The sequence below is a fragment of the Cetorhinus maximus genome, chromosome 13, assembly GCF_964194155.1.
Source record: "Cetorhinus maximus chromosome 13, sCetMax3.hap1.1, whole genome shotgun sequence".
NCBI lineage: Eukaryota > Metazoa > Chordata > Chondrichthyes > Lamniformes > Cetorhinidae > Cetorhinus > Cetorhinus maximus.
The window spans coordinates 119,224,779-119,458,148 of NC_135891.1; the positions used below are offsets into that span (position 1 = coordinate 119,224,779).

Genomic DNA, 233,370 nt, shown 5'->3' on the forward strand with positions numbered 1-233,370 from the left:
TGTCCTATGATAACTCCTGAAATGCAGTATTGGGATATCTTCCCCATGCTCCCCTGCCACACAACTATTTGTGCCTCACAGGCAGAACTGTGCAGCAAGTGCAACGGGTTTGGACTCCCCACCCCCCACCAAACCGCAGCCCCCCCTTCCCCCCACTCTCCTACCCCCCCCCCCGCCCCCAACCCCTCCCCACCTCCACCCTCACCACCCCAGAAAATCACTGCGTTGAGTTCATCTGAGAATATTTATTGGGTCTGGGAAATGGAGATTTCTCCAGAAGTCTGCTTGCTCGGGGGGATTGAGAAGATAAATGGGAGCCATTGAAAAGCCATTTGCAAATAGACGTGAGCTAAATGGCTTTATATTCTGCTTCTAATTCATGGCCTCTCTCCATCGAAGAAGCTGAAGAGGCAGAAAATATCATGGAAGGTTTGTCTTCCGGATGCTGCCTGTGGAATTTCTTTGTGGGCTGAACTCCTGGTGGATACAATTCCTCAAGATCTGTGTGTGAGAGTGTTTGCATTAGTGTGTGTTTGTGTGTGCGTGTGTAAATGTGTGTGAGTGTATGTGAGTGTTTGTGTGAGTGTGTTTATATGTGTTTATATGAGTGCGAGTGTCTAAGTGTGCGCATGTATGTTTGTGTGAGTGTGTGTGTGTGTCTGAGTGTGAGTGTGTTTGTAAGTGTGTGTATGAATGTGTGAGTGCATGTGAATATTTGAGTGTGTGTGAGTATGTGTGTGAGTGTGACTATGTGCGTGAGTATGAGTGTGTGTGTGTGTGTGTGAGTGTGACTGTGTGTGAGTAATAGTGTGTGAGAGAGTGTATGTGAGTGTGAACATGAGGGTGTGTGCGGGTGTGAGTAATAGTGTGTGTGAGAGTGTGTGTGAGTGTGTGTGTGTATGTAAGTAATAGAGTGTGTGAGTAACAGTGTGTATGTTTTTGTGGATGTGAGTAATAGTGTGTGTAAGTGTGGTTGTGTGAGTGTGTGCGTAAGTAAGTTTATGTGTGCGTGTGTGATGATGTGAATGTGAGTGTGTGATAGTGAGTATGTGTGTAAGTTTGAGAGTGTGTGTGATGGTGATTGTCTGTGTGTGTAAATTTACGAGTGTGTGTGTGTGTGTGTGTGGAAGTGAGTTTATGTGTGTATGTGAGTGTGTGTGTGATGGGGTGTTTGTGTGTCTGTGTGTTTGTGTGAGTGTGTGTGTAAGTGAGTTTGTGTGTGTAAGTGAGTGTGTATATGTGATGATGTGTGTGTGTGTGTTGGGCTGATACAATCTAACTGTGTACTGACCTTTGACAGCTGTACCCACTGCGGAGGCAATTGGGAGGGTGGGGGAAAAACATTCAGAAGAAAGAGTCTCAGCGGGAGAGAGTGGAAACTGTCCTTGTTTAACTTGCCCTGCCAATTTGATGGCATTAATATGCAATGTTCATTGCTCACAGCTGTTTAAGAAGTGTTTCAGGGCCAACTCCAACCCTTTGCATTTTCTCTCTGTGGGATTTAACCTGGTTTCTCCCCACACTGTTACTATTCAATGTGTCAACTTGGCTCAGGGATAGGTGGCACTAAGGCCTCAATCAGGAACTTGTAGCTATGAGCTTCACTCCAGGGTTTGAGTGCACAGGAACACAGAAATTGCTGAACAAAAGAGAAACACCAGGGTCTGTCTCGTTCACCTTCTACCATCCTGGTCATCACGTGATACAACAATACTGGAGTTGTTGACTAAGCAGAGCAATCGATCTCATAAACCTCAGTTCATCAGCTGCTGAAACTCTCATCCGTGTCTTTATTATCTCTAAGCTCGACTATTCCAACCCACTCCTGGCTGCTCTCCCACATTCTACCCTCTGTAAACGTGAGGTCATCTCAAACTCTGCTTCCCATGCCCTAACTCAAAGTAAGCCCTTGCACCTATCACCCCTGCGCTCACTGTCCTGCATTGGCTACTGGTTAAGCAATGTCTCAATTTTAAAATTCTCATCACAGTCTTCAAATCCCTCCATGGCTTTGCCTCTCCCTATCTCTGGAATCTCCTCCAGCCCCTCAAACCCTCCAAGATATCTGCACTCCTCCAATTCTGGCACCTTGCACAACACTGATCTTAATGGCTACCCCTTCAGCTGCCTGGACCCAAGCTCTGGACCTTATCCTCTCTCCCTCTCTCTCCTTCTTTAAAATGATCCTTAAAGCCGACCTCTTTGACCAAGCTTTTATGACATGTCCTAATTTCCCCTTATGTGGGTCAGTATCAAATTTTGTTTCACAATCACTCCTGTGAAATGGCTGGAAATGTTTTATTACGATATAGGTGCTATATAAACGTAAGTTTTTGTTGGTTTCAATCTCTATCGATGGGCTGCATGTGACATAAAATAGGACAGGTGCCCACCCTACCACCAGCCCACCTACCCCTGAGCTCACTCCATAATACCAAAATCGACAGACCCCCCCACCATATTTACTTAGACCACTTAGACCTTGTTAAGTCTGCCTGCAGCACATTATGGCCGTGGGGCGGGCTGGTGTGGAGCAAGTCAGCTCCACGGTGACTTTGCTTTCGGGGAGGGGGGGGTGCTAGAAGTCCGCACCTCACCCCAGCCCTATAAGTCCACAAGGGACCCAGATATGAGGCGCGGAAAACCCCCAGTGGTGCAGAGTTTTGGGAACCATAGGCCTAAAGTTACCTGTTCCTCCCAAGCTCGTCACAATGGCCACATATCGTATCTCATATCAGATTAAACTGAGGCCCTGGCTTCTCTGGTGGGTTTAAAAGATCATGTGGCACTATTGGAAGATGAGGAGAGTTCTCCTCAGAGTCATGCCCCAATATTTATCCTTTCATTAACATTTCTTAAATCGGATTATTTGGCCATTTCTTATATTGCTACTGTGGGAGTTTGCTGCGCGCAAATTGGGTGTCATGGTTGATTATATTACAACAGTGACGACACACTTACTGGCTTCACAGCTCTTTGAAATATATACTGGGTATATAAATGCAAATTCTTTCTTTTGTAGGTGATCTCTCATGTCTCTGATCTCTTTCCTAACCAATTTGACCACTTCTCCCCTGCACTTTCTTTTTTAGTGACCTCTCATCTCCAAATATCCTGAACTACAGAAGCATCGGATTTGGAGGAGGCCATTCAGTCCATTGAGCCTATTCCACCATTCAATTAAAACAAGGCTGATCTGTATCTTAATTCCATCCACCTGCCTTTGTTTCATATTCCTTCATCTGCTTACCCAAAAAAAGCCTACAAATCTCAATCTTGAAAATTTCCAATTGACCCCCGGCATCCGCAGCCTACTGGGGGAGGGAATTCCAGGTTTTTCCTACTCTTTGTGTGAATAAGGGCTTCCTGACATCACCCCAAAATGACCTGGCATTCAAGAGGGCATTAGATAATTATTTGAATAGAAACAATGTGCCAAGGGTACAGGGAAAAGGCAGGAGAAGGGCACTAATTCAAAATGCTCAGTTGGAGAACCGGTGCAGATATGATGGGCCGAATGGCCTCCTTCTGCGTTGTAACAATTCTGTGATTCTGATTCTAATTCATTTTAAGGTTCTGGCCCCTTGTTTTGGATGCCCCCCCGCCACCCCCCACCAGAGGAAATAGTTTCTCTCTATTGATTCAATCGAATCCTTCTATCATTAAAAAATAACCTCAATTATATCACCCCTTAATCTTCCAAACTCAAGGGAATACAGGACAATTTTGTGCAGCCTGTACTTGTAATTTAACACTTTCTGCAATGAATCATTCTCGTGATTCTGCGCTGTATCCCCCCTCCTCATTCCCCCACAACCCACCTTCCCTCCAAGGCCAATATATCCTTCCTTTATATGTATATATATATATATATATATATCCTGGGCACAGTGTCCAGAACTGAACACAATTACCCCAGAAGGGGGTCTGGACAAGGCTCTGTACATCTGAAGCATTTTTAGCATGTGGACATTGTGATTCTGGTTGGAAACCTATTGATGGAAAAGCGCACGCCTGCCAACTCTTCAATGTATTTTCTATTTGTATATCAGATATTCACAGCAGTCCACTCTGTGAGATGGCTGTTACACACAGAAAGGAGGCTTAGTAGAATGAGGAATCACAGGCCAGGTGTTTGAGAGTTGAGACCTAGTCAGTAATGATGAGTTCATCATTCTTCATCCATCACTGTGAATGAAATAATTTAAAACTCTTTAAAAATTCATTATTTCAATAATGCCATGATCTTTTTAAGGCTGCAAAAGGAAGGAACAGTTCAGAAAAAAATATCCAGGGCAAGTATTTTTTTTAATTCCAATTTTTCTCTGCCACTTTCATTAAGTTACTGACGCTCTCTGGAGTATGTGACCTGTCCTCATTAGTTAACCCTTTCATTCTTGATTTCAATGAAGAGTGCAGGAGGGCATGCCAGGAGCAGCACCAGGCATACCTAAAAATGAGTTGTAAACCTGGTGAAGCTATAACACAGGACTACTTCTGTGCCAAACAGCATAAGCAGCAAGTGATAGACAGGGCTAAACGATTCCACAACCAACGGATCCAATCTAAGCTCTGCAGTCCTGCCACATCCAGTCATGAATGATGGTGGACCATTAAACAACTCACTGGAGGAGGAGGAGGCTCCACAAATAGCCCCCATCCTCAGTGATGGAGGAGCCCAGCACATCTGTGCAAAAGATAAGGCTGAAGTATTTGCAACAATCTTCAGCCAGAAGTGCCGAGTGGATGATTCATCTCATCCTCCTCTGGCAGTCCCCAGCATCACAGATGCCAGTCTTCAGCCAATTCGGTTCCCACCACATTATATTAAGAAATGGCTGAAGGCACTGGATACTGTAAAGTCTATGGGCCCTGACAATATTCCAGCAATAGTACTGAAGACTTGTGCTCCAGAACAAGCTGCAATTAGCCAAGCTGTTCCAGTACAGCTACAACACTGGCATCTACCCGGCAATGTGGAAAACTGCCCGGGAATGTCCTGTACACAAAAAGCAGGACAAACCCAACCCGGCCAATTACCGCCCCATCGGTCTACTCTCAATCATCAGTAAAGTGATGGAAGGGGATATCAACAGTGCTATCAAGCGGCACTTACTCAGCAACGAGCTGCTCACTGACACAGTTTGGGTTCCACCAGAGCTAGCAGGCTCCCAACCTCATTCCAGCCTTGGTTCAAACATGGACAAAAGAGCAAAAGAGCTGAACTCCTGAGGTGAGGTGAGAGTGACTGCCCTTGACTTCAAGGCAGCATTTGACCAAGTGTGGCATCAAGAGCCTTAGAAAAACTGGAATCAGGGGGAAAACTCTCCGCTGGTAGGAGTCATACTTGGCACAAAGAAAGATAGTTGTGGTTGTTGGAGGTCAATCAGCAGAGTCCCAGGACATCACAACAGGGGTTCCTCAGAGTAGTGTCCAAGGCTCAACCATCTTCAGCTGCTTCACCAATAACCTTCCTTCCATCATAAGGTCAGAAGTGGGGATGTTCGCTGATGATTGCACGATGTTCAGCACCATTCGTGACTCCTCAGATACTGAAGCAGTCCATGTCCAAGTGCAGCAAGACCTGGACAATATCCAGGCTTGGGCTGATAAGTGGCAAGTAACATTTACACCACACAAGTGCCAGGCAATGACCGTCTCTAACAAGAGAGAATCTAACCATCGCCCCTTGATGTTCAATGGCATTACCATCACTGAATTCTACACTATCAATATCCGAGGGGTTACCATTGACTAGAAACTGAACTGGACTAGCCTTATAAATACTGTGGCTACAAGATCAAGTCAAAGGCTGGGAATTCTGCAGAGAGTAACTCACCTCTTGACTCAAAGCCTGTCCACCATCTACAAGGTTCAAGTCAGAAGTGTGACGGAATACTCCCCACTTGCCTAGATGAGTGCAGCTCCCACAACACTCAAGAAGCTTGAGACCAGCCAGGACAAAGCAGCCCGCTTGATTGGCAGCCCAACCCCCACATTCAACATTCACTCCCTTCACCACTTATGCACAATGGCAGCAATGTGTACCATCTACAAGATGCACTGCAGCAACTCAGCAAGGCTCCTTGGACAGCACCTTCCAAACTCGTGACCTCTACCACCTAGAGAAGGTCAAGGACAGCAGATGCATAGGAACAACTGCATGTTCTCCTCCAAGCTACATGCCATCCTGACATGGAATTATATTGATACTCCTTCGCTGGGTCAAAATCCTAGAACTCCCTTCCTAACAGCACTGTGGGTGTACGTACACCACATGGACCTCAGCGGTTCAAGTAGGCAGCTCACCACCACCTTCTCAAGGGCAACGATGGATGGACAATAGCCAGCGAAGCCCAGGACCTGTGAAAAAATAAAAACAATCCTGGTGAATCTGCACCACCCCCCCCACCCACCACCTACCCCCAACCCTCCAAGTCCCTTCCTGAGGTGTAGTGCCCAGAACTGAACATAGTTCCTCCAGATGGGGGTCTGTACAACTATACTCTTATAAGATAAAAACAAAAAGCTAAAAGCTACTGCGGATGCTGGAAATCCAAAACAAAACAAAAACAGAATTACCTGGAAAAACTCAGCAAGTCTGGCAGCATCGGCAGAGAAGAAATCAGTCAACGTTTCGAGCCTTCATGGCCCTTCGGCAGAACTGCAGCATAGTTTCAACAAGGGAGAAATATAAATTGGTTTAAGGTGGGTGGGTGGGGGGGGGAGGAAGAGACACATTGAGGGTGTGGTGTGAGCAGATAATAATCAAAAGATGTCACAGACAAAAGGGTCAAAGAGGTGTTGAAGGTGGTGGTCTTTGTCTGAGAAAAGTGCTAATTAAGAATGGAAAACAGGATATTCAAAGTACAGCTCTAGTGGGGGTGGGGTGGAAAGACTAAAGGTTTTAGTTTTAGATTTAAAAATAATGGAAATAGGTGGGGAAAGAAGAATCTATATAAATTATTGAAAAAAAGCGGGTGGGGGGGGGAAAGAAACGGGGTGGGGATGGGGGGAGGGGGAGTTTAAGATCTAAAATTGTTGAACTCAATATTCAGTCCGGAAGGCTGTAAAGTGCCTAGTCGGAAGATGAGGTGCTGTTCCTCCAGTTTGCGTTGGGCTTCACTGGAACAATGCAGCAAGCCAAGGACAGACATGTGGGCATGAGAGCAGGGTGGAGTGTTAAAATGGCAAGCGACAGGGAGGTTTGGGTCTTTCTTGCGGACAGACCGCAGGTGTTCTTATACTCTTATAATCCAGCCCTTTTGAGATAAAGGCCAACACTCCATTGACCTTCTTAATTGTTTTCTGCTCCTGTCCCTAGCTTTTTGTAATTTCTATATTTGGCCTCCTCGAAACTCTCTGCTTCTGCATCGTTCCCAGCTTCTCACCAAAGTACCCAGAGCAACTTTCCTCTTCTATTAACACTACTCACTTTGTCACACTAGTGTCAACAGCAAACTTGAATCTATGGATCTCTATTGTTTCATCTCAATCATTGATAAATATGGTGAAAAGTTGAGGTCCCTGTATAGATTCCTGAGGGTACACTGCTTGTTACATCCTGCCAATGCAAGGATATGGTAACACAGTGGTTATTCTATGGGACCAGTAATCCAGAGACAAAGACAGAAAATGCTGGAAATACTCAGGAGGTCTGGCAGCATCTGTGGAGAGAGAAACACAATTTATATTTGCTTTATATTCATTCAAGGGATGTGGATGTTACTGGCGAGGCCAGCATTTATTGCCCATCCCTAAATGCCTTGAGAAGGTGGTGGTGAGATGCCTTCTTGAACTGTTGCAGTCCTCGTTGTGTAGGTACATCTACAGTGCTGTTAGGGAGGGAGTTCCAGGATTTTGACCCAGCGACAGTGAAGGAACGGCGATATATTTCCAAGTCAGGATGGAGTGGCTTGGAGGGGAACTTCCAAGTGGTGGTGTTCCCATGTATCTGTGTGATCTTTCATCAGACGCCAGGAATCCAGAGGCTTCGGTTAATCATCTAGAGACATGGGGCTGAATTTTACCTTTGATTTTGGGACTCTGACCTCAGGGTAAAAAATGGGTCCTGAACCCGCACTTGGCAGCCAGACCAGCTCAGCAATTTTAACACAGGCAGCCTCCTAACTGGCTGCCTGCAGGCCCGTTGTCCAATAAGGACAATAGGCATTCTCCCTGTTGGACCAATCGCGGCCTCAGCAGCATCACCGGGAAATGTGAGCACTGCTGAAACAGATCAGAGGACTTGGAGCAGTGGGGAGGGGGGAGCAGTGGGCTAAAAAGCAGGGGTCCTCGAATAGGTACTTAGGGGGCCGAGGACGATAGGCCCTACAGAATGGAGGGGGAACCCTGCCCAGGGATTGTTGTCACAGGATTTAGTTCCCCTGGTCTGGCCCAGAGGTGACTCTCGATTCATAGAAATCTGGTTGATTCTGCAAGAAGTTAGCTCCGCATCTTTTCGGGGGCAATTAGGGATGGGCAATTAACACTGGTCTTGCCAGGAAATCGCCTATTCCCTACCTCTTATCTGCTAACTAATTTATTACCCGACCCTATGTGTTTGCTGAAACACTGGTGAATCTCTAGAGGGCACTGTCAAGGTGACAGTGTGCTTAATGTAGGACACCAGTTAATTCTGTGAGATTAATCAGGAGTGGGGAAAGGAATATGAAACTCAAATAAAGATTGAAGACAGAGATTCACATTATGAAACGTGAACCAGGTCAGAGACTAATTTCAACACGAAAATAAGAAACCCATTTTCACTCTGACTCTGAATTCCCCGATCTGTAGCTGACTCTGCTTCAAGACCAGGGCTGTCACTTTATTCTCCCGTCTCTGCTCCCTGCCTCCAACACCGTAGATTTCTGGGTCAACTAAGCCACTGACTTTAACAAGCTCAATTTCTTGGTTCATTATTCCCACAGAACTCCCAAGGTAATGTGACAGTTCTTTTTACCACACTCTCTTTTCCTCTGGGTGTTGGAGTGAACTGTTCCATCTGTACTCAGTCCTTTCTCTTTATGAATCATTTTAATTTTGTCCTTGAAGCAAATCCACAGAAAACTCCAGGTATTCCCATCGGATCTTTGGCCAATGAATGGTCTCCCTCTGTCTGAATCATCTTTAAGAGGGATCAGAACTCTGCAGAACTGTGCAACCTGTACCCCAGTGAGAGTCAGAGTGTGTGGGACCCGTACCCCAGTGAGAGTCAGTGTGTGTGGAAACGGTACCCCAGTGAGAGTCAGTGTGTGTGGGACCCGTACCCCAGTGAGAGTCAGTGTGTGTGGAACCCGAGCCCCAGTGAGATTCAGTGTGTGTGGAACTTGTACCCCAGTGAGAGTCAGTGTGTGTGGAACCCTTACCCCAGCGACAATCAGTGTGTGTGGAACCCGTACCCCAGTGAGAGTCAGTGTGTGTGGAACCCGTACCCCAGTGAGAGTCAGTGTGTGTGGAACCCGTACCCCAGTGAGAGTCAGTGTGTGTGGGACCCGTATCCCAGTGAGAGTCAGTGTGTGTGGGACCCGTGCCCCAGTGAGAGTCAGTGTGTGTGGAACCCGTACCCCAGTGAGAGTCAGTGTGTGTGGAACCCGTACCCCAGTGAGAGTCAGTGTGTGTGGAACCCGTACCCCAGTGAGAGTCAGTGTGTGTGGGACCCGTATCCCAGTGAGAGTCAGTGTGTGTGGGACCCGTGCCCCAGTGAGAGTCAGTGTGTGTGGGACCCATACCCCAGTGAGAGTCAATGTGTGTGGAACCCGTACCCCAGTGAGAGTCAGTGTGTGTGGAACCCGTACCCCAGTGAGAGTCAGTGTGTGTGGAACTCGTACCCCAGTGAGAGTCAGTGTGTGTGGAACCCGTACCCCAGTGAGAGTCAGTGTGTGTGGAACCCGTACCCCAGTAAGAGTCAGTGTGTGTGGAACCCGTACCCCAGTGAGAGTCAGTGTGTGTGGAACCCGTGCCCCAGTGAGAGTCAGTGTGTGTGGAACCCGTACCCCAGTAAGAGTCAGTGTGTGTGGAACCCGTACTCCAGTGAGAGTCAGTGTGTGTGGGACCCGTACCCCAGTGAGAGTCAGTGTGTGTGGAACCCGTACCCCAGTGAGAGTCAATGTGTGTGGGACCCGTACCCCAGTGAGATTCAGTGTGTGTGGAACCCGTGCCCCAGTGAGGAGGATTAGTTGAAAATCAGAATGGGGACATTTTCTCTGAACACTGTTGCTAAGCATCAATTATAAATCTCCTGAGAGTTCCTGATTCAAATTCTGTGATTCGAGTTGGTGGGATTACAATTCTAGTGATTATTGAACCTATCCATCTCATCGTCTTTGCACACACACAGATAGAAGCTAAGCTGCTGAAAGGAGTTGATGTCTACCCTCCCCCTTCCACCCACCATCCCACCCTCACGGCCCACAATCTCTTACTCTGCGAATTACTTTGGCACTCTCGACAGAGATGATTCTGCAGCTTCAGTATATCAGTCCTTCAGTGTTTGCAGGGCCAATGCCGGTTACGCTCCCTCCAAGGAAGCTGGTAATCCCCATCACTCAGTTACAGCTGCTGATTCAGCGAATGCAGAAAACATAAGGAGTTCAGTATGGAGATGAGGTACAAGAACATGGAATGGAAAACCAGTCCAACTGGCACCAGGGAATTGAAGATCTAGACAATATCAACAAACAGTGCCTAGAGAGATGAGAAGGTTCTCCCAGGTATTCCAGTTCCTAACCAGGACTCTCTCTCCCTCCATAGCTACCAGCTGAGGATGAACTAGACTGTTCACAAGCTTGTCTTTCAACTGGGATCCTAAACTGAGCTTTCAATCCCATATCTGTTCCACTACTAAGATTGACTATTACTGCCTCTATGATATTGCCTGACTTCGCCTCTACCTCAGCTCATCTGCAGTTGAAACCCTCATCCGTTCCTTTCCTATCTCCAGACTCAATAATTCCACCCTCTCTGGGCCAGCCTCACATCTACACCCTCTGTAAACTTGAGATTATATGTCTACTGCCTGGTTGTACCCTAACTCGCATCAAACCCTGTTCATCCATCACCCCTGTGCTCATTGACTTACACTGGCTCTTGGATAAGCAAATCCATGATTTAAAAATGTTCAATCTTATTTTCAAACCCCCCCTCCCCCCGCCCAATTCTCTGTAATCTCCTCCAAATCCACAACCCTCCTGGATCTTTGCACTCCTTCAATTCTGGCCTCTTGAGCATCCCCAGTTTTAATCACTGCCCTATTGGTGGCCATGCCTTCAGCTCCTAAAGGCTTAAGCTCTGTAATTCCCTCCGTAAAGCTCTCTGCCTGTTTCCTCTTTTAAGATGCTCCTTAAAACCTACCTCTTTGACCAAGCTTTCTGTGGCCTGTCCCAATATCCCCTTCTTTGGCTAAGTGTCATATTTTGTTTCACGACGCTCTTGTGAAGCACCTTGGGATGTGTTACTACATTAAAGGCACTAGATAAATGCAGGCTGTTGTTACTTACACTCTTAGATGGAGGCTTTCTGCAATATTTTAGCCTGGCTGTCCTTTCAGTGTGTGAACCTCAGACTGTACTCTTTGCCCTTGATGGGTATCTAATGAAGCTCAGGTGCATACAGAGCTGGCCAGTACTAAAATAGAGAGGACGTGATTGTTGTAAATCTGAAAGGAATAACAAGAAGTGCTGGGGATGCAGATCAGGGCCACTGCAGTCTGAAAGAGAGAAGGTGGATTAGAGTTCATGAGCTTCACAGTTTTCCTCAGAGAGCCACCAATGTTCCTGACAATAGATCGAGCAAAACAAAGACTCGAGTGGACAACAATAACCAGTTGAGGTCTGAAATCTGCTTATTGCAATAAATGGTCTGGAGAGAGTTGTGTACATTGTTTTTCAATCACACATGGGATGTGGGTGTCACTGGTGAGGCCAGAATTTATTGCCCATCCCTAATTGCCCCTTGAGAAGGTGGTGGTGAGCTGCCTTCTTGAATCGTTGCAGTCCATGTGGTGTAGGTACACCCACAGTGCTGTTAGAGAGGGAGTTCCAGGGTTTTGAACCAGTGATGATTATATATTTCCAAGTGAGGATGGAGTGTGACTTAGAAGGGAACTCTTTCGAGTTACCAACAGTCACAGATTGCAACTTCTTTCGAGTACAATCACAGTTCTTGGTTTTCCAGGAGTGGGACATGAACCCACAACCCTCTGATTCAAAGGTGAGGGTGCTATGGACTGAGCCACAGCTGACACCTCGACTTAGAAGGGAACTTGGACAGTGCAGCACTCCTTCAGGACAAGGCTGGCATTGCTGGACTGGATTATGTGCTGGAGTCGCTGAACTGGGAGTTATCTACCTGAGATCAACATATTCAGTACAAATTATGGATGCAATTTTCCTGATAGTCTTTCACTATTTCTTTCTTTATCTATCCTGTCCCTCAGACTGGCACTCTCTGTTCCTTTTTTTTTTTCTCTCTTCTTTCTCTGTCTCAATCTGTTTCTCATTCTTTCTCTCTTCTCTCTGTCTGCCCTCTCTCCACCTGTCTCTGTCCCTTTCTCTCTCTGCCTCACCCTGTCTCTCTTTCTGCTTCACCTTGCCTCTCTGTTGCCTGCCTCTATCTGTCTCTATCTGCCACTCTGTCTCTGTCTCTCTCTCTATGTGTCTGTCTGCCTCTCCCTCTCCTGCCTCCCTCTCTCCCTGCCTGCCTCGATTGCTGGAATTTTCTGCTCACGTTGGCAGCAGGAGTCATGCCAGGGGTGGAGGGTGGTAGAATTTGGCGGTTGGGGCAGAAATCGGTTTCACGTCGATGTGAAATCACAACGGGATCGTCCAATGATGTCACGAATCCTGCTGGGGGCTAGTATGAGCCCAATTTGCATCCTGCTAATGGGATGCAAAGTAAGGCCCAAGCAGAATCATCCCCTATGCCCAATTTACCATTACGCCAGCGGGAAAGCACGTTGGCTCAGAACATGTCTGGACAAGTGTGACGTGCAGAAGTCGGGACTTACCGTCAGGGCCTTGCTTACATCGCGGACAACCGAGGAGCAGAAGATGCTGGAGCCCTTCAGCTCCGGACCCTGGGAGGAACATGTGCTGGATGGATCCTCAAGCACAAGGGCTCCACCATGAAGCAGCTCTCGGAAGGTGGGGGGTGTCCCCGCAGCAGCTTTGAATTTACTGAGGCTTTGGAACCTCACGGACTTCGCCATGGGCTGGGACAAATGATTAGTGAAGTGGAGGAGGGGGAAGAGGAAGGTCTAGGTGCGAATGGAGGAGGAAGGTGTATCGGTGGGGGGGGGCGGTGAGGTGAGGTTGGGAGCGGGTTGACAAAGATGTCAGGAGGGTGAAGCTGTGGAGGGGGGTGGGTGCGAAGGTGTCAGTGGGGGTAAGGTTGGGAGGGGGAGAACGGAGTACGGGGGGAGGACGGTGTAATGAGGGAGAATACTGCAAGTGGGGAGGTAGATGTAAGGGGGGAGAAAGGTGTAAGGGGGGGAGTTCAAAGGGGGGAAGGTGTCCCGGGGGAGGAGGGAGGTCGGAGCAGGGAAAGTGTCCAGGGAGAGGAGGGAGTTCAGAGGGGGGAGGGAGTATGGAGGGGAGGAAGGGTGGAAGAAGGAGTAAGGGGTGGTGGTGGAATGTGTAAGGGAGGGGTCTGTGGAGTCAATGTGAGCCTCCTGGGGAGCGGACTCAGGGTGGGTATGGTATGAGGGAATGGTGAGTGTGAGACGAGGCAGAGGGAGCCAGTAGGGTGGGAGGGTGAGGATGCATCGGTACTGGTAGAAGGGACGGCGAGGGTGGTTGTTGGGAACTCAGAGGCAGACACAGACCTTGGGGGCGGGAAGGAGGAGGTCGAGAAGGTCAATGTGGATGGGGGTGGGATTCTCAGGAAGGTAGGGAATATAAACGTTCACCTGGACATCCTGAAAAGAAAAGGGTTTGGCTTGGTAGGTGATGGTGGGGAGGTATAAGGTGATGCCAGGGGGTCGGCAGCAACAGAGGAAAGGACAAGGGTGACTGGGGGAGGGGATATATGGGGGAGCTAGCAACATACTTGACCACAACCATGGTTGTCGAAATTGAGAGTGAGCGGAGCCTCGTGTTGGACGGGTACAGGTGCTTCATGGGAATGTGATCAGTGGGTGGGCGGAGATTCAGCTCAGCTCAGATGGACAACTGAGAGAGAACCCCAGCAGGCAGCATTGAAAATGCTCGGGACAGTGAGATGAGTGTGATAGAGGAAGGCTCTGTGTGTGTGGGAGAGTGCTCGCACGAGACTCTGAAAGGCCCTGCCACACACACACTTCTCCCTCCAGAATCACTCGTGGTCCGGCTGTGTGCAGGGGAGGACTCACAAAGCCTGTAAATGAAGCTGAAAGACCCCAGTATACATTATTCAGTGAAAGTGAATATCGTTTTAGATCATAAAATGACAAAATGTGTTCACCTGGGCAACCACATGATCAGAAATTCTTAGCTTTTCTGGCCCACCACTTCTTCTAGGTGCTGCCCTGACATCTGCAGGGGGGATGGAGACAGTCTGTGCAATGGTTGGCCCTGTTGTCTCTGATGCCTTCAGCGTGGGTCCTCTGGAGAGCCGAGGCCTTGAGGGTCCCGGCTTGCTTTGGCTGTCCTCCTGTGGGCCAGCTGCTTCCTCTGTGGTGACAGAGGATGAGGTTGAGTGGGGGGTCACAGGCAAAGGGGACTCAGAGGGAGAGGACAGCCTCTGAGATTCCTGAGTGGAGGACCCAGGAGTGTTCAGCTGCCACTCCTCCTCCCTTTGGATGCTTGAAGGCCCCAGTCTGACTCCTTGAAGGGAAGGAGCACCTGGAGGGATGTTGAGGTGCCCCGTTTCCCTCTCATGTTGCCACTGCAGGAACTCACCGATGGCTCCCTCGATGGAGTGCAGGTCTGCACACATCCCCGCGTTCTGCTGGACCAGCGTCTCTATGGCGTCCACCATCCTCCCCTGGAGACCACACATGCGGGCACCACTTCATCAGAGAGCAGGCAGACGCACTCCTCTTACTCGCGTCCCACTCTGTTGAGGGCTTCCAACAGCTCCACGTGATGTTCCCCCACCTTCTGCTGACTCTCCAGGATGAGTTGGAAGGGTGAATGCAGAGGTTCGTCATCTGACTCAGACTTCACACATATCTCTTCCCCAGTGTCCTCCACGTACCTGGGGAACTCAGCTGAACCTGCCTCCTCCTGCTGTGGACACGTGTCCGTGTGGTGACCACCAGACTGTGAACCCAAGGCAGCTGTAGATCTAAGTGCAGCCGAGGTGTGTGTCTCTGCGCTGGTGGAGGGTGTGGGTAAGCGCTGTGACGGGTCTTCCAGGCTGCTTATTTCCTGCTCTTCAAAGGAGGGGGTGTCCTCTTGGCTGGAGGTGAGGACTAGATGGAGCTGAGGGGCTGGATGCTGAGGGTGTCGGTCACTTGGCAGAGCTCCCTGTAAACCAAAGTAGAGATAATTAGTGCATGGCAGCAGAGTCAAAAACAGGAGAGGGAGACACTCACAGCTGCGCTGAGAGAGGGATGATGTGGTATAGGATCCTCATGTGGGTGCTCGCCACCGACCTCACCATTGCTGCAGGCACGGTCCATGTCCTCACCAGTCAGCGCGATGGCACACTCCTCAATGTGAGTTAGGGGCCTAATGGGGGTCACTCCACCCCCCCCGCCCCCGGTCTGGGACCTCTCCCTCCTGTTGTGAGCCAGCTTCTCCTGCATAAAAAGTGTGAGCAGGGCACATGGCACTGTGTGGAATGTTTGTGTGGTGAGCGGATCCATGAACAGGATGAGGACATGAGCTCCAGAGGATATGAGCCTGATGGAGATGTGAGGGTGTGTGTGAGAGTTAGTGGTGGTGTCCCTTGAGGTGTGAGATCGCTGCGGATGTGTGATGGGTTTGTGAGTGTGTGAGTTGAGAGTGATGAGATGGATGACTTAACCTGGCGGAATGGATGAGATCATTCATCCTCTTCCTGCACTGGGTGCTGACCTCCCCTGTGCTCCGGTGGTGCTGACCACCGCTGCCACTGCCCCCCAGGCCGGATTGGTGACCCTGGTGGATCTCCTGTGGCCAGAATGGGGGGTAGGGGACATCGCAGTGACCTTCCACTGCATCCAGTGGGCACCGCACAGAGTGGGCTACCATCACCTTTGCTTTTGGGGCCAACTGTGACCTGGAGCAGTCCTGGTCTGTAGACATGAAGCTGGCCGCGCTCTGATGCGCTTTAAATATGGCGCCCAGAGCGAGGCAGCGCCGAGGTCATGGTGTGGCGGGCAGATCTGAGCCCACCTGTGAGTGATCCGGCGTGTTTCCCATGAATAGATTATTAATTTCACACCAGGAAGGGGACGTGCCATTGCAGCCGGCGGGTAAAACATTGTTTTTCATGCCTGTTACCGCACTTAGTGCAAATCTGGGATGATTCTGCCCTATCTCTCTCTTTCGGTCACTCTCTGTCCCTCCTCTATCCCTCTCTTTCTCTCCCTCTGTCTGTCTCTCTCTCTCTCCCCCCTCTCTCCCTCTGTCTCTCGCTCTCTATTTTTTTCTCTCTCTCTAACCCCATCTGTCCCTCTCCCTCTGTCCCTCCCTTGCTTTCTCTCCCTCTCTCCCCCTCTCTCCCCCCTCTTCCTCTGTCTCTCTATCTCTCTGTCTCTCTCTCCCTCTGTCTCTGTCTCTCTCTCTATCCTTCCCTCTCTCTCTCTGTCTCTCTCTCTCCGTCTCTCTCTCCCTGTCTCTCGTTTTCCCTCCCTCTCTCTGTCTCTCTCTCCCTCCCTTTCTCTGTTTCTCTCCCTCTGTCCCTCACTCTCTCTCTCTCTTTGTCTCTCTATCTCTGTCTCTGCCCCTCCCCCTCTCTCTCTGTCTCTCTCTCTCCCTCCCTCCCTCTGTCTCTCTCTCCCTGTCTCTCTCTCTCTCTCTGTCTCTCTCTCCCATCCCCACCAACCCCCCATCTCTGTTTCTCTCTCTCTCTCTGTCTCTCTCGTTTTCTGTTTCTCTCTCTGTCCCTCATGTTTTCACTGGCCAATTATTATTTCCTCTTTATCCATTATTTTGATCCTTCCATAAATTTTCCAGATTCAGAAATAACTGCTTCAATTTTACGGCCAATCTGTTAAAAGTGGTTTGTGAAATAAAGCGGAAAGTTCCTTAATGAGGAGATTAACTCTTCCAGATGCAGCATCACAGGATGGGGAGTGGGGCTGCAGCAGACAAGGACTGTCAGCAGCGAGTGATAGCACCTCACTAACCATTCGAAATAATGGAACAGCACAAAGGGAGATGAAATCAGACTGCAGATCAAGACAGAGAGATGGCAGAGAACAAAGCAAAGTGAGAATACACACGACACACAGACAGACAGAAACACACAGACAGACAGGAACACACAGACAGACAGAAACACACAGACTGACAGGAACACACAGACAGACAGGAACACACAGACAGACAGAAACACACAGACAGACAGAAACACACAGACAGACAGAAACACACAGACAGACTGGAACACACAGACTGACAGGAACACACAGACAGACTGGAACACACAGACAGACAGAAACACACAGACTGACAGGAACACACAGACAGACTGGAACACACAGACAGACAGAAACACACAGACTGACAGGAACACACAGACTGACTGGAACACACAGACAGACAGGAACACAACAGACTGACTGGAACACACAGACAGACTGGAACACACAGACAGACAGGAACACACAGACAGACAGGAACACACAGACAGACAGAAACACACAGACTGACAGAACACACAGACTGACTGGAACACACAGACAGACAGGAACACACAGACAGACAGAAACACACAGACTGACAGAACACACTGACTGACAGGAACACACAGACTGACAGGGGAAGCACAAAGGGATTTGGAGCAAGAAGTAGTCACAGGATAGGAGGTCAGAATGGAGAGACACAGGGATAGGGAGAGAAAGACACAGAGATAGAGAAACACAGGGATAGAGAGAGAGATGGAGCAATAGAGAGACAGGGATAGAGATACAGGGTCAGAGAGAGACAGAGATAGAGAGAGAAACAGGGATAGAGACACAGGGATGGAGAGACAGGCATAAAGAAAGATACAGGGACAGAGAGGCAGGGGTAGAGAGAGACACAGGGATAGAGAGAGACAGGGATGGAGAGAGACACAGTGATACAGACATAGGGATAGAGAGAGACAGGGATGGAGAGAGACACAGGGATAGAGAGACACAGGGATAGAGGCACAAGGATAGAGAGAGACACAGAGTTAGAGGGAAACACAGGGTTTGAAAGAGACATGGGGAGAGAGAGACATCGGGATAGATAAAGACACAAGGATAGAGAGAAACACAGGGATAGAGACACAGGGAAATATTAGAGGAAATTAACATAGAGAGAGGAAGTACTAGCGGGTTTAGCGGCCTTAAAAGTGGATAAATCTGCAGGCCCGGATGAGATGTATCCCAGGCTGTTGAGGGAGGCAAGGGGGGAGATATCAGGGGCCCTGGCAGTAATTTTCAAATCCTCTCTGGCCACAGGTGACGTGCCAAAGGACTGGAGGGCTGCTAACATTGTCCCATTATTAAAAAAAGGAGGAAGGGATAGACCAGGAAATTACAGACCAGCCAGTTTAATCTCGGCGGTGGGGAAGTTACAGGAAAGAATTTTGAGGGACAGAATAAATCTGGACTTGGAGAGACACGGATTAATCAGGGATAGTCAGCATGGATTTGTTAGGGTAGGTCGTGTTTGACAAATTTGACCGAATTTTTTGAGGAGGTAACCAGGAGTGTTGATGAAGGTAGTGCATTTGATGTGGTTTACATGGACTTTAGCAAGGCTTTTGATAAGGTCTCTTATGGCAGACTGGTGAAGAAAGTAAGAGCCCATGGGATCCAAGGCAAAGTGGCACATTGGATCCAAAATTGGCTGAGAGGCAGGAAGCAGAGGACGATGGTAGAGGGATGTTTCTGTGAATGGAAGTCTGTTTTCAATGGTGTTCCACAGGGCTCAGTGCTGGGGCCCTTGCTGTTTGAGGTGTACATAAATGATTTGGATTTAAATGTGGGGGGTATGATCAAGAAGTTCACAGATGACATGAAAATTGGTAGTGTGGTAAATAGTAAGGAGGATAACTATAAACTGCAGGAGGATAGCAATGGACTGGTCAGGTGGGCAGAGCAGTGGCAAATGGAATTCAACCCAGAAAAGTGTGAGGTCATGCACTTGGGGAGGGCTAACAAGGGAATTACATTATGAATGGTAGGACGCTGGAAAGTACTGAAGATCAGAGGAACCTTGGTGTGCATATCCATTGATCCCTGAAGGTTGCAAGGCAGGTAGATAAGGTGGTTAAGAAGGCATATGGGATACTTGCCTTTATTAATCGAGGCATAGAATACAAGAGCAAGGAAGTTATGCTGGAACTGTATAAAATGCTGGTTAGGCCACAACTGGAGTACTGTGTGCCGTTCTGGTTATCGCATTATAGGAAGGATGTGATTGCACTGGACAGGGTGCAGAGGAGATTTACCAGGATGCTGCCTGGGCTGGAGGGTCTGAGCTATGAGGAAAGATTGGATAGGCTAGGGTTGTTTTCCTTGGAGCAGGGAAGATTGAGAGGGGACCTGATAGAGGCGTATAAGATTATGAGGGGCATAGATAGGGTGGATAGGAAGGCATTTTTTCCATTAGTGGAGGGGTCAATAACCAGGAGGCATTGATTTAAGGTAAGAGGTAGAAGGCTAAGAGGGGAGTTGAGGTGAAATTTTTTCACCCAGAGGGTGGTTGGTGTCTGGAACTCACTGCCTGAAAGGGTGGTTGAGTCAGAAACTCTCGTAACATTTAAGAAGTATTTAGATATTCACTTACGTTGCCATAGCCTCCAGGGCTATGGGCCAAGCGCTGGGAAATGGGATTAGTGTAGTCAGATCTTTGTTGACTGGCGTGGACAAGATAAGCCGAATGGCCTCCTTCTGTGCTGTAGACGTCTATGAGTCTATAAGAGAGATACAGGGAGATAGAGAGACAGGGATAGAGAGAGAGACAGGGAAAGAGGGACTCAGGGATAGAGAGACAGAGACACAGGTATAGAGAGAGACACACAGTGATAGAGAGAGACAGACAGGTATAGCGTCATAAGGATTGAGAGACACAGGGATATAGAGATACAGGGATAGAGAGAGAGAGAATGTTAGGGATAGAGAGAGACCGAAGGAGAGAGAAAAAGACACAGTGATAAAGAGAGACACAGGGTGTTGGGACTTGTGAATCCCCAGTTGCATGCTTGTTGTGGGATGGCCGAGTTGGTACTATAGATAGAGTTGATCAGCAGACACTTCTTAGGTGGAACACATTCTGTTTATTACAAAAGTACTCTGCAGCCACACTCGTGTGCTTTCACAACAAACCCTATCTCCATACTTCTGACTATTAACTACAGACTACCGACTACAGAAGTAACCCGTGCCACTCTTCCATTGGTTACACATGATCATGTGATCTTCCTTTATAACATCCTTCATAAAGGTATACTACACATTACTTAAAACCATAATTACCACACAGGGGGAGAGTGAGAGAGAGAGAGACAGGGATATAGAGACACAAGGAGAGAGAGAGACAGGGAGGGAGAGAGACACACACAGATAGAGACAGGGACAGAGACACAGGGAGAGAGAGATAGGGATAGAGAAACACAGCAGGGGGAGACACAGTGATAGAGAGAGACAGGGATAGAGGAACACACAGGGAGAGAGAGAGACACAGGGATGGAGAGACACGGGGATAGAGACGCAGGGAGAGAGAATTAGGGATAGAGAGAGACACAGGGATACTGAGAGGGACACAGGGAGCGAGACACAAGGAGAGACCGACACACAGGGATGGAGAGACACAGGCAGAGAGACACAGGGAGAGAGAGATAGGGATGGAGAATGACACAACGATAGAGAGACAGGGATAGAGAGAAACACAGGGCTAGAGAGACTCAGGGAGAGAGAGCCAGTGAGAGGCACACACAGGGATAGAGATACAGGGATAGAGACACAGGGATAGACAGAGACAGGGATAAAGAGACACAGGGAGGGAGACACGGAGAGAGAAAGATAGAGATAGAGAGAGACACAGGGATAGTGAGAGAGATGCAGAGATGGTGAAAGAGACACAGGGATAGAGAGACACAGGGAGAGAGAGAGGGATTCAGGGATAGAGTCACAAGGATAGAGAGAGACACAAGGATAGAGTGAGAGGCAGGGATAGAGAGCCACAGAGAGAGAGCGACACAGGGATAGAAAGAAAGTCAGGGTTAGAGAGACGCAGGGAAAGAGAGAGGGAGAGAGAGAGAGGGAGAGAGTGAGGGAGAGAGAGAGACAGGGATAGAGAGAGAGAGAGACACAGGGATATAGGGGGACAGGGATAGAGAGACAAAAGAATAGAGAGACACAGCAAAGAGAGAGACATAAGGAGTTAGAGAGAGATACAGGGATAGAGAGACAGGGATAGAGAGAGATACAGGGATAGACAGAGACAGGGAGAGGGAGACACAGGGATAGAGACACAGGGAGAGAGAGACAGACGCACACCAGGGAGAGAGAGAGACACACACACGGGGATAGAGAGATAGGGATAGAGAGAGAGGGACACAGGGATACAGGGGGACAGGGATAGAGAGACAAAAGAATAGAGAGACACAGCAAAGAGAGAGACATAAGGAGTTAGAGAGAGATACAGGGATAGAGAGACAGGGATAGAGAGAGATACAGGGATAGGCAGAGACAGGGAAAGGGAGACACAGGGATAGAGATACAGGGAGAGAGAGACATACACAGGGATAGAGAGATAGGGAGATAGAGAGAGAGGGATACAGGGATAGTGAGAGAGACAGGGATAGGGAGAAAGAAAGGGATTGAGAGACACAGGGATAGAGAGAGACGTGGGGATTGAGAGACACAGCGCTAAAGAGAGAGACAGGGATAGAGAGAGAGACAGGGAGAGAGAAAGAGACAGGGAGAGAAAGACAGGAAGAGAGAGAGACAGGGATAGAGAGAGACACAGGGATAGAGAGAGACACAGAGATAGAGAGAGACACAGGGATAGAGAGAGAGACACACAGGGATAGAGAGACACAGGGATAGAGACACAGGGAGAGAGAGAGACACAGGGATAGAGACACAGGGATGGAGAGAGACAGGAAGAGAGAGAGACAGGGATAGAGATAGAGACAGGGAGAGAGAGAGAGAGACAGGGATAGAGAGAGACACAGGGATAGAGACACAGGGATAGAGACACAGGGAAAGAGTGACAGGGAGAGAGAGAGAGACACAGGGCAAGAGAGAAACAGGGGGAGAGAGAGGCAGGGAAACTTCCTACCAGAAGACAAATTCTCTGATGATTTTTTTTTCATTGTTTGGAGCAACTGCAGAAATTGACCTTGAGTGAATCGTCCAACTTGCAAATGTGAAACAGGCTGATTATGTGGAAAATCGCAGCAGACAGCTCACCCAATGTTCACATTGCTCAGAGGCAAGGGCTCTTGCTTCTAACATAGAAGGTCGTGGGTTTAAGTCTCACTCCAGATATCTGAGCACAAAATCTAGGCAGACGTGCCCAGTACAGTGCTGAGAGAGTACTGCACTGTCAGAGGTGCTGTCTTTCAGATGAAATGCTCAACTGAGGATTTGACTGCCCTCTCCTGTGCTGTAAAGGATCTCACAGGTGCAGTTTTTTAAAAATTCATTCATGGGATGTGGGTGTCATTGGCTAGGCCAGCATTTATTGCCCATCCCTAATTGCCCTTGAGAAGAAGAGCAGGGAAGTTCTTCCCAGTGTCTTGGTAAATATGTATCCCTCAGACAACATCTAAAAAATACAATATTCGGTCGTTTATCACCGTTTGTGGGATCTTGCTGTGCTTAAATTGGCTGCCAAGTTTCTTACATTACAACAACAACTGCACTTCAAACATACTTCATTGGCTGTAAAGTTCTTTGAGTTGCTTTTGTTCTATTTTAAAGCTGTGATAAGATTGCGTTATGTGAGTGCCAGCAATGTTCCAATCAGGTAGATGTCTGTCTGATACTGAGCCAGCCAACACTGTAGGGTTAGGTTTTGTGCCAGTTGCAGTGAAGGCTGCTAAGTTGACCTGAGAATCCTTGCCAATACGAAGGGGACAAGGCATCTAGGCCTCCCTCATCTGAGCACTGTCCAATTTACTTAGCTTCTCATCATAGAACAACGCCCCCATCCCAGGGACCAATTTAGTGAACCTTCTCTGTGACCTCAGCATTCATGGACGTGGGTTTGAGCTCAGGATGGTGCTTTTCTGTGAGGTTCCCATGATAGAATGTCTTGCCTAGACCTATGGGCAAGGAGCAGCCTCTGGAGTGAGACATCGGTGGGTGTATGGCACCCATCGAACTCATGCACCAGGCAAGAATCAGTTTCAGGAGAGAAGATAAATGGCAAATTAATTTCTATATCCCTCAAGGGTAGGAGGAGGTTTATGTTGAGTATAAACAGAGCCATTGACCAGTTGGGCTGAATGGCCTGTTTTTGTGTTGTATATATAACTTGGTGCAATATAGGCAGACATGAGGTGGTGTACTTGGTAAGTAGAATAAGGAAGGCACACATTTCTTGAATAATAAGAGACTAAGTAGAGTAGGAACAAAGAGGGATCTGGGGGTCCAGACACTCAAGATCATGAGAAATAGGAGCAGGAGTAGACCATATGACCCATTGACCCTGCTCCGACCTTAGGCTGACCTTAAGCTTCAACTCCGTTTTCCCACCCGATCCCCATATCCCTTAATTACCTGAGAGATGAAAAATCTGTCTATCCCAGCCTTAAATGTATTAACGATGGGGCATCCACAAGCCCCTGGGGTTGAGAATTCCAAAGATTCACAATCCTTTGAGTGAAGCAATTTCCCCTCATCAAGCCCTAAATGATCGGTCCCTTATCCTGAGACCGTGCCCCCAGGTTTTAGATTCCCAGACCAGCAGAAACAATCTCTCAGCATCTACTTTATCAAACACCCTCAGAATTTTGTAGGTTTCAATGAGATCGCTTCTCATTCTTCTAAACTCCAGGGAATATAGAGCCTATTTGCTCAGCCTCTCATCATAGGACAACCCCCTCATCCCAGGGACCAATTAAGTGAATCTTCTCTGTATCCCCCTCCAATACAAGTATATCCTTTCTTAAATGTGGAGACCAGAACTGTGCACAGTGCTCCAGATGTGGTCTCACCAAAAACCCTGCACAACTGGGGCAAGAAGCATTAAAAGTAGCAAAGCAGCTTCGTGAGGCCAGATAAAAAAACAAAGCACTGGGATTAATCTCTAGAGGAATTGAACTGGAAAACAGAGAAGTTATGTTAAAATTATATCGAACCTTGTTTAGACTGCACTTGAAGTCCCCCACCAGATTCTGTTTTCTCAACTCTCAAGTAGCCAATGTTCTGAGGGAGGACAAAGAAAACAAGTCAAAGACACTCTGAAGCTCCCCTTGAAGCGTGACCACAGTGACGTTAATGACTGGGAGGAGCTTGCTACCAATCGTTCAACATGGTGACACCTTCTCCATCAAGCTGCATCACGCTCTGAGTCACAGCTCCTGCTGATGAGGCAGAGAAGGAAAAAAAAGGAAGCAAATCCTGCACTCCGGATCCCACTACCTCATGGGACGTCCCGCGGCTGGAGAATCGGCGTGTTCAGTCACATGAAGACACATGGCCGATTCCTGTGACCTTGAAAAGACATCATCTTCGAATCGAGAGACAGCCAACGATGACTGGAGGAGTCCTGAAAACAATTCTGACCCTCATATTATAAAGAAGGATCTAGAGGCACTGGAGAAGGTGCAGAAAAGATTTATAAGGATGACGCCAGAACTGAAAGGTTATACTTATCAGGAAAGTTGAACACGCAGACTCTTTTCTCTCAAAGAGGCTGAGGGGTGACCTGATAGAGATCTTTAAAATTATGAAAGGGTTTGTTGGGTAGATGTAATGAAGATGTTTCCACTTGTGTGCAAGGCCACAACTAGAGGCTATAAACATAAGATAGTCACTAATAAATCCAATAGAGAATTAAGGAGAAACGTCTTTATCCAGAGAGTGGTGAGTGTTTGGGTTTTGAAATGCAACATTACTACATGTCCTATCTGGCTTGCTGTAGTCAGGTGACCTCTGCCATGAGGGACTCTCTCTGCAAGTAGCCATCTTACAATCAGTTCAAAAAAGACTATGCACTAAGAAACACTGCAGTCTTTGAAACATGGGCCTGAATCTTACGTTGGTCGGGCACACACGATCGGCAGGCCTGGAAGCGGACGCGAAATGCGCTTCCGCCCGCGATCGGCCCCGGAGCACAATTTCACACTGGCTGGCTAATTAACGGGCGGCCAGCGTGAAACGCGTACTGAGGAAGCCTCAGCACTGCCAAGGGGGGGGGTGCGGGGGCGGGAAGAGGGAGGGCACCGACAAAACTGAGGGTGCGGGTGGGCGCTTCTAGCGAGCTCCCTGACGGCAGACAGCTGCTGTGGAGCTGCATCATCAGGGAGATGCAGACCTGGGACAGATTAAGTGGCAAGAAAAAAATGCACCAAACTGTATCTATTCAGCACATTCAAGGACCTGACAGCAGAACTGAAAAAACATCTGTCCCCTGATATCATTTTTTTATTATATTTCACCCAGACATTTTATCCTGCCCTGATAGAGGTTTCAGCGAAAATGTAAAGGCTGCCTGGCCAATTGGCCTGTCTGCCAACCGTAAAATTGGACGGGCCACATGAAATCAATTTCAATTTCTTCCTTAATGGGCTAACTTGCCTGCTTAATTGTCAGCAGGCACACTTCCGACTGCAGCGTGTGCTTGTCAAGCAAAATATCACGCGGGTGCGTGATACCATCAGGACACGCACCTGACCTCTTATCACCCAATTTCATGCGTTGTCGGTTCAGGCACGTGCCTGCACAGCCAGTGTAGAATTCCGGTCCATGGTGTCAGAGTGGAGCTCAAATAGAGTTTGAAAACCTGGAAAAGTCTGCTGAGAAGCCACCACAACAAAAAAAGGAATACAGAAAGATTTAAATCTGCTAAAAGTTGCTGAAGAAGGACAAGGCAAAGCAAACAAAACTGAAGGCTACAAGTAAAATACTGGGTGAATCAACATAGCTGTGAACATTCCTCTCCCCGATCCAGTAGAAATGAAAGATGATAGATGGAAGAACTGGCAGTTTTTTCACTTGCAGTGACAGGAAGGAAGATCTAGAGTTCCAGGTCATAGGTAATACTCAACAGCCACTCATTTCAGCTGGAGCAAGTCCAAAGCTTGGACTGGCAACCCTAAATGTGCCAACAGAGATTTAAAACATGTCACAGCACACTAAACTATTCATTGCTGAACAGGTCCTAGGGGAGTACAAAGATGTGTTTACAGGGTTGGGTTGTCTACCTGGAGAATATCATCTCAAAGTAGATGAGATTGTAAGACCAATTCTGCATCTGCTGAGAAGAGTTCCAGCTGTCCTCAAGTCGGAGCCTAAAAAACAAAATAGAAGAGCTGGAAAAGAAGGGAGTTATCAAGAAAGTGACAACTCCTACAGATGGGATTAGCAGCACGGTAGCAGTGAAACAACCTGGAAAGCTGCGAGTATGCTTAGACCCGAAGGATCTAAGTAAAGCGCTAAAGAGATCTCACTACCCCATGCCAACCATCGAAGGAACTTTGTTGCAACTTGCCAAGGCAAAGATCTTTACTATCCTAGATGTGAAGGATGGTTACTGGCGCGTGAAGCTGGATGAAAGCAGCAGCTTTCTAACAACATTCTGGACACCGTTCGGGAGATACAGATGGTTGCACATGCCAATTGACATTTCCACAGCTCTAGAAGAATATCAATACAGACAGCATGAGGTAGTCAGTGATCTTCCCAGAGTGGAAGCCATAGTGAATGATCTGCTGGTCTATGGATGTGGAGACACAATGGAAGAAGCCAGAGCTGATCATGCTCAGAGTCTAGAGCTCGCCAGATGAACCTGAAGCTGAACAAGAAAAAATTGCAACTGAAGATGCCTGAGGTCAAATACACAGGTCATGTACTGACAGCAAAAGGTCTTCGTTCAGATCCTGGTGAGGTGAGAGCTGTAGCTGCGATGCAGCGATAAACAGAAGTGAAAGCAGTGCAACAATTTATTGGATTTGTGAACTATTTAACAAAGGTTTTGCCTAATTTCTCATCAGAGTATGAACCATTACACAAGCTCACTGCCAAGGATGTGCAGAGGTATTGGGGAACAGAACAAGAAGCAGCGTTCACTAAAATCAAACAACTAGTGATGACAACACCAGTGCTGAAGTACTGTGACGTAAATGATGAAGTCACCTTGCCATGTGACACCAACAAGACAGGTCTCAGAGCAACCCTCATGCAGCAACCCTCATGCAGCAAGGACAACAAGTCGCATTCAACGCAAATAGAACGACACTACACTCAGATTGAGAAAGAGTGCCTGACTATTGTTTTTACTTCAGAGAGACAGAAGAACAGCAGAGACCAACCACAAGTCACTTTAAAGCATTTTTCTCAAACCGCCAATATCTGCTCCAAAGCATCTGCAAAGAATGTTACTTCATTTACAGAGATATCAGCTGGACGTGAGGTACAAGCAAGGAAAACAGATGTACATTGGAGATATGCTGTCAAGAACAATACTCCCCATGAAGAAAGTTGAGGATGCTACAACAGAATGTGCAATCTTCCAGGTTCAATGTGAAGCAGCAGCTCGACATAACCTGGAAGTCATCAACCCAGCAGAGACACTGAATCTGACAGACAAGCCCCTTGCTCAAATCAAGAGAACTACCCAACAAGATGCAACTCTCCAAGTGCTACAAGAAGTAGTGATGAAAGGATGGCCTGAGAGCATCAAGGACACACCGGTGGTCACAAGAGAACATTGGGCCTACTGAGATGAACTGACAGCCCAGGATGGCACCTTGTACAAAGGAAATAGAGTCATCATCCCTAAGGAGTTGAGAGGAGAGATGCTGAAGCGCATCCATGCAAGGAACTGAATCGAGTCTGGAAAGGCAAGAGAAGTGCTCCACTGGCTAAACATCAGCAATGAAATTAAAGACCACATTGGCCAGTGCGGTGCTTATAATAAGTATCAAGCTAAACAAGCTGGAGAGCCATTGATGACGCATGACATCCCAGACAGACCATGGATGAAGCTGGGAGTTGACCTCTTCACTATTGCAGGAACAGATTATCTTGTCATTGTAGACTACTATTCTGACTACTGGGAGATAGACCAGCTGACTTCAACGATGACTGGTGAGATAGTACAATGCCTGAAAGCACACTTCAGTCGCTACGGCATTCCAGAAATTGTGATGAGTGACAATGGTCCTCAGTACATGAGTAAGAATTCAACCACTTCACAAAGGATTGGGAAATTCAACACTATACATCATCTCTGCACTATCCCCAGTCGAATAGAAAGGCTGAGGCAGCTGTGAAAATCACCAAAGGAATCATCAGGAAATCAAGCAAATCTAGCACAGATGTATACAAGGCAATCCTCGAGTGGAGAAACACACTGACTGAAGACATGGAAAGTAGTCCAGTCCAAAGACTAATGTCACGCTGCACCCAAACTATTCTTCCAATAGCAAAAAAGTTGCTGAAACCAGAAATGGTAACAGGCGTGAGTGAAAGAATCGAGGTGAAACGACAGAAAGACAAATTTCATTTTGACAAGACTGCCAAACCATTGCCAGAGCTGAACATTTTTTTTAGTTCACTCACAGGATGTAGCTTTGCTGGCTGGGCCAGCATTTATTGCCCACACCTAGTTGCCCTTGAGAAGGTGGTGTTGAGCTGCCTTCTTGAACCGCTGCAGTCCCTGTGGTGTAGGTACATCTACAGTGCTGTTAGGGAGGGAGTTCCAGGATTTTGACCCAGCAACAGTGAAGGAACGGCGATATATTTCCAAGTCAGGATGGTGAGTGGCTCGGAGGGGAACTTCCAGGTGGTGGTGTTCCCATCTATCTGCTGCCCTTGTCCTTCTAGGTGGTAGTGGTCTTAGGTTTGGAAGGTGCTCTCTAAGGAACCTTGGTGAATTCCTGCAGTGTATCTTGTAGATGGTGCACACTGCTGCTAGTGTGCGTCAGTGGTGGAGGTAGTGAATGTTTGTGGATTGGGTGCCAATCAAGTGGGCTGTTTTGTCCTGGATGGTGTCCAGCTTCTTGAGTGTTGTGGGAGCTGCACTCATCCAGGCAAGTGGGGAGTATTCCACCACGATCCTGACTTGTGCCTTGTAGATGATGGACAGGCTTTGGGGAGTCAGGAGGTGAGTTACTCACCGCACGATTCCTAGCCTTTGACCTGTTCTTGTAGCCACAGTATTTGTATGGCTAGCTCAGTTCAGTTTCTGGCCAATGGTAACCCCCAAGATGTTGATAGTGGGGTATTCAGTGACAATAATACCATTGAACGTCAAGGAGCCATGGTTGGATTCTCTCTTGTTGGAGATGGCCATTGCCTGGCACTTCTGTGGTGTGAATGTTACTTGCCACTTCTCAGCCCAAGCCTGGATATTGTCCAAGTCTTGTTGCATTTGGACATGGACTGCTTCAGTATCTGAGGAGTCGCAAATGGTGCTGAACATTGTGCAATCATCAGCGAACATCCCCACTTCTGACCTTATGATGGAAGGAAGGTCATTGATGAAGCAGCTGAAGATGGTTGGGCCTAGGACACTACCCTGAGGAACTCCTGCAGTGATGTCCTGGAGCTGAGATGGCCGACCTCCAACAACCACAACCACCTTCCTTTGTGCTAGAACAAAAACAGAAATGCTGGAAAAACTCAGCATCTGACAGCATCTGTGGAGACAGAAAAACAAAGTTAACGTTTCGAGTCTGTATCACCCTTCTTCAGAGCAGCATACGGACTCGAAACATTAGCTTTGTTTTTCTCTCTCCACAGATGCTGCCAGACTTGCTGAGGTTTTCCAGCATTTTCTGTTTTTGTTTCAGATTTCCAGCATCCACAATATTTTGCTTTTTCCCTTTGTGCTAGGTATGACTCTAACCAGTGGAGAGTTTTCCCCCTGACTCCAGTTTAACTAGGGCTCCTTGATGCACACTTGGTCAAATGCAGCCGTAATGTCAAAGGCAGTCACTCTCACCTCACCTCAGGAGTTCAGCTCTTTTGTCCATGTTTGAACCAAGGCTGTAATGAGGTCAGGAGCTGAGTGGCCCTGGCGGAACCCAAACTGGGCATCGGTGAGCAGGTTATTGTTAAGCAAGTGCCGCTTGATAGCATTGTCGATGACCCCTTCCATTACTTTACTGATGATGGAGAGGAGGCTGATGGGCCGGTAATTGGCCGTGTTGGATTTGTCCTGCTTTTTGTGTACAGGACATGCCTGTACAATTTTCCACATAGCCGGGTAGATGCCAGTGTTGTACCTGCACTGGGACAGCTTGGCTAGAGGTGCGGCAAGTTCTGGAGCACCAGTTCTGGAGTACTATTCCTGGAATATTGTCAGGGCCCATAGTCTTTGCATTATCCAGTGCCTTCAGCCATTTCTTGGTATCATGTGGAGTGAATCGAATTGGCTGAAGACTGGCATCTGTGCAAATGCTTCAGCCTTATCTTTTGCACTGATGTGCTGGGCTCCTCCTTCATTGAGGATGGGGATATTTGTGGAGCCTCCTCCTCCAGTGAGTTGTTTCATTGTCCACCACCATTCATGACTGGATGTGGCAGGATTGCAGAGCTTAGATCTGATCCGTTGGTTGTGGGATCACTGAGCTCTGTCTATCATTTGCTGCTAATGCTGTTTGGCACACAGGCAGCCCTGTGTTATAGCTTCACCAGGTTGACACCTCATTTTTAGGTATGCCTGGTGCTGCTCCTGGCATGCCCTCCTGCACTCTTCATTGAACCAGGGTTGATCCCCTGGCTTGATGCTAATGGTAGAATGGGGGATATGCCAGGCCATGAGGTTACAGACTGTGTTTGAGTACAATTCTGCTGCTGCTGATGGCCCACAGCACCTCATTGAATGCCCAGTCTTGAGTTGCTAGATCTGTTTGAAATCTATCCCATTTAGCACGGTGGTAGTGCCACACAACACGATGGAGGGTAAACTCAATGTGAAGGACTTCGTCTCCACAATGACTGTGCGGTGGTCACTCCTACCGATACTGTCATGGACATATGCATTTGCGGCAGGCAGGTTGATGAGGATGAGGTCAAGTATGTTTTTCCCTTTTGTTGGTTCCCTCACCACAGATCCAGTCTAGCAGCTATGTCCTTCAGGGCTTGGCCAGCTCAATCAGTAGTGGTGCTACTGAGCTACTCTTGGTGATGGGCTATGAAGTCCCCCACCCTGAGTACATTCTGCACCCTTGCCACCCTCAGTGCTTCCTCCAAGTGGTGTTCAACATGGAGGAGCACTGATTCATCAGCTGAGGGAGGACGGTACGTGGTAATCAGCAGGAGGCTTCCTTGCCCATGTTTGACCTGATGCCATGAGACTTCATGAGGTCCGGAGTTGATGTTGAGGACTCCCAGGGCAACTCCCTCCCGACTGTATGCCACTGTGCCGCTATCTCTGCTGGGTCTGTCCTGCCGGTGGGACAGGACATACCCAAGGATGGTGATGGTGATGCCTGGGATATGATCTGTAAGGTATAATTCCATGAGTATAACTATGTCAGGCTGTGGCTCGACCCCTTGTCTGTGAGACAGTTCTCCCAATTTTGGCACTGGCCCCCAAATGTTAGTAAGGAGAACTTTGCAGAGTCAACAGGGCTGAGTTTGCTGTTGTCGTTTACGGTACCTAGGTCGATGCTGGGTGGTCCATCTGGTTCCATTCATTTTTTGAGACTTTGTAGTGGTTTGATACAGCTAAATGCCTTGCTTGACCATTTCAGAGTCAACCACATTGTTGTGTGTCTGGAGTTACATGTAGGCCAGACCAGACAAGGATGGCAGATTTCCTTCCCTAAAGGGAATTAGTGAACCAGATGGGTTTTTACAACAATCGACAATGGTTTTTAGGTCATCATTAGACTTTTAATTCCAGACTTTTATTGAATTCAAATTCCACAATCTGCCATGGCAGGTTCGAACCCAGTTCCCCAGAGCATTACCCTGGGTCTCTGGATTACTAGTCCAGTGACAATACCACTATCCCATCGGCTCCCCAAAGGGGAGAGCCAGTTAGGGTGCAAATCTGCAACACTCTCAACAGGAGTCAGCCCACATGGAAACTTGGCACATGCGTAGAGAAATTGTCACCTCAATTGTACACAGTGGAAGTGAACAACCAAATATAATGGCACAGCCATAGGTATATCTGAACAACTAGCAAAGTTGTTCCTTCACTGCAATCAGACGGTCAGGAAGATGGGATGTCACTAGCTATACTGAGTATGGAACTATCATCAATCCCAGAGGTCCATGGGTCTCCAACAATGGCAACAGAACAACAACACTTACCATGGCAACAAGTGCCACAGGAACGACACTCCCCGGACAAGGAACATCACCCAGATGAACAGCCAATGACAATGCGCACATGTACCATTAAGAGACCTGCACAATTTAAAGATGATGTATGCAATGCAGGTGCACAGACCGACAAGTAGAACAAACAGTTGTTAATGCATGAGAATAGTTGACACATGGTGGGTAACTTGGGGAACTCACAGTTACACGTGATCATACATGCAAATGTGTCTTCTGTTCATTAGGAAAAGGGGGATGTTTGGAACTTTTGGTCATTAGGGAAAAGGGGAGGTTTGTATCTTTTGTATGTTATGAAAAGGGGGATGTTTGGGTTTTGAAATGTAACATTACTACATGTCCTATCTGGCTTACTGTAGTCGTGTGACCTCTGCCATGAGGGACCCTCTCTGCAAGCAGTCATCCTACAATCAGTTCAATAAAGACTCTACACTAAGATACATTGCAGTCTTTGAGCTTGAAACAGTGAGAATGTAGAACTCGATACCACAGAGAGTGGTTGAGGTGAAGTGTGGATGCATTTAAGGGGAAGCTGAACGAATATATGAGGGAGAAAGAAATAGGAGGATAGGTTGATGAACGAGATGAAGAGGAGGTGGGAGGAGGCTGGTGTGGAGCATAAACACCGGCACAGCGCAGTTGGGCTGAATGGCCTGTTTCTGTGCTGTAAATTCTATGTAACACCAGAGAAACAAATTGGGGAAATGAAATAATTTATGTTTTAAAGCCTGAATAACAAAGAGCTGGCATCACAATGGCCTTCTCAAATTGTTCCACTAATTATGCTTCAGGCCTGATTGAACAGGCTTCGAGTATAGTGAGCAGCAGAGATCTGTGGCAGTCACAAGTCCAATTAATCAGTGTAACAACGGGGAGCGAAGCCAGCGAACCCTGCTGAATGAGCAAGACCTCCCTCCATCTGGCAGTAACAGAGGGCAAGGCAGCACACTCACCACGCTAGAAGACATGTTGGGAGTTTAATGATTTACTGAAATGAGTGAATCAGTGAGAAATAGTCAATGCCACTACCTCAGCTCATCTGCTGCTGGAACCCTCACCCATTCTTCCGGTATCTCAACTATTCCAGTGCTCTCTCCCACTTTCCACACTCTGTAAACTTCAGCTCATCCAAAACTCTGCCGCCCATGTCATAACTCGAACCAACTCCTCTTCACCCATCACCCCCTGACCTACAGTGGCTCCCAGTCCAGCAACTTCTCAATTTTAAAATTCTTGTGTTTAAATCTTTCCATGTCCTCACCCCCTCCCTATCTCTGTAATCCCACCACCCCCCCTCCCCACCCCACAGCCCTGCACCCTCCAAAATCGCTGAACCCCCCCAAAATTCTGGCCTTCTGTATGCCCCTGATTTTAATTGCTCCACCATTGGCCATGCCTTCAGCTGCTGTGGTCCTAGGCTCTGGAATTCCCTCTCTAAACTTCTCCGATTCTCTCTCCTCCTTTAAGATTCTCCTTAAAATCTGACCACTCTGACCAAGCTTCTGGTCATGTAATATTTCTTGATGTGATTAGGTGTCAAACTGTGTTTGCTTTTGCTCCTGGGAAGCACTCTGGGACACTTTGAAGGTGTTAAAGGCGCTATATAAATGCAAGTTTCAGTCGTTGTACTAAAAAGGAAGATCCCATGTTCCCCGTTACTCCTCATTGTAGCTACCAAGCTTGCAGGTAACTCATCTGCTATTTGTGGGATCTTGCTGTGTGTAGTTGCCGGACGTGTTTCCTACATTATAACAGCAGCCACACTTCAAAAGTACTTCATTGACTGTAAAGCACTTTGAGATGTCCTGAGGTGGTGAAAGGCACTAAAGAAATACGGGATCTTTCCCTTCTTTTAAAACAATGGATATTTGATGCTAAACCCTCAAATTACATTTCGGAGTGTGGATGAAGCTCAGACTGGACGTTCAATCATTGACAGTAACTCTCTGAGGGATTCTTGTCTGAGAACCAGAATCAGTGCAGAGGATGAGTGGGAATTCCTGTCGACTGAGGGGAAAACGGATAAGCACATGAGGGAGAATGGAATAGAATGATATGCTGACCGGGCGAGATGAAGAGGGGTAGGAGGAGGCTCGTGTGGAGCAGCACAGAGAAGGTGAGCTGAATGGTCTGTTTCTGAGCCGTACCTTCTCTGAAATTCTAAATGGTCATCAACTCTCTGGGAAGTGAATCCTTCTGGTTTTGAGAAGCACCTGAGAAGTGGCTGTTTTATTATATAATCCTCACATTCCTGGTCTATTGTTGGAGTTCATGGACTGTCCATGACAGCTGCTCATTAATGACACACTGAAGCATGGATCCTCCCGCACATTTAAATTTGTTTTTTTATAATTGAAAGCACTTAAAGCAAAATAATCTCCCAAGCTGGAGCTAAAGGAACAAGACATCTGCTTCTGTCATCAGACAGTACTCTGAGATCACGAGCTCCGGCTTCACTGCTTACTTGCCTTACACTGTCAGACAGAATCCATTCCCAGTTGGACCAGGTTCCATTAAAGATTTATATTTGAAAGCCTTTGGGAACAAAATCCTAATGGCCTCATCAATACCTGGCCAGAATGCCCCAAACTAACTCCTTTCCCATCCCAACGGGGAAATGGGTGCAACACAAAATACAATCAATGACAGCTAGCCGCTACAGTCCTGAGAACTGAGGGTCTTATACTGAGGGTCAGTGTAACAGAGAGTGTTATAACTGAGAGTCTTATACTGAGGGTCAGTGTAACAGAGAGAGTGTTATAACTGATACTGAGGGTCAGTGTAACAGAGAGTGTTATAACTGATACCGAGGTCAGTGTAACAGAGAGAGTGTTATAACTGCTACTGAGGGTCAGTGTAACAGAGAGAGTGTTATAACTGAGAGTCTTATACTGAGGGTCAGTGTAACAGAGAGAGTGTTATAACTGAGAGTCTTATACTGAGGGTCAGTGTAACAGAGAGAGTGTTATAACTGAGAGTCTTATACTGAGGGTCAGTGTAACAGAGAGAGTTATAACTGATACTGAGGGTCAGTGTAACAGAGAGAGTGTTATAACTGATACTGAGGGTCAGTGTAACAGAGAGAGTGTTATAACTGAGAGTCTTATACTGAGGTCAGTGTAACAGAGAGGGTGTTATAACTGAGAGTCTTATACTGAGGGTCAGTGTAACAGAGAGAGTTATAACTGAGAGTCTTATACTGAGGGTCAGTGTAACAGAGAGAGTTATAACTGATACTGAGGGTCAGTGTAACAGAGAGAGTTATAACTGATACTGAGGGTCAGTGTAACAGAGAGAGTTATAACTGATACTGAGGGTCAGTGTAACAGAGAGAGTGTTATAACTGAGAGTCTTATACTGAGGGTCAGTGTAACAGAGAGAGTGTTATAACTGATACTGAGGTCAGTGTAACAGAGAGAGTGTTATAACTGATACTGAGGTCAGTGTAACAGGGAGAGTGTTATAACTGAGAGTCTTATACTGAGGGTCAGTGTAACAGAGAGAGTTATAACTGATACTGAGGGTCAGTGTAACAGAGAGAGTTATAACTGATACTGAGGGTCAGTGTAACAGAGAGAGTGTTATAACTGAGAGTCTTATACTGAGGGTCAGTGTAACAGAGAGAGTGTTATAACTGATACTGAGGTCAGTGTAACAGGGAGAGTGTTATAACTGAGAGTCTTATACTGAGGGTCAGTGTAACAGAGAGAGTGTTATAACTGATACTGAGGTCAGTGTAACAGGGAGAGTGTTATAACTGAGAGTCTTTACTGAGGGTCAGTGTAACAGAGAGAGTTATAATTGATACTGAGGGTCAGTGTAACAGAGAGAGTTATAACTGATAGAGGGTCAGTGTAACAGAGAGAGTGTTATAACTGAGAGTCTTATACTGAGGGTCAGTGTAACAGAGAGAGTGTTATAACTGAAAGTCTTATTCTGAGGGTGTTATAATTGAGAACCACGTTCTGAAGGTGGTGATTTGATTAGTTGAAGTTTTGAGTAGAATGGAGGTTGGGACTGTGGCCAGGGGAGCTTCGGAATAATTGCTGAGGCAGTGACTGATGTTACAAAACTGAAAGTAGGTGGGCTTAGCTGACAGAGAAGATTTGGCATGTGGGGTTAGCTGATGTCAGGATAGCAAACATTCTGTTTGAGTCTGAGACATTGCCATGGGAGGGGGATGGAGTTAGACACAAGGGTTTGTGGTGGGGGTGAGGGTAAGGCTTTAGCCTGAGGAAGTGGCAATGCAATGGATCTAGTGGATGAAGAGGTAATGGCAGGTGTGGCTCAGGGCATCTCACCCTCTCCTCTGACACAGACATTTCTGTGGTCGAGCCCCCACTCCAGAGACTTAAACATGTAATCTAGAACAATACTCCCAGTACAGTACTGAAGGAGTGCTGCATTGTCTTTCAGGCAAAACATTAAATCAAAGTCATGTGTCTGCTCTCTCAGGTGAATGTAAAATAACCCATAGGAGTCATCTCCAGTGTCCTGGACCGATACTTACCCTCAAACAACATAACTAAAGCAGTCTGCTCATTCTCACATTGCTATTTGTGGGAATCATGCTGTGTACAAATTGGCTGCCCCATTTCCTACATTACAACAATGATCACATTTCCTAGGTACTTCAATGACTGGGCAGTGCTTTGACATGTCCTGATGATGTGAAAGGTGCAATAAAAATGATATTCACTCTTTAGTCGAGACAGGTCATGGTGAGGTCGAGCTGAGTGTCCTCAGCGTATATATAAACACAATGTCTGTAAATAACATTGCCAAGGGGCAAAATGTAGACGAGGAAGAGAAGGGGACCAAGGACGTGTCCTTGGGCAATTCCAAAGGTAAGGGTCCAGGGGCAGAATAAGAAGCCATTGTGGGAGACTCAGTGACAATAATTGGATAAGAATGGTATCAGACAGGGGCAATGGCAGAGGACAGGGTGGTCAACTGTATCAAAGGTTGCAGAGGTGGGCATGGATTTGGGAGGCGTCAGCACAGCCAAGGACTTTGATTGGAGCATTCGTTGCTATCCTGGCTCCATTATAATGAAGACCAAGGCCTAACATCGAGAGAGTCTTGGCTCTCAGCATCTAACCACAAGAACGTAGGCTGTGCTGCCTGTGCCTGCCAGAATTTCTGGAGTTAACTTTACACGCAGCCATAAACTCCATTCTCGCACCATCGGCTATATTGCCCTCCCTGCCTAAGGCTGAACCAGGACCATTCACAACCCTGGCGTCCTATTTGACACTGAGCTGGCCCCATAATCCCCTCTGTCTCCAGGTAGGCTGACTGTCGCCTCCATGACATCACCTCTCTGCACTGCTCCCTCAGTTTATCTGCTGCTGGCATCTTCACCCAGGCCTATGGTACCTCTAGACTTGACTATTCTCCTACTCGGCACCCCAGACTTCCACTGTCTGTAAACGTCAGCTCATCCAGAACTCTGTTGCCCATATTATAACTTGCAGCAAGCCCCACCGTTGTTCCCTGTGCTCGCTGATCTAACTGCTGTGGTGATGTTTCAATTTTAAAATTCTTATTGTTTTTAAATCCTCCGCAGCCTCCCTCTCCGTAACCTCCTCCTGCCCCACATGTCCCCAGGATCCCTGCCCTCTGCCAATTTGGCCTTTTGAACATAACCAATTTCCATCATTCCACCATTGGTGGCCAGGCCTTTCAACAGCCTGGGCTCTAAGCTCTGGAATTCCCTCCCTAAGCCTCTTTGCCTCTCTTTTGTCCTTTAAGATGCCCCTTAAAACCTGCCTCTTTGAGCAAGCTTTAAGTCATCTGTCCAATATCCCCTTATGTGTCTCTGCATCAAATCTCTGCCTGATAACTCAACTGTCAAATGCAGTTTACTATGTTAAAGTTGCTATATAAATGCAAAACGTTTAGATTCCCTAACAGTGCTTAAAGTCAATGAACATGTTAGGGTCTAATGGACAATTTTGACTGTTAAATCGAAGGGAACGGAGAACAATTATCAGGATTATAAGCAGATCAATAACCATAACTACTGCTGAAAAAAAGAGACATGTCAAAGCTTTTCATCTTGCACCCATCAGGACACTTTGCAAGAATACCAATATAAGGGGAAAACAACAATTTATACTGTGTGTGAAGGGAGTGCTGATTGGTTGGCAAATGGACTCTGATCGGTAGAGGCGTTGCCATGGAGAGTGCACCAATTGATCGCGACTGACAGTTAACTGCCCAGCATTGTTTGTAATTTAAACCAGATAGCTTGACCCTGATTGGTCAAGGCATTGCCCTGAGGAATGAGTCAGTGAATGGCTGTCACTTATTTTGTTTAGCTGAAACAGGCGCAATGTGTGTTCTTTCCGTCTGCAAAGAACAGAGCCCTGCGTACTAATACATGTAGCTTCCAGCACATGTAAATGCTTCACACTGCGAGCCCAACAATCTTAAATTGGTTGTCAGCGTAATTCTTAGCACATTGAGGATTATTTAGCAAATGTTGTCCAATCGCGGATTCACATCTAATGTTGGACACTGTGTTTTGTGTTTTGCAAGCATGGGCTGGTTGGCCATGGTCTGTACCCTGCCCGTTGCGAACAGCGGCTGGGGCATGCTGTTTGATACAATCCGCCAGTCTTTGGGACATACGGCCTACATACCTAGCATCACCCTGGCACTGAAATTCATAACCTACATTACTCATTTATGTGATAGGCAGGATGTCTTTCTGGCTTCCGTGCCAGTGTGATATTAGATATGTAGGCTGTATATCCCAAAGGCTGGTGGATCATATCAAACAACATGTCCCTTTATCCATTTTATTGAAGTACCAGAGAATGACCAGTAATAGAGAAAATTCGAGACTCGAGAGGAGAATCAATGATAGGGAGGGGTTGTTGTTAGAGAGGACAATCTGTGTTAGAAAGGGGCATTGGTGATTGAGAGGGGAGTCAGTGTTAGAGAGGAGTCGGTGATGGAGAGGGGAGTCGGTGTCAGAGGGGAGTCGGTGTTAGAGGGGAGTCAGTGTTAGAGGGGAGTCGGTGTTAGAGGGGAGTCGGTGTTAGAGGGGAGTCGGTGTTAGAGGGGAGTCGGTGTTAGAGGGGAGTCGGTGTTAGAGAGGAGTCGGTATTAGAGGGGAGTCGGTGTTAGAGAGGAGTCGGTGTTAGAGGGGAGTTGGTGTTAGAGGGGGGAGTCGGTGTTAGAGGGGAGTCGGTGTTAGAGAGGAGTCGGTGTTAGAGGGGAGTCGGTGTTAGAGAGGAGTCGGTGTTAGAGAGGGGAGTCGGTGTTAGAGGGGAGTCGGTGTTAGAGGGGAGTCGGTATTAGAGGGGAGTCGGTGTTAATGAGGAGGCGGTGTTAGAGGGGAGTCGGTGTTAGAGGGGAGTCGGTATTAGAGGGGAGTCGGTGTTAATGAGGAGGCGGTGTTAGAGGGGAGTCGGTGTTAGAGAGGAGTCGGTGTTAGAGGGGAGTCAGTGTTAGAGGGGAGTCGGTGCTAGAGGGGAGTCGGTGTTAGAGGGGAGTCGGTGATAGAGGGGAGTCGGTGTTAGAGAGGGGAGTCGGTGTTAGAGGGGAGTCGGTGTTAGAGAGGGGAGTCGGTGATAGAGGGGAGTCGGTGTTAGAGGGGAGTAGGTGTTAGAGGGGAGTCGGTGTTAGAGGGGAGTCGGTGATAGAGAGGGGAGTCGGTGATAGAGGGGAGTCGGTGTTAGAGGGGAGTAGGTGTTAGAGGGGAGTCGGTGTTAGAGGGGAGTCGGTGTTAGAGGGGAGTCGGTGATAGAGAGGGGAGTCGGTGATAGAGGGGAGTCGGTATTAGAGGGGAGTCGGTGTTAGAGGGGAGTCGGTGTTAGAGGGGAGTCGGTGTTAGAGGGGAGTCGGTGTTAGAGGGGAGTCGGTGTTAGAGGGGAGTCGGTGTTAGAGGGGAGTCGGTGATAGAGGGGAGTCGGTGTTAGAGGGGAGTCGGTGTTAGAGGGGAGTCGGTGTTAGAGAGGGGAGTCGGTGTTAGAGAGGAGTCGGTGTTAGAGGGGAGTCGGTGTTAGAGGGGAGTCGGTGTTAGAGGGGAGTCGGTGTTAGAGGGGAGTCGGTGTTAGAGGGGAGTCGGTGTTAGAGGGGAGTCGGTGTTAGAGGGGAGTCGGTGTTAGAGGGGAGTCGGTGTTAGAGAGGGGAGTAGGTGTTAGAGAGGGGAGTCGGTGTTAGAGGGGAGTCGGTGTTAGAGGGGAGTCGGTGTTAGAGGGGAGTCGGTGATAGAGGGGAGTCGGTGTTAGAGAGGGGTGTCGGTGTTAGAGAGGGGAGTCGGTGTTAGAGGGGAGTCGGTGTTAGAGGGGAGTCGGTGATAGAGGGGAGTCGGTGTTAGAGAGGGGAGTCGGTGTTAGAGGGGAGTCGGTGTTAGAGAGGGGAGTCGGTGTTAGAGGGGAGTCGGTGATAGAGGGGAGTCGGTGTTAGAGGGGAGTCGGTGTTAGAGGGGAGTCGGTGTTAGAGGGGAGTCGGTGATAGAGAGGGGAGTCGGTGTTAGAGAGGGGAGTCGGTGATAGAGAGGGGAGTCGGTGTTAGAGAGGGGAGTCGGTGATAGAGAGGGGAGTCGGTGATAGAGAGGGGAGTCGGTGTTAGAGGGGAGTCGGTGTTAGAGGGGAGTCGGTGATAGTGGGGAGTCGGTGTTAGAGGGGAGTCGTTGTTAGAGGGGAGTCGTTGTTAGAGGGGAGTCGGTGTTAGAGGGGAGTCGGTGATAGAGAGGGGAGTCGGTGTTAGAGAGGGGAGTCGGTGATAGAGAGGGGAGTCGGTGTTAGAGAGGGGAGTCGGTGATAGAGAGGGGAGTCGGTGATAGAGAGGGGAGTCGGTGTTAGAGGGGAGTCGGTGTTAGAGGGGAGTCGGTGATAGTGGGGAGTCGGTGTTAGAGGGGAGTCGTTGTTAGAGGGGAGTCGTTGTTAGAGGGGAGTCGGTGTTAGAGGGGAGTCGGTGTTAGAGAGGGGAGTCGGTGTTAGAGGGGAGTCGGTGTTAGAGGGGAGTCGGTGATAGAGGGGAGTCGGTGATCGAGAGGAGTCGGTGTTAGAGAGGGGAGTCGGTGTTAGAGGGGAGTCGGTGTTAGAGGGGAGTCGGTGTTAGAGAGGGGAGTCGGTGTTAGAGAGGAGAGTGGGTGTTAGAGGGGAGTCGGTGTTAGAGGGGAGTCGGTGATAGAGGGGAGTCGGTGATAGAGGGGAGTCGGTGTTAGAGGGGAGTCGGTGTTAGAGGTGAGTCGGTGATAGAGGGGAGTCGGTGTTAGAGAGGAGTCGGTGTTAGAGGGGAGTCGGTGATAGAGGGGAGTCGGTGATAGAGAGGAGTCGGTGTTAGAGGGGAGTCGGTGATAGAGGGGAGTCGGTGATAGAGAGGAGTCGGTGTTAGAGAGGGGAGTCGGTGTTAGAGAGGGGAGTCGGTGTTAGAGGGGAGTCGGTGTTAGAGGGGAGTCGGTGTTAGAGGGGAGTCGGTGTTATAGGGGAGTCGGTGTTAGAGAGGGGAGTCAGTGTTAGAGGGGAGTCGGTGTTAGAGGGGAGTCGGTGTTAGAGGGGAGACGGTGTTAGAGGGGAGTCGGTGTTAGAGGGGAGTCGGTGTTAGAGGGGAGTCGGTGTTAGTGGGGATTCGGTGTTAGAGGGGGGAGTCGGTGTTAGAGGGGAGTCGGTGTTAGAGGGTAGTCGGTGTTAGAGAGGGGAATTGGTGATAGATGTTGGAGTTAAAGTAAGGATTAGTCAGTATCTGGAATTGTCCTTCAGGGAGAGTCAGCGTCTAAAGGACAGAGCATCGGATCTGGGTATCGTATTAAAGTGCAAAGTTAATTAGTTGATGAGATTGAATACAGATTTTATCCAGCCCTACAATTGATATTCTGCTGACAGCCACTCTCCCTCACACTCTCCCTCACACTCTCCCTCACACTCTCCCACACACTCTCCCTCACACTCTCCCTCACACTCTCCCACACACTCTCCCTCACACTCTCCCTCACACTCTCCCAAACACTCTCCCTCACACTCTCCCTCACACTCTCCCTCACACTCTCCCTCACACTCTCCCAAACACTCTCCCTCACACTCTCCCTCACACTCTCCCACACACTCTCCCACACACTCTCCCACACACTCTCCCTCACACTCTCCCTCACACTCTCCCACACACTCTCCCACACACTCTCCCACACACTCTCCCTCACACTCTCCCTCACACTCTCCCACACACTCTCCCACACACTCTCCCTCACACTCTCCCTCACACTCTCCCTCACACTCTCCCACACACTCTCCCTCACACTCTCCCTCACACTCTCCCTCACACTCTCCCACACACTCTCCCACACACTCTCCCTCACACTCTCCCACACACTCTCCCTCACACTCTCCCACACACTCTCCCTCACACTCTCCCTCACACTCTCCCACACACTCTCCCACACACTCTCCCTCACACTCTCCCACACACTCTCCCTCACACTCTCCCTCACACTCTCCCCATCTCTGCATTCGTTTTTCCCCAGTTTATGTCATTTTTATTTTTTCCGTCTTTTTTGCACCTTCACTTGAGAATTCATCCTTTGTGTTTTTTCTATCCCACTCGCTCCTGCTGCTCCCCCTCTCTCCATTTCCCCCGCTCTCCTGCTGTATCATTACATCCCTCCTCCCCACCCTTCTATCTTTTCCACACAATCACTTCTTTGCTCCCTTCCACCTTCCCTTTCTCCGTATTTCTTACAGCTCTTCCTCTTTACTCTCTCTTTCCTAACCCTCTCTTCTCTCTACACTTTTCTCTCCCTCTCCTTAGACTTTTTTTCATGTTGTCCTGTGATTATTTGATGACTTTCTTCCTGTCCCTGTGATTTTTTTTTGCTGTTTCTGGTTTATCTCTTTATCAAATATGCAATTTCCTCTCTCCATCACCCTGGCTCACTATCTCATCTCCCATCTCTCCAGTTTCTCAATGCAATTGATTAGCATTGCGTCTTTGCTCTCTCCTTCAGGCCTGTAAACTGACACCTCAGCACATTCAATCATTCCGACATTTGTCAAGGTGACTCCTTGAGTTTGTACCAAAGGATAAAAATACCAGTTCTGGCTTCTCTGCTTCTCTCATCCCCCCCTCCTCCAGCACTGGCAAAGACTGGACATCATTAGCTGGTACACACTGCCCCCTGGTGTCCACTCCAGAGTCTTCTGCCCCATAATCCCAGAGCAACACCCCAGCACTAATACTGAGGGAGCGCCACACTGTCGCAGGTGCCATCTTCCAGATGAGACATTAAACCGAGGCACCGTCTGCCCTCTCTGGTGGATGTGAAATATCCCACAGCTACTATTTTCAAGATAAAGCAAGGGTCAATTGCTGCTGTCCTGGGCCAATACTTATCGCTCAACCCACATCAATGAAAAAGAAATGACCTGGTCATTGATTTAATTATTGTTTGTGGGGTCTTGCTGTGCAAAAACCAGCATTTTCTCCATTCCAACAGTGTCTACACTATTGAAAGGGTATCTCATGGGATGTGTTGAGATTGGGAAAGGTGCTCTTGAAATGCAAGTCTTTCTTTCTAATTACTGTTTATCTCCCACAGGCTGACTCAGGCTCGTGAATGACATCAGATGGAAAATCAACAAAATACTTGGCTGCAAAATCAATTTTATTTTACACCCTCTGAATAAACAAAAGTCAAAATTGTGGTTTATATTTCTGGACTAATAATCCAGAGATTGTGAGTTCAAATTCCACCAAATGATTTTCTTCTTTATTGTTCAACAGTGAGTTAGAAACCCAAGCAACAATCTATCAAGGCAGTGGGGTCAGCTTTTGATTGTGTAAAGAAAGAGCTATGCACGGACACAATGGGCCAAATGGCCTCTTTCTGTACTGTAAATGTTGGTGGTTCTCTAACCCATTGTTGTCCAATAGGATTTTGATGCTCGTCAAACTTGTGGTGATCGGGTCATCATATTTGCCGCATGATACAAAATATATGCAATATTCATAAAACAAATGTGTAATCTTTTGAAAATCGGTTTGAGATTTTAAACTGTCTGAAATCAAGACCAATACACTCACTACCAGAGCCAGGAGGACAACTTCAAAAAGCTTTTGCCCTCCAACTGTTCCACAAAACAAGCCTGCTGAATACTTGTCAAAGGGTGGTGACAATCTGTTAACTGAAGTCTTCTCTTTGTGATAGTGTGCTCCAGTTTATTTCAAAGAAACAAATTTCTTCAACATTAAACTGTATCTACGTCATCAGAATTAACATATTAGGAGACTTGGAAAGGGAAAAGAATTGACAAATCTTTACACAGTGGCTTTTGCACTCTGTCTTGCTTAGGCTCTGTCGCTGGCCATTTTTGAGCACAGTGTTTGGACATTTAATAGATCCCGTAGCTCATGGTCAACCTCCTGTAATCTCTCCTTTTACACCATTAACTCCCTATTCCTTTCAATCACCCATTTCAAAGATCTAATGACGATGAAGGTTGAACACATTTGGATGTTGCTGCACTGCTCCCAGCTTGCCACAATTGCACATTTCAGCTCTCATCGGGAGCGATACAGCCCTGTCTGTCACTCACACCTCTCAACTGTTTTGCAAAAACTGTCAACTACCAGCCGTACAAAAGTTCTTCAGTTCACATTCCCCTGTGTCACTAGATTAGAAAAAAACTTTGAGAGCTGTTCTTCTGAACGTTGGCCCTGCTTTGACAGCATTTCACAGAGCTATCCCACAGAACGCAATGTATTGTCATTTAGAGACAACCAGAGAGAACAGGAACAGAGATGATAAACAAACCGCAAGCAATTTATCTTGTTTCATGGAGTAAGTGGTAGCCTTTCATCTTCCAGATCACTAGGAACCTGTCAACTGAATGATATTCTGACAAACGTGGTTGTGTCTGACCGAGGCCTAACAGCAAAGTGGTTGATTCTATTAGGGACAGAAGGAAAATAGTGATCCAGTGAGCAACACCCATACTCATTCCCACTTCTGCAACTTTAACACAACTCAGTCTTACATAGCTCCAAAAATGAACAGCATCAATTCGCCAAACGCCTGACTGATTTGCTACACGTGCCAGGTATATTGGGCGATGCTGCTCTAACACAAGAAGAAGGGAAGAGCAGACGAGCCAAGGGATTACTGATCACATCCACATCAGGCTGAATTTTTCCGGCCCCAGGCGGGCAGGCTTGGGGCTTGGAATTGGGGGGATGGGGGTGAGGTGGCAAGTGAAGATGGGAAGCGGGAGCTGCGCTGGGAAAGCGCCCAGATGCATTCCCGCCACGAGAGAGCTTTCTCAGGGACCTGTAGGAGAGGGGAATTGGCTGCCCACACCACGGAGGTGGGCAGCCGGTTTACATAATTAAGACCCCAAGTAGTAGCGATTTTACCAGCTTGCAAGCATTTTGCCCCCAGCAGAGAGGTCCCCACCAGCTTTACGGTGGGGCCCATGACGAGGTGCCCTCGTGCTCTCCTAACTACCTCAGCAGCACCCACCTCTCTCGATGGGGCTGCCACAGATCCGGAGCTGGAGGTTCTGTGATTGGCCCAGCAGCATCAGGAGCCCCTCCGTCGCCCCGTCCCTGATTGGATGGCCAGCTCGGAGGCAGCCAGTCAGGAGACACCTCCAGGAAAATCACTGTGCCAGTCTCGCTGCTAGCACGTGCGGAACTGGGACCCAACATCAAGGTCCTGAAGCCCGTTGGAAAATTCTGCCCATAATGTCTTGTCTAGCTCACTGCAGCGTCAAAGATAATATCCCACAGAATATCTTTCCACAGATAATATTCCACATGCTGGCGTGTGTCCAGCACTTCCGACTGAGTGTATTATAGCTGTTCAATTCTGGAACAACAAATACAAACTTACTGTGCAGTGGGAGGAGAATTCACCACAATGTGGAAGAACAAAGCTGAAAGAAAGGATGAGCTGACATTTTTACAACATCTTTTACACCATCAGGACATCGCAAAGCACTTTACAGCCAGTGAAGTACTTTTCCTTCAGTGTAGTCACTGTTGTAATTTAAGAAACATAATAGCGAATCTAGACACATCAATTTGACAGACCATAAGACATAGGGACAGAAGTAGGCCATTCGGCCCATTGAGTCTGCTCCGCCATTCAATGAGATCATGGCTAGTCTGATAATCCTCAACTCCACTTTCCTGCTTTTTCCCCATAACCCTTGATTCCCTTACTGATTAAAAATCTGTCTATCTCAGTCTTGAATATACTTAATGACCCAGCCTCTACAGCCCTCTGCGGTAAAGAATTCCACAGATTCACCTTCATGGTTTCCAGTTTTCTCCTGGTGTTTGACAAAGTGCTTACTAAAACCTGCTTTCACAGCCATATTTCCTTCCTCAGTGACTGTCTCCGTCTCCGACTCACCCCACGTGGATTTCAATTGAAGTTCCACCCCTCATGTTTCGAACCCACCCAGGATTACAGGTATCTCTGGGACATGCAACGCTTCTCGGACTGTTGTTCTCGTTGCATTCTGAGATCCACACTCGGTGCCATGCGCCGCCATATGAACACACTCGACCTCTCCCTCCAGCAGCACCGCCGCACCCTTTTTCTAAGCTGCCCGTGCCCCTAGTTTCATTTTATTCTTCGTCTCATCCGACACCTCAACAAGAAACTTTGTCTCCTTCTTTCAGTTGCAAAGGAACGCAAGCTCCAACAACTCATCGACACCAACACCCATCCAGGACCCTCCACCCCTGCCTGTCCCTCTGTCCCCATCCTGTCTTCCAATCCCAGCCCCGGCCGTGTATTCACTATACCCCCTGACCTTCCCCTCTCCGACGCTGAACGTTCAGTGCTCAGCAAAGGACTTAGTTTCATACCCTTACACCCTCATCTCAATGAATTTCGGGCTCGGCACGATGCTGAACTCTTCTTCCGCCGTCTTCGTCTCCGTGCTCACTTCTTTGGGCAGGAGTCCTCTCCCCGTTCAACGGATCCTTTTACCCGCATCAAATATTCTCCCTCCACTTGGACCCCTCCCTCTGGATTCTTACCTTCTCTTGATCTTTTCATTGAGAACTGTCGGCGTGACATTAGCCGTCTCAATTTCTCTGCTCCTCTCACCCATTCTAATCTGTCTCTCTCTGAACTCACTGCACTCCGTTCTCTCAGGTCCAACCCCAACATTGTCATCAAACCTGCTGACAAGGGTGGTGCTGTTGTTGTCTGGCGCACTGGCCTCTACCTCACAGAGGCTGAGCGTCAACTCGCAGACACTTCCTCCTACCTCCCCCTGGACCATGACCCCACCACAGAACATCAAGCCATTGTTTCCAGGACTGTTACTGACCTCATCTCCTCTGGAGATCTTCCGACCTCATAGTCTCCCAACCTCGGACGGCCCGCTTCTACCTCCTACCCAAAATCCACAAACAGGACTTTCCCGGCAGACCAATCGTGTCAGCCTGTTCCTGCCCCAAGGAACTCATTTCTTGCTATCTTGACCCCATTCTCTCTCCCCTTGTCCAGTCCCTTCCCACCTACATCCGTGATTCCTCTGACACCCTACATCATATCAACAATTTCCAGTTCCCTGGCCCCAACTGCCTCCTCTTCACCATGGATGTCCAACCCCTCTACACCTCCATCCCCCATCAGGATGGTCTGATGGCACTCCGCATCTTCCTCGAACAGAGGCCCGAACAATCTCCATCCACCACTACTCTCCTCCGTCTGGCTGAACTTGTTCTCTCACTGAACAATTTTTCCTTAAACTCCTCTCACTTCCTCCAAATAAAAGGTGTGGCTATGGGTACCCACATGGGTCCCAGTTATGCCTGTCTCTTTATGGGGTATGTGGAACATTCCTTGTTCCAGTCCTACTCCGGCCCCCTCCCACAACTCTTTCTCCGGCACATCGATGATTTCTTCGGTGCTGCTTCATGCTCTCGTCGGGACCTGGAAAAATTTATTAATTTTGCTTCCAATTTCCACCCCTCCATCATTTTCACATGGTCCATCTCTGACACTTCCCTTCCCTTCATTGACCTCCCTGTCTCAATTTCTGGTGATAGACTGTCCACCAATATCCATTACAAGCCTACCGACTCCCACAGCTACCTTGACTACAGCTCCTCACACCCCGCTTCCTGTAAGGACTCCATCCCATTCTCTCAGTTCCTTCGCCTCCGTCACATCTGTTCTGATGATGCCACTTTCAAAAACAGTTCCTCTGACATGTGCTCCTTCTTCTTTAACCGAGGTTTTCCACCCACGGTCGTTGACAGGGCCCTCAACCGTGTCCGGCCCATCTCCCGCGCATCCTCCCTCACGCCTTCTCCTCCCTCCCAGAAACATGACAGGGTCCCCCTTGTCTTCACTTATCACCCCACCAGCCTCCGCATTCAAAGGATCATCCTCAGCCATTTCCGCCAATACCAGCATGATGCCACCACCAAACACATCTTCCCTTCACCCCCCCGGCGGCATTCCGTAGGGATCGTTCCCTCCGGGACACCCTTGTCCACTCCTCCATCATCCCCTACACCTCAACCTCCTCTCACGGCACCTTCCCACGCAACCGCAGAAGGTGCAACACCTGCCCCTTTACTTCCCCCCTCCTCACCGTCCAAGGGCCCAAACACTCCTTTCAAGTGAAGTAGCATTTACCTTGCACTTCCCTCAATTTAGTCTACTGCATTCGCTGCCCCCAATGCGGTTTCTTCTACATTGGTGAGACCAAACGCAGACTGGGTGACCGCTTTGCAGAACACCTTCGGTCTGTCCGCAAGCATGACCCAGACCTCCCTGTCGCTTGCCATTTCAACACTCCACCCTGCTCTCATGCCCACATGTCCGTCCTTGGCCTGCTGCATTGTTCCAGTGAAGCTCAACGCAAACTGGAGGAACAGCACCTCATCTTCCGACTAGGCACTTTACAGCCTTCCGGACTGAATATTGAGTTCAACAACTTTAGATCATGAACTCTCTCCTCCTTCCCCACCCCCTTTCCGATCCCCCCCTTTTTTTCCCAATAATTTATATAAATTTTTCTTTTCCCACCTATTTCCATTATTTTTAAATGTATTTCCATCCATTGTTTTATCTCTACCTTTTAACCTATTCGATCCCTTCCCCCCACCCCACCCCCACTAGGGCTATCTGTACCTTGCTCGTCCTGCTTTCTACCATTAAATGTCACCTATTATCACATTCCTTAGATATTATCACCACCTTCAACACCTCTTTGTTCTTTTGTCTGTGACATCTTTTGGTTATCTCCACCTATCACTGGCCCTCTATCCAGCTCTACCTGTCCCACCCCCCCTTAAACCAGCTTATATTTCATCTCTTTTCTATTTTTCCTTAGTTCTGTTGAAGAGTCATTCGGATTCAAAACGTTAACTGTGTTCCTCTCTGCAGAGGCTGCCAGACCTGCTGAGTTTCTCCAGGTACTTTTGTTTTTGTTTTGGATTTCCAGCATCCGCAGTTTTTTGCTTTTACCACAGATTCACTACACTCTGAGAGAAGAAATTCCTCCTCATCTCTGTTTTAAATGGGTGACCCCTTACTCTGAGATTATACTTTCTGGTTCTAGAATCTCCCACAAGGGGAAAACAACCTCTCAGCATCTACCCTGTCAAGCTCCCCAAGAATCTTATCTGTTTCAATAAGGTTGCCTCTCATTCTTCTAAACTGCAATGAGCACAGCCCAACCTACTCAACCTCTCCTCATAAGAAAATCCCTCCATAGCCAGAATCAATCTAGTAAACTTTCTCTGGACTGTCTCCAATGTCAGCATATCTTTCCTTAGATAAGGGGACCAAAACTGTTCACAGTATTCTAGGTGTGGTCTAACTAGTGCCTTGTACAGTTTTAGCAAGACTTCCCTGTTTTTATACTCTATTCCCTTTGAAATAAAGACCAACATTCCATTTGTCTTCCCCATTACCTGTTGAACTTGTACGTTAGCTTTTTGGGATTCATGCACGAGGACCCCCAAATCCCTCTGCGCTGCAGCTTTCTGCAGTCTTTCTCCATTTAAATAATATTCAGCTCCTCTATTCTTCCTGCCTCAATTCTTCAAAGTGCATAACTACACATTTTCCCACATTATATTCCATCAGCCAAGTTTTTGCCCACTCACTTAACCTATCTATATCCCTCTGTAGATTCCTTGTGTCATCCTCACCACTTGCCTTCCCACTTATTTTTGTGTCATCCGCAAACTTGGCGATAGTACATTCACTTCCCCTATCTAAGTCATTAATATATATTGTAAATAATTGTGGCCCCTGCACTGATCCCTGTGGCACTCCACTAGTTACGGGTTGCCATCCTGAAAATGCCCCCTTTATCCCAACTCTGTCTTCTATTAGTTAGCCAATCCTCTATCCATGCTGATATACTACCCCAACAACATGTGCGGTACCTTATCGAACGCCTTTTGGAAATCCAAATATATTACGTCTACTGGTTCCCCTTTATCCATCCTGCTTGTTACCTCCTTAAAGAATTCTAATAAATTTGTTAGGCGTGATTTCCCTTTCATGAGGCCATGCTGGCTCTGTTTGATTATATTATGCATTTCTAAATGCTCTGCTATTACATCCTTTATAGTAGACTCCAACATTTTCCCAATGATGGATGTTAAGCTAACTGGCCTATAGTTACCTGTTTTTTCATCTCCCTCCCTTTTTAAATAAATCCTCTGGGACTTATCCAGAATCTAAGGATTCTTGGAAGATTACTACCAGTGCATCCATTACCTCTGTAGTTACTTCCTTTAATATCCTAGGATGCAACCCATCAGGTCCAGGGGACTTTTTGGCCTTTAGCCCCATTAGTTTCCCTAGTACTTTTTCTCTAGTGATAGTTATTGTATTTATCTTCTCCCCCACTTTTTCCCCTTGATTATTTTGTATTTTTGGAATGCTATTCGTATCTTCTACCGTGAAGACTGAAGCAAAGTATTTATTCAACTCCTCTGCCATTTCCTGGTTTCCCATTATTATTTCCCCAGCCCCATTCTCCAAGGAGCCAATGTTCACTTTGGCCTCTCTCTTCCTTTTTATCTATTTAAAGAAGCTCTTACTGTCTGTTTTTATATTACTTGCTGGTTAAATCTCAAAGTTTATTTTCCCCTTTATTAGTTTTTGGTCATCTTTTGTTGCTTTTTAAAACTTACCCAATTCTCTGGTTTACCACTAATCTTTGCCACATTATATGTTTTTTCTTTCAATTTGATACTGTCCTTAACTTTGATTAACCATGGTTGGTTTATCCCCTTCTCTGAATCCTTCTTCCTCACTGGGATCTATCTTTGTTCAGAATCATGAACTATTTCTTAAACATCTGCCATTGTTCATCAGCTGTCTTTTCTGCTAACCTGCTTTCCCAGTCCACTCCAGTCAACTCTGCCCTCATTCCATTGTAGTTACAATGATCAATGAATCGATATAGTGATGTTAGTTGAGAGATAAATGTTGGCACCAAGTGAACAACTTTTCTGTAATAAAAGCAAAATACTGCGGATGCTGGAAATCTGAAACAAAAACAAAAATTGCTGGAAAAACTCAGCAGGTCTGACAGCATCTGTGGAGAGAAAGACAGTTAACTAATCGAGTCCGTATGACTCTTCTTCAGAGCTAAAGAGAAGTAGAAATGAGGTGAAATATAAGCTGGTTGTTGGGGGTGGGACAGGTGAAGCTGGATAGAGGGCCAGTGATAGGTGGAGGCAAAGGAGAGATTGCAAAAGATGTCATAAACAAAAGGTTGAAGGGGTGTTGATGGTGGTGATACTGGCTAAAGGAGGTGCTAATGGTGACATTAAGAGTAGAAAGCAGGATGAGCCCTAGTGGGCGTGTGGTGGGGGGAGGGGACGGTGTGGGAAAAAAGATCGAAATAGGCTAAAAAGTGGGGATAAAACAATGAATGGAAATAAATTTTTTAAATAATAATAGAAATAGGTGGGAAAATATATATATATGAAAATTTAAAAATAAATATTTGAAAAAAGGGGATCAAAAAGGGGTGAAGATGGAGGAGAGAGTTCATGATCTAAAATTGTTGAACTCAATATTCAGTCCGGAAGGCTGTAAAGTGCCTAGTCGGAAGATGAGGTGCTGTTCCTCCAGTTTGCGTTGAGCTTCACTGGAACATTGCAGCAGGCCAAGGACGGACATGTGGGCATGAGAGCAGGGTGGAGTGTTGAAATGGCAAGTGATAGGAAGGTCTGGGTCATGCTTGCGGACAGACCGAAGGTGTTCCGCAAAGCGGTCACCCAGTCTGCGTTTGGTCTCTCCAATGTAGAGGAAACCGCATTGGGGGCAGCGAATGCAGTAGACTAAATTGAGGGACGTGCAAGTGAAATGCTACTTCACTTGAAAGGGGTGTTTGGGCCCTTGGACGGTGAGGAGAGGGGAAGTAAAGGGGCAGGTGTTGCACCTTCTGCGGTTGCGTGGGAAGGTGCCGTGAGAGGAGGTTGAGGTGTAGGGGATGATGGAGGAGTGGACAAGGGTGTCCCGGAGGGAACGATCCCTACGGAATGCCGCCGGGGGGGTGAAGGGAAGATGTGTTTGGTGGTGACATCATGCTGGAGTTGGCTGAAATGGCGGAGGATGATCCTTTCAATGCAAATGGAGGAACAGCACCTCATCTTCCGATTAGGCACTTTCGAGACTTCCGGACTTAATGTTCAGTTCAACAACTTCAGATCATGAACTCTCTCCTCCATCCTCATCCCCTTTTAATCTCCTTTTAAAAATATTTAATTTTAAGTTTTCATATATTTTTTCCCACCTATTATTATTTTAAAAATTTATTTCCATTCATTGTTTTACCCCCACCTTTTAGCTTATTACAATCTTTTCTCCAACACCACCCCTCACCCCACCCCACCCACACTAGGAAAAACTTTTCTCTTCTTTCAAAGAGTGCCGTGGGATCTTTACACTCACCGGAGATGATGAAAATGCGAAATTATTTTAATATCTCTTCTGAAAAATAGCCCCACCAACAGTGCAGCACTCCCTCAGTACTGACCCTCCAATACTACTGCGCTCCCTCAGGACTGACCATCCAACAGTGCAGCGCTCCCTCAGCACTGACCCTCCAACAGTGCAGCGCTCCCTCAGCACTGACCCTCCAACAGTGCAGTGCTCCCTCAGCAATGACCCTCCAATACTACTGCGCTCCCTCAGGACTGACCCTCCAACAGTGCAGCGCTGCCTCAGTACTGACCCTCCAAAAGTGCAGCGCTCCCTCAGTACTGACCCTCCAACAGTGCAGCGCTCCCTCAGTACTGACCCTCCAACAGTGCAGTGCTCCCTCAGCACTGACCCTCCAATACTACTGCGCTCCCTCAGGACTGACCCTCCAAAAGTGCAGCGCTCCCTCAGTACAGACCCTCCAACAGTGCAGTGCTCCCTCAGTACTGACCCACCAACAGTGCAGCGCTCCCTCATTACTGACCCTCCAACAGTGCAGCGCTCCCTCAGTACTGACCCATCAACAGTGCAGCGCACCCCCAGTACTGACCCTCCAACAGTGCAGCGCTCCCTCAGTACTGACCCACCAACAGTGCAGCGCTCCCTCAGTACTGACCCACCAACAGTGCAGCGCTCCCTCAGTACTGACCCACCAACAGTGCAGTGCTCCCTCAGTACTGACACTCTGATAGTGCAGCGTTCGCTCAGGACTGACTCTCTGACAGTGCAGCACTCTTTCAGTACTGACCCACTTACAGTGCAGCACTCCCTCATTACTGACCTTCTGACAGTGCAGTGCTCCCTCAGCACTGACCCTCCAATACTACTGCGCTCCCTCAGGACTGACACTCCGACAGTGCAGCGTTCGCTCAGGACTGACCATCTGACAGTGCAGTGCACCCTCAGTACTGACCCACTGACAGTGCAGTGCTTTCTCATTACTGACACTCCAACAGTGCAGCGCTCCCTCAGTACTGACCCTCTGACAGTGTAGCACTGCCTCAAAACTGACCCTTCGACAGTGCAGCACTCCCTCAGTACTGACCCTCTGACAGTGCAGCATTCCCTCATTACTGACCCTCCGACAGTGCAGCGCTCCCTCATTACTGACCCTCCGACTGTGTAGTGCTCCCTCATTACTGACCCTCCGACAGTGCAGCGCTCCCTCAGTACTGACCCTCCGACAGAGCAGCGCTCCCTCATTACTGACCCTCCAACAGTGCAGCGCACCCTCATTACTGACCCTCCGACAGTTCAGTGCTACCTCAGTACTGACACTCCGACAGTGCAGCGCTCCCTCATTATTGACCCTCTGACAGTGCAGTGCTACCTCAGTACTGACCCTCAAACAGTGCAGCACTCCATCATTACTGATCCTCCGACAGTGCAGCAGTCCCTCATTACTGACCCTCCAACAGTGTAGTGCTCCATCATTACTGACCCTCCAACAGTGCAGCGCTCCCTCATTACTGACCCTCCAACAGTGTACTGCTACCTCATTACTGACCCTCCGACAGTGCAGCGCTCCCTCATTACTGACCCTCCGACAGTGTAGTGCTACCTCATTACTGACCCTCCAACAGTACAGCGCTCCCTCATTACTGACCCTCCGACAGTGCAGCGCTCCCTCATTACTGACCCTGCGACAGTGCAGCGCTCCCTCAGTACTGACCCTCCGACAGTGCAGCGCTCCCTCATTACTGACCCTCCGACAGTGCAGCGCTCCCTCATTACTGACCCTCCAACAGTGCAGCACTCCGTCATTACTGACCCTCCGACAGTGCAGCACTCCCTCATTACTGACCCTCCGACAGTGCAGTGCTCCCTCAGCACTGACCCTCCAATACTACTGCGCTCCCTTAGGACTGACACTCCGACAGTGCAGCGTTCGCTCAGGACTGACCATCTGACAGTGCAGTGCTTCCTCAGTACTGACCCTCTGACAGTGAAGCACTCCCTCCTTACTGACCCTTCGACAGTGTACTGCTACCTAATTACTGACCCTGCGACAATGCAGCGCTCCCTCATTACTGACCCTCCAACAGTGTACTGCTACCTCATTACTGACCCTGCGACAATGCAGCGCTCCCTCAGTACTGACCCTCTGACAGTGCAGCACTCCCTGAGTACTGACCCTCCAACAGCGCAGCACTCCCTCATTACTGACCCTCCGACAGTGTAGTGCGACCTCATTACTGACCCTCCAACAGTGCAGCGCTCCCTCATTACTGAGCATCCGACAGTGCAGCTCTCCTTCATTACTGACCCTCCGACAGTGCAGCGCTCCCTCATTACTGACCCTCTGACAGTGCAGCACTCCCTCATTACTGACCCTCCGACAGTGCAGCGCTCCCTCATTACTGACCCTCCGACAGTGCAGCGCTCCTTCATTACTGACCCTCCAACAGTGCAGCACTCCGTCATTACTGACCCTCCGACAGTGCAGCACTCCCTCAGTACACTGACCCTCCGACAGTGCAGCGCTCCCTCAGTACTGACCCTCCAACAGTGCAGCACTCCGTCATTACTGACCCTCCGACAGTGCAGCACTCCCTCAGTACTGACCCTCCAACAGTGCAGCGCTCCCTCATTACTGACCCCCCAACAGTGCAGCGCTCCCTCATTACTGACCCTCAGACTGGGAAGTGCTACCTCAGTACTGACCCTCTGACAGTGCAGCACTCCCTCAGTACTGACCCTGCGACAGTGCAGCACTCCCTCAGTACTGACCCTCCAACAGTGCAGCACTCCGTCATTACTGACCCTCCGACAGTGCAGCACTCCCTCATTACTGACCCTCCGACAGTGCAGTGCTCCCTCTGCACTGACCCTCCAATACTACTGCGCTCCCTTAGGACTGACACTCCGACAGTGCAGTTCTCCCTCAGTACTGACCCTCTGACAGTGCAGCATTCCCTCATTACTGACCCTTCGACAGTGCAGTGCTCCCTCATTACTGACCCTCCGACAGTGTGGTGCTCCCTCATTACTAACCCTCCGACAGTGCAGCGCTCCCTCAGTACTGACCCTCCGACAGTGCAGCGCTCCCTCATTACTGACCCTCCAACATTGCAGCGCTCGCTCATTACTGACCCTCCAACAGTGCAGCGCTCCCTCATTACTAACCCTTCGACAGTGCAGCGTACCCTTATTACTGACCCTCCGACCGTGCAGTGCACCCTTATTACTGGCCCTCCGACAGTGCAGTGCTACCTCAGTACTGACCCTCTGACAGTGCAGCGCTTCCTCATTACTGACCCTCCATCATTTCAGTGCTAACTCATTGCTGACCCTCCGACAGTGCCGCGCTCCCTCATTACTGATCCTCCGACAGTGTAGTGCTACCTCATTACTGACCCTCCGACAGTGCAGCGCTCCCTCATTACTGACCCTCCGACAGTGCAGCGCTCCCTCATTACTGACCCTCCGACAGTGTAGTGCTACCTCATTACTGACCCTCCGACAGTGCAGCGCTCCCTCATTACTGACCCTCCGACAGTGCAGCGCTCCCTCATTACTGACCCTCCATCATTGCAGTGCTACCTCATTGCTGACCCTCCGACAGTGCAGCGCTCCCTCATTACTGACACTCCGACAGTGTAGTGCTACCTCATTACTGACCCTCCGACAGTGCAGCGCTCCCTCATTACTGACCCTCCGACAGTGTAGTGCTACCTCATTACTGACCCTCTGACAGTGCAGCGCTCCCTCATTACTGACCCTCCGACAGTGCAGCGCTCCCTCATTACTGACCCTCCGACAGTGCAGCGCTCCCTCATTAATGACCCTCCGACAGTGTAGTGCTTCCTCATTACTGACCCTCCGACAGTGCAGCGCTCCCTCATTACTGACCCTCCGACAGTGTAGTGCTACCTCATTACTGACCCTCCGCCAGTGCAGCGCTCCCTCATTACTGACCCTCCGACAGTGCAGCGCTCCCTCATTACTGACCCTCCATCATTGCAGTGCTACCTCATTACTGACCCTCCGACAGTGCAGCACTCCCTCAGTACTGACCCTCCGACAGTGCAGCGCTCCCTCATTACTGACCCTCTGACAGTGCAGCACTCCCTCAGTACTGACCCTCCAACAGCGCAGCACTCCCTCATTACTGACCCTCTGACAGTGCAGTACTCCCTCATTACTGACCCTCCGACAGTGCAGCACTCCATCATTACTGAGCTTCCGACAGTGCAGCGCTCCCTCATTACTGACCCTCCGACAGTGCAGCGCTCCCTCATTACTGACCCTCTGACAGTGCAGCGCTCCCTCATTACTGACCCTCCGACAGTGCAGCACTCCCTCAGTACTGACCCTCTGACAGTGCAGCACTCCCTCAGTACTGACCCTCCAACAGTGCAGCGCTCCCTCATTACTGACCCCCCAACAGTGCAGCGCTCCCTCATTACTGACCCTCAGACTGGGCAGTGCTACCTCAGTACTGACCCTCTGACAGTGCAGCACTCCCTCAGTACGACCCTCCGACAGTGCAGTCCTCCCTCAGCACTGACCCTCCAATACTACTGCACTCCCTTAGGACTGACACTCCGACAGTGCAGCGTTCGTTCAGGACTGACCCTCTGACAGTGCAGTGCTTCCTCATTACTGACCCTCCGACAGTGCAGCGCTCCCTCATTACTGACCCTCCGACAGTGCAGCGCTCCCTCATTACTGACCCTCCGACAGTGCAGCACTCCCTCAGTACTGACCCTCTGACAGTGCAGCACTCCCTCAGTACTGACCCTCCAACAGTGCAGCGCTCCCTCATTACTGACCCTCCAACAGTGCAGCGCTCCCTCATTACTGACCCTCAGACTGGGCAGTGCTACCTCAGTACTGACCCTCCGACAGTGCAGCATTCCCTTGTTACTGACTCTCTGATAGTGCAGCACTCTCTCAATACTGACCCTCCGACAGTGCAGTCCTCCCTCAGCACTGACCCTCCAATACTACTGCACTCCCTTAGGACTGACATTCCGACAGTGCAGCGTTCGTTCAGGACTGACCCACTGACAGTGCAGTACTCCCTCAGTACTGACCCTCTGACAGTGCAGTGCTACCTCATTACTGACCCTCCGACAGTGCAGCGCTCACTCATTACTGACCCTCCGACATTGCAGTGCTACCTCGTTGCTGACCCTCCGACAGTGCAGCGCACCCCCATTACTGACCCTCTGACAGTGCAGCGCTTCCTCATTACTGACCCTCCGACAGTTCAGTGCTCCCTCATTACTGACCCCCCAACAGTGCAGTGCTTCCTCATTACTAAGACTCCGACAGTGCAGTTCTCCCTCAGTACTGACCCTCTGACAGTGAAGCACTCCCTCATTACTGACCCTTCGACAGTGCAGCACTCCCTCAGTACTGACCCTCTGACAGTGCAGCACTCCCTCAGTACTGACCCTTCGACAGTGCAGCACTCCCTCAGTACTGACCCTCCGACAGTGCAGCGCGCCATCATTACTGACCCTCCGACAGTGCAGCGCTCCCTCATTACTGACCCTCCGACAGTGTAGTGCTACCTCATTACTGACCCTCCAACAGTGCAGCACTCCGTCATGACTGACACTCCGACAGTGCAGCACTCCCTCAGTACTGACCCTCCAACAGTGCAGCACTCCGTCATTACTGACCCTCCGACAGTGCAGCGCTCCCTCAGTACTGACCCTCCAACAGTGCAGCACTCCGTCATTACTGACCCTCCAACAGTGCAGCACTCCCTCAGTACGACCCTCCGACAGTGCAGCGCCTCCTCATTGCTGACCCTCCGACAGTGCAGCACACCCTCATTACTGACCCTCCGACAGTGCAGCGCTCCCTCAGTACTGACCCTCCAACAGTGTACTGCTACCTCATTACTGACCCTCCGACACTGCAGCGCTCCCTCATTACTGACCCTCCGACAGTGTAGTGCTACCTCAGTACTGACCCTCCGACAGTGCAGCGCTCCCTCATTACTGACCCTGCGACAGTGTAGCACTACCTCATTACTGACCCTCCAACAGTGCAGCACTCCCTCATTACTGACCCTCCGACAGTGCAGCACTCCCTCATTACTGACCCTCCGACAGTGCAGCGCTCCCTCATTACTGACCCTCCGACAGTGTAGTGCTACCTCATTACTGACCCTCCGACAGTGCAGCACTCCCTCATTACTGACCCTCCGACAGTGCAGCGCTCCCTCATTACTGACCCTCCGACAGTGCAGCACTCCCTCATTACTGACCCTCCGACAGTGCAGCGCTCCCTCATTACTGACCCTCCGACAGTGCAGCACTCCCTCAGCACTGACCCTCCAATACTAATGCGCTCCCTTAGGACTGACACTCCGACGGTGCAGCGCTCCCTCAGTACTGAACCTCTGACAGTGCAGCGCTCCCTCATTACTGACCCTCCGACAGTGCAGCGCTCCCTCATTACTGACCCTCCGACAGTGCAGTGCTACCTCAGTACTGGCCCTCCGACAGTGCAGTGCTACCTCATTACTGACCCTCCAACAGTGCAGCGCTCCCTCATTACTGACCCTCCGACATTGCAGTGCTACATCATTGCTGACCCTCCGACAGTGCAGCGCACCCTCATTACTGACCCACCGACAGTGCAGTACTACCTCAGTACTGACCTTCCAACAGCGCAGCACTCCCTCATTAATGACCCTCCGACAGTGTAGTGCTACCTCATTACTGACCCTCCAACAGTGCAGCGCTCCCTCATTACTGACCCTGCGACAGTGCAGCGCTCCCTCATTACTGACCCTCCGACAGTGCAGCGCTCCCTCATTACTGACCCACCGAGAGTGCAGCACTCCCTCATTACTGACCCTCCGACAGTGCAGTGATCCCTCAGCACTGACTACTCCTATACTACTGCGCTCCCTTAGAACTGACACTCTGATAGTGCAGCGTTCGCTCAGGACTGACCCTCCGACAGTGCAGCGCTCCCTCATTACTGTCCCTTCGACAGTGCAGCGCTCCCTCAGTACTGACCCTCCGACAGTGCAGCGCTCCCTCATTACTGACCCTCCGACAGTGCAGTGCTTCCTCAGTACTGACCCTCTGACAGTGAAGCACTCCCTCATTACTGACCCTTCGACAGTGCAGCACTCCCTCAGTACTGACCCTTCGACAGTGCAGCGCTCCGTCATTACTGACCCTCCGACAGTGCAGCGCTCCCTCATTACAGACCCTCCGACAGTGCAGTGCTTCCTCATTACTGACAGTCCGACAGTGCAGTTCTCCCTCAGTACTGACCCTCTGACAGTGAAGCACTCCCTCATTACTGACCCTTCGACAGTGCAGCACTCCCTCAGTACTGACCCTCTGACAGTGCAGCACTCCCTCAGTACTGACCCTTCGACAGTGCAGCACTCCCTCAGTACTGACCCTCTGACAGTGCAGCGCTCCCTCAGTACTGACCCTCTGACAGTGCAGCGCTCCCTCATTACTGACCCTCCGACAGTGTAGTGCTACCTCATTACTGACCCTCCAACAGTGCAGCGCTCCCTCAGTACTGACCCCCTGACAGTGCAGCGCTCCCTCATTACTGACCCTCCGACAGTGCAGTGCTCCTTCAGCACTGACCCTCCAATACTAATGCGCTCCCTTAGGACTGACACTCCGACAGTGCAGCGCTCCCTCAGTACTGACCCTCCGACAGTGCAGCGCTCCCTCAGTACTGACCCTCTGACAGTGCAGCGCTCCCTCATTACTGACCCTCCGACAGTGCAGCGCTCCCTCATCACTGACCCTCCGACAGTGCAGTGCTACCTCAGTACTGGCCCTCCGACAGTGCAGTGCTACCTCATTACTGACCCTCCAACAGTGCAGCGCTCCCTCATTACTGACCCTCCGACATTGCAGTGCTACCTCATTGCTGACCCTCCGACAGTGCAGCGCTACCTCATTACTGACCCTCCAACAGTGCAGTACTACCTCAGTACTGACCTTCCAACAGCGCAGCACTCCCTCATTAATGACCCTCCGACAGTGTAGTGCTACCTCATTACTGACCCTCCAACAGTGCAGCGCTCCCTCAGTACTGACCCTCCGACAGTGCAGCGCTCCCTCATTACTGACCCTCCGACAGTGCAGCACTCCCTCATTACTGACCCTCCGACAGTGCAGCTCTCCCTTGTTACTGACTCTCTGACAGTGCAGCACTCCCTCATTACTGACCCTCCAACAGTGCAGTGATCCCTCAGCACTGACTACTCCTATACTACTGCGCTCCCTTAGGACTGACACTCCGATAGTGCAGCGTTCGCTCAGGACTGACCCTCCGACAGTGCAGCGCTCCCTCAGTACTGACCCTCTGATAGTGCAGCGCTCCCTCATTACTAACCCTTCAACAGTGCAGCGCTCCCTCATTACGGACCCTCCGACAGTGCAGCGCTCCCTCATCACTGACCCTCTGACTGGGCAGTGCTACCTCATTAATGACCCTCCGACAGTGCAGCACTCCCTCCTTACTGACCCTCCGACAGTGCAGTGCTACCTCAGTACTGACCCTCTGACAGTGCAGCGCATCCTCATTACTGACCCTCCATCATTGCAGTGCTACCTCATTGCTGACCCTCCGACAGTGCAGCGCTCCCTCATTACTGACCCTCCGACAGTGTAGTGCTACCTCATTACTGACCCTCCGACAGTGCAGCGCTCCCTCATTACTGACCCTCCGACAGTGCAGTGCTCCCTCATTACTGACCCTCCGACAGTGTAGTGCTACCTCATTACTGACCCTCCGACAGTGCAGCGCTCCCTCATTACTGACCCTCCGACAGTGCAGCGCTCCCTCATTACTGACCCTCCATCATTGCAGTGCTACCTCATTGCTGACCCTCCGACAGTGCAGCGCTCCCTCATTACTGACCCTCCATCATTGCAGTGCTACCTCATTACTGACCCTCCGACAGTGCAGCACTCCCTCAGTACTGACCCTCCGACAGTGCAGCGCTCCCTCATTACTGACCCTCCGACTGGGCAGTGCTACCTCAGTACTGACCCTCTGACAGTGCAGCACTCCCTCAGTACTGACCCTCCAACAGCGCAGCACTCCCTCATTACTGACCCTCCGACAGTGCAGGGCTACCTCATTACTAAGACTCCGACAGTGCAGTTCTCCCTCATTACTGACCCTTCGACAGTGCAGCACTCTCTCATTACTGACCCTCCGACAGTGCAGCGCTCCCTCAGTACTGACCCTCCAACAGTGCAGCACTCCGTCATTACTGACCCTCCAACAGTGCAGCACTCCCTCAGTACGACCCTCCGACAGTGCAGCGCCTCCTCATTGCTGACCCTCCGACAGTGCAGCACACCCTCATTACTGACCCTCCGACAGTGCAGCGCTCCCTCAGTACTGACCCTCCAACAGTGTACTGCTACCTCATTACTGACCCTCCGACACTGCAGCGCTGCCTCATTACTGACCCTCCGACAGTGCAGCGCTCCCTCAGTACTGACCCTCCGACAGTGTAGTGCTACCTCATTACTGACCCTCCGACAGTGCAGCGCTCCCTCATTACTGACCCTCCGACAGTGCAGCATTCCCTTGTTACTGACTCTCTGATAGTGCAGCACGCCCTCATTACTGACCCTCCGACAGTGCAGTGCTCCCTCAACACTGACCCTCCAATACTAATGCGCTCCCTTAGGACTGACACTCCGACAGTGCAGCGCTCCCTCAGTATTGACCCTCCGACAGTGCAGCGCTCCCTCAGTACTGACCCTCCGACAGTGTAGTGCTACCTCATTACTGACCCTGCGACAGTGCAGCGCTCCCTCAGTACTGACCCTCCGACAGTGCAGCACTCCCTCATTACTGACCCTCCGACAGTGCAGCACTCCCTCAGTACTGACCCTCCAACAGTGCAGCACTCCGTCATTACTGACCCTCCGACAGTGCAGCGCTCCCTCAGTACTGACCCTCCAACAGTGCAGCACTCCGTCATTACTGACCCTCCAACAGTGCAGCACTCCCTCAGTACGACCCTCCGACAGTGCAGCGCCTCCTCATTGCTGACCCTCCGACAGTGCAGCACACCCTCATTACTGGCCCTCCGACAGTGCAGCGCTCCCTCAGTACTGACCCTCCAACAGTGTACTGCTACCTCATTACTGACCCTCCGACACTGCAGCGCTCCCTCATTACTGACCCTCCGACAGTGCAGCGCCTCCTCATTGCTGACCCTCCGACAGTGCAGCACGCCCTCATTACTGACCCTCCGACAGTGCAGTGCTCCCTCATTACTGACCCTCCAATACTAATGCGCTCCCTTAGGACTGACACTCCGACAGTGCAGCGCTCCCTCAGTATTGACCCTCCGACAGTGCAGCGCTCCCTCAGTATTGACCCTCCGACAGTGCAGCGCTCCCTCAGTACTGACCCTCCGACAGTGTAGTGCTACCTCATTACTGACCCTGCGACAGTGCAGCGCTCCCTCAGTACTGACCCTCCGACAGTGCAGCACTCCCTCATTACTGACCCTCCGACAGTGCAGCACTCCCTCATTACTGACCCTCCGACAGTGCAGCGCTCCTTCATTACTGACCCTCCGACAGTGCAGCACTCCCTCATTACTGACCCTCCGACAGTGCAGCACTCCTTCATTACTGACCCTCCGACAGTGCAGCACTCCCTCAGTACTGACCCTCCGACAGTGCAGTGCTCCCTCAGCACTGACCCTCCAATACTACTGCGCTCCCTTAGGACTGACACTCCGACAGTGCAGCGTTCGCTCAGGACTGACCATCTGACAGTGCAGTGCTTCCTCAGTACTGACCCTCTGACAGTGAAGCACTCCCTCATTACTGACCCTTCGACAGTGCAGCACTCCCTCAGTACTGACCCTCTGATAGTGCAGCACTCCCTCATTACTCACCCTCCGACTGTGCAGTGCTACCTCATTACTGACCCCCCGACAGTGCAGTGCTACCTCATTACTGACCCTCCAACAGTGCAGCGCTCCCTCATTACTGACCCTCAGACTGGGCAGTGCTACCTCAGTACTGACCCTCTGACAGTGCAGCGCTCCCTCAGTACGACCCTCCGACAGTGCAGCGCCTCCTCATTGCGGACCCTCCGACAGTGCAGCGCACCCTCATTACTGACCCCCCGACAGTGCAGCGCTCCCTCATTACTGACCCTGCGACAGTGCAGCGCTCCCTCAGTACTGACCCTCCAACAGTGCAGCGCTCCCTCATTACTGACCCTCCAACAGTGTACTGCTACCTCATTACTGACCCTCCGACACTGCAGCGCTCCCTCATTACTGACCCTCCGACAGTGTAGTGCTACCTCATTACTGACCCTCCGACAGTGCAGCGCTCCCTCAGTACTGACCCTCCGACAGTGCAGCACTCCCTCAGTACTGACCCTCTGACAGTGCAGCACTCCTTCATTACTGACCCTCCGACAGTGCAGCACTCCCTCATTACTGACCCTCCGACAGTGCAGCACTCCCTCATTACTGACCCTCTGATAGTGCAGCACTCCCTTAAGACTGACACTCCGACATTGCAGCACTCTCTCATTACTGACCCTCCAACAGTGCAGCGCACCCTCATTACTGACCCTCCGACAGTTCAGTGCTACCTCAGTACTGACACTCCGACAGTGCAGCGCTCCCTCATTATTGACCCTCTGACAGTGCAGTGCTACCTCAGTACTGACCCTCAAACAGTGCAGCACTCCATCATTACTGATCCTCCGACAGTGCAGCAGTCCCTCATTACTGACCCTCCAACAGTGCAGTTCTCCCTCAGTACTGACCCTCTGACAGTGAAGCACTCCCTCATTACTGACCCTTCGACAGTGCAGCGCTCCCTCATTACTGACCCTCCGACAGTGTACTGCTACCTCATTACTGACCCTGCGACAATGCAGCGCTCCCTCATTACTGACCCTCCAACAGTGTACTGCTACCTCATTACTGACCCTCCGACACTGCAGCGCTCCCTCATTACTGACCCTCCGACAGTGCGGAACTCCCTCATTACTGACCCTCCGACAGTGCGGAACTCCCTCATTACTGACCCTCCGACAGTGCAGCCCTCCCTCATTACTGACCCTCCGACAGTGCAGCACTCCCTCGTTACTGACCCTCCGACAGTGCAGCACTCCCTCATTACTGACCCTCCGACAGTGCAGCACTCCCTCGTTACTGACTCTCTGATAGTGCAGCACTCCCTCATTACTGACCCTCCGACAGTGCAGTGCTCCCTCAGCACTGACCCTCCAATACTACTGCGCTCCCTTAGGACTGACACTCCGACAGTGCAGCGTTCGCTCAGGACTGACCATCTGACAGTGCAGCGCTCCCTCAGTACTGACCCACTGACAGTGCAGCGCTCCCTCATTACTGACCCTCCGACAGTGCAGCACTCCCTCAGTACTGACCCTTCGACAGTGCAGCGCTCCCTCATTACTGACCCTCCGACAGTGCAGCGCTTCCTCAGTACTGACCCTCCGACAGTGCAGCAATCCCTCAGTACTGACCCTCCAACAGTGCAGCACTCCGTCATTACTGACCCTCCGACAGTGTAGCGCACCCTCAGTACTGACCCTCTGATAGTGCAGCGCTCCCTCAGTACGACCCTCCGACAGTGCAGCGCTCCCTCATTACTGACCCCCCGACAGTGCAGCGCTCCCTCATTACTGACCCTCCGACAGTGCAGCGCTCCCTCATTACTGACCCTCCGACAGTGCAGCGCTCCCTCATTACTGACCCTCCAACAGTGTACTGCTACCTCATTACTGACCCTCCGACACTGCAGCGCTCCCTCATTACTGACCCTCCGACAGTGTAGTGCTACCTCATTACTGACCCTCCGACAGTGCAGCGCTCCCTCAGTACTGACCCTCCGACAGTGTAGTGCTCCCTCAGTACTGACCCTCTGACAGTGCAGCGCTCCCTCAGTACTGACCCTCCGACAGTGCAGTGCTACCTCAGTACTGGCCCTCCGACAGTGCAGTGCTACCTCATTACTGACCCTCCAACAGTGCAGCGCTCCCTCATTACTGACCCTCCGACATTGCAGTGCTACCTCATTGCTGACCCTCCGACAGTGCAGCGCACCCTCATTACTGACCCACCGACAGTGCAGTACTACCTCAGTACTGACCTTCCAACAGCGCAGCACGCCCTCATTAATGACCCTCCGACAGTGTAGTGCTACCTCATTACTGACCCTCCAACAGTGCAGCGCTCCCTCATTACTGACCCTGCGACAGTGCAGCGCTCCCTCAGTACTGACCCTCCGACAGTGCAGCGCTCCTTCCTTACTGACCCTCCGACAGTGCAGCACTCCCTCATTACTGACCCTCCGACAGTGCAGCACTCCCTTGTTACTGACCCTCTGATAGTGCAGCACTCCCTCATTACTGACCCTCCGACTGTGCAGTGCTCCCTCAGCACTGACTTCTCCTATACTACTGCGCTACCTTAGGACTGACACTCCGATAGTGCAGCGTTCGCTCAGGACTGACCCTCCGACAGTGCAGCGCTCCCTCATTACTGACCCTCCGACAGTGCAGCGCTCCCTCATTACTGACCCTCTGACAGTGCAGCGCTCCCTCATTACTGACCCTCCAACAGTGCAGCACTCCCTCAGTACTGACCCTCCGACAGTGTAGTGCTCCCTCAGTACTGACCCTCCGACAGTGCAGCGCCCCCTCATTACTGACCCTCCGACAGAGCAGCGCTCCCTCAGTACTGACCCTCCGACAGTGTAGTGCTCCCTCAGTACTGACCCTCTGACAGTGCAGCGCTCCCTCATTACTGACCCTCCGACAGTGCAGCACTCCCTCAGTACTGACCCTCTGACAGTGCAGCGCTCCCTCAGTACTGACCCTCCGACAGTGCAGCACTCCCTCAGTACTAACCCTCCGACAGTGCAACACTCCCTCAGTACTGACCCTCCGACAGTGCAGCACTCCCTCATTACTGACCCTCTCACAGTGCAGCACTCCCTCAGTACTGAGCACGTTACCAACTTTTCTCTTCTTTCAAAGAGTGCTGTGGGATCTTTACATTCACAGGAGATGATGGGAATGGGGAATTATTTTAATATCTCTTCTGAAAGATAGCCCCACCAACAGTGCAGCACTCCCACAGCATTGACCTTCCAACAGTGCAGCACTCCCTCAGTACTGACCCTCCGACAGTGCAGTGCTCCCTCAGTACTGACCCTCTGACAGTGCAGTGCTACCTCATTGCTGACCCTCCGACAGTGCAGCACTCCCTCAGTACTGACCCTCCAACAGTGCAGCGCTCCCTCAGTACTGACCCTCTGATAGTGCATCACTCCCTCATTACTGACCCTCCGACAGTGCAGCACTCTCTCGTTACTGACCCTCCGACAGTGCAGCGCTCCCTCATTACTGACCCTCCGACAGTGCAGCGCTCCCTCATTACTGACCCTCCAACAGTGTACTGCTACCTCATTACTGACCCTCCGACAGTGCAGCGCTCCCTCATTACTGACCCTCCGACAGTGCAGCGCTCTCTCATTACTGACCCTCCGACAGTGCCGTGCTCCTTCATTACTGACCCTCTGATAGTGCAGCACTTCCTCGTTACTGACCCTCCGACAGTGCAGCGCTACCTCAGTACTGACCCTCTGACCGTGCAGCACTCCCTCAGTACTGACCCTCCGACAGCGCAGTGCTACCTCAGTACTGACCCTCTGATAGTGCAGCACTCCCTCAGTACTGACCCTCCGACAGCGCAGTACTACCTCAGTACTGACCCTCCGTCAGCGCAGCGCTCCCTCATTACTGACCCTCTGATAGTGCAGCACTCCCTCGGTACTGTCCCTCCGACAGCGCAGTACTACCTTAGTACTGACCCTCCGACAGCGCAGCACTCCCTCGTTACTGACCCTCCAACAGTATAGCACTCCCTCAGTACTGACCCTCCGACAGCGCAGTGCTATCTCAGTACTGACACTGGGAGTGTCTGCTCAGAATTTTGTGCTCGTGTCTCCTGAGTGGGATTTGAATCTCAACCCTGTGACTCAGAGACAAGAGTACTAACCACAGCTCCACAGCTGATACCTATGGTATATGTTGTATGCTCCTCGTAGTGTCCTCACTCTTTGTAACACCAAAAACATTTAAAGTAATAACATTGGACAGCTGGTGAATTACAGTCATAAAATTGGAAGTGTCAGGCTCTCCAAGTCTGCTTCAAAGTGATTCACACAGCAATCCTAATGCATTAACCTCCTGTCTGCTCCAGCATGGGAAATCATTCATGGAGCTATTAAGGAGAATCTACTCCTTACCGAGATTAATCCTCTCACTCACCCTGCAGGATGACACCTGATCCATCAATGTGTGTGGGTGGATGTGTGCGGAGACCTCCGCAGCTCATTTTCAAAATAGCATCCTGGAAACTTTTGTGTTTGCCTGAAAGGGCCTTGGTTTGATGTATGATTTGAAAGATGGCACCTCTGACAGTGCAGCACTCCACCTGTACTGCACCGGGAGTGTCATCCTGGATTACTTGCTCAATTATCTCTGAAATAGGTCTTGAGTCCACAACCTCCTGACTCGAAAGTGTTTATGCTTCGGTTGTACAGAGCATTGGTGAGACCACACCTGGAGTATTGTGTGCAGTGCTGGTCTCCTTATTTAAGGAAGGGCGTAAATGCGCTAGAAGCAGTTCAGAGAAGGTTTACCAGACTAATACCAGGAATGGGTGACAAAAACAGAAAATGCTGGAAAAGCTCAGCAGGTCTAGCAGCATCTGTAGAGAGAGAAACAGAGTTTTGAGTCTGTATGACCCTGTTTCGTATAACTGTCCATATAACTCCGTATAACTCTGTTTCCCTCTCCACAGATGCTGCCAGACCTGCTGAGTTTTTTTCTGCATTTTCTGTTTTTGTTTCAGATTTTCAGCATCCGCAGTATTTTGCTTTTACCAGGAATGGGTGGGTTGTCTTATGAGGAAAGGTTGGACAGGTTAGGCTTGTATCTGCTGAAGTTTAGAAGAGTAAGAGGCAACTCGATTGAAACATATAAGATCCTGAGGGGTCTTGACGGGGTGGATGTGGAGAGGGTGTTTCGTCTTGTGGGAGAATCTAGAACGAGGGGTCACTGGTTAAAAATAAGGGGTCACCCATTTAAGACAGAGATGAGGAGAATTTCTTTCTCTCAGAGGGTGGTGACTCTTTGGAATTCTCTTACACAAAAGGCGGTGGAAGCAGAGTCTTTGAATATTTTTAAGGCAGAGGCGGCTAGATTCTTGATTAACGAGGGGGTGAAAGGTTATCGGGGGTGGGCAGGAATGTGGGGTTGAGGTTACATTCAGATCAGCCATGATCCTATTGAATGGGGGGAGCAGGTTGAGGGGCCGAGTGGCCAACTCCTGCTCTTAAATTGTATGTTCGTAAATTCATATGTTGAAAATAATCGATTCCTACACTCCCCTGGAGGCCCTAAACTCTGGAATTCCCTCTCTAAATTTCTTTGCCTCTGGCTTTCCTTCTTGGAGAAACTCCTGCCTCTTTGGTGAGGGAAGATTTTGGCCACATGCCCTGTATCCCCTAATGTTGCTGGTATCAAAATTTCTGTCAATCGCTTTGGGCGTTTTCCTAGTTTAAGGCGCTATAAAAATGCAAGTGATTGTTGTCATTAATGTATAATTTCCTCCTTCCAATTCTCTGCCCTTCTCTCTCCTTATCTGTTGTTGTGTTATCTCTCTCTCTCTCTCTCTCTGGTTAGTAACTGATTCCCTCTCTCTCTGGTTAATATCTAACTGGGTGTTAGTGATGGTTCCTGCGCCATGACTTGTGTCCGAGTTTCTCTCCCAGACTCCCGCCCATCGCATTGAGTCAGACCCGGGAGAAGGGATCATATCCCGGGCCAGGGAGCTCCCGTCAATCCGGATTAAGCCGGTGGGTAAATATTTGCGGCTCATTCAGTAAAATAAACTCGGGGGCACCCGCTGGTCTCGGTCGAATTCTCCTCGGGCATTCCTTATATCAGCAGGTGGTCTGGCTGAATCCCGGTGTTCCCAACGCCTGTTCCTCCCTCTCTCTCTCTCTCCCTCTCTCTCCCTCCCTCCCTCCCTCTCTCCCTCCCTCTCTCCCTCCCTCTCTCTCCCTCCCTCCCTCTCTCTCCCTCCCTCCCTCTCTCTCTCCCTCGCTCTCTCTCCCTCCCTCCCTCTCTCTCCCTCCCTCCCTCTCTCTCTCCCTCGCTCTCCCTCTCTCCCTGCAGTAGCGGGTTTCCCTTTGACCAAGTTACTTGAGTGTGGATGTGACTGGCAATGAATCCGGATTCGCCCGGGTGGGGGTTAACAACCCACCCTGGGATAGGTGGGCATGGGGAGGGGTGGGCATGGGGAGGGTGGGCATTGGGAGGGTGGGCACTGGGGAGGGGTGGGCATTGAGAGGGGTGGGCATGGAGAGGGGTGGGCACTGGGAGGATGGGCATTGGGAGGGGTGGGCATGGGGAGGGGTGGGCATGGGGAGGGGTGGGCGTGGGGGGTGGGCATGGAGAGGGGTGGGCATGGGGTGGGCATGGAGAGGGGTGAGCATGGGGGGTGGGCATGGAGAGGGGTGGGCATGGGGAGGTGGTGGGCATGGGGAGGGGTGGGCATGGGGAGGTGGTGGGCATGGGGAGGGGTGGGCATGGGGAGGTGGTGGGCATGGGGAGGGGTGGGCATTGGGAGGTGGTGGGCATGGGGAGGGGTGGGCATTGGGAGGTGGTGGGCATGGGGAGGGGTGGGCAGGAGCTGAAGCTGGAACATGAAATCATGGGAATTTACAGCACAGAAGGAGGTCATTTGGCCCATCGTGGCTGTGCCAGCCAAGAAAGTGGGAGTTTCCTATTGAGGAAAGGGTTCGCTGTGTCGTGCGGGATCCAGTGGGCTGTTCCTGAATCCAGCAAAACAATGGACCTAGCTCAGTTTCAGATCCTTGCTCAGTGATGCTAACTGGCTTCAGCCAGGGTCTCCGCCCTTGTCTAGCCTGACCCTCCAGTCTAGTACTGGAGACAGCAGTTGCCAACCCTCCAGGATTGCCCTGGAGACTCCAGGATTTGCAGATTAATCTCTGGCACACTTCAGTGAGTGACACAGAAGAAAAATCACAGGAGTGTGAAAGAAATTGTGCTTTTTTACGCTTTATTTGACCATTGCTCAACTGGGTTGGGCAGCTGAAGCAGGAGGTCATGTGATGGAGCCTCCAGGAATACATCCAACTAGAGCTGGAAACAATATCTGCCGCTATGATGCATTGTCAAAGGGTCAGGATGCCATCTGTCTTCAGATTGTTGAGGCTTTGATTAAATATTCCTCAATTCCATTCAAAGAGGAACTTCAGGAATCGATTCACTAATCATTTGTGTTTTTTAATTCATTCACAGGTGTCCTGGACATTACTAACAAGGCCAGTATTTATTGTCCATCCCTAATTGATCTTAACTGAGCTACAGCCAATTTACACACATCAAGCTCCCACAAACAGCAATGTCATAATGACCAGATCAGCTGGATTTTTAGTGATGTTGATTGAGGGATAGGTATTGGCCCCAGGACACCGGGGAGAACACCTCTGCTATTCTTCAGAATAGTGGCCATGGGAGCTTTTGTATCCACCTAACAGATAGAACCCTCGGTGAGCCTCGTTCTAGAACTGTCAGAAATAACAGTAACGAGTCCTTCCTGCCGAACTAGGGCACTGAAAAAACAACCCTCACCATCGGGACACCCGTGTACCGGCTCCCTCACCATCGGGACACCCGTGTACCTGCTTCCTCACCATCGGGACACCCGTGTACCGGCTCTCTCACCATCGGGACACCCGTGTACCGGCTCCCTCACTATCGGGACACCCGTGTACCGGCTCCCTCACCACCGGGACACCCGTGTACCTGCTTCCTCACCATCGGGACGCCCATGTACCGGCTCCCTCACCACCGGGACACCCGTGTACCTGCTTCCTCACCACCGGGACACCCGTGTACTGGCTCCCTCACCACCGGGACACCCGTGTACCTGCCCCCTCACCATCGGGACACCCGTGTACCGGCTCCCTCACCATCGGGACACCCGTGTACCGGCTCCCTCACCATCGGGACACCCGTGTACTGGCTCCCTCACCATCGGGACACCCGTGTACCGGCTCCCTCATCATCGGGGCACCCGTGTACCTGCTCCCTCACTATCGGGACACCCGTGTACCTGCTCCCTCACCATCGGGACACCCGTGTACCGGCTCCCTCACCATCGGGGCACCCGTGTACCTGCTCCCTCACTATCGGGACACCCGTGTACCTGCTCCCTCACTACCGGGACACCCGTGTACCTGCTCCCTCACTATTGGGACACCCGTGTACCTGCTCCCTCACTACCGGGACACCCATGTACCTGCCTCCTCACCATCGGGACACCCGTGTACCTGCTCCCTCACCATCGGGACACCCGTGTACCTGCTCCCTCACTATCGGGACACCCGTGTACCTGCTCCCTCACTATCGGGACACCCGTGTACCTGCTCCCTCACTATCGGGACACCCGTGTACCTGCTCCCTCACCATCGGGACACCCGTGGAGCTGCTCCCTCACCATCGGGACACCCGTGTACCTGCTCCCTCACTATCGGGACACCCGTGTACCTGCTCCCTCACCATCGGGACACCCGTGTACCGGCTCCCTCACCATCGGGACACCCGTGTACCTGCTCCCTCACTATCGGGACACCCGTGTACCTGCCCCCTCACTATCGGGGCACCCGTGTACCTGCCTCCTCACCATCGGGACACCCGTGTACCTGGTCCCTCACCATCGGGGCGCCCGTGTACCGGCTCCCTCACCATCGGGACACCCGTGTACCTGGTCCTTCACCATCGAGACACCCGTGTACCTGCTCCCTCACCATCGGGGCGCCCGTGTACCGGCTCCCTCATCATCGGGACGCCCGTGTACCTGCCTCCTCACCATCGGGACACCCGTGTACCTGGTCCTTCACCATCGGGACACCCGTGTACCGGCTCCCTCACCATCGGGACAGCCGTGTACCTGGTCCTTCACCATCGGGGCACCCGTGTACCGGCTCCCTCACCACCGGGACACCCGTGTACCGGCCTCCTCACTATCGGGACACCCGTGTACCTGCTCCCTCACTATCGGGGCACCCGTGTACCTGCCCCCCCACCATCGGGACACCCGTGTACCGGCTCCCTCACCATCGGGACACCCGTGTACCTGCGTCCTCACCATCGGGACACCCGTGTACCTGCGTCTTCACCATCGGGACACCCGTGTACCTGCGTCCTCACCATCGGGACACCCGTGTACCTGCGTCCTCACCATCGGGACACCTGTGTGCCTCCTCCTCCATGCCATTATTTAAAACTCAAAAATGTTGATATGTTGTTGCCTTTGTAATATTATTTGGGAGTCAGCGGGTTGCTCTATATGGCCCCAGACTGTGACACATCAAACCAAGGGCAAGAGTGGCCTGTGTCCCATTTTTAACCCTTGTTCAGTATCTACTGTTCTGAGGCCCTGGGTAGTAACTTTGGAGAAAGTGTGTGTGTGTCTGTCTGTGTGTCTGCCTGTCTATGTGTCTGCCTGTCTCTCTGTGTGTGTCTGTCTGGTTTTGTCTGTGTCTGTGCGTGTGTGCCTGAGTTTGTCTGTGTCTGTGTGTGTGTCTGACTGTGTGTTTCAGTGTGTATGTGTCAGGGTGTGTGTGTCTGTGTGAGTGTGTGTGTCTGTGCATGACTCTGTGTATGTGTGTCTGTGCATGTGCGTGTGTGTCAGGGTGTGTGTGCGTGTCTATGTGTGTATGTGTGTGTTTGTCCATCTGTGTGTGTATGTGTGTGTGCGCACATCTATCCGGTGAGGATACCAAGCAGACAGAAACAAAAATAAGTTAAAAATCCAAAAATCAAAGGAATTTTGTTTTGCTTCTGTTTGGTTTAGGATTAATGCTCGACTTCTGACACAGCACAAAGGAATTGAAGTCATTGAGGGCGTCGTGCCAATCTCACTCTCAGCCTGACATCAAAGGAGCAGAAGTTCACCAAGGTGACGTTCTGAAGTGGTTAAAGCAACCAGCAGATTTGTTAAATTGAACGTGGGAAAGGCAGTACTATTTGTGCTGATTGAACACTGTGGCTCCCTTTGGCCACCCCATTCCCTTCTTTGTTAAGTTGGAGTGTTCAAACAGGTGAAAGATTAATGATGTCTTCGGATTGGAGCACTGTAACCTATGGTTACGGCAGGAACCGGACAGTAGCCAATGACGAAGAGGCTGAGTATTCTGACCCGCAGAGGCAGATGCTGCCCTCACACTTGATGTCAAACACAGAGACAAGCACCAGCAACGAAAATGACACCTTCAGAGCAATGGGTGAGCCCCCTTCTTTGCCCCTACAGCTGCCAGTGGGTGAACCAGAAACAGAGATGCCCGTGCCCGACATCAAACCAAAGAGAAGATTCATCCCCGACTCTTGGAAGAATTTCTTAAGGGGTCGCCATGGGCGTGCGAAGCAGATGTTCAACTTTAAATTGGCATGGGGGGTGGAGGAGGATTCACCCCCAGTGTCACCTCTTCTGAGCCGGCGCAGGACCACATTGGCAGGCAGCGGTGCCTCTGAGGAGGATTCCCAGCAGTCAGCCAAAGATAAGGACTCGAGGATGTTCGATTGTGGGACATGGACAGAAAAGGAAATGGAAGCAGGAACAACATTTCGGAGCGATTTCACAGAGAAGCAGCCCGAATCGGCCCAGAGCTACATGGAGAGAGTTCACGTCTATCAGTTGAAACACGCTTACATGAAGTCGTGGCCAGGATTGCTGCGGGTACTGGGAGTGATAGAACTGCTCTTCGGAGCAATGGTGTTTGCCTGTATATGTGCATACATTCAGAAAGACAGCCAGTGGTACAATGTCATTGGGGGATCTTTGCCAAGCTATGGGTTTGGGAACAATTATTACTACAGCGGACCCAAAACCCCGTTTGTCCTGGTCATGGCTGGCCTGGCCTGGATTGTCACAGTGGGACTCCTGGTCTTGGGACTGACACTCTATTATAGAACCATTCTCCTTGACTCCGATTGGTGGCCTCTGACGGAATTCACTATAAACACTTGCCTCTTCTTTTCGTACATGGCGGCTGGCATCGTCTACGTCAATGGTTTCAGTCTTGGGGGCCTGTGCTATACCATGATGGCCAACAGCCCCTTGTACTACCAGCTGTGTCAGGTGCTGAGTGGGCAGATTGCAGCCGCAGCCTTCCTATTCGTCAACATGCTCCTGTACCTGATCAGCGCAGTTGTGTGTCTCAAAGTGTGGCGTCATGAACAGACCAGAAGGGAAAGAGAAGCCTTTAGGAATAAGGTACACTCTGCTACATTAGTAGATGAGGCAACACAGTGTCTAGTCTTAAGTCATCTGAAGATATTAGCTTGTATAAGGATGGTATTACTTCTGGACAGATAACTCTTGCACCCTGAACCAATTCTTTACCACACAATTTTTGGTAAAAAAGAAAAGTAAACACAGATATACATTGACACAGGACTGAAACGGTTCTTGTCAAGGGTCACAAATGATATCCTATGTGAGTGTGACCATGGTAACTTTCCCTCCTTGTACTGCTTGACCTGACTGCAGCTTACATGGTTGACCCCACCATCCTCCTCTCACACCTCTCCACTGTCATCCAGCTGGGTAAGACCACTCCAACCTTTTTCCATTCTTATCTGTACAGCCATAATCAGAAAATCGTCAGCAAGGTTTCTCTTTCCACTCCCGCACTGTTACCTCTGGTGTCCCCCAGGGATCTATCCTTGCCCCCTCCTATTTCTCATCTACATTCTGCCCTTTGACTACATCATCCAAAAGCACAATGTTAGTTTTCAAATGTACGCTGACGACACCCAGCTCTACTTCACCACCACCTTTCTCAACTCCTCCACTGTTGCTAAATTATCAGACTGCTTGTCCAACATCTGGTACCGGATGAGCAGAAATTTCCTTCAATTAAATATTGGGAAATCTGAAGCCATTGTCTTCATTCCCCACTACAAACTCTATTCCCTCGCTACCGAGTCCATCCCTCCTCTGGAAACTGTCTGAGGCTGAACCAAATTATTCATAACCTTGCTAACCTAGTTGACCCAGAGCTGAGTTTCCAACACCACATCTTCTCCATAAGATCATCTGTCTCCACCTTCGTAATATCTCCCATTTCCACTCTGCCTCAGCGTGTCCGCGACTGAAACTCTCATCCATGCTTTTGTTGTTTCTGGACTTAATTTCAACATTCTTCTAGCTGCAGTCCTATCTACCACCATCCTTAAATTTGAGGTCATTCAAAACTCTGCTCCCCATATCCTACCTCGCATCAAGCCCCATTCATCCATCACTCTTGTGCTCATTGACCTACATTGGCTCCCGGTCCAGCAATGCCTCAATGTTAAGATCCTCATCATTGTTTTCAAACTCTTCTATAACCTCACCCCTTCCCTATGTCTGTAACTTTCTCCATCTCCACGGCCTGCTGAGATTTCTGCACTCCTCCAATTCTGACCTCTTTAGCATCCCTGATTTCCATCGCTCCGCCATTGGCACCTTCAGCTGCCAGGAACAGGGGTAGGCCATTCAGCCCGTCGAGCCTGCTCTGACATTCAATTAGATCACGGCTGATCATCTACTTCAATGCCACTTTCCCGCACCGTCCCCATATCCTTTGATGTCATTAGTCTCCAGTAATCTATCACTTTCTGTTTTGAACATACTCAATGATTGAGCTTCCACAGCCCTCTGGGGTAGAGAATTCCAAAGATTCGCCACCCTCTGAGTGAAGAAATTCCTCATCTCAGTCTTAAACGGCCTGCCCCTTATTCTGAGACTGTGTCCCCTGGTTCTAGACTCACCAGCTGGGGAAACATCCTATCCACATCCACCCTGTCAAGCCCTGTATGAACTTAGTAAAAATTTAGTAAGACCCTCTGGATTTCCTTCCCTAAATCTCTCCAACTCCTTTCCTCCTTAAAGATGCTCTTTAAAACCTACATCAGCACCTGTCTTAATATTATTTGTGTTAGTGTCTAATTTTATCTCCTGTAAAGCACCTTAGAATGTTTTGCTATATTAAAGGTGCTATGTAAATGCAAGTTGTTTGTGTGTTTGTGTCTTTATGGGCAACAAGGGAAAATTGGATTGCGGTGGAGTAGGGTAGGGAGTGAAAACCAAGCTTACTGTTCCTGGTGGTTATCCAGTCCCCTTTTGCTGGAAGATGTGTATGGATATGATGTGAGGACATGATTTGCCAACACTGTGATCCAACGAAGTTTAAGTATTAGGGTTATTCACCCCAATCCACCCCCACAGCTCCAGTGAGCATGTAAAACAATTGCTTTAGTCCATCGGGGCCGAGTTTCCAGTCGACTTAACTTTGTGTTTTCTCTTGTAGCGTACAACAGCTGCAGTGATTGGACAGAAACAGCCATTCTCATTCAAGCGCATGTCATTCAGAAGAAAGACACCACAGACCCTGGAGGAAGGGGTCACCAAAAACGACGAGCTCTGCTCCAAAGGTCCCAGTACCCTCAACAAATCTATTCCAGCCGGATATATTCCAAAGCCCCTCATCATTCCTGATTATGTAACGTAAGGATATTTGTTTTGTTAGTAAACGCAAAGTTATTATTAACAGTTAATAATATCTTCACCTGGAGGTCAGTATAACTCCAGTTCTGACCTCTTATTTTCATTGTTCCACCATTAACAGCCAGGCCATCAGCTGCCTGGGCTCTAAACCTGGGAATTCCCTACCTCTCGCTCCTTAAAGCCTATCAAGCTTTTGGTCACCTGACCTAATATCGTCTAACGTGTCTTGGTGTCAAATAGTGTTTGATAATCGCTCCCGTGAAGCATCTTTTGACGTTTTACTATGTTAATACCGCTCCATAAGTACCAGTTGTAGCTGAGTATAACTCAGTAATACCCTTATTTTATCAATGAGTGTAACCCAATTGAACCATTGCTGCAGGTATAACCATGACATGTGACAGCACAATGGAGAGTAAGCTCAGAGGCTGATCCATCCCACTGTAAGCTGTACTTTGTCCTCTTGTAGAAAGTACCCAAAGATCGAATCTGGGGAGGAACGAGAGCGTTATAAAGGAGTGTTCAACGACCAATATGCAGAATACAAAGAACTACACTCTGAGATCCACACAGCCAACAAAAAGTTCAGAGAGCTGAAGGACCTGATAGAAAAACTGCCTCGCTACACAGAGAGTTCAGAGGTCAGTGAATAACCGGGTCAGTTCAGACACAGATTGCTCCCATTTCTGGGTTAGGGTTTGCCAACCCTTCAGGATTACCCTGGAGTCTCCAGGAATTGGGAATCAATGTCCAGGACACTGCTGTGAGCAGCCAGGGAGAAAACTCATAGAGACATTGTGGGTTTTTAATTTCCTTTGAACACTTTTGCCTATTAGTTGTAAAAAATACTTGAGCTGTGATGAAACCTCCAAGAATATGTTCAACCAGAGATAGAATCATAGAATGGTTACAACACCGTAGGAGGCCATTCAGCCCCTCCTGCCCATGCTGGCTCTCTGTAGGAGAAATTCACTTAGTGTTACTCCTCCACCTTTTCCCCATAACCCTGCATATTTTTCTTCTTCAGATAAGATCCAATTCCCTTTTGACTGCCTTGATTGAACCTGCCTCCACCACACTCTCAGGCAGTGCGTACCAGATCCTAACCACTCGCTGCGTGAAAAGGTTTTCCCTCATGTCTCCATTGCTTCTTTTGCCAATTACCTTAAATCTCTGCCCTCTCGTTTTCTATCCTTCCACCAATGGGAACAGTTTCTCTGTCCAGGCCCCTCATGATTTTGAATACCTCGATCAAATCTCTTCTCAACCTTCTTCAAGGAGAAGAGTCCCAGTAATGCAATCTTTCTACATAACTGAAGTTTAAGCTTTGTGTCGTGCACTGATCAGGACAGATTATGATTGTGCTAAGAATTACACTGAAAACAGATTTAAGATTATCGGTCGGGCTCGTGGTGTGGCTCACTTACGCATGCCCTGACCTTTGTAGACAGAAGGGGCATGTCACGCATAGCGCCTTTGTCAGCTAAACAAAAGCTTGGGGGGAAAGCCAATCCCTGGCTCATGCCCCGTGGCAATGCCTTGACCAGTCAGAGTTGACCTGCCTGGTTTGAATTTGAACAAAAGCTTGGCAGTTAATTGTTCCATGCTGCATTCTCCATGGCAACACCTCTGCTAATCAGAGTCCACTTGCCAACCAATCAACGCTCTCTTCTCATGCAGTATAAATTGTTGTCCCATTTGCTGTTGGTAATTTCCTGTGATCTGTCCTGATGAATGCAAGATGAAAAGCTTTGACAGCTTGTCTTTGTTTTCAGCAATACTCAAGTTCCATACTATTGAACGATTATTTATAATTGAAGTTCCTCATCCCTGGAAACATTCTTGTGACTCTTTTCTACACGCTCTCTAATATCCTCACATCCTTCCAAATGTGTGGTGCCCAGAACTGGGCACAATACTCCAGTTAAGGCAGAAAAAGTGTGTTATACAGTTTTAACATAACTTCCTTGCTTTTGTACTCTATTCCCCTATATATATATAGCCCAGGATGCTTGGCAACACTTCTCAAGAACAAAGTAAAAACATAGGTAATTTAGATTTTCTCAATAACCCACAATGTACCAATGTATGAACATATGAAATAGGAGCAGGAGTAGGCCATTCAGCCCCTTGAGCCTGCTCTGCCATTCAATAATATCATGGCTGATCTGTTTGTGTTTTGAATTCCACATTCCCATCTACCCCTGATAACCTCTGATTCCCTTGCCTAACAGGAATTTATCTACCTCTGCCTTAAAAATACTAACCCTGCTTCCACCGCCTTCTGAGGCAGAGTTCCAAAGTCGCACAACCCTCTGAGAGAAAAAAATTCTCCTCATCTCTGTCCTAAAAGGGTGGCCCCTAATTTTAACACAGTGTCCCTAGTTCTGGACTCACCCACAAGAGGAAACATCCTTTCCACGTCCACCTTGTCAAGTCCGTTCAGGATATTATATACTTCAATCAAGTCACCCCTCAATCTTCTAAACTCCAGTGGAAACAAGCCCAGCCTGTCCAACCTTTCCTCACAAGACAACCCACTCATTCCAGGTATCAATCTAGGAAACCTCCTCTGAACCGCCTCCAATGTATTTATATTTTCCAAAACTGCACACAGTATTTGAGATGTGGTCTCACCAATGCCCTGTATAACTAAAGCATAACATCCTTACTTTTGTGTTCAATTCCTCTCATAATAAAGGATAGCATTCCATTAGCCGCCTTAATTACTTGCTGTACCTGCATGCTAACTTTTTGTGATTCATGTACAAGAACAGCTGGATCCCTCTGTCCTTCGGAATTCTGTAGTTGTTCTCGGTTTAAGTAATAATCTGCTTTTTTATTCTTCCTGCCAAAGTGAACAACTTCACAGTTTCCCACATTATACTCCATCTGCCAGATTTTTGCCCACTCATTCAACCTATCTATATCTGTCTACAACCTCCTTATGTCCTCTTCACAACATACTTTCCTACCTATCTTTGTGTTATCTGCAAATTTAGCTACCTTGCCTTCACTCCCCTCATCTAAGTCATTGATATAAATTGTAAAAAGTTGAGGCCCCAGTACAGACTCCTGTGGGACTCCACTCGTCACATCCTGCCAATCAGAAGAGGACCCATTTATGCATACTCTCTGTTTTCTGCATGCCAGCCAATCTTCTATCCAGGCTAAAATGTTACCCTCTACACCATGAGCTTTTATTTACCACAATAATCTTTGATGTGGCACCTTATCAAATGCCTTCTGGAAATCCAAGTACAGTACGTCTACAGGGTCCTCTTTATCCACAGCGGGTGTTACTCCCTCAAAGAACTCCAATAAATGGGTTAAACATGATTTCCCTTTCACAAAACCGTGCTGACTCTTCCCAATTACCTTGAGTTTCTCTAAGTGCCCGGCTATAACCCCCTTAATGATCGATTCTAAGACCTCCCCACGACAGACATCAAGCTAACTGGCCTATAGTTCCCTGTTTTCTGCCTCCCTCCCTTCTTGAATATAGGGCTGAGATTTGCTACATTCCAGACTGATGGAACCCTTTCAGAATCTAACGAATTTTGAAAAATCAACACCAATGCATCTACTACCTCATTAGCCACCTCTTTTAAGACCCTAGGATGAAGTCCATCAGGACCCGGAGACTTGTCAGCCTGCAGCTCTGTCAGTTTGCTCAATATGACTTCCCTAGTGATTGTAATCTCGCCAAGTTCCTCTCACTCTTCCATCTCCTGATTTACAGCTATTACTGGAATGTTTTTTGTATCCTCTGTAGTGAAGACAGAAGAAAAATATTTGTTCATTTCATCCGCCATTTCCTTATTATCTACTATTAACTCCCCACTGTCACTCTCTAGAGGACCAACACTCACTTTACTTACTCTTCTCCTGTTTAAATACCTGTAGAAACTCTTGCTATCCGTTTTTACATTTCTAGCTTGCTTCCTCTCATACTCTAATTTCTTTCTCCTGATTAACCTTTTAAGTCATTCTCTGCTGTTCTTTATATTCTGACCAATCAGCTGTCCTGCCACTCATCTTTGCGCAGTTATATGATTTTTCCTTAAGTTTGATGCTTGCCTTAACTTCTTTAATTAGCCACAGATGGTGGTCCTCCCCTTAGAATTTTGCTTTATAGTAGGAATATACTTATTCTGAGTATTCTGAAATATCCCCTTAAGTGTATGCTACTGCTTCACTATTGATCTATCCTCTAGCCTAGTATCCCAGTTAACTTCAGCTAGCTCAGCTTTCATGCCCACATAGTTGCCTTTATTAGGTTTAAAATACTAGTCTTAGACCCACTCTTCTCCCTTTCAAACTGGATGTAAAATTCATTCATATTGTGGTCACTGCTACCTAGGGATGTCTTTACCCTGAGGTCATTAATTAATCCTGTCACATTACACAATACCAAGTCTAATATAACCTGCACTCTGGTAAGTTCCAGAACATGCTGCTCTTAGAATCTCTCTCGAAAGCATTCTATGAACTCCTCGTTCAGGCTACGACTGGCAATCTGATTTTTCCAGTTTATATGTAGATTAAAATCACCCATGATTATTGCTATCCCTTTATCAAAAACACCCAATATTTCTTTTTGTATACTTTGTCCTACATTGTAGTTACTGTTAGGAGGCCTGTAGACCGCTTCCGCTAATGACTTCTTTCCCCAGTATTCCTCATCTCCACCCAAACCGACTCCACATCCTGATCTCCTGAACCAAGGTCATCTCTAACAATTGCACCACTGCCATCCTTGATTAACAGTGCTACCCCTCCACCTTTACCTAGCTTCCTATTCTTCTTGAATGTCATTTACCCCTCAACATTCAGGACTCAATCCTTGTCATCCTGCAGCCACGTCTCCATAATGGCTATCAGTTTATATTTATTTACTTCAATGTGCGCTAACTATCATTTACTTTAAATTGAATGCTACACGCATTCAAATACAAAGCCTTTAGTTTTGTTTTTTGTTATCCTTGTAACATCTAGTCTAGATTGTTGGTGTATTCTTAGGTTTTTTCGCTCTGTCCATTCCTGCCATTCTCTGACCCTCATTTCCCATGTTATATTTTGCTATCCTGCCTTGATGTTACCCCTTAATTTACTACCTCTACCCAAGCTTGATTCCCCTTGTTCAGTTTAAAGCCCTCTCTACATCCCTTGTTATGTGGCTTGCTAGAACACTGATCCCAGCATGGTTCAGACCGTCCCAAGGTACAGCCCCCACTTTGCCCAGGACTGGTGCCAGTACCCCACAAACCTGAACCCACTTCTCCCACACCAATCTCTGAGCCACGCATTCATCTCCCTAATATTATTTACTCTTTGCCAATTTGCACGTGGCTCAGGTAATAATCCAGAGATTATTACCTTTGAGGTTCTGCTTCTTAATTTAGTACCTAGCTTCTCATTTTGACAACGCAGAACCTCTTTCCTTGTCCTACCTATGTTGTTGGTATCTACATGGACCACGACCACTGGGTCCTCCCCCTCCCACTGCAAGTTCCTCTCCAGCCCTGAGCAGATGGCCTGAACCCTGACTTTGTTTGTTTGTTGCCTTGTCCACTATGTTACTTTTTCTTTCTCTTCCTTTTTTCTCTCTCTGTCTCCCCTGTCTGTCTTTCATTCTCTTTCTCTCTCCCTTTCTCTCTCTCTTTCTCAGTCTCTTTCTTTCGTGCTTAGTTCAGAGAATCAGTCAAATCCCAGTGAACATATATTGACCGGACAGAATTGCTGTCAAGGTCAGGACACAATAACCATTGAAAAAGGCTGTGACTGGCTAAGGGTCTGACTTTTGTGTTTTTGCACCGCTCAGTGTTGGATGCCTGATTCAGGTGCCAGGAGTCCGAACAGCTGCAATAATAACACGGCTCCAAAACCCTACACAGATTCACAAATCCTACCATTCTGATATGCATCGCTCCTGAGGAAAGGTTCACCACATTATAGCTTTGTGTTGTTGCATTCGCCAGACAGTTAGGAGGTATGTTACTGGCCTCAGAATCCCAGGGACACAAAGAGAGGGAATAACCTGGAGTTCCAGCTTCTGGAACCAACCGCTAACACTCGCCGGGAATTGTGTGCAGTTCGTCAGTGAGAACAAAGGAAAAGACTTGCATTCATATAGCGCCTTTCACAACCTCAGAACATCCCAAAATGTTTTATAGCCAATGTAGCGCTTTTTGAAGCACAGTCACTGTTATCATGTCGGGAAACACAGCAGCAAATTTGTACACCGTAAGATCCCACAAACAACAATGAAACAAATTACCAGATGATCTGTTTTTAGTGATGTTGGTTAAGGGTGAAATATTGTCAGGGCACTGGGGAGGCTCCTATGTTCTTCTTCAAATATTGTTGCTGGATCTTTTGTTTATAAATCCAGGTTCACACCTGGGTGCAGTACTGAGGGAGTGTCGCACTGTCGGACAGTCAGTAGTGAGGGAATGCTGCACTGTCAGAGGGTCAGTACTAAGGGAGCGCTGCACTATTGGAGAGTTGGTACTGACGGAGTGCCACACTGTTGGATGGTCAGCAGTGAGGGAGTGCTGCACTGTCGGAGGGTCAATATTGAGGGAGTGCTGCACTGTCGAAGGGTCAGTATTGAGGGAGCACTGCACTGTCAGAGGGTCAGTACTGAGGGAGTGCCGCACTGTTGAATGGCCAGTATTGAGGGAGTGCTGCAGTATTGAAGGGTCAGTAATGAGGGAGCGCTGCGCTGTTGAATGGTCAGTACTGAGGGAGTGCTGCACTATCGGAGGGTCAGTATTGAGGGAGCGCAGTACTGTCGGAGGGTCAGCAGAAAGGGAGCTCTGCACTGTCGAATGGTCAGTACTGAGGGAGTGCTGCACTGTCAGAGGGTCAGTACTGAGGGAGTGCTGCACTGTCAGAGGGTCAGTACTGAGGGAGTACTGCGCTGTTGAATGGTCAGTACTGAGGGAGTGCTGCACCATCGGAGGGTCAGTGCTGAGGGAGCGCTGCCACTGTCGGGGGTTCAGTGCTGAAGGAGCACGGTCAGTATTGAGGGAGCGCTGCACTTGTCGGGAAGTCAGTGCTGAAGGAGTGCTGCACTGTCGGAGGGTCAGTACTGAGGGAGTGCTGCACCGACGGAGGGTCAGTACTGAGGGAGCTCTGCACTGTCGGAGGGTCAGTACTGAGGGAGAACTGCACTGTCGTAGGGTCAGTGCTGAGGGAGCGCTGCACTGTAGGATGGTCAGTGCTGAGGGAGTGCTGCACTGTAAGATGGTCAGTACTGAGGGAGTGCTGCACGGTAGGAGGATCAGTATTGAGGGAGTGCTGCACCATTAGAGGGTCATTACTGAGGGAGCGCTGCACTGTCGGAGGGTCAGTACTGGGGGAGTGCTGCACTGTCGAAGGATCAGTACTGAGGGAGTGCTGCACTGTTGGAGGGTCAGTACTGAGGGAGTGCTGCACTGTCGAAGGATCAGTACTGAGGGAGTGCTGCACTGTTGGAGGGTCAGTACTGAGGGAGTGCTGCACTGTTGGAGGGTCAGTACTGAGGGAGTGCTGCACTGTCGAAGGATCAGTACTGAGGGAGTGCTGCACTGTTGGAGGGTCAGTACTGAGGGAGTGCTGCACGGTAGGAGGGTCAGTATTGAGGGAGTGCTGCACCATCAGTGGGTCAGTACTGAGGGAGTACCGCACTGTTGGAGGGTCAGTACTGAGGGAGTGCCGCACTGTCAGAGGGTCAGTACTGAGGGAGTGCCGCACTTCAGGAGGTGCCAACTTTCAGATGGATGTGAAAGATCCAGTGGGCCCAGTTTTTGAAGAAGAACTGGGGAGTTCTCCCCAGTGTCTTGGCCAATATTTATACCTTGACCAATATCATTAAAAACGGATGTCATTATCTCATTGTTGTTTGTGGGATCTTGCTGCGTGTAAATTAGCTACCGTGGTTCCTGCATCACGACAGTGCTGACACTTCGCACAGTAATTGTGTTGCCCGTAAACCACTTTGAGATGTTCCAAGGATATGGAAGTCATGACAGAAACACAAGCCATTCTTTTCACTCACCATGGGAGAGACTCGTGATTAGTCAGGACCCAGTGTTTGAGGATTGAACAAGGCCTCAGCAGCACCAAATGTTAGCAGCAAATATTTAACAACTCTCGGCTTTTGTTTCGTTGTCTCTGAGCTGCTGATAAGGAGTTGATAGGAGCGAGAAATGTTCCACTGATTTCAAAAACTACAGGTTGCTGTGAGCTTGAGAGTTTGTTAAAGTATGTTGAGGAGGGGTCCAGAGTGTTTGCTTGGGTGACTGCCCCAACCTGTGGCACACAGCTGGAGGTGCCAACAACCACTGAAGTAGAGTCCCGACCAGTGCCAACAAGTCTCTGTCCAGGCAGTGATTGGTGGAACGAAATTCAGCCTTGGATGTGAGTCAGATTCTGCTGTCATCCAACAGCTACTTTCCAGTTAGGTTAACCGGATCAGGGAACCATGACTGAAATCTTTTGTCCGCCCTTCCCCCATCTCCAGCCCTGGTCCTTCACCAAGGGTTGCTAACATCAATTGTAGCAGTCCATTAATGCCCCAGCCAAGATCAGCTGGCCCTGGCACCTACATGACCTGTAAGGCTCAATATGATATAGGGCATTGCATTTACCCACTGAATCCTCCCAGGGACTCAGTCCCAATCGCTAGTGTGCCCTCACTGGGTCATGAGGAGATAGTGTGGAGAGTCTGATTGAGAGAGGGTGTAGACAAAGGGGGCTGAAGGAACGGATGGTAAGAGGGGTTGTTCTCCAAGGTTCCATGTGCATGGAAATAATGTCAGAGAGCCGAAGACACAGGCGGTTACACTCAGTAAGGACTGAGTACAGTTCAGGTTTGCAAGCAATGACTGAATGTCCTGGACCAAAGAATCGCCCAGTAACACAGCAGGCTGTGCTGTTAAATCCTGCTCCCATCACATTGTGATCCCAATCAGCCACCAACCTTTGCCTCTCCTGTTCCAGGAACACAAGAGGATAATGAAGATTCTTGAAAATTACAAGGAGAAGATCAACGTGAGTATTCACCTTCACAATGGGCGGAGGGAATAAATAAATAGGACTAGTCAGCCCCTTGAGTCTGTTCCACCCGCCATTCAATCAGACGATGGCTGATCTTTATCTTAGCTCAATTTAGAAAATGTTGAGTCAGAGCAGAAAATCACGTTGAGGAGGTGAAAGAAAATGAAAATATGGTGCCCACCTTGTAAGGGTTTGTAGAATTGATTCTTCATATCTGATTGGTCAGGCTGGCTTTGTGAACAATGATATCTGTGGCTGGCTTTGACCAATCGTGCACCCTACTCCTACATAAAATGTTTAAATTAATTGGTCGAATGTTTATGTTCCAGATCCAACATTTCAAACCTCACACCATCTCTATTAACTGAGTCTATCACAGAGTGAGCTATCTAGAATTAGTGTTCTTTACTAACTGTTTACAGCACCTCCCAAATTTGACTTAACTCGGTCTGTTTTGCATTAAATTTTCTCAGAAACACAGAAAATTCATGACACAGAAGGAGGCCATTCAGCCCATCTTGTCTGTGCCAGCCTAAAAAGAGACTCCAAACCTAATCCCACTTTCCAGCTCTGGTCCGTAGTCCTGTATGTTTCGGCACTTGGAGTTCATATCCAAGTGGTTTTTAAATGTGGCGAGGGTTTCTGCCTCTACCACCCTTTCAGACAGTGAGTTTCAAATTCCCACCAGTCTCTGAGTGAAAAAATTGCTTCTCAACTCCCCTCTAATCCTTCTACCAATTACTTTAAATCTATGCTGCATGGTATTTGACCTCCATTTAACAGAAGTAAGTCCTTCCTATCCATTCTAGTCCCCTCGCAATGTTTTACACCTCAATTAAACCTCTGTTCAGCCACCTCTGTTCCATAGAAAACACCCGCAAATCCCTGTCAATTACAGCCCTGGTAAATTTCTCTTTGACACCTCAAAGGGAATGAAGCAGAATATCAGGATAATAATCTAGCCTCATGACCCAAATGGACACCTTAATCCAGGTACATCTCACGGCTCACTCACTCAGTATTCCAGGTACCACTGAGTTCAGTAGAGAATTCAAAAAAAGATTCCCATTTCTAAAGCACGTTCCATAACATCCTAAAGTCAATGAAGTATTTTTGAAACGTCATCATTGTCGTAATGCAGGAAAAGTGGCAGCCAAATTGTGCACAGTGAGATCCCATAAATAGCAAAGTGCCAACACCCAGATAATCTGTTTTGGTGACATTTGTTGAGCTACAAATATTGGCCCCGGAACACTGGGAGGAACTCCCCTTTCCTTCTTTGACATAGTGTTATGGGATCCTTAACATCAAACTTTGATTTAATGTCTCATCTGAAAGAAGGCATCTCTAACAGTGCAGTATTCCCTCAGTACTGCGCTGAAAGTGTTGGCCTGGATTAAGGAGTAGGATCTGAACCCACCATCTTCTCACTCAAAGGTGAGAAAGTGTTAGCCTACAGCTGGCTCTTTTTTAATTCTTAAAATCCCCTTCAAAGTACATTCAAGTCCTTTCTGAAGGTGTTAATTGAGGCAGAAAGAATTCCTTTAGCTGAGTTTCCAATCCATGTGACAACTGTTCTTCCATCTAATAAAGGTTTATTTTATTAAGCAGGACCCAACATTTGTGGAGAAGAAAGAACGATGCACATATTTGAAGAATAAGCTCTCGTACATCAAACAACGAATCCAAGAATATGATTTCGAATGCAGCTCCAGGGACAGTAACTGACAGTCTGATTCGAATAATATAGAAGAAAATAAAACATTTGCATTTATATAGCACCTTCCTCAGCCATGAGCCATTCTGAAGCACTTTGCAGCCAATTAATTGCTTTGGAATTCTAGTTGCTATTAAGTAGCCATTCCTGACAGTCAATTTTAGTGCAATGAAGTGGTAATGAAGAGTGTTAGCTATGTTACTGGACTAGGAATACATCAACCTCGAATTGAGGGATGACAATGAGGACAATTAGGAATCCAGAGAATGTCCAAATCAGTTTGAGAATTTGGATTCCATTTAAAAGTAGTAAAAGTGACCATGAACCAGTTGAAAAAACTCAACTGAAAATTCACTTTAAGGGATATAAACCCAACGTCCTCACCCAATCTGGGTCTATGTCTGCCTGTATCTAACAGTGATTGACGCTTTGCCCTTTGAGGTGGCCCTAGCCAAGTTGTGTCCAGGGCAAGTAGGGATAGGAAACAAACGCTGGCCTTGTTAAGGATACCCGCCGAGAGTGATTCAAAAATTAAAATGAAATAAACAATTATATGGGGTTTTTTTGAGTGGTTTTGGTCTTTGGTCTTTCACATTCATCCTAGTAAATACATGGGGCCCAAATTTAATGTCCTACCTGAAAGATGACATTGCACTGAAGTGTCAGCCTAAATTACGTGTTCAACCTCTAGTTTGCAGCTCACGGTTATGTTGGGTTTCTGTGGTGAGCTGCAGTGCAGCAGGTAGTGTGTTCAGCTCTGAGTCACATGGTTGTGAGTACAAGTCTCCAGGAACTAGGGCCTATAATTCAGGCTGACATTCCCAGTGCCAGTACTTGGGGAGAGCTACACCGTCTTTCAATTGAGATGTTAAACTCAGGTCCAGTCTGCCTTCTCAGCTGCATATACCATATAAACTCGAGTCATAGTCCACCCCAACTTTCCAATAGGACACTCTGATCTGATTCAGCTTTCTGCCCCAATCTGTGTTCAGAGTAACACAGCAAAGACCAGGGGCTGGATTTTACATGCCCCCACCAGGTGTGTTTTTGGTGGAGGGACAGGTTAAATAGGTCGGGTGCCGAGCCCACCCTCTTCCCACCCACCCTGAGCGCATCCCCATAAGACATTAGGTGGACGGGCACCGAAATCAGCAGCCCACCCATCATATTTAAATAAATAATCAAGGGTCAACTGAGCTTGTTAACAAGCCAATTGACCTGGGTAATACATTGCCCACGCCGTAACACAGTTGGCGTGGGAAGTCGGGCAGGAATGGGCAGGCCATTGTGCAAAAAACATTTTAACAAATCAGTGGGGGCAACCCTCCCTAAGAAAGTACCCCCCACTTTCTTCCACCTGCCTACTCTCCAAAACCCACTACCCCCACTCCCCTCCCCCAAACTCCCTCCCTAAGCTGGCCAATAACCGGACTGACCTTGCTCCAGGATCCATTGGACCTTCTTGGGCAGGTTGGAGCCCGGCAACGCCCACTGGTGAGTTCTGGTGTTGCCGGGGCTGCTGGAGCTGCCGGCAAATCAGATTGGCAGGCAGCTCCCGAGGGTGGGAATTCCTCCCCAGTGAGGAGCACAAGCCCCTCTGACAGCCGATTTAGCCCACCTGCAGTGTGGTATGGCTGCGGGCGGGCTGGCGTGGAGTGGATCCGGGGGCAGGGCAGTGGGGGAAGGGGGGCAAGCTGCCTGTACCATAACTCCCCACCCCATCCAGCCCTAGGATTTCAAGCATGAGTTTCCTGATCTTTCCGTATCGGTGCTAGATCACAGAATGCAATTTGCTCTCGGAGATTTCGGGGAATTTTAATGAAAGTTTAATTTCTCATTGAAATGGTGGAAGTAAGAGTGGGACAAAGTGCAGTATGCACAGCGTGTGTGAACCACGAGCGTATTAAACTTTCCCTCACTGAGCTGTCAGTCATGAACAGTCCTATAACCCCACAGGAAAAGAAAAGGGATTATTAAAATTTTACTTTTTTAGGCTTTCTTCTTGCTCCACTGCCCCTGGTGAGCCACAGGCTCACTGTAACTGAGAAAGTGAAAAGCCAGCCCAGTTCTCTCCTGGCTGTGTGAGCGACTCACATCAGTGTTGAAAGTGAGCCGCTCGAAAACATTACCTGTACAGAATCTTTTGCTTAAAAAAGTGTCTCAAAAATGTGACTTTTACACAAGTATTTATGGTAAAAAAAATTCCTGTGGCGCTGTTTTGAAGAAGAGTTTGGGAGTTCTCCTGGTACCCTAGCTGATATTCAGCCCTTAACCAAAATCACTGAAAACAGATTATCTGGTCATTTATTTCAGTGCTGTTGGTGGGATCCTGCTGTGCACAAATGGGCTGCCACGTTCTCTACATTAAACAGTGACTGCACTTCAAAATTTACTGCATTGAAATTCTGTGTGGTGTTCTCAGATTGTGAAAGGCGATATAGAAATGCAAGACTTTTTTCTTTTATGACTCCATTCTGGATCCATAATGTGTAAGTTGAAAATAAACTTTTTGAGATAAAAGGTGGTTTCTTTGGAAATTAGGTTAGACCTGTAACATGCTTTCTAATAGTGCTGTGCAGTGTCTGCATCAAACCATATTACCGCAAGGACAGCATGGGGTTAGATACAGAGTAAAACTCCCTCTACACTGTCCCCATCAAACACTCCCAGGACAGGTACAGCACGGGGTTAGATACAGAGTAAAGCTCTCTCTACACTGCCCCCATCAAACACTCCCACATCAAGTACAGCACGGGGTTAGATATAGAGTAAAGCGTCCTCTATACTGTCCCATCAAACGCTCCCAGGGCAGGTACAGCATGGGGTTAGATACAGAGTAAAGTTCCCTCTACACTGTCCCATCACTCTCAGGACAGGTACAGCATAGGGTTAGATACAGAGTAAAGCTCCCTCTATACTGTCCCATCAAACACTCCCATGACAGGTACAGCTCGGGGTTAGATACAGAGTAAAGCTCCCTCTATACTGTCCCATCAAACAGTCCCATGACAGGTACAGCTCGGGGTTAGATACAGAGTAAAGCTCCCTCTATACTGTCCCCATCAAACACTCCCATGACAGGTACAGCTCGGGGTTAGATACAGAGTAAAGCTCCCTCTATACTGTCCCATTAAACACTCCCATGACAGGTACAGCACGGGGTTAGATACAGAGTAAAGCTCCCTCTACACTGTCCCCATCAAACACTCCCATGACAGGTACAGCGTGGGGTTAGATACAGAGTAAAGCTCCCTCTACACTGTCCCCATCAAACACTCCCAGGACAGGTACAGCGTGGGGTTAGATACAGAGTAAAGCTCCCTCTACACTGTCCCCATCACACACTCCCAGGACATGTACAGCACGGGGTTAGATACAGAGTAAAGTTCCCTCTACACTGTCCCCATCAAACACTCCCAGGACATGTACAGCACGGGGTTAGATACAGAGTAAAGCTCCCTCTACACTGTCCCCATCAAACACTACCTGAACAGGTACAGCACGGGGTTAGATACAGAGTAAAGCTCCCTCTACACTGTCCCCATCAAACACTCGCAAGGCAAGTACAGTGGAAATAACTTCTAATTTCCCATTCCTGGCACCATGATGAATCAAAACTATTCATTTTCAGTAGCTTTAAATTTCTTTCTATAATGGGACTCTCAATAAGCAGCTTGTACTGTAAATATCAATATTTTGTATTGCTTTACTTATGTGCTCTATGTCCCTATTTTTTTGTTGTAACATCCAGATTGCTGAAGGGGTCTGTGGATTTATCTCCCTGAGCTCACTCTCACGGAATTCTGTTCTGAACTTCTTGGTCTCTGTACACTTTTACCCTTTTTCATCTTCACACCCTCACCTTCCTTTCCAAACATGTCTTCCCTCACATGTATACACGTTAAATGTTGTTTGTGGGAATGAGACTTGAACTAGAGGTGGGAGGGTTTTCAAATGGGTCTTGGTTAAAAACCTTCCAGGCACGATATTGTGTGGTGTTAGATAAATGGATTTCACCATTCTCATTAACATTTCCCCTCATCTAATATTGCCAGACTGAGGGTCATTGAATGATGTGTCAACGCTGATCTGTGACCAGCCACTAGGAGGTAATGAAGAGCAGGCAGTCGGAGACTCATCCCTCACCCCCTGAGTTGTTCACTTAAAATTGAGAGCTTAATGTGAGCTTATAGGAGAAAGGGAGGCAAAGAGTGTGGAGCAGTGCCACAGCTGATCAGGCTTTCCATTCTTTTTAATTGTTTCCCACCGGATGTTTTCTTGTAACACTGCACCCCCCCTCCCCACCCCCCCCCCTCTAAGTTTCCCCCATTCCCCAAAAGCACCGCCCTCACTGGGGCACTAGTCGTCTTGTGACCCCTCAGGATGAGTGTGAATCTGGGCAAAGTCAACCCTGGCCTTGATCTTGTAGTGACACATTAACGCATTGCCCTTTGTGGGAATGCTGGGTCACTTCAGAGGGGCAGTTAAGAGTTGACAGCATTGGTGTAGGACTGGAGTTACATGTAGGCCTGTAAGGTTTTTGGAATACAGGGATCTTAACCACTCCTTGACCCAACTGGTACAAACACTGACTGCTTCTATTAGCAGCAAGAGTTTATTAAGTTCAGTTAGCATACACAAAACTGATACTTAACAATGGCAGTATTTGCGATCTCTGCTCCTTGCTCTCCAAAGTCACTGGGGCACCATTTCCTGGGTTGTGTCCTGTTGACTATAGTACTGTCTTCTCTTGAAGTATGCCAATGATGCCTGGATGTGTCCATCTTTTAATCTGTCCAGAGACCCTCCCCATGCCATATTAAGCTGTAGTTATCTCTGGTCAGCATGATTGGGCCACATTTGTCCACAGACATGCCCGGGGCCAACACATAGGTCCCCAAAGATGTTTCTTGTTTCCCCCCTTTTTACAGACAATCCAAAGCTCAACTATTTTCTGTCATTTTACACTTTTTCAATTTCTATTGATACCATTGTTCTTAACGTAGAAAATGAAAAACATATTTTCCAGCACATACTCTGGCAAAGGTCAAGGCCCAATCTCAATCCGTACATTAACAGGTAGAGATACATCTTGTCACATTTATATGTCCTAACACTCGGCGAAGCTTCATCAGCCTGCCTTGCAGTTACACCAATGGATATATTCCTGCAAAAGAATCAGGATATTGAAAAAGAAACCACTTGACCTTTGTCTCACTTACAATCCAGGTTAGAAAACTCTGGCTCAGCCGTCTAATCTCACTCCCCCTTCTACAGTTGTTGAGCTGAGTATCTGTACTAATACGTGAGCAATGTTATAATTACATCTTAGCATTTTGTCAACAATCTTAACCATCGTGTTTTGTTGCTTAGCTTTTAACCATATAGTTATTCCTAAACAAGTTGTTGTGTAGTTGTTGATTAAATCTGATTATTCAAAGATACCTGGATCCTACGGGCCAGACCAGATAAGGACAACAGGATTCCTTCCTGAAAGGACACTAGTGAATCAAGTGGGTTTTTACAAACAATCTGACATCTCCAGGGTCACTTTTTGCTGATACCAGATTTTTACTTCACGATTTCTTTTTTAACTGAATTCAAATTCGCAAACTGCCCTGGTGGGATTGTGAGCTCACATTTTCTTTTGGGTGGGGAATGATGGCATAGAGATAACAACACTGGACTAGATAATCCACAGGCCCAGGCTAATGCTCTGGGGCCATGGGTTCAAAGCCATGGAATCTCAATTAATAAATCTGGAATATAAAGCTAGTCTCAGTAATGGTGATCATGAAACTATCATTGATTGTTGTTAAAAAAAGCCCCATCTGATTCACTAATATCCTTTAGGGAAAGAAATCTGCCATCCTTACATGGTCTGGCCTACATGTGACACCAGACCCACAGCAATGTGGCTGACCCTTAACTGTGCCCTGAAATGGCCTAGCAAGCCACTTAGTTGATGTGCAACAAATTCTAGCATTGCTATTGACCCCCACAACACATGAAAGAATTTTTTTAAAAGTCCAGAAACATTCTTGCACCCTCGAGTCCATATCTCCAGATGTTTTCAATATAAGTATAATCTGATGCTTATGGACAGAGTCAACTCCAAGCACGTTCAAGGCCACTGAGCAGACAGAGGGTCTGGGGTTATAGTACACCCACCCTGAAGGTTTATGACCAGGTCCATGAGGTTATCATGAATGCAATAATTAAATTAAAGCAATAATTAAATATAGAACAAAAATACGCCTCTATTTGTACAAATCAGACAGATTGAGAACATTGGTGTTTTTTTTGATCCCCTCACATGATAAGCGTCAGAGTGGCCTTGGAAAAGGTTTGGGGAAAGTCTGTTACATTAATATTTAAACAAAAGAGTCCTCAGTTACTGGAATAGGCAAAGAGCTGAGGTTCTTTCAAAAAGGTAGAAAGGAGGAGGCAGAGAGAAAGAGAGACAATGAAAGAAAGTCAATGAAGTACATTTGATACTGTTATAATGTCAGAACTACAGCAGCCAATTTGCACACAGCAAGATTTCACAAACAGCAATGAGATCATAGTTGAGGGATAATTATTGGTCAGGACATGAGGCAGAACTCCCCTGCCTTTTTTGAAAATAGTATCATGGGATCTTGTAAATCCATCTGAGAGGCAGGCGGGACCTTGATTTAGCACCTCATTTAAAAGACATACAGCATCTCTGACAGTGCAGTATTCCTTCAGTACTGCACCGGAATGTCAGGCTGGATTTTGTCATTGGGTCTCTGGGGTGGTGCTCAAACAAATAACTTTCTGACTCAGAGATAAGATACTGTAGTTTCTGCATGTGTGTGTGTTTACGCCTGTGTGTATTGTGGCCACACAGGAGTAGCAAATCTTTATCTGTTCAGTTTGGTTTATATATTTATTTTTGGAATCAGTAATTGATCATTGACTGTATGGGACTTTGATATAGCGCAGATCAATAAAGCTCTCTCTCTGAATGTTTGGGTCTGAGGCTGTTTACTATGGTTTGTGCAAGTGGAGGGGGTGAATGGGTTAAATCCGCTTCTGCAGCATTTGCAATATTTCATTCTGCATTTTGTAAATGAGAGGGGAGAGGAGGGGAGGAGAGAGGAGGGGGGTTACTAATTTAATCCCTTCCACCAATTTCCTAGAGGAAAGCTCAGTTTGCAATTGGCAAGGGCGCTGGGGGAAGTCAGAATGAGTGATCCTGAACTTTCGCCTTCTCTGCCTGTTGTTTCTCTCGGGTGAATGATTAATCCTTTCTCGCTGCCATTTTCCTCCAGTAACGGACTGAAACTCTCGGGAGTCGGACCAAGCCACAGGGAGTGGGAGCAAGTGGGTGTGGACTCTTACGGTGGGAAGGAAAGTTTTGGATCCTCGCTGCACCTGCCCCGGGTCAGAGAGATCAAACATTTGTTTTAATTCGACTTGTTCTCAGGGGGAAAACAAAGCAATTGCCTCCAGGGCGCTCAGGCTGACAGTCTCTGAGTTGCAAAGGTAAGACTTTCAGAGTTCAGTGTGAAATGTCCACATCAAGTGCGAGTTTGGGGGAATCTCCGGATAAATTGAGATATTTACATTTGTCTGTTTCAAGTCCCGTCTTTTGAGAGTTGCCATGGTAATTAAATGCAAATTAAGTGCACAAATAAGACGTAAAGAGTGGAAAGGCTGAACAGGTGGGAAATGTAGGTGAGTGACTCGGGAGGGAGGAGAATAATTGTGTTGCAAGTTGGGAATAACTGGCTGCAGAGAGACAAAAAAATCTTATTCACTGGGAGATGACTGGTGTCATCGCCCTGGAAATAAAACCTAGTTTCTGTGATGTGTGTTGGGGCGATTCGATACTCCGAGGCTGAAAGGGGGGAAAACTTCGTTTAATTTCTGGAAAATGATCAAAAAAATCTTTTTTTTTAAGGCTTTGGAGAATTATCATATTTGTGTGGTTTTGTTTTATAAATATTTTCCCCCTCAGTCAAAAGTTAGGTCTTTAGGTATTAACGTTAGTTTGTTAATCATTCTGGGAAGGTTAAAATTAATAGTCCTGATTAACACGGGAAGCTCTCTGGAAAGAATTTACTACAAGTGGCTTAGAGCAGCTTTTCATATTTTACAATCCAAAATCAGGAGCTGTTCTGGAGTAAATTGGATTGAGAGTCTGTGCTCCAGTTAATACCCTGACAGGGGATTTATATCACGAGGGAAGAGGATTGGAATCGGTTCCTGGGGTCTGTAATTTAACAGGATTACCATTTTTCCTGTAATATTCACCAGGAATTTACCAAACACATTCCTCAAACAAATTCCCCAAACAAATTCCCAATCCCAGGGAATTCCTGTGGTTTTTTTTTTGTTTTCTAATTGAATTAGGAATTAGATGGAAGCTCAGAAATCTGTCAGTCCTTTTAGTTTCATTCTAGATTCAGTGTAAGTGCCAGCTGTGGCAGTGTGGTTAGCATTCTGGTCCTTTGACTCAGAAGGTCCTGATTTCAAAATCCAACTGCAGAAACTTGAGCCCATGATCCAGGCTGACACCCCATTTTTTTTTAAAAAAAAAACCTTAGATGTGGCTGCCTCTAGTTGCCCTGAGAAAGTGGTGGTGAGCTGACTTTTTCAACTACTTGTAATGGCTTTGATACAACTGGGTTGCTGGACCAACTCAGAGGAGAGTCAACGAGTTTGGTGTGGGACTGGAAGCACATACAAGTCCAGATGGAGTGAGGACAAGAGGTTTCCTCCCATAAGGAAGAGGAAAGTGATTACTTTTTCAATTACTTCAGCAGAAGGTAAAATGAACATAATGGATCCCAACTCAACTATTTCCAGTAATATTTCATTTGGGGAACCCAATGAATAAAGCACCTTTACTTTGAAATGGAACCTGCAACATTAGAACGAAACTAGTTTGATAAGAAACATAAGTTTAAACTAGTTTAGGTTTGGTAAATAACTAACAAGCCTAAACTACTGCTCTCTCCACAGATGTTGACTGACCTGGTGAATATTGCCAGCACTTTCTGTTTCAGCAGTTAAGTTTTGTAAATAACTAGCAACATTTGAAGTACATTTGATAAATGACTAATAAACTAAACGACTACTGATTTTAAATCTGATGAATTAACTCAGCTAAACTGGCAATTTAAGTTTGGTAAGAAATGATCAAGACAAAATTAACAATAAATTGGTTTTGGTAGGTACATAACAGACTCGCAAAGCACAAGTTTAATCTTAAAAACAAAAAGCTACTGCGGATGCTGGAAATCCAAAACAAAAACAGAATTACCTGGAAAAACTCAGCAGGTCTGGCAGCATCGGTGGAGAAGAAAAGAGTCGACGTTTCGAGTCCACATGACCCTTCAACAGAATCTGTTGAAGGGTCATGTGGACTCGAAACGTCGACTCTTTTCTTCTCCACCGATGCTGCCAGACCTGCTGAGTTTTTCCAGGTAATTCTGTTTTTGACAAGTTTAATCTTGATCAGTTAAGCTAGTACTATGTTAAAATTGGTAAATAGCACCAAGGCTAAACTAGTAGTCAATTATTTTGCTCTATGACTAGTTTGTAAGGTGATGGAGAAAGAGTAGGGGAGTGAAACCAATTTCAATGAGTAGCACAGACCTGATGGGCCGATTGGTTTCCCTCTGCGCTGCATATTTCTATGACTTGCGTTGAATTCTGGCTTACTCAAACTCAGTTTGAAAGCTTTTCATTGTTAATTGGTTAATTTTAAAAACATTTCGCATTAGACTGAAGGTGTTCAGATCCCACCTCCCACCTCATGGATATTGAAGTCTGCTCCTGCCCAGGTCTATGGCACTAAGTTGTCTGCTGATGGACACAGAGACCATTCACATCTGGGATTACTCAGCATCTAACATCTGGATTAAGTCAAAAGGGAGTGAATCTGAATTCAAACGGAGTGGGTGGCTAAGTAGCTTCAGCCCAAGTTAAATTCAGCATGGCTCCCATCTCTGAACACACTGACTTGGTCTCAGCCACAGTCTCCGCCTCTTTATACAATGCTGTTGACTTACTGGTAAATTTTCCTCCTTTTTGTGTTCATTTCCAGGTCACGTAAACCACCTTTAAAATAATTGCCTGGGACTTACCGTCACGATGTATCAGAACCGACCATTGGGGAGCCCGCCTGCCTATAGCCCAAGTCATTTCACCCAACCCATCCTACACGGACCCTCTGTTGTCAGTTATGAATATGATGTGCGTTCCCCTCCACCAGGCTCATACTACATTGAGGATAAGCCACACTTCTACAAATGGAGCTCCCCACCCGGGATCATCCGTATTTTAGAGGGCATTGTCGTACTCCTGTGTCTCACAATTTTTGCGTGTGTGGCATCTACGTTGCAATGGCAGTATGGTTACAACTATGGCATGGGCGGAATGATGGGAGGAGGCGGGTATTACCCTGGGATGGGAGGCGGCTATTATCCTGGGATGGGGGGAATTGGTGGTGGTGGTGGTGGCAGCTATTACCCTGGGATGGGTGGCTATGGTGGCTATGGTGGCCACACTGACCCCAGGGCTGCCTCTGGCTTCATGATTGCGATGGCAGCCATTTCCTTTATTGTTGTACTGGCCTTCTTCATTGCCAGTGTTAGCAAGTCCCAAAACTCCAGAAGCCGGAAGTTTTACCTGTTGTTGCTGATATTCAGCGCTATCCTGGGTGGGTTGGAGCTGATTGCCAGCATTGTATACATCATGGGGGTCAATCCCACGGCCGGGAGTGGAGGATCCATGTACTATTCCCAGATGAGGATGATGTGCAGCCAGTTCTATTCTGGAGGTGGCATGATGATGACTAATCAGTATCTATATCACTATTGTGTTGTGGATCCTCAAGAGGTGAGTCACGTTTTATTGATGTGGTGCCTCAGCCTTTGGTTAAAACGTAAATTTGTTCTTCCATTTCTGTGCCAGTTTATTGCTAAAATATGACAAAGTTTATGATTTCACAATGGCTGAATTATAAACTTCACCACCCCAAGTTGTAAACTCTAGGAAGGGCCTTGGTTTCTGCTCTACATTAACCAACTCAATTGTAGGAATGGAATTTTAGGAGGAGGCCATTCTGCCCCTCAATCCTTTTCCACTAATAATTTAACTCATGGCTGATCTGTACCTCAGCTCTCTTTACCTGCCTTTGCTGCATATTGTTTATACCCATACCTAACAAAAATCTATCAATCAGTCTAAAAATTTTAAATTGTCAGCATTTTTTTTTCATTCTTTTAGGGGGTGTGGGTGTTGCTGACTAGGCCAGCATATATTGCCCTTCTCAAGGGTAATTGGGGATAGACAATAAATGCTGGCCTAGCCATCAGCACCTACACCCTGTGAAAGATTTTTTTTTAAAAATCCACAGCCTTTTGCAGGGAGAGTGTTCCAGTTTTCTACTCCCTTTTGTGTGAAGAAATTATTCCTGACATCACCCCTGAATGGCCCGGCTCGAATTTTAAGGTTCTGCCCACCCCTCCACTCTCCAAGGAAATGGTTTCTCTCTATATACCCTATCGAATCCTTTCATTATCATCAAACACCTCGATTACATCACATCTTAGTCATCTAAACTCAAGTCCAGTCTATATAATCAATCCTCTTTTAACCTTTTGGGCTCTGCTATCATTCTAGTGGATTTGTGTTGCCTCCTTCCCAGGTCAATATCTCCTTCCCGAACTGTGATATCTAGAAGTTACTCCAGATGGGGTCTGAATAAGATTCTACACAACAGAAATATAACTTTCTCCCCTTTTAAATTTCAGGTCCCTTGAGATAACAGCCAACATTTTACTTGCCTTTTGGATCTGTTTTTTTTCCACCTGTGCACTAGCTGCAATTTGTATGGTGTAGGTACACCCACAATGCCCTTAGGGAGGAAGTTGCAGGATTTTGACCCAGTGACAGTGAAGGAGCGGTGATATATTTCCAAGTCAGGATGGTGGTGGCTTGGAAGGGAATTTGCAGGTGGTGGTGTTCCCATATGTCTGCTGCCCTTGTCCTTCTAAGTGGTAGAGGTTGTGGGTTTGGAAGGTGCTGTCAAAGAAGCCTTGGTGAGTTGCTGCAGTGTATCTTGTAGATGATACACACTGCTGCCACTGTGCGTTGATGGTGGAGGGGAGCGAATATTTTGAGGTGGTGGATGGAATGCTGATCAAGTGGGCTGCTTTGTCTTGAAGCTTCTTGAGTGTTGTTGAAGCTGCACTCATCTGGGCAAGTGGGGGAGTCACGCTCCTGACTTGAGCCTTCTTTGCTAATCTCTTATGTGGAAACTCGTCAAATGTTTTCAGGTATACTGCCACCAACCTCAGACACACCCTTACACAACAGGTTTATGGCTTCAATAAAAGTTCAGTTAGATTAATCAGATTTGGCTTATCCATCACAAATCCATATTGGTTCTCTCTGGTGCTGTTTTTCAGATGGTTTATAAAAATATTTTCTTTAGCTATTTCCATTTATTAGTTCTAAAGAGGTTGGAGATGGGGCAAAATGCAAGTTGAACATTCTTAAATTGTCAGCCAAATGGATAGCAAAGTCTGAACACTTTCCAATTGGTTATAGGAAGGTGGATCATCACAAGGATGGACATGTCAGGAGACCTGTAGTGGGAGTGTGGGGTGGGGCATTTGGAGGTGGGTGAGATCATATGATGAGCCCTCCAGGAAATGACCAGCCAGAGTTGGTAACCCTGTGCTGGGCTAATCCGGATCGAACTGCTGTGGGTAGATGCAAAACAATCCATCCTGAAAGGAGAAAGGTGTGTGGGTGACCATTGCTAGAAATGTAATTGGTCAACCTTAATCTGATATAGACAATGCCAAGAGGATTTGACCTTACTCTTGGATCCTGCCTCGTAATCCAGCCCAGGCAGGGAATGGCCTCCATCCTCTCAATGGAAAATAATTGCAGTCATCGACCAAATAGCACTCTTTGCTATTAGTGGAGTATCATAAGAATATTCAAAGACTGGTTACTTTAATCCCCTGAGGCCATTATTGATCATGTTGAATTTAGACTCTTGGCTTCATAAAACAAATTGTTAGAGAAGATTGAGGAAAGGAGCAATGATGTTTTTACATGAAGTCCTTGTATCATGTGTTTGCTGTCCTACATTAGCTCTCAGTCCAGAAAAACCTCAATTTTTAAAATTCTCATCCTTGTTTTCAAATCCCACCACGACCTCATCTCTCCCTACCTCTGCAACCTCCAGTCCCACAGCCCTACGAGGTCTCGGTGAACCTCCAATTTTGGTCTCTTGAGCATCCCCAATTTTAATCCCTCCATATTGGTGGCCTTCAGCTGCTGGGTTCTGGGCTCTGGAATTCCAACCCTAAGCATCTCTGCCCCTTTTCCTCTTTGTCCTCTTTAAAACCAACCTCTTTGACCAAGCTTTTAATCACCTGTCCTAATACTCATTGTCAAATTTTAAATAATAAAGCCCTTGTGAAGTACCCTGGAATTTTTAAAGGCACTCAATAAAATACATGATGTTGTTGCTGCCTCCTATTTACTTTCTGTTATAGGTAATGAGAAAGAGTGGTAGGAAAAATCTGAGAGACAGAATGAAAAAAACAACAAGAGTGGTGGAAGAAGATGGATACTGAAAAGCAGAGCAATGCAGACAGAAGTAGAGTGAGATAAAGACAGGCACAAGCAGAGCAAGATGGAGAGAGAGAGAGAGAGACAGATGCAAAATGAAAGAGCCACACTACTCAGAGAGATAGCAAGGGAGAATGACAAATGGAAAGAGTGAGATACTGACCAACACATAGGCACAGAGAGACAGAGTGAGGAGGAAACAAAGATACACAGACACAAATTGGAAGAGGTACAGAGGCTGGCAGCAGGAAAGAGAGAAATGGGACACAGAGAAAGAGTGAGTCAGACAAACCAAGAGAACAAGAGTGAGAAAGAGACACAAGTGCCCAAATACACATAGAAAGAAAGGTGGAGTAGAGACAGAGAAATATGGAGAGACATTCAGGACAAAAGGAGATGGAGTGACAGGTGGAAAGAGTGCGTCGCCGACAGAAAAACAGAGACAGATCTGGAGTAATAGAGACCGAGCCACAAACATTCAGACTGAGAAAGAGACATGGACATATCTAAATAGGTTCAGAGACTGAGAGAATGAAAGGAAATGGAAAGCATCAACAGTTTGAGATTAACCCTGCACGGTATGGAGACAATGCTAATCCCGTTCCTGTCTGTTTCCTGCCGATAGGCTGTGGCGATTGTTTGTGGATTCCTGGTGGCATTGACGTTTTGTGTTATTGCTTTCTTCGCTCAAAGAGTGCGGCGGAAAATCTGGAATTACGGGAAGCCAAATATCCTCTGGGAAAAAGGTTTTGCTGAAGAAGAGGTGGGACCGAATGTGGAGGAATGGGTAAGCAAGCCTGTGAAGTGTTCCTAGTTCAATTATCGGTCAGTCCTGAGATAGTGAATCTCAGTGGGACAGTTTCAATTGGCTCAGGGTAGAGTTGACTCCCAGAATGAGAAGTTCACAAAGCGACTTGGTTAGGTCGAACTGGGTGTGTTGTGTTCTGCCCAGTCACACCAAAAGGAGAGGTCAGTCGAGATGGATAAATATTGAGATTAAATGGTGGAGAGATAGAGCAGATACCGTGGTGGACGTGCTGAGTCTTGCTATTGGCAGCAAGGGGACATTTAAAGGAATGTTCTCTGTTGGCCAGAATCCAATATTTGACAACTGGTGAATTTCTGGAGTTCTGCTTTAATCCTTTTGGGAATCACAGAATATTTACTCGAACTTTGTCTCACAAGATAAATGGCTGGATAGAGTTCATGATAATACTGAGTATATGAGGAGTAGGGAAGGAGATTTAATGGGTATACAGATTGATAGGGCAGAGCGAACGTGGGCTTTGGAGGAAAGGGGTTGATGGGCCAATTGGACTTTTTCAGTCCATGCTTTTGGAAATTTTGTGCATGAGGCTGCTAATTTATGCTGAATTCTGTTCACCAGGAATGAGTTGAGACCACCTCACCTTTTACTTAGGACCCTTACAGTTGATAGGGGAAGAAAACTTCCATCTTGATTGTGTGATGAATTCAGAGTCAGATCCAAAAGGAGAAAGTACCCTCTCTTATGCCATTGAATCACCCAATACCCAATGTAGAGACTTTTGAACAGAAACATTTATTGGTCTTTGCACCTTGTTCAACTTGAGGACCCAGTAGTAATTTTTTGAAGTCCTTTGTTATTTGAGAACTGGCACGAAGGTCAATGCACAGGGATTGGATTTATCAACTGACGCACACAGGTGAATTTAACCATGCACAAGGACATGCTATCATTTAGGTAAATGATCACCTTGCAGATCCCTATTGTCAACAGGTTACAAAATAGTTTTCCACTCATAAGGGTGAAACTAAAGGCCTTACAACCCTGAAACTGCACACTTCATTCTGGTATCTTTCTAAAGCAATAACTCCTCAGTCAGGGCAGTGGGTGTCTGGAATTCGCTGCCCAAGTTGGTGGTAGAGGCAGAAACATTAAACTCTTTTTAAAAGTACCTAGATCTGCACCTAAAGTGCTGTAAGCTGCAACTGCACCCGCAGGTGCAGGAAGGTGGGATTAGCAAGGGCACCTGGGTGTCCTCGGGCTGGCAAGGACAAGATGGGCCGAATGGCCTCTTCTGTGCTGTAACTTTGCTATGGTTCTAATGGACTGGCATCTCTCATTTTCATTATCTACCATTTCTGAAGTCACTGTTGAAGATATTATTCCACAGCCTCCAGCTGATCCTTTGGTACCTCACCTAGAATAGTGTGTGGATTATTGAACCACCACCACCACAACAATTTACATTCTTATAGTGTCTTTAACATAGTAAAAATGTCTCAAGGTGTTCCACAGGAGCATAAAACGGACAAGGATTCAGACATAAATAAAAACAGGAAATGCAGGAAGTATTCATATCTGGCAGCATCTTTGGAGAGAGAAACAGAGGTAATGTTTCAAAACAAAAAAACAAAAATACCTGGAAAAACTCAGGTCAGACAGCATCTGCGGAGAGGGATACAGTTAATGTTTTGAGTCCGTATGACTCTTCATCAGAACTAAGGTGAAATATAAGCTGGTTTAGGGCGGTGGGGTGGGACAGGTAGAGCTGGATAGAGGGCCAGTGATAGGTGGAGATAACCAAAAGATGTCATAGACAAAAGGACAAAGAGGTCAACACCTCTTTGTCCTTTTGTCTATGACATCTTTTGGTTATCTCCACCTATCACTGGCCCTTTATCCAGCTCTACCTGTCCCACCCCCTCCTTAAACCAGCTTATATTTCACCTCTTCTATTTTTCCTTAGTTCTGATGAAGAGTCATACGGACTCGAAACGTTAACTGTATTCCTCTCCGCAGATGCTGTCAGACCTGCTGAGTTTTTCCAGGTATTTTTGTTTTTGTTTTGGATTTCCAGCATCCGCAGTTTTTTGCTTTTATCTTAGAGGTAATGTTTCAGGTCGTTGATGACCCTTCATTCGAAAGATTGAGACACTGAGCCACATAAGGAGATAATAGGACAGGTGACCAAAAGTTTGGTCAAAGAGGTAGGTTTTAAGGAGCATTTTAAAGGAGGAAAGCAAGGTAAAGAGGCGGAGAGGTTTAGGGAGGGAATTCCAGAGATGTCATGGTGAGCTAGATCCTGTCCCTTGCCTGCTGTCCAGGTATGTACACTTTACGAAAGCCACCGGACATTAGGAGTGCAAAGGTCAGTTGTAATAGCCTAAGCACTGCCCTAGCTGCGATGAGTTCCATTCAAATTGTGGATGGAACCTGGGGTCGTCTTAACCTGTAAGAAAACAGTTGGGCAGTGACAATATCGGCTGAGCAATTTGCCAAACCCCTCCCTACATCCCTGCCTTTTTCCTCTGGCAACCCTCCTCCACCAATCAGATTGAAGCAGCACAGCCGAGAGGTACCCAAGGAGGGTCTCGGACTACAGCGAGGTGAGATGTTTGCCCCACCAGCTTTTTGTTTACTGTTTGGTGCTGCAAGATATTGAATAAGACTTGTGTTGATGGAGCTTGTACGCCCCACGCAATCTTATCATGCTGAGGTGGAATGCCTGCCAATTGCCCCATTATTACACACAGCTCTATTTGCTTTTTGATAAGTTTAGTTTCGGTTCAATTACTCATTAACCTGATTGTTACTTTGGTTTCACTCACTCGCCTCGTAAGTGATTAAATCAATTCCCACTGTTGACCCATATTGTGCCGTTTTAAAATGGTGTCAAAGCACAGAGGCTGTGAGCTGAAAGGTCAGCGAAGAGTTGCAGTTTAACAGCTGCTGTTTAAAAGGTTCTGTCCAGGCCTCCTTTGCCCAGTTTACAGTTCTCCAGTTAACACAAGTTGCTTTCGTTTTAAAGGGTTAAGGCACGTGAGATATCAATGTGCTCAAATAGTAGAAGACGACGAATTAAATCAGGTGGCAGTGACTGGAAGGAAAGTCTGTAGAGTGCTGGAGCTAAGAAAGATTGGGGGAGATGAGTGCTGTAGTTGATAGAATCAGAATGAGTACAGCACAAAGGCTTGTTGTCGCTACCGGAGCGGTTCACCTAGTGCCACTCCCCTGCCTAGTCCCATTGTAAAACTCAACAAAACAACAACTTGCATTTATATATCACCTTTAACTTCATAAAATTTCCCAAGGCGTTTCTCAGCAGCGATTATCAAACAAAATTTGACACTGAACCACGTGGAGATATTAGGGCAAGTGACCATAAGCTTGGCCAAGGGAGATTTTAAGGAATGTCTTAAAGGAGGAAAGAGAAATAGAGAGGTTTAGAGAGGGAATTCCAGAGCTTAGTGCCCAGGAAGCTGAAGGCACTGCTGCCAATGGTGGAGCGATTTAAAATCAGGGATATTCAAAAGTCCAGAATTGGAGAGCACAGAGACCTTGCAGAGCTTTGGGCCAGAGGAGGTTCCAGAGAAAGTAAGGGGGTGGGATTTGAACATAAGGACGAGAATCTCAAAATCGAGCTGTTGTCGGACTGGGTCAGGGTGGTGGATGAATAGGACTTGATGTGAGTTAGGATACATGCAGCAGAGTTTTGGGTGAGCTGAGATTTACAGAGGGTGACTGGTTGGAGACTGGCCAGGTGAGCATTGGAATGATTGAGTTTGGAGATAACAAAAGCCGGCATTAGAATTTCAGCAGAAAATGAGATGAGGCACGGGTGGAGACGGGGAATATTCTAGATGTAGAAGTAGGCGATCTTTGTGATGAAGAGGTTATGGGATCGGAAGCTCAGCTCAGGGTCAAATAGGGCAGCAGGTTTGTGAATAGCTGGCAGGGACCAAAGAATTCCCAATATTTAACTGCAGGAAATTGCCAGTGATCAGAGATTGGATGTCACATGCAGAGAGTTCAGTAGAGATGGTGCTCTCAGCGTACATGTGAAATGTGGATGATGATGCTGGGGGCCATCGCACAGATGAAAAAGAGGAGAATGTTCAAATCTGTTGGGAACATCAGAGAGAATGGTGCAGCAGGAAGGGACAGAAACAGTGAATTAGCTTTATAACACTAAAGGCACTATATAAGTGCAGGGTGTCATTATTGTAGCATCTAATGGCTAATTGGGTGAGGTGCCAGAGAGCAATTGGGGCCATGGATCAGTCCGTGGGGTAGAAGTCAGTTAGCAGCTCTGGGAGTATCCTGCTCCTTTCCAGAGTTCAGGGTCTGAAGCTGAGCCTGATTAGTGTTTGATGTCATATTTCAGTCTTTTTTCTGATCCATTAGGTTTCTAAGGAGGACAGTCCAGCACCTCCGAGCTGATTTGGCTCCTTCAGGCCTGTGCAAGAAGGGTAAACACTGGCTTGGTTGTACATTAATATTCAGTCACTGAATATATCACCTCCAACTCTTAACACACCCTGTTCTAGGGTCCCAAATGGAACTCCTCAATTCAACCCCAATTCCAAAGAATCACTCTGTTCTCAAAGCCACCTAGATTTTGTAACACATATAAACACTATTTACAAATACTAAGGTGACCATGGTTTAGTGGGTAACACTCTTGCCTCTGTGTCAGGTTGTGGATTCATGTCAGAGACTTGAGCACATCACCCAGGCTAACACTCAGTGCAGTACTGAGGGAGGGCTGCACTGTTGGAGTTGCCGTCTTTCAGAATAGGACATTAAACAAGATCCCACCTGCCCCCTCAGGTGGACATAAAATTCCCATGGCACTATTTTGAAGAGGAGCAGGAGAGCTCTCTCCAGTGTCCTGGACAGGATTTATTCCTCACCCAGAGCCGTGAAAACCAGATGATTTGGTCACTATCACATGGCTGTTTGTGGGATCTTGCTTTGTGTAAAATGGTTGCATTACAACAGTGACTACATTTCAGAAAGTATTTCATTGGCACTTTGGGGCTTGCCAAGATTGTGAAAGACACCCAACAATTTTACAATTTGTAAAATTCAAGTTTGATGTCACCCTTCGATCCTGATCTGGGTTACTCTGCAAGACACTTTCCGGGTAGCTACTACCCCATTGGATGGGCCCTGCCTCCGCACCTCAGTTAAATATAATGCCACCAACACAATCACATTCACCCAGCACTGAGCGTCCATCACATATCATGGCGGGGATGAGATTTGGGAAGCTGCATGGTCTATCTAGCCACTGCCATTAGGGTGAGGTTTTCAATCAGTTCAAGGTTAATTGCCCTGCTTTCTTTCAATTGAAGTTTGTCAATTCTCTTCATAATGTTGAACTGTCTCTCCTGTGGGGAAGAGTTTTAAGTCTCAGGACCACAGCTTCACAATGAAGGCACAAGGGGTAAGAAGGACAATCTTATGAGACCCTTTCGTACAAATGGTGGTAAAAATGTGGAATTGGCTTTTGAACCAAGGTGCTGACACTTGAGGATTTTGTGACTGCGATGTGTGATGTTTTTGTTCAGTAAACGTGTCGAAAGATACGAGGTCGAGGTGCAAATCAGCTCTGACCTAATTGATTGGCGGAGCAGGCTCCAGGAGTTGAATGGCCTCCTCCTGTTCCTATCTTTTGTTGAAACATTTCATCCAATAGGGATCGAGAAGAATATGCTTCCAGGGAAGGACCTTTGAAAATGACAGTATAAATAAGATTAAAAGAGAGAAGGTGGGATCGAGGGATATGGGGAAGTGGTGGGCGAATGGGATCGAGGGATATGGGGAAGTAGTGGGCGAATGGGATCGAGGGATATGGGGAAGTGGTGGGCAAGTGGGATCGAGGGATATGGGGAAGTGGTGGGCGAGTGGGATCGAGGGATATGGGGAAGTGGTGGGTGAATGGGATCGAGGGATATGGGGAAGTGGTGGACGAGTGGGATCGAGGGATATGGGGAAGTGGTGGGCGAATGGGATTGAGGGATATGGGGAAGTGGTGGGCGAATGGGATCGAGGGATATGGGGAAGTGGTGGGCAAATGGGATCGAGGGATATGGGGAAGTGGTGGGCGAATGGTATTGAGGATGCGGGGAAAACAAAAGCAAAATACTGTGGATGCTGGAAATCTGAAATAAAAACAGAAAATGCTGGAAATACTCAGTAGGTCTGGCAGCATCTGTGGAGAGAGACAGAGTTAACATATTGGGTCAAGATTACCTTTCTTTGATGTTTACTTTGTTTCTCTCCACAAATGCTGCTCAATTTGGGGAGAATGTGGGTGGGTTGGTATTAAGGATGAGGTGAGAATCTAGCTATGGGTTGGTGGGTGGTAATATGATTAGAATCTCAGGGAGGGCCAGTTTTGTTTTGACTCTCTCACAAAAACGAGTTACAAAACTCACTGAACTCTTTGTCTTGGAGCAATAATCATTCATAGGACTGACCCAAGTCCACACACCAATAAATAACGGCATTATTGTAGAATTAAAACTGTGCTACTCCCCTGAGTTCTGACTTTGATTAATGTTGGGACAATCTCAGGTTAAATCAGCTGATCTTGACTTGGTCAAGAGGAGCCAATTGAGAAAGAGAACAGGGCAAGATTCCTACTCCTGATTGCCCTCAAGTGACACCAGGCTGATGCATACATGGCATGACAACTGGGCTGAGCTGTAAGGCATCATGACGTTGAATAGTCCATTACTAGTCACTGTCTAGTTTCACTTGCAGTAGAGGCCTGCACTTGATTGAGGTACAAGGCGATGGCCAACACTAGAACTGACCCCAGGAGAGAGTTAGGAACAGAGGGAAAGGAAAGTGGCTCATGGAGGGAACACCTTGATTTTAAAATTCTCATGCATGTTTTCAAATCCCTCAATGGCCTCAACCCTCCCTATCTCTGTAACCTCTTCTAGCCTCACAACCCTCTGGAGATATCTCTGCTCTTCCACTTTTGGCCTCTTGCATATCCTCCATTACCATTGCTGTATCATTGGCAGCCGTGCCTTTCGCTGCCTTGGCCCTAACCTCTGGAATTCCCTCCCTAAATTTTTCTGCCTCTTGTTTCCCCCTTCAGGACCTTTTTAAAACTTACCTCTTTCACCAAGCAGTCACCTGTCCAAATATCTCCCTTAGCTGGTTCAGTGTTAGATTTTGTTTGGCAATCGCTCCTCTGGAGCATATTGGAATGTTTTTGTTCCATTAAAGATGCTATGTAAATGCAAGTGGTTTCAGGTATCAATCCAGCTGAGTGCTTGCTTGGCTCAGTGGACAACACTCTCACCTCTGAATCTGATGGTTGTGGGGTCAAGTTTCACTCCAGAGATATTGAACCTATAATCCAGACCAACAGTTAAAGTGCAGTATCACAATGAGTGCTGCACAGTCAGAGGTGCCATCTTTCGAAATGTTAAACCAGGGCTCCTTCTGCTTGTTCCAGTGTTTCAAAGAGTTATTAAAAGGTTCAAGGGCACTGGAGAAGGAGAGCACACGGTGGTCTACTGGTGTCCTGGCCAATGTTCCTCAGTCAAGCAACCCGACCCCAAACAGATTAACTGAACGCTCACTGAGTAAATTGTGGGTGTAACATGCATTGAAATGTGATGAAAAACTGTATAAATACAACCGTCTTTCTCCAGTTTAAATTTTGGTCTGAATTACAGAATGTTCCAGAATAGAAAATGCCATTCATCCCATTAAATCACAAACCACCCAGTCTAATCCCACTCTTCCCCTTTGTTCCCCACACACTTTAATATCTGATCTATCACACTCTACTGCTCACTCCCCATACCCTTTAATACCCTGCCCAGTCTAATCCCACTCTCCTGCTCACTCCCCATACCCTTTAATACCCTGCCCAGTCTAATCCCACTCTCCTGCTCACTCCCCATACCCTTTAATACCCTGCCCAGTCTAATCCCACTCTCCTGCTCACTCCCCATACCCTTTAATACCCTGCCCAGTCTAATCTCACTCATTCCCCATCCATAACCTATCTCCCACTCCTGCTACCTTTCACAATTCATCTTAATCAAAATACAGCAGAATGATTCTGAAGGGGCCATTATGTGAAAGCAATTGAAGGTAAGTGATCTATCAGTCATTCACTCCTTGCATCTTTCTGGTCTTTCAGGTGAAGACTGTTCCAGACGGAGGTCACAATGAAATGGAAGCAGTTCAGTACTTTGATAAACCACCCAACGGTATCAATACGATGAACACCAATGAGTATAATTCACAGCCTATCACATATAATTTGGAAAATCACAATCAGTAAGTGAAAAGTGTGACCAAATGATACAACTAATAATCATGTAGCACAGGAGGAGACCATTCAACCCATCATGCCTGTGCTCACTCTTTGGTAGAGCTATCCAGTTAATCCTACTTCAACGCTTTTTCCCCACAGCCCTGCATATTATTTCCCCTTCAAGTATATATCCAGTTCCCTTTTGAAAGGTATTATTGAATCTGCTCCCACCACCTTTTCAAATCATAACTCATTGCATAAAGGAAATTTGCCCTCATCTCGTCTCTGTTCCTTTAACACGAGGTGTTATAATTGAGTGGGATGGATGGTGAGGGCAAGACTTTGGATAGTTAGTTACGAGGATGAAATTTTAACCTAAGCTTACCTTGCAGGACACTGATGGGTTTGGTTTGGCAACTAGTCTTATACCTGCCCGATTTTTACTCTCCATTGGAAACACTTTCTCATTTATTCAATCAGAACCCCTCATGATTTTGAACACCTCTATCAAATCCCCCCTTAACCTTCTCTGCTCTAAGGAGAACAATCCCAGCTTCTCCAGTGTCTCCACATTAACTGAAGCCCTTCATCCCTGGTACCAGTCTAGTAAATCTCCTCCACAACCTCTCCAAGGCCTTGATATCCTTCCTAATGTGCGATGTCCAGAATTGACCACAATACTCTGCCAAGGATCCCAAATGCTTTTTTAACTGTGCGCGTGCACGCGTGCATTTCTCTGAATTAAATTTCATCTGTTTCCGGCACGTCCACAGCCTCCTGAAGTCTATTACTACCCTCAACACTCTTTGTTACGTTTTATAGTTTTGTGTCATCTGCAAACTTTGAAATTATGTCCTGTATATCAAAGTCCACATCATCATTAAACATTAAAAAGAGCAGTGGTCTCAACACTGCCCCTGGGGAGGTGTGGGTGATTAACCAGATGCAGTTACAGCTTGTTGATATAAGGACATTACATTAGAAGGACATGATTAAGATATAAAAAGATTCAAGAGCTCCTGGGGACTTTTGAGCTAGGCTTACTGAGGCTAGAGTAAGCAGTCGAGATGACTCCTGAAGAAATCCTTGGTATGTGAGTCGATTGGTGCCTTTATATCATGTACACTTAATATAAGAGCTTATATTTTACTAACTCATTGACATGGTTTAATAAAGAAGGTTAGACTGATGCTTCAATGTTTCCTCAAATTAATATTAGAATTAGAGAATGTATGATATCCTATATTATATCAACTGTTTACAATTTATTCAATGACTTGGATGAAGTCAATGTATGGTTGCTAAATTTGCTGATGATACAAAGGTAGGTAGGAAAGTAAGTTGTGAAGAGGATATAAGGAGTCTGCAAAGGGATATAGACAGGTTAAGGGACTGGACAAAAATTTGGCAAATGGAGTATAATCTGGGAAAATGTGAACTTGTCCACTTTGGCTGGAAGAATAGAAAAGTAGCATATTATTTAAGTGGGGAGAGATTGCAGAACTCTGATACAGAGGGATCTGGGTGTCCTGGTACATGAACCTCAAAAAGTTACATGTAGGTACAGCAAGTGATTAGGAAGACAAATGGAATGTTGTTGTTTATTGCAAGGGGAATGGAACATAAAAGTAGAGAAGTTTTGCTCGGGTTATACAGTGCATTGGTGAGACCACATCTTGAGTACTGTGTACAGTTTTGGTCTCCTTACTTAAGAAGGCGTTGGAAGCAGTTCAGAGAAAGGTCACTTAGCTAATTCATGAGATGAAGGTGTTATGTTATGAGGACAGGTTGGGCCTATACTGATTGGAGTTCAGAAGAATGAGAGGTAATCTCATTGAAACATAAGATCCTGAGGGGACTTGATAGGATAGATACTGGGAGGATGTTTCCTCTTGTGGGAGAGACTAGAACTAGGGGACAGAGTTTTAAAAATAAGGGCCTCATTTAAGACACAGATGAGAATTTTTTCTCTCTGAATGTTGTTAGTCTGTGAGATTCTGTTCCCCAGAGACTAATGGAGACTGGGTCATTGAGTATTTTTAAGGCCGAGTGAGATAGATCCTTGATTGACAAGGGAGTCAAAGGGTATAGGGGGTAGACAGGAAAGTAGAGTTGAGGCCACAATCCGATCAGCCATGATCTTATCAAATAGCAGAGCAGGCTCAAGGGGCCAAATGGCCAACTCCTGCTACTAATTCATATGTTCGTATAATACCTCCATTAAGGGGAATGGGGATCTATAACCGTTCTGTATAAATCTAACCTGGGTCTCAGCAAGCAGGCCACACATTCAGAAGCAGAGAACACTAACAAGAACGAGTCTTGGTGTAGACTCTTTACTTCTGTAGCGTCTCTAATGGGGTATTATAGTATAGGACTAGTCATAATCTTTACCCTGGGAAACATTGCCTGTGTTTATGAAAACCAGTGACGATTTTATTGTTTGATCTTGGTTGCCAGGTACCATCCTGCCTCCTACCCCTCAAGGAACTTCAACTCGACTCCATCTGAAGACACAGTGAAGAAGCTTCCAGCCAGTCGAAGGAAGAGAAGGAGACGACGTGGCAGGTCTGATGTGGAGGAATCTCAATACGAAACTGATTACACAACAGGAGCAGAATCCTGCGATGACATGGATGATGCGGAATGGGACAGGTAGGCTGCAGATTCTTATAGGAACAGGAGAAGGCCATTCAGCCCATTGAGCCTGCTTCACTATCCAATATGATCATGGCTAATCAAACACTTCAATGCCTTTTACCCACGCTATTCCCATAACCCTTTACGTTATTGTTAATCAGAAATCCGTCAATCTCTACCTTAAACACACTCAATGACTGAGCTTCCATGGCCCTCTGGGGTAGAGAATTCCAAAGATGCACAACCCTCTGAGTAAAGAAATTTCTCCTCATCTCACTCCTAAGTGGTTTCCCCCTTATTTTGAAATTGTCCCTGGCTCTAGACTCCCCAACCAGGGGAAACACCTTACCTGCATCTACCCTGTCTATTACTTTAAGTATTTTGTTGGTTTCAATGAGATTACCTCTCATTCTTCGAAACTCTAGAGAATATAGGCCCAGTTTCCCCAATCTCTCTTCATAAGATGGTCCTGGCATTCCGGGAACAAGTTTGGTGAACCTTCATTGGACTCCCCCGATAGCAGTAATATCCTTTCTGAGGTAAGGGGACCAAAACTGCACACAGTACTCCAGGTGCAGTCTAACCAAGCTTCTATACAATTGAAGCAAGACCTCACTACTCCTGGACTCAATTCCTCTTGGGATAAAGGCAACATAGCATTAGCCTTCCTAATAGCCTGCTGCACCTGCATGTTAGCCTTCAGTGACTTATGGACAAGGACACCCAGGTCCCTTTGTGCATCTACACTTTCTAATCTCTTAACATTTAGGAAATACTCTGCACATCTGTTCCTTCTACCAAAGTGGATAACCTCACATTTTCCACATTATATTCCATCTGCCATGTTCTTGCCCACTCACTAAGTGCTGTCCAAATCCTCCTGTAGCTGATTTACATCTTCCTCACAACACACGTTCCCACCTAGCTTTGTATCATCCGTGAACTTGGAAATATTACATTTGGTCCCCACATCCAGACCATTGATATAAATTGTGATCAGCTGGGGCCCAAATACTGATCCTTGTGGTACCCCACTAGTCACAGCCTGCCAGTGTGAGAGTGACCTGTTTATTCCTACTCTGTTTTCTGCCAGTTAACCAATCCTTAATCCATGCCAGTATATTACCTCCTATCCCATGTACTTTTTATTGTATTTTGTGGGGGACTTTATCAAAAGCCTCCTGAAAATCCAAAGGGCCCAGATGTTTCCAGTGTTTCTTTAAGCCTCATCTTGTAGCCATAAAACAGGCTGTTAAACATATGGTCTGTCTCAAGCTGACCCACATGTCTGGCTGTTAACCATATGACAGAAGTTTGCACTTTCACAGCTTGGCTCCGTGGGTAGAAACTCTCACCCCTGAGTCAGAAGGTTTTGAGTTTGAGTTCAGTTCCAGGAACTTGAGCTGTTCATCCAGACCATCACTCCCAGTGCCAGGACTGAGGGAGTACTGCATTGTCAGAGGTGAACCTCTGTGAGACGTTCCCCAAAAACTCATCTGTCCTCTCAGGCGGATGTAAAAGATCCCGAAGCCTCAATTTTTGAAGAAGAGTGGGGGAGTTCTCCCCAGTGTCCTGACCAATATTTATCCCTCGACCATTATCACTAAAACTGATGATCTGACTGTTATCACATTGCTGTTTGTGGGATCTTGTTATGTACACATTGGCTGCTGCATTTCCTACATTACAACAGTGACCACATTTCCAAAAGTACTTCATTGGCTGTAAATTAATTGACATCCTGAGCTCATGAAAGGTGCTATAGAAATGTAAGTTTTTTTTTCCTTTAGAAAGCATCATTCCTTGTGTTGGAGGTTTTTTACCCATGTAAGAAGCTTCATCTTTTTCCAGATAGTGGGTTCTTACCTATATAATTAGCATCATTTCAATAGATTTGCCAACTCTGGACATATTCCTGGAGGAACTCCTGCCTCCAATTTTGAATAGTGGCTGTGGAATCTATTCTACCCTCCCTGAGAGGGCCTCGGATTAACGTCTCACCTGAAAGATGGCACCTCTGACAGTGCAGCACTCTACTGGGACATCCTGGGTTGTGAAAGGCACTAGATAAATGCAAGATCTTCATAATGTTGAGCCTTGCCCCTCCCTTGCTTTGCCTTTTTCCTTATGTATTAAAGCTGCTGGGTGATGGGTGGGGGGGAGAGCTGCTAGCAGTTTTAGACTGGATCGTGTTCTAACCCCATATCATCATGTCTTATCAGCTTGTACCCTCCCATAACCTCTGACCCCATACGACAGGAATACAAATGGGAATTTGATGCTGATCATCGGGAATATAAGCAGCTTTGTGCTGAAATGGACGAAACCAACAATCAGATTAATTTCCTGAGCAAGCGGCTGGACGTCTTGACTGAGGAGGACCCCAGCTATCAGGTAATAACACTGCCCCTCACCCCTTCCCCCTCCCTCATTTCCAGTGTAAGGTGATGGAAGGAGCCAGGAGAGCTCCAGTCTAAATGCTGTAACTCTGGATTGTGTTCTCGATCACCTGGGAACTCCCGCAATCCAACCCCAATCCCAAGTCACTCCGCTCGATGTATTCTCCTATTTCTTTTTGTTGCTTTGTCACTGTTGGAAATCTGAGAGATTGGAAAGGGGGCGACCTCAGTGTTGCTGCTTTGTTGGGGAATAATTCCAAATTCAAGTCACCAAGATCTGCTCATGTCAGCACTTGACATAAATGCAGATCAATGAGGACTTTCTCCCCCAGTCCCTCTGCCCCAGCTGCCCTTCACCCCATATCCCAGGCATTGGGATCATTAGTCCAGTAACATAATAGAAACATAGAAAATAGAAGCAGGAATAGGTCATTTGACCCTTCGAGGCTGCTCCGCCATTCAATATGATCATGGTTGATCCTCTATCTCAACACCATACTCCTGCTCTCTCCCCATACCCCTTGATGCTTTAGTGTCTAGAAATCTATCTATTTCCTCCTTAAATATATTCAGTGACTTGGTCTCCACACCCTTTTATGGTAGAGAATTCCACAGGTTCACCACCCTCGGAGTGAAGAGGTTTCTCCCTCATCTCGGTCTTAAATGGCCTAACCCGTATCCTGAGACTGTGACCCCTTGTTCTAGACCCTCCAGCCAGAGGAAACATCATCCCTGCATCCAGTCTGTCCAGCCCTGTCAGATTCCCTTTCATTCTTCTAAACTCCAGTGAATACAGGCCTATTCGGCCCAATCGCTCCTCGTACAACAATCCTGCCATCCCAGGAATCAGTCTGGTGAATCTTCACTGTGCTCCCTCTATGGCAAATATATCTTTTCTTAGTTAAGGAGACCAAAACTGCACACAATACTCCAGGTCTGGTCTCACCAAGGCTCTGTACAGCTGCAGTAAGACATCCTTGCTCCTGTACTCAAGTCCTCTCGCAATGAAGACAAACATACCGTTTGCCGCCTTAACCGCTTGCTGCACCTGCATGCTTGCTTTCAGTGACTGGTGTACAAGGACACCCAGGTCTCTTTGTACATCAACATTTCCCAATCCATCACCATTTAAATAATACTCTGCCATTCTGTTTTTCCTACCAAAGTGGATAACTTTACACTTATCCTCATTATACTCTCTTAACACCCTCCTCACCACTCTCATTCCCACCTAGTTTTGTATCATCAACAAACATGAAATTATTACATTTGGGTCCCTCCTCCAAAACATTGATATATATTGTGAATAGCTGGGGCCCAAGCACTGATCCCTGCGGTACCCCACTAGTCACCACCTGCCACTCTGAAAAAGACCCATTTATTCCTACTCCCTGTTTCCTGTCTGCTAACCAATTCTCAGTCCAAGCCGATATATTACCCCGATCCCACTTGCTTTAATTTTGCACACTGCATTGCCATATAGACTTATTATAAAAGTCCCTTTTCCGGTCTGTTTTAATGCTTATGTTGCTTTGTTTCAGGGAGTTGCTGAGGAATACAACCGATTAAAGGACTTCAAAAAGGTAAGTGTGTCTCTCATAGATCCCATTCAACTTGGTGCAGCACAAAATACTGCAGATGCTTGAAATCTGAAATAAAAAGAGAAAACGCTGGAAAAACTCAGCAGGTCTGGCAGCAAGTTTGGAGAGAGAAACTGCGTTAACGTTTCAGAACAATGACATGTCATTACAATGGAAAATGGAGTTCTGATAGAAGGTCACAGACCTGAAACATTAACTCTTGTTTCTCTCTCCACAGATGCTGCAAGTGTTTCCAGCTGCTTCTGTTTTTATTCCCATTCAACTCATTGCTCAGTCTGCAGTGCACTACATCCAATAATATTCCCAAGAAACAATCTCCCCAGTGTGTCGCTCGTGGCTCAATGTGATAATGAACCCAGCAAATCAAAAATGGCAGATGTGGGCTCAGCCAACTGGCCTGCATGGTTCAGTGGGCAGTGTGCTCACCTCCATCTGGAAAGTTGTGAGCTCAAAATCCAAGCTGGCCCTCCCGGAGCAGTACTCCGGGTGGAAGCACTATCTTTTAGATGAGATGTTAAACTGGGACCCTGCCTGCCCGCTCGGGTGGAAATGAAAGTTCCCGGGGCTACTATTCAAAGAAGAGAATGGGAGTTCTCTTTGGTGGCCTGGCCAACAGTTATCACCCAACCAACATCACTAAAAACAGACAAACTGTTCATTTATCATTTAAGTGCACAAATTGATGGCCAGTGTCCCTCCATAGCAGAGAATGAGATTACCTCATAATCTAACCCCGTGCTGTACCTGCCCTGGGAGTGTTTGATGGGGACAGTATAAAGGGAGCTTTACTCTGTATCTAACCCCGTGCTGTACCTGTCCTGGGAGTGTTTGATGGGGACAGTGTAGAGGGAGCTTTACTCTGTATCTAACCCCGTGCTGTACCTGTCCTGGGAGTGTTTGATGGGGACAGTGTAGAGGGAGCTTTACTCTGTGTCTAACCCCGTGCTGTACCTGTCCTGGGAGTGTTTGATGGAGACAGTGTAGAGGGAGCTTTACTCTGTATCTAACCCTGTGCTGTACCTGTCCTGGGAGTGTTTGATGGGGACAGTGTAGAGGGAGCTTTACTCTGTATCTAACCCCGTGCTGTACCTGTCCTGGGAGTGCTTGATGGGGACAGTGTAGAGGGAGCTTTACTCTGTATCTAACCCCGTGCTGTACCTGCGCTGGGAGTGTTTGATGGGGGTCAGTGGGTGCTGGAAATAGAAATACTCGATTCTCCATCGCTGAGGTGCTAGTCTTCATGCGTATTAAGCCACTGTTATAGAGGGAAAAACAAATATTAAAAAGATGACCTGTGCACTGAGTTAGGCTTTCCTGATATTTTGTTATCTTTTCTGTCGTTCCCAGACCTCTGAGTATCAGAGCAAACGACTGCAGAGCAAGCGGCTGAAGAGCAAACTATCCCACATTAAGCAGATGGTCAGCGAGTATGACCATCGGCGAGAGTAACTTTTGAGAGGAGACTCGTCATCCTTCAGCCTCTCCTGCCTTTTCCCCCTTCTGCCCCCATCCCCATCCACAGCCCACAACATGAAAACTGGGAAATGTCCTGCAGATTTTAGTGACGATTCCAAACTCCAGTCAGAAACTCTACCTGTGGGAGCATGATCAGGACTGGAATGCTACAGCTTTCACAGTGAGTCTGAATTGACACCAGACTTCAAGCAGGGGAAGGCTGATTCGGGCTGACTCCGTTCCTACATTAGTTTATATGACAGTTTTACTCTGCACGAGGACGAGGATCTATGTGGTATTCAATGCATGGTCAATCGATAAACAGACCGTCAACACATGGGTGAATAAAACATGGGAGGAGTCCATCCACAACTCCAATTGCAGCATTCAACCTCTGGAAGAATCGACCCACAATCATCCAATACATGGGAAAAATGAGTCATCATTAAAATATCAAATTATCTGAGATCTTTCCTCAGCCGCAAACAACAACGTGCATTTACAATTAGTGCCTTTACTAAAACAATCAGGTAGCTTCACCATGGCGTTGAGAGGCATAGATTGACACCAGTCCACATAAGGTGATATGCGACCAATATAGGGAGGATTTAAAGAATTTTTTAAAAGGAGAGAGACACAAAGAGGTTTAGGGAAGGGATTCCAAAGCTTAGGGCCCAGACAGCTGAATGCACATCTGCCAAGAGTGAAGCTATAGAAATCAGGGATGCTCAGGCGGTTACAATTGGAGGAGTACAGAGACCTCATGGGTTGTAGGGTTGGTGGAGATAGGGAGGGGGCGAGGCCATGGAGGGATTTGAAAACTGGTGAGAATTTTAAATTTGAGCATTGCTGGAATGGGAGTCAGTAAAGGTCAGGAAGCACAGTGTCGATGGGCTAGGGCAGAGTTTTGGATGAGCTCAAGTTTGTGGGATGGAAGATGGGAGGCCAATCAGGAGAGAATAGTTGTGTCTAAAGGTAGCAGGAAACAGGAATGAGGATTTCAGCAGCAGACAAGCTGAGATAATGGAGACGGGCAGTATTACAGAGGTGGAAATAGGTGACCTTCGGGTTGGAGATTAAATGGGGTCAGTAGTTCAACTCCGGGTTAAAAAGGACATGGAAGTTACGAATGGCATTGGCTCAGCCTCAGACAGAGGCGAAGGAGAGAGAATCTGAGGCGAGGGAACTGAATTTGTGACAGGGATCAAAGACAACAGCTTCGGTTTTTCCTATGTTTAATTATTAAATGCATGAGCGTTCATTATCCAGCATTCAATCCCATGAGAGGAGCTGATCTACATCACACTCAATTCCTGTGGAAGTTGGAACTTGGGTGATCGTTATACAGGGAAAATATTGTGGACTGTGGAGAGGACAGATTCTGACCAGTACCAGAGTATTATCATTTTCTGAAACAAAAACAAAAAGTGCTGGAAAAACTCAGCAGGTCTGACAGCATCTGTGGAGAGAAAGACAGAGTTAACATTTCAAGTCCATATGACTCTTCTTCAGAACTAAAAAGAAGTAAAAATGTGGTGAAATATATATTGTTTAAGTGGGGTAGGACAGGTGAAGCTGGATAGGAGGCAAAGGAGAGATTGCAAAAGATGCCATAAACAAAAGGTTGAAGGAGTATTGATGGTGGTGATACTGGCTGAAGGTGGTGCTAATGGTGACATTAAGAGTAGAAAGCAGAATGAGCCAGTGACAGGTAGCCCTAGTGGGTGTGGGGTGGGGGGAGGAGACGGTGTGGGGAGCAAGGATCAAAATAGGTTAAAAGGTGGGGATAAAACAATGAATAAAAATGGAAATAAATTTTTTTTTAAATAATAATAGAAATAGGTGGGGAAAATATATATAAAAAGTAAATATTTATTTCCATTTTTATTCATTGTTTTATTCCCACCTTTTAGCCTATTTCGATCTTTTTTTCCCGACACCGTCTCCTCCCCCCACCCCACACCCACTAGGGCTACCTGTCACCGGCTCATCCTGCTTTCTACTCTTTTATTGTCACCATTAGCACCTCCTTTAGCCAGTATCACCACCATCAACACCCCCTCAACCTTATGTTTATGACATTTTTTTGCAATCTCTCCTTTGCCTCCACCTATCACTGGCCCTCTATCCAGCTTCACCTGTCCCACCCCCTCTCTGCCACCCCCCCCCCCTTAAACAGTATATATTTCACCATATTTTTACTTCTCTGTAGCTTTGAAGAAGAGTCATAAGGACTCGAAACATTAACTCTGTCTTTCTCTCCACGGATGCTGTCAGACCTGCTGAGCTTTTCCAGCATTTTTTGTCTTTGTTTCAGATTTCCAGCAGCTGCGGTATTTTGCTTTTATGATCACTGTGTTGGGAACTGATCCCCAAATCTTTGCAATCGGAACAGCTTCACCAATGTCTTTACCAGAGTTTTACTGTACTGCCAATGATATGGGACTCTTACTTTGAACCTTTCTTATCATTTTGAGTTATTTTTGCTCTTTGATTATTTGCATTGTGAGCAGTAATGAAATCTAGAATTTTAGAAATAATTACAAATGTAATCGATTTAAAGGAATAGTGTTAAGCCAGAATAGGCCCACTTTGGAGCCCAGGCAAGCCAGTCCTGTTTCCATTTATAGATACTCTGATTAATTCTGTATAAATTCTTTTGGACCTGGAGGTATGGAAAGAGCAGTTCTTAGGTTGTCTTATTGGTCAAAAAATCCTAAATCGGAACACCGAGTTCATTTTGTATTAGCAACTTGAAATATATGGGAGTTAATGGGAACAGGAATTTAAACTGTACCCATGGTCCCTAAAGTTCTGAGGTATTGGGTTAGATTTTGTGGTCGGCAAGCAATAATTGATTGGCACAAGCCATTCATTCCAGAGGCTAACTGACAGACTCTCTAGGACATTTTGTATTGGGATGCTACAAAACAGAGCTATTTTGGCGCAGTGTCCTGAACAGGGATCTGGGACCTGAGTGAACAGGGCAAGCAACTGTGTGCCTCTTTAACCAGACTGACAAATTGTTAATAAACAGTTCAGAAGCTAAACCAGCAATGTCAGTTAAATTATTTATTTCAATGTCAAAATCAGATACAGAAAGCAAAATAAAGGGAAAGAAAAGCGGGGTTACGAGAGATGGAAAAGTTTTTTGTAAATTTTTTTTAAATCTCCAACAATAATTGCTATCTGAAGGAATGAGACTTCATTTGTATAAGTTAATTTCCAGTGCTAGAGAGGTTGCTCTTTAGTAATGGTGAGCACAGATAGACTCAATTATAATAAAAACAGAAAATGCTGCCAGACCTGCTGAGTTTTTCCAGCATCTGTGGAGAGAAACCAAGTTAACATTTCAAGTCTGTATGACTCCTCTTCAGAGCTAAAGAGGTCAACTCTCAACTATAATTTGACCACAGAATTTGGCCCAGTTTTGAGATGTTAACCCATTTTAATACTCAGTCCCTAATATTGCTATGGTGTGACTCCAAAACTTGAGAGCTGTCTTAAGGTGATACCCAATGGTTTATTGCATTGCTTTGACTATCCTATTACACATTGTGTACAACAACTACTCCCAATCATTGTAAAGTTGTGCTTTAATCTGGTTCTGCTTATTATGATTTTTTTTAAGGAAGTCTTTTGTATCTTTAAATATATTTAATATTAAGCTCATTCAACAACAGTGACTGTGACTTATTGTGTTCAAAAACTCAGTCATAATCCTTAATTGATCCCAGTGTGTTTATCTGGTCATAAACTGAGTCAAATAATAGAAGCACAGAATGCTGCAGCATAGAAGGAGGCTATTCAGCCCATCATGCCTGTGGCAACACTTTGAAAGAGAGATCCAATTAGTCCCACTCTCCCTGCTGTGCAAGTTTTCCTTTTCAAATATTTATCCAATTCCCTTTTTGAAAATTACTATTGAAGCAGCTTCCACTGCCCTTTCCGATAGTGAATTGGTAAAACCAAATTCTCCATCATTACTAGTTCTTTTGCCAATAACCATAAATCTAGGTCCTCTGGTTACTGACTCTTCTGCCAGTGAAAACATTTGCACCTTATTTACCCTATCAAAGCACTTTTATCAAATCTCTATATCTAGTAAAACTTCCTTTAACCTTTGCTGTAAGCAGAACAATCCCATTCACCAATCAACACTCTGTCAATATAACTGAAATCCCTCATCTCTGGCACCATTCCAATAAATCTCCTCTGCATCCTCTCTAAGGCCTTAACATCCTTCCTAAAGTGTAGTGTCCAGAGTTGGACGCATGAGACCTAATCAGTGTTTTATAAAGATTAAACATGAAAGGATGGTCTCAATTTAGTTCCTAGGGAGGGCTAACATGCCTGTGTACTCTTCTAATGAGAAATAAGGTTCTGTGATACAGAATTCAATGTCTGTGGGATCTGCAGGTGAATGCGGTGGTTGGCACTGAGACTCTTGGCATCTGTCAGTACAGGTGGGGAGAGTTGTGCCTCACAGCTATGTGACATGGTGGTCTAAAACTGACAAGTATTTTAGTACCAAAAGGAACTTTGCAGTTTATTATCTTGTAAAATAAAACATCACCAAAGCCCAATCCCATTACCCATAGCAGGAGACATCCAGATGAATATAAAACAGAACTTTCTTCAAAAAAACACTTTTTTGCAATCTTGTGTACTTAACAAGGAGGCAAAAGTTTGATTCCCAGAGCAAACTTAGCTATTCAACAATTGCAATACCGACAAACTAGAGCTTGGCGGCGGTGGGGGGCATCACAAGAACTGGATGGAGGAGTTCGGCTAGTCAGATAGAGATTCTTTTGAGAAATTCCGCCCCCTCGCACTCTAAAAGCTTACTATAGGGTTGTCGACTGTGGTTGGGTGTATTCCTGGAGGTTTCAGCATATGACCTCCTGCCTCTAACAGCCCCTCTCCCACCACTCGTTCCCCCACTGGTCAACTGATATCCCCATCCTTCCAGTGCCCCACCAATAGCCAATCCAAGAGCAATAAGACTCTGACTCTCAAGAATCATCCAGCTGGTCAAGAAACAACCTTTTTCCCCATCTCCAATATTTTTTGTAACGAGTTAACAAAAATATTCAAAGCAAAAGAAAAACATAAAAAAAAGTTAAAACCCCTACGATTTTTCTCCTTGAGAGTTGCTGGCTGCAGTGGCCTGGAGATTAATCTTCAATTTCTGGAGATTGCAGGGCAATCCTGGAGAGTTGGTAACGCTATCCCATTGGGGTACAGTTTCCACAGGTCTCCAATTCTTTGTCTGTGCAAGTTCCAATATTGACCATTAGAAGGCCCTCTTAACCAAGCTGGTGGAAGTCCCTCACCTGCCTCATTCTAGCCTCCACTGTCTGAGTTTTCCACAGGGTTTAGATGGATAGCGATGAAGGGTGTGAGACCGGCCTGACCTTTCTCCCCCCTTCTCTGTCCCTGGTTCAAGGACACTGAGCCAATTGTGGCATTCCAGCTGCTCAGCTGTCTGAGGTTCGTTCCCCCCTTGACCATGATACATTGGCAAGCTTTAACTACCAGGGGATCAATCCTTTGAACTGTATCAGGGTCCCATGGGAATTCCATCTGCAGCCTGTAGATACAGTGTTGGATATTTTGGACAGGTGCCCATTCTTTGTCCCAGTACAGCCTTAACCTTCTCAAGAATCATTGACCAATACAGCCCAATGGAAGGGATACAGATTGGCTTCATAGGAACAGGAGATGACCATTCAGCCCCTCGAGCCTGTTCCACCATTCAGTTAGACCATGACTAACTTGTGCCTTCATACCATCTGTCCACCTTGGTTCTGTAACCCTTAGACTTTTGTTGGGTACGAGTACTATCAGCCTCAGATTTGGCATTTTCAATCAACTCCCAGCCTCAATTGCTTTTTGGGGGGGGGGAGAGTTGCAGGTTTCCACTCCCCTTTGCGTGAACAAGCGTTCCCTGTCGTAACTTCTGAATAGGATTGGCTACCCTCCAGGATCAGTCTGGAGTCTTTAGGAATTAAAGATTATTCTGCTGAATACTGCTGCAAGTAACCCTGGACGAATATCATAGAAGTACTCAAAACACTATGTGTGTGAGTGTGTGTTTTAGATGTTCTTTCAACACATTCGCTAATTAGTTATTGAAGTATTGGAGATGGGAAACAAAGGTTGTTTGACCAAGTCGGGCAGTGCATTTGGAGAACTTTTGAAGATTCCTCCAGGAATGTGCACACATCGAGCTGATATCCTACCCCTGAATGGCCTCACTTAAGTTTTAAGGTTTTCCCCACAAACAATGTGGTAATGATTAAATAATCTGTTTTAGTGATATCAATTGAGGGGTAAATATTGGCCAGAATGCTGAATATAACTCCTTTATTCTTCTTCAAAACACCCACCATGGGATTTTTTACATCCACCTGAGAGGGCACTCAGGGCCTTGGTTTAAGGTCTCATCCAAAGGTGGCACTGCTGACAGTGCAGCATTCCCTCAGAACTGCACTGAAGGATCAGCCTAGTTTATGTGCTCAAGTGTCTGGATTGAGGTTTGGAACCACAACCTTTTGGCTCAGAGGTGAGGGCGCTATCCACTCGACTATGGTTGACACCTCATTTAACATCATTTCAATTATTTTAACAGCAGCAACAGTTGCGATCACCCTCAGCTTTTGCTCCACTTGGCCTGGGCTCTTAGTTAACTTTCTTCTCCATCTCCTCGTTAGTTCTGGGCATGCCTTTCAGAAAGAAGTTGGAGCATGTAACGCAGCGGAACGCCAGGAGCTGAGCGCCAACAGCGAAGAAGATGTTGGTGTAGAGGAAGGATGGTACAATTTCCTGGGGGACACGGTATGTGAAGGAAGTTCGTGGGTGTAACGATGCACCAACATAGGAAAACTGAGCCTGGAAGTGGGTGGGTGGTGGGGGAAGGAGAGAATTAAAAAGGCATTAAATCTCAAAAATCTGAGGTATTTCCCCAGTACCACACAACAACAACTTGCATTTATATAGCAGCTTGAACTTAGTAAAAATATTCCAAGGCACCTCACAGGAAGATAACAAACAAAATTGACACTGAGTTACATAAGAAGATATTGGGGCAGATGACAAAAGCTTGGTCAAAGAGATAAATTTTAAGAACTGTCTTAAAGGAGGAAAGTGAGGAAGAGAGGGTTTAAGGAGGAAATTCCAGAGTTTGGGGACCAGGCAGCTGAAGACACGGCCACCAATGGTGAGGTAATTAAAATCAGGGATGCTCAAGAGGCCAGAGTTCGAGGAACACAGAAGTCTCAGATGTTGTACAGCTAGAGAAGATTACTGAGATAGTGGGGGGTGGGGGAGGGCGAGACTATAGGCGGATTTGAAAAAGGATGAAAATTTTAAAATTGAGGCATCGCCAAATCAGGAGTCAATGCGGTTAGCCAGCACAGTGGGGATAGGGGAACAGGACTTGTGCAAATTAGGATGTGGGCAGCAGAGCTTTGGATGAACTCAAGCAGGTTGCAATATGGGAGGCTGACCAGGAAAGCAGTGGAATAGTTGAGTCCAGAGGTAACAAAGGGATGGAGAGGAGCGATGTTATGGAGGTGGAAGTAGACGGTGTTCATGGTGGAAGTGTTTATGAGGTTGGAAGCCAAGATAGGAAACCAACTGCTTCAGCTATTTACAAAGATAAGTTCTCTTTAAGAGTCTGTTTTCATTGGGCCTGTCTTCAAAAAAACATGGCTGACTCTCATTTACGACCTTTGGCCTTTGATTTTATTACAGTCAGGACACGAGTCTCTCTCTCTCTCTATCTCTCTCTCTCTCTATGGCTTTCCTAAACAGGTAGAATCTGCCCCTTCATTTCTTCCTCAGCCTCCCAATGACATTGACTATGAAACACTGCACCTATGACTTACCTGGGCTATGGCTCCGGCAAACACCACGGTCAGATCGGGCATCCACTCACAACCGGGCTCAATCAGGCCATAGAGTGCCAGGCCAAAGAATGGCACCAGGTAGAACATGTTGACCAGCACCTGAAAGAGAGCAGTCAACTTCAACCTATTCTTTAAAGAAAACTCCCAACAAACAGGCACAAGTGTCAGAAATCCTGACCTACTAGACGTCAGTGAGGGTTGTGAATGTGTGCATGTGAGCAAAAGGATTTGTGAGAGTGAGAATTGTGTGTGGCAGTGAGAGTTTATGTGAGGAGAGCGAGAGTATGGGCATGAATGTGAGAGTTGTGTGAGTGAGAATTGTGTATGTTAATGACAGTGCGTGAGAATGAAAATAAATGTGTGAGAGCATGAGTCTCAGTGTGAGTGAGAATTGTGTATATGAGAATTGTGTGTGTGAGTGGAAGTAACTGTGTGAGAGAAAGAGTGTGTGAGTGAGAGTCAGAGTGTGGACCAGATTTTAGCTACCAAGACAGGTGCTCAGTCAGGAAATAGTGCAACTTACCGGATCTGCCTCGCTAAAAAGTACCCCAAGATCCAGAATCTTTGCTCAGGGCTCGGGGAGGGTGGGAGATGGTGGGTCTAGGTGAGGGGTGGAGGGTGCTGTGGGTGGGGGGGTTGGTGGCGTGTGGTTGGGGGGTGGTGGGGCAGGTGCAAGATACAGTCAGGCCTTTTGACCCCAGAAGCAGGGCATAGGCGGCCAAGAGGCGCCTTGGTTCTCTGGAACTTCATCCACATTGTCAGGCCTCTAGCCCTCACCCCTCCCACCTATTCCCATTGACCCCATGCCCTCTATACCAACTCATGCCCCCCACACCCCCATGGCTCCTCATACCCTCCATGTAAAATCAATGCCAACTCATGCCCCTCACCCACACCCAATGGCCTGGCACAACCTCCATGTCAATTCCATAGCCACTTAACAAGTATCCACCATGGGCAGACTTCAGGAGCCATGTGGAGATGAAAAAAAATAAACTTCTTGCAATCTAATACAGCTTTCACTTCTACATGATTGATAGTGAAAAAACTCCCTTTCATAAAATCCATTCAAAGTTTTTAAATCTCAAGTGGCTAATCTCTTATAAAAACAAACAAACCTCTATTCAAAACTCACATAAAAGACAGCTAATTCTTTAATAGGTTCTACTGAAACTGACCAGATGATACAAAGGAAGGTGGTTGTGGTTGTTGGAGGTCAATCATCTCAGCTCCAGGACATCACTGCAGGAGTTCCTCAGGGTATGTCCTTGGCCCAACCATCTTCAGCTGCTTTATCAATGACCTTCCTTCCATCAGAAGGTCAGAAGTAGGGATGTTCGCTGATGATTGCACAACGTTCAGCACCATTTGCGACTCCTCAGATACTGAAGCAGTCCATGTCCAAGTGCAGCAAGACCTGGACAATATCCAGGCTTGGGCTGACAAGTGGCAAGTAACATTTGCACCACACAAGTGTCAGGTAATGACTATCACCAACAAGAGACAATCTAACCATTGCCCCTTGACATTCAATGGCATTACCATTGCTGAATCTCCCAATTTCAACATCCTGGAGGTTACCATTAACCAGAAACTGAACTGGACTAGCCATATAAATACGGTGGCTAGACGAGCAGGTCAGAGGCTAGGAATCCTGTGACAAGTAACTCAGCTCCTGACTCTCCAAAGCCTGTCCACTATCTACAAGGCACAAGTCAGGAGTGTGATGGAATACTCCCCATTTTCCTAGGTGAGTGCAGCTCCAACAACACTCATGAAGCTTGACACCATCCAGGACAAAGCAGCCCACTTGATTGGCACCCCATCCACAAACATTCACTCCCTCCACCACCAACGCACAATAACAGCAGTGTGTACCATCTACAAGATGCACTGCAGGAATTCACCAAGGCTCCTTAGGCAGCACCTTCCAAACCCCACGACCACTACCATCTAGAAAGACAAGGGCAGCAGACACATGGGAACACCACCACCTGGAAGTTCCCCTCCAAGTCACTCACCATCCTGACTTGGAAATATATCACTGTTCCTTCACTGTCGCTGGGTCAAAATCCTGGAACTCCCTCCCTAACAGCACTGTGGATGTACCTACACCACATGGACTGCAGCAGTTCAAGAAGGCAGCTCACCACCACCTTCCCAAGGACAACTAAGGATGGGCAATAAACACTGGCCCAGCCTGCGAAGCCCACATCCCATAATGCACAAAATGCAACTTTTTTTCTATCTCATACCTGTCAATCAAAGCAGTTCAGCAGAGGCTTTTTTTTTAAGTCTTACTGACAGCTGAAGCCTTATTATAAAGTTTAAAGCAGGGCATTTAAAAATCTTCAGACCATTACAGTTATACAGACCTTATCTGTCCTTCAAGACGTTTATGTCTATTCCGCAAATTCATTACTCCCATACTCCAGGCTGAGGCCCTGGCACCAGCCAAAATAAAAACAGAATTACCTGGAAAAACTCAGCAGGTCTGGCGAGTTTTTCCAGGTAATTCTGTTTTGGATTTCCAGCATCCGCAGTAGTTTTTTGTTTTTAACCAGCCAAAATAGGGTCTGTTTGACCTCAGCACTAAGTTCAAATGGTCCTGCTTAGTTCAGGTTTTGCTCCTGTCTGAATCATGCCCTAATCTCCTTCCCCTACCATCAAAAATGATATCTGTCAGAAATGGTGCAGGACGTCTGCAGGCAGGTCCCACAGTCATTTTCAAAGGCCTGCGAAAATCTGGCCCAGTGTGAGAGTGTGTGTGAGAGTGTGTGTGTGAGAGTGTGTGTGTGTGAGAGTGTGTGTGTGTGAGAGTGTGTGTGTGTGTGAGAGAGTGGATGTGTGAGAGTGTGTGTGAGAGTGTGTGTGTGTGTGTGAGAGTGTGTGTGTGTGTGTGAGAGTGTGTGTGTGTGAGAGTGGATGTGTGAGAGTGTGTGAGAGTGTGTGTGTGAGAGTGTGTGTATGAGAGTGTGTGTGTGAGTGTGTGTGTGTGTGTGTGTGAGAGTGTGTGTGTGAGTGTGAGTGAGAGTGTGTGTGTGTGTGTGTGTGGGTGTGAGAGTGTGTGTGAGAGTGTGTGTGTGTGCGTGAGAGTGCATGTGTGAGAGTGTGTGTGAGAGTGTGTGTGAGAATGTGTGTGTGAGAGTGCGTGTGTGAGAATGCATGTGTCAGAGAGTGTGTGTGTGTGTGAAAGTGTGTGAAAATGTGTGTGAAAGAGTGTGTGTGTGAGAGTGTGTGTGTAAGAATGCATGTGTGAGAGTGTGTGTATGAAAGAGTGTGTGAGTGTGTGTGTAAGAAACGTGTGAGAGCGCGTGTGTGAAAGACTGAATCTGTGTGTGTGTGTGTGAACATGTGTGTAAGAGTTTGTGTGTGAGTGAGATTGTGCATGATTGAATGTGAGTGTGGCTGCGAGTGCATGTATGTGCGTCGTAAGAGAAAATGGGCAGAATCGTCCCAGATTTGCACTAAGTGCGGTAGCAGGTGGGAAAAATGATGTTTTACCCGCTGTTGGCATTGGCGGTTTCTCATGCTGTATTGTCGCAAACCCGCCACATTAATTATGCATTCCCGGGAAACACGGCTCTCATTTGCCCGCCATGCCATCCGCTCGCCGCTTCCTCACTCTGGGTGCCATATTTAAAGTGCAGCCGCACGCACACCTCTCAGTTCTTCCAGCCCACGACTGCTGCATGGAAGACAAGGCCCTGAAAGGCAAGAAGACGGCAGCCCCCAGGATCAATGACACATCCCACGAGCGCCTTTTAGTGCAGTGGAGGCCCGCCGGGATGTCCCCTATGCCTGCTCTGGCTGCAGGATGGGCAGCACCGTGACCAAGCCGGCTTGGGAGGTGGTGGCAGTGGTGGTCAGTGCCAACACCCTGCAAAAGAGGACAGCCACCCTGTGCCGCAAGAGGATGAATGATCTCCTCTGTTCCACCAGGGTAAGTCACTCTTCTCATCACTCTCAACTCACACACTCACAAACCCATCACACACCCACAGAGCCCTCACTCACTGCCAGTGCAAGGGACATCACCATTCACTCTCTCACACACACACAGTCATTGTCCTCAACCTGTCCATGGGACCGCTCACCAACCACACAGGCCAGGCATACTTATCATCTGGCCTGGCAGGCATCCTGCTTACACTCTCCCTATCTCTATTCATGCAGGACAAGCTGTTACACAACAAGAGAGAGAGGCTGCAGACCGGTGGCAGAATGCCTGAAATCAAGGTCCTCATGGACTTTGAAAACAGAGCCATCCAGCTGGCCGGTGATGACCGGGACCAGTCCTGTGCTGATGGTGTGGTCGGCACTGCTCTACCAAGTGAGGATCCAGCAGTGCAACATCCATCAGACAACCATGTGTGAGTGATGTGTCCTGTTTCACAGGCCATGGCCAGGTACTAATTATCTCCCCTTGCTTTCACTGGCACATCTGCCAAAGAGCCAAGAGAGTCTGCGACCCAGGGCCTCCAATCAAGCTCCGCTCAGAAGAGGAATCCACTGAAACCCTCCCTGAAGTCCCGTCACAGCGCTCACCCACACCCTCTGCCAGCGCAGAGACACACACCTCCATCACTGACGCCAAAATTGGCCTACAACAGTGTGTACATGAGAGGGATACAGCGTAGCTCGATCTCACTCCAGCTACCCCTTCTCTCACGGAGTCAGCCAGCGGCCCTCGGGCACCCATAGGGAGGAGGGTCAGCAGGTGCACACCCCGGGGCCATCTATCCAGGTGACTCCAGGAGTGTCCAGTCCATCCGAATCCCCTCTACCTGTGACCTCAGCAGCTCCAGCTTCACAGGTCGAGGAGGGTGCCACTGCCACACAGCAGGACCCCGAAAGCAGGTCAGGGCCCTCCAAATCTCGGCCCTCCAGAGGATGTCCACCAAGGGCATCTCAGTCAGCAGGCTGCCTCCACCTCTGCTGTGGATGTCCGGGGAGCACCAAGACATAGCGGCAGGGTTAGGAAAGTTAAGAAGATGTAATTGCACAGCCTGGGCACGGGTGTTAATCACTTGTACACAATGTTCACTGTTGTAAATAAACTCCCAAGAATTGCTCCTTGTCTATGGCTCCTTGTTCTGATGAGCAGTGTTCTTGTCACTCGGATGTGAAACCTTTTTACACAAGATAAAGACAGGTGTCTCAATCCAGGGCCTCTTCCCTGTGATTTGTGCAGCCTTCAGGCCAAAGTTATGGTCCAGCCTCACAGTCCCTGGCGACATTACTGATGTCTGCACTTCAGAGCTGCTTGTCATTGCTGCCAGAATGTTGTGGGCAGGCGCCACAGAGTCCTCTCATTCTCTCTGTGTGCTCTCAGCACTCAGCACCAGGTTGTTAAGGGGGCAGCAGATGACGATGATGCGTGACATTCTCTGTGGACTGTATTGCAGGGCTCCACCAGACCGGTCCAGGCACCGGAACCGCATCTTCAGCATCCCGATGGTCTGCTCCACCAAGTTGTGAGATGCAGCATGAGCCTCATGATAATGTTGCTCTGCTGCAGTCTGAGGCCGCCACACGGGTGTCATCAGCCACAGCCTCTGCCCCCGAGGAGTCAACCCTGCAGCTTCTGTGGACCCTGGAAGACATCAGGATCTGTGACTGACTGAGAATGTAGGCATCGTGCACACTCCCTGGAAAGCGTGCTCACACCTGCAGGATGTTTGTGGTGGTCGCACACTAGCTACACGTTCAGTGAGTGGAAGCCCTCATGGTTGACATAGTTGACCGTGTGTTACGATGGAGATCTGAGTGCCACATGAGTGCAGTCGATCGCACCCTGCTCCTGTGGGAAACCTGAGATCAGGGATAATCCAATCACTCTTGCATCCTGGCTGTCCTGTTCCCGGGCGAAATGCACAAAGTTTTGTGACCCTCGGAAAGATGGTATCCGTGGCCGCATGGGTGCATTTGTGGATGGAGGCTTGTGAAATCCCACAGGGGTCACCTGTGGAGCCCTGAAAGGAGCCACTGGCATGAAAAATGAGCACCGCGGCCACTTTCACAGCCACTGGCAGTGGATGCCCTCCATGTCTCCATGGCACCAAATACTGCAACAGGCGGCAGATGTGACCCACCAGTTCCCTAGATGTGCGCAGTCTTCAGCGACACCGGTTGTCGGTCATCTGCAGGAATGAAAGGCGGAGTCTATAGACCCTGGGTCTGGTTAGATGCCAACCAGCAATGGCTCGCCATGACTCGTCAGCAGTCACAACAACTCGCTGGGGCTCTTCAGCATCTTGTGCAGGAGCCCCAGATGCCCCTTCTTCCTGAGGGTGCTGCTCCTCCCTATGTGCAGCCAGGCGCCTCCACCACTCTCTTCTCCATTGTCTTCACTCTCTGTAAGCCACGAGGCATACAGCTAGGTCACCAGGCTCCATGAACCTGATGTACTCCTCCTGCAGGATGAAAGAGAGAGACGGGTGGGTTAGCTTGGGTGTACTAAGAACCTCTCTTGGTTAGTCTGAAGGCCCCTTAACGCATCCCAGAGAGTGTTGGCCACCACTTGGATGGCCAGAGTTTAATGCGCCGCACGGCTGCCCGAAACCCCACCCCCTCTCAGCTCAGGCACAGGCATTCTCCTAACCCGCACTGCAAGGCTGCACTGTTAGCTTGAACTCATGGGGGAGACTGGCCCAAACTGGGATGATGACATTGCAAGGGGCTGTGAGCACCTCCACCAGTGACTGCTCCATGGCCAGCTTTAGCAAGGAGATCGCACAATGTGCCCAATCTTCCATTTGTTCTGCAGTCCACTAAAATGCTCATCAGTTTGCAGTCTGTGCCCGAGGGGTGAAAAGCCCTGGAGCACTTGGTGGCACTTTGATGCCTCTGCATTGCTTGAGTGGGCAGATAAGCTAGAAGCCCGACTCCGATCATATCAATGTGGCTGTGCCTGAATTGTCTCAGCTGTGGAGGAATGGTCGCTTTACACAAGGTGTCCCAAATGCGTGGCCACTTCCTTCCCCCTGAACCCACACGTGGTTGTGAGCTACCTTCAATCTCAGGGCTCCCCTTGCCCCACACTCCAACATGCCTCAACCTTGAAGGCCAACAGGCGACTTGGGCGAACACTGCACGACGTTACTGTGTACTCACCTCCGAGTTCCCCTCAAAGTGTAGCCCGCCAAGTGCACATCTTAAATATGCTGTTGTGAAACACGTCAGCATGAGAGGGCAGACGATCCAACGAGGGAGGCTGATTCGGTTGGGCTAGCCTTATAATGCTATGCAGATGTATTACTATGAGGTTCCTGAATCCGATGGTGGGAAACGCAGCCCGTCATCAATGGACTGAGCGGATAATTGCAAACTGGTTTCATGACGTTGTGAAACTGACTTTTGGCCTTCTCACCATATTGTCCACTAATGCCGCTGAACACACCTGATGCCAGCAGGCCCAGAAATTCCGCCGTGTATGTATGTGTGCGTATGTGTGTATGTGAGTGAGCTTGCACGTGTGTGTGAGCGAGCATGCGTGTGTGTGTGAGCAAGTGTGTGTGTGTGAGTGAACGTGCATGTGTGTGTGAGTGAGCGTGCATGAGTGTGTGAGCGAGCGTGTGTGTGTGTGTGAGCGAGCGTGCATGTGTGTGTGTGTGTGTGTGTGTGAGCGAGCGTGCATGTGTGTGTGTGTGTGTGTGAGCGAGCATGCGTGTGTGTGTGTGTGTGTGTGTGTGTGAGCGAGCATGCATGCAAGCAAGCAAGTGTCCAAATGGCGGGAGTGTCAGATGGACAATAAGTGTACAGGAGCAGATATACAATTGTTTGCATTTATATAGAATTTTTAGTGAAGGAAAATATCCCAAAGGACTTCACAAGAACAATTATCAAACAAAATTTAACATCGAGCTACAAAAGGACAAATGACCAAAAGCTTGGTCAAACAGGTAGGTTTTAAGGAGTATCTTAAAGGAAAGTGAAGTGGAGAAGGTTAGGGAGGGATTTGCAGAGCTTGGGGTCCAGGCAGCTGAAGGCACAACAAACAATGGTGGAGCAATTAAAATTGGAGCTGTACAAGAGGCTGGAATTGGAGGAACACAGAGATCTTGATGGTCATGAGGCTGGAGATTTACAAATGTAGGGAGGGACGAAGTCATGAAGGGATTTAGACATGAGTTGGAATTTTAACATCATATCTTTGGCATACTGTAGAGTTCAGCCTATCACAGACTCTACCCACCCATTCGGTCTTCCCCACACCCCATGTACACTCTACCCCATTGCAGTCAACCACTTGCCTGGATCTTGGCATACATCACCGGGTCCAGCAGGTAGGGCTCCTGATCATATGCGTAGCTGTCACAGATGTCAAAGGAACACTCAAGGGCAATCTAAATCAGACAATTACAGATCACAAGCAAATCCCATTACACCAAACATACTCTAGTTGGGGGTGGGGGGGAGGCGCGGGGGTAACTTTAATCTAACTCACTACACAGGAAACCCATGGGATCAGGTTTTACATTCTGCCCAATTTTGCTCTCTGTTGACTTCAATGGATCGAGATATTGCACAGGGTGGAAAGCCAAAATTTGTCCTTGATCCAGTCAGTTTCCCACAAACGGATATGATTAAAACCCCCAACAACCTGTCAGTAAATGGGGCTAATTAACTGATCCATGATATAAACAGAGTAACACTGCACAACCTCTGGATTGTACACAATGGATTTCCCAGGCTAATGCCCTGGGGACATGGGTTCAAATCCCACCAAGGCAGCTGGTGGAATTTAAATTCAATTAATAAATCTGGAATTGAAAGCTAGTCTCAGTAATGGTGACCGTGAAGCTATCATGCATCATTGGAAAAACCCATCTGGTTCACTAATGCCGTTTAGGGAAGGAAATCTGCCGCCCTTACCTAGTCTGGCCTACATGTAACTCCAGACCCACAGCAATGTGGTTGATTCTTAAACTGCCCCCTGAAATGGCCTAGCAAGCCGCTCAGTTCAAGGGCAATAAGGGATGGGCAACAACTGATGGCCTTGCAGGCAATGCCCACATCCCATGAAAGAATGAATTTTTTAAAATTCAAGCCGTCCCCTCCCACTTCCATTTGCCCCCATCCTGATGATATTCACTCTCTCGCTCAAGTGATAATTCTCCAAATGTCAGCCTCGGCAGTGAATCCAACAAGGCAATTGGACTCTGAGGGCATTGCCTTCTCTCTGAAATCTGCTTCCCAGGAATAGCCACTGGATAGTGAGTAGTGATCAAAGATTTCTCTTACTGAGGCTGACCGAGCAGAGGTAACTCATGGTGTAATAGCCAGCAAGTATAATTTGCTTTTTAAAATGAGTCATTGTCAGAACCAAGGTAAATGTTTCATTGGGAAATAAATCAAACACAGAGAGATGAATTGCTGAGAAAAGAAACATGTCAACGTTATTCATCGACATTGCTACTAATCAGAGTCTACTTGCCAACCAATTAACGCGCTCTACACGTACAGTATAAATTGTTGTTTTCTTCTTATATTGGTATTCTTGTGGAGTGTCCATAATGAGTTCTAGATGAAAAGCTTTGACTTGTCTCTTTTTTCAGCAATACTCAACTTCTGTACTGCCAAACGACGATTTGTACACAGAGATGTTCAAGAAGGGGGACTCAAGGAACAATACGTAAAGCTTGTCTTAAAAAAAGTAGTTATAGCATCTTCCCACAACTTCAGGATATTTTAATTGTTTTTGCGGGTGGCGGTTCAGAGAAGAGTGGTGGCAAGACCACCAGGAGAACCGCCCTTGTTCTTCTTCCAATAAGATCATGAGATTTTAAAGAAGGGGCCTGAGCTGAATTTTTCATCCAAAAGGTGGTACCTCTGACAGTGCAGTACTCCCTCAGTACTGACCATCCGACAGTGCAGCACTCCCTCAATACTGACCCTCCGATTGTGCAGCACTGCCTCAGTACTGACCCCCTGACAGGGCAGCACTCCCTCAGCACTGACCCTCTGACAGGGCAGCACTCCCTCAGTACTGACCCTCTGACAGGGCAGCATTCCCTCAGTACTGACCCTCTGACAGCACAGCATTGCCTCAGTACTGACCCTCTGACAGGGCAGCGCTCCCTCAGGACTGCGTAGAGGTGAGAATGCTACCCAGTGAGACACAGAGGTGTAAGGACGATGTGTTTGTTGACTAGTCTAAAGTTTCCCTGCAGGAGCTGCAAGCAAAATACACCCTGAAAATGTGAAACAATCAGGAGTGGGAGTTAGTAACATTAAGAGGAGGGTGCCTTCGAAGGGGTGAATTAAACAGCATCTGTCTAGCCAGCCAAATTATCCTGACCCCAGAACATTCGATGGCCAATACTCACAAAGCCTCTGAAGAGTGTGTAGGCAGCAGCAAACAGCAGGTAAACTATGAAGCACACATCCAGGGGCCGTCGATACAACCACTTCCTCTGTTCCGCAGCAACCTAAGGAAATGGATAGAACAGCCATAATGAAATAGTCAATTCAGATTAACAACCAATCAATAATCAATTGTTTACATCACACCACTGAACAGAATCAATAGAAATAGAAAACCTGCAAATTTAATCATTGACCCACAATGATTAGCTAGTAGTCATATAATAATTAAAATAATATAATGCATAATGAAACTATAGCCAATCAAACATAACTGGCAGTTGATAACAAGCTATAAATATCCAGTAATAAGTCACTATTACAACTATTCCATACATAATAACTCTGATTACATAAAGAATAAAGCTCCCTCTACACTGTCCCCATCAAACACTCCCAGGACAGGTACAGCACAGGGTTAGATACAGAGTAAAGCTCCCTTTATACTGTCCCCATCAAACACTCCCAGGACAGGTACTGCACAGGGTTAGATACAGAGTAAAGCTCCCTTTACACTGTCCCCATCAAACACTCCTAGGACAGGTACAGCATGGGGTTAGATACAGAGTAAATCTCCCTCTACACTGTCTCCATCAAACACTCCCAGGACAGGTACAGCACAGGGTTAGATACAGAGTAAAGCTCCCTCTACACTGTCCCCATCAAACACTCCCAGGACAGGTACAGCACGGGGTTAGATATGGAGTCAATCTCCCTCTACACTGTCTCCATCAAACACTCCCAGGACAGGTACAGCACGGGGTTAGATACAGAGTAAAGCTTCCTCTACACTGTCCCCATCAAACACTCCCAGGACAGGTACAGCACGGGGTTAGATATGGAGTAAATCTCCCTCTACACTGTCTCCATCAAACGCTCCCAGGACAGGTACAGCACGGGGTTAGATATGGAGTAAATCTCCCTCTACACTGTCCCCATCAAACACTCCCAGGACAGGTACAGCACAGGGTTAGATACGGAGTAAATCTCCCTCTATGTAACTCGGGCCTGTTACTTGCCCTCCATTCTCAGAGAAATGAGTGCTAAGATCTCTCCAGGTTATTCCACATGCTCCTCACCTGCTCTGCCATCACCTGTGGCAATGCTCTGGGCATCCTATAGATTTTCTTTCCAGCCCAAATCGGAATCAACACATACGGAATATTCAGTAGGAAGGCAGGACGGATTTCGGTTCCAAATTTACCTTCATGATTAGATACAAAAATTATATGCCAAGATGTAGGAAAATCACAAATCTTTCACTAATGTTCCTTCCGTAAATCAATGCTTTTTGTTTTATTGGTGAAATATGTTCACAAGAAGTTAGGATGAAATCCCACTATTTCAACCCACCTTCTGAATTAAACACTCCCAAGACAGGTACAGCAAGGGGTTAGATACAGAGTAAAGCTCCCCCTACACTGTCCCCATCAAACACTCCCAGGACAGGTACAGCTCGGGGTTAGATACAGGGTAAAGCTCCCTCGACACTCTCTCAGTGAATATTACACCATCACAAGATGTGTTCCCAGGATGAGGACTATCACATATCTCTATGTTTCTTTCCTCCTTTAAAAGCTCTTTATCCTCTACCTCTTTGACCAAGCTTTTGTCATTTGCCCTAGTATCTCCTTATGTGGCTCGGTGTCCAACTTTGCTTCATAATGCTCCTGTGTCGCATCTTGGGATATTTGGGTGCTATATATATGCAAGATGTTGTGATTTATTTACAATATCTCATGCCGTATTCTCTTTCTCCCAGTTTGGTGCAAGTTTCCTGGGAATAACCTGAAGCAACAACGTTCACTCACCTACAATGGTTCCAAGTAAGAGGGTGACAAGACTCATGATAATGGAGCCCAGCCAGTAAAGGCCAACACTCCGGTAACTCCACCTGTGGGTGAAATCATGTTTAGTGATTATGTGACATCCACCCTCACTACTACACATTTCCATTCCAATACAAGCCCAGTTCACGCATTCGGTTTAAGCCTCAGTAACATTCTAGTGAATCTGTGCTGTGCCTTCTCCAGGTTCAGCATATCCTTCCAGAGATGTGGTGCCCAGCACTGAACACAAGTGCTTCAGATGGGATAAGTCAGTATGAGCTGCTGTTTGAAGCCTTACCTCAGTGTTATGGCTGCTATCATCATCAGGTAGAGTGCATAATGGACTGTCCCATCCCAGTAACAGATCAGTATTCCATAGGCAGTGCGGAGATATGGCTCCCCCTGTCAAAGGAGCCAAACATTAGTATGAGCCATCAATCCCCATGCTATTAGCCATCCATCTCCACTCTAACCATCCAACACTGGCCCCAGGTACCATCTGCACTGCCAGGTTGCAAACATACAAAGTTGACCAAAATTGATGAAACAGTAGAATGCAGGAGATAACATATTATCAACACTGAGGCAGTGGACAGCCACTCAACAAACACACACGTCATTGTCGTCCAGAGCAACAGAGTTTCAGGCTCCACCCCACCCCACTCCACCTGGGTCTGCATTGAGTTGCTGATTGGAAATACGGGCCTCAGCATTCCTGGATTTGGGAAGGGAAGGTCAACCGGATTTCACATTCCCTGTCACTAACCAGTAACCTTATATCCTCTGCAGATGAGATCTGGCTCTCCAAGGTCAAAGAGCCAGTTTCACCCCTCCCACCTCCCCCACTGTCTCACCTTGCAAGGAGTGAGTAAACTTTCTCACCATGTCAAGGTACAGTCCCCAGGGAAGGCGGGGAAGGGTTGCTGAGGTATGTGGTGAGGTGTGGTGGGGAGCTGAAACTGCAGCAGTAGAAAGAAGAGTAAAGAAGGAACTTGCATCTGTATAGTGCCTTTCATATCCTCAGGATGTCTCAAAGTGCTTTACAGCTGATGAAATGCTTTTTTGAAGTGTAGACACAGTCATAGGGGCTCAGTTAGCTAGGTGACTAGTGTGTGGTTCAGAATAACACCTGCAGTGTGGGTTCGATTCTCATCCTGGCTGAGGTAGATTTGAGACTTGCCTCCTTGCTCAGGCCCTGAGAGTGGAAGTCACTGACAAGCCACCACTGCTGAAAATGGCTCAGGATGAAGCATTTTTGGTCACACATGACAGGAAGGACATAATTGCTCTAGAGTGAGTGCAGAGGAGATTTACAAGAATGTTGCCAGGGCTTGAAAATTGTAGCTATGAGGAGAGATTGGATAGGCTGGGGTTGTTTACCTTAGAACAGAGGAGGCTGAGGGGTGACCTAATTGAGGTGTAAAAAATTATGAAGGGCCCAGATAGGGTAGACAAGAAAGATTTGCTTCCCCTAGCTGAGGGGTCAATGACCAGGGGGCATTGATTTAAGGTGATAGGTAGAAGGATTAGAGGGGACATGAGGAAAAGCTTTTTCACCCAGAGAGTGGAGGGTGTCTGGGATTCACTGCCTAAGTTTGTGGTTGAGGCTGAAATCCTCAACTCATTTAAAAAGTACCTGGATCTGCATCTGAAGCATTGTAATCTGCAAAGCTATGGACCAGGTGCTGGAAAGTGGGATTAAAATGAGCGGCTAGTTTATTTTTCATCTTTTTCTGCATGACACAGCCATAATGGGCTGAATGGCCTCTCTCTGCACTGTAACTTTTCTATGGTTCTATCAGCAGACAATGAGCCAAGGGCCTGCCTTCGGGCACAGCACACATGAATGAATGAGGTAGAGTCATTACAGCCCAGGAAGTCGCCATCTGGCCCATCAAGTCCACTGTTGCAATGTGGTGAACACAGCAGCCAATTTGTGCACAGCAAGATCCCACAAACAGCAATGACCAAATTATCTGTTTTAATGATGTTATTCAAGGATGAATATTAGCTCAGAATTCTTGTGTTCTTTGAAATATTGGCCGTGAGATCTGTTATGTCCACATGAGAGGCCAGAAGGGGCCTTGGTTCAACAACTCAGCTGCAAGATGCACCTCCAGCAGTACTGCACTGGAGTGTTAAAATGGATTATGGTCTTGAATCTCTAGAGTAGAGGGAAGAATTGAGCATGGGGCTCATGGGAGATTGACGGAAACACCAGAGAAACAGACTGAATAGCAGCAGGAGATCGAGAGAATACAACAAAATTCTCCCCAGCATCAGTAACAGAGATTTTTGAAGCTACCTCCTTCAAGTAAAATCCCATGAATCCATTGATGTAGCCATCCTGCTCCAGGGAGATAATTAAATCGATGACACTTGTGAAGGAGAACACGGTGAAGGCTGCAACAAGAGGTAAGAAGTTACTCAATACTCCCTGTCACACTATTCCTCTTCATATTACTCCGCGTCACATCACTCCCCCTCCACTCCACTTCCTTCACGTTACTCGCACGTTACCCACCCCACACGCCCCTCCACTATCATACTGTTCCCCCATGTCAATATGAAGTTGATTGGCATGGCATTGATTGGTCCCTATATCTATTAGTCAATGGGAATAAAACAATTCTTCTTGGTGGTTACTCATGTTGAAATGTCCCCAAGTTCAGTGATCACAGTTTATATCACCAACGTTCATTATTCATGGCCCCTCACTATGGCTCACTGCTTCAGTTTTTGGAGTTAATCAGTTGACCCAGATTTGATTCTGCAGCTGGTGATACTCCTTCAGAAACCCGATGAACCTCAGCACTCTCCACAGACGATCAAATCAACTGTCCCCACCGCTTACCATAAAATAGGGGGTCCGTCGGGGGTCTTCCTATGACAAGCAGGTACAACACCAACAACAGGCCGAGGAGAACTCCAGCACCAGCAGCAAACACCACCATAGGACTTTAAATGGAAAAGGGAGAAAGGAATTAATCACAGGAGTTCCCGTGAAGGAGACGGTAACTATTGGGAAAGGTTAGACTGGCTGAGACTCATCTAAAAAAGAAAAGGCTGAGGATTGGCCTGATAGAGGTTTTTAAGATAATGGAAGGGTTTGATAGCGTACTCATAGAAGAACCAGAGGCAACAGACTAAAGATAGACACTAATAAATCCAATCGGGAATTCAGGAGAAACTTCTTTACCCAGAGAGTGATGAGAACGTGGAACTCGCTACCACAGAGAGTGGTTGCGGTGAATTGTATAGAGAAGGAGAATAAAGAGGAGAAGTTCCATAAACACATGAGGGAGAAAGGAATAGAATGATATGGTGACAGGGTGCGATGAAGAGGGGGGGGGTGGGAGGAGGCTTCTGTGGAGCAGAAACACTGACATGGACCAGCAGGCTTGAATAGCTTTTATTGTTGTAAATTAAAATTTAATTCTATAGTAACAAGAATCCAAATAACTGCTGTAATTATCAAAAGACAAAATCACAGAGAGCCGAAAATCATCAATTTAGATTCTACACCTTTCTCAGGTTTGTGGACATGTTTCTAACAGTGACTTCAGATTATTGACAAAACTCCAATAAAAATCTCAGGAATTAGCCAGAGTCCAGTCCTATTCTGACTGCAGGCTGGAGTTAATCCACAAACATGGGCACCTGTCTGTGCTCAACAAAGATAAGCTCCAACAAAAACAGAAAATGCTGGAAAAACTCAGCAGGTCTAACAGCATCTGTGGAGTGAAAAAAAAGAGTTAACGTTTCGAGTCCGTATGACTCTTCTTCATAATCTCCAACTCTGAGCTCAAGGTTTAAAGTCAAGACTGACATCAGAGTGCAAGGATCGATGTGACATTGCAGAATCTGCTGATAAATGGAACTGGCTGCATGAGACGATGATGAAAAATGGTCAGCCCAACTCTAACAGCCCTCACAATAAAAATCAATTGCCTTTCCCTGACCACCTGCTCTGTGTAGCCTGCTCAGTCTTTTGTATGAATTTGATGAAGATTTTCTTGCTACATTGCATCTCTGAAACTGTTATATTCACCCTGGATATTAAACACCGAGTGCCCTATAGAACCTGAAGCTGCCTTAGCTACACCAGCTCACTGTGACAACAGTTCAACCATCTCTGACCTCTGAACATTGACAGACTGCTTGGCACAAAGGGACTTTTACATATTTACCTATTCTAATTTCTTCTCCGCTCCCCTCCTGAAGGTGCTGACTCTGACTGGGGTACGGGTCCCCCTCCTCTCCTGAAGGTGCTGACTCTCACTGGGGTACAAGTCCCCTCCTCTCCTGAAGGTGCTGACTCTCACTGGGGTACAGGTCCCCTCCTCTCCTGAAGGTGCTGACTCTCACTGGGGTACAAGTCCCCTCCTCTCCTGAAGGTGCTGACTCTCACTGGGGTACAGGTCCCCTCCTCTCCTGAAGGTGCTGACTCTCACTGGGGTACAGGTCCCCCTCCTCTCCTGAAGGTGCTGTCTCTCACTGGGGTACAGGGTCCCCCTCCCCTCCTGAAGGTGCTGACTCTCACTGGGGTACAAGTCCCCTCCTCTCCTGAAGGTGCTGACTCTCACTGGGGTACAGGTCCCCTCCTCTCCTGAAGGTGCTGACTCTCACTGGGGTACAGGGTCCCCCTCCCCTCCTGAAGGTGCTGTCTCTCACTGGGGTACAGGTCCCCCTCCTCTCCTGAAGGTGCTGACTCTGACTGGGGTACAGGGTCCCCCTCCTCTCCTGAAGGTGCTGACTCTCACTGGGGTACAGGGTCCCCCTCCCCTCCTGAAGGTGCTGACTCTCACTGGGGTACATTTCTCTCCTCTATACTATGCAGAGAGAGAACTGTACTCACCATTCCTGTCCGCACTGGACAGTGACTGACCTGAATCAAACACTTACACATGAGTCTGACTCTCAGATCTCATTCACTCCGGCTCCCAATCTCTCACCTGTCCATGGCCGAATACTTGTTCAGCAGGTATGAGATAGGGATCGCGGTCAGAGACAGGAGGAATCCCGCGGCTCCGGCGGCCACCGGCATCCTGGCGGCGGCCGAGAGGCGGCTCCGGTCCCGGGGCTGGAGCTCGGGCTGTTCCGGCTCTGGCTGCAGCCGCTGTTGTTTGGATAGAGACTCTGACTGAGCGGAGGCAAAGGTCGCCAATCAAACACATCGAGAGAGGGAAAGAGAGAGAAGCATAGCAACCAGGAACACCCCCTCCCGGGAACACCCCCTCCCAGGAACACAGCACCCGCCCCATCCCGGGAACACCCCCTCCCGGGAACACCCCCTCCCAGGAACACCCCCTCCCGGGAACACCCCCTCCCGGGAACACAGCACCCGCCCCCTCCCGGGAACACCCCCTCCCGGGAACACAGCACCCGCCCCCTCCCGGGAACACAGCACCCGCCCCATCCCGGGAACACAGCACCCACCCCCTCCCGGGAACACCCCCTCCCGGGAACACCCCCTCCCGGGAACACAGCACCCGCCCCCTCCCGGGAACACAGCGCCCACCCCCTCCCGGGAACACAGCACCCACCCCCTCCCGGGAACACAGCACCCACCCCCTCCCGGGAACACAGCACCCACCCCCTCCCGGGAACACAGCACCCGCCCCCTCCCGGGAACACAGCACCCGCCCCCTCCCGGGAACACAGCACCCGCCCCATCCCGGGAACACAGCACCCGCCCCCTCCCGGGAACACAGCACCCGCCCCCTCCCGGGAACACAGCACCCGCCCCCTCCCGGGAACACAGCACCCGCCCCCTCCCGGGAACACAGCACCCGCCCCCTCCCGGGAACACAGCACCCACCCCCTCCCGGGAACACAGCACCCGCCCCATCCTGGGAACACAGCACCCACCCCCTCCCGGGAACACAGCACCCGCTCCCGGGAACACAGCACCCGCCTCTTCCCGGGAACACAGTACCCACCCCCTCCCGGTAACACAGCACCCACCCCCTCCCGGGAACACAACACCCACCCCCTCCCGGGAACACAACACCCACCCGCTCCCGGGAACACAGCACCCGCCTCTTCCCGGGAACGCAGCACCCACCCCCTCCCGAGGACACAGCACCCGCTCCCGGGAACACAGCACCCGCCTCTTCCCGGGAACACAGTACCCACCCCCTCCCGGTAACACAGCACCCACCCCCTCCCGGGAACACAACACCCACCCCCTCCCGGGAACACAACACCCACCCGCTCCCGGGAACACAGCACCCGCCTCTTCCCGGGAACACAGCACCCACCCGCTCCCGGGAACACAGCACCCACCCCTTCCCGGGAACGCAGCACCCACCCCCTCTCGAGGACACAGCATGCACCCACTCCCAGGGACATAACACTCACTCACAGCACCTACTCCCTCCCCGGGGACACAGCACCCGCTCCTGGGGACACAGCACCCACCCACCCCTTCCCCGGGGACACAGCACCCACCCACCCCTTCCCCGGGGACACAGCACCCACCCACCCTTCCCTGGGGACACAGCACCCACCCACCCACCCACTCACGATCCCGCACACACACACTTCCTCCCAAACCTGCAAAGGAACACAACCAAAATCCGCAGGAACACAAAATCCAACCACACCTCCACCAGGAACATAACACTCAACCCCAGAAACAGCCAGCCCCTCACCCCTCCCACCCACCCTCAACTGCATCACATCCCCAATACCCAAAAAGAACATTTGATCCCCATGTGCATCAGGGCACTGTTGAGTGTTGATGGGATTGTTCTATTGGAAAGGGAGTGCAGAGGAGAGATTGGGCTGACTAGGCCCGTATTCACTGGAGTTTAGAAGAATGAGAACAGGGTCTCATTAAAATGTATAAATTCTAACAGGGCTGGACAGACTGGATGCAGCGATGATGTTTCTTCTGGCTGGGGGGGGCATCTAGAACAAGGAGTCACAGTCTCAGGATACAGGGTATACAATCTAGGACTGAGATGAGCAGAAACTTCTTCACTCAGAGGGCGGTGAACCTGTGGAATTCTCTACCACAGAAGGCTGTGGAGGCCAAGTCACTGAATATACTTAGAAGGAAATAGATAGATTTCTGGACTCTAAAGGAATCAAGGGGTATGGGGAGAGAGCGGGAGCATGATGTTGAGATAGACAATCAGCCATGATCATATTGATTGGCAGAGCAGGCTCAAATTGCCGACTCCTGCTCCTATTTTTCTATGTCACCAACTCCTTCCCCCTCCCTGATAAGCATCACAAAGACTGCCCATTTCTATCTTTCTAACATGTCCATCTGATGCTGATGCCCACCTACAACTTGTTTACCTCCAACCTTGGCTATTCCAACACACTCCGGGCTAGCTTCCCACATTCTACTTTCAGTTAATCTAAAACTCTACTGCCCATTTCTTGCCTCGCGTCTAGTCCCATTCACAGACGTGCTTCCAATCTGGTAACACTTCCATTTTGAAATTCATATCCTTGCTTTCATATCCCTTTTCGGCCAGGCTCCTTCCCATCTCTAATCTCCTCCAGCTCCACAACCCTCAGTGAGGGTCTCTTATTTCTCTCAGGGAATTGAGGGATATGGGCCAAAATCCTGGAATTCCCTTCCCAACAGCATTGTGGCTGCGCCTACACCACATGGACTGTAGGCGTTCAAGAAAGCAGCTCACCACCACCTTTCTCAAGGGCAATTAGGGATGGGCAACAAATGCCAGCCTAGCCAGTGACACCCATATTCTGTGAAAAAAAGATATCTGCACTCGTCCAATTCTGGCATCTTGAACATTGCCCTATTTTGAGCACTCCACTATTGGTGACCATGCCTTCAGCTGCCTAGACTTTAAGCTCTGGAACTTCCTCCCTAAACCTCTCCATCTTCCCCTTTAAAAGCATTCCTTAAAACTTATCTCTGACCAAGCCTTTGGCCACTTACCAGATCATCTCCCTACATGCTTCAGAGTCAAAATTTTGACACTGCACCTCTGTGCAGTGTCCTGGGATGATTTACTACATTTGTAAGGTAGCGTTATTGTAAGTTATTGCTATTGTCGAGCAGAGGACAGTCAGGGCTCCTGCCCCAACTCACTGAAAAGTGAGCTAGTGTATTTGGGTGGACAATGGGTGATCTTTTTCGCACTCGAGCATTATGGAATCTTTGGAATTCTCTACTTCAAAGGGCTGTAGATGCTCCATTGTTGAGTATATGCAAAGCTGAGATAGATGGATTTTTGGTCTCAGGGAATTAAGGGATATAGGGAGAAGGCAGGAAAGTGGAATAGAGGTAGAAAATTAGCCACGATCGTATTGAATGGCAGAGTAACCTTGATGGGCCATAGGGTCTACTCCGGCACCTATTTCCTCTGATCTTGTGACAGGATTTGTCTCTGTGTTGTCCCACATAGTCCAATAACCTGTGAACAGTTTACTGTCCTGTCGGGATAAATCAGTTCCAGACATTGGTTGGGCCATATTTAGAATCGGGTATCTAATTGCCCAGTCTCTCTGCTGCTCCCTCAGAAATCAGCTCGCCCAACATGATCCAGGAATCAAACCTGGGTCTTTCTCACCTGCGAGATGCAGTTACATAATGTCCAATGTAAAAACTGGCTTCCTTAAAAAAATAAAAATCAAGACTCACGTGATGTTTAGAATGATAAAATTTATTTAAGCACAAACATGCAGCAGTTCCTACATTTTGCAAGAAAATATTTGAATGACATTCTTCTAGAGATTAAAAGGTTACTGAGCGACTACCAGAGATGTCCAAAACGGTTGAGATTTCTCCTGCCGGATGTCAGGGCCTCAGTAACATATCCTCAGGTTTCTCTCCAAGTGTTTAAAACAGCTACACAGGGAAGGCAAAGAATTCCTCTCCCTCAGCCACAGGCCCAAGACACACACAGCAGAGTGAGACACACTGCTGTCTCCTCTTGCACTGGAATCTCCAGAGTGGCCATATGAGGAAGGAGGAGAGGGTTGGACTGTGCTCCCCAATCTACCAAGACTCTCCATTGTTATAATCTTTTCTGCTTACTGTCAGATTCAGCAGGAATTGAACAAGACATTCAAAAAACTCTTCATTTTGGGATCTCCTTTTCTCTGCACGGTCCTCATCGCTGTGTGGTGAAGGAAAGGGCTCCTTTGAGTCCAGAAAGGTAATTGGGAGGAATGTGGCCCAATAGCAGTGGTACAGAAAGTTCCGGCATTGTTTTTCAGGGAAATCCAACTCGAGTTCATCCCTCGCAAGCACGGTCATCTGATCACTGCACCATTGAAGAACCAAACTAAACATCACAGCCAAGGATTGAATGGTAAAGTCTCCTTGTATCTGTGTGTGCAGGTGTAGGAGTCAGTAATAAGGCCTCCTCGGGTTGTTCTGAAACAAAGGAAGGTCCAGTGTTACTTCATACAAGGAATGTCAGGCAGCAAAAAGAACAAATGGCCCAGTAAACCTGGCTGACACACCAGGATGGTTGGAGCATGACCAGCTCTGCCTATCCCTCCACATCACATTCCCTCTAGAGTCATATAATCTCCTAGGAAAAGGCAAAATAAACGGGAGAAAAACCCAGAGATAATAAGGGGAAATAATAATCTGGAAAATGTTCAAGTCAGCAGCTTCATGGGAAACTCTCAAACCTTAGACAAGTACAGCCACTATAACAGAGCAAGGCAGGACAGAGCATTCCGCTTGATTGCCCTGTGGACTCGATATCCTCCATCACCCTTGCACAGTGGCTAGAGTCTGAACAAACTGTGGGATTCACTGCAGCAACTCGCCACAGTCACTGCAACAGTACTGCTTCCCGTGCCCTCCCACTGAGGATAAGGGCAGCAATGCAGTAGGAGCACCATCACCTCCCAGTCTCTCTCAGAATCAAAGAATAATATAGGACAAGGAGGCCAATTGTCCCAATGTCTTATCCAATTAGGAACATAGGAACAGGAGGCCAATCAGTCCCTCAAGTCTCTGCTATCATTCAATCAGGCCATTCAGCCCCTCAAGTCTGTTACATCAACCAAAAGGAAAGCAGCATCTTTTATTTTCAAATTTAAGATTCCAAATCCAGAGATCATGGTCTTTACAGAGAGTAGGTGGTTCTCAGGTGATCTGAATAAATTCATAAAATTGGAACGTTGAATTCAGTGCGCCCAGCATTGACAGTGGCGAGAGTTCTTGGCCCTTCCTCCGCCTCATGTGCATGTTGTGATCACCTACCAGCGGGTTGGGCCTGAACCTGTAGGCCAGCATCATCCGCTTGCGGAATGCCTCATACTCGTCATCGTCTTTATTCAGCTCTGCTGGTCGATCGATACCAAACCCGGCTCCGTCAACTGCCGTGGTGCCTCTGCAGGCAAAAAAAAGAGAGGGAAGTGGAGAGGCTAGAGAAGCTGGCATTTATCTCCTTAAAGCAGAGATAGGTAGAAAGATTTAAAATCAAAATTACTGGGGGTTTTGAGAGAGTAAATGTGGAGAGGCAGTTTCCAGTCATAAGAAGGTTGGAAAGGGGAGAGGAGAAGAATTTTTTTTTTTTTGCATGAGCTGTTCCATTCTGGAATTAGATTGCGATTAAAAAGCATTGGATTCCGGAGGATTGACATGTGTGAGGGAGATTCCCTCCAGCTAACCCTGCAAGGAATAACTTTGGCTGTGTTGAGAATATAACTCAGGCAGTGGCCTGATGCTGCTCGATTTCCTGCTCGAGTCTGTTGGCCATCTCGTTGTTCACACTAGCTTCAGATGGGCATCCGAATTGGAAAATTAAAATGAGGATGGGGGATTAAAATCAGCCTCTTTGCGGGATTGGGTGGTTAAAATAACCACTCACATCCCTCCCCTTTAAACATACATTACTGGCACTTCTAAAACATGTACAACGATACTGAGGAATGCTGGTTGCAGAATGGTGTGCAGACATCTAAAAGCTCCCTCCCTTTCCCCCAGTTTAGGCAACAGAATATGGGATTATTTCATATATCAGAGCCTAGTTGGCCTACTACTATTTCAGTACCTGGGAACGGGAGCTTTGATGCCTTGTCCCTCTGAGCCCAATCCATCGCCCTCCTTCCAGCCCATTTTCATCAGCATCTGGTAACCAATGTTCTCCACAGTAATTTTGAAATCCTTGTAGTCGGAGTAATCAGGCTCTCTCCCTTCCTGTGAAAGACAGACAAGAAAGTGTTGAAGTATTCAGACGCACGGAATAATGGCAGGGGAAGTGTGTGTGCACGCACTTCACCCCTGCGCTCACTAACCTACATCGGCACCTGGTTCAGCAACCCCTCGCTTTTAAAATTCTTATCCTAGATTTTCAAAACTCTCCACTGCCTCCCCCATTACTATCTCTGTAATCTTCAGCCCAACAACCTTCCCAAGGTCTCTGCGCTCCTTCAATTCATATGCAATGATTTTCTTCACTCCACAACTGGCAGCAATGTGCCTTTATAAATTTTTTCTGTAGTGGGTGACTATTTGTTTACATGCATCGGCCCTTGAATTTTTATGCTCAGCCACATGTGCAGTCACTTAGAGAGGCCAAATTGTGCGCAGCCTACGTGGGGACCTTTGGGTTGCTACACGATCATGCAGCGTGGAGGAAACATTGATTGGCAGCCAATCCTCAACAATCTAGTCCCGAACCACTGGAATTCCCTCCATTAGCTTGTCAATCTCCCTCTCTTCTTTCCTCCAAGATATTCTTCAACATTAAAATCTTTGACCAAGCTTTCAGTTCAACTGTCCTATTTTCGCCTTAGGTGGATCATCATCAGCTATTATCTGATGATGCATCTTGGGATGTTTTTATTATGTTAAAGGCACTACATAAATGCAAGTCCATACATTAGTGGTATGTTACATGGAATATCATAGGTGTACAGCCTGTACCTTTCTGATGTGCACTAGCTACAATCAAGGTACTGTTAGCTGTGCAGGGCCTTGCAAAAGTCACTTTTTTACTACATGCGCAAGTCCAATCCATATCAACATACTTCATCAATAGAAAAGCCTGGCTCCCCGATTAAGGCTAGCTTGAATGAACTGAAATGGAATTGGAAAAACACAAGCGATGAACCTTTCCCCTGTCTACTGACTGTGGAGTATAGCATGAAATGAGTTGGGCAAGTCTCAATCCAGTTCCTATTAGATATAAGCACACAGCATAGAACAGCTCCTAATATGGCCCTAAATCTCACTGTCAGAACACCAAGGCGGCTGGTGTGGAAAAGAAAATGTCACACCAATGCAGTGGGGCCCTCTTTGGAATTTGACCTGAAGCACATTTGTTGGGTCAATGTAGAGGGGGCTTTAATCTGTATCTAGCCCCATGCTGTACCTGCCCTGGTAAAGATAGGAAAGAGTTATTCAAAGTAGCAATAGCCATTTTCCACTTAGTATTATTTCTGGATAAGCTAACGTACCTTTAGAGCTTTGAACGTCTCCATGAATTTGTCCAGTTCATCAGGGGGTAGGAAGTCTCCAATGAAGTGCTTCCCGCGACCCATCTCGGTCAGTTGTTCTGCCCATTCTATCAAGAACAGAACAAACCATGATGCAATATAGGCAACTAGCTGTGTGAAACACTACTAATGCTGTGCTCTTCCAAAGGCCAGATGACTTCAAGAAGTAGAAATGGGGATAGGCCAATCGGCCCCTCGAGCCTGCTCTACTATTCAATAAGATCATGGCTGATCTTCTACCCTAACTCCACCTTCCCTGACACTATATCCCTTGATAGTATCCAAAAACCTATCTCTGCCTTGAATATACTCAACAACTGAGCATCCACAGCCCTCCAGTATAGAGAATTCCAAAGATAGTGAAAAAATTTCTCATCTTAGTCCTAAATATGGCTGACCCCCATTATGAGACAGTGATCCCTCTTTCTAGACTCACCAGATAGGGGAAACAGACTCTCAGCATGTACTGTGTCAATCCCCTTAAGACAACAGAGAACATGACCAGAGGTTTTCAAACAAGGAAGAACATATAGGAATAAGAACATAAGAAATAGGAACAGGAGTGGACCATTTGGCCCTTCGAGCCTGCTTCGCCATTCACTAAGACCATGGCTGAGCTTCTTGTGTTTCGATTTCCACGTTCCCATCTACCCCGATAACCTTTTGATTCCCTTGCCTAACAAGAATCTACCTACGTCTGCCTTAAAAATATTCAATGACCCTGCTTCCACCACCGTCTGAGGCAGAGAATTCCAAAGTCGCACAACCCTCAGAAAATTTCTCCTCATCTCTGTTCTAAAAGGGCGACTCCTAATTTTAAAACAGTGCCCCCTAGTTCTGGACTCACCCACAAGAGGAAACATCCTTTCTACGTCCACCTTGTCAAGGCCATTCAGGATCTTATATACTTAAATCAGATCATCCCTCACTCTTCTAAACTCCAGTGGAAACAAGCCCAGCCTGTCCAGCCTTTCCTCATAAGACAACCCACTCATTCCACGTATCAATCTAGTAAACCTCCTTTGAACCGCCTCCAATGCATTTACATCCTTCCTTAAATAAGGGGACCAAAACTGTACACAGTATTCGAGGTGCAGTCTCACCAATGCCCTGTATAGCCGAAGCATAACATCCTTACTTTTATGTTCAATCCCTCGCTTAATAAAGGATAGCATTCCATTAGCCTTCTTAATTACTTATTGTACCTGCATACTAACTTTTTGTGACTCATGTACTAGAACACCTAGATCTCTCTGCATCTCAGAATTATGCAGCTGTTCTCCATTTAAGAAATACTCTGCTTTTTTTGAATTCAATCCCAATTCGGTCTGTAACCGTTTTCCCCGATGTAGTATTGTCAGAGCCCTTGAAGGCAATTACACTAAGTAGAAAGGAAGAGAAAACCTGCACTGATGACCCCAGGATGTCCCAAAGTGCTTCACAGCCAATGAAGTATGTTTGAAGCGTTGTCTTTTGGATAAGCTCAGATCACCAGAAGACTCAGCACATCTAGGCATCACCCGTGGTGATGCCACCCCGCTGGTTAAATCCTTTACAATCTGCTTAAACCTGAACCACTGCAGACTGCCATGTCCCTATGTTTATCTCTGACCTCTATAGACTGTTGTGATCTCATGTTTACCTCTGGTCTTCTCCATCTCCATATGCCGCAGACGATGTTCCCAGGTGCCAGCATCACCGTCGATTTCCTCGTCGCTGTCATACTCGTGTCTGTGATCTTGAATGGCTTTCTCCCACATCATCTGCATCTCCTGCATGGCTTGCTTGTGCTTCATGATCATGTCGTACATTTGCTGCATCTGTAAACCACCCAGAATTCACTTCAGCCATCCTGCCAAATGTCCACAGGTTGCTTCAGTTCCCTCATGTACAACCTGTCCAATATTTCTCTCCTTAAATGGTAATCTCTTTCCCTATCGCCCTGCCTGGTTCCTCTGTTAGTGCCCCTGTATAGCTCTCCCATGCTCTCTGTAAACACCCCTACCTAATTCCTCTCCAGCTCTCTCTAACTCTGCTGGGCTGCTTCCCTATTCTGGTGATATTGCTGCACAATCCCTCTGCCTCTCTCTGTAAGTGACCCTGCCTGGTTTCTGCCCCTTTGTAAATAACACTGCCTGGTTCTCCTCTCTCTCCCTCCGTAGCTACCATTTTTCAGTGTCAGTTTCTCTCTTTCTCTGTGTCTCCCCTTCCCCATCAGCATCTGTGCCTGTCTCCTTTCTTTAGGTGATTATCACTAATATCTGTGTCCTGTATTTCTCTCTGTTGGCCTAGTGATCCTCTCTTTCTCTGGAAATGCAACCGTACACCCTCTCCTCTCTCCAAGCATCGCAGCCCACAATCCCCAGTGCAGTTCATTTCTCTAATCTTACATTAAATCAGTAGCTTCTCAAGGACAATTAGGGGATGGACAATAAATGCCGATCTTGCCAGTGACACTCATGATCCATAACTGAATTTTTAAAAAAGCTTTACTTTTAGGTCAGTTTTGGAGAGGTTGCCACGAAACGGGCGCATTTTGAAAAGCAGAAGAGGCTTCATTTCTTCAAAGCGCTAATCAGGAAGGAGTGAGCAAAGTGAGGAAAGTCAGCAACCTAGTACCAGAGTGTTTAATCAAAGGTGACTGCCTTCAGCTGACAACGCTGTAGGTCAGAATCAAAACAGGACAGAGTAATAGTGCCTAGAAACAGGCAGCCTCCAACCCCTGCTGCTGCCGCAGAAATGGTGGTGTCCTGCATGACTGCAGGGCTGCGCTCCCCTTGGCCACACCCTGCCATTAAAGATCATCTCACTGGAATTTACCTCCTGCTGTTCCTTCAACTGTTTCTTCTGTGCATCACTGAGCTCGTTGACTCCCACCAATCCGACCGGCTTACCTTTCTGATAGCCAAGCCCCTTCAAATCCTGAGCTGCAATCACACACACATACACACAAGAGGCATTACTTCAGCATGAGTTAATAGTTTGGCACTTAAAACAAAATTCTGGAGCCCACGTATCCCTTCACAATGGTTCGACATGACTCTGGGCCTCCACTCCCCCAGCATATAGCCCAGGCTGGAATTTCCCATCACTTCCCTCTCCCTACAGAAAAGGAAGACAACGGGAATGTTGCTCAGAAGCAAGGCAATCGCAGCTTTCACACAGTGTCTGAAAGAACTGCAGAATCATACAGCACGGATAGAAGCCAATTCAGCCCTTTGTGTCTGTGCCAGCTCTTTAAAGGGTTAATTTCCCTCTTCCTGCTCTTTGCCCATAGCCCTGCAAATTTTTCCCTTTCAAATATTCACTGCAGTTTTCTGGTGTCTTTGCTTCCACACTTTGCTGTGTGAGAAGCATTGAGCATGAACCCAGGAACTTGCAATCGACAGCTCACTGTGTGGAGCATTATTTGGGTGAGGTCAATCCCCCAGTGTTGCTCAGTGTTCAAAGTACCGCTAACTTTGAGCCCCGCTTCGGACCATGTCCTCTGATGCAAAGGTTAGTGACACTCCAATTTAACCATCAATCATACAGTGATAATCCACTAATACAGAGTGCAAGAAAATGTACTCGGTACAAACCGATTGGCATAGGGAAATTGGGGTGCCAGGGTTCAGGAAGACACATGTTCAGGCTCCAACAACTGTAGCTTTAAAAAGGATGAAGGCCCTGCAATCGGAGGAGCATAGCTACCGATCAGCACAGAAGGCCACGTTCCTTTTGTACCTGAGCACCAATGTAGAGCTGACAGGGATTGTATCCCCACTACAAGAGTCAAAGAATTTTTAACAATAGGAAAAGACCATTTGGTGCAACAAGCCCATCCCTTTCCTCACACAATGACTCCACCTATCCACTTTCTCCCCATATCTCTCAAACCAACCTTCTTTCTCTAGAAACGTATCCACTTTCCCCTTGCACCCGTTTATACTATCCACCCTCCTTGGCACTACTGCGCCACTCTAGGTTGCACCTCAGCCTGGTCTTACCCCTGACTTTGTGCCATGGGACTGACGAGACCATTTCCTTCTTCACAGAACTTACTTGTTAAGCCAGGCACTTGCATCGATAATGCCAATTCAGGAGGAGGAAGCTCAATCTTGTCATCCTCTGGGCCCCATCGGCTCTTCTTTTTCTTTTTAAGCGAAGAGGAGGAGGAGGAAGATGAAGGTGCTGGTACGGGTGCAGGCTCGGAGGGTGAGCCACCGGAAACAGGCTCAGGAGAACTCTTCCGCTTTTGAGTGGCGGGAGAGGATATTGCCATCAAGCTGGCTTGGACGGCCTTCTGCGCAATGGTCTTGACTTTACAGAAGACTTCAACTGTGTCCCTGTAGTATCGATATGCATCGGTATTCTGCTCATACAGAAACCTACAGTGACAAAAAGAGTGTCTGGTGCTTCAGTGCTAGAGAACTGCATGCTCAGAATCACAAAGATTAACATTACAGAAGGAAAAAGGTCACTCAGCCCATCTGCTACTACCTGTTCTCTGACGGAGTTATCCATCGAGACCCCTGTCCTCTTCCACATCCTTTAAAATTCCTCTTTTCCAAAAATTTCTCTACATCCTTTTGAAGGCGGCTCTTCGGCCCATCGTTCCTGTGTGGAAAGCTATTAGATTCTACTTCCACCACTACTGCTGATGGGGCCTCTCATATCCCAACAACCCTCTGCGCAAAAGAAAAATAATTCTCCTAAAGTCTCTGCTATCCTTGGGTGACAATATAGACTACACACCCTCTGATTTACTAACCGGTGGAAATAGTTTGGCATTTTATCTTATCAAAACCACTCATACTTTGAGCGCCTCTATCAAGTCTCTGTTCCATGGGGCAGAATTTTATGACAGCAGGATTTTACGTTCCCGCTGTCGCCAATGGGATTTATAACGGCCCGCCGCATTTTACAGCCCCGTCCCCGCCGAAACGGGTCGTATAATTCTGCCCATAGTCTCTCACCATAACTAAATATCTCCCCTTTGGCACCCTAAAAAAACTCAACACCCTCACCTTCACATCATTCCTAAAGTAAGGCTCCGAGACTGGCCAGAACAACAGCTTGCACTTATATAGCATCTTTGATATAGTAAAGCATTCCAATGAGCTTTCCAGGAATGACTATCAAACAAATTTGATATAGAGCACAAAAGGAGATATTAGAACAGGTACCCAAAGTTTGGTTAATGAGATAGGATTTAAGGCGCATCTTGAAGGAGAGAGGTGGAGAGGTTTTGGGGGTGGTTGGGGGGGTTTAGCAGGGGATGGAATTCCAAAGCTTAGGGCTCAGCAGCTGACAGCACGGCCACCAATGGTGGAGTGATTAAAATCAGAAATGCTCAGGACATACTTAAGGGCAACAATTGGTGGCAGGGCCTTCCCACGACGGACTTAATCAAGGCAGAGGTGGGAAGGTGGCATGATTTCCCCCCAACCCCTTACCAAGCTTCCCACAGCAGGGGCAAGGGCATTAAATTCTGCCCCAGGTGTCTTAAAGACTCATCCACAGAAAAAGTGATGAATCTATCCTTAAACTGTCTGGTCATTTATCCCAATCCTGTTTGTGGGACCTTGCCATGCACAAATTGGCTGACACCTTTCTTACATCGAGTGAAATGGGCCTATATTCTGTGGAGTTTAGAAAAATTAGAAATCTCATTGATACCTAAGAATTAAATCTCATTGGTATATATAAAATTCTTAAGGAGCTTGACAGGGTAGATGCTGAGAAGCTGTTTTCCCCTGGCTGGACAACCTAGAACTATGGGGGTCATAGTCTCAGAATAAGGGGTCGGAAACTTAGGACCAAGAGGAGGAAACATCTTCACTTGGAGGGTCATGTATCTTTGGAATGCTCTATCCCAATGATGATGCTCTATGGATGCTCTGTGAATGAGTACATTCAAGACTGAGATTGATAACTTTTTCGGAAATAAGGGAACCAAGGGATATGGGATAGGGCAGGAAAGTGGAATTGAGGTAGAAGATCAGCCATGATATTGAATGATGCAACATACTGAAGGTGACAAATGGCCTACCTAGCTCTTATTTTTTAAGTCTCTTATGTTCTAATTCCAACAGTGGCTACAATTCAGAAGTACTTCATTGGCTGTGAAGTATTTTGGGATGCTCCAAAGGCATGAGGGGTGCTATTTAATTACAAGCTTATCTTTTCTTAAACAGCTACAAGCCTTACAAACCAGGCAGCATGATAAAATGGTGCTTACCAGAAGGCTGGATTGTCTCGATTGTCCCGAACAGCCATCTCTTCCACGTCTGGACCCCCGTCAGCGACAAACTTCGCCAGCTTCTCAATCACACTTCGGATCTCCGGGTCCTCTGGGGGTGAAACTTTAAGCAGGCTATCAGTACTTGAGTTCAACTCACACACCCAACAGTCAACAGCCAAACAAGGTCTACAAGATTGGATGGGTAAGAGTAGGATACAGGGAGAGCAATGGTTAAATCACACTCAAGTGGTTTAATGGAGACAGTGTCCCACACAACTGCACTTAGCTCTCAAACCTCTGGGTGTTAACTGGTTGTTCTTTAGAGTGTTCCAAAAAATTTACGTCACTGAGACAGTGTAGAGGGAGCTTTGCTCTGTATCTAACCCCGTGCTGTATCTGTCCTGGGAGTGTTTGATGGAAACAGTGTAGTGAGAGCTGTACTCTGCATCTAACCCAATGCTGTACCTGCCCTGGGAGTGTTTGAAGAGGACAGTGTAGTGGGAGCTTTACTCTGTATCTAACCCCATGCTGTACCTGTCCACTCTATCTAAGACTACATATTAATTCCTCCCCTCCAATACTAATTTTTCCCTCCAACAAAACAATGCGAGGGGCAAGAGTCACTAATAAATCCAGTAAGGAATTCAGCAGAAATCTCTTTACCAAGAGAGTGAAATTTGCTACCTCAAGAAGTGGTCGAGGCAAATAGCATAGGTGCATTTAAGGGGAAAATAGGAAACTCCTTGTGGGAGAAGGGATTAGGATATGCTGACATGGTGAGGTGAAGAGGAATGAGAGAAGGGTGAGGAGCATAAACACTTGCACAGACCTCTTGGGCTTACTGGCTTATTTTCATTCACAAATTCTAAAACAGGAGAAAATAGTAAAAAGGAGAGTACTAAGAAGAATTCGCAACCTCCTCCCATCGATGGACCATCTGTCCTGCGTCCCTTCCATTCTCCACCCATGACCCCCACAAACTCTAAACTGTGAATCACTGTTAGTGTCACATCTTCAAACCTCATTAGCCTGTAGCTGAAAGCTAATCAGATCACTTATTAGCAAACTGGAAAAAACTTTTGTTTAATTTGTAATTACAAATGCAATCAGGTCAAAATAAAGAACTACTGTCTTAACCAGTGACACTGATCACCAGTAAGTCAACTGGTTTTCTCTTTTTGTGGACAAACGTGATTTGTGTTCCCTTAATTTAGATAGTTGAGAGGGTGATCTATTTGAGGTTTTCAAAATAATAAAGGGATTTGAGACGATAGATGTAGATAAACCATTTCCCATGGTGGGGGATTCCAGAACAAGGGGGCATAGTCTTAAAATTGGAGCTCAGCATTTCAGAAGTGAAATCAGGAAGCATTTTTTCACACAGAGAAATCTAGGACTGTCACCGCTAAAAGGTTGAGAGTCAGCTGAAATAGGAGACTGAGATGAGTAGATTTTTGTTGGGTCAGTGGTATCAATGGATATGAATTAAAGGTGGGTAAATGGAGTTAAGATGTAGATCAGCAATGATCTAATTGAATGAAGTAACAGGCTCAAGGGGCTGAATGGACTCCTGTTCCAATTAAAAGTGGGATTTCTCTGGCTGTATCTTGGTACCAACAGGTCAGAAACCTTAGTGAAAAAACTAAGAAAGAGTAGCGTCTTTGAAGGTGACAGGACAAGAAAGCTGTACAAAAAACATATGAGATCATTGCTTTTATAAATAGATGCACAGAGAATTGATGGACCTTCTGTGTTGTGCTAGTCTTTGACTCTACAGAACAGAAAAGCAAGGAAGTTATGTTAAGCTTTTGTAATAACGGGTTATGCCTCAAATGGAAGATTGTATCCAATCCTGGGCACCACACTCTAGTCAAGGCCTTGGAGAGGGTGCAGAGAAGATCTACTAGAATGTTTCCAGAGATGAGTGACTTCAGTTAAGTAGAGGGGCTGGAGGAGCTGGAGTTTTTCTCTAGAGAAAGTTAAGAGGAGATTTACTAGAGATGTTCAAAATTATGAGGGGTTTTGATCAGAATGAACAGGAGAAACTGTTTTCATTGGCAGAAGCCAGAGCACCGTAGATTCATGATTAACGGAAGAACCAGAGGTAACATGAGGAAACTTTTTAAAATGCTGTTATGATCTGGAACACAGCCTGTAAGGGTGTTGGAAGTAGATTCAATGACATCCAAAATAGATTTGGATAAATACTTGCAGGGAAATATTTACAGTGCTATGAGGAAAGAGCAGAGAGAGTGGGATTAATTGGATAGCTCTTTCAAAGGGTTAACACAGAGATGACGGGCTGAATAGCCCCCTTCTGTACAATTAAATGTTTCCAGCAAAGATTAAAGGCAAAAAGATGCACTGAACTGATTTTGCCAACATGGTTTCCCCTGTTCCAGAGGGAAGTTAATGCAACTATTAAAGTAACAAACTTGGCTTCAGTGCACAAATAAAGAGGCACAGTGTATGCATGTTCGTGGGGGAGGGGGTGTGGTTAGAGTTTCATATGGGAGGGGCTATGAGTTTGCATGCATGGGGGCGGGTGTGGATATACTCTTTCATAGTTCAATAAACGTAAAAATTTATGCAGGATTACACCGTTCTGAAATCAACATCAGCCCTCCAGACAGAGATAGAACATGGATGCTCTACAGAGCTCCAACATTACCCTGAGAATGGTCTTCCACTGTGGATTCAATCTCAGAAGACATGCGTTGGTCAGTGTGCATACTGCAACTAGCTGAGGCAAAGGCTTTTTTTTAAAAAAAACAACCATCATCCAATTAAGAAAAAAAACTACTAGCTGTATTGGCTGAATTTCAATCCATTTCTGAGAGGTGAAAGGTCAATAGAACAACCCGCTTTGGAATGCTCGGCATCATCACTGCCCTCTGAACTTTGTGCAGTTTTAAACCTTTATGCATGGGATAAGTCTTAGACAGAGATTGTCCCCTTCCGATTCCCCTACCTTTTGGCACTGATGAAGTGGTGGTGGAGGTTGGCACAGGTGGCCTGGACACCGACACCCCAGACAGTTTTTCTCGTTTGATTTCAGCCACCTTTTTCTTGTAATAAAGAAAAGCTCGGCTATTGCGATCATACAAAAACCTGCAACAAAGGTGGAAATTACGTTTAGCACCTTTCTCTTGACAAAGAAATCCCAGCTTGTGATCCCCGCAGCGTTATATAGAACGCATACTGCAAGCTTCTTACAGAGGATTTATCCACCCACATTCTTATATGCCCCATGGCCATCAGACCAGATAAATCAGCTCCATCAGTCTGCATTTCCCTGACTGTACTACCATCAAGCAGCTCTGGAGAGCATTCAAGGGACCGGATCAGTAAACACTGGAACCGACACCAAGAGGAGCTGTAAGTACTGGCATCGATGCAGATCCTGCTCCTGTTTTATTTGAGCTGCATTATTGGCTGATGGAGGAGAGAGACGATACTCACGAGAAGGCGGGGTTATCCCTGTTGTTCTGAATGGCGAGCTTTTCGACTTCATGGCCCCCATCTGCTACGTACTTCGCCAACTTCTCAGCGACGCTCCGAACCTCCGGCTCCTCTGGGGGTGAAACTTTAAGCAGGCTATCAGTACTTGAGTTCAACTCACACACCCAACAGTCAACAGCAAACAAGGTCTACAAGCATGGTTGGGGGCAAGAGCAGGATACAGGAAAAGGACGGATTTAATGAAATATGAAGCCAATATTGAGAACATTTACAATGTAAAACACTCCATGCTGGCACTGAATTTGTTAATTAGAGGAGAAGATAAAGTATTCTCCTCCAACCCTTCCAATACACACAAAGGATTGCTTCCCCAATGGCTTAGCGTAGATAAAGTCAATGCTTGTTCCGTAGTAGGAACATGCAGATTCGAGCTTTCAGGTTCGATTTGCAGGCTATGTGGTTAGCTGCTCTTAACCAGGGTAGCTGAGGTGGTAGAAATGGCCTCAGAACGTCTAGGCTGGGAAAAAGAAATGTTTCCTCTCTTGATCGCTAATGGCAACCAATGTAGGGAAGAGTAAACGTGCAAAACAAGGAGAGGATCACGCTCGTCTGTGATGCTCCTAATGGCTCAATGCCTTGCAGGTACTCTATCCAGCACATACATGTCACATGACTGAGATATCAGGGAATGTCTGTGGGACTGAGCCCTCAGCAAGAGTCAGGAACATCAGGAAAGTGGGCATGAAGGCAAAAGCGGAGAAACATAATGAAACCTACTTGCTCCTAATTTTTGGGGAATGTTTTGCCAGCACATAGAGGTAGTTGTCTCCTTTCACTACAGAGCTGTTCCTTTGCTATTAGCTCCACTGGCAATTTGCTGGAGAAGTGTACTTTCCTGACCTAGCCATTGATCAGGGGCATCCAACCCAAAAAAATTCTACATTGGATTTCCATTGGCACAAAACCCATACTGAAACTTTCCCAACTTCCCTTTGGCACTACATTTATATAGCATCTTTTACGACTTCAGGATATCCCAAAATACTTCCAGGCCAACTGAAGAATTCTGAAGTGTAGCAACTGTGTAATGTAGGAAATGTGGTAGCCAATTTGGACACAGCAAGCTCCCACAAACAGCAATACAAGGGTGGGATCAGCTGTTTTACTGATGTTGATTGAGGCACGAAAGTTCCAGGACACTGAGGAGAACTCCTCTCCTCTTCTATGAATAGGTAAATTCTAACCTGTAGGAAGGATTCTTAGTCTTAATCCTTTCTTTCTGAACCTGCGGGAATTTGCCATATATGGTCCCTGTAGGGGAGTCCATGTTTAATAATTAGTTTTAGTTTAGCTATGTGCGATTGATTTCCATGATAAAGTGTATTAATCAATTAACTCAAAATGCAAGGCACTAGTATCACACTACATGAACCTATCTTTAGGTGCATCCGTCCTTAACAAGTGAAATGTGCCATATAGGCTTAGGCCAAAGTAAGGTTGCGTCTTATGGTTTTATTACAGGACAAGTGTTGGAGAAAACCCACTAGTACATTTTATGGCTTGATTACAGGGCAAATGTGACGTCACTTGTAGTCCAATTGTCAAAGCAAAGGCTCTGGGAAGTGGTTAACACTTATGCTGTATTCTTCTCAAAAGCCTATTGTGTGAAGTAAAACAGTTTTAGGTCTCAAGCTACAGTTCTAAATTAAATCATTTTAGCTTTCTAACTTAAAGTGCCTTAAAGAGAAACAGTCACTTTCCTTCAAAGTATACAAAGACCTATGCCTTACTGTGGCTTTAAATGTACTGTAGTAATTTTGTAATTGCTGTATTAGTTTAAGATTGTGTACCTCTTGGACTCTAGTTTTTTTTTATAAGTAACTTGCTTCAGGCATCAGCAGTCAATAGGAAGTCACATATAGGAGTCTGAACTTTCCAGAACACCCAAGATGTATCAATTAGGCATTTTAGGGCAATAAGCCTGAAGCATCAATCATTAGGAAGTGACACCCTTGTAAATAAGCAGACATACAAATGACCTTGTGGTGCCTCGTTATCTTAATGGAAAGCTATAAACTTAATAAAATAACAGGGAAAATCTGCAATGAGCAGGATGCTCAGTGACCATCACCCTTAAGAGGTCAATCAGGCACTAATTAGACATCACCTAACCAATAAGGCACTGATCATGCGTTGCTTGGATATTGAGAACTCAGAGATACTACTGACCATGCATAGAGGTAGTGAATTAGCAAGAGTTAATAAACAGCAATTTTCAGCAGCTAAGTGCACAGCAAAAGGAAGAGGAGATAGAAGTTAGACTTCGGTCAACAGAACATTTCAAGACACAATGCTACAGTGGGCCGGAAGTCATGAGCCAGTGTTCCAGAGCACACTGACTGTTCCACTGCCTTTGCTAAGTATTGCATTTTGTACTTACTTCAATTAACTTAATAAATTCTGTGAAATTTGTGACAACATACTCATACACAGAGTGGTCTGTAGTTAGTCGGAGCTGCAGGTTTCTTTTAGATCAGCTCTCCCAACTCATTTTAACAATTGTAATCAAGGCGTTGTCGAAGCTTTTGTCTTGCACTCATCAGGACAATTCGCAGGAATACCAAATGTAAAAGGAACAACAATTTATACTTCATGAGAAGAGAGTGCCAATTGGTTGGCAAGTGGACTCTGATTGGTAGAGGTGTTGCTGCGGAGAATGCACCAGTTAACTGATGACTGACAGTTAACTGTCAAGCTTTGTTTCAATTCAAACCAGGCAGGTTGACTCTGATTGGTCAAGGCATTGCCCTGGGGAATGAACCACAGAATGGCTGTCGCCAATTTTGTTAAGTTGAAACAGGCGCAATGTGTGCACGTTCATTTTGTCTGCAAAGAACAGGGTCCTGTGTATTAATATATGTTCTTCTAGCACTCCTAAGTGTATCACACTTCAAGCCCGACTGATAATCTTAAATTGGTTGTCGTCAGCACACCAGAGCGAATCTGCCTGGTTTGAAATGAAACAAAGCTTGGCAGTTAACTGTCAGTCATCAGTTCACTGGTGCATTCTCCATGGTAACACCTCTATCAATCAGAGTCCACTTACCAACCAATCAGCACTCTCAAAGTATAAATTGTTGTTTCCTTTACATTGGGTATTCTTGCGAATTGTCCTGATGTATGCAAGAAAAGCTCCACATGTGTCTTTTTTCAGCAATACTCAAGTTCTGTACTACCAAATGACAATGTAATTAACTTTAATTGTAAAACTTAAAAGTTGGAATGAACCCCAGGTCTTACAAAGGTTATAGGTTTGAGCCCCACTCCAGAGACTCAAGCACATAATCAAACTGACATTTCCAGTGTCACACTGATGGAGTGCTGTACTAGTGGAGGCACCTGCTTCTTGATGAGACATTAAACTGAGGCTTTCTCTGTCCTCTCAGGTGGCGTAAAAGATCCAGAGAAGAGAACAGGAGCTCCCTTGATGACCTGGCCATTATTTATCACTCAACCAATACCCTAAAACAGATGATTGGTTACCACATTGCTGTTTGTGGGAATGTGGCATGCACAAATTAGCAGCCATGTTATCTACATTATAACAGCGACTGTACTTAAAAAAGCCATTAGCTGTAAAGCACTTTGGAAGATAGTGAAAGACACTACATAAACGCAAATCCTTTCCATTTACCGACGGCAGTTTTTGCATTCACTCAGGGGAATCTTGTCTGATTTTCTATAGAACATGGTTACTGGCACAGAAACAGCACCAATAACAAATAATCTAATCACTGATTAGCTATAATAATAGCCTGCCCTTCCTCCCCAGCTCCCTCTTCTTCTGTAAGTTTTTCTTAGGCTATAATGGAACTGTAGTATGCAAGTCCCCACTGTCTTTCCCAGGTGACTGATTTACAGCCAATGAAATCCTCTTGAAGTGCAGTTGGTATATTAATGTAGAAAATGCAGCAGCCAATTTGCATACGATAGGGTACCAATGTGGAAAAAACATAAGCAATGGAAAGTCTTTGGCACTCTCTTCCTCAAAAGGTGGTGGAAGCAGTCTTTGAATATTTTTGGGGCAGAGCTAGACAGATTCTTGATTAACAAGGGGGTGGAAGATTATCGGAGATAGGCAAGAATGTGTGGCTGAGATTATATTCAGATCAGCCATAATCTTATTGAATGGTGGAGCAGCGTGGAGGGGCCGAGTGGCCTACTCCTGTTCCTAATTCGTATGTTCATAAAACAAGACTGGATAGCAATCAGGTAGGATCCCAGCTGATTCTTTTTTCTTCTACCGCAGGGAGCCAAGGGACTGGATTCCAGGGCGAGACAGCACCTTCAGACGAAATGGGGGTAAAAGAAATACCCTCTCAGCAAACCTCTCAGTACAGCAGCAACGGCTAATCACGAAGGCACAGTATCACAGTTTAAGTAATGCTAGTTACCTTTCACTTCTGCCCACTGCTCAAGGTCCTCATCCTCCTCCTCTTCATCATCTGGTGACTGGAAGACACTGGGGCGGGCTGCGATTGGCGTCTGCTTGGCATGGGTGTAGTTCTTCATCTGACCTAACGTGCTTCCCAAAGATGCCACTCCCAGGCCAGGGCGTTTCCCGATCAGAATCTGCCTCTTCTGTGCCTGGGTCCCTGAGGGGCTGGAGTTACTGCTGTTGCTTGGTGGCACCCCTTCAGGGGGAAAAAATAAATCGACGATCAGTGCGTCGAACATTGCAATCAAAGGTGAACTTCCTTAAATCAAAAGCATAAATCAGGAAGTTACGCTGAAATGCCAAACATAGGACCCACTGTACCCCTGTCCAAGTTAAGTATCAAAGTGATTAACTTATCAGAATTCCAGGATTAAAATTTTTGGGCCCCACCCACATTCTGAAATGGTTGAATACATAGTTAATGGAACATGTTCTAATACTATAGGATATTACAATAACTAATGCATCCTTAATTGATCATCCGTGGCTTTTGACACTGCCAGTAAGGAGCAAGTGCAGTTTTCACATTAAGCATAGAGGGTGCAGACAATTGGACCAGACACACAGGCCTTTCTGTCCTTATTTTCATATTTCCATTAGAAATTTCTATATTCACATTTATAATCTAAGCTTATCAGATTCTAATTATACCCTTCTGCCAGCAGTAATACTGCAATGCTTCTATATAGGAACAGGATGAGGCCATTCAACCCCTCAAGCCTTTCCCAACATTCGATTAGAACTACTTGGATCTACTTCCTAATCCGTCTATCTGCCTTTGTTCCATAAACCTCAATAGCCTTGTCTAACAAAAAATAATCAATCTCAGTTTTGGAGGTCTTGTGGCTCAGTGGGTGGCAGCCTGTGAGCCAGAAGTTCCAGGTTCAAGTCCCAGTCCAAGACTTGTCGGCCATGGAAGGAGCGTTCATGACAGTTCAACAGGCTGATAATCAATCTGCTAATCCTTCCAACACTTCCCCATTATCCTCAAAGCGACAGAAAGAGTGTGTAAAGATATGAAACAAACAATCTCAGTTTTTTAATTTTCAATTGAGCCCCCAGTCTCAACATCCTTTTGGGGAGGGGTTGTGTGGTAGAGTTCCAGATTTACATTACACTTTGTGTGACGGCGTCTTCTTGGCATCACCCTTGAGCATCCTGGCTCTAAGTTTAAGGTTATACCCCCTTATTCTGGACTCCCACCCCCAGAGGAAATAATTTCTCTCTATCAACCATATCAACTCCTCCAATCATAAATACTTCAGTTAGATCACCCCTTAATCTTCTATCTGAAAGGGAATAAAAGGCAACTGGCAGAACATCATAATTACAAAGCATGGTATCATAGGCAGATTCAATTATATCTGGGGACATGGGAATTTTAATCTGAATACAAACTGAAGACTTCTAATATATATATATATTTATATATGGGCTAAAAGGCCTACTCCTGTTCCTATGCTTTTACATTCCCAGCTTTCTGCCTAACTCACCTGATGGCACTGAATCAGAGTGCAGCACAGTTTCTGAGAAATCTGCTGCCTTCCAGTATCTCATTCAAGTGGGCATTCATTGTATACGAGACCAGGTCAATGTATGAAAAGACTTATTAACCACAAGTTTATAAGTAGGGCATGGGGTAAGAAACTGCAGTGGAGGCCAAACCTGCACATATATTCAGCAGACAGGAGCGGAAAAAGCCTGTTTGATCCTGATCAAGGGCATTGAGATGAACGGGAATACCCCAGCTACTGGTCCTCCTGAGATCTTCTCTGTACAGCTGACGTCTCTACAGCAAGTTAAGCCCATCTGGCCTCCACACACTCCTCACCTGTACTTGCTTTCTCCTTCTGCATCTTCAGGAACTGCTGCAGGAAACTCCCATCATTGGCAAACTTGTTGGACGTGTTCCTTTGGTCGTTATCTCTATAGAATAATTAGAATGACGGTGAATTCCAGACAAACCAGCAAAAGCAAAGCCAGGCTGAATACCAGTCACAGAATTCAATAAGACAGCTCTGAAAATATACTTCACACACAACAAATAAAATGTCTGTTCAAAATCAATTCAACCTAACTAGAAAAATCATTAGGAATTATGCCCATATTCCCAAATGGAGGATACAATGGGGTAACTGGCTTGTGCAGTGGGTTAAACACAGGCATTGGGTTCAAACTCAAGCTAGTCAATGAGCTGAACATCTTCTCCCCATGTACCTCAAGGGTTCTTTGTGCAATTAGTTTGGACAGCCTCAGCCTAGTTGTAGTGGAGAAGGGACAATAGAAACAAATAACACACCTAATTCAACACTCAGGAGGCTGCCTGATAGGCAGTGTGGGACAGTAGAAAATTTTAAACTTGGTGCAGTGCGAAGCACTTGTGAAGCATGACTGAAGTGCATTAATGGGACTGTGTAGAGGGAGCTTTACTCTGTATCTAACGCACGCTGTACCTGATGTGGTATCAACTGATGCAGGCACTTGGAACCTGAAATGAAATCTGTTCCATCTGTACTACTAGCATTCCTCAGCTTAATAAGCTCAAGTTAAAATTGAAGTGAACGGCATACTTGTGAGAAGTAATAATCACCACATACTGAGCAGGCGTCACTTGCAGCTTTGTGAAGCTGTCCTTTTTAGCTCTCTCCATTTTGGCTTCGATTTCCTTTTTCTTCTGTGCTATCAGCTCCTCTTGTTTCATTAGATTCACGTACAATTTATTGGGTCTGTTGGAGGAGCCCAGACGCTCCAGGCTGAAGGATCGCTCACTGCTGGACTTTGTGGCCCCACCAGCCTTACCTACAATATAAAAAAAATGAAAACACACAAATGGATCAATCCAAGAAACATTTATAAAAGGGAAATGGTAAAGCTAATCCTGCTTGTCAATTAGTTTTGTACAAAAAATTGTAAATGTATCGCGCATTGAAACAACTGGACACACAGAGTAGTGAAGGTGTAAAGGAACATTTTCTATAAGCATTTTAAAAGTTTCAATGAGATCATCTCTCATTCCTTTAAATTCCAGTGATTACTGGACTTAATCTCTACTTTTGGGATAACCCTTTCATCCCAGAGATCAATCTGGTAAACCTTCATTGCTTCTCCCAACATGGCAAGTCCAGGGACTGTGGATGCTCAGTTAATCAGCATATTCAAGACAGATTGATAAGATTTTTGGGCACTAACAGAATCAAAGGGTTTGGGGATAGGGAAGGAAAAAGGAGCTGATATAGGAGATAAGCCCTGATCTCACTGAATGGCAGAGTAGGCTCAATGAGCTGTATGGCCTACTCCTGCTCCTATTTTTATTACTGACACTGGCGATGGTTTATTAAGCAACATTCAGGGTCACTTCATAGATGTGTCTATGTATCAGGTCAATCAGGGACTGTAAAGGGGGATAAGTTGAAGCAGAGGGCACATGCTTGCAACTGAAGCATTGCTCACCTCAGGAGCAAATGGTGGTTATTCACTTGGGGGGAGACACAGCTCTGGATGAATACAGGGGTTGGCTGAGGCTGTAGCAGGAATTGAATGAGATGGAGAGAGCGCATAATTAATCAATTTCTCACTCGAGAATGTGGTTTCAGCACTCAATGGGCTAAATGCAATCCATCAACGGGTTTGCTGTCCAAATTGAATGTTGTGACCCTTTTATGTGGACAATGATACATCACAGTTTACCAGTGAACTCCGTGGGGGTGCAATACAGTACTCTCAAAGGACGTGAGTCCACACACAATGACATCCATACTCAGCTTTTCATTGGCTTCTGAGTACTACACGCAAGTGATAGGTTCCTTGGCGGTGAATACTTTGCACTATTGGGGCCCTCAGTAGTACATTGTTAAAAGAAAGGGAAGGCCAAGCCCTTGGATACTGCTCCACAAACATAAAAACATCCACACAGATATTTCATGGATGTTCATAGGCATTACCAAGTGTGTCTGAGCCTCAGGAACCAGGAACTGGCCAGGTCAAGATTGCCCTTCTCCCACATGTTCACTACTCAGAAAACACCCTGATCCTTGCCACTGCATTGGGAGACACCAAAATAAAGTCAAAAAGGGCTGAAGCTACACAACAGACTAGTCAGTAGCTACAAAGAGTGAAGACAGGATACTGACATTTCAGGCATGTAACTCTTCATCAGAACACTACATCAATAGAATCAATGTATCATTCTGTGCTGCAGTAAATGCCATAAGCAGAATGTATAACCCTGGCCAACATGTAAACAATAATAAAATTATGCAAATAAAATATGACATGCACCTCTGACATCCAAATTTGTGTACAATGGGGTGGGGGAATGGTAAAATCTTCAAGGTGCACAAGACAGACAGTGGTTGCATTTAGAAACGCTAAAGCACAGAGTGCTTATGCACTGAAGGTGACATTTTCTTAAGATGACAACTCCTGAAGTCTAGATAAGAGCAAAATGAATGTCACATTAACCAAGAATTGAAACTCTGGTTAACCAATGACAGGTTTAAAAATTCAAACAGGTGATAAGTGTCTACACAAGCAATAATTAGTTCCCCATCAGTGACTTGGGACATAGTAAGAAGAAGGGTGAGTAAACACTTCAGATAAGTGGGAAGAGGACAGTCGATGATGGAAAATTAAAGAAGATTCCCCACCTTAGGCCTCCAAACAGTCAGAGAGAAATAGAAGAGCAGATATTTAGACAAATTACAGAGAAGTGTAAAAATAATAGGATAGTAATAATGGGGGATTTCAACTTCCCCAACATTAACTGGGTTAGTCATAGTGTGATAGGTTTAGAGGGAGCGGAATTCTTAAAATGCATCCAGGAGAGCTTTTTAAGTCAGTACATAGAAGGTCCTACAAGAGAGGGGGCGGTCCTGGACTTAATTTTAGGGAATGAAGCCGGGCAAGTGGTAGAGGTATCAGTGGGGGAGCATTTTGCAGATAGTGATCATAAATCCCTTAGATTCAAAGTTGTTATGGTAAAGGACAAGGATGGGCCAGAAATCAGAGTTCTAAATTGGGGGAAGGCCGATTTTAATAAGATCAGATATGATTTGGCCAGAGTGGACTGGGACCAGCTACTTTTAGGTAAATCTGCGTCAGAGCAGTGGGACTCATTCAAGAAGGGAATAGGGAGAGTACAGGGCCAACATATTCCAGTAAATACAAAGGGTGGGACCAACAAATCCAGGGGACCCTGGATGTCAAGGGATATACAGGATTGGATAAAGAGAAAAAGGGAGGCTTATGGCAGATACCAAGGGTTCAAAATGGTGGAAGTCCTAGAGGAGTATAGAATGTGTAGGGGGGGAACTTAAAAAGGAAATTAGGAGAGCACAAAGGGGGCATGAAAAAACATTGGCAGGTAAAATAAAAGGAAAATCCAAAGTTATTTTACAAGTACATTAAGAGTAAGAGGATAACTAGGGAAAGAGTAGGACTCATTAAGGACTATAGTGGTAATTTGTGTGTGGAGCCGGAAGATGTAGGTAGGGTTCTAAATGAATACTTTGTGTCAGTGTTCACAAGTGAGAGGGATGACGTGGGTATGGAAATCAGCAGAAGGACTGTGATACAATTAAAGAAATGAGCACAGAAAGGGAGAGGTTCTAAGTGGTTTGGCAGGCTTAAAAGTAGATAAATCTCCAGGCCTGCATGAAACGTATCCCAGGCTGTCGAGTGAGGCAAGGGAGGAGATAGCAGGGGCGCTGGCAATAATTTTCAAAAACTTGCTGGCCACAGGACTGGAGGACAGCCAATGTGGTACCATTATTTAAGAAGGGAGGAAGGGATAAACCAGAGAACTACAGGCCAGTCAGTCTAACCTCAGTGGTGGGACAACTATTGGAAGCAATTCTGAGGGACAGAATTAATCTACACTTGGAGAGGCAGGGATTAATCAAGGACAGTCAGCATGTTTTTGCTAACGGGAGGTCATGTCTGACCAATTTGATTAAATTTTTCAGAGGTGACCAGCTGTGCAGATGAGGGCAATGCATTTGATGTAGTCTACTTGGACTTCAGCAAGGCTTTTGATAAGGTCCCGCATGGGAGACTGATAACGAAGGTAAGAGCCCATGGGATCCAAGGCAATTTGGATCCAGAATTGGCTGAGTAGTAGGAGGCAGAGGGTGATGATCGTGGGGTGTTTTTGTGACTGGATGCGTGTGTCCAGTGGGGTTCCATGGGGATCAGTGTTAGGTCCCTTGCGGTTTGTGGTATATATAAACAATTTAGACATGAATGTTGGAGGGTAGATCAGTAAGTTCGCGGATGACATGAAAATTGGTAGGATGGTAAATAGTGAGGAGGATAGCCTTAGATTACAGGAGGATATAGACGGGCTGATCAGGGGCAAAAAGAATTTAATCCGGATAAATGTGAGGTGATGCACTTGGGCAGGACAAACAAGGCACGAGAATACACGATGAATGGTAGGACCCTGGGAAGTACCGAGGATCAGAGGGACCTTGGTGTGCATATCCACTGGTCTCTTAAGGTAGCAGGACACGTAGATAAGGTGACTAAGAAGGCATATGGAATATTTGCCTTTATTAGCTGAGGCATAGAATATAACAGCAGGGAGGCTATGCTGGAACTGTGTAAAACACTGGTTAGGCCACAGCTAGAGTATTGCATGTAGTTCTGGAATCCTCATTATAGGAAGAATGTGATTGCACTAAAGAGAGTGCAGAGGAGATTTACCAAGATGTTGCCTGGGCTGGGGAGTTTTAGTTACAAGGAGAGATTGAATAGACTGGGGTTATTTTCCCTGGAGCAGAGGAGATTGAGGGGGGGACATGATTGAGGTGTATAAAATTATAAGGGGCATAGATAGGGTAGACAGGAAGGCACTTTTCCCCTTGGTGGAGGGATCAATACCAGGGGGGCAGAGATTTAAGGTAAGGGGCAGGAGGTTTAGAGGGGATGAGAGGAAGAATTTTTTCACCCAGAGGGTGGTGGGAATCTGGAGCTCACTGCCTGAAAGGGCGGTAGAGGCAGAAACCCTCATAACATTTGAGTAGTATTTGGATGTGCACTTGCAATGGCATACAAGGCTATGGGCCTAGTACTGGAAAATGGGACTAGAATAGTTAGGTACTTGTTTGACTGGTGCAGGGTCGATGGACTGACGGGCCTTTTTCTGTGCTGTAGACCGCTATGGCTCTAACTGGGGTTAATCTGAATTCTCAGCCCTCTTGGTGGGGGCACTAACCCCTGGATGGGACTAATCCCTCTCCTTCCTTCGCTATTTAAAGTTTAGTCCAAAGATAAAAAGTGCCTTTAGTTCATGGAAGCTTTTTCCTCAATTCTAACGGCTATTGCCCCTTATCGAGCCCTTTCCTCACCCGTAATATATCGCAACACCAACCTGCATCTCCCTCCATAGCCATGGCTTCATATCCTAGTGCCGTCACTTCCGGCTAGCCGGATCATAACCGTCACACGACCGGAAGTTTATCATCCCTCCGCGGGGCGCTCTGGGAGTTGCAGTTTTCTGTCCTGTTGATGTCAATGGCAGAAGCCGGAAAAAACTACAAATTTGTGTATCATCTAGAAAATACAAGAAATTAATTTATCCTTCCAAATTTATGTATTTATTTATACATAATGGTACGCGAGATATATATATATATATATTTAAATAAGGAATTTGAAGGACAGTTTTTTATTCAGAAGGTGGGGATTACTTCCGGTGGGGAAGGGAAGTGACGCGACGGCAGCAATGGAGGAGAGGTTTTGTCCAGGTTTGTGGGGCTGAGGTGGGGAAGGAGAGGAGATGGGGGAGAGATCGGGGATCACACCTGGGTCTGGGGACACGGCCAGAGGTTTAAAGAGGGTGGGGGCTTGGAAACTCCCGCTCACCTGCGGCTCGGAGTGAAGCGGGCTCAGTGGCCGAGGCTGGGCCTGTAAGCGGTAACCAGGGGCAACCGAGCCCGGGGTTCAGGGGGAGAGATAAGGCCTGAGCCCCACTTTAGGACAACAAGGCCTTGTTTTGGAGAAAGATCTGACACCCCCGTCATCCCGGGAATGGCTGGATGTATTCCTGGAGGTTTCATCATGTGGCCTCCCGCCTCAGTCTCCTCCATTTCTTTAACTACAAAAATTTTCAAGAAATATGAACAAAAATATCATTTTTTAAATACCCCTGTGATTTTTATCCTGGGGCGCCCACAGCAGACTCCAGGAATTTAAACTTTATTTTCTGGAGACTCCAGGTTAATCCTAGAGCACCGGCAACACTAATCTTAGGGCATTTGGTCCCTGCTGTGGGAGAGGAACTAATGTCCCACCTGGGCTAGCTGGAAGCAACAAGGCCCAATATGGGGAAAGGGGTTGATAACTGCACCCCAGGGTAACGATGCAGTTTTCGTGACAAGTCTGATACTTTGTCCCCCAACCCCTCGTACCCTGTATGAGGAGGGGACTCATACTCCTACCTCATAATGAAGTGGGAGTATGCTTGGTAAATGGGTAAAGGATCTGACACCTCCATCTGCCTTCCCAAAGCAACAGCCTTCTGACATTGAATGAGATCCCAGCTCTTAATCAGATTTAAAGAATCACTGCAAATGGTGGAGATCTAAAATAAATGCAAAAACCCCTGGGAACTCACAACTATCAGCATCTGACTGATTAACTTTATGGCACTTGTTTTCTCATGCTGACAAATCTGTTGTGCCTATAGAAAATGTTTTGTCATTATTTCTTGATAAAATTCTTTGTGCATATGTGTGTGGTAGACGTTTGTTCTCTTTAAGTTTGAACCTTCCTCCCTGTGGCTCAGTTCAACAAACATCTTATTGATGCAATCTTATTGACTTCTATTAAGACATAGGTTGAGTTATATTAAATGTAAATAAAATTCCACTATGGTCTCTGTTGTCAAACTGCATGTTCACTACTGCAGTGAAAGGTTCCTTCTGCTAAAATAGTTGCTATCATCCATTGCTGTTAATAATATCCAGCCCATATAGTTATTTTTCAAATTGGTAAACCATATTGTCCACAGGTTTATTTCTTTTGGAACCATTGTATGACATGAATTAATTGTCTTAATCTCTTTAAATTATACCCAACGCCCAGTGATCATCTTCCATGGACAGACTTGGATGTGCAGAAATTTCCCATGTTTAAATGTACTGTATTAATTGTAAGCCTTTGGAACACTGATAGAAACAGCAGACTTGCAGGTGTTGCTGATGCTGCTGATCTGTTCTTCATTGTGTGTTTATACAGCTGTAAATTGCTTCTCCAGGCACAACACAAGTTTGGAAGGTCAGAACCAATAACTATTGCTGCTGAATAACTATTACAGTTCAAATGGACAGAGCTTGACAATTTAGACTGACTTACATTCGCTATCACAAAGAGCAGTTGAGCAGACAGTCTTGTTGCATTTAAGGGGAAGCTGGATAAACACACGTGAGAGAAAAGAATAGAAGGGTATGGTGAATAGGGTGAGATGAAGAGGGGTGAGTGGAGGCTTGTGTGGAGCATGAACTGGCATGGACCACTTAGGCTGAACGACTTGTTTGTGTGCTGTACTTGCTATGCAGCTTATTAAAAAAAAGCTGTGTCACTAAACAAGCAGCTGTTCTCGTTTGTACCTGTAGAACATCCTGCTAGGTCAGTGACCCTGGCTGGTTTCTTCTGATTGTAACTGGTAACAGTAGCAGAGTAGGACATGACCTCCTGTGCTTTTGATTAATACTGATTAAAAAGTGGGGAAATAGAATTATATATATCACATTGGTTGGATTTAGAAATGGAATCTCTATAATTAGTGCTTTAACTTCAATAAATTAAATCTATCGGAAGCCCACGGATATTTTGATTGCAGTGGATGTAGTAATATGGGGAAGTACGGTGGCTGTTTTTTGTTGGGTTTATATGCATTCAGATGGAGAGTCATCTACCCGAAATCTCAGATTAATGAAATTGTTGATGCCTGTCATTCATTTTTACCTTAGAAAGCAGTTTTTTAAAATATTCTTTCATGGGTTTTGGGCATCACTGGCAAGACCAGAATTTGTTGCCCATCTGCTGCAAGACTTTGTGCACAATGATGTAGCTGAAAGGAAAAAAATAGACTCATATCTGCTGATTCCACTTTAAAATAAATTCAGGAAAATTATCCTTTTTTTAGATCAAACCTTCCCTTGAACAGGTGCCTACCTCATGTGGTTTTCGCCTCATTATTAGCTTGCTCTGTGTATCCAATACCATTTCAGTGTAAAGTAGCTCCAGATCAACTTTCAAACTAGTCCAGCATGATCATCCCCCCCAACTACACCAAGCACTTTAATGTTGATGACCTCAGGGAACAGTCTAGAAGCAAGGAGACTACATGATCTGGTGGGCTATCTGTAGAGTTAAAAATTCCAATTTCTTCAAAAAAAGCAAGGATAGTTTTTCTTAGAATAGATTTTTTTGACTACATATAATGGGAGTGCTTTAAATGGAAAGCAACCTTAAGATTTCTCTTCTCCCTCTTTATATCTAACGGAAGAAGTGATTGAGGTTTTGGGCAAAGTTAGGGTACTTCTCCTTAGATCAGCAAAGGTTAAGAGGAGATTTGATAGAGGTGTTTGAAATCATGAATGGTTTAGTCGAGGAAATATGGAGTGTCTTTCCAATGGTTGAAGGGTTGATAACCAGAGGGCACAGGCTTGAAGGTAATTGGCAAAAGAGCCAGAGGTTTCAGGAGGAAAATCATTTTTATGCAACTAGTGCTTCAGGGTGGTGAAAACAGATTCAATAATAACAGGATTACTCTTTGAAGGAGCTGACACAGACTCGATATTCTGAATGGTCTCCTTCCGTGTTGTACTATTCTGTGATATATGGTTAACCACTACTTGCAGTTCCCGATCACTAAAAGAAGATATGTACTGAATGATCTTCCAAAAATTCATACTCTATTACTAGGGAAAATGTGAAGTTTTGTGTCTTGAATGCTGTTCTTCCTTCCCTTTCCCATTCCTATTCCTAGTTTAAGATCGTTCCAGGCTGTTGAACGGTATCTATAGTATGGTTTGTTCTTACTAAATCTTGAGTAGAAAGTGATAATAGTATTTGCCTTGAAAGCAAAATGCAAATACTCACTGCTGCTCGTGTTTTCTGGTGCATCCTTTCACCACAGAACCTGACTAACTGCTCTTTGATCTTATCAGGTGAGTAAGTATAAAGTGGGGCAGTGAAGTGTGGGGAGGTGCTGGGGAGGAGAACCTCACTGACTCTCTGTTTGACATCAGGAGGCCAAACCCATACTTGGGACATCCTGTTCTGATACCCTTAACAAGGGTTTTTGTGAGAAGGGATGTTGGATTGGAGCCCACTCTCAATGAACAGCAGAGATGCACCACGTCTGAAGTGATCCTGATGCTTTTAAATACCTTGCATGTTAAGATGCTTATTTTGAATTCACAGAACTTCCTCTTCACTTTCAGTCCTGATACTGTAATGTCCCCTTCCACCTTAGCCAAGGGGGAGTGGTTTTAACCAGAGCATCCTTTCCTTTTCTTCAGCTGTGGAGGGTGGTCCTGTGGCAGCCTCATCTGTTTTTATTTCACATGGATTTCCTTACACATTCTTACGTCCCCCCTATTTTCCTTCTATTTCTTATGCTTCTCAGACATCTTTACAGATGCAGCAAGGGGCAGTGGTTTTCAGTCAGTCATCTCTGCATAGTAGTACATTTTCCTTCATGATAAAGGGGTCTGACCTCTTCCTGACTTGCAATATTACTATTGCTGCTGAACAATGTGATCTTAGTAATTCCTAAATTTGATTTTGTTTTTCAGTTCTGATTCAAACAAATTACATTTAAGAGTTGGACTGAATGTGGGTAATTCATTCTTCCTTTGTCCTTGAGGACAACGATGTTTGCCAAATGGTCACAGCTTCTCCTTTGTGATACCATATTTTAATACCTTTGAGGTATCATTCCTCTGTATTGTTTTCCTGCTCCTACACCATACACTATGTTTCAGGCCTCTGCTTTTCTTCCATTGGGAGGCTGAACTTAGCTGTTCTCATTCTGGTGCATCCAATTATTCCATATCTAGGAAGGTTGACCATCTGCTGTAGCAAGAGAACTGGCAGCTTCCAAGTTAGCAACATCCTGTAAAGCTGGTGGGATTACAAGGGGTCACCCTAGAAATGTTTTAAGTCATATGCACATGACTTCCTCGGAAAAATACCAAAGAACATTTTGTAATTGTGAGAGCAACGATTGGGATTGCACACAAATGGGAGTGGCAAACTGCTGTTACAAAAGAAGCCTCCATCTAGATACACTCACGATATCATGGATGTCTATGTGTACCGTTGATACTGTACACAAATTGACTGCCACATTACCCACATTACAATGACTGCTCATCAAAAATGCTTCATTGGCTGCAAAATGCAATGGGATGTCCTGAAGTTATAATAGGTGCTATAGAAATGAATCTTTCTTTAATTATCAGCAATATATGCAAAACACAACTGGTCTCATAGTCATCTCTGAGCAGAATAAATTCACTTCTCCACGTATTCTCACTGAATGTTCTACCTGCACACCACCAGTGTAATTTTACGAAGGGCTACATTGAAGATTATTATCTGCACAGACTCACCTACATTCATTTGAGCTGCCATTTTGAAAATGTGATTTACAAATGGCAAAAAGTTAGATTCACATTTTTGTCTTGGTGCCAATCAGAATGTGTTACTGAAGTGGTGAAAGGTGTCAAAGAAGTGCACCTTTTTTCCAACATTGGTGCCAGTCCACATAGGATATTTCCTACTGGAATTTTATGTTTTGAACTTGTCTTGCATATGCATAATGCAAGTGTTGCTTATATTTCCATGTCCCCTTGAAAGCCTTATCTGACTTTCCTGCTTAGTCAGCAGAGACTTCTTGAAGACCGGAAACATCATTGGGGACAAAAGGCTTTGGAGTATTTTGCAAGATCATGAACCATTCAAAAATTCTTATCCTTCGTTTGTCTGTAAGGGCTGGTTTGGATGGTGGCTCTTTAGTCAGCTACATCTTCAGCTTTTAGCCAAAAGATAAATTAAGCCACATCAATGTGTTGGACATGAAGCCACATGAACTTGCAGCTCCTCATATAAACCTTCACAATGCTGCCTTTTGTGAGTCATAAAGGAGAAAATAATTAGCTATGGAATCTGCGCTGCTGAATTTGGTTCTAGGTGAGTGGATTACAAATGGCCAGTGTATCTTGGCTAGTATGATCCAAAATACCTATGTCTAAAATTGGCTTTTTTCAAGCTGTTTTCCTCTACTTGAGCAAATGGGTTCATGTCAGGGCATTTCATACCTCCATTCACCATACATCCTCAAGCCCAGTGGACAAAAGATGTGAGGCGCTCTCATTGTTTAGTATCTTGAGGAGGACACTGCACATCTCCCTTGATAGGACAAATGGTTCCTGTTTTTCTTACTTGCATCTCTTGGATTATGTTGGATTTCCCAAAAGCAGTTAGTCAGGTGCATTTTGTGGTTTAAAAAACCATCATGTCTTTCTGATCTTTGTGGCGTTATCAGCATGCCCAAGTGATCTCTAATACATTAGCTTTTACATGAAATATAGATTACAACTTTTTTAAAACATTGTTTCAATTTTAATAAAAGAAAAGCTAAACACTTTTTTTCTTCCTTTCTTCCCCCCTCTGCCATTGAAGAAATGCTCAACTATGCACCCAGGCGATATCCCAGGGAATCTTATGAAGAAAATACACAATACGATGGCCTTCCCTATGGTGACTATGAATCTCCATCTCACAGATCGGAGAGATGGAGGAATATATCCAGTCAGGCAGAAATGCCTTCCGAAGATAATAGAAGATATTACGATGATGCTTCCTATTCTGCTTCAGGAAGAGAGAATTACTTGGAGCACCATGAGAGAGATGATCACCATTCACAGTATAACGAATTAAGGAGCCCCATTGAACCCAGTGGGAATCCAGGGTTGTTTGGAAGACAAGCAAATTCCAATGACAGTCCTACCAGGAGAGGATCCAGCATCTACAGAAGATCAGTGAGCCCTATTGAGTCTAGAGATCGGTCAGGATCATACAGAAGGCAAACAAGCCCAAATAATTGGCAGTCTCGGAGTCCAATTAATGACTCAAGAGATTATCAATTCTATAGGAGATCCCAAAGTCCCAATGGCAGAGATGGTCAAAGTTTATACAATAGATCCCAAAACCCTGTTGATAAAACAGGACACTCAGAATCTCACAGGAGATCCTGGAGCCCTGGTCATGAGTCCAGGGATCAAGGATCTAACCCTAGATCTAGGAGTCCTGTTAAGGCACCTGATGCAGAGTTATACAAGTTATTAAGTAATGTTATTGATAATGCTCGGCGTATGGCGGCTAGTAAGAATGATCCCTCTCACACATCCTGGAGAGACCCATCCAGGGACTGCTCTCAAATGGATTCTTCCATTTACCAGACCACTACACCTACAGATGGGTTCCATGTAGCAGAGGATTATAACCCTCGCTTGAACCAGCACAGTTCTATTCATAAAAACACAGAAGTTTCCAGAAGGGGTCATTCTTTTTCTAAAGTGCCTCCTAAAAATACAAGAGGGCCTTTGCTTAAGCGTCCAAAGGTTCAAGGGCGACAAGGCCTTCTAGGCAGAGCCCCTGGCCTTCTCGGGGCAGCCCCTGGCCTTCTCGGGACAGCCCCTGGCCTTCTCGGGACAGCCCCTGGCCTTCTCGGGACAGCCCCTGGTCTTCTAGGAACAGCCCCTGGTCTCCTAGGGACAGCCCCTGCTGGTTTAGTGGGGCCTTCTGTGTCCAGCATGCCAGTGACCACCTACAAAAATGTTTCCACAGACTCTTCTGCTCATTTGCATCCATTGGGGAATATATCTGCTCTAGGTAGTCAAATGGAACTGGGACAGCAAATAATAAAATGGGCTGGTTTTCATAGTGTTGCTGTTGACCGTTCCATAAATAAATTTGACCCCAACACAGATACCTATTCTAAGGTAGCAACGGCCTTCCAGTGCTTGATGGCAAAGCAACATCAGGATATCTGTGATTCAACATTAGTGGCACATTTAGGCCTCACGTACCCTGTGATAGATAACTCTTTTGTGTCTCTGTTGATAAGGAAGAAAGTCATTGCAAGTAGGTTAGAGTTGGATGATATTATGCAGAAAGAAGAATCTCTTTTACAAGAGATACAGAGCAAGCTGCTGGAATGCATAGGTCCACTTCTTGTAGCAAGCAGTAACCATGAGTTAAGCTCTAAGCCGCAAAGCTCACAGACCCCTGACAACGTTGCCAGTGAGCTAGAGCAGGCGATCATAGCTTGCCGCCAATCAATGGTGTTCATTGGGCAAATCTTTGCTTTTGTCAGCGAAGAAAGAAGGAAAAATCTGTTGGAGAAGACCGGGCTGATCTCAGTGGCTCCAAAGTACGATTATTTTATGAATCTGGAAAGCAATCAGCTGTTTGGGAACAAATACACAAATGAGCTGAAGAACCGAGTGGAGCAAATCTACCTCCCCCCATTATATAGCCAGGTTTCTTGTTCCAGTAAGTTCATGACAAAAGCGGAGGAACAATCAAAGAATGATGCAGCAATCAAGCCCTCAAAAAGTAAGTACTCAAATCAGTCTCTGAGTTTATAATGATGCATAGCTTGAATTAAATTTGAGATTACATTATATTCTAGCTATTATTAAAAGTTTCTATTGGTGATATTTTGAATGTGCCATAATTGAAAGGTTAAATATGATTTTATTAAAATATATTGATGTCAATGAATTGAAGTTTCATCCCTTCTTTGCCCAGTTGCTGGCCTGGCTGGGACCTAGTGCCTCCAGCAGTTGGCTACATTGACACTTTTTCAGTGGTCTGGGAGTGGGTCTCGCGCCTGCATTCTTGGTAGCAGAAGCCCGAATGCCTTGCCGAGGAGCAAGGTTGTTGTTTCAATTTAGCTCCAAACACAAGGAAAGTTGGAACATTTCCTTTCCAATTTCCACTGTCTTGGCTTTGCTGTTTTGAGATTCCAATGTAACCTCCCGTTAGCTCACCTCCTTCCACAGAGATGGCTTGAACTGTTGTGTTTTTTTAAGTTTCCTCTTTGGCAGATGCCAAAGCAAGCAAGCAGACTGAGAAAGGTTCTTTAGCACTCACTGATGACAGTGGCATGTGCATGGCAGAGAAAGATACACCATCAGCAGCTGGTGAGAGCATCCACCCCCCAGAAGACACACAGGTCAAGACCATTATTGATAAACTGGCTATGTTTGTAGCAGAGAAGGGCGAAGCAGCAGAGAAAGTAGTCGTCCAGTACAAGAAAGAGGACTCCAAATATCGGTAAGGACAACTACAGAACGTAAGACAAAAGCAAAATACCACAGATGTTGGAAATCTGAAACAAAAACAAAAAATGCTGAAAATACTCAGCAGGCGAAACACCACATGTGGAGAGAAAAACAGAATTAACATTTCAGGTTGTGACCTTTCATCAGAACAGTTCTAATGTTAACTGTTAAAAGGGAGGTGGTGGCATAGTGGTGTTGTCACTGGACAAGTAATCCAGAGACCAAGGATAATGCTCTGGCGACCTGGGTTCGAATCCCACCACGGCAGATGGTGAAATTTGAATTCAATAAAAATCTGGAATAGAAAGCCTGATGACCACAAAACCATTGCTGATTGTCAGAAAAACCCATCTGGTTCATCAATGCCCTTTAGGGAAAGAAACCTGCTGTTCTTACCTGGTCTGGCCTACATGTGCTTCCAGCCCCACAGCAATGTGGTTGACTCTTAAAAGCCCCCTGAACAAGGACAATTAGGGATAGGCAATAAATGCCCATGTCCAATGAAATTAAATAAAAGTTAACTGTTTTTCTCTCCTCACAGGTGCCTCACTTGCTGGGTTTTTCTAGTATTTTGTGTTTTGATTGTAGAACATAAGATCAACAGCAGGAGTAAGCCCCTTGAGTCTGCTTCGGCCATTCCGTAAGAATGGCTGAACTTTGACATCAACTCCACTTTCCTGTCCTTTCCCCACATGTATTGATTCCCTTAGTGCCCAAAATATGCTCAACTAAGCATCCATAGACCCCTCGGGTAGAGAACTCCAAAGGTTCAAAACCCTCTAAGACAAGAGAATCACATAAAGGAAAACAAAAAATGCTGGAAAAACCCAGCAGGTCTGTCAGCATCTGTGGAGAGAGAGACAGAGATAACGTTTCGTGTCTATATGACCCTTCTACAGACCTAAAGGGAGGTAGAGATGTGATGAAATATATACTGATTAAGAGGGGTGGAACCAGTAAAGCTGGATAGAAAGCCAGTGATAGGTGGAGGCAAAGGAGAGATGGCAAAAGGTGTCATGAACAAAAGGTCAAAGAGTTGTTAATGGTGGTGGTTCTGGCTAAATGAGGTGCTAATGGTGACATTAAGAAAGCAAAATGTGATAATGGCTGGACCAAGGTAAGCACTCTGGAAAGTGACAGATGGCCCTAGTGGGGGTGGGGTGGGGGGAGGGGACGGGGGTAGGAAGAAAGATTGAAAATAGGCTAAAAGCTGGAGATAAAACAATGAATGGAAATGGAAATAAATTTTAAAAATAATACTGAAAATGAGTGGAAAAATAAAAAAATTAATAAAAATTTTAAAATATATATATGGAAAAAAGGGGGGTGAAAACGATGGGTGGGGATGGAGGAGAGAGTTCATGGCCTGAAGTTGTTGAACTCAGTGTTAAGTCCGGAAGGCTGTAAAGTGCCTAATCGGAAGATGAGGTGCTGTTCCTCCAGCTTGCGTTGAGCTTCACTGGAACATTGCAGCAGGCCAAGGACGGACATGTGGGCATGAGAGCAGGATGGGGTGTTGAAATGGCAAGCAACAGGAAGATGTGGTGAAATACACACTGATTAAGGGGAAGGTCTAGGTTATGCTTACAGACAGACTGAAGATATGATATCCCTACATCATATCAACAATTTCCAGTACCCTGGCCCTAACCGCCGCCTCTTCACCATAGACGACCAATCCTGCTGCACCTCCATCCCCCACCAGGATGGTCTGAGGGCTCTCCGCTTCTTCCTTGAACAGAGGCCCGAACAATCCCCATCCACCAACACTCTCCTCCGTCTGGCTGAACTTGTTCTCTCACTGAACAATTTTTCCGTAAACTTGTCTCACTTCCTCCAAATAAAAGGTGTGGCTATGGGTACCCGCATGGGTCCCAGTTATGCCGGTCTCTTTTAGCCTATTTTCGATCTTTCTTCCCACCCCTGTCCCCTCCCCCCACCCCACCCCCACTAGGGCCATCTGTCACTTTCCAGAGCACTCACCTTAGTCCGGCCATTATCACATTTTACTTTCTTAATGTCACCATTAGCACTTCATTTAGCCAGTACCACCACCATCAACAACTCTTTGACCTTTTGTTCATGACATCTTTTGCCATCTCTCCTTTGCCTCTACCTATTGCTGGCCTTCTATCCAGCTTTACCGGTTCCAACCCCCTTAATCAGTATATATTTCACCACATCTCTACTTCCCTATAGATCGGTAGGAGGGCCATACGGACTCGAAACGTTATCTCTGTCTGTCTCTCTCTCTCTCTCTCTCTCTCTCTCTCTCTCTCTCTCTCTCTCTCTCTCCACAGATGCTGTCAGACCTGAGTTTTTCCAGCATTTTTTGTTTTCGTTTCAGATTTCCAGCATCTGCAGTATTTTGCCTTTATTTTAGAATCACATAAAGGGTCTGACAAGACTAGATAGGCTAATTTATCTAATAATTGCCCCCTTTTAATATGAAAAAATAATAATCCTCTTAAAATAAATTTTCTTGCCAGTTCAGGGGTCTCTCGGAGCCAAGCTACTCTGCACCATCAAATAGAGATCGTATATTGAAAATACCGGATCACCATTTGAGTCAGTCTGATAGCCCATCTTCATGGTCGAATAGCTTAATAACATTTACATTTGTATACGAACACTGTAACAGCCACTTGGGTAAAGTACAAGGCCTGTAGGTACCACAGCAAGAATTATTAGCAGCTTCAGAAGGGGAGGATTAAATTAATGATGTTAGCTATGCCCTGGGTACCAGCATTGGCTGATAGATGTCCGCCCCCTCGACTGTAGTTAATGCCTGGCCCAGGGGATAGTAAGGAAGATAGAAAAGGGAGACTTATCTACTAATTTTTTAAATAAATCTTTATTTTAAAGGTTTTTGCTTGACACAAAAAGCAATGAATACAGGTATTACAAGCATAAAGTGGCACAGTTCTCTAGAGAAAACGCCTGCCAGTCAAGCAAACCTGGTGCTGCTGAGAACAAAGGATCAGGGTACAAAGCATCCATGGACAACACAGCAAGTGCACTCCAAAAAGAGTTCCTGATGAAAGTTGAGAATTCAAAAACATGTCCAACTACAGAAAAAGGTAGGGACAACATAACTGCTAATATAACTGTTGCAAGGAAAGGGTTAATCAGACTGTCATGAAAGTCTATGAAAGAAAAAAAGACTTGCATTTATTTAGCACCTTTCAGAACATTCCAAAGCACCTACAGGCAATGAAATATTTTTGAAGGACAGTCAATGTTGTAATGTGGGAAACATAGCAGTCAATTTGTGCAGAGTAAGTTCCCACAAACTGCGACTTGATAATGACCAGATAATCTGTTTTTTAGTGATCTTAATTGAAGGATGAATACCGCTAGGACACCCACAGGGAACTCCCTACTCTTCTTCAGAGTAGTACCGTGGGATCTTTTACATCCACCTGAGAGGAGACAGGGCCTCGATTTAATGTCTCATTTCTCTCACTATTGAACTGAAGTATAAGCCTAGAATTTTGTGCTCTTGACCTTTTGAACCCACGACCTGACTCAGAAGCGAGAGTGCTACCACTAAGCCATGGCTGACAACATTATGTTCTCCTACTATTGATTTATCCTTATATTGTAGTAATGTTTGATGATAGATATTTTGAAGGGCCTTGGGATGCTTTACTATGTTGAAGGCATTATATAAATGCAGGTTATTGTTGTTGGCCATTAGTTTTTGCCTGTTCAGGGAATTTTAAGTCCGTTTCAAATCAGGACTGACCTGCAGCATGGGTCAGCTTAGTCACCTAATTAAAAGGCCTGTTGTTGCATACTGATTCATCTTTTTCATTAGTTGATCACAATTGCAGGAAGAACAAGGGAGAACAAGTTCTGCAAGTGAGAACATTGGATGTAATCATCTTTAATTAAGGCTTCTGTAGAGGCAGGATATTGACTTCGTACTGAATCAAAAACAATTATAATGAATGCACGATGGGAGTGAAGTTATCTACTAAGATAACAAAATACAGAAGTTGTACTTGTTTTTTATTCGTTCATGGGATGGGGGCATTACTGGCTAGGCCAGCATTTATTGCCCATCCTTAATTGCCCTTGCGAATTGAATGGCTTGCTAGGCCACTTCAGAGGGCATTTAAGAGTCAGCCGCGTTGCTGTGGGTCTGGAGTCACATGTAGGCCAGACCAGGTAAGGATGACAGGTTTCCTTCCCTAAGGGACAGGTTTCGTGACCATCATTAGACTTTTTTTAAATTCCAGATTTTTTTTTTCATTGAATTCAAATTCCACCATCTGGAATGGTAGGAATTGAACTCGCGTACCCAGAGTATTACCCTGGGTCTCTGGATTACTAGCCCAGTGACCAAACCGCTATACCACCCCCTCCCACTGCTTAAGTAAAAATAGCTCATTAAGGAAAACCAAAGTTGTTGATCAGGAATAAGTCAATTCAGTTTTCATTATATGAGGTTGTATTTTAACAATTATAAACATGATGTAATACAGAATTGTGTTACAGAATTGTGTTTATTGTCACATAGAGGGAGTAAGAGAATTGCTGGTTTGTAATAGTATTTGGATTTGTAAATTTCTAAAATACTGAGCTCAAAATTGTGACACCTTTTGAGTCCCTCAACTTAATTAGCAAGGTGATGTCACAAGTACTGTCTGTTAAATATAGGCTTAAGCACTGCTACGTATGCTATATGCTTAATAAATCTTTAATATCCATGCTTAGAATCATCTTGATTTGAGGAATAAATTATAAATAAGAACCCTGTCCTCTAATGTTGACATGACAGAACTGTAAGCTACAAGACTTTGTTGTCACAGTTGCCTACTCTCTCCAGAAGATGCTCAGTGTCCTTGGGGTATGGTTCCTCAAAAGCTATATGACCTCTGTGATCTTGCCATGTGGCCACTCTTCACATATTAGCCTACACCAGTGGTGGGCAACCTGCAGCTCGTGGGCCACATGCAGCCCATCAGGGTTCTGAGTGCAGCCCATCAGGGTTCTGAGTGCAGCCCATCAGACATTTTGTTGACTTGCCCACACGCAGGGTTGCCAGATTCCACTGGTTTCCATCCACGTAGTTTTCTTCCTGTGGTATTACTAAAGTGATACGCACGCAAAGCAAGGGCACATAAAGTGAGGTGCATGCTGATTGCAGACAACATTGACTGTGAGAGCCATGTGCTCCCTCTGCGTCCAATCAAAGTGCTGCTACAGTTCAATCAGCACGCCCCACAAATTCTTATTCATGGGATCATAGTTAGTGCACATGCCCGATTTCAATCTTGTGGCCCACTGAGCTGAAGGAGGGCCACTCATGCGGCCCACTCACTAGCTAGGCTACCTGTCAGTGGCTTGGACAGTGAGTGCCAACAGGGTACATTAAGGTTCCAGAACCGCATTGTGGGCTTGCCCATTTCTGATTTGGGGTGAAGTCAGCCAAGGCCTGGGAGCTGGTTGGCCCGCCTTAGTGCAAGTGTAGTGTGCAAGAGGGTCCATGATGAATTAGGTGAGGCGGTGTAGTGAGAATCAACAGCAAGTTGCTGTCTTTCAGCAATTTGTGATTTCTGAAACTTAACATGTTTTTCTTGCAGATGATCCTCTCGGTGACACGAAGACAAGAACTACTGCGGAGAAGCTGGCCAAGTTTGTGGCTGAATGTGGCCCAGAGCTGGAAGAGATTGCCTTTGAAAACAATCGGGATAATCCAACCTTCTGGTAAGAGTACAGACACTGGCTGCTTGCTGGCATATCAGGGATATATGGGTATGGGACAGGGTTATTTTCCACCAGTAAGGGATACCCTTGCACTGCCCAGCTCAAGAGTGCTTTAGATCAGTTAATCCCAAAGGTAATGTTTACTGTTTTTCAGGTCGGATACACTTCCCAGGAGGGGGAGGGTGGTGGCCAGGGCCACTACATTTTGTATGCTTTTTGTGTGCTCTTATCATCTGGCAGATGGAACAGTGGGCCACTTAATTCCTCACAGCTGGTTTGCTCTCTGTTTTTATTTGGAATTCCTTGAATCTCTTTGGGACATCCTGAAGTTGTGAAAAATGGTTTATAAATGCTAAATTCTTTTTGGATTAGGGTCAGAGTGTATGATTTTAATGTGACTCCCCAAAACTGATCATGAGAGGTAACTGTGTTTTAAAAAAATATATAAAATTCACAACCTCGGGACATTCCAAAGCACTTTCCAGCAGCAAAGTTTTCTTGAAGTGTAGTCACTGTTGTAATGTAGGAAATGAAGTGGTCGCTATTGACACAGCAAGATCCCAAAAACAGCAATGTGATAAATGATCAATTTTTAAGCTGTTGTTTGAGGGAGTGCTGCTCCACTGTAGATGCTATCTTTCAGATGAAGCATTAAACCAAGGTCCCTTTTGTCCTCAAGTGGCTATTAAAGATCCCATGGACAATATTTAGAAGAAAAGCATAAGGGTTCTCCCCAGTATCCTGGCCAATATTTATCCCTTCGTCAATATCACTAAAACAAATTATTTGATCGTTATCACATTGTTGTTTGTGCAATCTTGCTGTGTGCAAATTGGCTGCTGAGCCTCCTACATCACCACAGGTGACTACATTTCAAAAGTACTACATTGGCTGTAAAGCACTTTGGAACATCCTGAGGTTCAGTGTGTCTTTGTCCTCTCACAATGGGCATGTAAGTGCACGTTGGCTGGAGCTTTTCACCATCCTCCTACTCATAAACTGATGTACTGATTTGTATTTGGGAGGAGACGTGATCACAGTAGTTTCCTTTTTTTTGCACCTCTGCAGGTTTCTCTACGATGAGAACAGTTCGTACTTCAAATACTACAAGGAGAAGGTGAAGGAATACAGCAGGATGGTCGAGAAATCCAATACTTCCATAGATCCTGTACCAGAGCCGGCATCCTCGGGGCGTTCCGTTCTTCCCAGAAAACGGAAGGGACTGACATTGAAAGTTGGCATGCTGCCACCCAAAAAACTCCGCCCAAAGGCAACCTCATCACCGGGTAAGCGTTGACAAAGTGAAGCCAAACTGTTTCCATTTCATGAAAGATGTATAGATCATTGAGGTTGCTAAACACAGTGGTTACCCCACCTGCCCTTCATTATCTTCCCTAATAAAGGGGCCCTGTCCATTACAGCTAGATAGTAGAAAATTATAGAAATCAAGCTTTAGTGTTTTTATCTTTCAATTGGTCTATTTAATTTTTTTTAGCAAGTTCCCAGCTCAGACCCACAGCTTTTCATGTAAAAAATGAAATATTCTAGGAAACTTGCTGACAGGTCCCTTGCTCATATCCTGGACTCTAAATCATTTCAGTGCTGCTCTGAAGTGTCAGCCTAAGTTATGTAGGCAAGTCCTGGAGTGGGGTTTGAAACAACCTCCTTCTGGCCCAGATGCAATAGTGCTACCCAGCTCAAGCTTGTCACATCTAAAGTTGATCCACATGTATTCAGCGTTTGATTGGAGGCCCCTTCACCAAATAGGGTTAGCACTTCAATGTGCTTGTTACCCATTTGAGTTTGTCATAGATACCTTTGCAAGTTCAGTAGCAACAATCACTGTGTCTTTTATGGAAGTTGACTCCCTGAGCCCTATATCTGCTTGGCAATTGGGGACCCAGAGGTTTAACAAGAAAACCTCCCTGTAATGCTGACACATCTCATGTCCTTTGTACGTCTGTTTCTTCAATCTCTCCAAAGACACCAGTTTCACAAAGTAATGAATGCATGATGCTACCTGCCCTACAGTGGATTTATTACTTTCACAGTGTATCCTCCCTGTATTCTGTCCTACATTCAAGAGCAGAACCTGCTCTTGACTTTTGCAACCTTTTGGTTGTCTTCCTCTCTCTGTTCCCCAAAAGCCTGTGACTCTTTCATAGACAACAGAGGTTAAAGGGTTTCCAACGCATTGGTGAGAGATGTTTACCGAAAACTTGTAAATAGTTGTTGTGGCATCTCTGAGAAACAACTTCTGATTAGTATATTTAACTGGCCTAATCTGCATCCCTTTAAAAGGACTGTCCTGGGAAAATTATCCCTTTGGAAGTGAGCCCAAATTTAAAAGCACTTTTTAAGATAACTGGTATCTACAACCTCAGTGAAAAATTATCCAAAAAATAAAATACTAACCCAGAAACGTGACTTGTCATTCTGGCTATGTTGCTGTTGCTGTCCTTCTTCTTGTTGCTAAAATCACAGGTGGAAATCACTAATAAATGTGTGCTGTCATTTCAGTCCGAGAGCTGAAGAGAATCGGCTATGACAGGCCAACATACAAACCGAAGAAAAAAACGGTAAGATTAGAAACCATCATATATGACACGCACTCAGGCCATCTCTACTACTACATATCCTTCCTAATTATCAGTTCTGTTCCCAACCAGATATTCATTCTGCTGTTTTATTTTAAGACATGAATTCATATATTAATAATTGTTTTCCCTGGGAGTCCATTCTATGCATCCATGTTAGAGTGGATATTTTAAGTGCTTGCTAGTTAAATGCAGGTAAAAAGTTTAAAAAGAAATACCCATATTCTCCCAAACTCCCAAAGGTATCAGCCATGTCTCAGTAGGCAGCACACTCTAGCCTCTGAAGGCCACAGCTTCCAGCCCCATTCCAGAGATTTGAGTCCCATAATTCAGTGCTGTTAAAGGTGTTGTCTTTGAGTTGAGACGTTAAACCAAGACCTTGTCTGCCCTGTCAGGTGGATGCAAAAGATCTCACAGCCGTTATTTAAAGAAAAGAGCAGGGGAGTTCTTCCCAGTGTTCTGAAACTAATATTAATCCTCAGTCAACATCACAAAAACCAGTCATTGATTTAATTGCTATCTGCGGGATCTGGGTCAGAAGGTTGTGGGTTCCAGTCCCACTCCTGAGGCTTGAGCACATAATCTAAGCTGACACTCACAGTGCTGTATTCAGGGACTTCTCCTGGGTGCCCTGGCCAATATTTATCCCTCCACCAACATCACTAATAACAGATAATCTGGTCATTATCATGGAAAACTTAGCCCTGCTGAGTTTTTCCAGCATTTTTTGTTTTTGTTTCGGATTTCCAGCATCCGCAGTATTTTGCCTTTAGCAATCCAGAGGTTCAGGATAATGCCCTGGGAGCATGGATTCAAATCCCACCATGGCAGCTGGTGAAATTTAAATTCAATTTAAAAAATCTGCAATATAAAAACTAGGCTCAGTAACAGTGACCATGAAACCACCATCGATTGTTGTAAAAACTCGTCTGGTTCACTAATGTCCTGAGGGAAGGAAATCCGCAATCTTTACTTGGTCTGGCCTACATATCTCCATCCTCAGTGATGGGGGAGCCCGGCACATCAGTGCAAAAGATAAGGCTGAAGCACTTGCAACAACCTTCAGCCAGAATTGCCGAGTGGATGATCCATCTCAGCCTCCTCTGGAGGTCCCCAGCATCACCAATGCCAGTCTTCAGCCAATTCAATTCACTCCAGGTGATATCAAGAAATGGCTGAAGACACTGGATACTGCAAAGGCTATGGGCCCTGACAATATTCTGGCTATAATAATGAAGACTTGTGCTCTAACAACACTCAAGAAGCTTAACGCCAGGACAAAGCAGCCCACTTGATTGGCACCCCTTCCACAAACCTTCACTCCCTCCACTACCGAAGCATAGTGGCTGCAGGGTGTACCATCTACAAGATTCACTGCAGGAACTCACTAAGGCTCCTAAGGCAACAGCTTCCAAACCTACGATCACTATCATCTAGAAGGACAAGGGCAGCAGACACGCGGGAACACCCCCACTTGGAAGTTCCCCTCCAAGCCACTCACCATCCTGACTTAGAAATATATCGTCGTCCCTTCACTGTCACTGGGTCAAAATCCTGGAACTCCCTCCCTAACCACACTGTGGGTGTATCTACACATGGACTGCAGCAATTCAAAAAGGCAGCTCACCATCACCTTCTCAAGGGCAATTAGGGATGGGCAATAAATGCTAGCCTAGCCAGCGACACCAACATCCCATGAATTAATGAAAAAAATCATGTGACTCCAGGCCCACAACAAGGTGGTTGGCTCTTAATTGCCCTCTGACATGGCCTAGTAAGCCACTCAGTCCAAGGGCAATTAAGGATGGGCAACAAACGCTGGCCTTGCCAGTGATGCTCACATCCCATAAAATAATAAAGAAATCAGCTAACTCAGCACAGCCCAGATTCCAAACCAGGAACCTTCTGACCTGTCAGACTCAGGTCTGCATCAGATAGTTTCCTTAATCCATTGGGCCACTGAAGGCTGCTGACACTGGTTACGTTGATCCACTGTTGAGCATATAAAAGGTTTATCCTGATCAAATGCTTCTCTTTCAGAAAAATGAGGATATAAATTACACTAAAAACAAGCTGGCGGTGGACAATGTTGGGTACAAGATGCTGCAGAGGATGGGCTGGAAGGATGGAGAGGGTCTGGGCTTAGGAAAACAGGGCATCAGAGACCCTGTTAACAGGTATGAAACAGGTTGAAGAGGGATTGAGCTAGATTGGATACTGTTGTTTCATGTTTGGATCCTTGTTTCAAACCTAGCCAAAACTCCTGGGATGTAGCTTTGTCTCTCTGCTAGCCATAAGGATCCCAGCACAATCATTACCCTTGTTAATGAGATCAAGTATTTGCTGTCATTTAGTGCCTCGCTGTGAAATAGGAAACTGGTGTCTTGCACTTCAGTAATGCATGATGGCAAACATACAACATAGACAGGAGCTGTGAAATCACAGTGCAATTTGAACTGTATAACACTGGGATACAGTACTGGGGTTACAGGTCTGCCACTGTATAACACTGAGGTACAGTACTGGTGGGGACGGGTCTGTCACTGTATAACACTGGGGTACAGTAGTGGTGGGGACGGGTCTGTCACCGTATAACACTGGGGTACAGTACTGGTGGGGATGGGTCTGTCACTGTATAAAACTGGGATACAATACTGGCGGGGACAGGTCTGTCACTATATAACAGTGGGATACAGTACTGGTGGGGACAAATCTGTCATTGTATGACACGGGTCCAGAACTGGTGGGGACTGGACTATCACCATAACACTGGGGTACAGTATTGGTGAGGACAGGTCTGTCACTGTATAACACTGGGATACAGTACTGGGGTTACAAATCTGTCACTGTATAACACTGCGGCTTAGCACTGGTGGAGACAGGTCTGTCTCTGGAGGTGGTAGAGGTGGAACAATTTAAAGGAATATGTTCAGTATCACACGACTTTAATCTATATGAGCTGCAATTTTTTTTCCCATTAATGTATTTTTACCAATATACTAATTAAACCCTGTAATAGCACTGTAAACCTTACAGAGTAAACCATTCTCCTCTATAGGGGTGTGACATCTACAGACAGGTCTGGGTTAGGAGTTGGCGTTACTGCAGAAATGGACGAGGCAGATAATGAGTTTGCAACTTTCCGTAAACGGATGATGGTAGCGTTCAGAACCAAGCTGCTGTCTAAATCCTAGGTACGTATGTCATACACTTGCAAAGCTGACCTAAGATAATCTGTTGAAAAGCTGAAAAACAACCAAAGTTTATTAGTGGGAGCTTAGTTGTTAAGAATGACTTGTATTTATAAAGCTGATCACAGTTCTTGGGAAAGTCCAAAAGTGCTTGATGTGCGTTCATTTACATTAAATTCACAGCACATGGGGAGACAGTGGTATAGTGGTAATGTCACTGGACTAGTAATCCAGAAGCCCCAGTCTAATGCTCTGGGGACATGGGTTCAAATCCCACCATTCCAGCTGGTGGAATTTGAATTCAATAAATCTGATATATAAAGCTAGTCTCAGGAATAGTGACCATGACCACCATCAACGATTGTTGTAAAAACCCATCTGGTTCACTAGTGTCCTTTAGAGAAGGAAATCTGCCATCCTTACCTGGCCTCGCCAACAGATGACTCCAGTACCCTCTGAAATGGCCGAGCAAACCACTCAGTTCAAGGGCAATTAGGGATGGGCAACAAATGCTGGCCCTGCCAGTGAAGCCAAGATCCCATGAAAGAAGAAAAAAAACCAGTCCATTCAGCTCAACTGATATGTACCAATGTTTATGCACCACTTGAGTCTGCTCCTACCCCTCTAATCATAATCTTCTATTTATTTCATCTTCCCCTTAAATGTATCTGTACTATTTGCTTCAGCTGTGGTTGTGAGTTCCGCATTCTAATCACTCTATAGGTAAAGAAGTTTCTCATTAATTCCCCATTGGATTGATTGGATATTATAGTGACTATATAGTGGAATGGTGGAGTAGGGTGAAGAAGTTACCTAACCCAGTGTCTGTCCCTTAGACTGAGAGGGGAAAACCAAAACAGAGTTCCCATTCCTGACCACTGTCCAGCAATTCACTGCATGAAGCTACATTTATGTGCAGATATCAGGTGAACACAGGATCGGGCTCAGCTGTGATGTCCTCTGTGTTTGTGTAGCATGCCAGTCAGTCACTGGGTGAGACACTGGGGACAGACAATTCTTCCCAAAGGGGTCTGTACCCCTGTGAGAGTCAGTACCTCTAGTGGAGGAGGGGACCGGAACCCCAGTGAGAGCCAGCACCCTTAGATTAGGGAAACTGAGTTAGTGGGATAGGGAGGAGTTTGGAATTTATAAACTCCCAGGAAATAATCCCATCTGATTACTTTTGTTTCAGGTTAATTTTGGGCTAGTGATGCTGTGAGTTGCTGGAAAGTGGAGGATGGTCTTCATTGCACAAGCTGAGAGGATTTGAAGCCGCAGGAAGTGAAATGACCTGAAAATTCAGAATGCTTAAAATGGAATCTATCCAGAGGATAAATGTATGATGGAGCCTATTATACCTGGCGACTTGCTATACCTAGTAACCTAGTAATTCACGATACTTGGTAACTCTCTGACCACAAAACAACAAAATCCAGTGCTCCGATTGGATATTCCAAATTATCCAATCACTCAACTGGAAGCAAATGTTGGTGTATCTCATTGGTCAACCCAGATGTTTACACTTGGTTCTTTTGATGTCAGAAGATGAACTGTTATAGGAAATCTATAATACACTTGTTTCATTTTCTTCTTTTTTACAATGTGTCTTAACATATTCTCCATTTTAGATGTTGTTTTTCATAGCAGACTAACTAGGCTGCCTGTGTCCTCTCTCTCTCTCTTTCTATATACATACACACACACATATATGTGTGTGTATATATATATTTATATATACACAACCCAATTTCAGGTAATATTTTGGATTTTGCTGTTGCACACCCTGGTCTGAGGTAAGTATCTGTTTCGACCGCACGGCAGTTCACAGTTGCATCTTCAACAAGTTGCAGGTGGGAGACTGGGTGTCTATCCAAACATACGGTTGGTAGCACAGCATGCTTTCGGATTGCAGATAGAGACTCTCCTTGCACCTTGACCTTTGGGATAATGCAGCCAGCCATAGCCAAACCAAGTATTAATCTAGGGACAGTCTACATCACTTATTTTTGCTTGTGGGCAGAGTATCTAACCATCACAGGCAAAAATAAATACAAAATGGAGCACGTGGAGAGACAATTATTCAGTTCTTCCAACAGCCAGAAGATGTGTCAAGTGGAGGATCCAACAAGAGGTTAACTGAGTGTTGATATTGACGCTGCAGGGGCAGATTTGTAGTGAAACAGTAAACACATATATAGAACACACGTTTAGAGCCTCACCACAGATTATGTATTGACCTTCACAATGCCAACAATTCCTGCACTGACCCCATTGTCATAAGGTGTGCCCAAATCCCACTGGGCAATGGCACAGACGTGCAAGGACAATCCTACCAAGGGTGCATTCAAGCACAGAGGGTGCACCGTGGGGATTAAGAGGGGTTCTCGTTTAACCACAAGCGTAGCTGTATGGTCTTGGTCAGATGTAAGCAGACAAGAGATGACAGCACGAGACTGAATATGCATCAAGAGCCTAGTAGGGCGATACATGCCCTAATGAAAAATTCTTATAGAGCTATGAGTTGTAAAGAGTATTGTAGCGAACATGCTTGTTCAGATTCCTGTGTTCTGTGCCGTTCTCTTTACTTAGCTATCGTGTTTGTCATGTTATTTATATCAGTAGTCAAACATTGTGAGATTTTGCTGAATTATTTAGTGTTGCTTTACTTAACTTGGTCACCGTGCATGCAGCACGCGGTGTGGTAGAATCATTCACCACTGGCCTCACCTACCCCGCAGAGCTGAACTAAAGGTGCCACCTGAATATTGTCACCTTTGGTAGTCAATGAGTTAAAGAGAGTGATGGTTTCTTACAGGTGAAAATTTATAATCTGGATATACTGAAAAAAAAATAAAGCGTGTGTGCTTAAAACTTGCCTCATTGACACACTATGTTGTAATCACATGTTCCTCTGTTTATTATACAGCAATTTTGTGCAAAGCCTGATCTCTCAGACAGCAATTTGATGAATGAGCAATTAATCTATTTTTGGTGTTGTCAGTTAAGGGTAGAATGTTGATCTGGCCATCGAGTGCTCCCTCCTCCTCTTCCAACAGCGGTGTTCATAATCTTTCTGAATCCCTGGAATGTGCAGGTGGGACCTCAGTTTGGCGTGCCATGAGCTGGACAACCCCTCCAACAGTGCAGCCCCCCCATCAATAAAGCACTTGGAGGTCAACCAGGATTATGTTGATCAGGCCTCTGGAATGGGGCTTCAACACAACCGGGGAGGAGCAACGACTGAAGGGTTTGGAGGGGTGGTGGCTGAGGATATTGAAGTCCAGATTTAGCCAACTGGGCCTCCAGAAGAAAGCATTTCAGCAAAGGATCTAGGAGCTGCCAGAGGCCCTTAGTGAAGCTCGGGAGCTAGAACACAGGACAAGCTTGGAGACAACCTCTGAATTTTCAGCCTTTTGCAGCCATTCCAGGACTCTTGTTTAACCATTTTTTTTTCTCTTCCCCCCCACCCCCCCCCCAGCCCCTTCCTACCTCGCTCTCCCTCCGGTTATTTTTTTCTCCTCTGCTCTTTCCCCTCCCCATTTCCTTTGTTCCTTTGGGCTTTTTTTCTTTTCTCCCCTCATTTTGTGCTTTAATTTTTTGGGAACATTTGTTTTAAAAACTACACCATTGTGGCAAGTTTTTAGGTACATGTTTTAATAAGCTTGAACATGGCGTTGAAAGAAGCAGCTTACTGGGACGTATGTGAGTAGCTTCACCCCTCAGCACCCCCCTTCCAGCAGAGCAGAATTAATGCTTCATGATTACCCATAAAAATTGTCCAACCTCAAAAGTGACTGGAGAGGTCATGAATCCCCCAAGCCCCTATTGGATGTGTCCCTGCCATGACTTTCAGGGGAAAGAGTGCTTCACTGAGCCAAATCATTAACAACATTTGAGGCAATACCTAACTGGAGGCTAACCTAGTAAAATGGCGCCTCAAACCATGTGGGGTCATGAGACAAGATTTTGGGGTTGCGAGCGCTGAGGTCATAATGGGGACCATGGAGCAGGGAATCTGTTGGGAAAGTCCTGGGACTGGTTCCAAGGCCCCATGCATGATGAGCACACCTGATTTCCCCCCCCCCCCAGGCTCTCAGTTCAATGAGAGGGAAGTAAATGAACTTTCCATAAGCAGCCTCGGTGTCTGCAGTGTGCACCCAATATTTCCTTTGGGTCGCAATATGCTGGGAGGGGAGTGAACCTTCAAGTGACCCCCATACACAACAGAGTCACATTAATCAGCAGGAATCCTATTTGGAAGATCAGTGAGGGGGGTGGGGGTGTGGTGTTGAGTCAGGAAGAGCCTCTATTTGCAGAAAGTTATGATCCTTAATCTAGAGCTGAACTTGTTGAATTTAAAATTTAACGTGTCAATTTTAATAATTAAATATTGAAGGTTACTATCCTGCTGTTTTATTTTGGTGACTGGGAATACAATCAGCAACTGAAGGCCAACCCCACCACCACCTCCTCCCCACCATGCCCTCAACAATGGTCATACCCCCACAAATTTTCACTCTGGAGTCATACAAAGTCTGAACCATTAAAATGGTGTCACAGCAAGAAATGTTTGGGAAGCACTGCCGTGAAATGTCACAAGGCATTTCATAAAGTTTAATCGGACAAAAATTGACGCAGTACAGAAGGAAATACTAGGACATGTGACTAAAAGTTTGATCAAATGTAGATTTTGAAGTGTGTAGTGATTAGGGATAAATAAGGTTGCCAACCCTCCAATATTGTCCTGGAATATTCAGGTATTAAAGATTAATCTGGACACTGCTGCGAGAAAACTGGAGAGAAGTATCACGGGCATCTTTTCATTCCCAATGAACACTTTTGTTTACTAGTTATTAATGCAAGATTGAATATTGACAGGGATTGACTACCTAATATTGAATATGGATAACAAGACTGGTTGGCCAGGGTAGATAATGAAATAGGAATACATCCATCCAGATTTGGCAACCTCAGGGATACACAAGACACCAGAAATACCAGATCTTCTATTTCACCACAGCAATAGTTGACACCTTTTGGGAAAGGGGTTGTGAACTGGCTAGAAATTACAAATGCAAAGCAACCCAGTCGATCAATTTGCATTAAAAAACCACTCAGCATTACCTATTTTCCCCAAAAATTGTGATTTTTATGTATTTTTTAAAATCATTCAGGCATATGGGCTTCACTGGCTAGGCCAGCATTTATTGCCCATCCCTAGTTGTCCTTGAGAAGGTGGTGGTGGGCTGCCTTCTCGAACTGCTGCAGTCCATGTGGTGTAGGTACACCCATAGGGCTGTTAGAAAGAGTTCCAGGATTTTGACCCAGCGACAGTGAAGGAACGGCGATATATTTCCAAGTCAGGATAGTGAGTGGCTTGAAGGTGAGCTTCCAGGTGGTGATGTTCCCATCTATCAGCTGCCTTTGTCCTTCTAGTTGGTAGCGGTTGTGGGTTTGGAAGGTGCTGCCGAAGGAGCCTTGGTGTGTTTCTGCGGTGTATTCTGTAGATGGTACACACTGCTGCTACTGTGCATTGGTAGTGGAGGGAGTGATGTTTGTGGATTTGTTTAGAACTAAAGTTGCAAGCTGAAAAAATAAGGGTAGATAAAAGCAAAGAACTGCGGATGCTGGAAATCCAAAACAAAAACAGAAATACCTGGAAAAACTCAGCAGGTCTGGCAGCATCGGTGGAGAAGAGCACAGTTGACGTTTCGAGTCCTCGTGACCCTTCAACAGAACTAAGTAAAAATAGGAAAGGGGTGAAATGTAAGCTGGTTTAAGAGGGGTGGGGGGGGCAGGTGTTGGGACAAGAAGAGCTAGGTAAAGGGCCAGTAAGTGGATATAACCAAAAGATGTCACAGACAAAAGGACAAAGAGGTGTTGAATGTGGTGATATTATCTAAAGGAATGTGCTAATTAAGGGTAGAAAGCAGGACAAAAAAGGTACAGATATCTCTAGTGGGGGTGGGGTGAGGGAATACTAAAAGGGCTAAAAGGTAGAGATAAAACAATGGATGGAAATAAATTTAAAAATAATGGAAATAGGTGGGAAAAGAAAAAGCTATAAAAAATAAGGGTTGATTGTTTTTTTTTAAATGCAAAGTAAACGGCATTACAATGTACTCAATGCAACTCCTGGGAGGATTTAAAGCAAAGAACTGCGGATGCTGGAAATCCAAAACAAAAACAGAAATACCTGGAAAAACTCAGCAGGTCTGGCAGCATCGGTGGAGAAGAAAAGAGTTGACGTTTCGAGTCCTCATGACCCTTCAACAGAACTAAGTAAAAATAGGAAAGGGGTAGATTATTATATTTCACCCCTTTCCTATTTTTACTTAGTTCTGTTGAAGGGTCATGAGGACTCGAAACGTCAACTCTTTTCTTCTCCACCGATGCTGCCAGACCTGCTGAGTTTTTCTAGGTATTTCTGTTTGTGTTTTTGTCCTGGGAGGACTCCTTGATTCTTATTTTGACTCTTTGGGGCTCATCTTGCACCTGCGGCTGGCTGTTGGCGCTGTGAGGCATCCTGGGAGTTGTAGTTCACATCATTGTGCTGCGCGCGGAATGTTGGGTATCTGGAACTACACGTTCCAGGAGGCGGCGCGGCGGGGGAGCAGGTGATTCCTCCTAGGCTCGGAGCTCCGGGAGTGGCAGCCTGAGCTGGCAAATGGCAGAGTGTTGTGGAGAGATAGTTTACCAGCAGGTACTGAGGTGACAGCCCCTGCATTCAAAAAGTTTTGCATTTGTATAGCACCCTTCACATCCTCAGGACCTCCCAGAACGCCATACAGTCAACGAAGTCCTTTGAAAGGGCAATCGGTGTTATAATGGTCGGGAAACCTGACAGCTATATTGTGCACAGCAAGATTCCACAAATAGCAATCAGATCAATGACCAGTTTTAGTAATGTTGGTTAAGAGATAAACATTGGTCAGGACTCCTTGTCTCACTGCTACAATCCGAATGGTGTTGATGGTTGTGTAAAACATTGGGATACTTGCCAAGATTGGAACAACACTTGTGTTATGTGTAACATCTTGTTAGAAAATTAGCTGAATGTACTTGGGTGCTCTTCAACTTACAGAGGGAAGAGTTGGACGAGTTGGATGATGCCGCCCTCCTTAAGGCTTATGACAGAGCAGTGAATTCATTCAAGATACAGTTGGAGCTCCATGGTAACGCAGATCCCGAGCAAGTAACTGTCATCAAACCTAGGAGGGGTTTGGAAGTAAGTTATTCCCAGAACTGAGGCATATCAGCCCAGAAGATCCCAATTCTGATCCTTACTCTTTGCTATGTGAGCTGGTGACATTTGGGGCGTTAGTTTCAACAACACTAGGGATGGAGTGGGGAAGGACAAGATTCCCATGCCTGTTCACTGCCAAGTGAGGTGGGTGGAGCGTATGTCTGTAAAATCTGGAACGAAAGTAATAGTGGCCATGAAATTAGTGGATTGTCACTAAAAAACCCATCTGGTTCACTAATGTCCTATTGAGAAGGAAATCTGCCATCCTTACCTGGTCTGGCCTATGTATGACTCTAGACCCACAGCAATGTGCTTGACTGCCCTCTGAAGCAAGCCATTCAATTGTACTTAAGAAAATGGTTCATCACCATCTTCTCAAGGGAAATTAGGGGTGACTATTAAATGTTGGCCTTACAGCATAGAAGGAGATCATTAAGCCTAACATGTCCATGCCAGCTGTCTACAAGAGCAATTCACATAGTCCCAATCCCCTGTCTTTCTCCCATTATCCTGCAAATTTTTCTCCTCCGATAATTATCCAATTTTGTTTTATTCTTGGTGTAAGGTGAATAAGTTTAGGGAGTTAACTGTGTGGCTGAAAGATTGGTGTGTGAGAAATGGGTTTCCATTCACAGGGCACTGGCATCAATACAGGGAGCTGTACTGTTGGGATGGTGTTCACCTGAACTGTGCTGGGAGCAGTGTTCTGGCGAGTTGTATAATTAGGACGATACGATAGGGCTTTAAACTACATAGTGGGGGGTGACGGATCACATGAGGGAAGATGTAGTAAATTAAAGAGAAATGACAAGTTTAGAAAGGAAATGAGTAACTAAAGTGACTGTGGGTCCTCGGGAGAGGGTGAGTCTGGGAAACTAATTATGGGAAATAAGGAAATGTAGGAAGTGGTGAACAGATATTTTGTGCAAAAACAGAATTACCTGGAAAAACTCAGCAGGTCTGGCAGCATCGGCGGAGAAGAAATTTTGTGTCTCACTTCACTGTAGAAAACACAAATAACACCTCAGAAATACTTATAAATCAAGAAGTGAAAGGAAGGGAGGAATTCAAAACCATTACAATCACCAGGGGAAGGGTACTGAGAAAGCCACTAGGACTAAAAGCTGAGAAGTCCCTGGGACCTGATGGATTTCATCCAAGGATCTTAAAAGAAGTGGCTGCTGAGATAGCAGAAGCATTGGTTGTAATTCAAAATTCCCTAGATTCTGGAAAGGTCCCAGCAGATTGGAAAATGGCAAATGTAACTCCTCTATTCAAGAAAGGAAGGAGACAGAAGGCAAAAAGCCACAGGCCAGTTAACCTAACATCTGTTATAGGGAAAATGTTAGAATCTATGATTGAGGAGGTTATAGCAGGGCACTTAGAAAATCACTATGCAATTTGTCAGAGTCAACATGGCTTTGTGAAAGGGAAATCATGTTTGACTAATTTATTAGAGTTCTTTGAAGAAGTAACATGGACAATGGGGAACCTGTAGATGTGGTGTACTTGGATTTCCAAAAGGCGTTTGATAAGGTGCCATATTTAAAGGTTACTGTATAAATAAGACCTCATGTTGAAAGTTATATGTTAGCATGGAGAGAGAATTGGTTAGCTAACAGGGAGCAGAAAATTTGAATAAGTGGGTTGTTTCTGGGTTGGCAAGCTGTAGTTAGTGGAGTGCTACAGTGATCAGCGCAGGGGCCTCAACTGTTTACAATCTATATAAATGACTTGAATGAAGGGACTGAAGGTATGGCTGCTAAATTTGTTGATGGCACAGGTGGTAGGAAGGTAAGTTGTGAGGTGGACACAAGGAGTCTGCAAAGGGATATAGATAGGTTAAGTGAGTGGGCAGAAAATTGGCAGATGGAGTATAATGTGGGAAAATGTGAACTTGCCACTTTGGTAGGAAGAATAGAGAAGCAGCATATGTAAATGGTGAAAGATTGCAGAACTCTGGGATCAGGGTGTCCTGGTACATAAATCAGGAAAAATTAATGTCCAGGTACAGCAAGTGATTAGACGATAAGACTATAAGACATTAGGAGCAGAAGTAGGCCATTCAGCCCAACGAGTCTGCTCCGCCATTCAGTGACCTGATAATCCTCAACTCCACTTTCCTGCCTCTTCCCCATAACCCCTGATTCCCTTACTGATTAAAAAAATCTGTCAATCTGCACCTTGAATATACTTAACGACCCAGCCTCTATAGCCCTCTGCGATAAAGAACTCCACAGATTAACTACCATCTGAGAGAAGAAATTCCTCCTCATGTCTGTTTTAAATGTGCAACCCCTTACTCTGAGATTATGCCCTCTGGTCCTAGACTCTCTCACAAGGGGAAACAACCTCTCAGCATCTACCCTGTCAAGCCCCCTAAGAATCTTATATGTTTCAATAAGGTCGCCTCTCATTCTTCTAAACTCCAGTGAGTACAGGCCCAACCTACTCAACCCAGGAAATCCCTCCATACCCGGAATCAACCTAGTGAACCTTCTCTGGATTGCCTCCAATGCCAGTATATCTTTCCTTAGATAAGGGGACCAAAACTGTTCACAGTATTCTAGGTGTGGTCTAACTAGTGCCTTGTATAGTTTTAGCAAGACTTCCCTATTTTTATACTCCATTCCCTTTGAAATAAAGGCCAACATTCCATTTGCCTCCCCTATTAGCTGTTGAACTTGTACGTTAGCTTTTTGGGATTCATGCACTAGGACCCCAAAATCCCTCTGTGCAGCAGCTTTCTGTAGTCTTTCTTCATTTAAATAATATTTAGCTCCTTTATTCTTCCTGCCAAAATGCATAACCTTACATTTTCCCACATTATATTCCATCTGCCAAGTTTTAGCCCACTCACTTAACCTGTCTATATCCCTCTGTAGACTCCTTGTGTCATCCTCACCACTTGCCTTCCCACCTAATTTTGTATCATCCGCAAATTTGGCGATAGTACATTCATTTCCCTCATCTAAGTCATTAATATATGTTGTAAATAATTGTGGCCCCAGCACTGATCCCTGTGGCACTCCACTAGTTACAGATTGCCATCCTGAAAATGCCCCCTTTACCCCAACTCTCTGTCTTCTAGTAGCTAGCCAATCCTCTATCCATGCTAATATATTACCCCCAACACCATGGGCTCTTATTAAGTAGCCTTACGTGCAGTACCTGATCGAACACCTTTTGGAAATCCAAATATATTACATCTACTGGTTCTCCATTATCTATCCTGCTAGTTACCTCCTCAAAGCATTCTAATAAATTTGTCAGGCATGATTTCCCCTTCATGAAGCCATGCTGACTCTGCTTGATTAGATTACATATTTCTAAATGCTCTGCTATTACATCCTTTAAAATAGGCTAACATTTCCCAATGACAGATGTTAAGCTAACTGGCCTATAGTGACCTGTTTTTTGTCTCCCTCCCTTTTTGAATAAGAGTTTTACATTGGCAGTTTTCCAATCCTCTGGGACTTTTCCAGAATCTAAGGATTCTTGGAAGATTACTACCACTATCTCTGTAGCTACTTCCTTTAATGTCTTAGGATGCAACCCATCAGATCCCAGGGACTTATCGGCCTTTAGCCCCATTAGTTTCCCTAGTACTTTTTATCTATTGATAGTTATTGTATTTATTTCCTCCCCCTCTTTTGTCCCTTGATTATTTAGTATTGGAATGCTATTAGTGTCTTCTAACATGAAGACAGAAGCAAAGTATTTATTCAACTCCTTTGCCATTTCCTGGTTCCAGCCTTATCTGTAAGGAAGGCAAATGGATGTTGTTTATTGCAAGAGAATTGAATATAAAAATAAAGAAGTTTTGCTACACTTTTACAGGATGTTGGTGAGACCATTTTTAAAATTCTTTTATGTGATGTGGGCATCGCTGGCTGGGCCAGCATTTATTGTACATCCCTTGTTGCCCTTGAGAAGGTGGTGGTGAGCTGCCTTCTTGAACCGCTGCAGTCCATATGGTGTAGGTACACCCACAGTCCTGTTAGGAAGAGAGTTCCAGGATTTTGACCCAGCGACGGTGAAGGAACGGCCAATATATTTCCAAGTCAGGATGGTGTGTGATTTGGAGGGGAACTTGTAGATGGTGGTGTTCCTACATATCTGCTGCACTTGTCCTTCTAGATGGTAATGGGTTTGGAAGATGCTGTTGAAGGAGCATTGGTATATCGTCTAGATGGTACACACTGCTGCCACTGTGCGTTAGTGGTGGAGGGAGTGAATGTTGAAGGTAGTGGATGGGGTGCCGATGGGGTGTCCTGGATTATGTCAAGCTTCTCGAGTGTTGTTGGAGCTGCACTCATCCAGGCAAGTGGAAAGTATTCTATTGCACTCCTGACTTGTACCTTATAAATGGTGGACAGGCTTTGGGGAGTCAGGAGGTGAGTTACTCGCCACATAATTTCCAGCCTCTGACCTGCTCTTGTAGGTGCAGTATTTATATGGTTGGTCCAGTTCCAGTTCAATATCTGACCAATAGTAACCCCCAGGATGTTGCTGGTGGGGGATTCAGTGAAAGTAATGCCATTGAATGTTAAAGGGGGGTGGTTGGATTCTCCCTTGTTGGAGATGTTCATTGCCAGGCACTTGTGTGGGATGAATGTTACTTGCCACTTATCAGCTCAAGCCTGAGTGTTGTCCAGGTCTTGCTGCATATGGGCAGAGTGTTTGTTTCTTTTTTCTATCTTTCTCACCCTATAGGAATTGGTAGGGAAAGGAGCTAGCTGTTTGGTGAGAATCTGGTGAGCGGTTAAAGTCTATTCAATTCCTAAGGTTTAAAATAATATACAAATTGGTGGTAAAGTCAATAAATTAATAAAATATGTAAAAAACATAAATAAGTGATTAATATAATTAAGTAATTATTTAAAATACATTAAGGATGGCAGGACAGGTGATGTGTCAAGGCTGCAGCATGTGGGATCTCCTGGATAACATTGTGATCCAGGGCAAACACATCTGCAGTAAGTGTTTGCAGCTTGAGGGACTTCAGCTCAGAGTCATTGAGCTGGAGGCTGAGCTGCAGACTCTGTAACACATCAGGGAGGGGGAAAGTTACCTGGATGCTTTATACCAGGAGGCAGCCGCACCACTTAGGATAGGGTCTTCTGATTTGGTCAGTGGCCAGGAACAGGAAGGTGTGACAGTGAGTGAGGCAGGTAAGGGGACCCAGAGGGCAAGAGTGTGTGGCACCGTGGTATAGGAAACCATTCAAGTGGGGGGAGCAGAAAGGAATGTAGTGGTAGTAGGGGACAGTACAGTGAGGGGGATTGATACTATTCTTTGCAGCAGAGAGCGAGAATCCAGGCGGCTGTGTTGCCTTCTTGGTGTCAGGGTTTGGGACTTTTGCTCAGGGCTAGTAGGAACTTGCAGTGGGAGGGGGAGGATCCAGTTGTCGTGGTCCATTAGGTACCTATGACATAGGTAGAAATAGGAAAGAGGTTCTGCATAGAGAGTATGATGAGCTAGGCACTATGTTGAAAATCAGAACCTCAAAGGTTTTATGTAATCTTTGAATTATTACCTGAGCCACGTGCAAATTGGCATAGGTACATAAAATTAGAGAGATGAACACATGGCTCAAAAACTGGTGTGGGAGAAGTGGGTTCTGGTTTGTGGGGCACTGACACCAGTACCGTTGGGATGGTCTATACCTGAACCGGACTTGGACCAGTGTTCTTGCGAACTGCATAACTAGGGAATTAGAGAGGGTTTTCAACTAAAAAGAGGGGTGAGGGGTCAAATGTGGAAAGATGTGGTATATCAAAGAGTAGAGACAAGGAAGAGAGGAAAATAGTAGCATGAGAAATGAGGGTTGGAGAATGGCAAGAAGGCACAGAGGAAAAAAACCTAAGAATGCACCAAGAATTAAGACTAGATGTCACCAAGATAACAAAAAGACAAAAACTAAAGGCTGTACATCTGAATAGCATTCATAACAAAGTAAATGCATTGATGGCGTATATTGAGTAAATAAATATGATCTGATAGCCATTACGGAGACATGGCTACAGGATGACAAGGATTGGGTCCTGAATATTGAGGGGTATATGATATTCAAGAAGAATAGGAAGCTAGGTAAAGGTGGAGGGGTAGCACTGTTAATCAAGGATGGCATTTGTGCAATAGTTAGAGATGACCTTGGTTCAGGAGATCAGGATGTAGAATCGGTTTGGACGGAGATGAGGAATAGTCGGGGAAAGAAGTCACCAGTGGGAGGCCCCCTAACAGTCACCACATTGTAGGGCAAAGTATACAAGAAGAAATATTGGATGCTTGTGATAAAGGGACAGCAATAATCATGAGTGACTTTAATCTACATATGAACTGGAAAAATCAGGTTGACAGTAGTAGCCTGGATGAGGAGGTCGTAGAATGTTTTCGAGATAGTTCCTTGGAGCAGAATGTTCTGGAACCAACCAGAGAGCAGATTATATTAGAATAGAGCAAAATACTGCGGATGCTGGAAATCTGAAATAAAAACAGAAAATGCTGGCAAAAACCCAGCAGGCCTGACAGCATCTGTGGAGAGGGAAACAGACTTAAAGTTTCAAGTCCGCATGACCCTTCTTCAGAGCTAAAGAGAAGTAAAAATGTGATGAAATTTATATTGTTTAAGGGGGATGGAGCAGGTGAAGCTGGATAGAAGGCCAGTGATAAGTGGGGGCTGAGGAGAGATTGACAATGATGTCATGGACAAAAAGACAAAGGGAATGTTAATGGCAGTGGTAAGGGCTGAAGAAGGTGCTGATAGTGGCATAAAGGTAAGAAAGCAGAATGTGTTGATAGCAGAGCAAAGGTCAGTGAAAAAACAACATAGAACAAGTAACAGATGACCCTTTTGCGAGTGGGATGGGGAGGGGGCGGTGGGAAAAAAAGGATAGATAAAGGGGATAAAACAATGAGTAAATGAATAAAAATAATTTTTTTAAAAGTAGATAAAAAATGTAAAAGGGATTTTAAAAGGCATGAAGATAGAGGAGAGAGTTCATAGTCTGAAGTTGTTGAATAGTTGTCTCTATTAGACTTGGTATTGTGTAATGTGACAGGATTAACTAATGACCTCAAAGTAAAGGCACCCCTAGGTAGCAATGACAACAATATGATTGAATCTTACGCCCAGCATGAAAGGAAGAGGGAAGGTGGTGGCATAGTGGTATTGTCACTGGACTGGTAATCCAGAGACCCGGGGTAATGCTCTGGGAACCTGGGTTCGAATCTCACCACAGCAGGTGAATTTGAATTCAATAAAAACCAAGAAACCATTGCTGATTTAACCCATCTGGTTCACTAATTGCCTTTAGGGAAGGAAATCTGCTGTCCTCATCTGGTCTGGCCTACATGTGACTCCAGACCCACAGCAATGTGGTTGATTCTTAAATGCCCTCTAAAGGCTAGGGCAAATAAGGATGGGCAATAAATGTTGGCCCAGCCAGTGATACCCATACCCCATGAACGAATTTTTTAAAAAAGGTTTTAAAACTTAAATAAGGGCAACACTCTGGGCATAAAAGCTGAGCTAGCTGAAGTGAACTGGGATACTAGGCTATGTAATAGATCAATAGAGAAGCAGTGGCAGATATTTAAGGAGATTTTTTAGAATACCCAGAATAAGTATATTCCTACTATAAAGAAAAATTCTGAATAGAGGACCTATCACCTGTTGTTAACTAGAGAAGTTAGAGACTTGAGGAAAAAGCATACAACTCCGCAAAGATGAGTGGCAGGTCCGATGATTGGTCAGAATATAAAGAACAGCAGAGGATGACTAAAAGGTTAATCAGGAGAAAGAAATTAGAGTATGAGAAGAAGCTAGCTAGAAATGTTAAAGTGGTAGCAAGAGTTTCTATAGGTATTTAAACAGGAAAAGAGTAGGGAAAGTGAGTGTTGGTCCTCTAGAGAGTGACAGTGGGGAATTAATAGTAGATAATAAGGAAATAGTGGGTGAAACAAACAAATATTTTGCTTCTGTCTTCACTATAGAGGATACAAAAAACATTCCAGTAATAGCTGTAAATCAGGAGGTGGAAGGGAGAGGGGAACTTGGTGAAGTTACAATTACAAGGGAAGTATTGAGCGAACTGATGGAGCTGTGGGCTGACATGTCGCCAGGTCCAGATGGACTTCATCCTAGGGTCTTAAAAGAGGTGGCTAAAGAGGTAGTAGTTGCGTTGGTGCTAATTTTCCAAAATTCCCCAGATTCAGGAAAGATTTCATCAGACTAGAAAGTAACAAATATAACCCCTCTATTCAAGAAGGGAGGGAGGCAGGAAACTATAGACCAGTTAGCTTGACGTCTGTCGTGGGGAAGGTGTTAGAATCGATCATTAAGGAGGTTATAGCTGGGCACTTAGAGAAACTCAAGGTAATTGGGAAGAGTCAGCATGGCTTTGTGAAAGGGAAATCATGTTTAACCAATTTATTAGAGTTCTTTGAAGTAGTAACATGTGCTTTGGATAAATGGGACCCTGTAGACATACTGTAATTGGATTTCCAGAAGGCATTTGATAAGGTGCCACATCAAAGGTTATTGAGGAAAATAAAAGCTCATGGTGTAGGGGGTAACATATTAGCATGGATAGAAGATTGGCTGGCTGGCAGAAAACAGAGAGTATGCATAAATGAGTCTTTTTCCTTCCCTAAAGGGGATTACTGTAAGTAGCTTTCAATTTCAGGTTTTATTAATTGAGCTTAAATTCAACCAGTTACCATGGTGAGGTTTGAACCCATGTCCTTGTTCTGATTGGCAGGATGTGACGAATGGAGTCCTGCAGGAGTCTGTGCTGGAGCCTCAACATTTTACAATTTACATCAATAACTTAGATGAGTGGAGCGAAGGCATGGTAGCTAAATTTGCAGATGACACAAAGATAGGTAGGAAAGTATGTTGTGAAGAAGATGTAAGGAGTTTGCACATGGATATAGATAAGTTGAATGAGTGGGCAAAAATCTGGCCGATGGAGTATAATGTGGGAAACTGTGAAGTTGTTCACCTTGACCGGAAGAATAAAAAAGCAGATTATTACTTAAACGGAGAACGACTGCAGAATTCTGAGGCGCAGAGGGATCTAGGTGTTCTTGTGCATGAATCACAAAAAATTGGAATGCAGGTACAGCAAGTAATTAAGGCAGCTAATGGAATGTTATCCTTTATTATGAGAGGAATTGAACATAAAAAGTAAGGATGTTATGCTTCACTGATACAGGGCATTGGTGAGATCGCACCTTGAATACTGTGTGTGGTTTTGGTCTCCTTATTTAAGGAAGGATGTAAATGCATTGGAGGCGGTTCAAAGGAGGTTTACTAGATTGATACCTGGAATGAGTGGGTTGTCTTATGAGGATAGGTTGGACAGGCTGGGCTTGTTTCCACTGGAGTTTAAAAGAGTGAACAGCGACTTAATTAAAGTATATAAGATCCTGAATGGCCTTGACAAGGTTGTGCAATTTTGGAACTCTCTGCCTCAGAAGACAGTGGAAGCAGGATCACTGAATACTTTTAAGACTGAGTTAGATAGATTCTTAATTGACAAGGGAGTCAAAGGGGTAGACAGGAAAGTGGAGTTAAGGCCACAATCAGATCAGCCATGATCTTATCAAATGGTGGAGCAGGCCCAAGGGGCCAAATCTCCTACTCTTGCTCCTAATTCATATGTTTGTATGTAAAGGCCTCTATTGAACCTGCCTCCACCACACTCTCAGGCAGTGCTTTCCAGATCCTGGCGTGGAGAGGTTTTTCCTCATGTTGCCGCTGATTCTTTTGTCAATTACCTTAAATCGGTGTCTTCCACCAATGGGAACAGTTGCTCCCTGTCAACTCTGTCCAGATCTCTCACGGTTTTGAACATCTCAATCAAATGTCTTCTCAGTTTTTTCTTCTCCAAGGAAAACAGTCCCAGCTTCTACAATTGATCAATGTCGCTTTATTTCCTCATCCCTGGAGCCATTCTCTTGAATCTTTTCAGCATCCTCAATAATGCCTTCACATGCCTTGAATGAACAAAAATAATTGTATGGTGTGTGTTTACGTGATAAGGATGGGATCAGGCTTTGCCTTTCCTTCCCTTCATAGTTGATCATCTTGGACACTGCTGCCTCATGAACACTGACCGTGTGGGGGAGGTACCTTCAGGAGTGGAGAAGAGAGAACTTGGGGAGTGGCGTGGCAACTAACCAGTGTAATTTGGAAAGGGCCTAATGATGAGAGGGCAGTAGGGCTGACTGATTGGTTTAATAGAATTAAATTTCACAGAAAGCCCAACTGAGGTATTGGTGGCATTTGGGGCATTAGTTTCAGCGACACTGGGAAAAGGAGGGGGAAGGTTAGACAGGGTTCACATGTCTGATCACTGTCCAGTGACTCTGTTGGAGTGCGAGTGCGCATATGGAATAAAAAGCTAGCGTCAGTCATGGTAACCGTGAAACCAATGGATTTGTCTACCCTGAGTTCAGGTGAATGTGGGATTCAATGGGGCTGTCCAAGACCAGTCTCACTCTGTTCTATCTTTTGGGCTTTTCAGAATGAGTTGGAAAATGGTAGCAAAAGTGAAAGAGATACAGAATTTGCAGTCAGTCGACCAAAGGCTGAAGGAACGATGCATGTGTTGCAGCCAGTCACAAAACAACAGGTACAGAGAGCAACGCTCAGAATAATACACAGCTTCGAAAACTCCGAGTGAAGGTAACTGCAACAGAGAGGCTGGGAGCTTGGGGAGTGACCCCCTCAATTAACTGCCTAGTGTCCCATACCCTCCTGAAAACTAATGTTGAGCTCATGATGCACGCCAGTATTAATGAGAGAATCGCTTAGCAGATTCAGGGGATAAGAGTTACACCATGAGCTGTGAATCTCCGGATCTTGCTCTTTGATTTCAGTTGCTCCCCAGTTTGGATTACACAAGCAGCATCTCCCTCCTCCATCTCCCTGCCATTTTCAAGAAGTTTGCTGAATTTACACATTAAACTTTCTGCAGAAAGTTAGGGCTGTATCTGAACAGTGTAAATACCTTTGGCATTGAATGAACAATTATCACATTGTTCAATCAACCTGTCGAGCCCAGGAACAATTTAAACTGTTCAATCTCTGCTGCAGGTAGGAAATTCCTCTAAGAGTTTTCTAACATTTTGAAACAACAATTTCACAGCTGTCCGGTTACCTCACCATCACCTTTAGGAATGGCCACATTACCTGTGGATAGAACAGGGTGTGCAGCAGCTGCTGGCCATGTCCTAACTCACACCAAGTCCTGTTCACCCATCATCTCCTGTATTCACTGTGCTACACTGACCCTCAGTCCACCCACACCTCCAATTATACAACACAATTATATAGTGCCTTTTACAGAATAAAACATCCCAAGATGCTTCACAGGAGCGTTAACCGGACAAAATTGACACTAAACCACTTAAAGAGAGATTAGGACAGGTGACCAAAAACTTTGTCAAAGAGGTAAGCTATAAGGAGCGCCCTAAAGCAGGAGAGAGATATGGCGGGGTCCAGGAAGAGAATTCCAGGAGAGGTCACAAGGCCGGGAGCTCAGCCCGGGGTCAAAAAAGACATCAAAAAGCGCCAGTTTTGGACGAGCTCAAGTTTACAGAAGGTGGAATGTGAGAGATTACCCAGGCGAAAATTGAAATAGCCAAAGAAGAGAACACAAACCAGCTGTACTTGAATATAAAGTCGTGAAAGGAATTGTTGTAATTGGATCCCCCTCTGAAGGAGGATCAGGGGTTTAAGGGTTTATCTTGGATCCTGCTAACACTGTGCATTATTTCTCTTTCTGCCCGGAAGAAGGAGTTGTGGAGAGTTGGGTCTCAGTGCCATGCTGCGTGGTCAGCAGATGGTATCATCTACCCGGCTGTTATACAATCAATAGACACGGTCAAAGGGACATGTGTTGTCCACTACGTAGGTTATGGGAACGAGGAGGAGAAGAACCTCTTGGAACTCCTGCCGGAGGCATCGAGCGAGACCCTGAAAGAGCAGGTATGGGAAGTCCAGCTTGGGGTCAGGGCACAGCAGTGAGACCAGAGCTAGGGCCATAAATACTAGATAGTCACCAATAAATCTAATAAGGAATTCAGGAGAAACTTCTTTACTCAGGAAACGGTGAGAATGCGGAACTCACTACCACATGGAGCGGTAAGGTAAATAGCATACCTGCATTTAAGGAGAAGTTGGATAATCACATGAGGGAGAAAAGAATAGAAGAATATGTTGTTTGGGGGAGATGTAGAGGGATACATGTGACTTGTATAGGCAGTTTGCCTGCATAGATGACAAAGTGGAGTTGAGACTACAACCAGATCAGCGATGATCTTATTGAATAGCGGAGCAGGCTTGAAGGGCTGAATGGCCTACTCCTGCTCCTAAGTTTTATATTCCTATAAAATATGGGCGCTCATTTAAAACATGATACAAAATACCTGAAAGAATTAATCTCATTGACCAGTTGGGAGTTTCTTGCCTGCAATACAAGTATACACACGTTATAATGTAATGACTGCAGTGTGTAAGAGATTTTCCAGTTACAGAATGTAAACCCAAATGACAACACTGGAAGTAAGACTCTGATTTATGAGCTAATTTTTCTCTGCCACAGGCTCCTCGTTCTCTTGGTGCTGAGATCAGTGATGCTGCACTAATTAATATGCTAATTTCCTGGTATATCAGCGGATATCACACGGGCTACTACCTGGTACGTGAGGTCTTGTTTTGGTGTTTGAGGGTCTTGATGCCGCTGCATTAATCTGGGCTACCCTTCCTCAGGAAATAGAGAGAGCTGCCTCCCCATTGGCTGGACACACTGAGTCTGTGCAGCTCTCTTACTCTTCATCAGTTGTTGCAATTGAAGAACTTTGGCCTCTTTTATTCCCAGATGTATTGTGTAGGAGACAGGAGTCTGGAAGATATTTGAGAATGCTTAGGACCTGGGAGAGGACTGGCTGAAATGGTGTTTGTTGGAAAGATCTCCGCCCCACCACCCATCCTACCCGCCCCACCAAACCCATCCACCCCCCATCCAAACCCATACACCCCCGCCAAGCCCATCCACCCAACCCCCGCCCCGCCAAACCCATCCACCCAACCCCCTCCAAACCCATCCACCCCCCTCCAAACCCGTCCACCCCCCCGCCTAACCCATCCACCCAACCCCCTCCAAACCCATCCACCCCCCCTCCAAACCCATATAGCCAACCCCATCCAAACCCATCCACCCCCCCTCCAAACCCATACACCCAACACCCTCCAAACCCATCCACCCCACCACCCATCCCACCCGCCCCTCCAAACCCATCCACCCCACCTCGAATCCCATATAGCCAACCCCCTCCAAACCCATCCATCCCCCCTCCAAACCCATCCATCCCCCCTCCAAACCCATCCACCCCCCCTCCAAACCCATCCATCCCCCCTCCAAACCCATACACCCCCCCCAAACCCATCCACCCCCCGCCAAGCCCATCCACCCAACCCCCGCCCCGACAAACCCATCCACCCAACCCCCTCCAAACCCATCCACCCCCCCGCCTAACCCATCCACCCACCCCCCGCCCCTCCAAACCCATCCACCCACTCCCTGCCCCTCCAAACCCATCCACCCCCCTCCAAACCCATCCACCCACCCCCTGCCCCGCCAAACCCATCCACCCACTCCCCGCCCCTCCAAACCCATCCACCCACTCCCCGCCCCTCCAAACCCATCCACCCACTCCCCGCCCCTCCAAACCCATCCACCCACTCCCCGCCCCTCCAAACCCATCCACCCACTCCCCGTCCCTCCAAACCCATCCACCCACTCCCCCCCCCCGCCAAACCCATCCACCCCCCCTGCCAAACCCATTCACCCACCCCTTGCCCCACCAAACCCATTCACCCACCCCCCTGCCCCACCAAACCCATTCACCCACCCCCCGTGCCCCACCAAACCCATTCACCCGCCCCACCAAATCCATCCACCCACTCCCCATGCCCCACCAAACCCATTCACCCACCCCCGCCCCACCCCGTCAAACCCATCCACCCACTCCCCATGCCCCACCAAACCCATTCACCCACCCCCGCCCCGCCCCGTCAAACCCGTCCACCCGCCTCTCCAAACCCATCCTCCACCGCCTCCCCCCTAGTGTCAGTTCCACATAAGCCTGTGCTGAGCCAGTGTAGTGTTAGGGGCTGCAATAGGTCCCTCTGGATTAGAGAGGGGAAGATCAGTCAGATGTTTGTAAGTGTACATGTGTGTGCAATGTGAGTGTACAGCAGCCCGCTTGGTGAAATAGTCTGTCACACTCACAAGCGAAGAATGGGCACCTGGATGAGATACAGGAGGACACTGAGTTCCTTTGGAACCCAGTCCCCAGCAGCAGTCAGCACCTTGGGAAGAGGAGGAGAGAATTTTTAACCCTGAGTTTTACTGCAATTGACGTCATTTACTCGTTTGTCTCTTTAAGGGTTTGAAGCAGAGCCAGAATGAGGCAGCTTCATACAGCAAGAAGCAGCAACACAGGCACAGGTCAAGCACTGAGTAACTGTCTGCTGTCTTCCTTTCCAGCCTTACTGTGCAATTCTACAACGTCACTCACCGAACTTGAAACATGAATGTTTAACAAAAAAAAAAAATCAATTTTACAAGTTGTAATTAAAAGGTTTCAGATGTTGTGCTGATTGTCCATGGATTGGGTGTAATGTTCAGATGGTGAAGTTATCACGTGTGTTTAGTCACAGAATGCACCACTGGTACAGAAGTCATTTTATTGGAGGCTGTGGCTCCGATGTTGTACCTCTGTCGAGGGGAGGGTCCCTCCGTGTTTGTTTTATAATTTCCTGGACCATAATCCTACTGACAAAAGGTTGTAAAGATCTGCCCTGCAACCACAGACCAGTCAGTTTACCTTCGGTGGTGGGGAAACTTGTAGAAACAATTATTCGGGATAGAATTGATAGTCACATGGAAAAATTGATTTGGAAGAGTCAGCATGGATTTGTTGAAGGAAAATTGTGTCTAACTAACTTGCTGGAGTTTTTTGAAGAGGTAACAGAGATGGTTGATGAGGGAAAAGCCGTTGATGTGGTGTATATGGACTTCCAAAAGGCTTTCAATACAGTGCCACACACCAGGCTTGTGAGGAAAGTTATAGCTCATGGAATAAAAGGGACAGTAGCAACGTGGATGCAAAATTGGCTGAGGAACAGGAAACAGAGAGTAATGGCTAATGGGTATTTTTCGGGCTGGAAGAAGGTTTGTAGTGGAGTTCCCCAGGGGTCAGTATATGATCTAGATCTTGGTGTGCAGGGGACAATTACAAAGTTTGCGGACGACACAAAACTTGGGAGAATTGTAAACTGTGAGGAGGACAGTGTAGAACTTTAAAAGGATATTGACACATTGGTGGAGTGAGCAGATAGGTGGCAAATGAAGTTCAATGTGGAGAAGTGTGAGGTAATGCACTTTAGTACAAAGAATATGGAGAGACAGTATAAAATAAAGGATACTATTCTAAAGAGTGTGCAGGAGCAGAGAGAGCTGAATGTATATGTACATAAGTCATTAAAGGTGGCAGGGCAGGTACAGATGAACTTATATAAAACACTGGTTAGACCTCAGCTGGAGTATTGTGTACACTTCTGGGCACTACACAATAGGAAGGATGTGATCGCATTGAAGAGAGTGCAGAAGAGGTTTAAAAGAATGGTTCCAGGGATGAGACACTTCAGTTATGAGGAAAGATTGGAGAAGTTGGGACTATTTTCCTTGGAGAGGAGAAGGATAAGAGGAGACTTGATAGAAGTTTTCAAAATCTTGAGGGGTCTGGACAGAGTAGATAGGGAGAAGCTGTTCATGCTCGTAAATGGATCGAGAACCAGAGGACGCAGTTTTAAAGTGTTTTGCAAAAGAAGCAAATGTGAGGAGGGAAAAAACTTATTCACACAGCGAGTGGTTAGGGTTTGGAATGCACTGCCTGGAATTGTGGTGGAGGTAGGTTCAATTGACGCATTTAAGAGGGCATTGGATGATTATTTAAATAGAAACAATGTGCAGGGTTACGGGGAAAAAGCAGGAGAATGGCACTAAGTTAAAATGCTCAGAGAGCCAGTGCAGACACAATGGGCTGAATGGCCTCCTTCTACACCATAACAATTCTGTGACTCCATGAAGTAAAGCCGGGTTTGTTCTGTGCAACGTTGCAACAAGACTAAGGGACCTTTAGGTGTAATGGCAACAACAATAATTTGTATTTATGTAGCATCCTTAATGTAGCAAAACATCCCAAGGTGCTCCATAAAGGCATTATCAAATGAAATTTGACACTGGGCCACATAAGGAGATATTAGGACAGGTGACCAAAAGTTTGGTCAAAGAGGTGGGTTTTAAGAGGCATCTTAAAGGAGGAAAGAGAGGTGAAAGGGCTTAGGGAGGGAATTCCAGAGCGAGTGCAGAGATCTCAGAGGATTGTTGGGCTACAGGAGATTACAGCGATAGAGAGGGGCAAGGCCATGGAAGGATTTGGAAACAAGGATGAAAATTATAAAATCAAGGTGCTCCCAGACTGGGAGCCAGTATAGGTCAGCGACACAGGGGTTGTATGGCAACAATACTTGGTTCAAGTTAGGAAATATACAGCAGAGTATTATGACCACAGCCTGTGTTAATTGCGCAAATCAAATCCTGGAGGGAAACTTGGCTTACAGGTCATAAGAACTGAGAAGAAGACGTACCGACCTCAGGAGTAAGAGGTCCAGTAACACTTGAGTTTTTTTAAAATTAAAAGTAAAAGTTTTATTAATAAAAACAAAAGAAAACTTAAGCACAGAAGATTACAATTACACAATTAACGTTTGTCTTACAAAACATTCCCCCAAAACTCTCTACTTGGTCAAACCCACAAGTAACCACCTTCCAGGTAGCACTCTCTTACAGATGTTTAAATATGAAATCCAGTAATATTACCCAAGGCAAACTGCTGTAGCTTCAATAAAGGTGTACTACATGGCCTTTGCCCATTCTGCGGTGGAATCCACTTCAGAATAAAACTGCTTGCTGCTGCCCAAGACTTTTCTGGCTTGATTGGATGGGTGATTCAAAACGCATCTTCCTCCAGCCCAGCGCTCCAGCTATCTCAAGAGCTCAAACAGCTCCAGCTCAACAGCTAACTAGCCCAACAGCTGTCCACAGTAACTCTAATATACCTTTTCCCTTTCATCTCAGTCCCATTGTTCTCACACACCTCTTTGAAACTCAAACCCTTCCAAAAATAATATATTTCATGTTTCCATCTTGTTTTTGCTTTTGGATCAATAAAATATCATCCCCACTACTTGTTTACCCATGAACTCTTGCAAGATGCAAACATTTTTCTTTCATCTCTGACTCCCCTTTGATACTCAAACAACCTCTCAACTTGTCTAAAAATGCAAATGTTAGATCTAACCTATTTACTTGTATGTCAGTTTAACACCTCCACCCTTTTCATGTCTCCAAACAGTGTCCTCAAATTTAACACCTCTGTCCTTTTCGTGTTTCCAAACCCCCAGACAACCTGACACCTATCAAACTCTTGCCCAGCTTAATTAAATCACACGCAGACACCCAGCTTTCTTTACAGAATAACACAATATTCCCCAAAGTATTAAAAAAAACATCCATTCTCACAAGAGTTTTCAGTTCAAGTAAATAGAAGCTGCAAGATGGGGAGCCAGGGCATTTTATAGAATCTGGGTGCAGATTTATTTCTGTTTAGCAGTTCCCAGGATACAAATTACTCATTCCAGTATGGGTACATTCAATCCCCCTGTTGCAGGTTGTTTGATTTATGGTTACTTTCTCTCACTTCTAAAATCATTGGATGAGCTGAGCTGTAATCGCATTTCTGCTGGATACCAGAGAGTGGTGCTATTGTATAACATGTTGTCCAGCAAGATAAGAAATGACTTGCATTTCTATAGTGCCTTTCATAACCTCAGGCCAACACAACAACTTTGTATTATGCCTATAAGCGTAATAAAATATCCCAAGGTGCTTCGCAGGGCCATTATAAAACAAAATTTGACACCAAGACACAATGTTGGGAGATATTGGGACAGGTGACCCAAAGCTTGGTCAAAGAGGTTTTAAGAAATGTCTTAAAGGAGGAGGAAGAGGTTTAGGGTGGAAATTCCGGAGCTTAGGGCCCAGACAGCTGAAGGCACTGCCCCAGTGATGGATTAAAATCAGGCCAGAATTAAATAAGTGTAGAAACCTCAGAGGGTTGTAGTGCTGAAGGAGGCTATAGAGATAGAGAGGAGTAAAGTCATGGAAGGATTTGTGTGAGCTTTAAAATCGAAGAATTGCTTAATCAGGAGCCAGTGTAGATCAGCGAGCACAGGGGGCGATAGGTGCATAGTATCTGGCGTATGTTAGGAAATGAGCAGCAGAGGCTTGAGTGACCTCAAACTTACCAGAAGGTACAACGAGGGAGTGCATGGTAAATGTCCGAGTCTAGAGAAAACAAAGGGATGGATGAGTGTTGCAGATAGATGGATGAGTGTTGCAGATAGATGGATGAGTGTTGCAGATAGATGGATGAGTGTTGCAGATAGATGGATGAGTGTTGCAGCAGCAGAGGAACTGAGCTGAGCAATGTTTTGGAGGTGGGAATAGGTGGTTTTAGTGATGATGCAGATATAAACATAGAAAATAGAAGCAGGAGTAGATCATTCGGCCCTTCGAGCCTGCTCCACCATTCAATTTGACATTGGCCCATCCTCTAGCTCAATGCCATACTCCCGCTCTCTCCCCATACCCCTTGACGCCTTTCGAGATATAAGGTCAGAAGCTCAACTTGGGGCCAAATATACACTGAGGTTGCAAACAGTCAGGCTCAGCCTCGGACAGTTGTTAGGAAGAGGGATGGAGGCATTGGTGAGGGAACAAAGTTTTTGGTGGGAACTGAATGCAATGACTTCAGCCTTCCCAATGTTTAACTGGAGGAAATTTCTGTTCATCCAGTACTGGAGGTCACAAAGCGCATTACAGTCAATGAAGAATTAGTACTGTTGAAATGTAGGAAATGGAGCAGCCAACGTACACACAGCAAGATCCCACAAACAACAATGTATAATGACCAAACACCAATGTGATGTTTGTTGAGGGAGAAATATTTTGGGGGAACACTTCTTGGAACAGTGTTGAAGGAATCTCTCACATCTTCCTGAGAGGGAAGACCAGATCTTGATTTAACATGTCATCTAATAGACAGCACTTCTGACAGTGCAGCACTCCTTTAGTATTGGCACTGAGGTATAGGAACACAGGAAATTGGAGTGGGCGTAGACCATTCGGCCCGTCAAGCCTGTTCCACCATTCAAACAGATCATCTACCTCTTGCACCATTTTTCTCACTATCTCCATATCCCTTGATGTCATTAATACCAAGCACCCAGAAATTTGCTGATTTGTCTTGGACAATGCTCGAGCTTCCACAGCCTCTGGGGTAGAGAATTCCAAATATTCACCACCCCCTGAGTGAAGAAATGCCTCCTTAATTCACATAGATTATGTGATCAAGTGTCTAAACTGAGACATGAATCCACAACTTTCTGACCCTAAGGTGAGAGTGCTACCCACTGGACCATAGCTGAATCCTTTCAGATGTTTGGGATTATATTTTGTGTTGGATCAAGGTGAGTTAACCAGTGATCATAAAGAATCATAGAATGGTTCAGCACAGAAGGAGGACATTTAGTCCTTCATGTCTGTGCAGGCTTCTCTGTAAGAGCAATTCACCTAGTCCCGCTACCCCCACCAATTCTCCCTGGCCTCTCAATTTTTTTCTTCAGATAATTATCCAATTTGCTTTTGAAAGCCACGATTGAACCTGCCTCCACCAAACTCTCAGACAGTGCGTTCCAGACCTTAACCACTCACTGTGTAAAATTCCTCCTTGTGTCATCGTTGGTCCTTTGCCATTTCCTTTATATTGATGTCTTCTGGTTCCTGTCCCTTCCACCAATGGGAACAGTTTCTCTTAATTTCTTCTGGCTAGGCTCATCATGATTTTGAACATCTCTATCAAATCTCCTCTCAACCTTCTCCAAGGAGAACACACCCCAGCTTCTTCAGTCTACCTATGTAACTGAACTTACTAATCCCTGTGTCATGAAAAGCCGATTACAGCCACGAATTACTTGTGGGCATATTGAACTTTTTAAGGAAGACGTGTGTGTTTGTAAAGAAATACAAACAAGGACACTGAGCAAAAGATGGCAGATAATGTAAAGTGACCACTTTTGGAAAAATTCCAAAGTAGGTTATACTGACAGACTTGTCCTGAGAGAACTTGGAATGTTGCACCTGAAAATGTCTTATGGCCTTTTTCAAGCAGAGACACTTAAAAAAGGAGATAGGAAAGATGCAAAAGACTGAACTTAAATCTCCTGTGGTTGCAGAGACAAAAACTGATTTGCACGTCTCAGCAGTCACCCAAAAATCCATCTTCTGTTGATTTATATCTCAGAATGTGTAAATAGTTCTGAGATGAATGCAAGGCGACTATTTTCTCTCCTGGGATACACAGGAAAAAAAGGGTTAGAAAGCCAGCTGCAGAGCTGTGCAGTGTGTGCTGTGACAGTGACAGCACAAGCAAACCAACTAGTTACCCTTGCAGTTGCAGGCAAAGTCTCTCTCTCTGTCCCTCTATTACTGGGGGCAAGGCTCAGCAGAAGCCACACTCAAAAGAAAAATAGGACAGCCTCTTCAGCTACCCTGTAGAACCAAGCGTTTCCAAACTAACTGCAAAACTGCCAAAGTCAGCTCTACCGGAATCGCCCAACTTAACAGCTGCAACATACCGCCATCTCTGCCTCATGGACAAGGCAAAGACTGATTTGTATTTTTTTAAACTTTTATTTGGACTCATAATTTCTCATTTCTGATCTGTGTGTATGTTGCATTTTTATTATTTTTTCCTGGGTTTTAATAACTAATAAACATACTCATTCTTTGAGCCAAGAAAGCCTAGTTAAATTGGCTCCTTCTAAAAGTAAATACATTTGGACTGGAAAAAAGAATCCACAGGGTGGGGGAAGGGATCCCTTTAAAATTAACCTTGTTGCGTCCAACCAACGGGATTGAATAAAGAAGGGGAGCCAGCTCATTCCTCCTCACCCGGGAGCATAACAACATTGGGATCCCATTTGGGAAGTAAACAAATTGGGGGCCCTCGCCCAGGGACTGGTCATGACAGCTGGAACATTCTTGAAAATATTTTCTGCACCCTTTCCAATGTCTTCATATGCTTCCTAAAGTATGGTGCACAGAACAGGACACAATACTCCAACCAAGGCCGAACCAGTGTTTTATAAAGCTTCATCACAACTTTTTTGCTTTTCTACTCTATCCCTCTATTTATAAAGCCCAGGATCCCGTACACCTTATTAACTGCTTTCTCAACCTGCCCTGCCACCTTCAATGATTTGTGTACTTATACCCCTAGGTTCCTCTGCTCCTGCACCTCCTTTAGAATTGTACCCTTTAGTTTATATTGCCTTTGCTCATTCTTACTACCAATTTGTTTTTTTTTTTATTCATTCAAGGGATGTGGGCTTCATTGGCTGGGCCAGCATTTATTGCCCATCCCTAGTTGCCCTTGAGAAGGTGAATCACTTCACACTTCTCTGCATTAAACTTTATTGTACTCATTTTATAATGAATAGCTGATCCATACATATCAACATCCTTATAAAAACTGAGTTTGACCTCCAGCCAAGACTGGGTTTCAGTGAGTGCAACACCTTTTTTTTATTCATTCATGGGATGCAGGCTTTGCTGGCCAGGCCAGCATTTATTGCCCTTCCCTAGTCGCCCTTGAGAAGGTGGTGGTGAGCTGCCTTCTTGAACCGCTGCAGTCCATGTGGTGTAGGTACACCCACAGTGCTGTTAGGGAGGGAGTTCCAGGATTTTGACCCAGCGACAGTGAAGGAACGACGATATATTTCCAAGCCAGGATGGTGAGTAGCTTGAAGGGGAACTTCCAGGTGGTGGTGTTCCCACCTATCTGCTGCCCTTGTCCTTCTGGATGGTTGTGGGCGTGGGTTTGGAAGGTGCTGTTGAAGAAACCTTGGTGAGTTCCTGCTGTGCCTCTTGTAGATGGTACACACTGCTGCCACTGTGCGTCAATGGCGGAGGGAGTGAATGTTTTTGGATGTGGTGCCAATCAAGCGGGCTGCTTTGTCCTGGACTGTGTCAAGCTTCTTGAGTGTTGTTGGAGCTGCGCTCATCCGGGCAAGTGGGGAGTATTCCATCACACTCCTGACTTGTGCCTTGTAGATGGTGGACAGGCTTTGGGGAGTCAGGAGGTGGATTACTCATCACACGATTCCTAGTCTCTGACCTGCTCTTATAGCCACAGTATTTATATGGCTAGTCCAGTTCAGTTTCTTGTCAATGGTAACCCCCCAGGATGTGGGGGATTCAGTGATGGTAGTGCCATTGAACAGCAAGGTTCGATGGTTGGATTCTGTTATTGGAGATGGTCATTGCCTGACACTTGTGTGGCGCGAATGTTACTTGTCAGCACAAGCCTGAGTATTGTCCAGGTCTTGCTACATTTGGACATGGACTGCTTCAGTATCTGAAGAGTCGCGAATAGTGCTGAACATTATGCAATCATCAGCGAACATCCCCACTTCTGACCTTATGGTGGAAGGAAGGTCATTGATGAAGCAGTTGAAGATGGTTGAGCCAAGGACACTACCCTGAGGAACTCCTGCAGTGATGTCCTGGAGCTGAGATGACTGACCTCCAATAACCACAACCATCTTCCTTTGTGCTAGGTATGACTCCAACCAGTGGAGAGTTTTCCCCCTGATTCCCATTGACTCCAGTTTTGCTAGGGCTCCTTAATGCCACACTCAGTCAAATGCTACCTTGATGTGAGAGGAAGTCACTCTCACCTCACCTCAGGAGTTCAACTTTTTTGTCCATGTTTGGACCAAGGCTGTAACGAGGTCAGAACCTGGCGGAACCCAAACTGGGCATCAGCGAGCAGGTTATTGCTAAGCAAGTGCTGCTTGATAGCACTGTTGATGACCCCTTCCATTACTTTACTGATGATCAAGATTAGACTGATGGGGTGGTAATTGGCCGGGTTGGATTTGTCCTGCTTTTTCTGTACAGGGCATATCTGGGCAATTTTCCACATAGCTGGATAGATGCCAGTGTTGTAGCTGTACTGGAACAGCTTGGCTAGGGGCGCGGCAAGTTCTGGAGCACAAGTCTTCAGCACTATTGCCAGAATATTGTCAGGTCCCATAGCCTTTGCAGTATCCAGTGCCTTTGGCCGTTTCTCGATATCATGTGTGGAGTGAATCGAATTGGCTGAAGACTGGCATCTGTGATGCTTGGGACCTCTGGAGGAGGCCGAGATGGATCATCCACTCAGCACTTCTGGCTGATGATTGTAGTATATGCTTCAGCCTTATCTTTTGCACTGATGTGCTGGCCTCCTCCATCATTGAGGATGGGGATATTTGTGGAGCCTCCTCCTCCAGTGAGTTGTTTAATTGTCCACCACCATTCACGACTGGATGTGGCAGGACTGCAGAGCTTAGATCTGATCCATTGATTGTGGGATCACAGAATCACACAGTGCAGAAGAGACCCTTCGGCCCATCGAGTCTGCACCAACATGTGAGAAACACCTGACCTACCTACCTAATCCCATTTACCAACACTTGGCCCATAGCCTTGAATGTTATGTTGTGCCAAGTGCTCATCCAGGTACTTCTTAAAAGATGTGAGGCAACCCGCCTCCACCACCCTCCCAGGCAGTGCATTCCAGACCGTCACCACCCTCTGGGTAAAAAAGTTTTTCCTCACATCCCCCATAAACCTCCTGCCCCTCACCTTGAACTTATGTCCCCTCGTGATTGACCCTTCAACTAAGGCGAACAGCTGCTCCCTATCCACCCTGTCCATGCCACTCATAATCTTGTACACCTCGATCAGGTCGCCCCTCAGCCTTCTCTGCTCCAGCAAAGACAACCCAAGCCTGTCCAACCTCTCTTCATAACTTAAATGTTTCATCCCCGACAACATCCTGGTGAATATCCTCTGCACCCCCTCCAGTGCAATCACATCCTTCCTATAATGTGGCGACCAGAACTGCACACAGTACTCCAGCTGTGGCCTCACCAAGGTTCTATACAATTCCAACATGACCTCCCTACTTTTGTAATCTATGCCTCGATTGATAAAGGCAAGTGTCCCATATGCCTTTTTCACCACCCCACTAACATGCCCCTCCGCCTTCAGAGATCTATGGGGACACACACCAAGGTCCCTTTGTTCCTCAGAACTTCCTAGTGTCATGCTGTTCATTGAATACTTCCTTGTCAAATTACTCCTTCCAAAGTGTATCACCTCACACTTTTCAGGGTTAAATTCCATCAGCCACTTATCTGCCCATTTGACCATCCCGTTTATATCTTCCTGTAGCCCAAGACACTCAACCTCACTGTTAACCACCCTGCTTAGCTCTGTCTATTACTTGCTGCTGATGCTGTTTGGCACGCTAGTAGTCCTGTGTTATAGCTTCACCAGGTTGACACCTCATTTTTAGGTATGCCTGGTGCTGCTCCTGGCATGACCTCCTGCACTCTTCATTGAACCAGGGTTGATCTCCTGGCTTGATGGTAGTGGTAGAGTGGGGGATATGCTGGGCCATGAGGTTACAGATTCTGTTCGAGTACAATTCTGCTGCTGCTGATGGCCCACAGTGCCTCATGGATGCCCAGTCTTGAGTTGCTAGGTCTGTTTGAAATCTATCCCATTTAGCACGGTGATAGTGCCACACAACACGATGGAGGATATATACTCGATGTGAAGGTGGGACTTCATCTCCACAATGACTGTGCGGTGGTCACTCCTACCAGTATTGTCATGGACAGATGCTCCTGCAGCAGGCAGGCTGGTGAGGATGAGGTCAAGTATGTTTTTCTTTCTTGTTGGTTCCCTGGAGGATGAGAATTGGCCTTAGTTGTATATTCAGTATACGAAGAGCTTCTGAGTTTTGTATGGTTGAATATTGTGTTTTTTATGTACATCTATACAGGATAACCCAAGCTATGAGCTAACTCTATGCTTGCTTCTACATAGGCCTCTGTCCAGTCCGCAAATGACTCTAGTCTCAGGTCATGTCTCTCTTTACATCACACCGTGGGCAGGACTGTTTCCCAGTCCCACATTAACCCTTGCTATGCCAGATACCCTTATACGACATAATGCACATTGGCTAGCGATTGGAAATGCAGCCAGGCTCCTGATTACTATCCACCGGTACCTGATGGAAAGTGGCTATGTAGGAGACAGGACCAGGTGCATCTGGATTGCAGTGGAATATCCTCTGAGTCTCTCTAGGTGGACCTGCAGCAAGTACCAGACACCTCCTGGTTTTGTGCTTTGCCTACACCTTACGGATTTTAACCATAGTGTCTTCACTTTGCCGACTTAGAGGAGGTGCCAGGCATTGGCACAGGGAAAGCAGTTAATCCTTCATTTGATCCAAAATTTGCAAGAACCAAGAAAATTAGAACAAAAACAGAATTACCTGGAGAAACTCAGCAGGTCTGGCAGCATCGGCGGAGAAGAAAAGAGTTGACGTTTCGAGTCCTCATGACCCGTCAACAGAACTGAGTAATATTAGGAGAGGGGTGAAATATAAGCTGGTTTAAAGTGGGGGGGTGGGGGGAGAGAAGCTGGGGGGTGGTGTTGTTGTAGGGACAAGCAAGTAGTGATAGGAGCAGAGAATGAGAGTCGGGGGCTGCAGTACCAGTAAGTGCCTGTTGATGGCGCTGCTGTGTAGTGGATGCTGTAATGCCGCTGATTCCCCAGGAGATGGCGCTGTCGTAAGAATAATGGTGAATGCTCAGTGGCACTATCTGTAGGAGGCGGCTGGTACTGCAGTCACGTTGAGGAGGCAGTCAGCACTTTGCACTGCAGGGTTGTCTGGTATCAGGCCTAAGGATATTCATAGGATTCTTAACTACTTTTCATACTTTTCCCTCTCGAATAAAGAATGCACGTTTCACAGCTGGGTTTTTTTATTTGCAGCTGATGAATCTTTGTGTCAGTCCCACCTTGATGAGAATTGCTGAACAGTAAAAGACCAGGGTCCATCTAGCTCCCTTTCTACCATCCTGGTATTTGCCTAATCCAATGACTTTTTTCTTTCTTCTTTTATGGGATGGGATGTGGGCATCACTTCAGCACTTGTTGTTGCCCATCCTTAATTGCCCTTGAACTGAGCGGCTTGCTCAGCCATTGCAGAGGGCAGTTAAGAGTCAAGCACATTGTTGTAGGTCTGGAATCATATGTAGGCCAGGCCAGACCAGGTAAGGACGGCAGGTTTCCTTCCCTGAAGGTCATTAGTGAACAAGGTGGGGTTTTACAACAATCAATGATAGTTTCATGGTCACCATTACTGAGATTAGCTTTATATTCCGGTTTTATTAACTGAATTCAAATTCCACCAGCTGCTGTGGTGGGATTTGAACCCACATCCCCAGAGCATTAACCTGGGCCTTGGAATTACTAGTCCAGTGATATTCCCACTACACCACCATCTCCCCAAATAATGGGGATATTGACTAATCACCGTGACCAATCTCTCTAAGTGAATCTACGACAGACCCAGGCTTGAGGTGTGGAAACCCACAATGATGGAGAGTTTGGGAACTGTTGGTCTAAATTCACCTGTTCCTCCCAAACTCGCCACAATACATCATGTCTCAAATTACATACACTGTATCCAAAAATGTTGTTTTCTGAACAAATTATAATTTAATGAATCAATGTTATCTTTTTGCCATTGTAGATTAGTTTTGAACTTTCCCCCCTTCAATCTCAGGCTGTGTCCTCTGGCTCTACTTTTCTGGACATGCTGAGACAGTGATCAACATTATCCAGTCCCTTCAGAATCCCATACAGTAATCACATCACCTCTCAACCTTTCCAATTAGAGCTTGTCCAATTTATATGAACAGGTTAGAGGGAAGAGATTTTAGCTGTGGGACACAGTGGGCAAGTCCAGCTTTGACCCACTGGTTTAGTGTGGAGTTAAGAGGAATACTCATCCTCTACCTGGTTCCACAATAAAGTAGGTTTTAAAAAATCCCTTAAACTTATCATTCTGACACTCAAACTCCGGCGGTCACTTTAAGGAGCTACTGGTTTAGCCACTGAGTGCCTGTGGAATCTGACCACAGCAACACATAGTATATCCTACAGCCAATCACAACTGGGGTTTGCAAAAACGTCTGAATCAAGGTCATAGAGTCATTTGGGGCACAGAAGGAGGCCAGTTAGCCCTTTGAATCCATGGCAGCTCTCTGTAGAGCAACCCAATCAGTCCCATTCCCCCAATCTAACCCCATAACCCTGCAAGTTTCGATAATTCCCTCAAGTGCCTGTTCAATTTCCTTAGGAATCGTTGATTATCTCTGCTGCCACCACCCTCCTGGGCAGTGACGTCCACGTCATTACCACCCTCCTGGGCAGTGAGGACCACGTCATTACCACCCTCCTGGGCAGTGAGGTCCACGTCATTACCACCCTCCTGGGCAGTGACGTCCACGTCATTACCACCCTCCTGGGCAGTGAGGACCACGTCATTACCACCCTCCTGGGCAGTGAGGTCCACGTCATTATCCACCCTCCTGGGCAGTGAGGTCCACGTCATTATCCACCCTCCTGGGCAGTGAGGTCCACGTCATTACCACCCTCCTGGGCAGTGAGGTCCATGTCATTACCACCCTCCTGGGCAGTGAGGTCCACGTCATTACCACCCTCCTGGGCAGTGAGGTCCACGTCATTACCACCCTCCTGGGCAGTGAGGTCCACATCATTACCACCCTCCTGGGCAGTGAGGTCCACTTCATTATCCACCCTCCTGGGCAGTGAGGTCCACATCATTACCACCCTCCTGGGCAGTGAGGTCCATGTCATTACCACCCTCCTGGGCAGTGAGGTCCACATCATTACCACCCTCCTGGGCAGTGAGGTCCACATCATTACCACCCTCCTGGACAGTGAGGTCCACATCATTACCACCCTCCTGGGCAGTGAGGTCCACATCATTACCACCCTCCTGGGCAGTGAGGTCCACATCATTACCACCCTCCTGGGCAGTGAGGTCCACGTCATTACCACCCTCCTGGGCAGTGAGGTCCACGTCATTATCACTCACTACATGATAAAGTCCTTCCTCGCATTCTCCCTGCATCTCTTGCCTAAAACCTTAAAGCTGTGTCTCTAAGTCTTTGTGTCATCAGTTACTAGGAACAGCTTTTCTCTACCAATCTCATTTAAACCTGTCGTAATCTTGTACACCCCCCCTTGTCCAATCTCCTTTGCTCAACCCCAGTTTCTCCAGCTTAACCTTATAGCCACAACCTCCCACATTCCTGAAACCATCCTGGTAAATTTGCACATTCAGCCCCATTTTTTCAGTCCCTGACCCAGTGATTGGTTTCACTGTATTGGAACAGTATAAGTCTGTCCCCTGAGAGAGAAGGGAAGGGGCAGAGCAACTGGTTTGAGTCTGTACAGGATAGGGTGGCTGAATCTTAAAAATTAGAACCAGGTTGTTCAGGGGTGATGTCAGAAAGCACTTCTTCACACAAAGGGGAGTAGAAATCAAGAACATCCCCCAAAAAGTGCTGTGGATGCTGGGAGTCAATGGAATTTCAGGACAGAGATTGATAGATTTTTGTTGGGTAAGGGGTATTGAGAGAGATAGAGCAAACCCAGGGTAAATTGGGTTGAGGTACAGATCATCCATGATCTTACTGAATGCCAGAGCAGGCTTGAGGGGCTAAATGACCTCCTTCTCCTGTTCCTATGTTTCTAATACTAGTAATGCTCAGGATGAGAAGGGAACTGGAGATAACAGGCTAGAGGTCAGAGTCAGGGAGTGAGTGACAGGCATGTTCAAGAGTGTATTTAGTGTATCCCATACAAAGCAATTGGAAATACAGAACATGAAGCTACTGTTGAGATAAGCAGCTCAATGTTTATTCAGAAGTTTAAAAAGCAGCAAAGAATACAAAACTGTCATTTGATTGCTGGGTTCTAGGGGTTAACAATTGGAATTTGCCAGTGAACAGCTTAACCTGTACAGGGATGGGGTAACGAATGAATTAAACTCTGCTGACACGGGCAGTTAGTTGCTTATGGGGTGGGTCAGTGAATGGGTTAATCTCTGCTGGGACAGGGCAGTGAATGAGTCAATCATTGCTGGTGTGGGGCAGCGATGGGTTAATCTCTGCAGGAGTGGAGCAGTGAGTAAATTAATCGTTTCTGGTGTGGGGCAACGAATGGGTTAATCATTGCTGGAGAAGGGCAGTGGATAGAGTAATCTCTTTTGGGGAGGAGCAGTGAATAAATAAATCGCTGCTGGGGTGAGGCAGTGAATGGGTTCATCATTGTTTGGGTGGGGCAGTGAATGGGTTAATTGCTGCTGGGGTGAGCAGTGAATGGGTTAATCTCTGTTGGGGTGGGGCAGTGACTGGGTTAATCGTTTCTTGGGTAGGGCAGTGAATGGGTTAATCTCTGCTGGGGTGGGGCAGGGAATGGGTTAATCTCTGCTGGGGTGGAGCAGAATCCCACCTCCCCCATTCATTATCCATTGTCTCAGCCCCACCTTCTCAGGGCAATGCGGGATCAGCAATGAATGCCGGCTTTGTTAATGATTCCCACGCCCTGAGAATGCTTTTTTCTAAAAACTGCAACGAGTAACCCTTACCCTGCTGACCGAATGGCACATTTCCCAGATACACCACTGTTAACCATGCCCAACTGAATAAACTCAGGTTCGATAGTACCATAAATGTTTAACAAACTAAACCAACCCTTTCTCTGAATTTGTCAAACTCATAACCCAATCCTACCGTAGTAAAGGGTTAATGTGTGTCTTTGGCATGGTAAATAATAACACCGGAGCAATTTTTATGAGAAAAGTCACTACAGACTTTCTAAAAACACCTTTCATTTTATTGTAATGACCCCCAGGCACCGTTCTTGGAGTGCTGAGCTTTGGGATAATATTTGCTTTGGGCTCAGAATTGAAACCTCTCACTTTGGAACGTTTGTTCTGTGCACGGTTATTCAGTAATAACCTGTTAGAACCAGGGAACATCTGGATAGACAGCTGCTTTTGTGGGTGTTTACTGACAGCAGGACAAAATTCCGAATCTAGAGAAACATTTTGATCCAAATTTCCCGTTTTTAAGAATATTTTATACTGTACAATTTATACCATATTCTGGATCCAACAGCAACTTGCATTCATATAGCAAAATTGACATTGAGCCACAGAAGGAGGTATTAGTTCAGTTGACCAAAAGCTTGGCAAAAGAGGTAGGTCTTAAGGAGTGTCTTAAAGGAGGAGAGAGAGAGAGAGAGAGGTTGAGAGGTTTAGGGAGGGTATTCCAGGGTTTAGGGTTAAGGCAGTTGAAGGCACGGCCGCCAATAGTGAAACATTTAAAACCTGGGGCTGCGTAAGAGGCCAGATTGGCGGAGTGCAGATGTCACGAAGGGTTGGAGGGCTGGAGGAGGTTACAGAGATCGGGAGGGGGTGAGGCCATGGAGGGATTTGAAAACACGGGTGAGAATTTTATAATCGAGGCATCACTGGACTGGGAGCCAGTGTATGTCAGTGAGCACACAGGGGGTGATGTGTGAACAGGACATGGAGTGATATTCTCTGTCTTTTTGTTCCTGTTTCTCAACCTTGGCAACTGTCCTGGACAGAAAAAATTCTAACTGTACTTTGACCTCTTTTTATTCAACCAGTCGCTGCTCTTTATCAACTGAAAGAGGCAATGAGTACCTCTTCTGAGCGTGATTGAAAGATCGGGACCAGCCCATCTTGGCACTTATGCTGCTCTGTATACTAATCCATGTGGGGGAGAGGCAGCCAGTCAGGCTGACCAACCCCCTTGGCCACTCACAGCCTGGACCTGCTAAGGGCTACCTTGGCCAGGCCCAGGAACAGTGCCAGCAGGAGGTCCTCTGATCTGCCTGTTCTCCCTAATTGTACTTCCAGCTTGCTGGGAGGGGTGTCTTAGATTCCTTGCGGTTGGTGACCGCTTAGACCCACTGAGAGGGGCATGAGTGACTCTCCCGCCATAAACCCATGGAGCTTCACAAGCAACAATTGTTCCTTCACTCAGAATATCAGCAACAGTGACCCTGCAGAATCAGGAGGTTCTGTGTTCCAGTCATTCAGATCCAAGTCCTGTCATCATCTAGACACTGTATCAGCCCAATGTCAATCCTGAGGGAGTGCTGCACTGTTGGAAGTGCCGTCTTTTGGGTGAGAAATTAAACTGTCTGCCCTCTTCAGGTGGGGATGTAAAACATCCCACGCCAGGATGTTGAGAGTAAGCTGGGGCCGGGTTCCCCGTCTCCAAGTCAATATTTGTCTCTCAGAATTCTGGTCAACATCACATGCTCTTTGTGGGATCTTGCTGTGTGCAAATTAACTGCTGCGTTTTATACATTACCACAGTGACTACACGACAGTGTAAGTCTCAAGTCTTAAGAATAAGTCTCTCCACAGATGAATTTTCCAGCATTTTCTGTTTTTGGTTCAGATTTCCAGCATCCGCAGTATTTTGCTTTTGCTCTTCAATAAGTGGTTGGTTGGTTGTAAAACATGTTGGGCTGTCCAGAGGATGAGGATGAGGAAGGCACTACAGAAATGCAGGTGGTATTTATAAGTGCTTTTTTGCAATAAGGATCAGGGAACTGTGCCCAGGTTTTCACCCTCTCTCCTTCCCCTC

At 46.4% G+C, this 233,370-nt stretch overlaps 5 protein-coding genes across 7 annotated transcripts; 3 read left to right on the forward strand and 2 right to left on the reverse strand.

Moving 5' to 3' along the window:
* Positions 1–74,550: 74,550 nt before the first annotated feature.
* On the forward strand, positions 74,551–121,128 carry LOC144688328 (uncharacterized). The gene is made up of 12 exons (XM_078554757.1): positions 74,551–75,858; positions 77,939–78,135; positions 78,605–78,776; positions 87,124–87,174; positions 88,792–88,902; positions 99,005–99,772; positions 103,152–103,313; positions 111,469–111,608; positions 114,046–114,240; positions 116,448–116,619; positions 118,166–118,207; positions 119,573–121,128. Exons 1-12 carry the CDS (start codon positions 74,698–74,700, stop codon positions 119,672–119,674), a joined length of 3,273 nt encoding a protein of 1,090 aa, XP_078410883.1. The 5' UTR covers positions 74,551–74,697; the 3' UTR covers positions 119,675–121,128.
* A 507-nt stretch (positions 121,129–121,635) lies between these two features.
* Positions 121,636–145,001, reverse strand: tm6sf2b (transmembrane 6 superfamily member 2b). The gene is made up of 10 exons (XM_078556141.1): positions 144,746–145,001; positions 142,645–142,748; positions 142,096–142,193; positions 140,089–140,192; positions 139,773–139,855; positions 139,041–139,165; positions 137,925–138,026; positions 135,849–135,941; positions 127,573–127,692; positions 121,636–126,574 (listed from the first exon to the last, which is right to left on the reverse strand). The coding sequence occupies exons 1-10, from the start codon at positions 144,835–144,837 to the stop codon at positions 126,365–126,367; spliced, it is 1,131 nt and encodes a 376-aa protein (XP_078412267.1). The 5' UTR covers positions 144,838–145,001; the 3' UTR covers positions 121,636–126,364.
* Positions 145,002–148,420: 3,419 nt separating this feature from the next.
* sugp1 (SURP and G patch domain containing 1) lies at positions 148,421–173,857 on the reverse strand. 3 transcript variants are annotated; one of them, XM_078556144.1, is made up of 15 exons: positions 173,796–173,857; positions 169,024–169,225; positions 168,258–168,352; positions 166,383–166,622; positions 161,929–162,052; positions 161,448–161,577; positions 159,595–159,597; positions 158,464–158,618; positions 156,285–156,610; positions 155,061–155,167; positions 153,883–154,060; positions 152,202–152,308; positions 150,794–150,939; positions 150,001–150,130; positions 148,422–149,157 (listed from the first exon to the last, which is right to left on the reverse strand). In XM_078556144.1, the coding sequence occupies exons 1-15, from the start codon at positions 173,815–173,817 to the stop codon at positions 149,131–149,133; spliced, it is 1,992 nt and encodes a 663-aa protein (XP_078412270.1). In that variant the 5' UTR covers positions 173,818–173,857; the 3' UTR covers positions 148,422–149,130. The 3 variants fall into 3 exon arrangements, with proteins under 3 accessions (XP_078412268.1, XP_078412269.1, XP_078412270.1); XM_078556142.1 differs by lacking the exon at positions 159,595–159,597 and having other exon boundaries at positions 148,421–149,157; positions 158,464–158,587; positions 161,438–161,577; XM_078556143.1 differs by lacking the exon at positions 159,595–159,597 and having other exon boundaries at positions 148,421–149,157; positions 158,464–158,587; positions 161,438–161,577; positions 173,773–173,825.
* A 257-nt stretch (positions 173,858–174,114) lies between these two features.
* Positions 174,115–197,164, forward strand: LOC144689046 (SURP and G-patch domain-containing protein 2-like). Its single transcript, XM_078556177.1, has 10 exons — positions 174,115–174,171; positions 180,122–182,059; positions 182,539–182,782; positions 185,656–185,870; positions 188,382–188,505; positions 189,574–189,791; positions 191,026–191,084; positions 193,143–193,279; positions 194,161–194,296; positions 195,486–197,164. The coding sequence occupies exons 1-9, from the start codon at positions 174,150–174,152 to the stop codon at positions 194,294–194,296; spliced, it is 3,093 nt and encodes a 1,030-aa protein (XP_078412303.1). The 5' UTR covers positions 174,115–174,149; the 3' UTR covers positions 195,486–197,164.
* Positions 197,165–200,901: 3,737 nt separating this feature from the next.
* Positions 200,902–217,002, forward strand: LOC144689080 (survival motor neuron protein 1-like). The gene is made up of 5 exons (XM_078556231.1): positions 200,902–200,996; positions 201,378–201,488; positions 213,346–213,540; positions 214,157–214,252; positions 216,003–217,002. The coding sequence occupies exons 1-5, from the start codon at positions 200,961–200,963 to the stop codon at positions 216,078–216,080; spliced, it is 516 nt and encodes a 171-aa protein (XP_078412357.1). The 5' UTR covers positions 200,902–200,960; the 3' UTR covers positions 216,081–217,002.
* Positions 217,003–233,370: the final 16,368 nt, after the last annotated feature.

Excerpts from the sequence above, each read along its gene's own strand:
- LOC144689080 (XM_078556231.1), top strand. The coding sequence starts at position 200,961 with ATGGCAGAGTGTTGTGGAGAGATAGTTTACCAGCAG. Across the intron at positions 201,489-213,345 it reads GTAACGCAGATCCCGAGCAA|AAGGAGTTGTGGAGAGTTGG; the intron begins GTAACTGTCATC and ends TCTGCCCGGAAG. Across the intron at positions 214,253-216,002 it reads ATCACACGGGCTACTACCTG|GGTTTGAAGCAGAGCCAGAA; the intron begins GTACGTGAGGTC and ends TGTCTCTTTAAG.
- LOC144688328 (XM_078554757.1), top strand. The coding sequence starts at position 74,698 with ATGATGTCTTCGGATTGGAGCACTGTAACCTATGGTTACGGCAGGAAC. Across the intron at positions 87,175-88,791 it reads ATTACAAGGAGAAGATCAAC|GACCCAACATTTGTGGAGAA; the intron begins GTGAGTATTCAC and ends TTTATTAAGCAG. Across the intron at positions 99,773-103,151 it reads GTGTTGTGGATCCTCAAGAG|GCTGTGGCGATTGTTTGTGG; the intron begins GTGAGTCACGTT and ends TCCTGCCGATAG.
- sugp1 (XM_078556144.1), bottom strand. The coding sequence starts at position 173,817 with ATGGCTATGGAGGGAGATGCAG. Across the intron at positions 155,168-156,284 it reads GCAAGTGCCTGGCTTAACAA|CTCAGGATTTGAAGGGGCTT; the intron begins GTAAGTTCTGTG and ends GTGTGATTGCAG. Across the intron at positions 152,309-153,882 it reads GGAGATGGAGAAGACCAGAG|AATGGGCAGAACAACTGACC; the intron begins GTAAACATGAGA and ends TGTTCTTGATAG.
- tm6sf2b (XM_078556141.1), bottom strand. The coding sequence starts at position 144,837 with ATGCCGGTGGCCGCCGGAGCCGCGGGATTCCTCCTGTCTCTGACCGCG. Across the intron at positions 142,749-144,745 it reads AAGTATTCGGCCATGGACAG|TCCTATGGTGGTGTTTGCTG; the intron begins GTGAGAGATTGG and ends TTCCATTTAAAG. Across the intron at positions 142,194-142,644 it reads GACGGACCCCCTATTTTATG|CCTTCACCGTGTTCTCCTTC; the intron begins GTAAGCGGTGGG and ends CTCTTGTTGCAG.
- LOC144689046 (XM_078556177.1), top strand. The coding sequence starts at position 174,150 with ATGGAGGAGAGGTTTTGTCCAG. Across the intron at positions 188,506-189,573 it reads CGGGATAATCCAACCTTCTG|GTTTCTCTACGATGAGAACA; the intron begins GTAAGAGTACAG and ends GCACCTCTGCAG. Across the intron at positions 193,280-194,160 it reads ATCAGAGACCCTGTTAACAG|GGGTGTGACATCTACAGACA; the intron begins GTATGAAACAGG and ends TCTCCTCTATAG.